Source organism: Drosophila mojavensis, unplaced genomic scaffold, assembly GCF_018153725.1.
Source record: "Drosophila mojavensis isolate 15081-1352.22 unplaced genomic scaffold, ASM1815372v1 contig_108, whole genome shotgun sequence".
In the NCBI taxonomy this organism is placed as follows: domain Eukaryota; kingdom Metazoa; phylum Arthropoda; class Insecta; order Diptera; family Drosophilidae; genus Drosophila; species Drosophila mojavensis.
The window spans coordinates 497,050-785,407 of record NW_025318636.1 but is presented as its reverse complement, the minus strand read 5'-3'; the positions used below and the strand labels follow the sequence as shown (position 1 = coordinate 785,407).

The window sequence follows — 288,358 nt, the reverse complement described above, 5'->3', positions numbered from 1 at the left end:
AAAAATTATTTTTTGGGGAATCGATAGAGGAGGCTACCAGTAACTTTAGGAGATATAAACTTTTGCTTTTTGGTCTTGGGTGATCAGCCCGAGTATATATACAAAATTTGAGATCTCTGGCATCAATAGTGTACAAAAAATAGCAGAATTTGAAAAATCACGATATCTTCAGGTCCAATTTACCACGCCCCTAATGGGCGTAGACTTATAATTTTATTTTTAGACTTTATAGAATCATAACATTAGCTGACATGCAAAATTTCAGCATTCTAGGTTTACAACTTTAGGAGATATAGTTTTATCCGATTTGCCACGCCCCCATTGGGCGGAGATATATCCGCCATAGCTTGTGATCTTGGGTGGTCGACGCGGACCTACATACCAAATTTCAGCTTTCTAGCTCTTTAACTAACATGATTTCTGGTATATCGGAAAATGCAATTTCCGATTTGCCACGCCCCTAGTGGGCGGATCGGGAAAATTTTAACACTTTATAAATCGGAGATATACACGAGTGTGTGTTCCAAAATTCAAGTCTCTAGCTTCAATAGCGCCGAAATAGATTGCGTTCATACGGACAGACGGACGGATAGCAAGACGGACATTGCACAAAACCAATATACTGATTCACTTTCGTGAATGAGTATAATGATTCACTTTCGTGAATGAGTATAAAAAAAGCTGAAATTTTGTGAAAAACAAAATCGGACAAAAAAGCTGATGGTTTTTACTTTAATTTTAATTAATTGGCAAGCTAATTGTCTCTGGATATAGTAGTTTGTAAATTTTGTATGATTTGAATCGTAGGGTGACTATCAAATGGGCCATTATGACTTAATTAGAAATTTTTGACAATAGTAGTGTTTTACGATCATTTTTTCGGTTGAAAATGTGTATAAAATAATATTAATTATATATAATTATTTACGGATATGGACACATTTCTAAACATGATTAGCAATAATAATATATAAATGTACTATGTTCATACATAGCACATCTGTGTAAAGTGGTTATAACAGTCCGTAAGACCGACCAAATGCAAATGCTGGGCTTTAAAATTGCTACAAGCAGCAAGAGTTAGAGATGTGAAAAAACAACGATGCATCGACAATCGATGTTTTTGGCGATGTTTTCCGATGTTTTCCGATGTTTTTATTGATACCGATGTTAAGCGATGCATCGATGTTTGACAGAACATCGGGCGTTAAATTTCACAACATTGCAGAACATATGGATACACTGCCACATAGAAAAATTCGCGAATTTGTTTTATTTTTTTACCCTGTGTTTGCAATGCCAAAGTAAGTAAATTGTTGAAAATATATATAAATATAGTTATTTGCAATTACAAATGTATTTATTCTAGAATAACAACAAAGACAAGCTTTTGCTGGAGGCACTTTACAAAAATTGATGGAAATAGCGCAAAATGCAACATTTGCAACAAAGTTTTGAAGACTGCGGGTAACACGACCAACATGAAGGACCACCTGCAGTCCATTCATAAAATAGAACAAAATGTTGAAGAAATGTTGTTTAAGAATTGAATTAACGAAAAATAACGGAATTGGTAGAAAACATCGATACATCGATGTTTATAGCCGATGTTTTACACAACATCGATTTATCATTTTGCAAACATCGATGAACATCGACATCGAATTTTCGACCCAAATTTACATCACTAGGCTAGAGTAACGCACGCAGGTCACAAATGCTCATACATGTAGCATTACTACAAGTGTGTGTGCATGCCCGTCGCGAGATCATATTCTTTATGCGCCTCAACGCATTCATACCCTTCCCATAAATATATATCGAAACACTAACATTTTTTTTGCATGAATGTCGCAAACGATTTTAAGATTTCGGTATACTCTTCACTCAAAAGAAAAGAGCTGGGACCGTCGCGAAGAAATTTCAATTTTTGTGCGCTGCTGAGCTTCATGATTTGAGAGCCCACAGAGAGAGAGTTAGAGAGAGAGAGGGAGAGTAAGACAAAAAACGCAAAGCGCATACATGACCATTTCGTTTGCGTGCTTAGAGCGCACTGATTTCGTCGTGCTATCTTTCATTACCCGAGCCATCCAATACCAAGCCGAGCGAATACAAAGTTGGCCGGGACTTGCTAGACAGATATTTCGGCGTGGAAAAACGTTGCTCTACATGTCTAGTCTATGTGTTGTTTGGTCAGTGCTAGAAGTCATGGCAGCATTTCTTCAACCGTGGCAAGCCGTATCTGTAAAGTTTTACACTATATAGATTTCACCTGACGCTTAAAATTGAGTAGGCATATCAATATTCATTTTATTGCGTAGTTATATTTTAAGAGTATTGACCTGACTAAAACTTCTTACCATTTGCGCGCGCGACCATGGCATGGAAAGCAATGCAAAAGTGACCAAGTTCCTACAATTTTTATTTCCTCCCGAATACGTATAAGCACACCTCTCACTCTAAGCTATGTAGAGTCTTAAGAATTTCCCCACTGAAGTGGTTGAATATTCTTATATTGGTGTTCAATACTTTCAATGTTCTTTGAATAGAATAACTCTAGTATTGGAACGATACTATTTTTGTTTACTCGCAAAATATATACATATGCAAGAAACAGCATTTTACACCATTTGCCGGCAGCCTATTAATTAAAACATATTTAGTTAATACAAAAATTTGTGTACTACAGCTATCAAATGAGTTGCACACATTCTTTTTAATTGCTTTATAAGCTTTGTTAGGGAATTTTTACTTTTTATTTACATAGAATCACTAACTAGAGAACACATAGACTAGACATCTAGAACAAATTTTTTCAACACCGAAAAAATGCGCTGAAGAGACCAAACAACTTCGTATTTGCTCGGCTCGGTCTTTTGAGGCTCAAGCAGTGAAAATAAGGCACGACAAAATTAGTGCGTTGCGACCGCTGTCACGAAATGCACACGTTCCCAAAAGAAGTAAGGCTATGCGCTCTTTTTCCCTTACTCACTCTCTCCCTCTCCTTATGCTCTCTCTCTCTATGGTCTCTCAAATAGCAGCAGCGCACAGAAATTGAAAATTGTTCGCGACGATCCCAGCTCTTTCCTTTTGAGTGAAGGGTATACCGAAATCATAAAAGCGTTTGCCACGCTCATGCAAACAAACTGCAAACGTTTCGATGAATTTTTGAGGGAAGAGTATGAAAGTGTTTATGCGCATAAAATACATGATTTTGCGACGAGCATGCACACACACACTTGCAGTCCCATAGTAAACATACATATGAGCATTTGTATGACAGTGTGCGTTACACTTGCTGCCTGTGCAAATTGTAAAGCCCAAGATTTGCCGTTTGTCAGTGTTGTGAAGTGAGCACACACTTTTGAATACAAGTTAACATTAACATAGCATAAGCATATTTCCTTCTCACTTGCCGACGCTTGTTACATGGTGCCGACGAAAAGCATTGAATTCAGCGCCCTGACCACAGCGGACAGAAACAGTAATCTGACACATTACATTAGTGTGGGTGTGTCAGCATCACTTTCGAGCAAATCGGCACGCCGATTCGCTGTCCCACACTTTTAGTTTTTAGTTCTGCTTTGTTTCTCGAGAAAACGTCACGAAGAAATAGATTACTCCGGCACCAGCCGTAAATAAAAAGTCTTTCACTCTCTCAGCATAAGCGAGAGATAACGGGGAAAATAACGTATTTAAAAGTCTTTTATTCTCTCTGCCTAAGCGAGAGATAACGGAGAAAATAACTTATTTTACATATGTGTATGTATCAGAGCTTGCAAATGAGAGTTGATCGTTTTTTCGTTTATTCTCTTCCTCGCATCATAACCAACAAAATTGTGCAGACACGTCTCGCTCTCAGCGTCACTCTCTGTTTTCTTTAGCATCTGTTTCGCTCAGACGCAATGCAATGACTCATTCGTGTGACGCTCCCACATGAGTGTCGCGTAAAACTAACACGATTTTCCCTCACACAAAGACTCTCAGCAAAAAACACTTTGACTAAAAAACTCAGCAGAAAATGTTTTTGCCTTCCTGTGCATGTAAATACACGCATACATACATACAAAAAGAACGCAGCAATCGCGTTTTCATCCATCGATAATTTACTACTTGGAAGCGCGAAGAGACACATGTAAGTATTTTCTAATGTCTTATTTTGTGATTAGCTTTTTTAACAATATTTTAATGAAATAATTTCGCAACGACGAGCTGCCCTTAAGGCCAAAAATGTAAATATTCTGTTGTTTATCAACAAAAACCAATGGTTGCTGGAGAACTTGTGAAATCTTGTGAAATTTTGTTTTTTTTTTTTTTAATGAAATAATTTAATTTTTATAGTCTTATAATTTTATATCAGAGGCATCTCAAAATGAAATCATGTACCTTATATATATATATATATATATTTTTTTTTTTTTAATTTTTAAGACGAAACTGCTCTAAATATAACAAGAATAAAAACAGCTTGAAGCATATAAAAAAGAATTTAATTATTTGCATTGATTGACATATTTATCCATATGTAATAAAATATATATTTTATTAGATATACAACCATCACATAAAGATCCGATTACTTTTGTATTGTATTTTTATACAAAATTGCACGAATCATTTACATACAATGTGCTGGATGTATGATTGAAATTATTGAGAATTTCTGCATTTCTAAGAATTTCAAATTTTCGATGGAACTATCGATAGTATCGATGGTTCATTCCATCGATGGAGAAATCTATCGAGGGGAGCATCTATCGATGGTTTTGCAGCCCTAGTATGTATGTATGCGATGGGATGATAATTGTCTCGCCACTTAGTGACTAGTGCTGCAAAAATATCGGATCGGAATCGTTATAATCGATATTTTCGAATTTTGGCAAAAGATCGATATGGTTTTCTTAGTATCGATTCTTAGTATAAAAATGGTTATTCTTGGCGTTGGTTTTAACTGTGTAAGAAGCGCATTTATTTAATTTTGCTAAATTGTATCACTAACCAGAGAACACATAGACCGGACAAGTAGTGTAAAGCGTTTTGCACACTTTTTTTCGGGAGTTATCTCCCAGACACTTCGTATTTGCTCGGCTCCTCACTTTTTGGTTCATACTACGAAAATATACGAAAGCACAATCATTTCGCTTCATGCATCCCAGCATTTGCATTTGGTCGATCTTGTGAAGTGCTCACATACATATGTATGTATGTATATACATTTGATTGTGTGTACGCATGGGAGGCGCTGCTCACAATTATGGGATATAACTTGTAGAAGCACTTGTATGCCTGTGTGCCTTTACATGTGCGTGTGTGTATGTGTGTATGTTTTATCCATTAAGAAGTCATAATTAATATAAATATTATAATAGATTATAAGCAAGAAAATTAACATTTAAAAGAAGTGTTCGATATATCGTTTATATCGATCTTTTTCTCTGAAAATATCGTGAATATAGATATTACGGAATATCGATTCTTTTGCAGCACTCTGAGTGACTGTCAAATGAGCCTATGTGTTGAAAGTTATCAACGAAAATTATCATACATTTATGCTCAATATGGCACGATCAAGAAAAATTACTATCGATTTCTCGATAAAAATGACCAAAAACTACAATACAATCAAAAAACAAAAATAGTTTTGTACTACAATTTTTTAAGCCAAAACACGCCAAATTAAGTTTGAAATAAGCTAGAACTCAAGCTATAAGCTTTTTACTCATTTTTCAACCTTTTTGATTTCAAAATTTTTCGAGCGTACAAACACTGGATTTTATACTTATGCTATAAGAGAATTATTATACCCATCATGAATTGAAAATCGGGGAGTACTCTTTTATGAAATGGTTTGTACTGGCAAATGGAGACGTAGCAGACTCCAAAGAGTATATGTATGTATGTGCATATGTATGTATATTCTTTATCAGAATATCGACATAAGTCAGCCCGTTCGTCCGTCCGTCAGTTTAAGCTCGGCAAAAAGCTAAGCCAAAAAAGCCAAAAATTAAATTTCGATAAATATCCAATCTTCTCTGAATTTTAAACCTAAATTAAATATTGGTGTTCCGTGTAATTAACTACAAAACTACATAATTATGCATCGTAAAATCAGACTGCAGCCCAAGAACTACTTCATTACTGCGAAATCTATGCTGTAAGCAGATCACGAACTTTAGGATGTGAATAAATACATATGTATGTGTACATATGTATGTTGTTTACAACGTGTGCTTGTATAAAAGAATTGTAGATAATCAGGTCGTCGAACGGCCTAGGGTATTTCGTTGTCGACCAAGCTTTACTACAGTTCTTTTTTATGTTAAATTCGAAATTAAACATGTAACATTTCTCAGTTTATGTACGTAAGTTTAAAAACAGTTTACTGCCAACAATGTCAACATCTTAACAGTGATCTTTGATAAGAAAAAATAAATTGTATTTATTTTGTAAACATGAAAAGAACAATGCAAAATTTAATTTTTTCAGCTGCATTGCCGATCCTTGCAGCATATAAATCTACTTTTGACAATATAGACTCGCAATCCGAAAGACAAAATACAAACGCACCAAACTTCGTGCGACTTGTAATTATGCGATTGATATATGGCATTGCTTATACAATGGGCTTAGAAGATCGACTGGAAGACACATTTAATGGAGCATTTATACCACCCAGTGCCGACAATGTGTTTGAAATAGGAGGAGGAGACGACGATGGAGACGGTGAAGGACTGCTTAGTAACATTTTTGAGGGCAATGACTACTTATAATGGTAATCGAAAATACACATAGTATGTAGGTCCAACTTTCCCCAAATCGTCAATACGTGCACTTAATACGAAAAGTAATTTGAGATAAATTGTTTACTATTTAAACTGGTTTAATTTAAAAATTATATTTATTTTTATGTAGCTACATCAAATAAAAAAATAATAATAATTTTATTTTAATGTATTGTAAACTGTGTTTTCAAGTAAATTCGATCTTCATATTTTGTAACTGGTGAAAAACAACTGTACATGTGCTTAGAGATGTTTAAGAACTTGACGCTGAGCACTTTTGATCCAAAATAAAGTTTTATCGTCGGTAAAAAAGTGGAGAATTTATTTAGAAATTGTCTTTTTTCGGGCGCTATCCGACATAATATGTTAACCGAGTTGAGCAGTACCACTAACCAGAGAACACATAGACCGGGCAAGTAGTGTACAGCGTTTTGCACACTTTCTTTCGGGAGTTATCTCCCAGACACTTCGTATTTGCTCGGCTCCTCACTTTTTGGGTTCGGGCTACGAAAATATACGAAAGCACAATCATTTCGCTTCATGCGCTCGACCGAGATGGTCAAATATTGAACAAAAGATCCCTCTGCGCTGAATGTTTCCCTTGCTCTCTCTCTCTCACGATGCTCTCTGCTCTCTCAAATATGTATATGTATGTATGCATGTGAGCACAAGCAGCAGCTAACAAAAATTGGAATTGAAATTGAAACAGCACAGCACAGCACAGCACAGACAGCTTCCACAGTTCTTGCTTTGCTTTGTTTTGGTAACTTTTGTAACCGTAATTGCCGAAGTCACTTGCGGCATACTTTGTAGCAATGAAACAGATCGTAGGCGTAGTCTTGTATTAATGTGCATCCGAGCAACAGCAAAAATGTCGCGTAATAAACAATGTGAAGTTTGGAAGTATTTTGATGCCAATGAGGAAGGGGACTTTGCTACATGTAAAACATGCAAAAGCAAACTTAAAACCAATCGAATTTCAAATTTAAAAGCTCATGTTGTCAATGTACATCATTTGAAAACGACTCCTCCTTCCGAACTGTCGGAAAACTCTTCTATTTGTTCGTCGTCTAAAATTATACGAAAAAAAAAAAAAATTAAAATTGAAATGAACAAAAGGCAACTAATAAGGTCATACATTGGGCTCGTTACGGAGGACTCCATACCGTTCAATGTGTTAAATTCTGATAATATGCGAAATATTTTAAACCCAATTTGTGACGGCTTCAAGGCAACCGACGGAAAATCAATTCATTTCGTTCATGACGCACAAAGCAAAGCAAAAACTGTGGAAGCTGAATGTGCTGTGCTGTGCTGTGCTGTTCAGCAGTCGACAGTTTTTCTGCGACTGCGACTGTCGCCAGTGAACGCAGTTCGAAGCGCTGCGCAGCTGATCAATAATTGTTTTTTGCTTTTGCTGCGACTGCGACTGTCGAAAATGCTCGCAGCAACAGTTCTAGCATTCTCAAAACTGCCGAAGCTGTCGATTCCCGAAACGCTGCGCTGCTGATCAAAAAATGTTTTTGCTTTTGCTGCGACTGCGACTGTCGAAAATGCTCGCAGCAACAGTTCAAGCAAGAATAGAACTGCGAAAACGGTTCGCAGTTTTTTAAACACTGCCTACGACAACTTAGAATTGTGTGAACAATTTTGGGTTTGACCGGAAGAGGCGCGCTTACATTTAAGTAGCTAATTTTTCAATGATCGCGGGTTTGCCTATCAGAATGATTTTTGCTAGAAATGTAGTACCTGATCAATCCCAGTGGCCAAATTGGAATGCGATTTTCGATCCCTTGTACCTGCACATATACAGGTGAAATTTACCTTTTTAATAAGAAGCATACATACATATGTATGTACATACATACATATACTGGCTAAATGCACACATTTTAAGGGTGCATCTGTTAGATGTCATAAAAATCATGCAATTAAAAAATACCTATAAAAGTAATAGGAAGTGCACTTGTTACTTTAGTTAGTCAGCTACTTAAATATAAGCTCGCCTCTTCAATTAAAACCCAAAATCATTTACACAATTCTAAGTTGTCGTAGGCACACGTCAATGCTCATGTCGCATGCATACATACAAACACATACACACACGCATATACATTTAAAGGCACTCTACACCTAAATCACCGAACTCAGCAGCGCACAAAAATTGAAATTTGTTGGCGACGATCCCAGCTCTTTCCTTTTGAGTGAAGGGTATACCTAAATCATAAAAGCGTTTGTCAGGCTCACGCAAACAAAATGTAGCGTTTCGATGGATATTCGTGAGAAGGGTATGAAAGCGTTGATGCGCATAAACAATATGATTTCGCGACGGGCAAGCACACACACACTTTCAGTCTCTTCAAACATGTGTGAGCATTTGTGGCCTGTGTGCGTAACTATTGCTGCCTGAGCAAATTGTAATGCCCAAAATTTACCGTTAATTGGCCTTTGAGGGAGTACATACATTTGCATCGCGAATTCATATTCATTATGCGTATCAACGCTTTCATACAAAGAGCGCATAGCTGTGCTTCATATAAGAATGGGACCATTTCGTTTGAGCGCTTGCAGCGCACTGATTTTGTCGTGCAATATTTTCACTGCTCGAACCTCCAGCGACCGAGCCGAGCAAATACGAAGTATAGTGGTCGACCAAATTAACATTTTCTGCTGTAGAAAAATTTGTTCTACATGTCTAGCAGTGTTGCCGAATCAGCTATTTTGTAGCTAGATCTGGCTACTTTTTAAGGCCGATTGCTACAAAAATTTTCAAACAGCTATTAGCTACAAATCTGGCTATTTTCAAATATTAAATTTAGCTAAAATGCAAGCGAACTTATAACAAAATTCGCTTCGATACTTTTTAAATGTAAATGATTTAAATGTACTGAGCTTTGTGTAGCATTAATACTACAACTGAAGAATAGGTAAGCTTTCTAATATGCTATGCAAAATTCATTTCTTATCAGTTTTTATACCCTGACCCATTGACGCCATCATTTTGTAAAAAACGCATTTCAAGTACTAGAGACTTGTGCTTTGGAATGTACACACATTTTAGCCATATGATCACGTTTTGAAAGTTTCATTAAGATTGTATGTCCACAAAACATATGGATTACGCCGATATGGCAAATGTTGCTATGAGTATAGCGTTCCACCCAACTACCTTAAAAAGGCAAATTATAAAAGCGACAATGGTGAAAATGACGAGCTGGTGGTCATAGATGAGATATTATCAGAATTAAATTAATAAAGTTGACTTTTTATGAAAAAACAGCACTGTTTTCTTTTTTGCTACTTTTTCAGCTATTTTAGAAGAAAGTTGGCTACTTCTAGCTACTTTCAGCCTTCGGTTTTGCTACTTTTTCTGAAAAAGTTTCGGCATTTACACTGACCAGAGAACACATACCCTAGACATGTAGAACAAACTTTTTCAACACCGAAAAAATGCGCTGAGCGGACCGGACAACTTCGTATTTGGTCGGCTCGGTCTTCTGAGGCTCAAGCAGTGAAAATAAGGCAAGACAAAATCAGTGTGCTGCCGCAGGGTGACCGAATATGGTATTTTAAATACTTTTTGGTATTATCTGCTCCGATTTTGCTCAAAAGTATTTTAATGGTATATTTAGTAGCATTTTTCTTCGATTTTATGGTATTATATGGTATTTTCGGTTTGGTCACTCTTTAAGTCTTAATGAATCGAATGCTTAATGCTTAAGACTTGCTTAATTTTAAAACAAATAAATAGAAGACATGAGCAATAAGCAAAAATATAGAGCTGAGTGGGAGACTATGCCGGAACATGAAAAATGCCTGGAAAGGAGCGCTAATAATATGGATGCGCACTGCAAAGCGTGCCAGACTAACATTTTGAGTAGGCTGGCGTCACTTAAGCAGCATGCGGCTACACAAAAACAAAGATTTAATCATTTTGCCCGTTTCTAATCCGTCGTGTGAACGCATATTGTCTCAAATTAATTTAATCAAAACGAAAAATCGAAACCGCTTTAAAAATGTAAATATATCACATATATTACATGTACAATAATCATTGCGCGAAAATGGGTGCAATAATTTTAAGCCCAGTGAACAAGTGTTATGTAAAGATTTCAACAAATTGAATTTAAGCTGCTCTGACGAAGAAGGCTAGTAAATATAATTAAATGATCTTAAGAGAAACTAGCAAGACTGAACAAAGAAGTTCCTTTACTATTTTATTTTAAGAAAATGTTACAAAATGAATTTTAAGCATTTAATTAATTTTAAGACTTTAAATATATATTGGAATATGGAATTGAATACGAATGCATATTGTTCTAGTTTTTTGTTGGACTGAAATATTATTAATTTTTTAAAATGAAATAAACAACAAACATTTTTTGCAATGGGAAAACCCTTATTTTTTCTATATATAATAAGTCAGTTATTATTTTATTATAATTTGAATTTCCAGACGATTTATTTGTTATGGTATTTATAGTGGTATTTTGTAAAATATGAAATAGTATTTTATAGTATATTTTTGAGACCAAATTGGTATTTTTCGTTTGGTCCGGCGCGGTCACCCTGATTGTTTCAGAAGCACACCTCTATTAGTTATATAAGTATAAACATGGGGTACTTGCCAGCAACAGCCTGTAATGTTTTAAGGTAAATATTAGTGATAGTGTTTATTAAAATGGCCAACTAAAATTTTATTTTCATTATGGTTGAAGGTTTTCAAAATGTAGCCGCCTAATGTCAATGTACCCTTCGCATTTTGCTGAGCCTAGTTTGAAAAAAGAAACAAACAGAAGCAGCGCATCACATATCCCTATAAAAGCAGCTACGAATGATTTATCTGATTCCATATTTTATGATGAACTCAAAAATAAGCTTATAAAGTATATTACTAAAAAAGGCAATAGAAGCTTGGCAAGAGAGTTATTAACCGAAACATTCGAAACTATCAAGCGAACCCAGATTGAAAGATTGATTCTTGCTGGTACGGAGAAAGAGAATATAATACTTGATTCGGAACAACTTTTAAAAAATGCCATTGAAAATGCACGACCCTTACTCCAGTTGTCAGCAATTAAAAGAGGCGGTGTCAAATACCAAGTCCCTGTACCCGTGACAGAAAAGAAATCATATTTTCTTGCGATGAAATGGCTATTGGATGCAGCTCGTGAAAAAGATCGTAAAGTTCATTTACCGGAAAAACTAGCTTGGGAAATTTTAGATGCTGCGTGTGGTCAAGGAAGAGTTATAAAAAAAAAGGACGATTTACATAGGCAATGCGAAAGTAATCGTGCTTATGCTCATTATAGATGGAGTTAATTTCCGTTTTTAATTATGAATGACATCCATCCTATAATCTTGAATATTACATTTTGATTGATTAATTAATAAAATATTAATTATTAAAAAATTAGAAATTACTTTTATAATACAGAAATAATGTACCTATATAATCATATGTTTATATTTGTTGTCCTAACAAGAATGAAAGCTCTATTCGACATCCCCTGATCCCTTCAAGGAACTGGATTTCAATAATATTTTTTTTTACGTGCCAATATCTTCGTAGCCCGAACCTAAAAGCATTAAGTAGAGGCCTGCATGGGTATACTCGCTTGCGGTCGTCTTCCAAATATACTGATATTTGCAAGTGTTTGAGCATCGTAAGCATTGCTGTAAAACGAAACGAATGGTACTCAAAGTCGCCAAGTATTTACTTTACTTTATACGCTTTGAACAGAGTAAAACAAAAACCAGACAAACGAAACGAAAAGCGAGTAGCGTAAAAAAAAAAGTATACGGTACTTTTATCGTGCGTTGAGCGCCGTTGCTGAGCAAAAATCAGGCTAGAATTGGCTAATTGGCCATGATTAATGAAACTATGGTTTAAAATTTCAATTAAAAAAAAAAAAAAAAAAAAATCAAGTAAGAAAGCTCTAGTCTAGACTGCCCGACTACGAGATCCCCTGAACCCTTCGAGCAACTGATATTTCAATAATTATTCGCATATGCACACATACACGCACACACACAGAAATACGTACCCACGCATAAACACGCATTGGCTGCAGTGTTGGCTTACTATAGAAACTTAATTGCTTAATAACTTTTTTATGGATGGAATATCTTGATTGTACTTTTAGATTATGAATATAACCACCAACCAGAGAACACATATACTAGACATCTAGAACAAATTTTTTCAACGACAAAAAAATGCGCTGAGGAGACTAGACAATGCCACGAAATGCACACGCTCCCAAATGAAGCACGGGTTTGCGTTTTCCCTTACTCACTCTCTCCCTCTCCTTATGCTCTTTCTCTATGGTCTCTCAAATAGCAGCAGCGCACAATTGAAAATTTTACGCAATGATCCCAGCGCTTTTCTTTTGAGTAAGGGTACCAAAATCTTAGAAGCGTTTGCTACGTTATATGCAAAATTTTAGCATTTTCATTGATATTTCTAGGAAGGGTTTGAAAGCGATGTGACGCACAAAAAGTATAATTTGGCGACGGGCATTTGAAAATGTGTGAACAGCTTCGGTAGAATCACATTTGCAGGGGTGTATTGAATGATCTTTTATCATCACTTCACTGTTCTTCTATTGTTAAGAATTTTGCCAGAATGTATATAAAGTTAAACTACCTATTGATTCATTATTTTTAATTTCCTTTTATTTAAAATGTTGGTTTTACCAACAATCTTCTCAGTTTGATATTTACAATCTTTCTAATTAGAATTAAAACAAACTGATTAATAATAAATTTTCGATGCTGGCAGCAAGGATGGGTGGGGGAAAACCATTCCTTATCTAAAGATGATTTTGCTGTAGCGTGCATGCGGTACAGAACAATTTTCTCTTTAATGCGAGCGATGTATGGTTTCTTTTCGAAAATTGTCCTAAATGTTTCGAAACGCAGCTTTATCAAATTGTAAAAATTGTCAGAAGGGGCCTTCAATTTAAGATATCTATTTATATAATGAATATTTTAATTGAGTATCAGTTTTTTGCATAGCTCGCGAATAACTGTTAACACTTTTTTGTTGTCTGCAAATAAATGTCTTTCACTGACACAATCAAAAAAACTCAGACAGAAACTTTTTTTGTCGTTTTTTATTTTCTTTTCTTTTATTTTCTTTTCTTTTCTTTTCTTTTCTTTTCTTTTCTTTTCTTTTCTTTTCTTTTCTTTTCTTTTCTTTTCTTTTCTTTTCGCACTGGCTTCGGCTTACTGTCCATTCTCACGATCAAAATCGCCTAATGTCATATGCGCATTAGAAAAAATCGCCTAGTGTCATATGCGCATTTTGTTCATTTATAACCACTCTTATGCTTTATTATCAGTTTTTCGACGCAGTTGCAGTGGCATCCATACTCAATGATATTGCTATTTCACTCACTTTGACCATTTTTTTTCTTGCTTACTCTTGGGGTGTGCATATACACCCGCTCAGCTCTTACCACTACTCGTTGCTCATCCTTCTTCTTCTTTCGCTAGATTTCGGCGACGCACGCTATGCTGCCCCGCGCGTGCCCGTGCTTGTGCATGTGCGTATACGACTTGCGCTTCTGCGCAACATTTTTCGCGCGCACTGTACTTTCGGCGCCGTAACTGTCTTTCCGGTTTTTTTTTTCCACTTTGCCATCAATGTTCTCGATTTTTCGTCACGTTTACATGCACACTGCCTATACTCAAAATAACTACCAATAACTTCACAATTCTCCTCTATTTGGGTATGCCGGCGGGTTTTCACGCCGGCCGTATACCACACTCTCTCCAGCCCCGCAGTCCCTGCTCGGGCGCCACTTGTAAGGTTACTTTATTTTAGCCGGGGTCAGAGTCTCAGTCTGCCCAGGGCCATAACTTACAAGACATTTATAAGTTACTACGGGACGTACAGTGTTGTAGGAATGAGAGAGGGGAAGGGTACCATTTGAGGTTAGGTGAGCACGTGGCCTGAACTCGCCGACCACGCCCACGCGTTTGCACGCGGGAAGGCGGCAGCGATCGAGTGGCGCGATCAAGCGCACTCTAGATCGCTGGGGTCGGGGTTGCGAAGGCGTGCTGTGGGGTGTTAGTGGGGCCACTACGATTGGTAGATCGCGGATCGAGGAGCGCCCAGCGTTGCCGCCGGCGTTCACTCAAGACCACGCGATTTTACTGCCAGAGTTTTGACCTTCCGGCGATCGGGTCGTGACCTCGTTCAAGCTACCAGTTAGTGTTATCGTGGTTAGTTATGATTAGTAAACTAGTAAATTGATTAGTAAACTAACTACGAATAAATACGCAACCATCTCTACGTGCATTTCCTTACTTTATTAACCTTGTCGCCTTATAACCTTTATATTTGCTAATCAGTTTTATTTTTCCTTTTGAGCGCGTCTGCTCCCATCGAGAGCTCCAGACTGACTAAAATCTGCACGCAGCTTTCAATCCTCTTCTGCCGCTGTGCAGATTTTACCACGCGACCAGCAATGCAACTCACCACCGCGAGCTTTCGAGCTGCACGGTTGCATTGCTGATCGCGTGCCCGCCCACTCATTTGAATTTCGCTTACTTTCTAAAGCTAATCGCTGCGGCACTTACATCTAATTATTAACTACTTAGTGCTACCTTACAAACTAACGCTTATTCTACTTACTGCCTAATAATAATCAACTAATATCAACTTACGTCCTAAAACTGAAATGTAAACAATGATTTCAAAATATAACCTTAATAACTACAAAAATCAAAATCCATAACAACAAAATTCCATTTCGTTTCCCTTAATCGCTACAAAATCAAACTATGCCTCAAATCCTATTCAAATCCTATTCACCATAACAAAAATCTATTTCATTTCAATATCTTTACTTATTACCTACAAACATGTAAGGTGGGCAAAAAAAAAGGCCACCTTACAATCCACAAAAAAAGTTATTAAACAATTAAGTTCTCATAGTAAGCGCACACTGCAGCCCATGCGTGTTTATGCGTGGGTGCTTGTGTGTGTATGTGTTTGTGTGTGCGTGTTTCTTGTGTAAGCAGAAATACGCAAAAAATGATTGATCTCGTAGTCGAGCAGTCTCGACTAGAGCTTTCTTACTTGTTAGGTTTGGGCTACTAAAATATACGAAAACACAATCATTCCGCTTCATGCGCTCGACCGAGATAGTCGACTGTTGAACAAAAGGTGCCATTATGCTCAAAGTTTCCCTTTCTCTCTCTCTCTCTCTTTCGATGCTCTCTGCTCTCTCAAATGTGTATATGTATGTATGCATGTGAGCACAAGCAGCAGCTCACGAAAATTGAAATTTCTTCGCGTTAGACTGCCGTTTTTTCCCTTGTGCGCGCTTGTATTTAAGTACCTTTTATTTTCTATTAACAATTTATAAAAACAATTATTTCAAATAGGAATCTGTTTAATATTATTTCATTAATTTAATAAATATAAAAATAGAAAACATTAAATTTAATATTTATGTGTATATATCATAGCTCGCAAATAACTGCAAATAAGTGTCTTTCACTGACACAATCAAAACAAGTAAGAAGGCTCTAGAGGTTCAGGAGATACCCTGAACCCTCTAAGCTGATATTCTAATCAATCTGAATTTTTATGCACACATACATACACATGCATACACACACACGCATAAGCCTGCGCTCTGCTAACTGCGCAGTAAGCAGCGACTGCTCTTGGGCTGCGCTGCAGTGTGGGCAATATTATGAGAATTTATTTGTTGAAAAATTTCTTTTGTAGACATACGATCTTATTTTATTTATTTATTTATTTTCTTAAAGCTCTTGACAAAAACGAGAGTCAATTTAAATTAAAAAACAAAGCCTAAACAAAGTACAGGATATAATTTCAATAGTACACCGACCCGATGGGGGTATTTTATTTGCCAGTCTGGTCAGCTATGCCCACGTCTCACAGCCAAATATGGTCAGTGTAGTAAGTGTAGTAAGAAAATTAAAAAAAAACAACTATTAAATGTAGATTTATTAACTATATCTTACATAATAATTAAAATAATTCTTAAAAAAAAAAAAAAAAATAAATAAAAAAAAAAAAAAAAAAAACAAAAAACAAATAAAAATTAATACAAAAAAAAAAAAAAAAAACAAGTAAGAAAACTCTAGTCGAGAGTGCTCGACTAGATACTACCCTGAACCCAACTAATAAAAATGCCCATTTAGTATGGCCAAAATTTCAATTTCGATGTATTTAAAAATATAAATAAAATACCAAACTCATTTAATAAAATATAAAAATATTTTGAAACTAAAAATTAGAAATTAAAAAAGTTAACATCAGTTGCATCGCGACTTCTCGATCGATCGTCATGCAGCTAACACACTACGCCACCTCACTTCTGATAGGTGCGCTGCCAAAACTCAAATAGATTCACTGCTGCAGCGCCACCTACCAAAACTAAACGAAACTAACTGCTGATGTGATTCTAAGAATCTGCTAGAATAACCAAACTATTAAAAACGCACATTAAGTATGGTTAAAATTTCAATTTCGGTGTTTTTAAAAATATAAATTAAATAGAAAACTCATTTATGAAAATATAAAAATATTTTGAAACAATTAAAAAAAAATAACATCAGCTGCACCGATCGGGATTCGAACCGCGATTTCTCGATCGAGCGTTATGCAGCTAACACACTACGCCACTTCACTTTTGGAATCGGCGCTGGCAAAACTCAAATAGATTCACTGCTGCAGCGCCATCTACCAAAACTAAACGAAACTAACAGCTGATGTGATTCAACGAATGTTTCTAGAAGAAGTTTGAATGCATGTGTGCACACGCATACGATGCTGCTGTAGCTGCTGCACGTGCGTTTGTTAATTGGCCAAATATTTGATGATTTACTTATTTATTTATTTCTTAAAGCTATTGACAAAAACGAGAGTCAATTTTAATTTAAAAAAGCCTATACAAAGTACACGATATAATTTCAATAGTAACACCAACCCGATGGGGGTATTTTATTTGCCAGTCCGGCCGGCTATGCCCACGTCTCACAGCCAAACATGGTCAGTGATACTATTGAAGCTATGAAAAGAAAGTGTTAGTAAGAAAGCTTAAAAAATAAAATATTAAAATGTAGGTTATAAACAATATCTAGCATAATTAAAATAATTCTTAAAATAATAATAAAAATAAAATAATAATAATAATAATAATAATAATAAAAAAAAAATAAAATAAATAAATAAATAAAATGAAAGGAGTTAAAAAAACAATAAAAAAAAGAAAAAAAGAATAAAATAAGAAGAGATAAAGTATAGAAAAAGAAAAAGGACGGCAATAAAAGAAGTTGCAAGAAAAGTTAATAAAAAGAATAAGAAATAATAATAATAAAAAGAAAAGAGTAAGGGAAGAGCCAAAAATAGAGTATAAGAATAGAATTGAGAAATCACTAACACAACATTAGCAGCAAAAACGTATGCCAATGCTTATGCCTGGGCATTGTGAGTGATTTCCCTAAGATAAGCTAGAAGTGAACTCTTTATTTTAGAAAGAGAGAGCTCTAAGCAAAAAACGTGATAATATTTATTAAAATTAACACAAAGAACATGAAACGCACTGTGCAAAGAATAATCCCTAGTGCACACAGGTAAATGAAGCGGACGATAGTGTCTAGTTGCTCGGGACGGAACCAAAAAATTTAGACGACCCAACAAAGAGGACGAATCAATATCACAACTAATCAATTTATGCAGAAAAACAATTCCTAAAATTGTTCTGCGATTGGTTAGCGATGGAAGATCAATTAGCTGGAGCCTACTATGATAAGACGGTAATCGTAAATTACTGTCCCATCTAAGGTCTCTTAAGGCAAAGAGAAGAAACTGTTTTTGGACCGATTCGATACGATCCTGATACAGTTTATGTTGCGGAGACCATACGACAGAGCAATACTCTAGGATAGGACGCACAAGCGAAGTAAATAAGCGCTTGGTAATAAAAGGATCTTTAAATTCCTTAGACCAACGTTTAATAAAGCCAAGCACACTTTTGGCTTCATTAATGATGGTAGAAATATGAAGATTAAAGTTAAGTTTACAGTCAAAGAACACACCAAGATCTTTGACTGTAAAGATGCGTTCTAAGGAAATATTGCTAATTTTATAATCAACAATTAGAGGAACGGTACGACTGAAGGTCATTGTCATACACTTTGAGCAATTTAGGTCAAGCTGGTTTGCCGCACACCAAAGTTGAAATGCATTTAGGTCATCTTGAAGGTGAAGATGTCCATTTGCACTGGAGTATGGAAGGCAAAGTTTTACATCATCAGCATACATAAATATAGTGGAATACGAGATACAACTAGGAAGGTCATTTATAAAAAGGGAAAAGAGCAATGGGCCCAAATGGCTACCCTGAGGTACACCAGACGAAACAAAGATAAGTTTAGACATAGCTGTTCTCAGCAAGACTCTTTGGGTTCTACCCGTTAAATAGGATGAAATCCAAGAGACAAGACTGGGTGAAAATCCTAAACGTTCAAGCTTAAGAATTAGTATGTGATGATGAACTGAGTCAAATGCTTTACTGAAGTCCGTATAAATAACATCGGTTTGCATTTTTTTGGAAAAGCTGTCATTAACAAGCGAAGTGAACTCAAGTAAATTAGAGGACGTGGATCGATTTTGAACAAAACCATGTTGAGATGGTTGAATAATCGATTTGCAAAAGTGCTGCAAGGCCGATGTTATGATTTTCTCAAATAACTTCGGAATAGCAGATAATTTCGCGATGCCTCTATAATTGGAAATATCAGATCTTCCACCTTTTTTATATAAGGGAATGATGAAAGATTCTTTCCAAATTGAAGGGAACACAGAAGTATCCAAGGACAAGTTAAACAATTTTAGTAATTGTGACTGAAGAGAAACACTGCACTCTTTAATCACACAACTAGGAATATTATCAGCACCAGGAGAGAAAGATGATTTCAATGTCCTAATGGCTGCAGCCAGAGAGGATGCAGTAACTTTGGGAGTATTTATAGATCCATATTCAGGAAGAGAATATGGATATGACTTGCTGTAGAGATCAGCAGAAGAATAAGTGGATTGAAAAAAATCAGCAAATAGATCAGAGGAATCCTGATCATTGCATGTTTTTTCACCTCCAAGGACAAATGAGGACGGCAAACCAGAGGATTTACGCTTCAAGTTTACAAATGAGAAAAATTGTTCGGGATCTCGAGTAAACTGACGTTTGCAACGTGTAAGATAATTCTCATAACAGCTAGAATTTAAAATATTGAAGTTTGACTTGGCATTGGAATATTTGGACCAGTCAATACTTGAACCAGACTTTTTGTAATTTTTAAAACATTTAGTTTTAATGTTTCTCAAGTTCGAAAGAGTTTTGGTGAACCAAGGTGGCTTATTTGAAACTGGCGAAATACGGCGGAGAGGGACACAAACATCCAGAATAGAGTTTAAGGTAGAATAAAAAAACGATGCTGCTAAATTAATATCAACCGACTCATATAAAATAGACCAGTCTGTTGAATTAATTAGTTCGTTAAGCAAAACGAAATTGCATTTACGATAACAGCGACTAAGTTTAGAAGGCATTGGAGTAGTAGAGGGAGGATTATCGATAGTTAATAAAACCTCTAAAGTGGGGTGATATATATCCTCAGGTAAGGAGAAAGGAGTTGATCTCGCGACATTAATGAGCGAATCATGATTAACAAACACAAGATCAAGAGTACGATTAAGATGGTTTGAAATAGAGTTCATCTGAAACATAGACAGGTTAAACAATTCATCAAAAAGATAGTGATCAATTGTCGGAATAAAGTAATTTGCATTATAAGTTGAAGACCAAGAAGTGTTCGGAATATTAAAATCACCCAACACAAGAAGACAATCTCTATCATTTACATGTTCATTAACTTGTTTAATACAATTTATGTGGTGAGCATAAACTTGTACATCAGAAGAGGGAGGGATATAAGAACATGTGATGTACAATGAGCACGATGGGAGAGTTAATTTAACCGCTATAATCTCCACATCATGAAGGGTCGAAAAGGTAAACAATTCAGAGTGGATAATGGACTTAACCGCAATTAACACCCCACCACCTCTACGCGACGAACGGTCGAGTCTATAAATAGTGAAATTACTTGAAAGAATTTCACTATTATGAATATTACTACTTAGCCATGTTTCAGTGAAAGCGATAATATCATATTGTACACTGAAACTATGCAAGAAAAGACTTTTAAGTTTTGAGTTTAAGCCACGTACATTTTGATAAATCAGGGACAGCTGAGAAGAGGTTTGTAAGTAATTTAGTTTTGATGAAGATTGCACCGAAGGTAAATTTACTGAAATAGGCATCGATCTGTTACGATTTTTGGGTTTAAATTCATGAAAAACTACATGAGGTGGCAAGAAATTAGGGTCACAAAGGGTTTTAAAGTATTCTACAGGCACATTGATTTTGAACGAAGCAATTTCACGCGGTGTCGCAAAACTAGACTTCGATATAAAAACATTAGCCGGAATCTTATTTGAGATAAAAGCCGATACTGCCTCAATGGTAGTGTCAGATGAAAGCCTAGATAAGAAAACTTGCTTTCTAGGAGAGACAACAGATAAGGTAATGCTAGGAGAGGCTGACTTATTGTCACTCTTTGTTTGAGCAACAATAGAAGTAGCATCCAAATTTGGGACAGGGGTTTGAGATTCAATAGAAGCCTCAATAGGAGAAACAGATATGGGACAAGGTGAAGGAGGATCTAGAGAATTGGGAGCCGATGACAAAACAGAAGCGCAAGGTGAGGGAGGAGCAAGCGAATTAGGTGACGGTACTATTACAGAAGGAGTTACCGACAACAAAGGGGTCTCCAATTGAGAGAGAGGAGTTTCAAAGCCGTACTGATTTAAGATTTCCTCAGCAGCAGCCATGTCACTGGTCAACTGCATAGAAATGTTCTTCAGTTTTAAAAATTGAGCCCTCACAGCTCTATACATTTTAGACTGTTGGAGTGTCATGGTAGAAAGTGTTTTGGTTCATCAAAACTTATGGGCCGTGGTTTCAAATGAGTTTGTGAAGCCAGAAGATGAAACGAGTGAAGCGTTCAAGACATGGAAACGAGAGAACGACAAAGCAAAAGCAGTGCTAATTTTGTCGATAAGTGCGTCGCAAGTAAACTACGTGAAGAGATGCATTTACGCAAAAGATGTATGGAACGAACTGAAAAAGTTACATCAATCATCTGGACCTGCTCTGCTACCAAATGTTGTCGAGTATTTGTGCGCGAGTGGATAAGAAGAACCGCAACGTTTGGTTGTTCAAGTGAGACTGATTTTATTATGCTTCTTAATAGCTAAGTACATGATAGCGTTGCCACTAATATGAGAATTGCCATATCAACACTCTTCCTCAATTCTTATATTTTCATTAGGCCGATCAACGCTATACATTTCATATGTTTTACTCTTGATAAATTCTTAGTTAATACATCGGCAATCATTTCATTTGATGGACAATAAGATAAATCGATCAACTTATTTTCATAACAATTTCGTATATGGTGATATTTAGTATCAATATGTTTGCTTCGTGCATGATATATAGGATTCTTCACAAGATTTAACGCGCTTACATTATCTTCATAAATTCTTATACAGTTTCTCTTAAAATACGGATTCATTTCGCTTATTAGCTTTCTTAAATAAATCGCCTCCTTTGCAGCATCAGAGAGCGCCATATACTCTGCCTCAGTACTGCTCAGCGCCACCGACTTCTGTTTCTTCGAGGTCCATGAAAATGCCGAACCTCCCCACATGAAGGCATATCCTGTGAAAGACTTCCTATCAGTTCATAGCCAGCAATCTCCTCTCCTGTCTTCTCGTAGACTAACGCTAGATCTGCTGTGGTGTGCAGATACCTGAAAACTTGCTTTGCTGCTGCAAGATGTTCGCTATGTGGATTCGAATTCCGTTGTGCCAGCTTGCACACCGAATGTAATATGTCCGGCCGTGTGCATAGCGCAATATACATTAGCGAACCAATCACAGACTGATACTCTGTGATATCAACGCGCTTACACGACTCTCTCTCACAGTTTACTTGGAAGTTAGCTTCCAATGGTGTTGATGTGGTGCGGCAATTAGACATGCCCATCTCATTGAGCAGACCCACTATATGCTTCCTTTGGCTCACGCGAATCGCACCAGTCCTTCCTTCTCGTTGGATTTCAAAGCCTAAAAAGTTCGTCACTTGACCCTTGTCTACTACCTGAAATTCAGAAGATATAGCCTTTTTAGTAGCTAGCATCTCACCCATGCTTGAACACGCCAGTAACATATCATCTACGTATACTGCAATCAGGTTTATCGTCCGGTCATCTGAGCACTTGGTATACAGACATGGCTCGCTCTCGCATGCCCTGTATCCCATTTTGGTTAGAACGCCATCCAACTTAGTGTTCCAAACCCGACCAGCTTGCTTCAGGCCGTACAGCGACCTTTTAAGCTTCAGCACACATCCAGAATGGTCGTCGTAGAGTTCTGGCTGTTGCATGTAGATATCTTCTTCCAGAATGCCGTTTAGGTATGCCGTCGAAACATCAAGTTGATGTACATAAAGCTCGTATTCTGCAGCCATAGCCAGGATCATACGTATTGTACTGTAGCGCACTACTGGAGAATACGTCTCTTTGAAGTCTATGCCATACCTTAGGCCGCATCCTTTTGCAACCAAGCGCGCTTTGTAGCGCTCAACTTCTCCAGATGAATTCGTCTTTAAAGTAAACACCCATTTGCAGCCTATGGGCTTCTGACCATGTGGTAACTGAACCAGGTCCCATGTGTCATTACACATCAATGCGTTATACTCTTCCTGCATTGCCGCTCTCCATTCATCTGCTTGTGGACTCGATTGTGCTTGCTGCACGGTTAAAGGAACTTTAATGTTATTGCTTAACATTACATTTGCCATGTTGTATTGCTTAGTTGGCCGTCCCTTCAAGCCCGTTCTGACTATTTTAGGCCTACCTGGCCCTCTTCTTGGCTGTTCAGCTTCGTCAGCATCATCGTCAGGTTGCTCCTCTGTACTGGAATGATCTTCTTGTATACCTTCCTGATCAGCATTATCATCTTCAACCATTATCGTAGCGCTAGCTTTCTCGGTTGACTCACGTACGCTATCCTCGATGAAATAAACGTCTCTGCTAATCTTCACGTCACCTGTGTTCTTGTCGAACAGAGAATATGCCTTTGACGACTCGGAGTATCCGACCATAGTATACTCTTTTCCTTTCTCCTGGAACTTCTTCTTTGGACCCTTTTCCAGTGCAATTGCTGTACATCCAAACACTCTCAAGTGCTTGACAACTGGCTTCAGCCCTGTAAACGCCTCGAAAGGTGTTATGCCATCCAGAGCTTTCGTTGGTGATCGGTTTCTTAGATATGCAGCGCACGCGACTGCCTCCGCCCAGAAACTCTCGTTTAATGCTGCACTATTAAGCATTACTCTTGCCATCTCAACCAGTGTCCGATTGCAGCGCTCAGCACCACCATTTTGCTGCGGGGTATACGGTTCACTCAGCTGCCGTTTAATACCAGCCAATTTAACATATTCGTCAAAATCTTTGTTGACATATTCTGTACCATTATCACTTCTAATGATTTTCACTTTCAGACCTTTCTGACGCTCTAACATCGTTACATGTTCTTTAAATATCTTGGTCACCTCAGACTTTTGTTTCATAAAGTAAACATGGATGTAACGGCTCTTATCGTCAATCATTGTGAGAAAGTATCTGGCGCCGCCATTCGATACTTGCCTTATAGGTCCACACACGTCACTATGTATCAACTCACATATTTGTTTTGATCTATTCTCTGAATCTTCAAATGGTCTAGCGTGACATTTACTTTTCAAGCAATTTATACAATCAAAATGTTCTATGTCAGAGCTTACTGCCAATCCACGCACCATATCTTTGCTTTGCAGTTCACGAAGGCTCTGCACATTTAAATGGCCGTATCGTGCATGCCATTTCTTGATATCATCAGCACCCTTTGATAAACACAACTTTTTATTATTTTTTGTTTCACACAGAAACAGTCCGCTGATTCTTTTGGCAATTAATATGACTATATTTTCGCTGTCAAAAACTTTGCAAAAACCTGAATTAAATTCAACAGAGCATCCATTGGCAACTGCCTTTCCAACTGATATGAAATTACACTGTAGCCCTGGTACAAATAACACGTCTTTAAGAGTAATTTTAATTCTTTTCTTTTTTTAATTTTTGACTGAACGGAATTTAATGAAACTTTCAGCATATGAATATTTGAGAAATTTAAAAAAATGAAAAATTATTCACAATTAGCTGTAGTGGCATCTGACTTGAACTTGAATGTTTTTATTCGCTAAAAACATATCGGGATGATTTATCGCATTTTAAAAGCAAACTCGACGCCCGCGCTGTATATACGGCCATTTAAAAAAAAAAAAATTGAAGTCTCTAGCTCTTATATCTTCGGAAATCGACGCGTTCAAACATGCGGACAGACGGACAGGGCCAAATCGACTCAGCTCGTCGCCCTGATCAAGAATATATATACTTTGTGGGGTCTGCCACGCCTCCTTCTGCCTGTTACATACATTTCAACAAAACCATTATACCCTGATTTCCCATTGAAAATGGGTTCAGGGTATAAAAATAAAACAAGTAAGAAAGCTCTAGTCGAGACTACTCGACTACGAGATCCCTTGAACCCTTGGAGTAATAGCTATTTCAATAATTTTTCGCGTCTTTCAGCTTACACAAGAAACACACACACACACACACACACATTTACATACATATACACACACAAGCATAAACACGCATGGGCGCAGTGTGCGCTTACTATGAGAACTTAATTGTTTAATAACTTTTCTTGTCGACATACGATCTTCATGAAACTTTTATATTATAATTATAACATGGATATGCATGTATTTGTCAAAGCATAAGTCTCTAGTATTTGAAATACGCTTTTTACAAAAGTGAGGGTGAGGGGGTGAATATAGGGGTGGGGGGTAAATTTTAACAAAAACCGAAATTGTATAAATTGCATATAAGCATACATTAAAAATGTGGAGACTCTAGCAATAAAGGTGTAAAAGATATAATTTAATAGCTGGTTTTCGATAAGGTTTTTTATCGATAAAAAAAGATCGGGATGAGTTATCGATTTTTAATGATAAACTCGATATCCGCGCTGTAATTACGGACATTTAAAAAAATATGTGAAGTCTCTAGCTCTTATATATTTGGAAATCGACGCGTTCAAACATACAGACAGACGGACAGACGGACAGACGGACGGACGGACAGACGGACAGACAGACAGGGCCAAATCGACTCAGCTCGTCGCCCTGATCAAGAATATATATACTTTGTGGGGTCTGCCACGCCTCCTTCTGCCTGTTACATACATTTCAACAAAACCATTATACCCTGATATCCCATTGAAAATGGGTTCAGGGTATAAAAAGAAAAAGGAAGGTATTTAAAGAAGTTGCAAGAAAAGTTAATACAAAGAATAAGAAATAATAAAAAGAAAAGAGTAAGGGAAGAGCCAAAATAGAATATAGGATAGAATTGAGAAATCAATACACAACATTGGCAACGAAAATGTATACCAATGATTATGTCTGGGCATTGTGAGTGATTTCCCTAAGATAAGCTAGAAGTGAACTCTTTATTTTAGAAAGAGAGAGCTCTAAGGAAAAAACGTGATAATATTTATTAAAATTAACACAAAGAACATGAAACGCACTGTGCAAAGAATAACCCCTAGTACACACAGGTAAATGAAGCGGACGATAATGTCTAGTTGCTCGGGACGGAACCGAAAAATTTAGACGACCCAACAAAGAGGACGAATCAATATCACAACTAATCAATTTATGCAGAAAAACAATTCCTAAAATTGTTCTGCAATTGGTTAGCGATGGAAGATCAACAAGCTGGAGCCTACTATGATAAGACGGTAATCGTAAATTACTGTCCCATCTAAGGTCTCTTAAGGCAAAGAGAAGAAACTGTTTTTGGACCGATTCGATACGATCCTGATACAGTTTATGCTGCGGAGACCATACAACAGAGCAATACTCTAAGATATCTATTTATATAATGAATATTTTTATTGAGTATCAAATACTCAGAAGAGCACTTCATTTCATCCGATGACTTTAAAAGATTTGAACAAATTTCGCAATCGGTTTTTTGCATAGCTCGCAAATAACTGTTAACACTTTTTTGTTGTCTGCAAATAAGTGTCTTTCACTGACACAATCAAAAAAACTCAGACAGAAACTGTTTTTGTCGCGTCTGGCTTAGCTCACTCGCGCTCTGAGCGAGACAGTTATTTCTGTTTTCGTTTCCCTCAAGTCAAACACTGATCGTTGGCTTGAGTTAAATGAAGCAAACTGTCAGTTGCATTTGTATGGGTAATCACGCGCAATTGTTGCGTCCTTTTTGTATGTATGTATGCATGTATTTACATGCACACGAAGGCAAAGATAATTTCTGTTGAGTTTTTTAGTTAAACTGTCTTTTGCTGAGAGTCTTTGTGTGAGGGAAGATCGTGTTAGTCTTTACGCGACACTCATGTGAGAGCGTCACACGAATGAGTCATTGCATTGCGTCTGAGCGAAACAGATTCTAAAGAAAATAAAGAGTGTCGCTCAGAGCGAGATCGTGACTGCACAAGCTTTTCGATTATGATACGAAGCAGAGCATATACGAAAAAAACGATCAACTCTCATTTGCGAGCGAGAAGATACCCAGCAAAATATCGTAATGCATTTCATTTGCATTACATTTTCAATATTTGCAATGTTTGCATCTAATGACAATTCAACCTCAATATTTGGATCTAAAGGTTCTTGATCTACAGATGAATTCGTGGCACACTGCTCATGAAATACTGATAGGTTAGATCCGCTATCCTTTATTAAATTTGCTAACATGAGATCTTCATCTGGAATACAATTTCCAGATATAGAAGCAGATGTCGAAATTTTCATTGAAAGCATTTTAAAAACTGTTGGGTTAGTATTAGTTGCTCCTCGACTTCTAATTAAATAAAATAAATTTTCTAAAGGGTCTTGGTTTAGTTTGGATGTGGAAACAAAGAAAGTATCACTGCTGTCATTCCAAATATTTTCCGCTAAAGCAATTATAGATGAGATTGTAATAATCATCCCATCAATACAATATATTTTTTGTGGATACTTCAGGTCATGGAAATAATCTCTCATTTCCTGAAGATACTCATGGACATTATTGTTTTTCCTAAGTGCGCTTCTATACGGATTACTATAAAATAGTACATGATTGTTTAAACAATCGAAAAGGTTATTAATTTTGTCAATAAAGATAGCTATTGCAAGAGCACTATCTTTACAATCAGTAAACCCGCCTGAATCTACAATTGTGCGTGTCGCAGCAGCTACACTGTGGCTAATAACTTGGGTGGCAAATTTTACTTTCATTTTCTCAAAACAATTTGGACTGACATGTTTTGGAGACAATTTCGGACATAAGCGCGTAAAATTTGTAGTTTCAATTTCATATAATTTTCTTATTATACTCCATGAAACTTTGCCCTGAGGTGTGGAAATATTATGCTTAAAGAGAATATTTCTAAGCGATTTAACAAGATTAGGTACATCGAATATCGCAATTATTTCTTTATCGTTAACAGAAAAACTAGGATTGTTGATGCCTATGCCCCATCTATTAAAAACGGCCCTATTATTGGATCCCTGATCGCAAACAATGGCTTTGACATTAAGCCCCAATGCTTGCGATAGTCCAATATTCTCTTCCACTTTATTTTTAAGGTCAGTATGTTTTATGCCACGAGCTGAAACCGTATAGCTTAAAACATACTTCCAGTTCTCAAAGAGACCCCTAACAAGAAAAACACAGACTTGCTGTCCTAAAAACGTAGTCCTTTTTATCATCTCGTCAAGAGATGAATTATACTGAAGACCTCTTTTTACGTTGAGCCCATCGCAAACTAATACGGCATATTTTCTCTTGGCATAATTTTTTCAACAATTCCCTGTAGATTTTCTAATAATTCTGGATTAAATCCAGGAACTAAACTTTTTTTAATCGCACATCGATTTAATGATTTCTTACATGGGAGTCTTTATTTAAGATTATACCTAAGATAATCTTATGTCCTAGCTGAATAAAAATTAATATTTTGGGAAATTGCCCTTTCAGCACTATTATAAACATGATTATTTTTTAAAAGCATTTTACAAAGCATTTTTGACTGTTCAGAAACATAAGGTAAATTGTTTATTGTCGTGAAGACATGCTTTTTGAAATGTATGTAACAGACAAAAGGAGGCGTGGCACATCCCATAAAGTACAGTGGAATCCGGTTATAGCGACACTCAAGGGACCGTCGATTTTACGTCGCTATACCAGGAGGACGCTTTAACCAGAATGTGTAAAATATATATTTTTTTTTCATATTTTTTACGGTTGCCATGTTCGTAATAGCTTTTACTATAAAACAATTTTAATTTTTAATCAAAACAACCATTTTTTATAAACTTATTTCAATAACATGGTTTAGAAACATTTTTGTGACGTCGGCATTGTACTTTGTCTCTCTCCCTCTCTGTCTAAGCAATGTCAATACATACATACATACATTTCTAACAGAGTCTTTTTTAGACTCATTCACGAAGTGAAAGAGTATATTGGTTTTGTGCAAAGTCCGTCTTTCTGTCCGTCCGTCCGTCTGTCCGTCTGTCCGTATGAACGCAATCTATTTCGGCGCTATTGAAGCTAGAGACTTGAAATTTGGAACACATACTCATGTATATCTCCGATTTATAAAGTGTTAAAATTTTCCGCCCACTAGGGGCGTGGCAAATCGGAAAATGCATTTTCCGATATACCAGAAGTCATGTTTGTTGAAGAGCTAGAAATCTGAAATTTGGTATGTAGGTCCGCGTCGACCACCCAAGATCACGAGCTATGGCGGATATATCGCCGCCCATTTAGCGCGTGGCAAATCGGACAAAACTGTATCTCCTAAATTTATAAACTTAGAATGCTGAAATTTTGCACGTAAGCTGATGTTTTAATTCTATAAAGACATATTACAAAATTATTATAAAATTATATATCTACGCCTACTAGGGGCGTGGCAAATCGGACCTGAAGGTATAGTGATTTTTGAATTCGGCTATATTTTGGACACCTTTAATGCTAGAGACCTTGATATATATACTCGGTATATATACTCACCCGAGACCAAAAAGCTTTGTCGGATATATGTCCGTCCACAGGGGGCGTGGCAAACAACAAAAGTTGATATCTCCTAAAGTATAATACCTAGAAGCTTCAAATTTAGATAGTTAAGTTACCAGCCTCATGGGGCGTGGCGTGGCATGTCGAAAAATACCTTGTAATTTTCACATTTTTTGAGGGTAAGTATTCAAACTTTGTAGTTAGGGTACAGTTATCACATTCTAAGAACTGACCAAAAATTAGGTGTCTACGCACAGTAGGGGCGTGGCAAATCGGGAAAAACTGCATTCTATACAGTATTAGAGATAAACTTGGCTGCTAAATTGCTTATGGGATGTGAATGAGTATTCCGCAGTCGGTAATGCCCAACTGAAACGTTCTTGTTTTAAAATGTATTTAACAGGTAGAAGTAGGCGTTGCAGACCCCACAAGGTATATATTTCCTTGATCAGGGTGACGAGCTGAGTCGATTTAGCCCCGTCCGTCTGTTTGTCCGTCCGTCTGTCCGTATGTATGAACGCGTCGATGGGCAATGTTGTATCGGCACGAACTATTCGTCGACGGCTATTAAGCTCGAATCTACCTGGGAGAGTTGCTCGCAGGGTTCCTCTATTGCGTAAATCAAATATTCGGATGAGGCTTAATTTGGCTCAAACTCACAAGGCCTGGTGTGGTTTAGAGGGAGAGTGTAAATGGAGGAACATTCTCTGGAGTGATGAAACAAAAAAAAATTTATTTGAGAACGACTCAAATATAAATGTTCGAATACCTAAAAGGCAAAGAATTGGATCCTAGATATACAAAAAAGACGGTTAAGCACGGAGGAGGCGGCATAATGGTTTGGGACTGCTTTTCATGGCATGGTTTTGAATTGGACCATCGACCATTTTCATAATGGACAGATTCCTGTAAAAGGAACTATTGAGTAGTGTTATGCTACCATATACCCACGACAACATACCTCTAAAATAGAAATTCCAACAGGATAACGATCCTAAATAGGACTCCCCAGTAGTTAAAGATTGGTTTCATGAAAATATAATTGAAGTTTATGAGTGGCCAAGGTAGTCTCCAGATCTCAATCCAATTGAGAACCTTTGGGGACACCTGAATAGGCGAATTTCCAAGACTACCTGCTTCAATTACACCCAATTATTGGAAAATATTCAGGAGGAATGGAACACCATTCCTGTGGAAAGGTGTATAAAGTTAATATCCTCTATGCCGCAAAGAATCAGTCCGTCTGTCCGTCTGTCTGACCGTCCGTCCGTATGTATAAACGCGTCGATCTCAGAAGATATAAGAGCTAGGGACTTGAAATTTTTTTTCCTGGGTCCGTGTATGTCACGCGCATATCAAGTTTTTCTCTATATATCGATAACTACTCTCGATATTTTATTATCGATCAAAATCCTTATCGAAAGCTAATTATTTAATTATATCTCCTACACCTTTAAAGCTAGAGTTTCGAAATGTATTGTATTTTAAATGTAGACTTATATGTATTTTATATAATTTCGGTTTTTGTTGTAATTTACCCCCCACCATTATATCCATCCCCTCACCATCACCTTTGTAAAAGGCGTATTTCAAGTACTAGAGACTTGTGCTTTGGCATGTACATACATTACAACATTATTATTATGTTCTGAAAGTTTCATTGAGATTGTACGTCTAGAAATTAAATTATTCAACAAATAAATTCTTATAATATTGCCCACACTGCAGCGCAGCCCAAGCGCAGTCGCTGCTTACTGCGCAGTTAGCAGATCGCGTTATAATACGTTCGTTTGTATGTATGTTTGCCGAAAAGAAGTGCAGAGTGATTAGAATATCAAATTAGAAGGTTCAGGGTATCTCCTAGTCGAGCAGTCTCGACTAGAGTTTTCTTACTTGTTCATTCTTTTTTTTTAATTTGCTGGGTACACCTATTAATCTGGCCAGCAAAAATGTGAGTTTTTTGTGAAGTATGCCAAAATTATGCTAAAAATTATTATTTTTTAAGCTTGTTATACCCTGAACCCATTTTCAATGGTAAATCAGGGTATAATGGTTTTGTTATACCCTGAACCCATTTTCAATGGGAAATCAGGGTATAATGGTTTTGTTGAAATGTATATAACAGGCAGAAGGAGGCGTGGCAGACCCCACAAAGTATATATATTCTTGATCAGGGCGACGAGCTGAGTCGATTTGGCCCTGTCCGTCTGTCTGTCTGTCCGTCTGTCCGTATGTTTGAACGCGTCGATTTCCGAAGATATAAGAGCTAGAGACTTGAATTTTTTTTTTAATGACCGTATATACAGCGCGGATGCCGAGTTTGCTTTTAAAATTCGATAAATCATCCCGTTATGTTTTTATCGAATAAAAACATTCAAGTTCAAGTCAGATGCCACTATAGCTAATTGTGAATGATTTTTCATTTTTTTAAATTTCTCAAATATTCAATATAATATTTAGATCATATGCTGAAAGTTTCATTAAATTCTGTTCAGTCAAAAATTAATTACAAATCATCAAATATTTGGCCAATTAACAAACGCACGTGCAGCAGCTACAACAGCATCGTATACGTGTGCACACATACATTCAAACTTCTTCTGGAACATTCTTTGAATCACATCAGCTGTTAGTTTGGTTTAATTTTGCTAGATGGCGCTGAAGCAGTGAATCTATTTGAGTTTTGCCAGCGCCGATTCCAAAAGTGAAGTGGCGTAGTGTGTTAGCTGCATAACGCTCGATTGAGAAGTCCCGGTTCGAATCCCGATCGGTGCAACTAATGTTAATTTTTTTAATTGTTTCAAAATATTTTTATATTTTCATAAATGAGTTTTCTATTTAATTTATATTTTTAAATACACCGAAATTGAAATTTTAACCATACTAAATGTGCGTTTTTAAAAGTTTGGTTATTCTAGCAGATTCTTAGAATCACATCGGCAGTTAGTTCGGTTTAGTTTGAGGTGGCGTAGTGTGTTAGCTGCATGACGCTCGATTGAGAAGTCGCGGTTCGAATCCTGATCGGTGCATCTGATCAAATATTTGATCAAAATATTTTAATATTTTTATAAATGAGTTTTCTATTTAATTCATATTTTTAAATACATCGAAATTGAAATTTTAGCCATACTAAATGAGCATTTTTATTAGTTGGGTTCAGGGTAGTATCTAGTCGAGCACTCTCGACTAGAGTTTTCTTACTTGTCTCCAAATTTTTTATGTATGCTTATATGCAATTTATGCAACAAGTTATTAAACAATTAAGTTTAAGTTTAAGTTTGCAAGCGCACACTGCAATCCATGCGTGTTTATGCGTGGGTGTTTGTGTGTGTATGTGTTTGTGTGTGCGTATGTGTGTGTGTGTGTGTGCGTGCGTGTTTCTTGTGTAAGCTGAAAGACGCGAAAAACTATTGAAATAGCTATTGCTCCAAGGGTTCAGGGGTCTCGTAGTCGAGCACTCTCGAAATTTGGAGACTAGCAATGAAGGTGTAGGAGATATAATTTTATAACTGGTTTTCGATAAGGGGATGAGTTTTTAATGATAAACTTGATATCCGCGCTGTAATTACGGACATTTAAAAAAAATTTGAAGTCTCTAGCTCTTATATCTTCTGAAATCGACGCGTTCATACATACGGACAGACGGACAGACGGACAGACGGACGGATAGACAGACGGACAGGGCCAAATCGACTCAGCTCGTCGCCCTGATCAAGAATATATATACTTTGTGGGGTCTGCCACGCCTCCTTCTGCCTGTTACATACATTTCAACAAAACCATTATACCCTGATTTCCCATTGAAAATGGGTTCAGGGTATAAAAACAAGACAGTGAGACAGCAAGCACTATCAAGTACCGAGTGTCTCGTTTAGCGTTTCAAATGTATTCGTGCAGGCCTCTAATTGCGACCCAAACAACTTCGTATTTGCTCGGCTCCTCATTTTTAAGGGCTACGAAAATTTGCGAAAGCAAATCCCGACTCTAGAGAATTTCCCATATATTGTTATAGTATTTTAGTTTAGTGTAGTAGTGAAAGAAATGATTGCAATATAAATGATTCAAAAAACTCCTTTATTGTTTTTTTGTTTTATAAACATTAAAATATATTTCATATTCCCTTTATTTATTTCATTAAGCGTTATTATACATTATTATACGTGTTCATCTTAATATTTCATCTTTATTATGCAAGACATTACATTCTTATAAATAAAAAAGTTTTTCCGATAAGTTGCTTGCAATATCCCGTTGAACACTTTGACCAATCAAGTATGCCAGCTTATGGGCGTACTAAATAAATAAAATAATAAACAGAACAAAATTATTTGGATTATAAATAATAGATTATAAAATAGGTTTGAATGCGATATTAAGACTTAATAGATTTAAAAAAAAAAAAAATTTACTCAGGGCCGATTGAGAGGAGGGATTCAAATATTTTAAGCAGACTTATATTAAAGACAATTTTTTAATGTATAGATGTATGGAATCTATTGTAAATGGATGTATTATCGAAGATCACGTCAGGTATGGCAGCAAAGTTACTATGAATGGTATGTACATATATAATTATTGCAAACGAAACCACATATCAAAGCAAATCAATAATCGAGAATTTGAAGACCATGAATTCATTAAAAACTTATATAGAGTATGTCAACCTAAGTAAAAATAACAAAAAGGTAAAATAACATTAACAGTAAAGAATATTGTTTTTCTTAAGAATGAATTCCATGCGAATTAAACTTGGTAGAGTTTCCTACATCTTTAATTTAATTTAATTTCTAATTTCTGTGTTATATACTTGCAATTGGGTGACACTAATAACGTAAAACTTACCATACAACACGCAGGAACCCGAACTGTTCCAGGCCAGTTATAATACAAGTAACATAGTTTATAACTTAATTTTTGTATAATATCAGGTCCATAATTAGCATCGTCACGTAGTACAATGAAATGCGTTGGGCTCACTGTACCTTGGCGAACTGATTGTGAAACCAAAAAGAAATCGTACATGTCTGATCTAGTGATGTATTTATCAACTACTGTCCCCGGCAACGGATTTTCATAAGTGTTTTCGTTATTCTGCAAGTTTAAATTTATTATTTCAGCTGGCATTATTAGAATGTTGCTAGTGCCTAAGTTAGAGTTTTTAATAGAAGATATATATCCTTATTTAACAATAAGTCTATGAAAATAATATATTTATTTTTATTTGTGCAAAACAGTTTTGAAGGTGACCAGCACACAATTTACAAAATACGCGACGAGCATCATAAATCTTCCCAAATTGTTTTAATTTGAAGGACCTTTGACTGGGAAATTTATAATTATATTAATTAATAAATTGAATCCATAACCATTAGAAAAGTTGACATTCTAATCGTTCTGCACTTCATTTACGTATGAAGATTATATGGTATTTACGTATGAAGTTTATATGTCAATTTATTGTTCTTAACCCAATATAGTTAGCTAAAGTTAATGCTCTTCCGCAATATTAATTAATAAAATTCTGTTGCATCCACAAACGATCAACTGTAATAACTTCCAACCAACTGGGAAAATATGAACACGATTCGCATTCACAACAAAAGATGATAGGTGGCATATATATTGTGGCATATATTTATAAACTAATTGCAACCATTGGAGATTCTCACTTTAAATACGTTTAAAAAGTTAATTAATTTGAGAATAGTTGTCGATTCATGTAGTTCATACATTCAAGTATTCATGTTTATAGCGACTTGCAAAATTTTTAAATTTTGTAGCTCTTATAACTTTTGAAATCGGACAGATGGACAGGCGGACATGACTCGAATATGTGAGTTGAAGTTAGGTTTATATTTCAACGGAAAATTGTTTCGGGATATTTCCAGTTTAATATACATATTTCTAAACATAAATTTGGACTTTTATACCCTGAACTTATTGGAAATGGGAAATGGGATATCAGGGTATAATGGTTTTCTGAAAATCATCGCAGACCCCTTAAAGTATATATGTATTAGACGTCTGCATGAATGGCAAAAAAAGCACATTCAACTGTACAAAGTCATCATTGAATTGAGTGAAAACTTGTACAAAACGAAATGAGAATGAGTGAGCGACTGAAGTCGTGTTTCTCTCGGCTGCACAAAAATATAGCCGAAAAGAAACGAAGTGAGTGAGTGAGCAGCAGAAGCTTTTAAATGTTGTATATTGAATACATTCGAATATTGTCAGCTGTTTTCTGCTGTGTGTGTTATCTGTTAAAAGAAAGAGGGAAAAATAAAGAAATATGTGTGCAATGCGTTTTTTGTTGTGGAATTTTTAACTTATATATTTATTACAAATAATTAATTAATAATATTCGAATTTAAAAACATAATTTTATTAATGCTATCAGGGTTGGAAGCTATTGAACATCGCTTTTCTGTAATTAAATTTCTTGCAATTGAAAACGTTCTCTCAGAAGCTGCGCTGCTGGCTGGAATACAAAATATTTGGCAGCTTGTTTTATACATTTTGTTAGTAAAACTAAAACACAAGCTTTAAACAAAACAAAACACAAAAACTGGTATTTGCCGAAAAATACATACATTTTTTCCTGCAGCTTCCGCTTCCATTTCACACGTCTGCTCACAATTTCTCAAAGCACAAAATGAATACACAAAATATTCTTCGAACTACTTGAGTAGTTCGAATGTTTTCGAAGTTTTCATTTCACTTTGCTCTTCTTTCGTTATACTCAGTCATTCGGCATGAGACACAACATGTTCGTCTCGCGAAACAGTAGTATACACATTCGTCTCATTCTGTCCTTTTCACTCACTCATATTCTACTCAATTCGAATGTACTCAATGTGGCTTTGTTATGAATGTAATCATGCAGACGTCTAATATGTATATGTATATATATATACATATATACTTTAATATATATATATATATATATATACATACTTGTGTATACCATACGCTGTACAAGTTTATCATATTTTTTCGATAACTCATCCAATTTTTTTTGATCGAGAATAAATTGATTTTGTCTTTTCAGCCCAAGCGCAGTCGCCGCTTACTGCGCAGTTAGCAGTGTGCGTACTTATACGTATGTGGGATGCATTTGTATGTATGTGTGCATAAAAGAAGTGCAGAATGATTAGAATATCAGCTTGGTGGATTCAGGCTCCCAACGAGCAGTCTCGATTAGAGCCCTCTTACCTGTTTAAATTTCATTGACATTTATTTTTTTTACTTACCAAAAAATATCTAGTATTATTTCGTTTTTGAATTACTAAAAAAGTGATTTTCATATTTTTACCGCAAACTCTTTCGAACTGCGGAATTTCGTACATGACACACGAATTTAATTGACCATCTCCAACTCCATCTCTGAAAATAATTTAAAATTATTGATGGTTATTAAATTTTCTGAGAGGCTGTCACATTAACCAGAGAGCGAGCAAACGGTAAGCATATGTGTTAGCTGAAAGTATACATCTTTAAAATATGCGTATTTCGTAAAGACGAAGGACAGGCAGTTCCCCATACGTATATAACAAAAATCATTCGGAGACTATCTGGTTTTTGATAAGATTTTTAATCTATAAAACTAAAGCGAAAATATATTTTGTTTTTTTTGCATATAAGAGGAATTTAGTTGCAATGTATTGAGTTTCTACATACATACACTTGCTCGCAGAACTCTGCGTACACTTGCAAACAAACCCATATTTTTAAGTTTACATGTATATTGTATTTAATATAGAAGACTTCAGGCAATACTACTTTTTGTATAACAATTTTCATTTATTTATTAACATAGTTATGTTTTGATTTTATTATTAAAACTAAACCTAATATTAAAAAAAAATTATATATTATATTATAGGACTTGCCTTCTAACCTATATTTTAATATAAGCTTACGAACTTCTACCGATATTTCTTTTCCTTTTTCCCTTTTTGCTCCATGATGAAACGCCAAATTTGTTTTCAAAGTGATAGCAAATTACGCAAATCAGCGAAGAGGAATTAAAGAAACATGTAAAAACTAACGGTGATCGTGAATTCCAGCGCTGTACGCAGACTTTTGAGGTGTCATTTTTTGGTTATGTTTTTTTGTTTATAATTTTTTTTAATATTAGGTTTAGTTTTAATAATAAAATCAAAACATAACAAGTAAGAAAACTCTAGTCGAGAGTGCTCGACAAGATACTACCCTGAACCCAACTAATAAAAATGCCCATTTAGTATGGCTAAAATTTCAATTTCGATGTATTTAAAAATATAAATGAAAAATACAAAACTCACTTAATAAAATATAAAAATATTTTGAGCCAATTAAAAAAATTAACATAAGTTGCACCGCTCGGGATTCGAACCCGCGACTTCTCGATCAAGCGTCAAAACTCAAATAGATTCACTGCTGCAGCGCCATCTAGCAAAACTAAACCAAACTAACTGCCGATGTGATTCTAAGAATCTGATGGAATAACCAAACTTTTAAAAACGCACATTTAGTATGGTTAAAATTTCAATTTCGGTGTATTTAAAAATATAAATTAAATAGAAAACTCATTTATGAAAATATAAAAATATTTTGAAACAATTAAAAAAATTAACATTAGTTGCTCGATCGGGATTCCAACCGGGACTTCTCGATCGAGCGTTATGCAGCTAACACACTACGCCACTTCACTTTTGGAATCGGCGCTGGCAAAACTCAAATAGATTCACTGCTTCAGCGCCATCTAGCAAAATTAAACCAAACTAACAGCTGATGTGATTCAAAGAATGTTCCAGAAGAAGTTTGAATGTATGTGTATGTATACGATGCTGTAGTAGCTGAAAGTTTCATTAAATTCCATTCAGTCAAAAATTAATTAAAAATCATCAATTATTTGGCAAATCAACAAACGCACGTGCAGTTTGTTGATTTGCCAAATAATTGATGATTTTTAATTAATTTTTGACTGAATGGAATTTAATGAAACTTTCAGCATATGATCTACATATTATATCGAATATTTGAGAAATTTAAAAAAATGAAAGATCATTCACAATTAGCTGTAGTGGCATCTGACTTGAACTTGAATGTTTTTATTCGCTAAAAACATAACGGGATGATTTATCGAATTTTAAAAGCAAACTTGACATCCGCGCTGTATATACGGTCATTAAAAAAAATTCAAGTCTCTAACTCTTATATCTTCGGAAATCGACGCGTTCAAACATACGGACATACGGACGGACGGACAGACGGACAGGGCCACATCAACTCAGCTCGTCGCCCTGATCAAGTATATATATATTTCGTGGGGTCTGCCGCGCCTCCTTCTGCCTGTTACATACATTTCAACAAAACCATTATACCCTGATTTCCCATTGAAAATGGGTTCAGGGTATAATTATGTTAATAAATAAATGAAAATTGTTATACAAATAGAAGTATTGCCTTAAGTCTTCTATATTAAATACAATATACATGTAAACTTAAAAATATGGTTTTGTTTGCAAGTGTACGCAGAGTTCTGCGAGCATGTGTACATAAAAAACAGTATTTTCGTAGACACATTATTTATGGCTAGAACGTACCGGTAAAATTTCAAATCTCTAGTATCAATAGTTCTTAAAATATAGCAGATTTTGAAAAATCACTATACCTTCAGATAGCTTTATAGCTTTAAAACTGTAGGAGATAAGAAATATCCGCCATAGCTTTTTGATCTTGGGTGGTCAACCCCAGAATATGAACCGAATTTCATGTCTCTAGCTGCAATAACGCCGAAAAAATTGCGTTCATGCTGACAGACAGGGCTAAATTGACTCAGTTCGTCGCCCTGATCAAGAATATATGTATATAGTTTATGGGGTCTGCGACGCCTCATTCCGTCTCTTACACACATTTCAACAAAGCTATTATATGCTGATTTCCCATTAAAAATAAAATATTTCATTCATACCTGTAAATAATTACTTTGTCTGGAAGCTGACCATTTCGGGTCTTATAGCTCTCTAGAGCAGCTTCAAAAGATGATGTAAGTCCATTAACAAGTTCTTCCTTTTTAGATTGAATTACAGCTTTGCTATACCAATGTGTATAGGATGAGTTTAAAGAAGCTACAAGTGCTATAATAATAAATTAGGTAATATGGGCATAATAATTCAGTTATAGCATAATTATAAAAACATACCAGCCACAGAGTTGCCCTTTTGATTCGGATCATGATAAGAGTCTATTCCACAGATCATTACATTCTTGAAGGGTATTTTTACGGTCCACAATGATCCTCCAATTTTACAATTTATTTGTAAAATAATTTTTTGAACAATTGATCGATTTTTTGTTTCGTTGAATAGTGTTCTTGAGTTTATAACCTTGATTAAATTATTGAAATACTTTATTATGATATATACATATATAATTTATGTTGGTAGCTTTACTTGATAAATCACATCTCATCCAATATGAAAATGTGAGTGCAGCCTAACTGTTCGAAGAACAAGCAAGAGTTCGGCTTGTAGACACACAAAACTCATAAATTTAAGAGGTTATTTGTATGTAAGATATGATAAACCTATAAGGTGTGCGAAATAAACTACTCGGACAAACACTTAACACATATTTTCCATAAAAAAACATTCTTTGTTATCTTTCGGTTGTAGTGTGCTTGAACGTTGAGCAAAAGAATTACGCAAGGTTTTCCCGATATGTTCATTATTAGAAGCCTAAATTGAGTTTTGAACCTAAGAAAGTTGCTGGGACAAATTACTTTGCTTACATTTGTGGTTAGATAACCACATGCCATTTGAACTTTTAATAAGGAATTGTGTTTAAACTATTTAAACAAATAAAAACATGTAAGAAGGCTCCAGTCGAGACTGCTCGACTGGGAGCTACCCTGAGCCTTCTAAGCTGATATTCTACTCATCCTGCACTTCTTTTATGCACACATGCATACACATGCATCCACACGCACGCATAATCACGTGCTCTGCTAACTGCGCAGCTAGCAGCGACTCCGCTTGGTCTGCGCTGCAGTGTGGGCAATATTATGAGATTTATTTGTTGAATAATTTCTTTTGTAGACATACGATCTTAATGAAACTTTCAAAGCGTTATCATATGGTAAAAATGTGTGTACATTCCAAAGCAAAGTCTCTAGTACTTGAAATACGTTTTTTACAACTTGGGGGCGAAGGGCGCGTGGTATCCAAAATCGGTAAATTACATTCCATTAACTTTATATACAACGCAAATTTGAAGTCTCCAGGTCTAAAAGTGTTAAAATTAAGCTGAAAAAACAATGTCGATTTTTCGATTATTTTCGATAAAAAGTTAACGGATGAGTTATCGAAAAAATATGATAAACTTGTACTGCCTATGGTATACACGAGTATGCATACCAAATTTCAGCTCTCTAGCTCTTATATCTTCTGAGATTCTTTTGCTCATACGGACCGACGGACAGGGCTATATCGACTCAGCTCGTCGTCCTGATCAATAATATATATACTTTATGGGGTCTGCGATGATTCCTTCTGCCTGTTACATACTTTTCACAAAACCATTATCCCCTGATTTCCCATTTTCAATGAGTTCAGGGTATAACAAGTATGAAAGCTCTAGTCGAGACTGCTCGACTACGAGATCCCCTGAACCCTTCGAGCAACTGATATTTTCTTGTGGACGGACTATCTTCAAGAAACTTTCAGATTATGAATACAACATAGATATGCATGTATTTGCCAAAGCACACGTCCCTAGTATTTGAAATACGCCTTTTACAAATGTGAGGGTGAGGGGGTGAATTAGAGATGGCGGGTAAATTTTGACAAAAATCGAAATTGTATAAAATGCATATAAGTACATAAAAAATTTGGAGTCGTCTAGCTTTAAAGATGTAGCAGATATAAATTTATTACTGGTTTTCGATAATGTTTTTAATCGATAACAAAATAACGGGGCAAGTTATCGATAAAACCAAAACCATTATACCCTGATTTCCCATTGAAAATGGGTTCAGGGTATAAAAATGCCATTATTGAAGAATGGCAAAAATTTGACATCCAAATGCTCTAAAACCCCATTAATTGAATGCCAAGCGACTTATGAAAGTGTTGAAGATCAAAGGGAGCACTATTTTAAGTAATGTATAGTTTAATCAGAATTCTATTGATTTTTCTTGATTTGTTAATGTTTTAAGATACGAAGTATGGATTTGCCCCAGTGACTTATTTCGTTTTAAAATTGCATTATACTTTTGTGAAATTTTTTTTTTATACCCTGAACCCATTGAAAATGGGAAATCAGGGTATAATGGTTTTGTGAAAAGTATGTAACAGGCAGAAGGAATCATCGCAGACCCCATAAAGTATATATATTCTTGATCAGGACGACGAGCTGAGTCGATATAGCCCTGTCCGTCTGTCCGTCCGTCCGTCCGTATGAGCAAAAGGATCTCAGAAGATATAAGAGCTAGAGAGCTGAAATTTGGCATGCATACTCGTGTATACCATAGGCAGTACGAGTTTGCTTTATTTTTTCGATAACTCGTCCGATAACTTTTTTATCGCGAATAATCGAAAAATCGGCATTGATTTTTCAGCCTAATTTGAACATTTTTAAACCTGGAGTCTTTAAATTTGCGTTGTATATAAAGTTATCCGATACAAAAATTTTGTAATTTACAGATTTTGGATACCACGCCCCCTTCTCCCCCAATTTGTAAAAAACGCATTTCAAATACTAGAGACTTGTGCTTTGGAATGTGCACACATATTTACCATATGATTTCGCTCTGAAAGTTTCATTAAGATCGAAGGTCTACAAAAGAAATTATTCAACAAATAAATTTTCATAATATTGCCCACACTGCAGCGCAGCCCAAGCGCAGCCGCTGCTTACTGCGCAGTTTACAGAGCGCGTGCTTATAAGTGCATGTGTATGTATGTGTGCATAAAAGAAGTGCAGAATGATTAGAATATCAGCTTGGAGGGTTCAGGGTATCTCCTAGTCGAGCAGTCTCGACTGGAGCCTTCTTACTTGTTTTTGATTGGTTCAATTTTTATAGTGAAAAATTTAGTGTCCCAGTTATTTTGCATACCTTACAGTGATTCAAAGGTTATTTTAAGCAGCACTCAAAGAAATTTTGCAGCTGCAACATTTAAGCTAATATGCAAGTTGTATGTTGTTTTAACTGATAAGGAATAAGCTCATTTATTCTTCAAATATTTATTTTAGCCACTTACTTTGCTACTGAGATCCATTAAGGAAAATTTAAATTCTATATAATACACATGAATCTATGTATATTTAATATTTGAATACATTAATTCTAAAGATGTAGGGTACAAAATTTGTAAACTGATTTTCGGAAAGGCAATTGGTTAATGGAAACAAACTCGATCTGTGCGGGCAATATACGGCGTCTCTGTCTCTGTGTTATATCTGAGATCGACGCGTTCACACATACGGACAGGGCTAAATCGACTCAGATCGTCGCCTTAATCAGGAATAGATTTATATACGTTGTGGGGTCTGTCGCCTTCTTCTGCTACATAAATTTTCACAAAAACATTATACCCTGATTTCCAATTATTAATGATGATATAATTGTGGAATTACGAAGCTAGCTTTATTCTTCGAGTTAATGTCAAAGCGTCAAACATGTTTATAACCCATTGAAAAAGGGATAAACATACTGTAGAGGATATATGTATATATGTACATCCTCTACAGTATATACAGTGAGAAACATTAGTATTAGGTTTTTATTTTTTCTTTTTCAACTTTAAAGGCCCATAAAATATAAAATCTTCGTTGAAATTAAAAAAGTAAAAATGATAAATTGTAGATTGAAAACTTACCTTTCCGGTGATGTATATATCAATATAGTGGATTTAGTGTAACTAACAAAAATTGTACATACACCGAAAACACACAAAATTTGGCGTTAGTTCAATATTCGGGGTTTAATTTAACAACCAATTTTTTTTCCGATTGATTTTTGATTTTTTGATTTTTGTTAGTTACACTAAATCCATTATATTGATACATACGTCATCGGAAAAGTACATTTTCAATCTACAATTTAGCATTTTCACTTTTTTAATTTCATGTTTTCTGGGCGTTTGAAGTTGAAAAATAAAAAAAACCTGTATACATGAGATATAGTGTGTAATGTATATATATCGAAAATTAACTTTAAAAGTATATCTCCTAAATCTTCAGAGCTGGAGTCTCCAAATTTATTATATTATAGATTCATGTCTATTTTATAGAATTTATTTTTTGTTAATTTACCATACCTTACCTTTTGTATTTATTTTCAAACAAAATTAACCATATTCATATGTATTACCTGTGAAGCGACTGGTATCTCAGAACAGCATATTTTTTTAATAACACTATATCTGTCATCTCTGCTAGTGGGACATATACACACGACTATTTGAGTTTTAGCACAAATGTTTCGACGTAAAGCATCGACATATGTGTCTATTCGATCATGTTCTAAAATAATGACATTCGGCTTACATATGTTCATTCCGAAGACATCACTGCAATTTTTCATATTATGTAAAAATGATTTAGCAGCTTTTAAATCATTTTTGTGATAAATCAAGACCCAACTGTTTAAATTTATAACTTCCAGCAATTCGTTTCTTACGGCATCTTTGGAAAATTCTGCATTATGTCCGGCTGAAATACAATGCTTTGCGAAATAAATTTGTACCGAATCTATTTTCCGACCGACTATATTATGGTAGTTTTTATGTAGTGACAATCCCCAATTTTCAAGGATTTCTCGAGCCTCATCGTTTTCTGTGACATTTTTAAAGTATTTATCCAGCGCTAGCATACGATTATTCGGTGTTACATTGGTGACAGTTGCAATCTCACGCATTAGTTTTTTGTCGGCCCGAATTTCATCGTGGAGTCCGGTAAGATAACAAAGTTCCGGAATTAAGCAAAATCGTACGTTTCCTTTATTCGAGGTGTCATTTTTTCTTGACTGCTTTAAGCTAATGAGTAATGGTTGTTTGCCATCTTTAATTGTTATATTATGGTTATTTTTGTAGTAGTCAATGTAACTGCAAAATCCAGTTCTTGTTTCAAATTCTGAATACGGATTTTGAGAAAAGCATATATCGTCAATTCTGTACGTCCGATTATTATAGCGAGTTATTATTACACTTCCAATCAAGTACTTTTTTGCTTTGTCTTGATAGTTGGCTTTGCAGTGTTGATAGATCTCTATTAGCATATCCAATACCGTTTTTTGACAAAGCAAACGATGGGATACATCACAGCAAAGCATTAAACCACCGTCGTATTCATCGACAGCAGTTACGTAACCTGGCCAAACTTCGAGCTTGGCTGTTGGAATCACTTTCGGACGGGAGGGATCGAATTGCTTTCTATCGAATTTAACATAATTTAGGGTTTTCATGATTCGATCAAATAATATATTGTATAATTGTATACAATTTTTAAGGGACTCTCTTTTCTTGAATAAAATTCTAATTTCGATGTCTTCGTTGGAAGGGCCTTTTGAAATAAAAGTTGTCAATTCCCTTTCTAACATAATCGGCAAGTATAGGGTTGTTCCATCAAAGGTTTTAATGCCTCCGAATTGTTTACTGTGTTCATTCAAGTACTTCATTCTTAGATAAATTGAATCAACAGAAGGATTGAATCGTACTTCATACAGATAGACTCCCTTCTTCGGATCAGACTTTAGACCTATATAATTACATGACAGATTAACCAGAGAACCTGCGGAAGAAAAAAAAATAATTAGTCATCTTCAGAAAAGTTCCAAAACACAACAAGTAAAGGTGCTTTAGTCGAGACTGCTCGAATAGGAAATACAATGAACCCTCCAAGCTGATATTCTGATGTGCACATCTTTTAAGCACACATACATTCACATGAATCCACAGGTACGTATAAGCCCGCACTGTGCTAACTGCGCAGCAAGCAGCGACTGCGCATGGGCAATATTATGAGAATTTATTTGTTGAATAATATCTTTTTTAGTTAATTATGGTTAATTATGTGTGTACACACAAGCACAAGTCTATGTCTATATGTCAAACTTGTACTGCGAATGGTATACACGAGTCTACATGCCAAATTTCAGCTTCTAGCTCTTATAACCTCTGAGATCTAGATGATCATACGGACGGACGGACGGACAGGCGGACATAGCTATTACGACTCAGCTCATCGCCCTGATCAAGAATATATATACTTTACGGGGCCTGCGATGACCCCTTCTGCCTGTTACATACTTGTCACACTACAACTATTATACCCTGATTTTCCATTTTCAATAGGTTCAGGGTATAAAAACGAAATTGAGGAGCCCTAAAAGGGAATAAGTGAGTGATAGACAAAAACTTCTTGAACGCTTCTAAGAATTGATATTTTAATAATTATTCGCGTATTTCTGCGGACAGGGCTAAATCAACTCAGCTCGTTGACCTGATCAAGAATATATATACTTTATGGGGTCTGCCACGCCTCCTTCTGCCTGTTACATACATTTCAACAAAACCATAATACCCTGATTTCCCATTTTAATGGGTTCAGGGTATAAAGATGCCAAACCGTAAAGGCATTAATTCACTAGAATTTTTGAAAAATTCTCTACTTCGTATATGCTCAGCTCGGTAGCTTGAGACCCGAGCAGTGAAAATATGTCACGACAAAATCAGTGCGCTGCCAACGCTCAAGCATTCTTAAGCATCATGTTACTTTCACTTACTGTTTGTGTCCCTATTCTTTCCCTATTGTGCGCAAAAGCAGTTGTGCAGAAAAATTTAAATCGGTCGGCGACGATTTCTTTTACTTGCTGTTTACGACTTCATAATTATTTGTGGGAAGGATATGAAAGCGTATAAATATAAGCACTATTTGGCTGCGGGCTTGAACTTGGAGCTTAACACATAATACATGCTGCGCGCACACTACCATCTTAAGCGTTAGACCATAGATTTAGGAGAGCAGTTGCACATACAATACAATAGACGCTGCAAAACAAAGGACTATTCAATTGCTATTGCAATTTCTGGAACACAATATATAAAGAATGTATAAGAAAACATCGTAACCGATGCCCATTTACCAAGCGTTCAATTTAATTACTTGAGAGTCATTTCATATCTGTCAATTTAGTAAATATCTTTCACATATTGTGTTCACACATGAACATATGAATATACGAAGATCGTATACATGCCTCCGACGCACTCTACGACTAGCAGGTAGTGCGCTGGGAAAAGATAAGGGTCACATGTACGGACTGTATAAATAGGCAACCCCAGAGTCAGATATGTAAGAGACAAACACTGAGCCTTACAACCTCAGCGATAGGATAAGAATAGCTAATAGACCCACGCGGAGCCTTACAAACTCAGCGATAAGATAAGAATATGTAATAGACCAATGCTGAGCCTTACACACTCAGCAATAGACGCACTAGATTTAATGGTTGAAATTATGCATGAGTCTGGGTATATAAACCCAGGCTCAGAAGAATAAAGATCAATACAAAACTAAACACCATCATAGTCAAGTGTATTCGTTCATATTGGCATTGCAATTTCATGATTCTTTTCATTTCACTGCTGTCTAAAATTTGGGTTCTCTATTTAAACTATTTGGCGACTATAGCTTTATAACAGATTATCGATAGCAAAATAACGGAAAAGTTATCGTTTTCTGAACAAAAAATCTATATACGATATTTCAAGTCTGTAGCTCTAATATCTTATGAGATCGTCGCATTCATACGGACAGACGGACGAATCAGCTTGGTGCCCTGATCAAGAATATATATACTTTATGGGGTCTGTCACGCCTCCTTCTGCCTGTTCACAAAACCATTATACCCTGATTTCCCATTTTCAATGGGTCTAATGTATAAAAAGGAGCATATCAAGATTTGCGCTTAAAAGCCTTGTTCGCCTTTCATTTAAAATTTTTCCAGAAGAGGAGAATACTCGTTCGCTTGTTGCACAGCTTACCGGAATACATAAAATATTTTTGCCACAATTTAAGGTCCGTTGCCTCCTGCCAAAAATCTAAGATTGACAAGTTTGAATTATACCGTGTGGCATAATATTTATCAATATCTAAGTCAATTGCATTTTTGCCAGGTTCGTCAAGTTTTTGTTTGAATCATTTTGCATAACATAAATTTCAACCATCATGCTTTTGACGGTCTCCAAAATATGCTTTTTCGGGTAAAACGGGTTGAGCGGCGTAACCCGCACCCAACCCGGTACTAGATTTTTCAGCCATACCCACGGGTAACCGCCGGTGCCCACGTGTATATATCATTTTTCAGCCCCTAACATCAATATTGCCCAAAATATAGAAGAATTTTAAATATCACTATATCTTCAGTTCCAATTTGCCACGGCCCTAGTGGGCGTAAATATATTCGCCATAGCTTTTGATCTAGGGTGGTCGATACGGATAGAATATACTCGTTCCCTTTCGTGAATGAGTATATAGAGCACATATAAGGGACGTTAGAGACAAATACTTTTGTGAGTGACTGTATATTAATTCATGTGCGACAGTAGTGCACAGCGGGTTTATTATATTACATTAGTAATATATTATATATTTATTATTAATATCGTTATTAATTTTATATGATTTTAATTTAGTAGAAAAGAAGAATACATAATAGTTAAAAACATTGTACTTTTTTAATTAAGTAAAACAGGAGAATACATAATCTTTAAATGCATTGTACTGACCTTCGCTGCCGTATATCGTGTTGGGATAAAATAAACCATTTTTTAGAATAATTTGGTTATTTGTGTCGTCGCTAGTAGCATTAATATTTCTATTTAAATTACATATTTTGTTTTGATCTTGACAAGCAATTCCTTTTTCCAACGATGAGGAAAGGCCCGACTTTATTGTTTCCTTTTTAATAGAATGCAATAAATTGGCACGCCCCCTTCCAATTGAAATGCTAAAACTGTTAGAAGTCGATGCAAGATCACTTGTAGTGTTCCGGGCCGTTTTTTTATAGGTTCCCCTCAAATTAGACTGGTCCGCATCTAATCCACTGTCATTGGTATGCTCTTGAGTAAATAGAGCACTTTTTTTAGTCTCCGTCTTTTTATTAAATAAAGACAGCAAGTTTCCACGTCCAGACATTTTCTACAACAAAATTATATTGTATTATTAATGATTGACAACACAATTTAGTTCCCAAACTTTAACTTGGTTCGAAGTGAAACAAGAAAGCTCCAGTCGAGACTGCTCGACTAGAAGATACCCTGAGCCCTCTAATCTGATATTCTGCACTTCTTTTATGCACACATGCATACACACGCATCCATACGCACGTATAATCACACGCTGACTGCGCAGTTATCAACGACAGCGCTTGGGCTGCGCTGCAATGTGGGCAATATTATGAGAATTTATTAGTTGCATAATTTCTCTTGTAGTTGGACTATCCTACTGAAACTTTCAGAGCGTGATCATATGGTTAGAATGTGTTTACAAAGCAGTCTCTAGTCTCTAGTCCCATTGAAAATGGGAAATCAGGGTATAATGGTTTTGTTGATATGTATGTAACAGCCAGATATATATATATATATATATATATATATTTACATAATATCAGTTGCTCGAAGGGTTCAGGGTATCTCGTAGTAATATCGACGGACAGACGGACAGAGCTAAATCGATTCAGCTCGTCGCCCTGTTTAAAAATATATGTATATAGTTTTTGGGCTCTGCCACGCCTCCTTCTGCCTGTTACATACTTTTAACAAAACCATTATACCCTGATTTCCCATTGAAAATGGGTTCAGGGTATAAAAATGAGCACCTCAACATTATATTTCGAATATTATTCTCTTTGGGAAAAAGGGTTTGAACGTGGGTCCCTCTGTAGTATATGAAAAAATGCTCAATGCTTGTTGCACGTCTTGTTTTGTTTTTTCAATTTTGATATATTTAACGAAATTTAATTAAGCTTTCAGTATATTATTTACATTGTATTCTATCGAATACTTAACATTTTATAAATTTGGTCCATTGACTCTATACGAGGTACGAGATATGGTTTTATACTTGTTTTTTTTTTTATCAAACCCAAAACCCGGAAGTAGTTATAGAAGTTCAGAAACAAACTTAATCCGTGCATGTTATAAAAAAATTCTATTTTATTTACAATAACCAAATTAAAAACATGTAAGAACGTTGCAGTCGCTATCAACCAAAGTATATAGTGCAATTTTCAAATCTAGTGCGCAACAAAAACAGGGTATGATCCCATTAAAATTGGAAAATAATCGATAGTTATTGCCTTTTATATCTAGTACATCATTGCAGCTAAGACCTTCAAATTACATATAAAATATATACAACTTTGATTTGTATTATATTTTGAATACCGGCTCCAAGCTAGCAGCAGATCAGCGCGATTTTCCTATACATGTGCACACACTCATCGTGTATTCTATGCGTACAGACAGAAGCGCGCCTTTTCTCACATTCTTAGAATTTCGATTGATTTCTGGATTTTCTAGCCGTTACTGCAGCTTTTTCAGATGACGCTCTGTTATTAAGTTATTCTATTTTAATTCTATCTCTTCGATGTTTTTTTTTTTTCATACATATTTAGTTTTTTCTTTTATAAAATAGAAGGTGCGAGCTTGAATGAATGGCACTTAATACTTTTCTTTTTCTTAGTCGAATAATTTTATAAGTTTAAATTTGTTTCTTCTTAAATAGCCCTCAAATACATATACACAAATCCATACATATGTATGTATACATTTCGTTGCCAATGTTGTGTAGTGATTTCTCAACCCTATCCTTTATTCTATTTTGGCTCTTCCTTTACTCTTTTCATTTATTATTTCTTATTCTTTATCAATTTCAACTATTCTTGCAACAACTTTTAATACAGTCGACTCTCGTTATTTCGAAATTCAAGGGACTCTTAAAATATTTCGAATTGTCAAGTGTTTAACCATATGAGTACGAATTACCGCGTCTTATCAATGATTTTTAGTTCGAATTACTGAGTGATAACTTTGAATTAATGAGAGACTCGAAATAACGCAGGTTTGAAATAACAAGAGTCGACTGTACTTTCCTTTTTTTTTCTATACTAAATCTTTGTTTTTGATTTTTTTTTTCTCTCTTTTTTTATTATTTTTTTATCTTAAGAATTATTTTAATTATTATATTATCTATACTTAATATTTCTATATTTAATTTTATTTCAAGTTTTCTTTCTAACACTTTCTTTTCATAGTCTCAGTAGTATCACTGACCATATTTGGCTGTAAAACGTGGGCATAGCTGGCCGGACTGGCAAATAAAATACCCCCATCGGGTTGGTGATACTATTGTAATTATTTTCTGTACTTTGTTTAGGCCTTTTAATTTTATGCTGACTCCCGATTTTGTCAATAAGTTTAAGAAATAAATATATGTAAATATGTACATATATAAGTTCGCACGAATAGCATCAAGCATTCTAGCCTTAAACACGCTCAAACGCTCATTTGTATGTGTGTACACATAAATGCGTACTCTAGCATATTCTAAGAATCTCAGTTGCGATTTATTTGTCTTGTTTTGGAATTTTCAGCTGCTACACTGGCTTTTCTTTGCTATGTGGCGTCATAACAATAATGTGATTTCGTTTTAACTACTGTTGTTCGAAACGAGGCGGTGGTGCTGTAGGCAGAAGCACCAGCGATCTTTATTTAACTTATTTTGACATGAACATGCTATTCGGCTCGGGTGCGAGTTCAAATCCCGCGGAAAACGTTTTTGTAAATTGCAAAAATTTTAGCTTCTTTTATATTTTTTAAATCTCATAAAAATGTTTTTTCTGTATTATGAATATTTATTAAGCCTATTTATATGTACAAATACATAAATAGATGGCTGACGCATATATATATATATATATATATATATATATATATATATATATATATTTATATATATATATATATATATATATATATATATCATTGTAAATATATATATGTATATATGGACTTTATGGGTTTCCAATTTACAATCGGTTCAGGGTATATAAAACTGACGTGCAAATTTTGTATAAAATGTGCTTTCAAGTAAGCTCTTGATCATACGTACACATACATATACTTATTTGAACATTATTTTAAATTAATTTGAATTCAATTTAATATTAATTATTGGGCATCCAGTATAAAGTTTATATTATAAACTTACAAAGTTAATGTTACTTACTATCAAAGGCTCGCGACTTTTATTCAAAAATAAATTTCAACGGCGAAATTTTGACCTCTATTCGCGCGAAATGTCAACTTAGAAATGCGAGCCAAACCAACGCTTAGTGATGATAGCAAAATTATATTCGATATAAAAGCAAAATGATCGATGATGAGAAATTCAGAATGAGTACGGAGGCTACTATTATCGACTGCAATTACATAATCACTGAATAAGTAAATTTTTCTATTTTCATTTTTGGAAATTCTCGAATATATAAATTATATACATATATTTAAATTAATATAGTTAAAGTAACTTAACTTTTTTTCTTTGGTCAGTGTGTATATACATACATACATACATACATATGTATGCGAGCACTTCACAATATCGACCAAATGCAAATGCTGGGCTTAAAAATTGCTGCAGGCAGCCAGAGTTTCGCACAAAGTCATACAAATGCTTATAGTACATGCAGCATACTGTTAGGGTGTGTTTTCAAGCTCGACACGAAAACATTTTCATCATGCGCACCAACGCTTTCATACCCTTCCCACAACTAACGAAAACGCAAATATTTTGTCTGAGATTGGCAAACGGTTTGAAGAGTTCGGAATACTCTTTCCACAGAAGGGAAGAAACGGCAGTCCAACGCGAAGAAATTTCAAATTTCGTGAGCTGCTGCTTGTGTTCACATGCATACATACATATACATATTTGGGAGAGGGAGAGAGCAAGAACAAAAATTGAGCATAGAGAAACCTTTTGTTCGACATTTGACCATCTCGGTCGAGCGCATGAAGCGAAATGATGTATTTTCTTAGCCCGAACCTAAAAGTAGAAGAGCCGAGCAAATACGAAGTGGTCTGGGAGATAACTCCAGAAAAAGTGTGCAAAACTCTTTACGCTACTTGTCCGGCCTATGTGTTCTCTGGTTAGTGATAAAATTCATGAATACCCAGAAATATAGCCATTTCAGTTTTTATACCCTGAGCCCATTGAAAATGGGAAATCAGGGTATAAAAGTATATATATTCTTGAGCAGGGCGATGAGCTGAGTCGATTTATCCCCGTCCGTCTGTCCATATGTATGTAAGCGTCGATCTAAGAAGATATAAGCTAGAGGCTTGATTTTTTTGTTAATTTCCGTAAAATAAGTCCATCCACAAGAAAAGTTATTTAGCAATTAAGTTCCAATAGTAGGAACACACTGCAGCCAATGCGTCTTTATCCGTGCGTGCGTATTTGTGGGTGTGCATGTTTCTGTGCATGTGTTTCAATATTTCTTCATAATTATATTTTCATTCAAAAATTGGCACGATTATCGAACTTAATAAAATCAATTTTCTCCGCGGCAGTGTTCGAATTGTTTGTGCCAATAATATTCAAGTACTTTGGAGGCACTTTAAATAATGCTGGTTTGATTTTTTAAAATGCCAAATTTCCAGCCAGCAGCTGCAATATTTTCCTGCAATTGGCAGTTGAAAAAGGCCAGATCTGGGCAGAAAAGGCTAAGCTGGCAGCCCTGAGCCCGAACTTAAAAGTGAAGAGCCGAGCAAATACGAAATTGATAGGCCCTACGAGACAGATTTTTCGGTGTTGAAAAACTTTGTACTACATGTCTAGTCTATGTGTTCTCTGGTCAATGATTATGCGCACCAACGCTATCCTACCATTCCCACAAATAATAACGAAAACATAAATATTTTTTACGAGCGTGTCAAACGGTTTGAAAGGTTCGGTATACTCTTCACTCAGAAGAGAAGATATGTGTTCTTGCTGCGAAAAAACTTCAATTTTTGTGAGCTGCAGAATTTCGACCGAGGAAAAAATTTGATGTTCACTTGAATGGTTACTGTCAATACTCAAAAGACCCCGTTAACTTAATTTAATTATTCAACAAACAAAATGATATGGCCACACCTTTCGGGTCATTCGAGAGGGTGGAATCCTTAAATGTCCTGCGCATATTCTATTCACACTAATGTGAATGTGAAGTAAAAACAATGTTACATACAAGGACATTCTCCAGTAAAAAATAAATATCTAACTTGCTCTAAAAGATTCATAAATAGTTCATTAATTATAAAAATCCTCTTAGTGTTAGCAACATGAAATCATATTGTTATCAATCCCTTATTTCTCTGTGTATTGCTTTAATAACACTCAAGGATTATTATGTTTGGACCATAAACGCAACATATGAGAGCAATGGGTATGTCAAATAAACAAATATTTTAAAAACTTTGGTGCATTGGGTCTTTTTGAACATCTTCAAAGAAATACTAAAAAAAAAAATTAAAATCAATTAAAATAGGGTCTCCATCTGGGCCAGAGGCCATTCCGGGACGGTCAATAACTAATTTTGAATCGCATTTTGTCAAAATAATGAATTTTTCGAAATCGAAGCAGCAGAAAACCGGGACAATTTCGTGTCAGGTCCGGAGATTACGCCCAAAAGCGGGACATGTTGCAGAATTCCAGACCGGATGGCATCCCTATTCAAAAAGAACGTGTATTCAGGGGTTTGAAAAAAAAGCTTTGGAAACAAAATAATCTTATTTATTTAATGTTTTCATAAAAAATTCTCTTTTACAAAGTATAATCATTTTATTAGTCTTATTCTATGTCCGACATACATACATATGTACGTTGTGCATCCTCGTTTTTCACTACATATTATGTATGTACATACAAATGTGTAAGTATACTTACATATTCATACATACATACAGTGGCTCACAGCTTATTTCGTGCAGTGGTGTAGTACAATTTTAAAGCCGTATTCCCGCTAAACCAGTAAAGATATCCAAAAAATTTAAATGGGGTCTTATTTATCAGTTATTCATTATGTATTAACGCACTTTGGTATTTTTCTGTTCTAACAAATAACAAGAAAACTAAAATAACTGCCTTTTTCCATATCACAGCTTATTTCGTGCACTTCACTTTCAATGACTTTATTGCCCAAAAATTCTTAAATTACGATTTTTTGTACCTCCTTTTTGTTTAATCACCTCTTTTAAGCGTGATTCCATCGAGTTTACCAATTTTCGGGTGACTTCGCTGGAGATTTTTGGCCATTCCTCCAAGAGTGCCGTTTTGAGGTCATTTTTATTGGATATTGACCACAAATTTTCTATAACGTTTCGGTATAATTACTGGGCTAGTGGATTCACCACATTCGGACAGTTCCAGATCAACCAGGACTGGAGATTACCCGGTTTATGTTTTGGGTCATTAGCCTGATAAAATAGGGATTTCCCTTCTAGACCAAGTTTTTCGGCAGTTTGGAGCGAATTACCATATTACCATCTATAAAGACTAAGTTTCCAATTCCCGAAGACGCCATGCTCTGTATTTAATGGACGCAAAACATATTGCATCCAATCTGACGGAAAAACATTAAATGTCGACTCATCTGCATATATATACCCAGCAAAATATCGTAATGCATTTTCATTAAAAACATTTTTGATATTTGCAATGGTTGCATCTAATGACAATTCAACCTCAAACTCTGCTCATGAAATACTGATAGGTTAGATCCGCTATCCTTTATTATATTAGCTAACATAAGATCTTCACCTGGATTCGAAGTTGAGTGTCAACTAAAATAGCACTTCCCATTTCTTATATACATAGATTTTATTACTTGATTTTTATAACATATTATGGATGCCTCTTTTTGAAAGGGTCAATTTGAGCTGTTTACGTATGCAATTTTTGTAAAAAGGGTCAATTTTACCAGTATATGTACATACACTAACCAGAGAACACATAGACTAGACATTTAGAACAAATTTTTTCAACGACAAAAAAAATTGCGCTGAAGAGACTAGACAACTTCGTATTTGCTCGGCTCGGTCTTTTGAGGCTCAAGCAGTGAAAACAACATCAGTGTGCTGCGAGCGCTGCCACGAAATGCACACGTTCCCAAATGAAGCACTGGTATGCGGTCTTGATACCCTGAACCCATTGAAAATGGGAAATCTGGGTATAATGGTTTTGTGAAAAAGTATGTAACGGGCAGAAGGAGGCGTGGCAGACCCCACAAAGTATATATATTCTTGATCAGGGCGACGAGCTGAGTCGATAGAGCCCTGTCCGTCTGTCCGTTCGTCCCTCCGTCCGTCCGTGTGAGTGCGTCGATCTCAGAAGGTATAAAAACTAGAGAGCTGAAATCTGGCATGCATACTCGTATGTACCATACGCAGTACGAGTTTGCTTTATTTTTTCGATAAATCGTCCGATAACTTTTTTATCGAGAATAATCGAAAAATTTATTTTGTTTTTGTAGCCTAGTTTGAACACTTTTAGACCTGGAGTCTTCAAATTTGCGTTGTATATAAGTTAATGGATACAAAAAATTTTGTAATTTACAGATTTTAGATACCACGCCCTTTTCTCCCCCAATTTGTGAAAAACGCATTTCAAGTACTAGAGACTTGTGCTTTGGAATGTACACACATATTCACCATATGATTACGCTCTGAAAGTTTCATTAAGGTCGTATGTCTATAAGAAATACAAGAAATTATTCAACAAATAAATTCTCATAATATTGCCCACACTGCAGCAAAGCCCAAGCGCAATCGCTGCTTACTGCGCAGTGAGCAGAGCGCAGGCTTATGCATGCGTGTGGATGCATGTGTATGTATGTGTGCATAAAAGAAGTGCAGAATGATTAGAATATCAGCTTAGAGGGTTCAGAGTATCTCCTAGTGGAAGCGTCTCGACTAGAGTTTTCTTACTTGTTTTCCCTTACTCACTCTATCCCTCTCTTTAAGCTCTCTCTCTATGGTCTCTCAAATAGCAGCAGCGCACAAAAATTGAAAATAGTTCGCAATGATCCCAGCTCTTTCCTTATGAGTAAAGGGTATACCGATAATTGTAAAGCGTTCCCCACGTTCATACAAAATATTAGCGTTTTCATGATTATTTCTAAGAAGGGTATGAATTTCATATGATTTCGCGACGGACAAGCACACACACACTTCACTTCTCTTCAAACATGTGTGAGCATTTGTGGCCTGTGTGCGTAACTATTGCTGTCTGAGCAAATTGTAATGCCCAAAATTTACCGTTAATTGGCCTTTGAGGGAGTACATACATTTACATCGCGAATTCATATTCTTTATGCGTATCAACGCTTTCATACCCTTCCCACGAATAATCATACAAACGCTTACATTTTGTTTGCATGAGCGTGACAAACACTTTTATGATTTAGGTAAACCCTTCACTTCAAAGGGAAAGAGCTGGGATCTTCGCGAACAAAATTCAATTTTTGTGCGCTGCTGAGATCGGCGATTTGAGAGACCAAAGAGAGAGATAGAGTTAGAGTTCCGTATACTCTTCACACAGAAGGGAAGGCATGGGTTCTTGCTGCGACGAAATTTCAATTTTCGTGAGCTGCTGCTTGTGCTCACATGCATACATACATATACACATTCGAGAGAGCAGAGAGCATCGAGAGAGAGAGAGAGAGAGCAAGGGAAACATTGAGCATAGAGGGATCTTTTGCTCAAAATTTGACCATCTCGGTCGAGCGCATGTAGCGAAATGATTGTGCGTTCGTATTTTTTCGTAGCTCGAACCTAAAAGTAAGGAGCCGAGCGAGTCCAAAGCTGTCTGGGGTGTTAAAGCCTCAAAAAAAGCGTGCAAAAAGCTTTCCACTAGTTGTCTAGTCTATGTGTTCTCTGGTTAGTGGTAGTATCTAGTCCAGAACTCTCGACTAGAGTTTTCTTACTTGTTTGCTTGTTGCTGTAAAAAATATTTATGGATAAGGTCCTTTGTCATGGAGGCAGATTATAGATATTAAATAAATCCGCACAATTCGCCTGTGGAAACCTGACATATGTTGAACACTTGTACTTTCTGAACATTTTTTTTGCATCGCATCCTAATTAATGTACTGCCAAAATATGTAAAGAGTGTTGTTAAATATTATTTATTTAAGGTTTCAACAGTTACCTGGAATATGTCAACTATATAATGGGACGATTTGCAAAGAATTTTTAAAAAATTCGTATGTGTTTATATCTCCAAACGTAACCATTTATGATTTAGAAGAACGATTGAGAGCCGCCTATGGGGTTATTAAAGAGTCAAAGTGAGTATATCTAGCATTTGGTTTTTAGTTATGATTATATTCAAATTTTTAGAGATATGAATTCAAACTGCCGAAAATATGCTCTGCCGAGTTTGTGTTTGAGTTCACTTCCAATATGTAGAACACCTGAACGAACCAATTTATTATATTTTGCCAATGTTGCGATGATCAAGAATAAATACGGTGGAAATTATACACGAAGGAAAAGATTTGTTTCAAAAGATAGTAAAAATAGGCATTCGTTTCTTAAAAAAAAATCGGTTTACTACAGCGACGTATTCACGAAAGATGTGTCAAGCAAATATCCTCCAACTAGAGAATCTGAAAATTTAAAACGGATTTGTCGAGAAGAATGTGAACTTTTAGAAAATGAGCTGTGCCAAAAAGAATATGCTATTGCTAAACGACATCCAGTAATTGGTATCGTAGGAGTAGAGGAGTGCCAGAAAATACCCCAAGACAAAGATTGCTCTACATTAGGGATAACTATTGAAGTAGATGATGCTGAAAACTGCTTTTGGGAAGACGGTTCAAGTTACAGAGGAATTAAAAACGTTAGTGTATCTGGGAAGCCGTGTTTAAGATGGTCTTGGCTTATGAAAGAAATCTCAGACTTTCCAGAACTTATAGGACAAAACTATTGCAGGTATGTATTACCAATATTTTAAAAATAAATAATCAATTAAACGTCAAAATGTCAACTAAAGCTACAATATACTATTTATGATTATTGTATATTTATTAAAACTATGTAATTTCATATGACTCTAAATATTTCATATTCCATATTTATGAAAATGAGATGAGTATTGTGTATGTTTTAAATTTACATTTTTTAGAAACCCAGGAAGCATGGAAAAGACACCGTGGTGTTTTGTGGATGACAAATCATTAGATCGAAGCATTGAACCTTGTGATATTCCAAAATGTGTTGATAAAATCTGGCTAAGTATTATTGTAACATTAGGTTTGATAATAGCAACAGTAGTCCTCATTTCAATTTTACTTCTGAAGAAAAAAAAATGTGAAATGAAAAATATACAAAATGTACGTATCCTGATAGAAACACGTGTATTTTATGATATTAAATTTTTGTTTTCGAGTTTCAGATTAACACACCTAATGCTGGCAACAATATTTATGGAAACTCTCAATTAAATACAAACCAAGATTCAGGAAGACCTTCAAATAGTCTCATCGATCAAATAGGCATACCATCCAAAAATATAGAAAAAAATTCACTTTTGCGAATTCCACATTTTACTTTACAAGATATTGAGTTTTGTGAGGAATTGGGAGAAGGAGCATTTGGTAAAATTAAATTAATGTATATATGCATTAATACATGAATGAATTTAATAATTCGTTTTATTATTTTATTCATTAACATTCTAACAAACAATTTTATTGTGTATACAGTATATACAACTAAAAAATAGATTATATGAATGTAGTGACTAGCAAATTTAAAACTTTTAAAAGCCGCCGTTATACAGTTATTTGATCCACATCTCATTGAATCATAGCTCGCAAATAACTGTTAACACTTTTTCGTTGTCTGCAAATAAGTGTCTTTCACTGACAATCAAATAAACTCAAACAGAAACTGTTTTTGTCGCGTCTGGCTTAGCTCGCTCGTGCTCTTAGCGAGACAGTTATTTCTGTTTTCGTTTCACTCAAGTCAAACACTGATCGTTTGCTTGAGTTAAATGAAGCAAACTGTCAGTTGCGTTTGTATGGGTAATCACGCGCGATTGTTGCGTTCTTTTTGTATGTATGTATGCATGTATTTACATGCACACGAAGGCAAAGATAATTTCTGTTGAGTTTTTTAGTCAAACTGTCTTTTGCTGAGAGTCTTTGTGTGAGCGAAAATCATATTAGTCTTTACGCGACACTCATTTAAGAGCGTCACACGAATGCGTCTTTGCAATGCGTCTGACCGAAACAGATTCTAAAGAAAATAGTGTCGCTCAGAGCGAGATCGTGACTGCACAAGCTTTTCGGTTATGATACGAAGCAGAGCATATACGAAAAAACGATCAACTCTCATTTGCGAGCTCTGCATTGAATCGAAAATTAATCAAATTTTTAATGTGTTTAGAGCGTATTGCCTTTTGGCCTATATCGCGCCGATGGAGTGTCAAATAATAATTAGGACGACAGCGGTTGTCATTTGAAATCTTTTCCATTTTAAACAAGTAGGAAAGCCCTAGCCGAGACTGTCCGACTACGAGATCCCCTTAACCCTTCAAGCAACCGATATTTTAATAATTATTCGACATGCACACACACGCACGCATAAGCACGCACTGGCTGCAGTGGTGGCTTGGTATGGGAAATTATTTGTTTAATAACTTTTCTTGTGGATGGATTATCTTTATGAAACTACCAGATTATGGTTATAAGATGGATATGCATGCATTTGCCAAACCACAAGTCTCTAGTTTTTGAAATACGCCTTTTACAAAGGTAAGGGTGAGGGCTGAATATAGGGGTGGGGGTAAATTTTTACAAAAATCGAGATTCTCTAAAGTACATATGAATCTACATTAAAAATTTTGCGACTCTAGCTTTAAATATGTAGCATATATAAATTTATTACTAGTTTTCGATAATGTTTTTAATCGATAACAAAATACCGGGTCAAGTTATTAATTTTTAAAGTAAAACTCGATATCCGCGTGGTATACACGCACCTAGGAAACAAATTTCAATTTGAAAGATGTTATAATGGTTTTGTGAAAAGTATGTAACGGGCAGAAGGAATAATCGCAGACACCATAAAGCAGGGACCGCAAATAAGAGTTACGCATTTAAAAAAATTGAGGGTCAAAAGAACTCCCAAGAAGAGAGAGGAAAACACTCATAAGGATTTCTTTTATGGCGAATTGAAAAAAAGGATAAACTTTTATTTGTAATTTTTTATTAACAAATTATATTTAATTATTAAAATTGAGTTTTATGATAAAAATCAAAAATAATTATTACAGAACGATTTTTATATAAAAATATAATAAAAATCAAAAATAAGAGCTATGATTTGATTTCTATATAAAAATCGTTCTGTAATAATTATTTTTGATTTTTATCATAAAATTAAATATAATTTTTTTTTAATTTATCAAAAAATAATAATTTTTTAATTTTTTGCTATAAAAAATATAATCGTTGCGGTCCCTGCCATAAAGTATATATATATTCTTGATCAGGGCGGCGAGCTAAGTCGATATAGTCCTGTCCGCCTGTCCGTCCGTCCGTCCATATGACTGCGTCGATCTCAGAAGATATAAGAGCTAGAGAGCTGAAATTGCATGCATACTCGTGTATACCATACCACTAACCAGAGAACACATAGGCCGGACACGTAGTGTAAAGCGTTTTGCACACTTTTTTTCGAGTATAATATCCTGACCACTTCGTATTTGCTCGGCTCTTCTACTTTTAGGTTCGGGCTATGAAAATATACGAAAGTACAATCATTTCGCTTCATGCGCTCGACCGAGATGGTCAAATGTTGAATAAAAGGTGCCTCTATGCTCAATGTTTTTCTTGACGTGTCCGGTCTATGTGTTCTCTGGTTAGTGGTGTGGTCTACACGAGTATACATGCAAATTTTCAAGTATCTAGCTTTTATAACTTCTGAGATCGACGCATTCAAACAGATGTATGTAACAGGCAGAAGGAAGCGTACATATGAACGCGTCGGTCTCATAAGATATAAGAGTTAGAGACTTGAACCTGTCCGTATATATCTCGCGCATATTTATTTTTTCTCAAAAAATCTATAACTTTTCCCGTTATTTTGTTACCGATTTAAAATGATCTAAAATCAGTTATAAATTTATATCTGCTACATCTTTAAAGATACAGTCGCCAAATTTAAATGTAGATTCATATGGACCTCATAGAATTTCGGTTTTTGTTAGAATTCACCCGCCATCCTTATATCTATTCCCTCACCTTTAAATCTGTAAAGGCGTATTTCAATTATTAGAGACTTGAGCTGTGGAAACTGCACTCATAATAATGTTATAATCGCGATCTGAAAATTCTTAAGCAATTAAGTTCCCGTAGTAAGACCACACTGCTGGTAATGCATATTTATGCGTGCGTGCCTGTGTACATGCGCTGTTTCTTGTGTGCGCAGAAAACGAGCGAATAATTTTTGAAATATCAGTTGCTCGAAGGGGTCAGGGGATCTCGTAGTCGAGCAGTCTCGACTATAGAGCTCTCTTACTTGTTTTTAACAATCAACGAGATCAGTTCATTGCAATAGTCAATAACTTTTATTAGTAGCATAATAACTGATTAATGTTGGTGTAAAACTGTTACATACTGCTTGGAAATATTTTTCATATTATAAATGATCGTTTGTAATTTATTTTGATAATTTTCTATTTTTTAGGCAAAGTGTATAAAGGGCAATTAACACAACCTAACAAGAAAACTGTCAATGTTGCCATCAAAGCGTTAAAAGAAAATGCGTCACTTAAAACGCAGCAAGACTTTAAACGTGAAATTGAATTAATCTCGGATCTCAAGCACCAAAATATTGTTTGCATATTAGGGGTTATTTTAAATAAAGAGCCTTACTGCATGCTCTTTGAATATATGGCAAATGGCGACTTACATGAGTTTCTAATATCGAATTCACCAATTGAAAATAAATCCTTATTACAATTGGAATTTTTAAAAATAGCAATGCAAATAAGTGAAGGAATGGAGTATCTATCAGGTCATCACTATGTACATCGAGACTTGGCAGCTAGAAACTGTTTGGTCAATGATGGGTTGATTGTGAAAATATCTGATTTTGGATTGTCGCGAGATATTTACAGCTCTGATTATTATAGGTATTAAAAATGTTCACATTATTTAAACGAGGTCTTAGCGATTTACTTAAAACTTTTTTGTTTTTAGAGTGCAATCCAAATCATTACTTCCAGTTCGATGGATGCCCTCTGAGTCTATTTTATACGGGAAATTCACAACTGAAAGTGATATATGGTCATTTGGCGTAGTTCTCTGGGAAATATATAGTTATGGAATGCAGGTATGCGTATTAAGAGCTTCTTACTCGTATAACTAAATAACTTTAAAATATTTATCATTACAGCCCTATTGTGGTTACAGTAATCCAGAGGTGATAAATTTAATAAGATCCCGCCAGTTACTATCTTGCCCAGATAATTGCCCAACTGCAGTTTATTCTCTGATGATTGAATGTTGGCATGAACAAGCTGTAAAACGTCCCACATTTTCAGATATTTCACATCGATTAAAAACGTGGTACGATGGCCATGTCAAAATCAGTAATCAAAAATCAGAAATAAATTAATATATGTAAACTGCAAATAGGTACTATTTTAATTATTTTTAATCTACTGAATTATTATATGTATATGAAATGTCTAGCTAGCGACTTCCGATAGGAATCCTTGTCCCTAGTAGTTCTAATTGACACACAGCCACGCGATCGTTAATTTGGCAGCCTTGCAATAAAATATATTCTAGACCCTACAGGAGCTGAAGCTACAGGAGGCTGAATCAAGCAAGCAAGCAATATAAAGTTAAGAAATAATGAAAACGCCCCTATAAAAAGACGAAGGTCTCTAGTACTTTATACTCAGAGTCTGGGAAAGACCTTGGAGAAAGACAGCACAATCTGTGGCAAAAAGTCACCAGAAAAGGAAAAAAAAACTACTTTGACACCCGCAGAGAAGCCGAAAGTAGCAGCGAAAACGGCGAAAGAGGAGAGTGCTCCAATCGAGACTGCTCGACTAGGAGATTCACTGAACTGTGTAATAAGCTGATATTCTTATTTTCTCACGCATCTTTTAAGCATACGTACAAGATTACATCACGTACATACGCATGTATCGATATGCATAAGCATGCGTTGTTCTAACTACGCAGTTCGCAGCCACCGTGCTAGGGTTACAGTGTGGGCAAAATAAGATAACTTAATTGTATACACGTCAAATTTCAAGTATCTAGATCATATAACTTCTAAAATCTCGCCGTGTTTACGGACAGACTGGCGGATGATAACTTAAAATAAACATAACTTAAAACGCACAGCAAACTCTGCAGGCGTACTAGTGGAATCGCTTTATTGGAAAAAAAAGTAGGCATTGCACAACAAAACTAACAAGAGTACGACGCATCTAAGAACCCGGAAAAATAACTGTCGGTTGTTGTCACAAGAAACACCTCTGCAATAAATAGAGATCTTTGGGGACTAGGCTATAAAATAGTCATTAAGAAGAAACTACAGAGTAGCGCCAAATGTGGATCACATATACAGCCAGAGGTACGCAAAGAGGAAATGCATAATCGTGCTGCTTACCAGAACTTGACGTCAAAAACGCTTTTAATAGTGTTAGGTGGGATCGATATCCTTGCTTTCTTGGAGAATCGTTTTCAAATAACAGAATACGTAATGTATATAATCAGGAGTTGATTAAAAGAACGAGAATTCCTGTACACCACATCGACTGGTACGAGACATTATAGAGTGACTTGAGGAGATCTTTCCTAAGACCAGATCTGAGAAATATCAGCTACGACTAGGCTCCAACGCAGGAAATGCCTGAATTTAAGTTTCTAATTGGATATGCAGACGACATCCCGCCCGTCATTACTGCCTAAAATACCATCGAATCCCAAAATGGACTTACCCAACTCATAATCCGCATGCAGGAAACGGAGTTCTGTTGTGCAATGGGAAGCAGATTCTAACCGAAATAACAATGCGAGTAAGCGGAAACTAATATGAGCTCAGAGGGCACTGAAGTATCTAGACGATAGTCTAGACAATAAACTTTCTTTCTGGGAGTCGCTGTGATCGTGATAGCAGTAAGTATACCAGTTAACTTTCTTGCTCAAGAATGCAAGAAGATATGGAGTTTATGCGAAAAGTGTGTAAGATGGACTACAAACATAATCGAACCCGGTCTAGAGCAATGGATAAATATCAGAGCTTGCAAATGAGAGTTGAGCGTTTTTTCGTTTATTCTCTTCCTCGCATCATAACCAAAAAATATTGTGCAGACACGTCTCTCTCTGAGCGTCACTCTCTGTTTTCTTTAGCATCTGTTTCGCTCAGACGCAATGCGATCACTCATTCGTGTGACGCTCTCAGATGAGTGTCGCGTAAAACTAACACGATGGAAACCTCACACAAAGCCTCTCAGCAAAAAACACTTTGACTAAAAAACTCAGCAGAAAATGTTTTTGCCTTCGTGTGCATGTAAATACACGCATACATACATACAAAAAGAACGCAGCAATCGCGCGTGATTACCCATACAAACGCAACCTACCGTTACTTCATTTAACTCAGAGCGCGAGAGAGCTAAGCCAGACGCGACAAAAACAGTTTCTGTCTGAGTTTTTTGACTGTGTCAGTGAAAGACACTTTTTTGCAGACAACGAAAAAGTGTTAACAGTTATTTGCGAGCTATGATAAATATAAACCACGGTGAAACTTCTTTATAAATGCTCACCGTCATGAATACTTTCGAATGTACCTAATTAATATGGGGAAAACTGCCGCATTCTTTAACTGCAAAAGGTGGTGAAATTAGTAAAGTTAAGTTGGTTTGCATTCGCGTGGCAAACGCTTTTAAGATTTGGGTATCCTCTTCACTCAAAAGGAAAGAGCTAGAGGATCGTCGCGAACAAATTTCAATTTTTGTGCGCTGCTGAGCTTGATGATTTGAGAGACCATAGAGAGAGATAAAGTGTGATAGAATAGGACAAATAACGTAAAGCGCATACAAGGAAACCATTTCGTTTGCGTGCTGGCTGCGCACTGATTTCGTGGTGCTATCTTTCATTACCCAAGGCGAGCGAATACGAAGTTGGTTGGGACCTACGACTGGTAGGCTACGATACATATTTTTCGGCGTGGAATAAATTTGTTCTAGATGTCTAGTCTATGTGTCATTTAGTTTAGTCACTAACCAGAGAACACATAGACCGGAAAAGTAGTGTAAAGCGATTTGCACACTTTTTTTCGGGAGTTATCTCCCAGACACTTCGTATTTGCTCGGCTCTTCACTTTTTGGGTTCGGGCTACGAAAATATACGAAAGCACAATCATTTCGCTTCATGCGCTCGACCGCGATGGTCATATGTTGAATAAAAGGTGCCTCTATGCTCAACTTTTGTTCTTGCTCTCTCTGCTCTCTCAAATATGTATATGTATGTATGCATGTGAGCACAAGCAGCAGCTCACGAAAATTGAAATTTTATTTGCGTTTTCCTTATTAGTTGTGGGAAGGGTATGAAAGCGTTGGTGCGCTTTTTTTACTTTGTGGGGACTGCCACGCCTCCTTATGCCTGTTACATACATTTCAACAAAACCATTTTACCCTGATTTCCCATTTTCAATAGGTTCAGGCTATTATAAATGTAGTACTTATATCTGTACATCTTTAAAGCGAGAGTCTCCAAATTTTAAATATACAGTGCTTATCATAATTATAACCCAGTGCTTATCATAATTATAAAATCAATAATAAAATCAATAAAATTGTCTCGACACAAACTTCTTCAAGTTTGTATTTTGCCAAAATAACTATTTTTTTTTTATCGAAACCAGGAAATTACCTCCCAGAGCAGGCCATGTCCCGGAATTCCAGGACGGATGGTCACCCTACTCACTTATAATCCACTTAAACGAATCGTCTGAAAATTTTTCCCAAATGGCATATATCCTTAAAATCTTCAAAAATGAGTAGTTCAATATTTCAATTATGAATGTTCACTTAAAATTAACGATTTGATAACGACTTCTTAAAAAGAAGTAAAAAACAAAGAAAAACAGCTCCCATTTGCTGTATCAAAATTATAGCCCATATTCATATTTTGTTAAAAAAATCCGAATTCGTTGCGGATTGATGGAAAAACTAATGTTAATACTTAGTCCGGCCTCCATTTGCCTTAGTTAACTCAAAAATTCTCTTTCTCATTGAAACCACTAAATTTGATAAATGGGCCTTTTCGAAACTTTGTCATTCATTTAGAATTTGTGTTTTAAGATATCAAACTGTCTCCAATTGGCGATTCTTGGCATACACACGTCTTACAAGATTACCCCAGAAATTTTATATCGGGTTGAGATCTGAAAAATATGCTGGCCAGTCAAGGAGATCAACATAAAATTCCTCCGAACACTCCATTGTACGTCTGCTCGAATGGATTCTGCTATTATCCTCTTGGAAAACCATTGGTTTCGCACGTAATTCACTTAAATATGGAATGAGACTACTTCACTGTTCATTCGGCTCGTTACAAACTTCAATTCCAAGGTACCAAATGAGCAAAATGTACCCCAAATCATGACGAAGCCACTTCCAAAGTCTGTCCTTGAAAAAAACATAGGATCCTTTCTCAAATCATGCTAATAAGAATCAAACCCATCAGGACCATCCAGGTTAAGCTTCTCATCAGAAAATATGACCTGTTAGGGTAAAAATTTATAAATATACTGTAAGCCAAAAGACGATGATTCAAACGTGCGTATGTCATATCGGTCGCAGTATACCTTTCGGCAAAATCAAGTCGAGCAACCTTGTGGCGACTTAGCAACATGAGTGCTTTGGTCAGTTAAGACCTCTTTATGATTCCTGAGCTCTTAAGTACTCGCCAAACAGTTATCGCTGACATAGATTCGCCCATATGTGAGGCCAACGCAGTGTAAGCAGTTGAGCTGTTGCTTGCTTTGTTAATAATTTTGCGTGTATCGTGAGCAATTAGTAACGGCTTTCGCTCAGTACGTCTTCTTGATCCTTATTCTTCAGGGCTATCCAAAAAAATGTTAATTACAATTGGACTTTTCAAAATTCGTAAAATACTCGAAATAGACTCTCCTGGCTCGAAAAGTGAGAAAACACGGCCCATTTCATAATAAGATAATTGTTTTCCAAGCGGCATCTTTTAAAAACTAGCTAAATTTACTTAATTACAATGTCTGTAAAGCCAAAAGTCTGTTCCGTAAATAATAAAAATAATTAAAAAAGGCAAGTAAAAATGCTAGCACACAGCAAAAGTTAACGGTTCTTTCTTAGTTTTCTATAAATTGAACAAAAATGTCTACAAAGTGCTGTAAAATTTATTTTTGAAAACCCTTAAAAATGTTAAAACTGGCTCAAAGTTTAAGTTGCTGGGTCGGCTATAATTATGATAAGCACTGTATATTTAGATGTATTTTATACAATTTCGATTTTTGTTAAAATTTACCCCCCACCCGTATATCAACCCTCTCACCCACATATTTGTAAAAGGCGTATGTATTTTAAATGCAAGAGGTCTGTGCTTTGGCATGCATATATATGTTATATTCATCATCTGAAAGTTTCATGAAGATAGTCCATCCACAATAAAAGTTATTTAACAATTTAGTTCCGATAGTAAGCCACCACTGCAGCCAATGCGTATTTCTGTGTGCGTGCGTATACCTGCGTGTGTGCGTATGTATGTGCATGTGTTGTTTCTTGTATAAGCAGAAAGACGCGAAGAATTATTTAAATAGCAGTTGCTCAGGGGAGAAGTCTCGATTTGAGCTTTCTTACTTGTTTATAGTAGTTTATAGTTATAGGAGTTTCCACTGTTGCCGTGCTCTTTACTTCTCTCTTTTTACTGGCAGCTGCTTCTTCCTCCAACTTGTGCCATGAGCTCCTGCTATGTTCTAGAACAGCAGTTCGTTCAGATCCGATGCTCCGCTTTTAGTATCCATATTGATACTTTCCTCATTCGCGATGGCGGAGCGCCTGGAAGCAGCGCTTGGATGCATATCAGGGTGCCCGTACTGCTTTAGTGCTTGGAGCATCTGCTACATACAGCGGTTTTTGGAGTTTTTGAATTATTTCCTGCTGCCGGTCTTTTTTGCTTTTTTAGTTTTTGTCAAAGCCCAGCTTTGGGTCAGTGAATCGAGATCTCTTGTGATCTAAAGAGCCCCGACATTAAGCCGCTATCAAAAATGCCAGTGCTTTAGTGGGATGAAGTCTGTTGTAATATTGTCCTAAGAGCCAATTCCACAATGAACTTATGCTGGTGCTGTTGATACGGCCTTCAAGGTGCAAGTAATTCAAATATCTTTCATTCACTTTATTATTTGTAATATAGATAGTAATAATAAAATAAAATAAAGTAATAGTTTCACATTAAATATTGCTGTACATTGTAAACTTTATTCAAAATCTAAATACACAGTTTTTCATGTTATTAAAAGCGGTGTATACATATATATTTACATATAATAATGGTTGATTAAAATTTATCACACCCTAGCCAGATACCATACTTCTTTTTTGTAGAATATAATAATTTGGTTTTTACAAAAATAACTAATAAAAACAAAGATTAACGCTGAATTTCCACATTCGACATTCCTTTGATTTCGCTCTTGATATTTTCAACATTCTTATGAGTAAACAAATTATCTCGTTCCAGATAAAGAAGTTTCCTGCTCACAATTTTCATTGTTTTGAGATTCAAGCCTAGAATTATTAGGTGCACCTAAAGAAATGGAAAATAAGAAATTTATATAAATTGTATATTAAATAGTAAAAAAAATTGAGTATGTGTGTTATATCGTAAGTAAAGATATTAAATATTTTTGAACTCTTATTTTATGATTTTCAGGTGCTTTATTATACGCTGAACGTTGGAAATGGGAAATCAGTGTATAAGGTTTTCTGAAAAGTATGTAACAGACAGAAGGAATCATCGCAGACCCCATAAATATAAATATATTTTTGATCAGAATGACGAGCTGAGTCGATATAGCCCTCTCCGTCTGTCCGTCCGTCCGTATGAGTGCGTCGATCTGAGAAGATATAAGAGCTAGAGAGCTAGATTTCCCAATACTCTGTGGCACTGTGACCGACGAGTAACTCACACACATATATGTGTGTGGTATAGGGACTGGCGGGTAACAAGCGTTTATATTTAAGCACCTGATTGATTGATTGGAGATTTCTATGCCTGGTTAAGCACGGTGTGCAAATTGGAATGCGATTTTCAATCCCTTGCACCTGTATATATATTTACATAAATATGTACCTGTAATATATATGTACATAAATATACAGGTGCATGCAATTAAACAAAAATAATTTTAGGTATTGGGAAGTGCACTTGTCACTATAGTTAGTCAGCGCGCCTAATCAATTAAAAACAGAGCTCACAAATGAGAGTTTTTTCGTATATGCTCTGCTTCGTGTCATAACCGAAAAGCTTGTGCAGACACGATCTCGCTCTGAGCGACACTCTTTATTTTCTTTAGAATCTGTTTCGGTCAGACGCATTGCAATGACTTATTCGTGTGACGCTCTCAAATGAGTGTCGCGTAAAGACTAATACGATTTTCGCTCACACAAAGATTCTCAGCAAAAGACAGTTTGACTAAAAAACTCAACAGAAATTATCTTTGCCTTCGTGTGCATGTAAATACATGTATACATACATAAAGGAACGCAACAATCGCGTGTAATTACCCATACAAACGCAACTGACAGTTTGCTTCATTTAACTCAAGCAAACGATCAGTGTTTGACTTGAGCGAAACGAAAACAGAAATAACTGTCTCGCTCAGAGCGTGAGCAGACCTAAGCCAGACGCCACAAAAACAGTTTCTGTCTGAGTTTTTTTTGATTGTGTCAGTGAAAGACACTTATTTGCAGACAACGAAAAAGCGTTAACAGTTATTTGCGAGCTATGATATAAAACCAAAATCGTTCTCACCGTTCTAAGTTGAGGGAGGCACACGCCAATGTTCATCTCCCATGCATACAAAGACATACACACACGCACATGTAAAGGTACATAGGCATACAAATGCTTCTTCAATTTTCGTGAGCTGCTGCTTGTGCTCACATGCATACATACATATACATATTAGAAAAAAATAAATTGAGCATAGAGGAACCTTTTGTTCAACATTTGACCATCTCGGTAGAGCGCATGAAGCGAAATGATTGTGCTTTCGTATATTTTCGTAGCCCGAACCTAAAAGTGAAGAGCCGAGCAAATACGAAGTGGTCTGGAAGATAACTCCCGAAAACAAGTGTGCAAAACGCTTTATACTACTTGTCCGGTCTATGCGTTCTATGGTTAGTGCTGCAGCGCAGCCCAAGCGCAGTCGCTGCTTACTGCGCAGTTAGCAGAGCCTGTGCTTATGCGTGTGTATAATTTTCAAATTTTACATTGAAAATTATGATATTTTTTGAAATGGATGAAAAAGTATAAATTACATATGTACATCAAGACAATAAACCCCACAGTAAATTAGATATTGACATGTTTTGCGGTATTCAAGATAGAGTTTTAAAGTATATACACATAGTAGTTAATTTGACGGAATTTGTATAGTACATATGGTATTGAGGAGTATAAATCTTTCGTGGCTAATGGGACTTTTACGTTTCATAAGTATATCAAAATATTTACCATTTTATCGAAAAAATTTAAAGTTCATAGATCATATTCAGGGATATATAGCTTTCGAGGTTTATGGATCATTAAGTTTATAGATGGGCGGACGGTCATAATGAGATATATCTAGCGTTGATCAAGAATATGTAAATTTTTAATATTCTGCTAAACGTCATACACATATTCTCATAAAACTATTAAAAAGTCCGTTTTCAATGTGTTCAAGGGAGACAAACATATTTAATTGTTTTTATTAAAAATAATATATGTACTTACCAATATAACTAAGCAAAACTGGTAAAAATATTAAACCATGTGTTGCGCCGATAACTACGATTCCAAAGTACATTCGAAAGTAAAATACTTGAAAGATTTGACTTTTTGCAAAAGCTAAGACTAATATTCCCGCAAACTTTGTGAGAGTTATACCAGAAAATATAGAGCTACCCATTTGTGATAAACTATCGGCAGCCCTTTTTATTTGATTCAATTCTTTTGATAATGAAAAACTGTGTACAAGGTGTGAACAAAACTCTACAGATATTCCTATAGCCATCACAAGATTGACTAAGGATACTGCATTAAGAGATATATTCCAGTAATACATAAGGCCCCCAAGGTTAATAACTATCATTGTTATAGTGATAACTACAACAAGGGCGGAATGTACATCAAAACCCATCAAAATGAATGTTACTATAAATATGGAAAGTATTGAAATTCCTACGCTCTGTAAGGTATCTGACCACATTGTTAAATATTGTTCATAAAATACATAAAATACTGAATAAGGAAAAACTTCGATTTGCATTGCTAAGTCAACTGGTAATCCGTTTGAGACAAGTTGAAACTTTAACATTTGTGTAATATTAGCAGATATTTTTCTAGCTGATTCTAATGCTTCAAAATAGTCCCTGGACGATTTTAATATTGAATGATAAGCCATAAAATATGAACTGTCTATATTGATTTTGTTTTCTTCAAAGCTGTACCGAACAGCCCCATTATAGGCTGCATGTCCTGCTTTAACACATGAATCGTCTGGATTATCTTTTAAAAAAAACGGAAGATATTTTCCAAACTCATGTTCATTGGGCCGCTGAAGGTTATTTTTTTGAATTTCGCAAGTTGAACAGGAAGTATCTGCAATAAATAAAAATAAATTACTATTCATTGCAGTTTACATTTTACAATGTTAATACCAACTGAGACGAATGTTTTAATGGAAAAAATACGATTTAAAGTTATTGCTTACCTTGATGGGGACAGAAACTTCCATTTGTGGGATTATACTTGCAACAGCTTGACGATAAAGCCCAATCAAAGTAATCGTCAATCCAACTAGAAGCTGGGCGAGCAATATATGTTAAATTTGATTTACGACTAGCTAAGTAAATTTGAGTTAAAACACTGTCATCATTGCAATATCGCCCAGAACATACTAAATTTTGGTTCAAGCTGTTCGAATAATCAATATTTCCCTTAAGTACAAAATATACAGGAGGACCAATGTTAAGATGCGCATTTAAGGACTTAAAGTAGTGCAAAACAAAGCTATCCTCAGGCATAGCCAGTTCTTGATTTAGCCCGATGTCAATTTTCGGAACAAATGCTATACTAGTGCAAAGACAACCAAAAAAGAAAACCATTACAACAACTCGAACGAATTTTTTCATTAGAAATGGAACGTAAACACTTCTAAAAAATTTATATAAGAGTCCCTCATTGTTCGGCATTATATCAGACTTTTTACATTTGATAAAACAACATATATCTAAACGGTTTTCATCCTTTCGCTTTATGTCCAAAGTAAACAAGCCAATAAAACAGGTTATTTGTAATATGAAGTCTATTAATAGCGCAACTCCTGCGTATAGCGCAAACGCCTTAACAGCAGGCATATCAGATAAACTACCAAGAAAAAAGCAACAGCTCTCACTTACGGATGTTAATAGCATACTAGGACCTACGCGTCCTAAAACTCGTCCCACCTGCTTTTCCGTTGTTTCATTAGCTCTACGATTATCTCTTTGGTACGTCTGAACTAAGATAAAAATATTATCCACCCCAACTGCCAGTACTAAAAACGGAATAACTTCGACTATAATTAATGTTGCTGGAACTCCAATATATCCAAAAATACCAATCGAAGAAACTACTGATGCTAACACTATAATAACGCCTCCAATACCCAATGTTATTTTACTATCAATAAGGGATCTTTTTAATTCTTGTACATGGCCAAGGGATATTGCTATATAAATGAACATAATAATATATGAAACTAAAACGGTCATTACGTCCGATTGCGACTCTCTATTTAATTCATCCTCAATTGACCGCTCACTTGTAAAAGCTATGTCCATTGATTTACTTTTATTATTTTTTATATAATTTATCATAAACTCAACAAATGTTTTTTCCCAATCTAATGTTTGAACTAGCTTCCCTTTATCATGGTGATTTCTTACCAAAAATGATAAAATTAAAGCGTTAGCTTGCTCATATTTTGTTGACCCTGTAAGTTGTTCACCCTGTTTTAAGAACCCGCCTAATGCAATAGCTGGATCTACTGGTCCTCCATAAGAAGCTAAACATAAATATGGATTACTTATACAGTCATACAATTCATCCAAATATGTTACCTGAAATAAAATGAAAAAAAATTTTGTTTTTTATATATATAGTATGTATTTAATATACTTACATTAAACCCGTTATCCTCATCATTATCATCAAGTCGGCTTACATCATCTTGAAAATAACCCCAGATTGATTGTATAACACAATCAGAAGCTTTTACCATAGTGTTGTCATCTTTCAAGGGAGCATAGCATATATTATGTAAAAAAGTTCCATTCGCCTCGATATTTTGAATCTGTTGCTGTAAGTCTAAGACCCTGGCCAGAAAATCCTTTGCAAATATTGGCCCAAATTTTATTGGCCCGTTCGACGTATTATGCACAATGTATGGTAGGTCTACGGCTTTAATTATTACCTATGCACCAAAATCAATTTTACTTTAACTGTGAAAGTTAAACTTTGCGTTGTAAAGTTTAAAAGAACTTACTTGTTCCATTCTAAAGAAGGGTTCAAATTTAGAATCAAAATATTCTCGCTCTATTCTAGATTTTGAACTTGGCGCAGCCCAAAGTTGTACTGGATCTGTAGTAATTTCCACATACACTATCCCGTATCCAAGCAATGTGACGAGACTGGCGCCTCCAAAAAGAGTCAACCAGGGATAAGTTGCAAAAAATGTACCCAATCTCGTGAATATGTTTTCCAAGAAGTATTCAGTACGAGCACCAAGCTTTTCAAAGTATCGCGGCTGCTGCCTATACATCGAATCGTCGGTTGCACCATCGTTACCGATTTGGAAGTTCTCATCTATTAAAACGAAGATAAAATTTATATTTGTACATTTAACTAAATTAGTAAACACTATACTATACTATAGAATGACTCAATCTTAGGCTAGGTTAACACCCTCCGTGCACATAAGAAAACAAAAACAAGCAAGAAAGCTTTGGTCGAGACTGCTCTTCTACCAGTAAAACCATTGTACATACGGTTAATTACAAGATTAATAACATTTCCCATATTCTTACGCTCAAAGATCTTGGCATTCTCTTGGACTGTAAACTTAATTTCAATCTTCAAACAAATAAGAAGGTTGCAGTCGGGCGATACCGATTGCAGAAGACTCATTCACAGCCCAAACGCTGTCAACCAGAGTATATAGTGCAATTTTCAAGTCTAGTGCGCAACAAAAAACAGGGCATGATCCCATTAAAATTGGAAAATCATCGATAGCTATTGCTATGATCATTGCATCTTTGCATTCAAATTACATACATATAAAATTTATACAATTTTGATTGAAAATGTGAAAATTACAGGGTATTTTTTGAATGCCACACCCCTAAAAAGGCTTGAAAATTATTTTTGGACATCGATAGAGGAGGTTACCAGTAACTCAACTATCCAAATTTGAAGCTTCTAGCTCTTAAACTGCAAGAGATATAAACTTTTGCGGTTTGCCACGCCCCCTATGGGCGGACATATATCTACCCTAGCTCGCTGGACTTGGGTGGTCAACCCGCGTATATATACCAAATCAGGTCATTTGCATCAATAGTGTCCAAATTATAGCCGAATTCGAAAAATCACTATATCTTCAGGCCCGATTTGCCACGTCCCTAAATGGGAATAGACACATAATTTTTCCACCCATCTTTACAGAATTGAAACATCAGCTTACGCTCAAAATTTCAGCATTCTAGGTTTATAACTTTAGGAGATACAGTTTTATCCGATTTGTCACGCCCCCAATGGGCGGAGATATATCCGCCATAGCTCATGATCTTGGTTGGTCGACGCGGACCTACATACATGGTATATCGGTAAATGCATTTACCGATTTGCCATGCCCCTAGTGGGCGGATCAGGAAAATTTTAACACTTTATAAATCGGAGATATACACGAATAAGTATTCCAAATTTCAAGTCTCTAGCTTCAATAGCGCCGAAATAGATTGCGTTCATACGGACAGACGGACGGACAGTAAGACGGACATTGCACAAAACCAATATACTCATTTCACTTTCGTGATTGAGTCAAAAAATAAAACAAAAAATTTTCTTAGCTTTGTTAAACGTTGGTTAAAGGAAATTAAAGATCCCTTTATTAGCAAGCAGTTATTTATTTTGCTTGGGAAAACAGAAAAATGATCAGTATCCTAAGATAGGACTAATCATTGTTCTGTATCTTCCCGAACAACTACAAACGTTTCTTATCGTTTGTTTTCCTTTTCTAACTTTATTTCTTTTTTTGTATACCCTGAACCCATTTTCAATGGGAAATCAAGGTATAATGGTTTTGTTGAAATGTATGTAACAGGCAGAAGGAGGCGTGGCAGTCCCAATAATGTATATATTCTTGATCACGGCGACGAGCTGAGTCGATTTAGCTCTGTCCGTCTGTCTGTCCATCCGTCTGTCCGTATGTATGAACGCGTCGATTTCAGAAGATGCAAGAGCTAGAGACCAATCAAATTTTGTTTAAAAATTTCCGTAATTACAGCGCGGATATCGAGTTTTGCTTTAAAAATCGATAACTCCTCCCGATATTTTTATCGATAAAAACCCTTATCGAAAATCAGTTATTAAATTATATCTCCTACAACTTTAAAGCTAAAGTCTCCAAATTTTCAATGAATATTTATATGCAATTTATACAATTTCGGTCTTTGTTAAAATTGGCCCCCCACCCCACATATTTGAAAAAGGCGTATTTCAAATACTAGAAACTTGTGCCTTGGCAAATGCATGCATATCCATGTTATGATAATCTAAAAGTGTGTGTTTGTGTGTGTGTGTGTGTGCGTGTGCCTTGTGTAAGTAGAAAGACGCGAAAAATTATAGAAAAAGCTATTGCGCGAAGGGTTCAGGGGATCTCGTAGTCGAGCAGTCTCGACTAGAGCTTTCTTACTTTTTTTTTACTTTTTCTCTTTTCTTTACTTTAAGAATTATTTAAATTTATTTATAATATATTATTTTAATATTTATCTTCTTAATAATCTGCATGGTTTCAATAATCACTAACCACTCACCATTTATAAAGTCTTTCGTAAACAAAAATGTTCCCAATAAAAAAACAATGGATCCAACAGTAAATACGACAGTCATAATAACTGTAAAAGCGTCAAATCCTGCAATATTAAATGGTTTGGGTATTGCTTCATCTGGAGACTGAGGGCAAGACAAATCACAATCAGTACATGAACACGCTGGCATTTCGAACTGAAAGAATCATTAAAAAATTCAAATTTTAATCAAGTAATAATTAATAGAATATAATTCAATTTTTATACCCTGAACCCATTGAAAATGGGAAATCAGCAGAGCTTGCAAATGAGAGTTGAGCGTTTTTTCGTTTATTCTCTTCCTCGCATCAAAACCAAAAAAATTGTGCAGACACGTCTCGCTCTCAGCGTCACTCTCTGTTTTCTTTAGCATCTGTTTCGCTGAGACGCAATGCGATCACTCATTCGTGTGACGCTCTCACATGAGTGTCGCGTAAAACTAACACGATTTTCCGTCACACAAAGCCTCTCAGCAAAAAACACTTTGACTAAAAAACTCAGCAGAAAATGTTTTTGCCTTCGTGTGCATGTAAATACACGCATACATACATACAAAACGAACGCAGCAATCGCGCGTGATTACCCATACAAACGCAACTTACCGTTACTTCATTTAACTCAAGCAAACGATCAGTGTTTGACTTGAGGAAACGAAAACAGAAACAACTGTCTACCTCAGAGCGCGAGAGAGCTAAGCCAGACGCGATAAAAACAGTTTCTGTCTGAGTTTTTTTGACTGTGTCAGTGAAAAACACTTTTTTGCAAACAACGAAAAAGTGTTAACAGTTATTTGCGAGCTATGGAAATCAGGGTATAATAGTTTTGTAAAAAGTATGTAGCAGGCAGAAGGAGGCGTGGCAGACCCCACAAAAGTATATATATTCTTCCGTCCGTCTGTCTGTCCGTCAGTCCGTATGTTTGAAATGCGTCGATTTCCGAAGATATAAGAGCAAGAGACTTGAATTTTTTTTAATGGCCATATATACAGCGCGGATGTCGAGTTTGCTTTTATAAATCATCTCGTTAAGTTTTTATCGAATAAAAACATTCAAGTTCAAGTCAGATGCCACTATAGCTAATTGTGAATGATTTTTTCTTTTTAATTTGTCAAATATTCAATATAATATGTAGATCATATGCTGAAAGTTTCATTAAATTTCGTTAAGTCAAAAAATAATAAAATATTTGGCCAATTAACAAACGCACGTGCAGCAGCTACAACAGACTCGTATAAGTGTGCACACATACACTCAAACTTATTCTAGTTAGTTTGGTTTATTTTGCTAGATGGCGCTGCAGCAGTGAATCTATTTCAGCTTCCAAAAATGAGGCGGCGTAGTGACTAGCGGCGTGGCGTTCGATCGAGAAGTCGGGGGTTCGAGACCCGAGCGCGCAGCTGATGTTATTTTTTTTTTAATTGTTTTAAAATATTTATATATTTAATTAAATCGGGTTTCTATTTAATTTATATTATTAAACACACCAAAATTGAAATTTTAACCATACTAAATGTGCGTTTTTATTAGTTTGGTTATTCTAGCAGATTCTTGGAATCACATCAGCAGTTATTTTGGGTCAGTTTTACTAGATGGCGCTGCAGCGGTGAATCTATTTCAGTTTTGCCAACGCAGCTTCCAAAAGAAAGGTGGCGTAGTGCGTAGAGGCGTGACGCCCGATCGAGAAGTCTCGGGTTCGAACCCCAAGCGCGCAACTGATGATAATTTTTTTTAAATTGTTTTAAAAAATGTATATATTTAATTAAATGGGGTTTCTATTTCGTTTCTATATTTAAATACGCAGAAATTGAAATTTTAGCCATACTAAATGTGCATTTTTATTAGTTTGGTTCAGGGTAGTATCTAGTCCAGCTTTCTCGACTAGAGTTTTCTTACTTGTTCATATTCATTTTCGGTAATTCACTTGCGTTACAAAATACGTATTTTAATTGTATAAGTTATTTTTCGAGTCATCTTTAATAATATTTTGATCATAGTTTTTAAAAAATCAATCGGTCACGAAGAATAATACTGGTATTTCTGTGGAATATCTTACAAGCTTATAAAATGTACCTCTATGAGCAATTTACTACCAAATTAACAAAAAATAGAAAACTAATTTATTTAAAGCAAGTAAGAAAGCTCTAGTCAAGAGTGCCCGACTACGAGATCCCCTGAACCCTTCGCGTAACTGATATTTCATGCATATTCGCATATGCACACAAACACGCACACACACAGGCATATGTACGCATGCATAAACACGCATTGGCTGCAGTGTTGGCTTACTATGGGAATTTAATTGTTCAATAACTTTTCTTGTGGATGGACTATCTTCATGAAACTATAAAATTATGAATATATGTGTATTTTGAATTTTTCAAAAATTTATATTGGGTAATGAGCAGATGAAATTTTTATTTGGTACATCTTTAGAGCTAAAGACGCCAAATTTTTAATGTAGATTCATATATACTTTATAGAATTTTTGTTGAAATGTGTACGTATCCTAGCACATTGTAAGAATTAAAAATATTGATGAATTGGGTTTGCATTGTCTTTGAATTGTTTTTAAATTCAGCAGAAGTTTTTTCGATTTTACTACTATGACCTCGAGCAGTTTAGTAGCGGCAGTGGCTAAGTAGATGCACACTATGTTAGAAGTTCTAGTCCCGCCGATATTAACTGTTTTTATATCGGCAAGTTAGCGGTAAGAATAATAGAAATAAAGAGAGAGGAACCTAAAGAAGAGTACAAATCATTTTTCTACATATAGAAGCTCGAGCCTCCATTCACACCTAACTAATACGACGGGGCTTATACCCGTTCATATTCGAAAGTAGAACAGTAGAACTACAACAGCAATTAAAATATATACATATATAATATATAAGTTCCTATATACAGTGCTTATCATAATTATAGCCCACCAAGCAACTTAAACTTTGGGCCAGTTTTAACATTTTATGGTATTTCAAAAATAAATTTTACAGCACTTTGTAGACAGGAGCATTTTCAGTAGAATTTATCGAAATTTTTGTTCAGCTTATGGAAAACTAAGAAAAAAACCGTTAACGTTTGCTCTGTGTAGCATTTTTGTGTATCATAATCATAGCCCACTCTTGCAAATTTAAGTTTATTAAGTGCGGAACATACTTTTGGCTTTACAGACATTGTAATTAAGTAAATTTAGGTAGTTTTTAAAAGATGCCACTAGGAAAACAAATATCTTATTATGAAAAGGGCCGTATTTTCTCACTTTTCGAGTCAGGAGAGTCTATTTCGAGGATTTTACGAATTTTGAAAAAAAGTCAAAGTGTAATTACAATTTTTTTGGATAACCCTGAAGAATAAGGATCAAGAAGACGTACTGGGTGAAAACCGTTACTAATTGCTCACGATATACGCAAAATTGTTAAGAAAGCAAGCAACAGCTCAACCGCTTACACTGCGTTGGCCTCACATATGAGCGAATCTATGTCAGCGATAACTGTTTGGCGAGTACTTAAGAGCTCAGGAATCATAAAGAGGTCTTAACTGACCAAAGCACTCATGTTGCTAAGTCGCCACAAGGTTGCTCGACTTGATTTTGCCGAAAGGCATACTGCGACAGATATGACATACGCATGTTTGAATCATCGTCTTTTGGCTTACAGTATATTTATAAATTTTTACCCTAACAGGTCATATTTTCTGATGGGAAGTTTAACCTGGATGGTCCTGATGGGTTTGATTCTTATTAGCATGATTTGAGAAAGGATCCTTTGTTTTTTTTCAAGGACAGACTTTGGAAGTGGCTCCGTCATGATTTGGAGTACATTTTGCTCATTTGGTACCTTGGAATTGAAGTTTGTAACGAGCCGAATGAACAGTGAAGTAGTGAGTGAATAGTTAAGTAAATTGAAGTAGTTAGTGAATTACGTGCAAAACCAATGGTTTTCCAACTGGATAATGGCAGAATCCATGCGAGCAGACGTACAATGGAGTGTTCGGAGGAATTTTATGTTGATCTCCTTGACTGGCCAGCATATTTTTCAGATCTCAACCCTATATAAAATTTCTGGGGTAATCTTGTAAGACGTGTGTATGCCAAGAATCGCCAATTGGAGACAGTTTGATATCTTAAAACACAAATTCTAAATGAATGACAAAGTTACGAAAAGGCCCATTTATCAAATTTAGTGGTTTCAATGAGGAAGAGAATTTTTGAGTTAACTAAGGCAAATGGAAGCCGGACTAAGTATTAACATTAGTTTTTCCATCAATCCGCAACGAATTCGGATTTTTTTAACAAAATATGACTATGGGCTATAATTTTGATACAGCAAATGGGAGCTGTTTTTCTTTGTTTTTTTTTTGTTTTTTTTCTTATTTTTAAGAAGTCGTTATCAAATCGTTAATTTTAAGTGAACAAGTTTTTTGCCATTTATAATTGAAACATTGAACTACTCATTTTTGAAGATTTTGAGGAAATATGCCATTTGGGAAAAATTTTCAGCCGATTCGTTTAAGTGGATTATAAGTGGGCTATAATTATGATAAGCACCGTACTGCAGCCCAAGCGTAGTCGCTGCATATGTATATATGTGTTCATGTGAGTTTGTATCTGAAAGAAGTGCAGAATGATTGGAATATCAATACTTTATTGGATTCAGGGCATCTCGTTGTCTAGCAGTCTCGACTAGGGCTTTCTCAGTTTTTTATCTTTTGTTTTTCACAAACATCCTACTCAATTGTTGTGCGACTTCGAATACCGCGTGAAATTTTTAATTTGTAGAAAATATTTTTAAGTTTAATTAAAAATCCAGATCTTTCGGGCTTTATTGTGGGTGAAAATCAATTCCTGAAAATGTTTCTGTTAAAGTTAGCTCACACATGCCAAATTCTATGTACACAAAAACAAAACCTAAAACTCGTCGTATAAAACTTACATTTACAGATTCATTACAGGGTGTTGTTTTTGGATTAATTGGAGTAATCCCATTCTTTGTCGAGTTTGTTGAATGCTGAATATATGTTATTTGGAATGGAACATATATATTATTTGCATCTCCCATATAATTGAACCACTTTGTAGGACTACATCGTGATGCTGGATAAGCTCCGCACATTAGATCTAGTGCTAATTGACCGGTTTGTGGAACTGATACCTAAAATAAAAATGATTATTAGTCCTTTTTCCAATTAGTCTTTCTAAATTTTATATATTAACATTATTTTTAATATATACTAATAATATACAAAAACACAAATTGGATTGCGTTCTGTCTTGTATAACTGTATTGTTTATCAATGTCACATCATATCACATCTGGTGTTTCGTCATTAATATATTTATAAAAAAAAAAAAGTAAGAACGTTGCAGTCGGGCGTAACCGACTGCGGAATACTCATTCACATCCCACCAGAAATTTATTAGCTAAGTTTTGCTCTAATACTGTAGAAAATTCAGTTTTTCCCGATTTGCCACGCCCCTACTAGGCGTAGATAACTCATTTTCTGTCAGTTCTTAGAACGAGCTAACGGTAATTTATTAGCTAAGTTTTGCTCTAATACTGTAGAAAATTCAGTTTTTCCCGATTTGCCACGCCCCTACTGGGCGTAGATAACTCATTTTCTGTCAGTTCTTAGAACGAGCTAACGGTACACTAACTGCAAAATTTAAATGCGTACGCTTCAAAAATGTGAAAATTACAGGGTATTTGTCGATATGCCACGCCCCTAAAAGGGCGTGAAAATTATTTTTGGCTCATCGATAGAGGAGGTTACTAGTAACTTAACTATCTCAATTTGGTCTTGGGTGGTCAGTCCGAGTATATATACAACATCTGAGGTCTCTAGAATCAATAGAGTCCAAAATATGCCACGCCTCTAATAAGCGTAGACATATAATTTTTTTTACATTAGGCTTTATAGAATCATTACATTAGCTTAAGTGCAAAATTTCTGTCTTCTAGCTGAAAAACTCTCCGATTTGCCACGCCCCAATGGCTCGTAATAGCTCGTTATTTGACTGGTCGACGCGGATATACATTGAACATTTCAGCTTTCTATCTCTTCAACTAATATGATTTCTGGTATATCGGAAAATGCATTTTCATATTTGCCACGCCACGCCCCCAGTGGGAGGATCGGGAAAATTTACACTTTATAAATCGGAGATACACGAGTATGTGTTCCAAATTTCAAGTCTTTAGCCTCAATAGCGCCGAAATAAGCTGCGTTCATACGGACAGACGGAGGGACAGCAAGACGGACAATGCACAAAACAAATATACTAATTCACTTTAGTGAATGAGTATAATAATACACACATTTGAATACATGCGTTCACATGTGAAGAGAAAAACTATCGGAGTTCATTCAAAAATAGAATTCTCAAATTGAGCTTTATTGCAGCTACATGCAGCATTATTTATATTTTATATTTCCAATAGTCTTCTATAGTAGTAATGCTGCATGCGTGGACTAGATATGTAGTAATTTATTTTATGAATTACAAAATAGTTTACCGGTGTCATTAATCACAATATTCCGAGAAAAAAATCTTGAGTATTGTATGAACCAATAAAAAATGCCCAACGTGTTTCGAATTGACTTCCATCTGGTATTCTTAGTTTAAAATAATAACTTTAAACTATAACCCACCTGGGAACATGACTTATAAGTCCTATTGATATACTCTTCTGTTACGTGTAAATCCAAAGAAGTTACATAAAGATCACCTGAAATTTAGTTAAAATTAATATTTGATATAATATGAAATAAACAGTAGTACCTTCATCATTTGTCTTTGTAGCAGCAGCTCTAGAGAATTTTGATTGATTTGGAGAGCATGTCAATTCGCAAATATGACGGGCCAAATTGGTCATACATGATGGGCAACGTTCTAAAATTGCCGCAGCGAGTTTAATGTTCTCATTCAATATTTTTACCTAGTATAGAATATTAGTGTATTTTCAATAATAAATATTTATTAAAATACCTGATCTACGTCACAGCAAAATTTTTTTTCCTCAGCTTGAAGTAAAAAGCTGCACCTTTCTGTTAACAACTTCAGTCCATCTTCAGGCATCTCTTTTGGAGTGCCATTATAGGAACAATATTGATTATGATTCAAGGCATCCGTGTTACAAACTCCATACCAGACACAATCCTAAAAAATATTTATTCGATCAAATTTGATGTCAGAGTGGCCGCGATAAGCGATGCGATGCTATAAGCGATAATTATCGCAGCGATCTGCAAAGCGATGACATGATAGTGAAATTTATCCGCAACGAGAGAAACATAGCGAGTGCTCAAATTGTAGTCATTGTGAGTGCTCAAATTTTAGTCTCATTCGCAACGTTTTTGGGAAAAAAAAAACAACAACATTGAATATATCCAAATTTAACACGAATGTCCATCAATTATTTAAAGCGTTTTCAGAGTAAAGCCGCTTTCGCAGAAACTTATTTATTATTGTTTATTTTATAACTTACTTGTTTTGATGCACAAAATAACGAAACAAATATCCAAAATATGAAAATTTTCACTACAGCTGTTGTGTGCCGTTGTATAATCATTTTGCAGTTGAATCAAATATTTTAAGTATTATATCTAAAATAAAATAAGGAAATACATAAATTTATTAATCTATGCATTTATGCATAATTGAAATTGTGAAATTTTACTGGTTTATAATTTTTAATTTTAGGTTGTTAGATGGTATTGAGGAATGGACAACAGTCCACTACATCAAATCAAATAGCACTGTTTTATCTAGTATACTGTTATATCTAGTATGCTGTTTTGTGTAGTATACTGTTTTGTGTAGTATACTGTTTTATATAGTATAGGGACATGCATACTTAAGTAGATCGCTCATTATTGCAGCTTATTATCTACGACTGGAAACCTTAAAAAATTAGTTGGCTAGTATGCTGGTACTCTTACTTAAACCTAATTTTATTTAAAGATCAACAAGTTTCCCAACGGTTCAAAGCATAAATTTATACGAATATTATATAACAAGTAAGAAAGATCTAGTCGATTACGAGATCCCCTGAACCCTTCGAGCAATTGATATTTCAATAATTATTCGCACATGCACACACACGCACAGGATAGCTCAATACCTATTGATCGCTTGGACCAGCTTATGGTGGACAGCAAAGAGCTACGGTTGTTCTTCCAATTGGGAGAGCCAAAACTCTGCTCGAGCTGTCCAAAATTTGATTAGGATGGGTTGTATGCCGTATCCGAGCCGTGGACCAGCCTAAACGCTGTTTCAAGTGCCTCGATTATGGACATCTTGCAGCCAACTGCGGCAGCGACTGTGATTTAAAGGGTGCCTGTTTCAGGTGTGGAGAGATGGGTCACAGTGCAAAAGCTTGCAACAAGTTACCAAAATGTAGCCTCTGCGTCCGAAAAGGCAAAAAGCAGACGGACCACTTAGCAGGCATCTTCAAGTGCCCATCCTACCGTGAAGCTGCGCGTTAAATGAAATGTTAAGGTTCAGCTTAGCTTAAATCATTGTGTTGCTAGAGCAGACCATACGGGAAAAATGTATAGACGTAGCCTTTCTCAGCGAGCCCCATCACCTGCCATAGGACATGGTCAACAAACGCTAATGGCAAGGCTGTGTTATGGGTATGTGGCAACTTAACGAATGTACTTTCGAATGTTAAGTCATTTAATGGGTTCGTACGTGGCCGATACGGTATCTTATGGCTCTACAGTTTCTACCTGACTCCCAGGTGCTTGACGAGCTTGCCGAGGGTGCTAGGGGTCGGAAGGCCATTATAGCAGGAGATTTTAACTCATGGGCGTTAGAATGGGGTAGCCACACAACAAATGCCAGAGGCCGTATCCTGCTGGAGATCTTCGCGACACTGGATGTTGCACTGGTCACGAGTTCACCTTCAGTCACGGGCTACGTGAGCCACCTGCCAGGGCGTCAACCTTGTGGAGAGAATCGTATCGGCTGGATACTTTTGATCCCGCGGCCTTTTCAGAGGCCATTCAGTCTCTGGGCACAATTGTTAATGCTGAGGGCAGTTCACGCGACAACAAGAGCCTACGTTTTGGTGGAATGCACAAATAGGTGACATTCGACGCCAATGTATTCAGGCGAGAAGAAGCTATCAACTATTAGCTTACCAGGCAGCTAGAAGACAGTTGAAGAAGGCCATTCGGGCAAGCACAAGAGAATGTTTCTTAGAGTTGTGTGACTCAGCCGAATATGACCCCTGGGGCAGAGCATACAAGATAGTAGTTAAAAAACTATACGCAGGTAAACAGGTGCAGCCTACGGATCGCTTGGAGCTTAAATCGATTATGGAAACGCTCTTTCCAGAAAGATTAAGCTCAATGGGCACTCAAATTGTTTTAGTTACAGAAAGAAATCTTAGTAGCTCTCAGAGGTCTTAGAACTAAGACAGCTTTAGGGCCGGACAGGATCCCAAATCGTGCGCTAAAGCTAGCCCTCGCCTTGCACCCTAGTACGTTTGCCGAATTATACAACGAATGTTTAATTCAGGAGACGTTCCCTGCAACCAGGAAAACCCAGATCTTGGTATTGCTACCCAAGGCTGGCAAACCACCAGAGGAGCCATCTTCGTATAGACCAATCTGTCTCTTAGACACCATGGGAAAGGTGTATGAGAAACTGATTTGCTCTAGACTGGAGACTGCTATTGTTAGCGCCGGAGGCCTGTCACCTAACCAATTTTGTTTCCGGAAGGCCCGGTCAACAACAGATGCACTAGAAAAAGTTGTTGGCCTGGCAACTTCCGCCATCCAAGGCACCAGATGGAGGCACGGGACGAAGCAATACTGGATCATCGCAACCTTGGATGTAAAGAATGCCTTTAAGACAGCTAGTTGGGATATGATACTGGATGCCCAGTCACAATATAATATCCCTAAATATCTAAAAGAGATAATAAAGAGCTACTTCAGAGGAAGAACACTGGTATACAACACGAGTGAGGCTCCCCAAACTCATACAGTGTCAGCTGGAGTCCCACAAGGTTCATTGCTGGGACCTCTCCTATGGAATATTATGTACGATGGCGTACTGCGCTTGGAACTTCCAGCAAGTGCGCACACCATTGGCTTTGCTGATGATGTAGCTGTCGTCACCATAGGCAAGGAGCTTAAAGATACTGAGGATATGTGCAGCGCAAGTATCAATCGCATACGAAACTGGTTGACAGGACCTGGGCTCGGGCTAGTGGCACACAAAACCGGAGTCGTCTTTGTCAGCAGTCGCAAAAGAGTGGAAACTCCCAATATAAAGATCGGCAGCGTCACCATTGCGTCAAGGACGATAAAATATCTTGGTGTCATGATGGACACAAGATTAACTTTCCGCGAGCACTTAGAATATGTGCATAAAAAGGAAGCTGATTCTTGTAGAGCTCCCAATTATGCTTAACACACGGGGACCAAAACAGCAACGACGTGTCTGTCATCCTCTATGCTGCGCCAATATGGTCAAGAGCAATGGCAACGCCGAGCTACAGCCGGGGCGCCACCTACAGACTAAGCGTAATCAAAGTCTGCTGCACGCTCAGAATAGTCTCTGACGACGAGGCGCTCGTCAGAGCCGGCATGGTGCCTTTGGAAGACTTAGTCGCCGAAACCGTCGCACGGAATGAACACGAGCCTATACGACGCAATGATATCAGAGCGAACAACATTGCACAATGGCAAAGAAGGTGGAACAGCTCAACTAAAGGGCGGTGGACACATTGCTTGAGCAATGGGTAAACCGGGACATGGATGTTTTCGGAGCTACTTGGAGCGCTTTGGACAAGATGAAACCGACAAATGCTCTTGGTGCGGACGAGGTCTGATGAAGGACGCCAACCATGTCTTATTCGAATGTGGACGCTTCTTAGAGGAGAGGCACCGTCTGGAAGAAACAGTGGGCCGCTCCATTAGAGCGGACAACATGGTCAACGTAATGCTGGAATTGGAGGCAGCTTGGAAACTTATAACTCCTTCGCGGCCACAATTATAATGGAGTTTCGCAGAATCGAGCGAAGACGTGCTGTCCCTGGCTAAGGGAGTGCAAAGTGCTTGCGAAGCAATGCTTTACGGCCGTCTCTAGTATTTGAAATACGCCTTTTACAAAAGTGAGGGTGAGTGGATGAATTAGGAGTGAAGGGTAAATTTTAACAAAAATCGAAATCGAATAAAATGCATATAAATATATATTTACAATTTGGAGACTCTAGCTTTAAAGATGTAGGAGATATAATTTTATAACAGATTTTCGATAAGGTTTTTATCGATAAAATAGTACGGGATGAGTTATCGATTTTTGGAGATAAACTCTATATACGGATATTTTTAAAAAACATTTGAAGTCTCTAGCTCTTATATCTTCTGAAATCGACGCGTTCATACATACGGACAGACAGACGGACAGGGCCACATCGACTCAGCTCGTCGCCCTGATCAAGAACTGATATTTCAATAATTATTCGCAAATGCACACGCACACGCACACACACAACCATACGCACGCACGCTTAAACACGCATTGGCTGCAGTTTTCTTGTGGATGTACTTTCTTAATGAAACTTTCAGATTATGATTATTACATGAATAGGCATGCATTTGCCAAAGCACAAGTCTCTAGTATTTGAAATACGCCTTTTACTAAAGTGAGGGTGAGGCGTGAATTAGGAGTCAAGGGTAAATTTTGACAAAAATAGAAATTTTATAAAGTGCATATTAACCTACATTACAAATTTGGAGACTCTAGGTTTAAAGATGTAGGAGATATAATTTTTTAACTGATTTTCGATAAGACTTTTAATCGATGACAAAATAAAGGGGCAAGTTATCGATTTTTGAAGCAAAACTCGATATCTTCGTGGTATACTTGGACCTAGGAAAAAAATTTAAAGTTTCTAGCTCTTATATCTTCTGAAATCGACGCGTTCAAACATACTAACAGACGGACAGACAGACGGATAGGGCCAAATCTTTTCAGCTCTGATCAAGAATATATATACTTTGTGGGGTCTGCCACACCTCCTTCTGCCGGTTACATACATTTCAATAAAATCATTATGCCCTGATTTGGGTTCAGGGTATAAAAACCATCATGTTAGCTACGAGATGATTTGGGTGCACTGCCAGTCTATGCGCATATCTGGTAGTATCTTTCAATCTGTTCTGTAATTGTTGGAATTTAAGTTCTTAAGTCGGATTAGGTTTCTCGCGAACCAGAAAGCTACAGCCCATCTTCTTAATGCTTTATTTTGTAAGACAAATGCTGCAGGGTCTTAGCATCCAATCCAGTTTTCTAGTCATATTTTGCATATGTTGAACACCTGACTTATATGTTCCATATATGCCATATATGTTTTCTCTTCCTCCATAGGCCTGATAGTGCTTACGTACATATTTTCTTTTGAGAGCCGCAGCTAGTTCCCCCGCGTAGTGCCAGTATTTGATACTAGTTAGCTTAGCTTAGTTATTACAGCCATTAGGATGGTCAATATATTTGCCCGCTGGCTTTCTATAAATATATCGCATTGCTTTCAATTCGGCATTAATTACTAGCTTCAAACTAGCACACACACACTTTTTTCGAGCATTACGACCCCAAACAACTTCGTAGTTGCTCGGCTCTTCACTTTTAGGTTCGGTTCGCACAATTATTTCACTTCATGCGCTCGACCATCTCGGTCTGTTGAACAAAGATGCCTCTATCCCAGTGGCGACGAGCTAAATGAGGTTGGCCGAGATAATGCATTAAATACGAGACGTAAAGTAATGCATTACCTATGAGATTTTTTTCAGCGCATTTCTAATGACCAATATTAAAACGACTACTCGTACGAATCGTGCTTTGGTCAACTTCGTTTTTGTATGCCCCTTCACCTCTATCAACCAATGATTTTCGTCTTCGTTTGCTTTCTTTCTTTATGCCTATTCCTTTTCTGCGTATAGTGTTAATGTGTGAAAATACAAGTGCATAATGGTATACATATGGGACACGCCACTTTTCAGATTTTATTGTGCTGTGTGGACGTAATTTGAAGGAATGCATTTCGCAGTGCTCTGTCTGGCCTGTATAAATCATCTTAATTTTATTTTTAATGACAAAAAATGAATAATGTTTAATTAACAGATGCCATTAAAAAGAGCTACATCACAACTATCAGAAACTGCATTCGGGTTCAGAAAGGTCGGCTGGCGAAGCACAAAACAATAAAACAACGAATTAATATTTAGTTATGTAAATATAGACTGAGTGAATTTAGATTTTAAGAATGTAAATAATATTTAGCTAATACGACATAATAAATTATAATTATTATCAATTTAAATAAAAGATGCTACAATACGGAATCGTTTCTATATTTTAATTACTAATCAATTATATCTGCAATTACATTGCACAGATGGTTACACATTACTAATCCATAGGCGATTTTGAAATTGTATAATGCGTTTTCTTCAGGCTGCGGAATTTCTGCATTACAATATTTAACAAGTAAGAAAACTCTAGTCGAGAGTGCTCGACTAGATACTACCCTGAACCCAACATATAAAAATGCCCATTTAGTATGGTTGAAATTTCAATTTCGATGTATTTAAAAATATAAATAAAATACCAAACTCATTTAATAAAATATAAAAATATTTTGAAACAATTAAAAAAGTTCACATCAGTTGCACCGATCGGGATTCGAACCGCGACTCCTCGATCAAGCGTCATGCAGCTAACACACTAGGCCACCCCACTCCTGCTAGTGGCGCTGGCAAAACTCAAATAGATTCACTGCTGCAGCGCCATCTACCAAAACTAAACGAAACTAACTGCTGATGTGATTCTAAGAATCTGCTAGAATAACCAAACTATTAAAAACGCACATAAAGTATAGTTAAAATTTCAATTTCGTTGTAATTAAAAATATAAATTAAATAGAAAACTCATTTATGAAAATATGAAAATATTTTGAAACAATTAAAAAAATTCACATCAGTTGCACCGATCGGGATTCGAACCGCGACTCCTCGATCAAGCGTCATGCAGCTAACACACTAGGCCACCCCACTCCTGCTAGTGGCGCTGGCAAAACTCAAATAGATTCACTGCTGCTGCGCCATCTACCAAAACTAAACGAAACTAACAGCTGATGTGATTCAACGAATGTTTCTAGAAGAAGTTTGAATGTATGTGTGCACACGCATACGATGCTGTTGTAGCTGCTGCACGTGCGTTTGTTAATTGGCCAAATATTTGATTATTTTTTATTAATTTTTTACTGAACGGAATTTAATGAAACTTTCAGCATATGATGTACATATTATATTGAATATTTGAGAAATTTAAAAAAAAGAAAAATCATTCACAATTAGCTATAGTGGCATCTGATTTGAACTTGAATGTTTTTACTCGATAAAAACATAACGAGATGATTTATCGAATTTTAAAAGCAAACTCGACGTCCGCGCTGTATATACGGTCATTTTAAAAAAAATTCAAGTCTCTAGCTCTTATATCTTCGGAAATCGACGCGTTCAAACATACGGACAGACGGACAGACAGACAGACGGACAGGGCCAAATCGACTCAGCTCGTCGCCCTGATCAATAATATATATACTTTGTGGGGTCTGCCACGCCTCCTTCTGCCTGTTACATACATTTCAACAAAACCATTATACCCTGATTTCCCATTTTCAATGGGTTCAGGGTATAAAAAGTATACGCTTGGGTAATGGAGAACCGAAAGAAACTTCGTCACTTTATTATCATGCATTATAACATTCAATTATTTCATAAAACCGGTAGAAAACGCGCCCATTTGTTAATAAAGTAATGCACACAGGAGAGAAGTAATCCATGAGTAATGGACAAAATAATGGACATTTCCACTATTGAGTACATATTCATATTTGAGAGAGTAGAGAGTAGAGAGCAGAGAGAGAGAGAGAGAGAGAGAGAGAGCAAGAAACGAAAAGATTGCGCTTTCGTATATTTTCGCCGAACCTAAAAGTGATGAGCCGCGCAAATATGAAGTTATCTAGGCTCGAAAAAAGTGTACAAAAATCTTTACACTACGTTTCCGGTCTATGGTTAGTGATATTATTAGGCTGCAAACATAGTGCGCGCTGAGACGAAGACGAAGACGAAACGCAAGCAATCAGCTTCAAACTGCTGATATTCTACTTATTCTGCACTTCTTTTATGCACACATGCATACACATGCATCCACACGTACATATAAGCACGCGCTCTGCTAACTGCGGTGTCGCTGCAGTGAGGTCAATATTATGAGGATTTTATTGTTGAATAGTTTCTTTTGTAGAAAGACTATCTTTATGAAACTTTCAGAGCGTGATTATAAATAAAAATTTAAATACTATCACCATTTTTATGGCTGTAAACATAATTAAGGAACGTGTCTCTGCTTAATCCTCTTTTCTTTGAACTTTCCGATATACTTCTTGGTTTGTTGCTTAAAAATTTTTCTCCCTCTGTCATGTGCGTGTTCAGATCTTCTAAATCTAACATTGTATAATGGTATAGAAATTACTTTAACAATATCTTTTGCGTTTGATGGAGTCGTTTCAATTGGCTTTCATAATATTCTCCATTTGGAGTTAATTATGCCAAATGCACATTCCACACACCTTCGCGCTCTGGACAAACGATTATTAAAATATTCATTTTCCAATGTTAGATTTCTTCTGGCATATGGTCGAAGTCCAGTTAGGGAATTCCCAAAAAAGCAGCCTCATACTATTGCACTTGATCCGCCATATTTAAGGGATTTTTTGTATATCTAGGATTGAATTCTGAGTTCTGTGGATGTCTCACGTAGGACCGCGATCCTTTTCCACTAAAAATTAGCATCTTACTTTCATCAGACAAAAGTATGTTTCTCCATTCCAGCGCAGACCAATTTTTGTGTTTCCCTTGCAAACGCCTTCCGTTTGGAAATGTGTTTTATATTCAAATATGGTACTTTTCTTTAACGGAAAGTGTTCAAATCGTGATGTCTTAAATATTTCCATACTGTTTGGTCCATTGCTGATATGTTTAGGTCCTTTTTCAGTTGAGTAGCCGACTTAAAAGGATCCTTTTACTCTCGTAAAAGAGTCGAGTGACATGATTGATTGTGGATCATTTTATTTGAACAACCCATCAAATGACCAACTTTCCTGTGAGAATTTCGAGTTAAAATCAACTTTTTAATATGATTGGGTTGTTCGGTGGGGTAATGCTTTTCACGACCCATTTTTTTTTTTTTTTTGGCAAATTTTCACAAATTCTGAAAATTTTTTAATCAAAATAGATATATAAACAACAAATCTCATCAATAATAATAATAATAATCTGCGAAAAATACAGATTTTCACTCGAAAATGGTTAGTGGTGCTATTATTTTTTCGGCATTTTTACGACTTTTTTGAGCATTTTTATATAAAAACGATTAATATTTTTGGGATAATTCTTGCTTGTTGCGATTATTAATTGTTTTCTGCTTATATACAAGCTGTATGTACTTGATAGAATTTCGATTTTTGCTATTATTCACCCCACACTCCTTGCCTATAATTTGTAAAAAGCGTATTTCAAAAACTAGAGACATGAGCTTTGGCACATGCATAGGGTGACTATCTGGGCCGGAGCCCATTCCGGGACCGTCCACAACTACCAATCAAAACAATAGAATCGAAACAATAGAAAACCGGGACAATTTCGTGTCAGGGTGGAACACCAGGACATTACCTCCAAAAGCAGGACATGTCCCGGAATTCCAGGACGGATGGTCACCCTACACATGCACGCATTTTAATGATACAATCACAATATAAAAGTTTCATGAAGAGAGTACATCCACAAAAAAAGAATTATTAAAATATCAGTATCAATTCCACTTCGTGAACAGGTGAAATACAGATTACAGACAGAACATTTGACTTATCAAGAATAGCAATCCCAATAATGACTCTTACTTCGGGTACAATTGAACCTAAAATTGTGTTTACTTATAGGGTAAAATTGTATTAGCTTAGGTACAATAGTACCCTAAGTACACACATACATATGTACATATATATATTTTGTGGGTACAATTGTACAATATATACATATATGTTTGTATATATATCATATACATATTTATATATTTATGTATATATATCATATACATATGTATGTATTTATGTATGTATGAATATAACAAAGTGTGTTACTTTAGCGGAAGAATTGAGCTGCTTAGGATATATTACATATATGTATGTACATACATACATATGTGTGTAACGCATATTAAACTACTAAGCTATCCCAATGTTATCCGTAAACAATGTGAGTCATGCTTATGATTATTCATTTGTAAAACATGCCTATGTAAATATTTTGATCACGGACAATTGCAAGTGTCACTTTGCACTTTGCGTTTCATATATTATTGTGGGTAAGGATCAATTTTATTAACAAATATCAAAGAACTTAAAACAATAGTAATATAAATTGCTTACACAACTGTAATATCAAACAATCATAGGCACTTAATTGTATTGAAGCAATCAACTTTATAACATTCGACCTTTTCAATTTACTCAGTTCACTATATATATAAATACTTCATAAAAATGAATCGGTAACTGTTAAAAAAAAGGAGTACTTTTAAGTATCGAAAACTATTGAGAATGAGATTATTATTCGATAACTAAACTGTTAAAGCATTAATGCTTTTAACTGCATAAAGGGAAATACGGCAAGATTAAAAAATAAATAAATAAATTTCAGAGCTTGCAAATGAGAGTTGAGCGTTTTTTTCGTTTATTCTCTTCCTCGCATCATATCCAAAAAAAAATTGTGCAGACACGTCTCACTCTGAGCGTCACTCTCTGTTTTCTTTAGCATCTGTTTCGCTCAGACGCAATGCGATGACTCATTCGTGTGACGCTCTCACATGAGTGTCGCGTAAAACTAACACGATTTTCCCTCACGCAAAGCCTCTCAGCAAAAAACACTTTGACTAAAAAACTCAGCAGAAAATGTTTTTGCCTTCGTGTGCATGTAAATACATGCATACATATAAAAAGAACGCAGCAATCGCGCGTGATTACCCATACAAACGCAACTTACCGTTACTTCATTTAACTCAAGCAAACGATCAGTGTTTGACTTGAGGAAACGAAAACAGAAACAACTGTCTCCCTCAGAGCGCGAGTGAGCTAAGCCAGACGCGACAAAAACAGTTTCTGTCTGAGTTTTTTTGACTGTGTCAGTGAAAGACACAGTTATTTGCGAGCTATGATAAATTTAATGTATGTGTGTATGTATGCACACATAAATGCGTAACACAAACCAGAGAACACATAGACCGGACAAGTAGTGTAAAGCGTTTTGCACACTTTTTTCGGGAGTTATCTCCCAGACACTTCGTATTTGCTCTGCTCCTCACATTTTGGGTTCGCGCTACGAAAATATACGAAAGCACAATCATTTCGCTTCATGCGCTCGACCGAGATGGTCGACTGTTGAACAAAAGATCCCTCTGCTCTGAATGTTTCCCTTGCTCTCTCTCTCTCTCTCTCACGATGCTCTCTGCTCTCTCAAAGATGTATATGTATGTGAGCACAAGAAGCAGCTCACAACAATTGAAATTTCTTCGCAGCGAGAACCCATGCCTTCCTTCTGTGTGAAGAGTATACCGAACTTTTCAAAGCGTTTGCCATGCGTTTTCATTATTATTTGTGGGAAGGGTATGAAAGCGTTGGTGCGCATAATGAAAATGTTTTCGCGACGAGCATGCACACACCCACTTACAGTATGCTACATGTACTATGAGCATTTGTATGCCTGTGTGCGAGGCTCTTTCTGCCTATAGCAATTTTAAATCCCAGCATTTGCATTTGTCGATCTTGTGAAGTGCTCACATACATATGTATGTATGTATGTATATAAATGTGTACGCATGAGAGGCGCTGCTCACAGTTATGGGATATAACTTGTAGAAGCACTTGTATGCCTGTGTTCCTTTACATGTGCGTGTGTGTATGTCTGGGAGATGAACATTGGCGTGTGCCTCCCTCAACTTAGAATGGTGTGAACGATTTTGGGTTTTAATTGAAGAGGCGCGCTTATGTTTAAGTACCTGATTTCATTCAATGATCGTGGGTTTGCCTATCACAAAGCAAAGCAAAAACTGTGGAAGCTGTCTGCTGTGCTGTTCGGCAGTCGACAGTTTTTGCTCTAGCTGCGACTGCGGCCAGTGAACGCAATTCGAAGCGCTGCGCTGCTGATCAAGAATTGTTTTTTGCTTTTGCTGCGACTGCGACTGTCGCCAGTTCACGCATCAACAGTTCTAGCATTCTCAAAACTGCCGAAGCTGTCGATTCCCGAAGCGCTGCGCTGCTGATCAAGAAATGTTTTTGCTTTTGCTGCGACTGCGACTGTCGAAAATGCTCGCAGTAACAGTTCAAATAATAACGAAAACGCATGGCAAACGGTTCGAAAAGTTCGGTATACTCTTCACACAGAAGGGAAGGCATGGGTTCTCGCTGCGAAGAAATTTCAATTGTTGTGAGCTGCTGCTTGTGCTCACATGCATACATACATATACATATTTGACAGAGCAGAGAGCATCGTGAGAGAGAGAGAGAGAGCAAGGGAAACAATCAGTGCAGAGGGATCTTTTGTTCAACAGTCGACCATCTCGGTCGAGCGCATGAAGCGAAATGATTGTGCTTTCGTATATTTTCGTAGCCCGAACCCAAAAAGTGAGGGATCTTTTGTTCAATATTTGACCATCTCGGTCGAGCGCATGAAGCGAAATGATTGTGCGTTCGTATATTTTAGTAACCCAAACCTAAAAGTGAGGAGCCGAGCGAATACGAAGTTGTCGGGGGTGTTAACGCTCGAAAAAAAAGTGTGCAAAACGCTTTACACTACGTGTCCGGTCTATGTGTTCTCTGGTTAGTGGTAAAATTCAAATACTAGGGACTTGTGCTTTAACAAATACACGCATATCTATGTTATATTTATAATCTGAAAGTTTCATGAAGATAGTCCATCCACAAGAAAAGTTATTGAACAATTAAATTCCCATAGTAAGCCAACACTGCAGCCAATGCGTGTTTATGCGTGCATGCGTATGCCTGTGTGTGTACGTGTATGTGTGCATATGCGAATAATTATTGAAATATAGTTGCTCGAAGGGTTTAGGGGATCTGGTAGTCGAGCAGTCTCGACTAGAGCTTTCTTACTTGTTATACCCTGAACTCATTTTCTTGATCAGGACGACGATCTGAATCGATTTGGCCCTATCCGTCTGTCTGTCTGTCTGGTCGTCCGTCCGTCTGTCCGTATGTTTGAACGCGTCGATTTCAGAAGATATAAGAGCTAGAGATCAATTTTTTTTTAATGTCCGTATTTACAGCGTGGATATCGAGTTTATCACCAAAAATCGACAACTCATCCCGTCCATTTTTTATAACCTGAACCCATTTTCAATGGGAAATCAGGGTATAATGGGTTTAAATGTATGTAACAGACAGAAGGAGGCGTGGCAGACCCCATAAATTATATATATTCTTGATCAGGGTGACGAGCAAAGTTGATTGGGCCCTGTCCGTCCGTATGTATGAACGCGTCGATCTCAGAAGATATAAGAGCTAGAGACTTGAAACTTTTTCGTAGGTTCGTGTATACCACGCGCATATCGAGTTTTGCTTTAAATATCGGTAACTACTCCCGTTATTTTGTTATCGATTCAAAAATGCTACAGGCAGCCAGAGCTTCACACACAGGCATACAAATGCTCATAGTACATGTAGCAAGGGACAGTGTGTGTGTGCATGTTCGTCGCGAAAGAATTTTCATTATGCGCACCAACGCTTTCATACCCTTCCCACAAATAATAACAAAAACGCAACCATTTCGCATGAGCTTGGCAAACGATTTGAAAAGTTTGGTATACTCTTCACTCAGAAGGGAAGAAACGGGAGTCTAACGCGACGAAATTTCAATTTTCGTGAGCTGCTGCTTGTGCTCACATGCATACATACATACATATATACATAGTTGAGAGAGCAGAGAGCAGAGAGAGAGAGAGAGAGAGAGCAAGAAAAAATTGAGCATAGTGGCTTCTTTTGACTAATATTTGACCATCTCGGTCGAGCGCATGAAGCGAAATGATTATGCTTTCGTATATTTCCGTAGCCCGAACCTTAAAGTGAAGAGCCGATCAAATACGAAGTGGTCTGGGAGATAACTTCCGAAAAAAAGTGTGCAAAACGCTTTACACTACTTGTCCGGTCTATGTGTTCTGTGGTTAGTGTCTCTGGTTAGTGGTTATACTAATTTTGGCACATTTCTTAACCAAATATCGTTACACAATTTAGTATACTTAATGCTAAAATTATGTTCAACTCTTCTACAAAATTAATTAATAAAATTCTGTTGCATCCACAAACGATCAACTGGAAAAAATACCAACCAACTGGGAAAATATGAACAAGATTCGTATTAAAAAAGAGGACTGATATCCGGATAGGGGATGTTTGATATTTTTTCCGATTCACACAATTCTCCGATAAATACAATGAAAGTTTCATCTCTAGAAATAAAAAACCAATATACTCATTTCACTTTCGTGAATGAGTCTAAAAAGTAGACGGAAGTATTTAGTTTCTTTTACCGATAGAAAGTGTCATTACAAATAAATAGTAAGTAAAGCTGTTTAAGTATGGAAGGCGCAAATAGGTTTATAAAAGGATTATTGGGCGATATAAGTAGTCGTTCAACCTACTCACAGCTTTTTATTGGAGTAACTTCAGGATGGTACGTATTAAAATTTTAAAAGCTTTATAATATACATGTACATAAACATACATGTATAAATTGAATGAAAAGCGGATACCAAATTAAAAATATACCCTCTTATTGTACATACATACATATGTACATATTTAACAAATGCAATGAGACAAGAGATGACAACATATAAAATGTTAGAAACTATTTGGGTAAAATATTGAAAACAAGCCCACACAGGAATGAACGAAACAAGCCCACATAAGCACTTTATTCACTTACTGTTTTATTTACGTAATGTCTCATAACCCACTGTTAAAAGTCACAGTAGGTTGCGCAAAGAGCAGTCCCGTTACTTTTAAATTTAACTAGAGCTCGCAAATAACTGTTAACCGTTTCGTGCGGTCGCAATATAAGAGGTTTTCACTCAGACTTTGAGCAAAAAGTCCTATAGCAACCGATTGAGTTCGTATAAGAATTTTGCTCAGCCGACGACAGTTTTTTTTTCGTTCTCTATTGCTCGTCTCGTTCACAGACCGTTTGGTGCTGAGCAACGATGCAAAAAGTCTTTTGCGCATGTATGTGTGTATGTGAAATTCTGTGAGTTGTACGCTTAACTTTTCGTTGTGACTCGAGTAAGCGATTGAGAAAAATGGGACGTGTACTCAATAAAAAAGTGCATCAATTTTTAAACATGATGAAATAATTAGAGAGCGCGACACCGAAGAGGAGAATAAAATTAAAGTAATTTCGATAGTTTAGGTATTTAAGAATATTTTTTTAAAAGGATATTTCAAAATTCGAATTATATCTGAAGTTATTGTCATTTTGGTGACGTAGCACCCAGACCGGTTTGGGCCACTATTGCGGATCGAAAAAATGACGTAAATAAAAATACCGTTTGCGTTGACCTTTTCGGTCTTTTAATAAGTGTCTTTGTGCGAACTTCACTCGTACCTCTCATTGTGCGAGCGTCTCACGAACAGCTCAACTGAATCGGTACTCGACAGAAACCGAAAACAAAAAGAAACGAAGTCTGCTGTTCATGGAGAGAGCGAGTGTGCTTGTTTCGAATATTCTCGCATACAGATTGCCAGGAAAAAAACGCAAATAACTGTTTTGCGACCTATGATTTTAACTAATTGATCTCATGTGAAGTCCCATTTTCAGACTGGGCTCTGTTATCCTAGCTGAAGCTTGGCCGACATTTCAGCAGAAATCCACCAAGTGGTCCAAAACAATCAAAATGAAGTATATACATACATATAAGCAAATTTCAATAGTAAATAGCTTAAAAATGGTCATTCACTAATTTTATTACCATACCATACCATAAAAAAAAACTAAGTATATAATGGAATGAACTGAGAGGCCTCTCGAAAGCTGCAATAACATGGCCAAAATGGCCAATATGCCAGCAGGAATGGTTGATGAACATAGTTAACTTATTCGCCATCAGTATTGTTTATTTATGCCATTTTACCTACACATTCAAATATAGTACACGTTGAAGCTGCATCAATAAAAGTGCTGCTCACGTCTGCTGTCATGTCAGAAACATCCGGTAGAATGAAATTAAATTTGTGTATTAATTGTCAAGTCGAAAACTTAGTATTGAAACCTAAGGAAACAAATAATCAGCCTGAATCAACTCTAAAAACATAGGCAGAAGCTGACAATGCCGCGTATCATCTATGACCATCGGATTTGTAATATAAAGAATGAAATTGGTACGTATAATGGTGCGGATTCTTGATCAGGGCGACAAGCTGAGTCGATTTAGCCCTGTCCGTCCGTCCGTCTGTCCGTATGTTTGAACGCGTCGATCTCAGAAGATATAAGAGCTAGAGACTTGAAATTTTTATACCCTAAACCCATTGAAAATGGGAAATCAGGGTATAATGGTTTTGTGAAAAAGTATGTAACGGGCAGAAGGAGGCGTGGCAGACCCCATAAAGTATATATATTCTTGATCAGCGCGACGAGCTGAGTCGATATGTCTGTCCGTCCGTCCGTATGAGTGCGTCGATCTCAGAAGTTATAAGAGCTAGAGAGCTGAAATTTGGCATGCATACTCGTGTATACCTGTACGAGTTTGCTTTATTTTTTCGATAAATCGCCCGATAACTTTTTTATCGAGAATAATCGAAAAATTGATTTTGTTTTTTTAACCTAATTTGAACATGTTTAGACCTGGAGTCTTCAAATTTGCGTTGTATATAAAGTTAATCGATACAAAGATTTTGTAATTTACAGATTTTGGATACCACGCCCCCTTCTCCACTAATTTGTAATTTCAAGTACTAGAGATTTGTGCTTTGGAATGTTCACACATATTAACCATATGATTACGCTCTGAAAGTTTCATTAAAATCGTATGTCTACAAAAGAAATTATTCAACAAATAAATTCTCATAATATTGCCCACACTGCAGCGCAGCCCAAGCGCAGTCGCTGCTTACTGCGCAGTTAGCAGAGCGCAAGCGTATGCGGATGTGTGGATGCGTGTGTATGTATGTGTGCATAAAAGAAGTGCAGAATGATTAGAATATCAGCTTAGAGGGTTCAGGGTATCTCCTAGTCGAGCAGACACGACTGGAGCCTTACTGGTTTTTCCTAGGTCCGTGTATAGCACGCGCATATCGAGTTTTGCTTTAAATATCTATAAATTGCCCCGTTATTTTGTTATCGATTAAAAACATCGAAAACCAGTAATAAATTTATATCTCCTACATCTTTAAAGCTAGTTTTTTATGTATACCTATATGCATTTTATACAATTTCGGTTTTTGTCAAAATTTACCCCCCACCCCTAATTCACCCCCTCACCCTCACATTTGTAAAAGGCGTATTTCAAATACTAAGGACTTGTGCTTTGACAAATACATGCTAATCCATGTTATAATCATAATCCAAGTTAAAAGTTATTGAACAATTCGGTTCCTATAGTAAGCCACCACTGCAGCCAATGCGTGTTTATGCGTGCGTGCGTATCTCTGTGTGTGTGTGCGTGTGTGTGTGTATGATGTGTGTGTGTATTCGTGTGTGTGTGTGTGTGTGTTGTATAAGCAGAAAGACGCGAAAAATGATTGAAATAGCTATTGCTCGAAAGGTTCAGGGGATCTCGTAGTCGGGCAGTCTTGACTAGAGCTTTCTTAATTGTTAGTTTTACAAATTCAAGCCTTAAATAGTAAGGTTAAATCCATTATATGCAAAAGTAAAAATGGTCAACGGATTACATGATCAATAACTGCTTAGAAAACGACTTAGAGTATAAAAATTAGCAAAAACCTTTATTTTTCCGATTCGTGAATCTATATAGAACATGTGCTTAGCCGCCCAGTTCGTTTTATTTAGTCTACTAGTTTTAAAACAAATAACAGTGTCAAAATGGCTTGATTTTCATACAAAATCCAACGGGCGCCCAGCATTTTCTGAAATAATGACGTCACGCTGTCAAATCAGCTGTTCGCTTTGCATACTCAATTGTGCTCACAAATCACTTTTTTCGTTGGGACCAATAAAACATATTACTGTATATCAATTTACATATGTACATACAAATGTATTAATTTTGTGCACTGTCTGTGGGCGTGGCAAATCGGATCTGAATATACAGCGGCTCACAGCTTATTTCATACAGCGGTATAGTACAATTTTAAAGCCGTGTTCCCGCTAAACCAGTAAAGCTATCCAAAAAACTTAAATGGTCTCTTATTTATCAGTCATTCCTTATGTATTAACTCACTCCATTATTTTTGTGCTCTAAAAAATAACATTTAAAACTAAAGAAAACTAAAATAGCTGGCCTTTTCCATGTCACAGCTCTGTTTTTGATGGGCGCACAACATATTGCATCCAATCCAACGCAAACATATTAAATTTCGACTGATCTGCATATATATGGGTCGGATTGGATGCAATATGTTTTGCGCCCATCAAATACAGAGCTCCAAGATCAGCACATAAAACTAACTATGAGCTATGTTGGTGGCAGTGTCATGGTTGGGCCTGCATGGCTTCTTCGGGAGTTGGAAACTTAGTTTTCATAGATGGTAATCATATTATTAAATATATGTATCTACCCATTTTAAAGGAGAATTCGGCCCAAATTGCCGAAAAATTTGGTCAAGAGGGCCCACGATCTTATCAGGCTAATGACCCAAAACATAAACCGGGTAATGTTAAGTCCTGGAAGATCTGGAAATGTCCAATCCACTAGCTCAGTGGTCATACCTAAATGTTACAGAAAATTTGTGGGCGAAATTTGGCGTGGCCATTCGGAAAAGGTCAATATCCAATCAAAATGAGCTCAAAACTCGATGAAATCACGCTTAACAGAGGTGATTAAACAAAACGGAGGTAACAAAAAATCGTAATTTAAGACTTTTTGGGCAATAATAATAAATAAGCTGTGACACGGAAAAGGCCAGTGATTTTAGTTTACTTTAGTTTTAAATGTTATTTGTTAGAACACAAAAATATTGAAGTGAGTTAATACATAATAAATGACTGATAAATAAGACCCTATTTAAATTTGTTGGACAACTTTACTGGTTTAGCGTGAATACTTTAAAATTAAAATTATACTATACCACTGCACGATTTTTAGACTTTATAGCAAAATTTCAAGTATTTGGAAACGTTTTTTTTAATGATAATAAAAATTAACCAAATATTATTTATATTATAATACATATAAAAAACAAGTAAGAACGTTGCAGTCGGGCGATACCGATTGCAGAAGACTCATTCACAGCCCAAATGCTGTAAACCAGAGTATATATTGCAGCTTTCAAGTCTAGTGCGCAACAAAAAACAGGGCATGATCCCATTAAAATTGGAAAACCATCGATAGCTATTGCTATGATCATTGCATCATTGCATTCAAATTACATACATATATATATAATTTATACAATTTTGATTTTTATACCCTGAACCCATTTTCAATGGAAAATCAGGGTATAATGGTTTTGTTGAAATGTATGTAACAGACCCCACAAAGTGTATATATTCTTGATCAGGGCGACGAGCTGAGTTGATTTGGCCCTGTCCGTCCGTCCGTCTGTCCGTATGTTTGAACGCGTCGATTTTCGAAGATATAAGAGCTAGAGACTTGAATTTTTTTTAAATGACCGTATATACAGCGCGGATGTCGAGTTTGCTTTTAAAATTCGATAAATCATCCAGTTATGTTTTTATCGAATAAAAACACTCAATTTCAAGTCAGATGCCACTACAACTAATTGTGAATGATTTTTCATTTTTTTTTTTAATTTCTCAAATATTCAATATAATATGTAGATCATATGCTGAAAGTTTCATTAAATTCCATTCAGTCAAAAATTAATTAAAAATAAAAAAATATTTGGCCATTTGGAACATTCTTTTAATCACATCAGCTGTTAGTTTGGTTTAGTTTTGGTAGATGGCGCTGCAGCAGTGAATCTATTTGAGTTTTGCCAACGCAGCTTCCAAAAGTGAGGTGGCGTAGTGTGTTAGCGGCATAACGCTCCATCGAGAAGTCGCGGTTCAAATCCCGATCGGTGCAACTTATGTTAATTTTCTATCAGCAGATCATTTTTTTCCTATACATGTGCACACACTCATCGTCTATTCTATGCGTACAGACAGAAGCGCGCTTTTTCTCACATTCTTAGAATTTCGATTGATTTCTGGATTTTCTAGCCGTTACTGTAGTTTTTTTCAGATGACGCTCTGTTATTAAGTTATTCTATTTTAGCAACTGGCTGATCAACCAAAGCAGTGGCGCGGGTGCTAACGACGACGCAAATTATGTTAGAGTAGGAGGCTCGAAACCTCTTCGATGTTTTTTTTTTCATACATATTTCGTTTTTTTTTTTTAAATAGATAATTCATTGGGAATGTGCTGTCTTCTTAAATAGCCCTCAAATACATATACGCAATATATACATATGTATATATATATATAAATGTATATATATATAAATATATAATATAAATATATATAAAGATATATAAATATAAATCTGCACGCATAGCATCAAGCATTCCAGCCTTATACACGCGCTCATTTGTATGTGTGTATGTATTAGAGGCCTGCACGCGCAGCATACCCGCTTGTGGTCGTCTTCCAAATATACTGATACTTGCAAGTGTTTGAGCATACCAAGCATTGCTGCAAAACGAAACGAAGTCGCAAAGTATTCTGTTTTACTTTACTTCATACGCTTTAAGCAGAGTAAAACAAACACCTTGACAAACGAAACGAAACAAAACGAAAAGCGAGTAACGTCAAAAAAAATCGTACGGTAATTTTACTGCGCGTTGAGCAATAGCAATAGCAACCTAGATTATAAAAACTGATATGTTTAGAAACTAACATTTTTTTCTTTTTTGCTGAAATGCACAATGTTTTATAGTCTACTCAGTAATATGCTGCAATATTAAGTACTATATGAACTTGAAAAGATTTATGATTGCAAGATTTATGGCTATAGGCTATAACGAATTTTATAGTAAATAGCATAAACTGGCATCACTAGCTGATAGCTAAAACGAAAACAGTACTTGAATTATGATTTATCGTTTCTTTCGTTCGTTGCTTCCTTTCTGTACAAGCATCTGCATACCGAACTGTTCGGTATGTGAGCAATGCTCGTTTTGTTTCGTTCGTCCACGATGCTTGGGATTACACTATTTGAACAAAATGAAACAGTGTGAAACCAAGCACCACCAAGACACGGGTGCCTCGTTTAGAGTTTGAGACTCGTGCAGGCCTCTAGTATGTATGTACACATAAATGCGTACTCTAGCATATTCTAAGAATCTCAGTTGCGAATGATTTGTCTTTGCATTGTTTTTGAATTTCCATTCGCCACACTGGCTTCTCTTTGCTATATGCCGTCATAACAATAATGTGATTTCGTTTTAACTACTTCGAAGCGACGCGGAGGTGCTGTAGGCAGAAGCGCCGGGGATATTTGTTTTAGTTATTTTGACATGAACATGCTATTTGGCTTGGGTGCGAGTTCAAATCCCGCGGAAAACTCGTTTTTGTAAATTGCAAATTTTTTGATTTTATCTGCTTTTATATTTTTTAAATTTCATAAAAGTATTTTTTCCGTATTATGAATGGAAAGGAATGTTTTACCATTCCTTCTGAATATTTTCCCATAATTGGTTCTTATTGGAGCAGCTAGTTTTGGAAAGTTTCCTTTTAAGGTGTCCCCAAAGGTTTACTCAGTCGGTTTGAGATCTGGAGACTGACTTGGCCACTCAATAACGTCAATTCTATTTTCATGCAACCAATCCTTAACTACTGGGGAGTCGTATTTAGGATCGTTATCCTGTTGGAATTTCCATTTTAGAGGTATATTGTCGTGGGCATATGGTAGCAACACTACTCAATAGTTCATTTTACAGGAATCTGTCCATTATAAAATGGTCGATGGTCCAATTCAAAATCATGCCATGAAAAGCAGTCCCAAACCATTATGCTGCCTCCTCCGTGCTTAACCGTCTTTTTTGTATATCTAGGATCCAATTCTTTGCCTTTAGGTCTTCGAACATTAATATTTGAGTCATTCTCAAATAAATTTTTTTTTGTTTCAGCACTCCAGAGAATGTTCCTCCATTTACGCTCTCCCTCTAAGCCAAACCAGGTCTTGTGAGTTTGAGCAAAATGTTTGCTCATCCGAATATTTGATTTACGCAATAGAGAAACCGTGCGAGCAGGTAGATTCGAGCTTAATAGCCGTCGACGAATAGTTCGTGCCGATACAACATTGCCCATTTCGATGGCAATCGCTCTCGAAGACTTAAAAGGGTCCCTTTTAGCCAAGGTGACTATCCGGGAATCCTCTCTTACGGTAGTTTTCCTCCGGGCACCCGGCTTCTTTTTATCTTTTTTTGGTTTTAGAGCATTTGTAACGAAGTTCTCCGATCGTCCCATTAGTGAGGCAATGCATTTATAAGTTTTACTCTCTTCACGAAGCTTGAGAACGAGATACAATACATACAATACTAATGTAGACGCTGCAAAACAAAGGACTATTCAATTGCTATTGCAATTTCTGGAGCACAATATATAAAGAATGTATAAGAAAACACCGTAACCGATGCCCATTTACCAAGCGTTCAATTTAATTACTTGAGAGCAGAGCTTGCAAATGAGAGTTGAGCGTTTTTTCGTTTATTCTCTTCCTCGCATCATAACCAAAAAAAATTGTGCAGACACGTCTCTCTCTGAGCGTCACTCTCTGTTTTCTTTAGCATCTGTTTCGCTCACGCGCAATGCGATCACTCATTCGTGTGACGCTCTCACATGAGTGTCGCGTAAAACTAACACGATGGAAACCTCACACAAAGCCTCTCAGCAAAAAACACTTTGACTAAAAAACTCAGCAAAAAATGTTTTTGCTTTCGTGTGCATGTAAATACACGCATACATACATACAAAAAGAACGCAGCAATCGCGCGTGATTACCCATACAAACGCAACTTACCGTTACTTCATTTAACTCAAGCAAACGATCAGTGTTTGACTTGAGGAAACGAAAACAGAAACAACTGTCTCCCTCTGAGCGCGTCAGAGCTAAGCCAGACGCGACAAAAACAGTTTCTGTCTGAGTTTTTTTGACTGTGTCAGTGAAAGACACTTTTTTGCAGACAACGAAAAAGTGTTAACAGTTATTTGCGAGCTATGCTTGAGAGTCATTTCATATCTGTCAATTTAGTAAGGATAAATATCTTTCACATATTGGCATTGCAATTTCATGATTCTTTTCATTTCATTGCTGTCTAAAATTTGGGGCTCTCTATCTAAATTATTTGGCGACTATAGATTTATAACAGATTATCGATAGCAAAATAACGGAAAAGTTATCGATTTCTGAAGAAAAATTCTATATGCGATATTTCAAGTCTGTAGCTCTAATATCTTATGAGATTGACGCATTCATACGAACAGACGGACGAATCAGCTTGGTGCCCTGATCAAGAATATATATGCTTTACGGGGTCTGTCACGCCTCCTTCTGCCTGTTCACAAAACCATTATACCCTGATTTCCCATTTTCAATGGGTTTAGGGTATAAAAAGGAGCATATCAAGATTTGCGCTTAATAGCCTTGTTTGCCTTTCATTTAAAATTTTTCCAGAAGAGGAGTTGCACAGCTTACATAAAATATTTTTGCCACAATTTAAGGTCCGTTGCCTCCTGCCAAAAATCTAAGATTGACAAGTTTGAATTATAGCGTGTGGCATAATATTTATCAATTTCTAAGTCAATTGCATTTTTGCCAGGTTCGTCAAGTTTTCTTTTTTTTGGTTGATTTTTGTCCAAAAACTCTAGAAATTCAAGATTCAAATTTGTTGGAGAGTTTTCAATTCTCGGGTCCTCAATTGAATCATTTTGCATAACATAAATTTCAACCATCATACTTTTGACGGTCTCCAAAATATACTTTTTCGGGTAAAACGGGTTGAGCGGCGTAACCCGCACCCAACGCGAAACTCGATTTTTCAGCCCATACCCACGGGTAACCGCCGGTGCCCACGGGTACCCGATAAAAACCCGGCCCGTGCCCACCTCTAGTATAAAATTCGATTTCCACTAGAAATATAAACAAATATGATTTTTATACCCTGAACCCATTTTCAATGGGAAATCAGGGTATAATGGTTTTGTTAAAAGTATGTAACAGGCAGAAGGAGGCGTGGCAGACCCCACAAAGTATATATATTCTTGATCAGGGCGACGAGCTAAGTCGATTTGACTCTGTCCGTCTGTCTGTCCGTCCGTCCGTCCGTATGTATGAACGCGTCGATTTCAGAAGATATAAGAGCTAGAGACTTGAATTTTTTTCCTAGGTCCGTGTATATCACGCGCATATCAAGTTTTTCTTTATATATCGATAACTACTCCCGATATTTTATTATCGATCAAAAACCTTATCGAAAGCTAGTTATTTAATTATATCTCCTACACCTTTAGAGCTAGAGCTTGCAAATTTTAAATGTAGACTTATATGTATGTATTTTATATAATTTCGATTTTTGTTGTAATTTACCCCCCACCCCTATATCCACCCCCTCACCCTCACCTTTGTAAAAGGCGTATTTCAAGTACTAGAGACATGTGCTTTGGAATGTACATACATTTTCACCATATAATTACGCTCTGAAACTTTCATTAAGATTGTACGTATACAAATTAAATTATTCAACAAATAAATTCTTATAATGTTACCTACACTACAGCGCAGCCCAAGCGCAGTTAGCAGAGCGCATTCTAATACGTGTGTGTGTATGTATGTGTGTCGAAAAGAAGTGCAGACTGATTAGAATATCAGATTAGAGGGTTCAGGGTATCTCCTAGTCGAGCAGTCTCGACTAGAGTCTTCTTTTTTTTTTTTTTTTTTTTTTTTTTTAAAGAGACGAATACATTTGCGGTATTATGAAAAATAAAAATCTAGCGTGGAACATCTTGAGAAAAAGGAATTGGTTTCATTGCTAAAAAATACTAATAAAGCTGCAATCGAGCGTTACCAACTGCAGAATACTTATTCACGATACATCAGCAATTTGATAGCTAAGTATTGCAGAAAATTCAGTTTTTCCCGAGTTTGCCACGCCCCTACTAGGCATCGACATCTCATTTTGGTCAGTTCTTAGAACGAGCTAACATAACCTAACTGCAAAATTTTGATGCTTACGCTCAAAAAATGTGAAAATTACAGGGCATTTTTTGATATGCCACGCCCTAAAGAGGCGTAACATATTTTTGGGTCGATTGAGGAGGTTACTACAGTGCTTATCATAATTATAGCCCACTTTTAATCCACTTAAACGAATCGGCTGAAAATTTTTCCCAAATGGAATATTTCCTCAAAATCTTCAAAAATGAGTAGTTCAATATTTCAATTATGAATGGCAAAAAACTTTTTCACTTAAAATTCACGATTTAATAACGATTTCTTAAAAAGAAGTAAAAAATAAGGAAAAACAGCACCATTTTCTGTATCAAAATTATAGCCCATATTCATATTTTTGTAAAAAAAAATCCGAATTCGTTGCGGATTAATGGAAAAACTAATGTTAATACTTAGTCCGGCCTCCATTTGTCTTAGTTAACTCAAAAATTCTCTTCCTCATTGAAACCACTAAATTTAATAAAAGGTCCTTTTCGAAACTTTGTTATTTAGTCATTGTCGTTTAGAATTTGCGTTTTAAGATATCCAACTGTCTCCAACTGGCGATTTTTTGCATACACACGTCTTGCAAGATTACCCCAGACATTTTTATCGGGTTGAGATCCCCAAAACATGCTGGCCAGTCAAGGACATCAACATGACATTCCTCCAAACACTATTTTGTACGTCTGCTCACATGGATTCCCCTTGAATATGGAATGAGAATACTATCCAGAGCCTGAATATACTTTTCACTGTTCATTCGGTTCGTTACAAACTTCAATTCCCAGGTACCAAATGAAAAAAAATGGACCCCAAATCATGACGGAGCCACCTCCAAAGTTTGTCCTTGAAAAAAACATAGGATCCTTCCTCAAATCATGCTAATAAGTATCAAACCCATCAGGACCATCCAGGTTAAACTTCTTCCCATCAGAAAATACGACCTGTTAGGGTAAAAATTTATAAATATACTGTAAGCCAAAAGACGATGATTCAAACGCGCGTATGTCAGATCGGCCGCAGTATGTCCATCGGCAAAACCAAGTCGAGCAACCTTGTGGCGACTTAGCAACATGGATGCTTTGGTCAGTTTAGACCTATTTATGATTCCTGAGCTCTTAAGTACTCGCCAAACAGTCATCGCTGACATAGATTCGGCCACATGTGCGGCCAAAGCTATACAAGCGGTTGGGTTGTTGCTGGCTTTCTTAATAATTTTGCGTTTATCGTGCGCAATTAGTAACGGCTTTCACCCAGTACGTCTTCTTGATCCTTATTCTTCGGGGTTATCCAAAAAAATTTTAATTACACCTAGACTTTTTTTCAAAATTCGTAAAATACTCGAAATAGACTCTCCTGGCTCGAAAAGTGAGAAAATACGGCCCTTTTCATAATAAGATAATTGTTTTCCAAGCGGCATCTCTTAAAAACTATCTAAATTTACTTAATTACAATGTCTGTAAAGCCAAAAGTCTGTTCCGCACTTAATAAATTCAAATTTGCGACAGTGGGCTATAATTATGATACACAAAAATGCAAGCAAAAATGCAAAAGTTAACGGTTCTTTCTTAGTTTTCCATAAATTGAACTAAAATTTTGATCAAATCTACTGAACATGCTCCAGTCTATAATGTGCTGTAAAATTTATTTTTAAAAAACCTTAAAAATTTTGTTACAACGGGCTCAAAGTTTAAGTTGCAGGGTGGGCTATAATTATGATAAGCACTGTAGTAACTCAATTATTCAAAGCTGAAGCTTTTAGCTCTTAAACTGTAGAAGATATAAACTTTTTCGGTTTGCCACGCCCCCTGTGGTCGGACATATATCCGCCATAGCTTTTTGGTTTTAGGGGTCAGCCCAAGTGTATATATCATTTTTCAGTCCCTAACATCAATACTGCCCAAAATATAGAAGAATTTTAAATATCACTATATCTTCAGTTCCAATTTGCCACGGCCCTAGTGGGCGTAAATATATTCGCCATAGCTTTTGATCTTGGGTGGTAGATATGGATCCAATATACTCATTTCACTTTCGTGAATGAGTATATAGAGCACATATAAGGGACGTTAGAGACAAATACTTTTGTGAGTGACTGTATATTAATTCATGTGCATACGAACTACTGCCGCACAGCGGATTTATTATATTATATTATTAATATATTATATGTTTATTATTAATATCGTTATTAATTATACCCTGAACCCATTTTCAATGGGAAATCAGGGTATAATGGTTTTGTTGAAATGTATGTAACAGGCAGAAGGAGGCGTGGCAGACCCCACAAAGTATATATATTCTTGATCAGGGCGACGAGCTGAGTTGATTTGGCCCTGTCCGTCTGTCCGTCCATCCGTCTGTCCGTATGTTTGAACGCGTCGATTTTCGAAGATATAAGAGCTAGAGACTTGACTTTGTTTTTAAAATGACCGTATATACAGCGCGGACGTCGAGTTTGCTTTTAAAATTCGATAAATCATCCCGTTATGTTTTTATCAAGTAAAAAAACATTCAAGTTCAAATCAGATGCCACTATAGCTAATTGTGAATGACTTTTCATTTTTTTAAATTTCTCAAATATTCAATATAATATGTAGATCATATACTGAAAGTTTCATTAAAAATATTTGGCCAATCAACAAACTCACGTGCAGCAGCTACATCAGATTAGAGGGTTCAGGGTATCTCCTAGTCGAGCAGTCTCGACTAGAGTCTTCTTACTTGTTTTTTTTTAAATATTTGTTTAATGACAATCATTTTATATTACAAGTTGCAAGTGGACTGGTGTGTGTGTGTGCGTGTGTGTGTTTGAGTGTCTTGTGTAAGTAGAAAGGCCTGAAAAATGAATGAAATACCTATTGCTCGAAGGGTTCAGGGGATCTCGTAGTCGAGCAGTCTCGACTAGAGCTTTCTTACTTGTTACTTATTACATATTATTGCTTATATCTTATAGGGCGACTGGGTACACCACAATGAAGTTTGGAAAGTTTGCTGCATTTGCAATTGGAGGCAGTATTATTTTAATAGAAATTGCGCACCAAGAAGGATTTATTAAAATTGACTGGCCTAAACTGACGAAAAGTGTGGATAAAATAGCTGAAAAGGTCGAATCTTCTATATCAGGCAATGATCCGAACTGGATAGATAAGGTAAACATATGTATCAATAATTTTCCTTTCATATGAGAGTGCATCTGTAATTCATATTTAACCCTTAACACACACACACACACACACACACACACACACACACACACACACACACACACACACACACACACACACACACACACACAGATATATATTTATATATATATATATATATATATATATATATATATATATATATATATATATATATATATATATATATATATATATATATATATATATTTATATATATATATATTATACATATATATATTTATATTATACATATATATATTTATATTATATATTTATATATATATACATATGTATTGCGTATATGTATTTGAGGGCTATTTAAGAAGAAACAAATTTAAACTTATAAAATTATTCGACTAAGAAAAAGAAAAGTATTAAGTGCCATACATTCAAAACCGCACCTTCCCAATAAAATATCTATTTTATAAAAAATGAAATATGTATGAAAAAAAAAACATCGAAGAGGTTTCGAGCCTCCTACTCTAACATAATTTGCGTCGTCCTTAGCACCCGCGCCACTGCTTGGTTGATCAGCCAGTTGCTAAAATAGAATAACTTAATAACAGAGCGTCATCTGAAAAAACTACAGTAACGGCTAGAAAATCCAGAAATCAATCGAAATTCTAAGAATGTGAGAAAAGGCGCACTTCTGTCTGTATGCATAGAATAGACGATGAGTGTGTGCACATATATAGGAAAATCGCGCTGATCTGCTGCTAGCTTGAAGCCGGTATCCAATATATGGATATAAAAATATAATAAAAATCAAAATTGTATAAATTATATATGTATGTAATTTGAATGCAAAGATGCAATGACCATAGCAATAGCTATCGATGATTGTCCTGTTTGATGCCCTGTTTTTTGTTGCGCACTAGACTTGAAAATTGCACTATATACTCTGGTTGACACCGTTTTGGCTGTGAATGAGTCTTCTGCAATCGGTATCGCCCGACTGCACCGTTCTTACTTGTTTACTTAGGCGGATGGGCCTACATATGTGTGGCGTAAGCCTATTACAGAGCATAACGAACGAAAATTGAGGACTTTAGTAAAGCATGCCGGAGGCAACGTTATGGTTTGGGCCTGTATGTCAGCAGCCTGCGTTGGGAAAATTGAAGTCCAATTTAATTCAAAGTGATCGTAAACTAGGCCTAAAGGAGACTTAAGATTTGACCAAGATAATTAACCGAAATTGCCGAATTTTCCAGATTTGGATGATCTGGAAATGTCCGAATGTTATGAAACCACCTACCCAATCACCAGAAATAAATGTAATCGAAAATTTTTGGTCGTTTTTGGAAATAGGCATGCGCTTTTTTTTTCGAGGAATGAGAAAAAGTTACTTCAGAAGTCACCAAAAAGTTTGTGCAATCTATCCCAAAAAGGCTCAAAATAGTAGTTAACCAAATGGGTGGTCACACCAATTTATATTTATAAATTTTTTTTTATTTAAACACTTATTAATGATACCATGAACTCTTTGAAAATGGAAATCAGGGTATTTTACCCTTTTGTGTATGTAACAGGCAGAAGGAATCTTCGCAAACCCCATTAAGGATCAGGGCGACGAGCTGAATCGATGTAGCTCTGTCCGTCCGTCCGTATGAGCACATCGATCTCAGAAGATATAAGAGCTAGTGAGCTAAAACTTTGCATGCATACTCGTGTATATCATACGCAGTTCGAGTTTGATTTGAATACTATTAGGCCTGAAGACTTCAGATTCATTGTTGTGCATATATATTTAATGGATAGGAAAATTTTGTAATTTAGAGATTTTTGATAACACGCCCCCTTTGTTCACAATTAAAAAAATGTATTTATAATAATAGAGACTTTTGCTTCGAAATATACATATGTCAGAGGTTTATGTAATTAACATGATAATTTAACTTTAACTTTAGCATGTTATGCTATTAACATGAATGTGAAATGTTGATGGCGTAGCAATGTACCGTCGCGTCAGTCAGTCTGACACAATGTTGCGATGCTTCTTTGCGATGTTGTAAAACTTCATAGTGGCGTGACTGTGTCGCGAAAAGCAAAAGCGAGTAAGCTGGTGTACAGTAATGGAGCCGAAAGAAAAAAATTTACCAGTTGGGTGATCTTTTTCCATTTTTCTTTGACTCGGGTGCCGAGTGCTCTTTGATCAAGAAAACATTAAGAATACGTTATCCGGAAAGCGAATAAATAACCTTATAATATTGATAGAAATATTATTTCACGTGGTGAAGATGATTTCTTGAAACATGATGTAATGATTGGTCAGGAACTCTTGCAGCTCGGCTTTGGTGTGATAATTTATGCTGACGGGTTTAACATTTATTTATTTATTTATTTATTTATTTCTTAAAGCTATTGACAAAAACGAGAGTCAATTTTAATTTAAAAAACAACTAAGAAAGCTATAGTCGAGACTGCCTGACTACGAGATCCCCTGAACCATTCAAGCAACTGATATTTCAATAATTCTTTGCGTCTTTCTGCTTACACAAGAAATACACACACACTCACAGACAAATATAGGCAGGCACGCATAAACACGCATTGGCTGCAGTGGAGGCTTACTATAGGAATTTAATTGTTTAATAACTTCTTTTGTGGATGGACTATCTTCATTTTTAGATTATGAATATAACATAGATATGCATGTCCTTGCCAAAGCACAAATCTCTAGTATTTGAAATACGGCTTTTACAAAGATGGGTGAGGTGATAGTGAGGGGTTGAATATAAGGGTGGGGGTAAATTTGGTCAAAAATGAAATTCTAAAAAGTACATATAAGTCTATATTTAAAATTTGGCGAATCTAGCTTTAAAGATGTAGGAGATATAAATTTATTACTGTTTTCCGATATTTTTTTTAATCGATAACAAAATAGCAGAACTAGCTATCGATTTTTAAAGCAAAACTCGATACGCGCGTGGTACACATGGACCTAGGAAAAAAAATTCAAGTCTCTAGCTCATCTGAGATCGACGCGTTCAAACATACGGACAGACAGACGGACAGAGCTAAATCGACTCAGTTCGTCGCCCTGAAAAAGAGTATATATACTTTATGGGATCTGCCACGCCTCCTTCTGCCTACATACATTTAACAAAACCAATATACCCTGATTTCCCATTTCAATGGGTTCAGGTTATAATAAAACCAATTAACGAAGTCTACGAAGAAAAAAATATTAAAATTCTAGAAAACCTAATTGGTAGCAATGTTAAACTGAATGAAAGTGATAGGTGAAAATTAAAAGGAATACTTGGTGATCATTTAAATGATTTTATAGATGGAATTCTTGATGGAATTCTAGACGTGCAACTACTTGTGCTTTAGAAATTAGGTTGTTAGAGGGAAAATTCAGCAAATGATTAAAGAAAATGTCATACGAACAAGCAGTTCACCATTTGATAGTCTAATGTTATTGGTTAAGAAAAAAGATGGTAGTGATAGACTGTGTGTACACTACAGTGAACTAAATGCGAATCAAAAGAACAAGCTTTTGAAAGGTTAATAATCATTTTAGAGGCATTGGCAAATGCAGGATTTTCATAAATTCATATTAAAATTTTTTTTTATATAAAGAAATGTGTGTTTTTGCCAACAGGAATTGAGTATCCTCGATTTTACAGGCGTTGTCCGTTTTACCAAAGCCAATTTATAGGCTTGGCCTCATATTTAGACAGTTTTTTCCAAGATTTTCTAAACAAATTAAATCGTTGTATCACCTGACTGCGAAAAATAGCGGAGTTGTGTGGAGAGAGGAGCATGAACAAATACGTCAAAAGATCGTTTCCATGTTGACAAGTGACACAGTACTTATTATTTTTGATCCTCAACTCCCAAAAAAACTTGACACCGATGCGAGCTCGAACAGTTATGGTGCTGTGCTCATGCATGAGCAAGAAGGAAATATACAAGAAAGTATACTTCAGCGTTAGAATCCAAATATCATTCGTATTAGTTGGAAACTCTGGCACTGTACAATTCTGTCAAGCATTTTCGACATTGTTTAGAAATTTTCTGTATATACTGCATTATTCATCGAAATGGCAAAATACGTTGCCTGCCTGTGATTCCGAATGCTTTCAAACGGTCTGTAATTAATCATGTGCATGAAGCAATAATGTTTCAATAAGGTTTCAAAGTATGACGAAATTTAAACCACACGTTAAATCTAGAAACAAATAATTGCATTAAAGTCGTAAAATTCCTGTAGCGGTTTTCGGAGTACCCAATCGTATTATTGCAGATCAACGCAGAAGCTTTGCAAGTAGTGGTTTTAAAGAATTTTGTTTATGTAATAAAATAGATTTTCATTTAATAGCAAAAAGATCTAGTAGAGCTAATGGGCAAGTGGAGCACGTGATGAACACTAGGAAAAGTATGTTGATAGCAGTGGAAACAAGTTCGGGAACATGGCAAGAATATTTTTAAAAAAGTACAGTAGCTATGAATTGTAACTAGAGTAACTAGCTATGGACTAACCATTAGAGTTATTAAATGGTAGGGCAGCAATTCCTTTGGGCAGGCTACCTATCAATGAAGAAACGAAAATCGCTCGTAATGAAGCGAGAATTCAAGCTACAGAGAATATGGTCAGGATTTCTGAATATGATAAAAATAGAGTTTATAAAAAATAAGGAAAATCAAAATTGGTGACTATGTTTTGTTAAAGAGAGAAGAACGGTCCGTCCGTCTGTCTGTCCGTATGTTTGAACGCGTCATTCTCAGAATATAAGATATAAGAGCTAGAGAGCTATAAGAGCTAGAGACTTGAAATTTTTTTTCCTAGGTCCGTGTATACCACGCGCATATCGAGTTTTGCTTTAAATATCGAAAACTTGCCCTGTTATTTTGTTATCGATAATGAACCTTATCGAAAACCAGTTATAAAATTATATCTCCTACATCTTTAAAGCTAGAGTCTCCAAATTTTGTATGTATACTTATATGCATTTTAAACAATCTCGGTTTTTGTCAAAATTTACCCCCCACCCCAAATTCACTCCCTCACTCTCAAATTTGTAAAAGGAGTATTCAAAATACTACGGCAAATACTGTGGCAAATACATGCAAAACTATGTTATATTCATAATCATGAATATAGTCCATCCACAAGAAAAGTTAAAAATATTAATTTCCCATAGTAAGCCATGCGTGCGTGCGTATGGCTGTGTGTGCGCGTGTGTGTGTGCATATGCGAATAATTATTGCAATATCAGTTGCTCGAAGGGTTCAGGGGATAAGCAAATCGAAACAGAAATGTTTGACGACATTGACCATCTACCACCTAGAAGGTGTGGAGGACATAATACACAGGAGCTTTGTTAAAGTGTCAATGGTCATGCTTGACATAATGTTCATGGCGGACAGTTGATCTAGTGAGAGATCATGGTATAAGTAGTACATATCGTGGCGGCAAGAGACTGTTTACGTGTGGTATGATAAAATAAAAAGTAAAATAATCGGGTTTGTGCAGAAGAATTTGAATATGAATGATAACCTGCCAAGCTTACATTTGAAAGCCAAATGGGTGAGTTGTTTCTGAAGAGTACGATGCACTTTGAGAATGTAAATGAGATATCCCGTAACACTGCCATTTGATGATGTAATATGGATGTAATATAAAAATGAAATCAAAATGAGTTTATTTGCATAGACTAACATTTGAAGACATTAAAAAAATGTGTAATGAGATAAAAGAATGATTATTCAAATGATGCGAATATTTCATATTGGATGATGAAAATATGTAAATGATTAAAAATGAGAGATGATTCGAATCAGAGTGTTGAACTTTTTACACGAGGACGTGTAATCGTCAAGAAGGCCGTGTCAGAGGTTTATGGAATTAACATGAGAATTTAACATAACAGTAGCCTGTTATGCTAATAACATGAATCTGAAATATTGATGACATAGCAATGTGTTGGTGCGCTACCGCGTCAGTCAGTCCGAGACATACGTTTGAACATTATGATCGTGCTATGAAAGTTTCATGGAAGATAATACCACTACAAAAGAAATTATTCATAATATTTCCCACACTCCAGCGCAGTCGCTGCTTACTGCGCAGTTAGCAGAGCTCGGGCTTATGCGTGCGTGTGAATGCATGTGTATGAATATGTGCATAAAAGAAGTTCAGAATGATTAGAATATCAGCTTGGAGGGTTCATGGTATCTCCTAGTCGATGAGTCTCGACTAGAGCTTTTTTACTTGTTTATTTCCTAAGTGGTTGAAATATGCAGTGAAACGGTTTTGGTCTCATTTTTGAGTTTTTAAGCATTATTAAATATTAAAAAAATATTAAAAAGAAAATAAATGAATTTTTTTTAAATTAGTTTAAACATCACAAATCTGCATTCATTAGATTCATCATGGATATGATTTGCTGTAGAAATCAACAGAAGAATAAATTGATTGGCAAAATTTGCAAATAGATCAGAGGAATCCTGGTCATTACAAGTTTTTCCACCATTACAAGTTTACTCTTCAAGTTGCACTGTTTCGGATCGAACAAGCTGACGTTCGCAACGTATAAGATAATTGTCATAACAAGAATTTAAAGCATTGAAATTTGACTTGGCTTTCAAATTTTTAGACCAGTAAACAGTCGAACCGGACTTTTTATAATTCAGAGTATAATAGTTATATAATTTATAAATCAGAGTATAATAGTTTTGTGAAAATGTATGTAATAGGCAGAAGAATGCATCATATATTCTTGATCAGGGCGAGTCGATATAGCCCTGTCCGTCTTTGTATAGACGCCGAGATCTCAGAAGATAAATGAGTTAGAGATGAAATTTTGCATGCATACTCGTGTATACCATCCGTAGCTCGAGTTTATATTTTAATATTTTTAATTCAAATTTTTTCGATAATTTATCTGATATAATGGGTATAATGGCTTTGATGAAATGAATGTAAAAGGCAGAAGGAGGCGTGGCAGACCCCCCAATGTATATATATTCTTGATCAGGGCGACGAGCTGAGTCGATTTGGACCTGTCCGTCCGTCTGTCCGTATGTATGAACGTATCGATTTCAGAAGATACATTTTTTAAATGTCCGTATATACAGCGCGGATATCGAGTTTATCACCAAAACTCGATGACTCATCCCGTTATTTTGTTATCGATAAAACACCATATCGAAAATCAGTTATAAAATTATATCTCCTACGTCTTTAAAGATATTCTCCAAATTTTAAATGAATACTTATTTGCATTTTATACAATTTCGGTTTGCTAAAATTTACCCCCCACCCCTATATCCAAATCCTCACCCTCACCTTTGTATCTCAAATACTTGTGCTTTGGTAAATACAAGAATATCCATGTTATCATAATCTGAAAGTTTCATGAATATTATTAAACAATTAAGTTCTCATAGTACGCGAACACTGCAGCCAATGCGTGTTTATGCGTGCGTGCGTATCTCTGTATGTGTGCGTGTGTGTGTGTGTCTGCAAGCAGAAAGTCGCGAAAAATTATTGCTCTTTTGCTCGAAGGGTTCAGGAGATCTCGACTAGCAGTCTCTACTAGAGCTTTCTTACTTGTTTAAGCATACTATTAGATCTGGAGACTTCAGATTTCCTGTGTCTATACGTTTTATACCTCGCCCTCTTTGCCACAAATTTGAAATAAAACGTACTTTAATTACTAGAGATTTGCGCTTTAGAATATACACACATATTTACACAAGAATACACACAAGCGCACTCGGTGCTTACTACGCAGTTATCAGACTGCTTATACAAGCGTGTGACTGTATGTGTGCATTTCCCAAATAAGAACATACATAATTAATGAATAAGATTAATAACAGTTTCCCTGTTCGATTTCCATTCATTTTTAATGCTGGGCGCTTTTCTATTCTTTCAGACGGAACGATTTTTGGATCGAAAGCTTGATAAAGCAGAAAATCATCTTAAAAGAAGAGCAACAAAAGTGCGGAAATGGTACGACAAATATATTGGAGATGAAGACGGACCCAAAATTAATGAGCTTCACATATTTTTAACGGCTTTTATTGGAGGGATAGCCTTTGGTGTAGCTACAGCCTAATAAAATTAGCTATAAAAATTATATATTTATTTATTTATTTAAAAAAAGCAATATGCAATATATAGACGCCAGTAAACTTAAAGATAACTTTAACAAATAGTAATGTGAACACTGAAATGTGAACTGTGAAAAAGCATAGCTCGCAAATCATTTTTAACCGTTTCGGGATGTCTAAATAAGTGTCTCACTCACTTACACTCAGGGAGCAACTGATTCAATCGGTTGCTAACCGAGTTCGCGCTCGGCGAACAACCGTTTAATTTTTTGAGTGAAATGAGTATGGTGATTGATTTGGTCTCACATGTATGTGAAATCGGATGAGTTTGCTATTCTCGGGATTCCGCGACTGTTGTAATTCCACAAGAATATTGCATCAGCCGTTTGGTGTGTTGCAATAGGTCGAATATGATTTGTAGCAAGGAAATGTCCCGTTGTAGCTGGGCGACAGCGTGGTTCGGTGCCAAGCACAAGAATTGGTTGAGAAAAAGAGATCAGTAACGTTTATAACTTGTTTGCTTCCGAATCTCGCTACACAATGAAAATTAATTAAGAGAATGCTGGTTCTTCGACAAATGCTGGTGCTTCAACATATATATATTTATATATTTATATATATATATATATACACTCATGGTCAAATTAATAGGTGTGACCCAAAGATTCTAGCATATTTTAGAATAATTACGGTTTGACAACATCTATCAGCACGAAATTTTTTTTGTTAGGTATGGCCACACTATTTAAAAAGGAAATAGGTAAATCCCCCCAAAAAAATTTACTCGCTAAAAAGTTTTGGCTGTTATACATTCTCTACCTCAAAATCGACCTGGACACATTAATAGGTCTGTTTAACTAAACAAAAAATTATTAAAATATTAAAGTGTTTTTGAGTAAGCAAAGGTAGTATTTTTATTGAATATAATTTGATTGAAGCATCAACATTTTCATTTGCAACATTTAAATAAAATTAGATGGGTCGTGGAGTTCACTGCAGTGCTGAAGAGAGAAATCTCGTTCTCAAGCTTCGTGAAGAGGGTAAAACTTATACATGCATTGCCTTACTAATGGGACGATTAGAGAACTTTGTTACAAATGCTCTAGCACCAAAAAAAGATAAAAGGAAGCCGGGTGCCCGGAGGAAAACTACCGTAAGAGAGGATTCCCAGATAGTCACCTTGGCTAAAAGGGACCCTTTAAGTCTTCGAGAGCGATTGCCATCGAAATGGGCAATGTTGTATCGGCACGAACTATTCGTCGACGGCTATTAAGCTCGAATCTACCTGGGAGAGTTGCTCGCAGGGTTCCTCTATTGCGTAAATCAAATATTCGGATGAGGCTTAATTTTGCTCAAACTCACAAGGCCAGGTGTGGTTTAGAGGGGGAGCGTAAATGGAGAAAAATTCTCTGGAGTGATGAAACCAAAATCAAATTTATTTGAGAATGACTCAAATATAAATATTCGAAGACCTATAGGCAAAGAATTGGATCCTAGATATACAAAAAAAAAAAGACGGTTAAGCACGGAGGAGGCGGCATAATGGCTTGGGACTGCTTTTCATAGCATGCTTTTGAATTGGACCATCGACCATTTTCATAATGGACAGATTCCTGTAAAAGGAACTTTTGAGTAGTGTTATGCTACCACATGCCCACGACAACATACCTCTAAAATAGAAATTCCAACAGGATAACCATCCTAAATAGGACTCCCCAGTAGTTAAGGATTGGTTTCATGAAAATATAATTGAAGTTTATGAGTGGCCAAGTCAGTCTCCAGATCTCAATCCAATTGAGAACCTTTGGGGACACCTGAAAAGGCAAATTTCCAAGACTACCTGCTTCAATTACACCCAATTATTGGAAAATACTCAGGAGGAATGGAGCACCGATCCTGTGCAAAGGTGTAGAAAGTTAATATCCTCTATGCCCCAAAGAATCAGCAAAGTCATTGCGAATAAAGGCGGATATACAGGGTATTAACCATACTTATCTAAATATATTCTAAATATTGTACAATATTTAAGAATTTTTAATTTTTTTTTTTTATTTGTGCTGGGCACACCTATTAATCTGGCCAGCAAAAATTTGAGTTCTTTGTGAAGTATGCCAAAATTATACTAAAAATTATTATTTTTTAAACTTGTTATACCCTGAACCCATTTTCAATGGGAAATCAGGGTATAATGGTTTTGTTGAAATGTATGTAACAGGCAGAAGGAGGCGTGGCAGACCCCACAAAGTATATATATTCTTGATCAGGGCGACGAGCTGAGTTGATTTGGCCCTGTCCGTCTGTCCGTCTGTCCGTCCGTCCGTCTGTCCGTCTGTCCGTATGTATGAACGCGTCGATTTCAGAAGATCTAAGAGCTAGAGACTTCAAATTTTTTTTAAAGTGTTCGTAATTACAGCGCGCATATCAAGTTTATCATTAAAAATCGATAACTCATCCCGATCTTTTTTATCGATAAAAAACCTTATCGAAAACCAGCTATAAAATTATATCTTCTACACCTTTATTGCTAGAGTCTCCAAAATTTTAATGTATGCCTATATGCAATTAATACAATTTCGGTTTTTGTTAAAATTTACCCCCCACCCTTAAATTCACCCCCTCACCCTCACTTTTGTAAAAAGCGTATTTCAAATACTAGAGACTTGTGCTTTGGCAATTACATGCATATTCATGTTATAATCATAATCTGAAAGTTTCATGAAGATCGTACGTCCACAAAAAAAGTTATTAAGCAATTAAGTTCTCATAGTAAGCGCTCACTGCCGCCCATGCGTGTTTATGCTTGTGTGTGTGTATATGTATATAATTGTTTGTGTATGTGTGTGTGTGTGTATGTTTGTATGTATGTGTGTGTATGTATGCCTGTGTGTGCGTGCGTGCGTGCGTGTGTGTGTGTGTGTGCGTGTTTCTTGTGTAAGCTGAAAGACGCGAAAAATTATTGAAATAGCTATTACTCCAAGGGTTCAGGGGATCTCGTAGTCGAGTAGTCTCGACTAGAGCTTTCTTACTTGTTTTTGTTGTTTTTATTCTATGATGTGTCTATTTTTTAATATAAGTTGAATTTTTTAGGTTCATGAAAAAATATAGACGTTATTCCCATTAAAAAAAAAAAAATTTCACACCTATTAATTTGACCATGAGTGTATATATATATATATATTTTTTTTTTAACTATATATAAAACAAAGTCGGGTTTGTTACAAGTCTTATAACTCCAGATCTGCTGGACAGAATATATCTTTAAAAAATATAAAATATATCTGAAAAATTGACGAAAAATCCGTTATCCCTAAAAGTTCTTTAATTTCGGAGCTGTCTTTGCATTGTGATTTAGAATTTTCTTAGTAGGCTTGATAGCAGTGACAGTTTCCGGCCATGCTCTCATTTATAACAATTATTCATGCGAGTGCATATTCAGTATTACTGTTAATAAAAATTCCGCGTCCTAGAAGATCTAATCTTTGGCAATTTGGCAACGGAATGCCGCGAGTCAATTATCTGACGAAGAACGAGAATTCGCCTGAGAAGAGTGCCGTGTTAGTATGGAGCAAAGAAGGGTCTTAATTCGCGCTTTTCGAACACAAGAGCAAAGATAGGCAGCCCGTCAAACAGTCAAATTAGGAACAAGAAATCGTCGAGCTTATCGTACATATTAACAGAGGAATATTCTTCGAACTGCAAGAAGAAATGGTTCAAGTATTGATTTGAATCAAGTAGCGTTTCGATATGATTGTTCCATTGACTACAGCTTGAATCGTTTAGTTTGCATTGATCCAATTGACGTTGTTTGCCAGCATTGTGGCGCATTGAAGTTTGCTGGTGAAACACCCGGTTTGTGCTGCCTTAGTGGTAAAGTGACATTGCCATTAGTGGTCCCGCCACCAGAGCCATTGCGTTCCCTGCTCTATGGCGAAACACTAGAATCACGACATTTTCTAGCGAACACTCAAAAATACAATGCCTGTTTCCAAATGACTTCATGCTCTCATTTTAAACAAGTAAGAAGACTCTAGTCGAGATTGCTCGACTAGGAAATGCCCTGAACCCTCTAATCTGATATCCTAATCAGTCTGGACTTCCTTTCGACACACATACATACACACGCACGTATTAGAACGCGCTCTGCTAACTGCGCAGTAAGCAGCGACTGCGCTTGGGCTGCGCTGCAGTGTGGGCAACATAAGAATTTATTTGTTGAATAATTTAATTTCTAGACGTACAATCTTAATGAAACTTTCAAAACATAATCATAATGCTCAAATGTATGTATATTCCAAAGCACACGTCTCTAGTACCTTAAATACGCCTTTTACAAAGGTGAGGGTGAGGGGGTGGATATAGGGCTGCGGGGTAAATTACAAAAAAAACCGAAATTATATAAAATACATATAAGTCTACATTTAAAATTTGGAAGCTCTAGCTCTAAAGGTGTAGGAGATATAATTAAAAAATTAGCTTTCGATAAGGTTTTTGATCGATAATAAAATATCGGGAGTAGTTATCGATATATAAAGAAAAACTTGATATGCGCGTGATATACACGGACCTAGGAAAACAAATTTCAAGTCTCTAGCTTTTATATCTTCTGAGATCGACGCGTTCATACATACGGACGGACGGACGGACGGACGGACGGACGGACAGACGGACAGGGCCAAATCGACTCAGCTCGTCGCCCTGATCAAGAATATATATACTTTGTGGGGTCTGCCACGCCTCTTTTTGCCTGTTACATACTTTTAACAAAACCATTATACCCTGAAGTCAGGGCCATCTGACTTGCTTTGTTTTGAAACCAATTAATGGACATACTGTATGTACAGTGGACACTCCAGCATCCTGTTCCTTTAGCGAAATGATTTTTAACCGAAACCAAAAATGTTGCACCTAAATTGCATGCAAAATAGCGCCGAAAATGTTTTCAAATTTTTGTTGGTCGTTATGCGAAACATTGTACGTTAATGCGTTCGTCATACGATACGTTCGTTATTCGAGGCGATAGGCAACAGAGGGTCCACTGCATATACTTTGTGAGGTTAGCATTATCCTATTTTAACTGTTAAATTTTCCTGTATTCAATGAAAAGTGTATGTATAATTATGCATAGAGGTACTTCATATTTTTTCGATTATTTCCATGTGCCTTCCTTAGTGCCTTGTATACTAACCTTTAAAAATGTTGGCTTGACTTAATAATTATACAATTTTTATTTGTTATAATAAACATTTTTGCACAATATCATTATATTTTTCAGAAAGTTTTAAAAAAAAGTCCTTCTGTCAGTTGACTTAGATTTATTTCAGATAGCTTAAAATTCTGTATGATAATGAATACTAAATAATATCTGTAATTCAACTCTTTTTCTTTGATTTAGTGGTGGGTATTTTATTTTCGTTTTAAGGCGTTAGGTGATGATTTAATAAAACAGCGAATGTAAATATTTGTGCTGTTCGATATTAATGAATAAAATCTGGGAAAAAAATGGATGGCAAAATAAACACCAAACAGATAAACGGATATAGCGAAAGTTAGAAATAGATCAAATATTGCGGGCTTGACTCGATAGATATTAAGCTTTGGATTGTTGCTATTATAAAACATAAAATCTGGTTCCCGTTCATCCGGTTTGTCAAAAAATATTTTGACGTTTTTCAGATATTTTTCAAATCCGTCTTTAATGTCGTTATTCTGCAAAGTCGCTTTGATTCCGAGGTATGGACGAATATTGTCTTCAATTATAGCCTATAATTGAGATAAAATTTAAATACATAGATCTAAAAGAATGTACCGTTAAACTTACAGCATGACCTTCAAAAACTTCAGAGAAGGGATCTATTTTATACATATAACAAGCAAGTGATTCGGCTATATTCTTCACGGAAATAACCAAATGCTCTATTATATACGATTCGTTATCCTTAAACATCGTAGTTCGCAGCGGACTTACAGGGGATTTCGCTGAGGATAATGTAAATGCAGGAAACCGTTTCATACAGAAACGCTCATACTCCCACGATAATTTGGAGTCGGCTAGATTTATTTTTTTATGAATACCCTCCACTGTTAGGTTTTTGTTGTGATGACCAGCGATTGATTTTAGAAGCTTAAAGTAATTACTTATTGAAGTTTTTTCTTTAGGTGGTTTTGAAACATGCATATATAATACATTAGGTTGATTGGAATCTAAGCTTCGGGTTATCGTATCAAGACATAACACAAACTCAACATTCTGAAAATAAAATTAGAAACAATTGACAAAATGTTATTAATATTACAAAGGTAACGGAATATTATTATAAGTAGAACGCTACACGAATACACACAATGGTAGTAGAAATACCTTATTTTTAGAGAACAAGAGGATTATTTTTAAGAAACTCATTCATTTCTATTTTAAAATTAAATTTTAACAATAAGCGTCACTCATTGGACGGAATTATTCGTGTAGCTCTTATATCTAGTGCTTCACCGCATATCTGAATATATACTCACTATGGGCAAAATGATCGTTTATAGGGTACAAAGGTTTTGTTAAAATATACGTACGAAGCAAAAGGAGATATAGTAGATCCCATACGGTACATGCTCGTATGTATGATCACGTCGATTGACAGATAGAGATAGAAAATATAATTGATTATAGGTTCCTCATTTGAAGAGATGTTTCTAGCATAACTCTGCATACACTTGGAAATGATCATTAATTTTTTAGACTCATTCACGAAATTGAAATGAGTATATTGGTTTTGTGCAATGCCCGTATTGCTGTCCGTCTGTCCGTATGAACGCAATCTATTTCGGCGCTATTAAAGATAGAGACTTTGGAGCATATACTCGTGTATATCTCCGATTTATAAAGTGGTAAAATTTTCCCGATCCGCCCACTAGGGGCGTGACAAATCGGAAAATGCATTTTCCAATATACACGAAATCATGTTAGTTGAAAAGCCAGTAAGCTGAAATTTAATATATAGGTCCGCGTCGAGCACCCAAGACCACGAGCTATGGCGGATATATCTCCATATCTCCATCTTTTGTAAACCTAGAATGCTGAAATTGCACGTAAGCTGATGCTCCCATTTAATAAAGATGGGTGAAATAATTTTATATCTACGCCTACTAGATATAGTGATTTTTCGAATTCCGCTATATTTTAGGCACTATTGATGCTAGAGATCTGAAATTTGGTAGATATATGCGGGTTGACCATCCAAGTCCAACGAGCAATGGTAGATATATGTCCGCCCATAGGGGGCGTAGCAAACCGCAAAAGTTTACATCTCCTACAGTTTAAAGGCCGTGGTACACCAAAAAATACCCTATAATTTTCACATTTTTTGAGCGTTAGAATTCAAATTTTGCATTCAGGTTACCGGTTGAACTGACCAAAAATGAGCAGTCTACGGCCACTAGGGGCGTGGCAATCGGCATTTATAGTGCCCATATTGCGGCATTTATATGCGTCTGCCAGCTATTTATGTATTTGTACACATAAATAGGCTTAATAGGCATTGATAATACGGAAGGAAACATTTTTATAAATTTAATAAAATATAAAAAAGCTAAAATAACAAAAATTTGCAATTTATAATCTCGAGCTTTCCGCGGGATTTGATCTCGCACCCAAGCCGAATAGCATGTTCATGTCAAAATATCTAAAATAAAGATCGACGGCGCTTCTGCCTGCAGCACCACGGCATCGTTTCGAAAAACAGTATTTAAAACGAAATCATATTATTTTTACGACGCCACATAGTAAAAACAATTAAGAAGACTCTAGTCGAGACTGCTCGACTAGGAGATACACTGAACCCTCAAATCTGATATCCTAATCAGTCTGCACTTCTTTTCGACACATATACATACACACGCACGTATTAGAACGCGCTCTGCTAACTGCGCAGTAAGCAGCGACTGCGCTGTAGTGTGGGCAACATTATAAGAATTTATTTGTTGAATAATTTAGTTTCTAGACGTACAATCTTAATGAATCTTTCAGGGCGTAATCATATGGTGAAAATGTATGTACAATTTAAAGCACAAGTCTCTAGTATTTGAAATACGCTTTTTACAAAGGTAAGGGTGAGGGGGTGGATTCAGGGGTGGGGGGTAAATTACAACAAAAATCGAAATTTTATAAAATATTTATAAGTCTACATTTAAAATTTGGAAGCTCTAGCTCTAAAGGTGTAGGAGACATAATTAAATAACTCGCTTTTCGGGAGTAGTTATCGATATAAAAAGAAAAACTTGATATGCGCGTGATATACACGGACCTAGGAAAAAAAGTTTCAAGTCTCTAGCTCTTATATCTTCTGAGATCGACGCGTTCATACATACGGACGGACGGACGGACGGACAGGGCCAAATCGACTCAGCTCGTAGACCTGATCAAGAATATATATACTTTGTGGGGTCTGCCACGCCTCCTTCTGCCTGTTACATACTTTTAACAAAACCATTATACCCTGATTTCCCATTGAAAATGGGTTCAGGGCCATCTGACTTGCTTTGTTTTGAAACCAATTAATGGACATACTGTATGTACAGTGGACACTCCAGCATCCTGTTCCTTTAGCGAAATGATTTTTAACCGAAACCAAAAATATTGCACCTAAATTGCATGCAAAATAGCGCCGAAAATGTTTTCAAATTTTTGTTGGTCGTTATGCGAAACATTGTACGTTAATGCGTTCGTCATACGATACGTTCGTTATTCGAGGCGATAGGCAACAGAGGGTCCACTACATATACTTTGTGAGGTTAGCATTATCCTATTTTAACTGTTAAATTTTCCTGTATTCAATGAAAAGTGTATGCATAATTATGCATAGAGGTACTTCATATTTTTTCGATTATTTCCTTGTGCCTTCCTTAGTGCCTTGTATACTAACCTTTAAAAATGTTGGCTTGACTTAATAATCATACAATTTTTATTTGTTTTAATAACCATTTTTGCACAATATCAATATATTTTTCAGAAAGTTTAAAAAAAAAGTCCTTCTGTCAGTTGACTTAGATTTATTTCAGATAGCTTACAATTCTGTATGATAATGAATACTAAATAATATCTGTAATTCAACTCTTTTTCTTTGATTTAGTATTGGGTATTTTATTTTCGTTTTAAGGCGTTAGGTGATGATTTAATAAAACAGCGAATGTAAATATTTGTGCTGTTCGATATTAATGAATAAAATCTGGGAAAAAAATGGATGGCAAAATAAACACCAAACAGATAAACGGATATAGCGAAAGTTAGAAATAGATCAAATATTGCGGGCTTGACTCGATAGATATTAAGCTTTGGATTGTTGCTATTATAAAACATAAAATCTGGTTCCCGTTCATCCGGTTTGTCAAAAAATATTTTGACGTTTTTCAGATATTTTTCAAATCCGTCTTTAATGTCGTTATTCTGCAAAGTCGCTTTGATTCCGAGGTATGGACGAATATTGTCTTCAATTATAGCCTATAATTGAGATAAAATTTAAATACATAGATCTAAAAGAATGTACCGTTAAACTTACAGCATGACCTTCAAAAACTTCAGAGAAGGGATCTATTTTATACATATAACAAGCAAGTGATTCGGCTATATTCTTCACGGAAATAACCAAATGCTCTATTATATACGATTCGTTATCCTTAAACATCGTAGTTCGCAGCGGACTTACAGGGGATTTCGCTGAGGATAATGTAAATGCAGGAAACCGTTTCATACAGAAACGCTCATGCTCCCACGATAATTTGGAGTCGGCTAGATTTATTTTTTTATGAATACCCTCCACTGTTAGGTTTTTGTTGTGATGACCAGCGATTGATTTTAGAAGCTTAAAGTAATTACTTATTGAAGTTTTTTCTTTAGGTGGTTTTGAAACATGCATATACTAAGATAAAACTGTTACGAGTCGAATAAATGCTGCGACATATACTAACAGCAACGCTAATATGATTTAAAAGACGAAGTCAAGGTTGGATTATGACAACTTGCTTTATTGAATATCAACTTAAGACTAACAATTGTAGGTCTATTGACACGTATTTATGCAGTATTTATTTATGAGTATTCAGTGTTGGGCATTTCACCACACAATTCCAACACATTAACAATGTTGCGTCAACTTCTAATTGTCTATTATGCACTGTGTGAGTGTATGAGTATTCAGTGTTGGGCATTTCACCACACAATTCCAACACATCATCCGAATACTAGACCTAGGTCAACGAAGCTGCGCGCCTTGCAAAGACGAATCAGCTTAATGACGCGACCATACAGCTTCTGAATATTGTAGACGTAATCAGTATGATTATGTCACTTCCCTCTCCTTAAGAGGCGAGCCTGCGAGTCAAGGTGACACAGACGGGTAAAGTTTTGGTAAAGTTGATTGTGTCATCTCGATGATCGTGTTTTCCTGTTTTTGCTCTTCTGTTTCGACTGATGGCGTTGTTTGTTTGTTGGGCTCGTGAATTTGTTTTTTAAATTTTGTTCGAAATAATTTTATGGGGTTACAAGATACATATTTAAAATATAGGATTACAATTATGAATATGGTTATTGTGATTACAATGATTGTATATGTTAAAGTATTATTTTGTGATACAATTTTTACAATGTCATCATGTTTTATAGGTTTTACTTTAATAATTTCTATTGGGGGATACAATGGTGTAAGGTCAACTTCTAGTTGAAAATAGTTATCGCTTACAATTATGTCGTTTATTTGCAGTTTACATTGATTGATATTTATAATTTTGTTACCCTGAATATTAAGACTAACATTATTATTATTATTTTTTTTTTTTTTTTTTTTTTTTTGGCAATTTTGTTTTACAATTGTAGAAGTTATGTTCCAAGTTACAATGGTATTTGGCTTAATTAAAGATTTTATTATCTTTCTCATAATAAGAAGTTGTGCTAATGTAATCGAGTTGATAGCCATTATGATCAGGATATGGGATAATTTTGATTGTATTAATGGATTGAAAGTCAATTGGGATATGGGAAATGATAGTATGATTATGAAGTAGAAACCTGTGGAATTTGAATTTGGTTAATTTTCTTTAATTTTTTAAACTGAGTTTTATAGTAACGTGTAATTCTATTTCTGTTAGTAATTTGGTAATGATCTGGATCTATTTTTTCAACATTTTTATTGGCTTTAAAGGGGTTTTCTAGTTTTCCTTTTTGTAATGGTCCTTTTCGATATCTGGTATCGACTTCGTATTCTTGTCGGTCACTGTTGATTTTATTTATTACTTTTTCTTTATTTTCTTGAGTGTTTAACTTTGGTTGTCCCGCATATAAAAATATGTGTGCAGGAGTTTGTCCAGTTGTGTCATGCTTAGTCTTGTGATTGTAAATGTAAAGTATGGTTTCTATTTTGCTGAGTTTATTTTCTTCGTCATTTAAAGTGTTGATTATTCTAATTTTTTCGTTTATTGTTTTGTGTAGTCGTTCTATGTCTGCTATTCCTGTTTTTGTAGTATTTAATTGTAATTCTACTCCTTCATTTTCAAGCCATTTTTTGAGTGCTAAGCTGGTAAATGCGCCGTCTCGGTCAGCTTTTAATAATTTTGGCTTTCCTAACTGATTGAATATACGCATTAATGCATTCTTGCATTCTATCCAGTCTTTTGCTTTAATATTTTCAAGAGTAGCGAATTTTGAGTAAATGTCTATGCAACTAAGATAATGTTTGCCTTCAGAGGAATAAATGTCTATTACAAATTTATCGCGACAATGTTCGGGTCTGGGAGTAATTTTCATTGGCATGTTTGTGTTTCTGTGTTCGGTTTTTGCTAAATTGCAAATGTTACATTCGTTTACTATGTTTTGTGTCAGTAATTGGCTGTTGGGGAAATAGTAAGTTTCACTGAAGAGTTTATTTGTTTTTTGAATTCCGGGGTGTAAGAGTTTTTCATGGGTTTTCAAAATAAGTTCTTTAAATTCGGCATATGAGTTTATATTTTTAATTGAATGAGGCTTCGTAGAATTTTAGTGTGGCTAGTGTTGATAATTTCTTTATGTGCGTTTTGAATGATTTCGAAATCTGCATCACTGTCTATAAACATTGCACTAGTTTTTGTACAAAAATAGTCAATTAAATATTTTTCGGCTTTGTCTTTAGTCATGTTGTCGTATGTGATGTGAATTATAAGTTTTTTGAAGTAATTCTGTTTTGTAATATTTGGAATGCCTTTGGAAAATATAATTTGTCTTTTAAATGTGTTTATTGGTTTCTCTGTAATGCAAATTAAATTACTGTTATCTTCGTCAGCGCTATGTTGTGTTTCTTCTCCGAAATAAGTCTGTTCTATTTTTACTCGCGATAGAGCGTCAGCTATGTGGTTTTCTTTTCCTTTTATGTATTTTATGTCAAAATCGTATTCTGATAATTTTACTCTCCATCGGGTTAATTTTGAATTTGGCTCTTTCATTTTATACAACCAACATAATGGTTGATGGTCACTATTGATTTCAAAATGTCGACCTAGAAGGTAGTGTCGAAAGGTTTTTGTTGCCCATACAATAGCTAAAAGTTCTTTTTCTATAGCGCTATAATTGGTTTCGTGATCATTGAGGGTTCTGCTAATAAAACTGATAGGATGTCCGTCTTGAGAAAGTACAGCTCCAAGGGCTACGTTACTTGCGTCAGTTGTTAAAATGAATTTATTTTTGAAATCTGGAATTTTTAAAATTGGGTCATTGGAAATAAGTTGTTTTAGCTTTTCAAAAGCTCTAATGTATTCTGGATTTTTAGTGTCTATTTTTGCGTCTTTTCGAAGTACTGTTGTCATTGGTTTGGCTATGTCTGCAAAATTTGGAATAAACTTTCTATAATAACCGGTTAGTCCGAGAAAACCTTTTATTTCTTTAGTTTTTGTGGGAATAGGATATTTTAGAATTGCCTTGATTTTATCAGGATTGGGTTTTATTCCATCCTTAGTTATGACGTGTCCTAGGAAGGAAGTTTCTTGTTTTAGAAACTCACATTTGTCAAGTTGTAATTTGAGATTTGCTTCAGAAAGCTTCTCGAAAACTAATTGCAGTGAATGTAGGTGTTCTTTTAAAGATGTTGAATATACAATTATATCGTCAAGATATACTAAACAGTGTTTATTTATTAACGGTCGCAAAACATTATTCATGCAACGTTGAAAGGTTGCAGGTGCATTCTTTAATCCAAATGGCATACGAAGATATTCATAATGGCCATTTTTTGTGGAAAAGGCTGTTTTTTTGATGGAATCTGTATGCATTTCAAGTTGATGGAAACCTTTTGCAAGGTCGATTGTTGTGAAATAATTGCATTTGCCTAGTTTTCCTAAAATCTCATCCATGTTTGGTATTGGGTGTCTGTCATTTATAGTTACGTCGTTTAATTTTCTATAGTCAATTACGATTCTAAATTTTTGTTTACCTGAAGCGTCTTGTTTTTTCGGTACGATCCATAAAGGACTACAATAAGGGGAATTACTGGGGCGTATTATACCTTGATCTAACATGTCTTGAATTTGGTGTTCAACTTCTTGTTCGTATGCTTGTGGATAACTGTATGGTTTTGTATACAAAGGTGAATTGTGAGTAGTGTTAATAACATGTTTTTCTTGATTACTGAAACTAAGTTGATCGCCTTCTTTGAACTGAATGTGTTGATATTGTTTCAATAAACTTATTAAATTAAATTTTTCTTCTTCATTTAAATGGTCTAGTCGGTAAGGACTTGAGTTGATAGATTCTTGATTTTTAGAATTATCTCTGATTGGGTTGTTGAGGTGTTGATAAGTTTCAAGAATTGGTTGAGCTACGAAATGATTTTGGTTTGTGATCGGAATATCATTGATTAATTTATACTTTTTATTGTATAAATTAACAGTTTGGGATTTATAATCTATAACGGCTTGTGCGTCTGAAAGCAGTTTTCTACCAATTAGTAGATCGTAATCTGGTGAAAATTGATGTAAAAGAAATTCATTATTACTTTTGAACAAGTTGTTTGAAAGAACATTCACCTTTTTTGTGATAGTCAAAGGTCCATTGCTGGTTTGAATAAGACAATCGGTATCGTGAATTGGTAAATTAAAAACATTGTATGTCATCATATTAACAGTAGATCCTGTATCTATTAAACATTTTATATTTTTTCCTTTATAGGTGATAATTATGTATTGTTGGTTTCCGAGGCTGGCAGCTGAAAAATTTTCGGCTTTCTCGATTTCTATTTCATTTGGTTGTTCTGTTTCCTGTTCGGTTGTGGCTGGTTGTGTGTATGTATAGTCTGAGGTTTGTGGATAACTTTGTTCTTGGTAATATTGAGGATAGTATTGGGAATAAGAAGCTAATTGATTATAATATTCTTTCTGCATATAGTCGTGATAATTTATCTCTTCTTGATTTCTAGTTTCTTCATCTATACTCATTTTACTTTGTTCACTTTCTGCTTGTCTAACACGCTTTGTTGGTTGGTTGGCTACGCCAAAACTATTGAAAGGAGTTTGTTGTGGAGTTGTTTGTGTATGTTGTCCAAAACGATTATTGTCAAATTGATTTTGTCTGAAAATTGGTCTAAGTGTAGGGTTAAATGGTCTAACTGGGTTAGGCGTTGGTTGCATCGGTCGAGGTGAATAATGATTAGGTGGAAGATATGGTTGTTGAAAATAAGGTTGATATGGGACATAAGGATGGTTTGGTTGAAGAAATGTGGGAAACTTTTGAATATTTGGATTTGGATAAGTTGGCTTAAAATTTTTATCTTGCTTTACTTTGTTTTGATTTAAATTTTGACAGGGTTCATCAAAAAGATTTTTTTCTTGTAATATGTTAATTAGTGATCTTAAATCTGGAATTTCGCAATTTATGATTCGAATACAAATATTGGTAGGAAGTTTTTGAATTAGGTCGTCAATACTTGTTTTAATTAATCGATCATATAGTATTTTTTCATCTTGATTATTTTCTAATTCTAGCTTACTCATCAATGTCTGCCTACGGTGTTCTGCTTCTTCCAGAAAAGCTCGTACGTTGCCTTTGAACGGAGTGTTCCTGAATTCCTCCAGTAGAATATGGTTCTTGGTCTGCGTCTTGAAGTTTAGGATTAGCTGTTTTCGGAGATCCGTCCATGTAGTTAGGTTGGTCATGCCAAGAGATAACATGACTTCACTGCTGATGCAGCTTTCAACAAGTCCAAAGAGTATTGATCTCTGCCTCGCATCGTTGGTGGTGTACAGGGCCAGTATATAATCGATCCGGTTGATGAACGTGTATAAAGCGTTTTTATTTCCGGTGAACTTTTCAACATTTTTAAGTTGATTAATCACTTGGGTCATGTTGGTATCAGAAAGGGGTGTTGTTGCGTCGCCTTCCATTTTGTTTATTTATTTAATTTATTATAATTATATTTTATTTATTATTTGTTGTCGGTTTATTTTATTTTTATTGATTATTTAGTACGTATGTTGGGGTTTGTATGCACTGATAGCACTTTCGAAGGTTTGCGAGAAAACCAAATGTTTCTGGAATTATATTCTCTTCGAATTCTATAGCGTCTTCTTGAATTATTTTCAAGTTTTTTGCACAATCCGCGGCTTTGGCAATATGCGAATTTCGGTATACACGTCACTGTCGAGGTTTTATTTTAAAACTTGACGCGATATTGACCATCGCGTGGGTTGCCTTCGCGTTTGTTGTTTAGCGGATAGCAGTAAACGGGACACAAGAATTAATAACTTAGTTATTGCATCAGGATCCACAATTTATTACTATCCTACCGGCTGCGCCACTAAGATAAAACTGTTACGAGTCGAATAAATGCTGCGACATATACTAACAGCAACGCTAATATGATTTAAAAGACGAAGTCAAGGTTGGATTATGACAACTTGCTTTATTGAATATCAACTTAAGACTAACAATTGTAGGTCTATTGACACGTATTTATGCAGTATTTATTTATGAGTATTCAGTGTTGGGCATTTCACCACACAATTCCAACACATTAACAATGTTGCGTCAACTTCTAATTGTCTATTATGCACTGTGTGAGTGTATGAGTATTCAGTGTTGGGCATTTCACCACACAATTCCAACACATCATCCGAATACTAGACCTAGGTCAACGAAGCTGCGCGCCTTGCAAAGACGAATCAGCTTAATGACGCGACCATACAGCTTCTGAATATTGTAGACGTAATCAGTATGATTATGTCACTATATATAATACATTAGGTTGATTGGAATCTAAGCTTCGGGTTATCGTATCAAGACATAACACAAACTCAACATTCTGAAAATAAAATAAGAAACAATTGACAAAATGTTATTAATATTAAAAAGGTAACGGAATATTATTATAAGTAGAACGCTACACGAATACACACAATGGTAGTAGAAATAACTTATTTTTAGAGAACAAGAGGATTATTTTTAATAAACTCATTCATTTCATTCATTCATTTTAAAATTAAATTTTAACAATAAGCGTCACTCATTGGACGGAATTATTCGTGTAGCTCTTATATCTAGTGCTTCACCGCATATCTGAATATATACTCACTATGGGCAAAATAATCGTTTATAGGGTACAAAGGTTTTGTTAAAATATACGTACGAAGCAAAAGGAGATATAGTAGATCCCATACGGTATATGCTCGTATGTATGATCACGTCGATTGACAGATAGAGATAGAAAATATAATTGATTATAGGTTCCTCATTTGAAGAGATGTTTCTAGCATAACTCTGCATACACTTGGAAATGATCATTAATTTTTTAGACTCATTCACGAAAGTGAAATGAGTATATTGGTTTTGTGCAATGCCCGTCTTGCTGTCCGTCTGTCCGTATGAACGCAATCTATTTCGGCGCTATTAAAGATAGAGACTTTGGAGCATATACTCGTGTATATCTCCGATTTATAAAGTGGTAAAATTTTCCCGATCCGCCCACTAGGGGCGTGACAAATCGGAAAATGCATTTTCCAATATACACGAAATCATGTTAGTTGAAAAGCCAGTAAGCTGAAATTTAATATGTAGGTCCGCGTCGAGCACCCAAGACCACGAGCTATGGCGGATATATCTCCATATCTCCATCTTTTGTAAACCTAGAATGCTGAAATTGCACGTAAGCTGATGCTCCCATTTAATAAAGATGGGTGAAATAATTTTATATCTACGCCTACTAGATATAGTGATTTTTCGAATTCCGCTATATTTTAGGCACTATTGATGCTAGAGATCTGAAATTTGGTAGATATATGCGGGTTGACCATCCAAGTCCAACGAGCAATGGTAGATATATGTCCGCCCATAGGGGGCGTAGCAAACCGCAAAAGTTTACATCTCCTACAGTTTAAAGGCCGTGGTACACCAAAAAATACCCTATAATTTTCACATTTTTTGAGCGTTAAAATTCAAATTTTGCATTCAGGTTACCGGTTGAACTGACCAAAAATGAGCAGTCTACGGCCACTAGGGGCGTGGCAATCGGCATTTATAGTGCCCATATTGCGGCATTTATATGCGTCTGCCAGCTATTTATGTATTTGTACACATAAATAGGCTTAATAGGCATTGATAATACGGAAGGAAACATTTTTATAAAATTAATAAAATATAAAAAAGCTAAAATAACAAAAATTTGCAATTTATAATCTCGAGCTTTCCGCGGGATTTGATCTCGCACCCAAGCCGAATAGCATGTTCATGTCAAAATATCTAAAATAAAGATCGACGGCGCTTCTGCCTACAGCACCACGGCATCGTTTCGAAAAACAGTATTTAAAACGAAATCATATTATTTTTACGACGCCACATAGTAAAAACAATTAAGAAGACTCTAGTCGAGACTGCTCGACTAGGAGATACACTGAACCCTCTAATCTGATATCCTAATCAGTCTGCACTTCTTTTCGACACATATACATACACACGCACGTATTAGAACGCGCTCTGCTAACTGCGCAGTAAGCAGCGACTGCGCTGTAGTGTGGGCAACATTATAAGAATTTATTTGTTGAATAATTTAGTTTCTAGACGTACAATCTTAATGAATCTTTCAGGGCGTAATCATATGGTGAAAATGTATGTACAATTTAAAGCACAAGTCTCTAGTATTTGAAATACGCTTTTTACAAAGGTAAGGGTGAGGGGGTGGATTCAGGGGTGGGGGGTAAATTACAACAAAAATCGAAATTTTATAAAATATTTATAAGTCTACATTTAAAATTTGGAAGCTCTAGCTCTAAAGGTGTAGGATATATAATTAAATAACTAGTTTTTCGGGAGTAGTTATCGATATAAAAAGAAAAACTTGATATGCGCGTGATATACACGGACCTAGGAAAAAAAGTTTCAAGTCTCTAGCTCTTATATCTTCTAAGATCGACGCGTTCATACATACGGACGGACGGACGGACGGACAGGGCCAAATCGACTCAGCTTGTAGACCTGATCAAGAATATATATACTTTGTGGGGTCTGCCACGCCTCCTTCTGCCTGTTACATACTTTTAACAAAACCATTATACCCTGATTTCCCATTGAAAATGGGTTCAGGGCCATCTGACTTGCTTTGTTTTGAAACCAATTAATGGACATACTGTATGTACAGTGGACACTCCAGCATCCTGTTCCTTTAGCGAAATGATTTTTAACCGAAACCAAAAATATTGCACCTAAATTGCATGCAAAATAGCGCCGAAAATGTTTTCAAATTTTTGTTGGTCGTTATGCGAAACATTGTACGTTAATGCGTTCGTCATACGATACGTTCGTTATTCGAGGCGATAGGCAACAGAGGGTCCACTACATATACTTTGTGAGGTTAGCATTATCCTATTTTAACTGTTAAATTTTCCTGTATTCAATGAAAAGTGTATGCATAATTATGCATAGAGGTACTTCATATTTTTTCGATTATTTCCTTGTGCCTTCCTTAGTGCCTTGTATACTAACCTTTAAAAATGTTGGCTTGACTTAATAATCATACAATTTTTATTTGTTTTAATAACCATTTTTGCACAATATCAATATATTTTTCAGAAAGTTTTAAAAAAAAGTCCTTCTGTCAGTTGACTTAGATTTATTTCAGATAGCTTACAATTCTGTATGATAATGAGTACTAAATAATATCTGTAATTCAACTCTTTTTCTTTGATTTAGTAGTGGGTATTTTATTTTCGTTTTAAGGCGTTAGGTGATGATTTAATAAAACAGCGAATGTAAATATTTGTGCTGTTCGATATTAATGAATAAAATCTGGGAAAAAAATGGATGGCAAAATAAACACCAAACAGATAAACGGATATAGCGAAAGTTAGAAATAGATCAAATATTGCGGGCTTGACTCGATAGATATTAAGCTTTGGATTGTTGCTATTATAAAACATAAAATCTGGTTCCCGTTCATCCGGTTTGTCAAAAAATATTTTGACGTTTTTCAGATATTTTTCAAATCCGTCTTTAATGTCGTTATTCTGCAAAGTCGCTTTGATTCCGAGGTATGGACGAATATTGTCTTCAATTATAGCCTATAATTGAGATAAAATTTAAATACATAGATCTAAAAGAATGTACCGTTAAACTTACAGCATGACCTTCAAAAACTTCAGAGAAGGGATCTATTTTATACATATAACAAGCAAGTGATTCGGCTATATTCTTCACGGAAATAACCAAATGCTCTATTATATACGATTCGTTATCCTTAAACATCGTAGTTCGCAGCGGACTTACAGGGGATTTCGCTGAGGATAATGTAAATGCAGGAAACCGTTTCATACAGAAACGCTCATGCTCCCACGATAATTTGGAGTCGGCTAGATTTATTTTTTTATGAATACCCTCCACTGTTAGGTTTTTGTTGTGATGACCAGCGATTGATTTTAGAAGCTTAAAGTAATTACTTATTGAAGTTTTTTCTTTAGGTGGTTTTGAAACATGCATATATAATACATTAGGTTGATTGGAATCTAAGCTTCGGGTTATCGTATCAAGACATAACACAAACTCAACATTCTGAAAATAAAATAAGAAACAATTGACAAAATGTTATTAATATTAAAAAGGTAACGGAATATTATTATAAGTAGAACGCTACACGAATACACACAATGGTAGTAGAAATAACTTATTTTTAGAGAACAAGAGGATTATTTTTAATAAACTCATTCATTTCATTCATTCATTTTAAAATTAAATTTTAACAATAAGCGTCACTCATTGGACGGAATTATTCGTGTAGCTCTTATATCTAGTGCTTCACCGCATATCTGAATATATACTCACTATGGGCAAAATAATCGTTTATAGGGTACAAAGGTTTTGTTAAAATATACGTACGAAGCAAAAGGAGATATAGTAGATCCCATACGGTATATGCTCGTATGTATGATCACGTCGATTGACAGATAGAGATAGAAAATATAATTGATTATAGGTTCCTCATTTGAAGAGATGTTTCTAGCATAACTCTGCATACACTTGGAAATGATCATTAATTTTTTAGACTCATTCACGAAAGTGAAATGAGTATATTGGTTTTGTGCAATGCCCGTCTTGCTGTCCGACTGTCCGTATGAACGCAATCTATTTCGGCGCTATTAAAGATAGAGACTTTGGAGCATATACTCGTGTATATCTCCGATTTATAAAGTGGTAAAATTTTCCCGATCCGCCCACTAGGGGCGTGACAAATCGGAAAATGCATTTTCCAATATACACGAAATCATGTTAGTTGAAAAGCCAGTAAGCTGAAATTTAATATGTAGGTCCGCGTCGAGCACCCAAGACCACGAGCTATGGCGGATATATCTCCATATCTCCATCTTTTGTAAACCTAGAATGCTGAAATTGCACGTAAGCTGATGCTCCCATTTAATAAAGATGGGTGAAATAATTTTATATCTACGCCTACTAGATATAGTGATTTTTCGAATTCCGCTATATTTTAGGCACTATTGATGCTAGAGATCTGAAATTTGGTAGATATATGCGGGTTGACCATCCAAGTCCAACGAGCAATGGTAGATATATGTCCGCCCATAGGGGGCGTAGCAAACCGCAAAAGTTTACATCTCCTACAGTTTAAAGGCCGTGGTACACCAAAAATACCCTATAATTTTCACATTTTTTGAGCGTTAAAATTCAAATTTTGCATTCAGGTTACCGGTTGAACTGACCAAAAATGAGCAGTCTACGGCCACTAGGGGCGTGGCAATCGGCATTTATAGTGCCCATATTGCGGCATTTATATGCGTCTGCCAGCTATTTATGTATTTGTACACATAAATAGGCTTAATAGGCATTGATAATACGGAAGGAAACATTTTTATAAAATTAATAAAATATAAAAAAGCTAAAATAACAAAAATTTGCAATTTATAATCTCGAGCTTTCCGCGGGATTTGATCTCGCACCCAAGCCGAATAGCATGTTCATGTCAAAATATCTAAAATAAAGATCGACGGCGCTTCTGCCTACAGCACCACGGCATCGTTTCGAAAAACAGTATTTAAAACGAAATCATATTATTTTTACGACGCCACATAGTAAAAACAATTAAGAAGACTCTAGTCGAGACTGCTCGACTAGGAGATACACTGAACCCTCTAATCTGATATCCTAATCAGTCTGCACTTCTTTTCGACACATATACATACACACGCACGTATTAGAACGCGCTCTGCTAACTGCGCAGTAAGCAGCGACTGCGCTGTAGTGTGGGCAACATTATAAGAATTTATTTGTTGAATAATTTAGTTTCTAGACGTACAATCTTAATGAATCTTTCAGGGCGTAATCATATGGTGAAAATGTATGTACAATTTAAAGCACAAGTCTTTAGTATTTGAAATACTAATATAATCTCCATATCTCCATCTCTTGTAAACCTAGAATGCTGAAATTGCACGTAAGCTGATGCTCCTTTTTAATAAAGATGGGTGAAATAATTTTATATCTACGCCTACTAGATATAGTGATTTTTCGAATTCTGCTATATTTTAGGCACTATTGATGCTACAGATCTGAAATTTGGTATATATATGCGGGTTGACCATCCAAGTCCAACGAGCAATGGTAGATATATGTCCGCCCATAGGGGGCGTAGCAAACCGCAAAAGTTTACATCTCCTACAGTTTAAAGGCCGTGGTACACCAAAAATACCCTATAATTTTCACATTTTTTGAGCGTTAGAATTCAAATTTTGCATTCAGGTTACCGGTTGAACTGACCAAAAATGAGCAGTCTACGGCCACTAGGGGCGTGGCAATCGGCATTTATAGTGCCCATATTGCGGCATTTATATGCGTCTGCCAGCTATTTATGTATTTGTACACATAAATAGGCTTAATAGGCATTGATAATACGGAAGGAAACATTTTTATAAAATTAATAAAATATAAAAAAGCTAAAATAACAAAAATTTGCAATTTATAATCTCGAGCTTTCCGCGGGATTTGATCTCGCACCCAAGCCGAATAGCATGTTCATGTCAAAATATCTAAAATAAAGATCGACGGCGCTTCTGCCTACAGCACCACGGCATCGTTTCGAAAAACAGTATTTAAAACGAAATCATATTATTTTTACGACGCCACATAGTAAAAACAATTAAGAAGACTCTAGTCGAGACTGCTCGACTAGGGAGATACACTGAACCCTCTAATCTGATATCCTAATCAGTCTGCACTTCTTTTCGACACATATACATACACACGCACGTATTAGAACGCGCTCTGCTAACTGCGCAGTAAGCAGCGACTGCGCTGTAGTGTGGGCAACATTATAAGAATTTATTTGTTGAATAATTTAGTTTCTAGACGTACAATCTTAATGAATCTTTCAGGGCGTAATCATATGGTGAAAATGTATGTACAATTTAAAGCACAAGTCTCTAGTATTTGAAATACGCTTTTTACAAAGGTAAGGGTGAGGGGGTGGATTCAGGGGTGGGGGGTAAATTACAACAAAAATCGAAATTTTATAAAATATTTATAAGTCTACATTTAAAATTTGGAAGCTCTAGCTCTAAAGGTGTAGGATATATAATTAAATAACTAGTTTTTCGGGAGTAGTTATCGATATAAAAAGAAAAACTTGATATGCGCGTGATATACACGGACCTAGGAAAAAAAGTTTCAAGTCTCTAGCTCTTATATCTTCTGAGATCGACGCGTTCATACATACGGACGGACGGACGGACGGACAGGGCCAAATCGACTCAGCTTGTAGACCTGATCAAGAATATATATACTTTGTGGGGTCTGCCACGCCTCCTTCTGCCTGTTACATACTTTTAACAAAACCATTATACCCTGATTTCCCATTGAAAATGGGTTCAGGGCCATCTGACTTGCTTTGTTTTGAAACCAATTAATGGACATACTGTATGTACAGTGGACACTCCAGCATCCTGTTCCTTTAGCGAAATGATTTTTAACCGAAACCAAAAATATTGCACCTAAATTGCATGCAAAATAGCGCCGAAAATGTTTTCAAATTTTTGTTGGTCGTTATGCGAAACATTGTACGTTAATGCGTTCGTCATACGATACGTTCGTTATTCGAGGCGATAGGCAACAGAGGGTCCACTACATATACTTTGTGAGGTTAGCATTATCCTATTTTAACTGTTAAATTTTCCTGTATTCAATGAAAAGTGTATGCATAATTATGCATAGAGGTACTTCATATTTTTTCGATTATTTCCTTGTGCCTTCCTTAGTGCCTTGTATACTAACCTTTAAAAATGTTGGCTTGACTTAATAATCATACAATTTTTATTTGTTTTAATAACCATTTTTGCACAATATCATTATATTTTTCAGAAAGTTTAAAAAAAAAAGTCCTTCTGTCAGTTGACTTAGATTTATTTCAGATAGATTACAATTCTGTATGTAGTGGGTATTTTATTTTCGTTTTAAGGCGTTAGGTGATGATTTAATAAAACAGCGAATGTAAATATTTGTGCTGTTCGATATTAATGAATAAAATCTGGGAAAAAAATGGATGGCAAAATAAACACCAAACAGATAAACGGATATAGCGAAAGTTAGAAATAGATCAAATATTGCGGGCTTGACTCGATAGATATTAAGCTTTGGATTGTTGCTACTATAAAACATAAAATCTGGTTCCCGTTCATCCGGTTTGTCAAAAAATATTTTGACGTTTTTCAGATATTTTTCAAATCCGTCTTTAATGTCGTTATTCTGCAAAGTCGCTTTGATTCCGAGGTATGGACGAATATTGTCTTCAATTATAGCCTATAATTGAGATAAAATTTAAATACATAGATCTAAAAGAATGTACCGTTAAACTTACAGCATGACCTTCAAAAACTTCAGAGAAGGGATCTATTTTATACATATAACAAGCAAGTGATTCGGCTATATTCTTCACGGAAATAACCAAATGCTCTATTATATACGATTCGTTATCCTTAAACATCGTAGTTCGCAGCGGACTTACAGGGGATTTCGCTGAGGATAATGTAAATGCAGGAAACCGTTTCATACAGAAACGCTCATGCTCCCACGATAATTTGGAGTCGGCTAGATTTATTTTTTTATGAATACCCTCCACTGTTAGGTTTTTGTTGTGATGACCAGCGATTGATTTTAGAAGCTTAAAGTAATTACTTATTGAAGTTTTTTCTTTAGGTGGTTTTGAAACATGCATATATAATACATTAGGTTGATTGGAATCTAAGCTTCGGGTTATCGTATCAAGACATAACACAAACTCAACATTCTGAAAATAAAATAAGAAACAATTGACAAAATGTTATTAATATTAAGAAGGTAACGGAATATTATTATAAGTAGAACGCTACACGAATACACACTATGGTAGTAGAAATAACTTATTTTTAGAGAACAAGAGGATTATTTTTAAGAAACTCATTCATTTCTATTTTTATACCCTGAACCCATTTTCAATGGGAAATCAGGGTATAATGGTTTTGTTGAAATGTATGTAACAGGGAGGAGGCGTGGCAGACCCCACAAAGTATATATATTCTTGATCAGGGTGACGAGCTGAGTTGATTTGGCCCTGTCCGTCTGTCTGTCCGTCTGTCCGTATGTATGAACGCGTCGATTTCAGAAGATATAAGAGCTAGAGACTTCAAATTTTTTTTAAATGTCCGTAATTACAGCGCGCATATCAAGTTTATCATTAAAAATCGATAACTCATCTCGATCTTTTTTTATCGATAAAAAACCTTATCGAAACCCAGTTATAAAATTATATCTTCTACACCTTTATTGCTAGAGTCTCCAAATTTTTAATGTATGCTTATATGCAATTTATACAATTTCGGTTTTTGTTAAAATTTACCCCCCACCTCTAAATTCACCCCCTCACCCTCACTTTTGTAAAAACCGTATTTCAAATACTAGAGACTTGTGCTTTGGCAATTACATGCATATTCATGTTATAATCATAATCTAAAAGTTTCATGAAGATCGTACGTCCATAAAAAAAGTTATTAAACAATTAAGTTCTCATAGTAAGCGCACACTGCAGCCCATGCGTGTTTATGCGTGGTGGCTTGTATGTGTATGTGTGTGTGTGTATGCGTTTGTGTCTTTTTTTTATATTCATTTATTGACAATATATAACAAATTGCAAGTTGCGTGGTGGCTAGGATAGCGCGCGGTGCTTGCGGGACGGCCGTAAAGCATTGCTTCGCAAGCACTATGCGCTACCTTAGCCTGGGACAGCTCGTCTTCTCGATCGCTCGACTCTGCGGAGCTCCATCATCACCGTGGCCGCGAAGGTGCTTGTTAGTTCCCAAGCTTCCTCCGATTCCAGCATGGCGTTGACTAAGTTGTCCGCTCTGATAGAGCGGCCCACTGCCTCTTCCAGACGACGCCTCTCCTCCAGGAACCGTCCACATTCGAAAAGAATGTGGTTGGCGTCTTCCACATGCCCTCGCTCGCACCAGGGGCACTCGTCAGATTCCTCGTGGCCAAAGCGCTTCAAATAGCTCCGAAAGCATCCATGACCCGAGAGGATCTGCGTAAGGTAGAAGTTAACCTCGCCATGTTTGCGGTTAACCCATGGTTCAAGCTCCGGGATGAGCTTGTGCGTCCACCGCCCTTTAGCTGAGCTATTCCACCTTCTTTGCCATCGTGCGATGCTGTTCGCCCTGACAGCGTTGAGTCGCGTAGGCCCGTGCGAGTTCCGCTCCACGGCTTCGGCGACCAAATACTCCAGTGGCACCATACCGGCTATGACGAGCGCCGCGTCATCGGAGATAGTCCTGAAAGCGCAGCTGACTCTGATTGCGCTCAGCCTGTAGATCGCGCAAATGCCTCGGCTGTAGCTCGGCGTTGCCATCGCTCTTGCCCATATTGGCGCAGCATAGAGGATGACAGACCTAATGACGCTCATTAGGAGGAGACGTCGTTGCTGTTTAGGTCCCCGCGTGTTAAGCATGATTCTCGAGAGAGCTCTACAAGAATCAGCTGTCTTTTTATGCACATATTCTAATTGCTCGCGGAAAGTTAATCTTGTGTCTATCATGACACCAAGATATCTTATCGCCCTCTTTGACGCAATGGTGACGCTGCCGATCTTTATATTGGCAGTTTCCACTCTTTTGCGACTGCTGACTAATACAACTTCGGTCTTGTGTGCCGCAAGCTCGAGCCCAGCTCCTGTCAACCAGCTTCGTATGCGATTGATACTTTCGCTGCACATATCCTCTGTATCTTTGAGCTCCTTTCCTATGGCTACGACAGCTACATCATCAACAAAGCCAATGGTGTGCGCGCCTGCTGGTAGTTCCAAGCGCAGTACGCCGTCGTACATGATGTTCCATAGGAGAGGCCCCAGCACTGAGCCTTGGGGTACTCCAGCTGACACTGTATGAGTTTGGGGACCCTCACTCGTGTTGTATACCAGTGTTCTTCCTCTGAAGTAGCTCTTTATTATCTCTCTTAGATATTTAGGGATATTATATTGTGACAGCGCATTCAGTATCATATCCCAACTAGCTGTGTTGAAGGCATTCCTTACATCCAGGGTCGCGATGATACAGTATTCCTTCGTCCCGTGCCTCCATCTGGTGCCTTGAATAGCGGAAGTGGCCAGACCAACAACTTTGTTAAGCGCGTCCGTTGTTGACCGGGCCTTCCGGAATCCAAATTGGTTTGGTGACAGGCCTCCGGCGCTTGCAATCGCAGTCTCCAGCCTAGAGCAGATCAGTTTCTCAAACACCTTTCCCATGGTGTCTAAGAGACAGATCGGTCTGTACGAAGATGGCTCATCTGGTGGTTTGCCAGCCTTGGGTAGCAATACCAGATTCTGGGCTTTCCATTTTGCCGGGAACGTCTCTTGGATCAGGCATTCGTTAAATAATTCGGCGAACGTACTTGGGTGCAAAGCGAGGGCTAGCTTTAGCGCACGATTTGGGATCCCGTCCGGCCCCGGAGCTGTGTTGGTTCTAAGACCTCGGAGAACTACTGATATTTCTTCCTCTGTAACTAAAACAATTTCAGCAATTTCAGTGCTCGTTGAGCCCTGATCAGCAGACTCGGACTCAGGGGCGTGAATGGAGCTTAAACTTTCTGGAAAGAGTGTTTCCACAATCGATTTAAGCTCCAGACGATCCGTAGGCTGCACCTGTCTACCTGCGTATAGTCTTTTAACTACTATCTTATATGCCCTGCCCCAAGGGTCATATTCGGCTGAGTCGCACAACTGTAAAAAACATTCTCTTTTGCTTGCCCGAATGGCCTTCTTTAGCTGTCTTCTAGCTGCCTGGTAAGCTAACTGTTTCTCAAGAAACGTTGGCCTACCGCGAGCCCGTTGGTAGCTTCTTCTCGCCTGGATGCATTTGCGACGAATGTCACCTATTTGCGTATTCCACCAATACGTAGGCTCATGTTGTCGCGTGAACTGCTTGCGGCGTAACATGCTGCTATTGCAGGCACTCTGTATTTGGGCTACCATTTGGCATGCTCTGGCCTCAGCATTACCAATTGTACCCAGAGACTGAATGGCCTCTGAAAAGACCGCGGGATCAAAAGTATCTAGCCGATACGACTCCCTCCACAATGTTGACGCCCTGGCAGGTGGCTCACCTATTGTGAACAGAAGTGCCGTATGATCGCTGCCTGTATAGCTATCGCAATGGCTCCATGTTGCTCCCCGAAAGAGGGATGAAGTGACAAAAGTAATGTCGATAACAGACCCGTATCCCGCCCGACTGAAGGTGTACTCATGGCCAGTGTTGAGCAGTGCAACATCTAGTGTCGCGAAGATCTCCAGTAGGATACGACCTCTGGCATTTGTTGTTGGGCTACCCCATTCTAGCGCCCAGGAGTTAAAATCTCCAGCTATAATGGCCTTCCGACCCCTAGCATCCTCGGCAAGCTCGTCGAGCACCGTCGTGAATTCACTGAGCTGCATGCTGGGGGCCAGATAGCAACTGTAAAGCCACAAGCTACCATATCGGCCACGTACGAACCCATTGAATGACTTAACATTCGAAAGTACGTTCGTTGAGTTGCCGCATACCCACAACGCAGCTTTGCCATTAACGTCTGTTGACCATGTCCTAGGGCAGCTGGTTCTACAGTGGTGAGGCTCACTGAGAAAAGCTACATCTATACATTTTTCCCTAATGGTCTGCTCTAGAAGATCTTGGGCAGCAACACAATGATTTAAGTTAAGCTGCAAAAACCTTAACATTTCATTTTACGAGCAGCTTCACGGTAAGATGGGCACTTGAAGCTGCCTGCTGAATGGTCCGTCTGCTTTTCACCTTTCCGGATGCAGAGGCTACATTTTGGTGGCTTGGTGCATGCTTTGGCACTGTGACCCATTTCTCCACACCTGAAACAGGCGCCCTTTAAGTCACAGTCGCTGCCGCAGTTTGCTGCCATATGACCGTAATCGAGGCACTTGAAACAGCGTTTAGGCTGCTCCACGGCTCGGATACGGCAAACTACCCATCCTATTCTAATTTTGGACAGCTCGAGCAGAGTTTTAGCTTTCCCAATTGGAAGAGCAACCGTAGCTCTTTGCTGTCCACCAAAAGCTGGCCGAAGCGATTTGATAGCCTCAATGGGGAGTGAGCTATCCTTCAACTCCACCCTAATTGCCTCCAAGATCTCCTCTTTGGTCGCTAACTCATCTAGATCGCGAATCTCAACTTGCGCCGATTCGGTAAGTGTTTTAACTACCGCTCGGTCTCCCAAGGCCTTGCCTACAGCTTCGTGCAGAGCCTCAGCGCTATGCTCCGGCTTCCTACTCAGTTGCAGTAAAAGGTCCCCCTTAGCTGTCTTCCTAATGCCTTGAACGTCGCTGCTCAGATGCTTCAAATTTGGGTCGTTTTTAACTACACGAAGCATGTCCGCGTAGCTGCAACCCCCTACGCCTGAAATCGCAATCGCGTCAGTCCTGGGACGTTTTTGCATAGGCTTTCGCCCTTTGACGACTGTCCAGCTGCTCTGGTTTGTCTGTCGGGCGGCCTGGTTTGAAGTTTCAGATTCAGCTGTAGCCCGTAGAGCCATTGGTTCTTTTGGGTTCGCTGCACTTCTATTGGGCCTCGGCTTTTTTGAGGGAGTTTTCCTCTGTTCGGAGGCAACTTCCCTCGACCGCTTGGGAGTATTGCTACCTACTGTAGCACTAATGCTCGCTGCCTTAACGTTTTCGCCTACTTTTTTGAGTGGCGTGGTCTGCACCTCACAGTTTTTAACCGAACGGTTGCAGAACGCTTCGGCCGTCTTGTGAAGGCTGACCAGCCTAGCCAGCTCCTCTCTCATTAAGGCATTTATATGCCGCTGACCCCCAAATAAGGCAGACAGACCCTCTAGTGTAGCTCCTATTTGAGCTAACGCTTCTTTTAGTGACTTGGGTGCCTGGCACTCAGCCACTGGAGCCTGGTTAGAAGTCGACGGCTGCGCCAACACCCTCTGTTGTTGCTGCGGCGATCGCTGCAACGAGGAACGACGCGCAAAAGCTTGCAGCTCGTCCTCCATCATGGCATCCATTTCTGCTCCGACTACAACGGCGTGAAGCCTGTAGTGGGCAATGGCTACTAATATAATCTGAGTTTACAACCCGCAGTAGATTAAACCCAACTTGACTACAGCGAGAGCCCGAAAGTATGCACTACTTTTAATAACTGCTACTTCACTCCAGCAGCTAGGTTGCTGTCTTTGCTAAGGCTTAGCAACTCACCAACGTTAGTGAGCAGCTGATTGCCCGATGCAATTTCCAGCACTACTAACAGCTGTTAGAGTGAATGCACCTGATTTTTCTTATTGCGCAAGTGTGACGCCTAAAGTAACAAAATTTACGCGCCCACAAAAGACAAGGAAAGGAAAGAAGCCCTGACGCCAAAACACTGACGCTATCGCCCCCCCTCTCTTGCACCACCGAATTATACCGCTTGGGAATTCCACGAACCGCCGCGCAGTAAGTCTCTGGTAGTTTTTTGAGGTCGCTGGGTACGCCGCGCCCACAGCAAACACGTTGACTTCAGTTCTTTCCACTTTCACAGGGGAAAACACAGTTCAAGCTATTGTCTACGATGGACCACGATGACATCGACCGCACTCCCTGAAAACGCAACTCGAACTCTATGCGTTTGTGTCTGTATGCGTGTGTGTGTGTATGTGTGTCTGTATGCGTGTGTGTGTATGTATACCTGTGTGTGCGTACGCGCGTGTTTCTTGTGTAAGCTGAAAGTCGCGAAAAAGTATTGAAATATCTATTGCTCCAAGGGTTCAGGGGATCTCGTAGTCGAGCAGTCTCGACTAGAGCTTTCTTACTTGTTTAAAATTAAATTTAAACAATAAGCGTCACTCATTGGACGGAATTATTCGTGTAGCTCTTATATCTAGTGCTTCACCGCATATCTGAATATATACTCACTATGGGCAAAATAATCGTTTATAGGGTACAAAGGTTTTGTTAAAATATACGTACGAAGCAAAAGGAGATATAGTAGATCCCATACGGTATATGCTCGTATGTATGATCACGTCGATTGACAGATAGAGATAGAAAATATAATTGATTATAGGTTCCTCATTTGAAGAGATGTTTCTAGCATAACTCTGCATACACTTGGAAATGATCATTAATTTTTTAGACTCATTCACGAAAGTGAAATGAGTATATTGGTTTTGTGCAATGCCCGTCTTGCTGTCCGTCTGTCCGTATGAACGCAATCTATTTCGGCGCTATTAAAGATAGAGACTTTGGAGCATATACTCGTGTATATCTCCGATTTATAAAGTGGTAAAATTTTCCCGATCCGCCCACTAGGGGCGTGACAAATCGGAAAATGCATTTTCCAATATACACGAAATCATGTTAGTTGAAAAGCCAGTAAGCTGAAATTTAATATGTAGGTCCGCGTCGAGCACCCAAGACCACGAGCTATGGCGGATATATCTCCATATCTCCATCTCTTGTAAACCTAGAATGCTGAAATTGCACGTAAGCTGATGCTCCCATTTAATAAAGATGGGTGAAATAATTTTATATCTACGCCTACTAGATATAGTGATTTTTCGAATTCTGCTATATTTTAGGCACTATTGATGCTACAGATCTGAAATTTGGTATATATATGCGGGTTGACCATCCAAGTCCAACGAGCAATGGTAGATATATGTCCGCCCATAGGGGGCGTAGCAAACCGCAAAAGTTTACATCTCCTACAGTTTAAAGGCCGTGGTACACCAAAAAATACCCTATAATTTTCACATTTTTTGAGCGTTAGAATTCAAATTTTGCATTCAGGTTACCGGTTGAACTGACCAAAAATGAGCAGTCTACGGCCACTAGGGGCGTGGCAATCGGCATTTATAGTGCCCATATTGCGGCATTTATATGCGTCTGCCAGCTATTTATGTATTTGTACACATAAATAGGCTTAATAGGCATTGATAATACGGAAGGAAACATTTTTATAAAATTAATAAAATATAAAAAAGCTAAAATAACAAAAATTTGCAATTTATAATCTCGAGCTTTCCGCGGGATTTGATCTCGCACCCAAGCCGAATAGCATGTTCATGTCAAAATATCTAAAATAAAGATCGACGGCGCTTCTGCCTACAGCACCACGGCATCGTTTCGAAAAACAGTATTTAAAACGAAATCATATTATTTTTACGACGCCACATAGTAAAAACAAGTAAGAAGACTCTAGTCGAGACTGCTCGACTAGGAGATACCCTGAGCCCTCCAATCTGATATTCTAATCACTCTGCACTTCTTTTCGGCACACATACATACAAACGAACGTATTAGAAAGCGATCTGCTAGCTGCGTAGCAAGCAGCAACTGCGCTTGGGCTGCGCTGCAGTGTGGGCAACATTATAAGGATTTATTTATTGAATAATTTGATTTCTAGACGCACAATCTTAATGAAACAGGGTACAATGGGAAATTAGGGTATAATGGTTTTGTTAAAAGTATGTAACAGGCAGAAGGAGGAGTGGCAGACCCCACAAACTATATATATTCTTGATCAGGGCGATGAGCAAAGTCGATTTAGCCCTGTCCGTCTGTCTGTCTGTCCGTCCGTCCGTATATATGAACGCGTCGATCTCAGAGGATATAAGAGCTAGAGACTTGAAATTTTTTTCCTAGGTCCGTGTATATCACGCGCATATCAAGTTTCTCTATATATCGATAACTACCCCCGATATTTTATTATCGAAAAAAAAAACCTTATCGAAAGCTAGTTATTTAATTATATCTCCTACAGCTTTAGAGCTAGAGCTTGCAAATTTTAAATGTAGACGTATATATATTTTATATAAATTCGGTTTTTGTTGTAATTAACCCCCCACACCTATATCCACCCCCTCACCATCACCTTTGTAAAAGGCGTATTTCAAGTACTAGAGACTTGTGCTTTGGAATATAAATACATTCTCACCATATGATTACGCTCTGAAAGTTTCAGTAAGTTTATACATCTACAAAAGAAATTATTCAACAAATAAATTCTCATAATATTGCCCACACTGCAGCGCAGCACAAGTGCAGTCGCTGCTTACTGCGCAGTTAGCAGAGCGCAAGCGTATGCGGGCGTGTGTATGTATGTGTGCATAAAAGAAGTGCAGAATGATTCGAATATCAGCTTAGTGGGTTCAGGGTATCTCCTTGTCGAGCAGTCTCGACTAGAGCCTTCTTACTTGTTATATGTAAACATTTATACATTTATACATATACACATTTATACGCATATACATTTATACACTTATACACTTTTAGATATATACCAGAGCTAGCAAATGAGAGTTGATTGTTTTTTCGTATATGCTCTGCTTCGTATCAAAATCGAAAAGCTTGTGCAGACACGATCTCGCTCTGAACGACACTCTTTATTTTCTTTAGAATCTGTTTCGAGGAGACGCATTGCATGGACTCATTCGTGTGACGCTCTCAAATGAGTGTCGCGTAAAGACTAATACGATTTTCGCTCACACAAAGACTCTCCGCAAAAGACAGTCTGGCTAAAAAATTCAACAGAAATGATCTTTGCCTTCGTGTGCATGTAAATACATGCATACCAGAGAACTGCAACAAGCCACCGGTACTCAAGGTGCACCGGGTAAATGTTGGGTGATTTTGACACCCGGGTGTTTTCAAACACCGTACAAATGAGTACAATCGCTCGCCTCACAAAAATATTTGAGTGTTTGTGCACACTAGCTGCAAAAGTGAGTAGGTATTTCTTTTGCATATGTGTGTGTGACATATGCCGACGCTTGAGCGTCGAAAGAAAGTTGGGTGAAAAGAGATACACAAAAATTGAAGCATACAATGTGTGTGTGTGTTGAGGTTTCTTTTGTGCATGCCTTCGGTTGAGATGTGTTTTTTTTTTTACGTTTGTACTTGTTTACGTATGTACGTGCTGATGGAAATGCGTGCACAATAGGAACAAATAGAAAACAAAAAACAATATTGAAATCAAAAATAACTTTTTTACATTCATTTAATATATTAAATAAACATTATAATGCTGCAGTGCATTCATTTAATTAACAAAATCAAACACGAAGTAAACTAGGAAGCTAAGAAAGGAGCTAGTGCAAAATCAAAACAACCGTTACTTTGACACACACACCATGCTGCCTGTAAAACACTTGGGTGTCATACATGTGTTTTGTCTACTTGTGTTTGTTACTCATTGCTCTTTTCACACTCTCGCTTTTTTTCTACGTTCGCTGTAAGTGTAAGTGGGACCGGCAAGCGTTGACGAAAAATACTTGGGTGACAAGCAAAAAGAAAACGACACATTGTTGTGAGTGACAGCAAGATATTGCCTACATGAGCAGCACTCATACAATTTTTATAAGTGTGTGTTTATGATTTGCTGAACCAGTGTTGATTAGCACCGGCACACAAATTTTATTGAGTGTGAGTAAGGTGGCAAAAATTGGCACACTTGCAGCTCTCTGATGCATACATACATACAAAAAGAACGCAACAATCGCGCGTGATTACCCATACAAACGCAATAGACAGTGTTTGACTTGAGGAAACGAAAACAGAAATATCTGTCTCTCTCAGAGCGCGAGCGAGCTAAGACAGACGCGACAAAAACAGTTTCTGTCTGAGTTTTTATACTCATTCACGAAAGTGAATCAGTATATTGGTTTCGTGCAATGTCCGTCTGTCCGTCCATCCGTCTGTCTGTCTGTCCGTATGAACGCAATCTATTTCGGCGCTATTGAAGCTAGAGACTTGAAATTCGGAACACATACTCGTGTATATCTCCGATTTATAAACTGTTAAAATTTTCCCGATGCGCCCACTAGGGACGTGGCAAATCGGAAAATGCATTTTCCGATATACCAGAAATCATGTTAGTTAAAGAGCTAGATAGCTGAAATTTGGTATGTGTAGGTCCGCGTCGACCACCCAAGATCACAAGCTATGGCGGATATATCTCTGCCCATTGGGGGCGTGGCAAATCGGATAAAACTGTATCTCCTAAAGTTGTAAACCTAGAATGCTGAAATTTTGCATGTCAGCTAATGTTATGATTATAATTATAAGTCTACGCCCATTAGAGGCGTGGCAAATCGGACCTGAAGATATAGTGATTTTTTATGTTCTGCTATATTTTTGACACTATTGATGCCAGAGATCTCAAATTTTGTATATATACTCGGGCTGATCACACAAGACCAAAAAGCTTTGTCGGATATATGTCCGCCCACAGGGGGCGTGGCAAACCGCAAAAGTTTATATCTCCTAAAGTATAATAGCTAGTTGAGCTAGTTGGATAGTTGAGTTACTGGTAGCCTCCTCTACGATTCCCCAAAAAATAATTTTTACGCCTCTTTAGGGGCGTGGTATATCGAAAAATACCCTGTAATTTTTTTGAGAGTAAGCATTCAAACTTTGCAGTACCGTTATCTCGTTCTAAAAACTGACCAACAATGAGGTGTCTACGCCCAGTTGGGGCGTGGCAAATCGTAAAACCCTGTATATTCTACAGTATTAGGACGAAATATTATTATTAGAGTAGGGGAGGTTCGAAACCTCTTCGATGTTTTTTTTTTTTCATACATATTTCGTTTTTTATAAAATAGATATTTTATTGGGAAGGTGCGAGCTTGAATGAATGCCACTTAATACTTTTCTTTTTCTTAGTCGAATAATTTTATAAGTTTAAATTTGTTTCTTCTTAAATAGCCCTCAAATACATATTCGCATATACATACATATTTATATATTTAAATATGGTTATATATGTAAGTCTGCACGCATAGCATCAAGCATTCCAGCCTTATACACGCGCTCATTTGTATGCGTGTATGTATGCACACATAAATGCGTACTCTAGCATATTCTAAGAATTTCTTTGCGATGGATTTGTCTTTGCATTGTTTTTGAATTTCCAGTCGCTACACTGGCTTTTCTTTTCTATATGGCGGCATAACAATAATGTGATTTCGTTTTAATTACTCCTGTTCGAAACGACGCGGTGGTGCTGTAGGCAGAAGCGTCTGCCCTTAGCCGATGCCAACTATGAAATAACTTGGAATTCATTATTGACCGGTACGAGAAGCCTCGCTATTTGGTAAACTTGCGGTTAGGTTATTTACTGGATTGCCCAAGTTGCGGATCACAACCCAGCATCGATGTTAACGAACGAAGCTGGTACTGTAATTCGGGCATTAGACGCTTCTGGACAAACGGATCGGGATTATTGGCTGAAGAACACCATACGTCATGAATGGTATGAAAAGTCAAGATATGGCAAATCCTACGCAGTTGCTCAAGTTCTGGACGCACGTTGTCATCGGCTGGAACTTAGCCTATCTGCAACTCAGACAAGCAGCAAACCTAGACAGGACAGAGGTACCAGGATCGTACTTACGCTACTCGCCACTTCAGAGCGCTGTGCAAAGTGTATCAAGGAACACACATTGTTGGCATGTTCACAGTTCTTGGGCCTGTCTACTCAGCAACCACATGCCTTTGCAAAGTCCAAACACATGTGTCTTAATTGTTTGAGACTTGGTCATGGAGTGAGCACTTGTACATCGAAGTTATCCTGTAAGCATTGCAAGCGCCGACATCACTCACTCTTGCTTTTCCACTAACGTAGTACTAAGGACAAGGGTGAGCCAAAACACCAAAAGAAGGATGAGCCAAATGAGGCATGGCACTGACGAACGCCATGAATACTTCGAAAGGTGGCAAAGGTGCAAATATGGGAAGTACACTGCCAACGGCGCAGGTGTATGTGCATAATTCTGGAGAACCAGACGATGTTTGCCGCATATTATTGGACTGCGGCTCAGAGTTCTCTTATGTTTCGGAACGGTGCATCCAGACATAGGGTCTGGCCCGTTCACACTCTCGCATTTCACTGCACATCAAGTCGCGAGTGTAAGATGCATCATTTGACGTCAAGGCACACGTGCTTGCAAATATTACTTCGTCATTGATGAGAGAAAATATAAACGCAGTAGACCTCTTTATATTTAGCGGCCCCAACCTAGCAGATGCAGCATTCAATACCAACGCATCAATCGACAGTCTGCTTGGCAACGATCACATTTGGACGGTTCTTACTGGAGATAAGTTGTGTAATGTCCAGGGGAACACAATCGCCATCGATTCGATATTTGGATGGGTCATCAAATCACTAGGAGGAGAAGGTAGTCCTACAACTACGTCACTCTTAGCTACCTTGATGTCCATGGTATAAAGGTTTTGGGAACTGGAAGATGTTCCATCGTTACGTCTGCAAATACAGAAGATGATTTGATGGAGCCTCATTTTGTCTAATCACACTCCCATAATGCCGCTAGAAGATACATAGTCGAGCTACCGTTCGAGCAAAATAGACAAGACTTTGCAGACACCTTTCAAAGAGCGATCGAAGTATGTACAATTCATGAGGGAATACATACAACTGGACCACATAAAGGAGGTGGATGCAGAAGAAGGCACCACTTCGAAGAGAATTTTCTATATGCCGCACTATCAGTTGCTAGGTACTAAATTTCTTGTGGTATTTGATGGCTCATTCAAAGACCAAATGGTCAGTCTCTAAACGATGCGCTTCATATTGGTCCATATATACAACGCAATCTGTTCAACGTTCGCATGAGGTTTCGAATACACAAGTTTTCAACGAATATTATGGAGAGAAGATCCTTCAGCACCATTGAAACACTTCAGACTCTGCACAGTTACATATGGGACTGCGTCTGCGCCATTCCTGGCAGTCAAAATGTTAGAGCAACTCGCCAAGGACTATTGGACCACGAGATATTGTTCGAGGATTTCTATGTGGATGATGGATTAACAGAAGCCATGACAGAGGAAGAACTTATTAACATTCAAACTCAGCTGGTTGCACTCATGTCACGTGCACGATTGCAAATGGGAAAATGGATCTTAAATAGCACATGGCTGAGGACTGCGCAAAGTGATAGAGTCACCATGTCAACAGCAACGTCAAAGGTCCTAGGACTACACTGGGATCCTGGAGAAGATAACCTTACATACAACAGTATATTATCGGAGAATGCAAGCTGTGTAGCACACATTATTGATCCTCTTGGCATTTTGGTGCCAGTGGTAGTCCAGTTCAAGAACTTTGGTTGCTCTATTTGGATTGGGACTCTGAACTACCGATGAAATAGGCGTACTCTTGTCAGATGTATCTCGTCGATACAACAGGTCAATATACCCCGCATCATAGACAGTCACATGGATCACATCCAGTTACACCACCAACACCATTCCAAGTTGCACAAGCTAGCTCTATTTTTTGGCCAGGATGGCCTTATTCGAGTTGGAGGACTTAGAGAAACACTCGATTGTACTACCTAACCACATTCGACTAGTTGAGCTCTTACTGAAGCATGAGCATCAGTTCAACCTTCATATTGGAGTTTCGGCACTGTTTGCCATAATTCGTCAGAAGTACTGAATACTTGGCTCCCGAAACATCATCCGTCGAATCACGCATGGATGCCTAAACTGTTTCAAGCAGCGTCATCACACTGCGCAACAGTATATGGCTAACTTACCTGCCACTCGTGTGCGGCAGGCCTTTACATTCGAGCACAATAGAGTCCATTATACTGGACCTGTCTTGCTAGAGGCTAGAGAAAGACTGCATTTGTCTATTTGTTTGTATGGTAACATCATCACTACAACTAGAATTGGCAAGAGACCGAAGGACAGACACTTTCCTGGCAGCCCTTAGACGATTTATTGCCCGCCGTGTGAAGCCTGCAGAAATGTATAGCGACAACGGGCGTAACTTCGGACGTAACTTCGTCGGTGCTAAGCGCGCATTAAACGAGATGTTACAACTACATACTTCACGTGAGCATAATGAAAGGGTAACAAGGAAATTGTCGGAGCAAAGCATCAAGTGGTACTTAATTCCACAATATTCGTCACATTGGGGTGGAAAATGGAAGTCTGCTGTGCGTTCCGTAAAGGTACACTTGCGGCAAGTGATGATGATTACCTTTGAGCACACTGCTTACACAGATAGAGGCAGTCGTAAAGTCGCGTCCATTATGCGCAACTACAGACAAAGAAATTGGATACTTGTCACCAGGCAATGCTTCAAGGATTTTGGAAACTGAAGTAATTTACTAAAAAACTTGTTTTAATACTTAATATTTGATTACCCGTAATGCTAAGTTGTCATCCATTTCAATCCATTTCTTAGATCCTTGGAAATTAAGTAGTAGTCCGGAGTCCGATAGCAAGAATCCTAACCGATATTTTGGCGTAGTACTAACTGTGGTATGTAATTTACTAAATATTTCTATAAGTGCCATAAGAACCGCCGTATCAGCGTTTAATGGATAATCCTGAAAAATAAAATTTATGAAGTATTAGTTGTTTATTACCAATTATAAGATATAAAGGATACAAATGTCATATAAATTTTAAGCCAGGTTTTTAGATACCAACTATCAGTACCTGGATGTATGTATGTACATTGACATAAATATATATACATATACACGGCAGCGGAAACCGCTATTAGAACTTATTTGTTGGAGAACTTTTCTTGTAGATGGACTATCCTGATGAAATTTTCTAAATGCGATATTAAAATGTGGGTTTCAATCAAAGCAGCTTCTACTATTTATTTTTTCTGCAAATTTGGGGCGAAGAGGATATGGCATCTAAAGTCATAAAAATGTTTCAGAAATTTTAACTTACATTAATTATGCCAAATGTCTTCAAATTGGCTGTGATCAAAATAAGAGGTAAGATATTGCTATCGCCACCAGTCTCCAGCTGTTGCATAGCAAAGGGATTTGGCACGAATTCTCCTTGAATAGTTGACACTTTACTGTTTTTATTTGCTACACCATTTTGGCCATCTACAGTGATGTGGTAACCATTGGCGTTCACTGATAATAAAAGTTGGCCAAGGGCAGTTTTGTTTTGGACATTGTTTTGGATTGGTGTTGATGTGATGTCATTTATAATATGCTCCAGGTTTTTGGTAAAAGGAGCAAAATAAACTGGAATGGGTATGGATTGAGAAAGCATTTGCTGTTCTAGCATTAAGATCTGATCCTTAACTTCGTTGCTTAAAGCTTGCACGTTATCTGGAAACATAATGATAAGACCACCGGCTTTTTGACGGATCTTATTAAAATCACTTATGGAAATGTCCATTAACCTAAAAAAAACAAAAAAAAAAAAAAAAAAAGAACAATGTACCAATTAAATCATAGATATATTGATATTGAGATATATACATTGTCTTTATATAATCATAGTTTGTCAAGAAACACTTAAACACACAACGAAAAAAATACATTTTCTGACTTTAGATGCAAATATAAGTCATTTACATTTTTTCCAAACCTATTTCTTAATAAATTCAATTAAGTTTAATTATAAGAAAAATATTACAAAACTAAGAAGAAAGCTCTAGTCGAGTCTGGTCGACTACGAGAGGAATTGATATTTAAATAATTCTTCTTACTGATTACACAAGAAACACACTCACAAAAGTGTGTCACTGAAGTGTGGGAATATTATGGGAACTTAATTGTTAACATTTTTTGAGGATGGACTTAAATCATGAAACTTTCAGATTATGACTATTGATTTTTATATCGAAATTCTATAAAATACATATATATCTATATTTGAAAGGAGAAAACTAAAAGCGCGCGTGATATACACGGACCTAGGAAAAAAATTTCAAGTCTCTAGCTCCTATACTGAGATCGACGCGTTCATACATACGGACGGACGGTCGGACGGGGCTAAATCGACTCAGCTCGTCGCCCTGATCTTCTTTTGTCTGTTCCAAACAAAACCATCCCAGTGGCGGAAACGCCCATTATTTTGTCCATTACTCATGGATTACTTGTCGCCTGTGCTTGAAAAGACCGATTACCAAGTCCATTACTTTCTTAACAAATGATCGCGTTTTCTACCGGGTGCATGAAATGATTGAATTTTTTAATGAAAGAAAGTAATGAAGTGACGAAGTTTCATTCGGTTCTCCATTACCCAAGCGCATACTTTTTTGAATATTGTAATGTACACTAATGTAGCATTTTTTATTTAAATGTCGTATTCGCTAAATATTGTTTACATTCTTAAAATCTAAATTCACTCAGTCTATATTTACATAACTACATATTAATTTATTGTTTTATTTTTTTTTTATCAAATTTTTGCTTTGCCAGCCGACTTTTCTGAACCCGCTAGCAATTCCTAATAGCTCTTTTTTGGCAAACCCTTCTGTTAATTAAACATTATTATTATTTTTTTGTTTTATTAAAGATAAAAGTAAGATGATTTATACATACCAGATAGAGCATATTTATATTTATAACTCACTGCGAAATACTTTCCTTCAAAATTACGTCCGCACGGCTCAAAAAAATCAGAAAAGTGACGCGTAGCGGTGGGTAAAACCAAAACAGAAATCATCACACATACAATGGAGGACAAAAGTATTTTGACAACACATTGTAAAAACTATAACCGCTTATTTCTGCGTGCTGAGAGAGCTAACGGTACCCATTATATTTTTTAGAGAGAGCAAACATACTAGGCTTTAAGTGACCAAAATATTGCATTGATGACATGACATGACAAAAATACATATTTTTATTTTTTAAATTATTTTTGGTGTCCTCTTTAATAATAGCCATTAGTTGATCATAGTTTTCAGTAAATTATGGGCAAACAACGTGGTTAAGTGAAATCTTTAAAAAATCAATCAATCACAAAGAATAATGCAGGTATTTCCGTGGAAATGCTTACAAGCTTATAAAATGCACCTCTATGATCAATTTACTACCGAATTAGCAAAAAATAGAAAACTGATTCACTCAAACAAAAAGGCCAGATCGGGAAAATCATTCCAAAAAACCTGTAGAAGGCCGCATCATAATGACAAATCTTAAAGAAAAAGTGCGGATTTTCCTAAAAGTCATGTCGATCACACTCAAAAATAATCATAAATTATCAATAAGCAGAAAAACTATCACAAGTCGGCGAAAGAAGGTCAATTTTTCTACGTTATAGATCTTCCAATACCCTTAATATCACTATAAAATAAACTAAAAAAGGTAACGATTTGCTAAAAACTTCTTAGCCAAGCCACAATTATTCTGGAGAAAAAGTATTATAAATGGACGATAGTGCCTTTGTGTATCATGGATAAAAAAAGCGATTTATAGCAGGTTGCCAAAAAATATTCGCAAAAAAAGAGTACTATGTACGAACGGGTGTCACATGGTGAAGAATCGGTAATGCTCTACGGGCTCACATGTGTCAATAGCCTCTCCAATTTGATATTAATTAATTAAAAAATTAACAAGGATAATTATTTACGTGTCCTGAATGACCACTCATCGAATTCCGGTTACCAGCTCATTGGAAAATCATGTATACTGCAGCAGGACAATGATCCATGCCACAAGGTCTATATTATAATTTTCGGGGAATATTGAAGTCAATACATTAGATTGGCCACCTCAGGGTCCTGATTTCAATATTATAGAGAATGTGTGGGCATATGCAAAAGTAAAACGTAGCTTAGACATATCAAAAACGCCCAAGGAGAGGGATTGCTGAGGTTTGAGGACTTTAGCAGGATTTTTCAATAGAAACATTACAAAATTTGGTTAAATCGATCCCTAAACGCTTGCAGATGTCTAAGGAGGGTTTAATTCTTATAAATATTTTTCTTACTATCATCATTGTTAAGTTTTTGTGTCACTTTATTTAATAAATATTAATGTCAAAATACTTTTGTTCACCCAAATAATGATAATCCGCCATGGAAATAATTATAGAAAAATAATGAGTCATGTCATCAATGCAATTTTTTCTTTCGTATGAGTAGTCGCTTTTCTTTTGTACAATACAAATGTGCAGACAAAAAATCTCATAGGTAATGCATTGCTTTACGTCTCGTATGTAATGCATTATTTCGACCGACCTCATTCAGCTCGTCGCCACTGTGTACGACGCCTTGAGCTCATTCTAATGTAAACTCACTCAAGAAGTTTTTCGCCTATCACGCACTCATTCACTTTTTTGTTAGTTATCGCATTTTTCACTTTAGTTAATTAACATGGCTAATCAGTTGTGAGTGACAATTTATAGTTTATATCAATATTTTACAGTTAATGAGGTATTTTATTTCAATTATATTTTGAAACATCGAAATTGAAATGTAGAACGTTATTAGATGTGATTTTTTATTAGGTTGGTTCAGGGTAGTATTTAGTCGAGCACTCTCGACTAGAGTTTTATTACTTGTTTTTAATGTTATAGAACAAAATTATATTTTCTTCCAATGTGAAAACACTTTCGTGTCAAACTGTATGTATAAATATATTCAAACATATACATATGTATGTACATTGTACATTGTACATTTTTAATTAGCAATTTGCTATTTAACCATTTAATATGCTCATATGTAAGTGATAACATTTAATAATAAATTAATTGTATGTAGTTACACATTTTGAAGTAATTTTTCTCGAATAAATATCTTATGTGCTTACCTAGCTAGAACACAATGCCGGCCTGTGCTCCAAGTATATAAGGATTTAGCTTCTAATGATATTACGGATGACCGCGATCCTATAAAACGTAAAAATTATTTGGTTAACATACATACATATATCTATATCTGTTACATAAGTATATTAAATATTGTACTTACCAAATTGTTCCCCATTAACATCAAATTTTGTCATTGACATTACTTGAAATTCACTAGCAAGACATGGTGAGCATATTATTAATATGGGTAATGTTATAATTAGAAAATAAGGCAGTCCACCACGAAAGATGTCAGCTAAGTTGTCTGCTTCACTTAACATTTTTAATTTTTTCCCATGTAAGTAAAATTTAATTGAAAAAGTAGACCTCACAGTAAGGCTGGCAATATATCGATGGGACTATCGAGATATCAAATGCAGGGTGACCGCGCCGGACCAAACGAAAAATACCAATTTGGTCTCAAAAATATACTATAAAATACTATTTCATATTTTACAAAATTCCACTATAAATACCATAACAAATAAATCGTCTGGAAATTCAAATTATAATAAAATAATAACTGACTTATTATATATAGAAAAAATAAGGGTTTTCCCATTGCAAAAAAAGTTTGTTGTTTATTTCATTTTAAAAAATTAATAATATTTCAGTCCAACATAAAACTAGAACATATGCATTCGTATTCAATTCCATATTCCAATATATATTTAAAGTCTTAAAATTAATTAAATGCTTAAAATTCATTTTGTAACATTTTCTTAAAATAAAATAATAAAGGAACTTCTTTGTTCAGTTTCTCAGTTTCTCTTAAGATTATTTAATTATATTTACTAGCCTTCTTCGTCAGAGCAGCTTAAATTCAATTTGTTGAAATCTTTACATCACACTTGTTCACTGGGCTTAAAATTATTGCACCCATTTTCGCGCAATGATTATTGTGCATGTAATATATGTGATATATTTACATTTTTAAAGCGGTTTCGATTTTTCGTTTTGATTAAATTAATTTGAGAGAATATGCGTTCACACAACGGATTAGAAACGGGCAAAATTATTAAATCTTTGTTTTTGTGTAGCCGCATGCTGTTTAAGTGACGCCAGCCTACCCAAAATGTTAGTCTGGCACGCTTTGCAGTGCGCATCCATATTATTAGCCATTTTTCATTTTCCGGCATAGTCTCCCACTCAGCTCTATATTTTTGCTTATTGCTCATGTTTTCTATTTATTTGTTTTAAAATTAAGCAAGTCTTAAGCATTAAGCATTCGATTCATTAAGACTTAAAGAGTGACCAAACCGAAAATACCATATAATACCATAAAATCGAAGAAAAATGCTACTAAATACCTATATACCATTTAAATACTTTTGAGCAAAATCGGAGCTGATAAAATACCAAAAAGTATTTAAAATACCATATTCGGTCACCCTGATCAAATGTTTGCTTGTTTGTGGCAATATCGATAGTTTTCCCATATATATCGATATTTATGGTCGTTTTGAAAATTTTTGCAACATTCCTTTTATTAAGAACTCGAGATAGAAATTGGGTTAAGAAATAAGCTTGTTGTTAAAGTGTCGCAATTTTTTTTAAGTAAACATTTATTTTAGTTTACTTTGCGTTGGTGATATTTAATATGGATTAATACGTATTTAACCGAAGAATAAGGGTAATTACATTATTTATTTAAAATAAAAATTTCTGTTTGCATATGTTATAAGGTGGCTCATTAGTCCACCTTACATTACACTCATTTTGTAGTGGAGAGCGAATAAGTTGAAGCCAGTGGATATATTCTGTAGCAAATAAGCACTAACCAGAGAACACATAGACTAAACAACTAGTGGAAAGCTTTTTGCACGCTTTTTTTTGAGGCTTTAACACCCCAGACAACTTTGGACTCGTTCGGCTCCTTACTTTTAGGTTCGAGCTACGAAAAAATACGAACGCACAATCATTTCGCTTCATGCGCTCGACCGAGATGGTCAAATTTTGAGCAAAATATCCCTCTATGCTCAATGTTTCCCTTGCTCTCTCTCTCTCTCTCGATGCTCTCTGCTCTCTCGAATGTGTATATGTATGTATGCATGTGAGCACAAGCAGCAGCTCACGAAAATTGAAATTTCGTCGCAGCAAGAACCCATGCCTTCCCTTCTGTGTGAAGAGTATACCGAACTTTTCAAACCGTTTGCCAAGCTCCTACAAAATATTTGCGTTTTCGTTATTATTTGTGGGAAGGGTATGAAAGCGTTGGTGCGCATAATGAAAATGCTTTCGCGACGAGCGTGCACGCACACACTCTCCCTTGCTACATGTACTATGAGCATTTGTATGCTTGTGTGCGAGGCTCTTGCTGCCTGTAGCAATTTTAAAGCCCAGCATTTGCATTAGGTCATTCTTGTGAACTGCTCACACTTACATACATACAGTACCGAGCAAAAATGAGTGAATGTTTCACAACACAACCAAAAAAAATCCACATAAACTCAATTTTGCACGTTTCATAATTGCCAATACTTTGGCTCTTCTACTTCTCTTCTCAGCCGAAATCATCCAGATTTCCCCATAACTTAGCTCCTTGGGTATTCTTCTTAGTCGTAGATTGAGCATGTAGATTTACCGTTATCTTAGTCCTTTTAATATTCTTATTTGTAAAGCGATTTGAAGCACATTTTCTTTTCGCAACAAATTTAAAAAAGTTGGTGAAATATAATTTTAAAATGTGGAAAATTTCAGTCGACATTGAAAATAGTGGTGTGTGCCTGACCGGGAAGGGATTTCCTTCGCTTATTATTGCCGAAAAGCTTTGAATCAGCCGAAATTTGACTCCGAAAACTCAAGTCAAAGGTTGCAAAAAACTGTTCTCGGGCTCTGATGCTCGCCTAATGATGTCGAAAATTAAGAAAAACAAGCGGCTAGCACCAAAGGGTGTTTCTCTAGCAATTAATAAAAATGTTAGCAAATGGACTGCTAGAAGAGAAATTCGTGGCTTCGGATATGTATCATTCGTTAAAAAACAAACCTGCATTGTCCGAAAAGAATATGAAGGCGCGTTTGAAATTTGCAAGGGATCACAAAAACTGGAGCATTTATGATTGGAAACGAGTTGTTTGGTCAGATGAATTAAAATTTAACCGTTTCCAATCATATGGAAAGCAATATTGCTGGTGCAGACCTGGGGAACGCATTCAACGACACATGTAAAGGAAATCGTCAAACATGGCTGCGGCAGCATTATGGTTTGGGGATGCTTCTCTTGGTAGAACGTTGATCCTCTACATAGAGGAAGGATTATATGAATATTCTTCAAACCCATTTTCCCAAATTCACTGATAAATGTGCGTGTCCCCACAGAGAAAGGGTTTTCAACAAGATGGCGATCCAAAACATACTGTAAAGATTATTTAGGAGTGGATAGGAAAGCAGAATTTTAAGCTAATTTTCGCTCCATACATATAGAGTCTATATATAAATCCTATCCCGACTTCAATCCTATTGAAAATCTGTGTTCAATAGTGAAAAGACGGCTGGGACAGTATGATGCCGCCCCAACGAACATTGACAGCTTATGGGAGCGCGTAGAAGCGGAGTGGAGCCAATTTCCGAAAGAAATGATTCAAAGTTTGGCTGAGAGCATGCCAAAAATAGTCAACAAAATTATTGCTAATAAGGGTTTTGGACTAAATATTAAAAATGTTTAGTTTTTTTTTAGTTTTTAGTAGTTTTTTTTTAAACGTGCAAAATTGAGTTTATGTGGATTTTTTCGGTTTTTTATTTCTAATTTTTTGAATTTTGCTAATTTAGCCTTGCAACTTTTTTGTATTTGTTAAGAATACACTAATAAACAAACACACAAAAAAATTTGTTGATTTGCTGGTATGGTTTAATTTTTATGCGTGATGAACGTCAAAGTTCTGTAACATTCACTCATTTTTGCTCGGTACTGTATGTTTGATTGTGTGTACGCAGGGGCCGCGATGCTCACAAATGATGGGGTTATCATTGTAGAAGCATCTGAGTGCCTTTATATGTATGTGCGTATTTTTGTGTATGTTTATGTGTGTATGCATGCGACATGAGCATTGACGTGTGCCTACGACAACTTAGAATTGTGTGAACGATTTTGGGTTTTAATTGAAGAGGCGCGCTTGCAAAAAGCTTTCCACTAGTTGTCTAGTCTATGTGTTCTCTGGTTAGTGCTAGTGCTTTTAGGTAGTGCTGGGCGCAACATCGATACATCGATGTTTCAAATAAAATGAGAAATATCAATATTTTTGTTAGATGTTTTGTAAAAATGTTACCTCCACTAAATTTACTGGTTTAATAGAACTATTTCTATACATCACGATGAGCTGAATTAAGCAGAAAACGTGTATAATATACATAATACCACTGACCAGAGAACACAGAGACTAGAAATGTAGTACTAAGTTTTTCAGCACCGAAAAATCTGTCTCCTAGGGCCTATCAATTTCGTATTTGCTCGGCTCTATATTTTTATACCCTGAACCCATTTTCAATGGGAAATCAGGGTATAATGGTTTTGTTGAAATGTATGTAACAGGCAGAAGGAGGCGTGGCAGACCCCATAAAGTTTATATATTCTTGATCAGGGCGACGAGCTGAGTCGATTTGGCCCTGTCCGTCCGTATGTATGAACGCGTCGATTTCAGAATATATAAGAGCTAGAGACTTCAAATTTGATTAAAATGTCCGTATTTACAGCGCGGATTTTGAATTTATCATTCGATAACTCATCCCGATCATTTTTTTTATCGATTGTTGGGCTCAGCAATCATCGCTTCATTGTAATTAAGAGCGGCAGTTCATAGAATATGTTATCATGTAAGAGAATTTGTAACGGAGATCACGCTCTCCCTTTTGCGTTGTCTCTTTCACCCACGCACCGGCTCAGCTTAATCCGCCGGCTCGCGTACATTGTAGTTAGTATGCAATTAACTCTTGTTTAGAGCAGATGCAGTGTTAGATTGACTATTACAAACATAGTAGCGGACAGCACGACAGACTAGTCGCTTGCTCGCGTCTATCACATAAACTCTGTAAACTCTAATAATCGCTAATAAACTAATCACTAAGTAAATTCAATCGTTTAATAATTTAAAGCTATTCGAAAAATCTCGATAGCTCAACATTTGGTGACCCCGACGTGATATTTTCGTTTCTTTCTACATATTTGCATATATATATTGACAGCATCACATACATACATACACCCGTGAACATAAGCAGTGTATATAGCGATTAGTTGCGTGCCGTTACTTTGCCAATTCGCCAGACACTCTTTCGTTCGGTCTGCAATACACTGGCGCCCGTAAAAGTAGTACACATGCGAAAACTTCTGCAATTGACAATCTAATAAAGAATCAACTAATTTCTGAACTATGTCTATGGTTAGTGACTGCGTGTTCTATAGCTTCAATCTATAAGTGATTAAGTTTACATAAGCACAGTGTAATTACATGCTTGCCGTTATTCTTCGTTGACATTGCACTCTTTCACCACGGCTGCGATACGAGCGCGTCCATAATAATCGTACCGGTGTGCAACAATTCATACGTGTATATTATTTGAGTACCATAATATAATTCTTTGCCAGTTTATTAAAGTTGCAAGTACTCTGCTCGACAAATACGACTTATTCCAAGTCTGCGCTATAGCATATATACATTTACTTACTCTTGCAATCGCGCTCGCACCAACGACTTTGAACTCTATCGTGTTGCTCTTGCTGTACTCGTCATGGCGAATTTAGATGCTAGTGCAGTTGCTCCCGAAGATCGCGTGCGGTTTTATAAGCTCAAGGTACAGTCGGTGTTTGAACGCGTAAAAAAGCTACAATCCAAGGTCGATTCAGATGCTCTTGCCGATCACAGTGACAGCACTCTAAATGTTCTACTGGAGCATATCGACAAGCTAAGCCACTCCTTTAGCAAGGCCCATGAAAGTCTAGAGGAGCTCGACTTTACTGAGATGTCCAGCAATTTGCGCACTGACTTTGATGATTTAATAATGGTCATGCAGTCAACAATAATGTCCGAAGTGCAAAGTCGTACTGCTCAAGTGCATCATAGTTCCACGTTTAGTCGTCCAAGTGACCCTCCTCGCGCATCCGCTCCCAGATTGCAGGCTGCACCTGCGTTGCCGCCATTAAAGTTACCTACGTTCAGCGGTGGATATGCTAATTGGGCTGATTTCTACTCAATGTTTTCTACAATCATTGAAAGTCGGCCAGAAATCAGCAATATGGAAAGACTTCAGCACCTCCGGTCCTGCCTCGATGGCGCAGCGTTGGATACGGTTCGCTCTTTGGAAATTTCTAATGATAATTATACAATTGCCATAAATTTATTAAAGCAGAGATATGATAACCGACGTTTAATCTTCCAGGCCCACATCGTAAAGATCTTAGGTCTCAAAAGAGTAGAAAACGGATCCATAATCAAGCTGCGTGAGCTATCTGACAGCTTCAATGTCCATATGCGTGCGCTCAGTAGTCTGGGCACAACAGAGCAGATAGCCAGTGCCATGATTGCTCAGATACTGCTACAGAAGCTTGATGAGGCCTCACAAGCTAAATGGGAAGAGAAATTGGACAACTCAGAGACGGCTCTTCAGATACCCAGATATGAAGAAGTCTCCTCATTTCTTGAGCTTCGTTGCCGTACTTTGGAATCGATGAAATTTGCTCTTACAAACTATTCGTCAAGTAAGCCGATGAATTCTTGCAGTAAGGTTGCTACCAGTAGATCAGCATTTCTCGTAACCGGCCACAGTACTCACAGTTGCAATTTTTGTAATGATCTTGAGCACACAATCTACAAATGCCCAAGATTCGCAAACTTGTCTCCTAGTCTTCGCCTGAATGAGGTCCGAAAGGCTGGCTTATGTTTGAATTGTCTCAAGGGAGGTCATCAGTCGCGACAATGTGGCTCGCGCAGTTGTCGGGTCTGTGGAGTCAAGCATCATACGCTTCTTCATCTCGGCCACTCCAGCACATCGCAGGCAGCAATTCCGCCCCATCAACAATCTTCAACATCAAGAGTACAGACCATCCCTCAGCCCTCAGCACCAGCCACTACTCTCTTATCCAAGGATCGGCACAGCGATGTTGTGCTCCTGGCTACCGCAGTGGTTCTGGCAAGGAATCGGTTTGGCGAGCTTGTTCCTTGTCGTGCACTTTTAGATTCAGGCTCTCAACTACATCTCATTACAGCCAGATTTGCGAATCTCCTGCAACTTAAGAGAACAAAATCGGTGGCATCTGTATGCGGCGTAGGCGACTCCAATGTTGCCATGGATGGCAGCAGCATTTGCCTCACTCTTCAAGCTCATGCATCTGAATATACAACTAGCATAACGGCTATGGTAGCTACAAATATAACTGGCAGGCAGCCCAGTTCTAATGTGAATACGAGCAATTGGAGCATACCGCAAAATATAGTGCTGGCAGATCCAGCTTTCCATAGGCCGCAACGAGTAGATCTGCTTATCGGAGCTAGCCTGTTTTATGATTTGCTCTGTGTGGGACAAATCAAGTTGATGCCTGGACTTCCATTGTTACAGAAGACTCGTCTTGGTTGGGTTGTATCAGGTGGCGAGGCTCGCAACCACAACTCCGTGCTAATAGCTTCAAAGACGCCTTTGGATCCGATTACAGACTCCTGTGCTGATATCAAGTTGGACAGTCTCGTTCGTCGCTTTTGGGAAGTTGAGCGCTGCAGCGATTCCATTGTAAAGTTCAGCAAGGAAGACTCAGACTGCGAAGCGCATTTTGCGAGGCATTACAATCGATTGGCTAGTGGCCAATATACAGTACGCCTGCCTGTTAAGCTTAGTTGTGAGCTTCTTGGAGATTCTTATGAGCAAGCGCGACATCGGTTTCTCAATTTGGAGAAGAAATTGAGTCGTTTGCCGCATATAAAGTCTCAATACTCAGCATTTCTGAAAGAGTATCTTGAACTTGGTCACATGTCACGCGTTCCTCTAAATTCATTCCATCTATGCAGATATTTTCTTCCTCATCACTGCGTTCTGAAGGATGATAGCACAACTACCAAGCTTCGCGTCGTCTTTGATGGATCTGCATCTACAACAACTGGGCATTCGTTGAATGACATTCTAATGTCAGGTCCCGTCATTCAGCCAAAATTAGTCGACATATTATTGCGCTTCCGATCTTATCCAGTTGCACTCACCGGCGATATTTGCAAAATGTATCGTTGCGTGAAAGTACCTGAGCCGGACAGCTATCTACAATGCATTTTATGGAGGAATTCGCCAGATGATGAGTTGGAAGTTTTCAGGCTTGATACGGTAACATATGGAACAAAACCAGCGTCATTTTTGTCTGTGCGCGCCATGCATCAGCTTGCCGTAGATGAAAGGAACGCATTCCCAGTCGGGTCCGACGTACTGCTTCGCGATTTCTATGTTGATGATTTGATTAGTGGAGGAAATTCAGTCGAAGAAGCAAGACTTGTTATGCAAGAGACAGCTGGAATCTTGGCATGTGGGAAGTTTAAATTGAGGAAGTGGTGTTCAAGCCATCCCATGGTACTGGACGGCGTAACAGACTGCGACAAGGAATCGCTCATTAGGTTCAACGATGGCAGCGACATTACAAAGACACTTGGCCTTGCATGGGATCCGGCATCTGATCAACTTCTTTTCTCATATCTAGCTCTGAATTCAGCCTCTAAGCCCTCCAGGCGCTCTGTTCTCTCGTCTATTGCTAGGTTTTATGATCCCCTCGGCCTGGTCGGCCCAGTAATAAAGAAAGCTAAAATCTTCTTGCAACAACTCTGGAGGCATAAACTTGATTGGGATGAGAGTCTCCCGTCTGCATGTCACACTGCATGGCTAGACATTTGCAGCAACTTTGGCAATGGTCTTAGTAGTGCATTTCCCAGGCTATCATTAATACCAGGATCGAAGGTTGAGAGCCATGGATTCTGCGATGCCAGCATCGAGGCATACGGAGCTTGCATTTATATTGTATCCAGAGGTCAGCATACCATCAGCAGGTTGCTTTGCTCTAAGTCTCGAGTTGCGCCTCTAAAAACGCTCACGGTTCCCAAGCTGGAACTATGCGGGGCAGAGTTGCTTGCGCGTCTAATGAATGAAGTGGCTCGCTTAGGCATTTTCGCAGGCGAGTTTCATTGTTGGTCTGACTCTACTGTTGCGCTTTCTTGGATCAATGACGAGCCCGGACGATTTAACGTTTTTGTTTCAAATCGCATCGCCACGATACAAGATCTCACATCAGCAATGGAATGGCACTATATACCTACAACACTGAATCCCGCGGATATATTATCTCGGGGTGCATTGCCCTCGGATTTAAATGCATCATTACATTGGTTCAACGGTCCAGGTTTCCTCTGTAAGCCCAGATCTCAGTGGCCAGTCTCAGCACTTCCAGAAAGAACTTCAATTGAGCGTCGAAGAACTGTGCTTCTTGTAAAGGACGCAGTCCATGATGTCTCTATGGACTGCAAGTTTGTGAATTCTTTCGGCCGCTTGCAGCGTACGTTTGCATACGTATCAAAGTTTATTAAAAAAAGTCATGGTCCAGGAATAACCCTAGCAGACATCCGGAACGGCACTCATATACTGTTAAGAATGATTCAACGAACACATCTCTCAGACGACATAAATGCTCTTCGAAATAAAGGAATGGTTCCGTCATCCAGCAGTCTAGCCTCGCTGTCACCGTTCCTTGATGAGATTGGGCTGCTACGTGTCGATGGTCGTCTCAAAAACTCAACTTTAAATTTCGATAGTCGCCATCCAATTATTTTGCCCAAAGTTCATCCAGTAACTAGAGCCATCATAATGCATTTCCATCAGCGAAACTTGCACGCTGGTCCCCGAGCAGTGCTAGCGTTGGTTCGTTCCCAATATTGGCCAATTGGAGGTAGAAAAACTGTAGCCAGTGTAATTCAGAGATGCGTAATTTGCTTTCGTGCAAGGCCTCGACTCGTTGAACACATAATGGCAGATCTACCCAAGGATCGAGTCGACGGCTATCGGGTCTTTGGAGTGACTGGAGTCGACTTTTGCGGACCCTTCTTTTACAAGCCTGAGTCACGAAACAAGGCGCCTGTGAAATGCTACGTTTGTGTGTTTATTTGTTTTGCTACGAAGGCTATTTGGTTGGAGTTAGTCAAGGATTATACTACCGCGGCATTTTTGCATGCACTTCAACGTTTCATATGCACCAGAGGAAGGCCAAGTCAAATCTGGTCGGATAACGCCACAAACTTTCTTGGTGCCCGCAATCAGCTTCAGGAGTTGAAGCGTCTATTTCTGTCAGACACCCACCAGAAAGCTGTGAAGGATTTCTGTTTGGCAGACTCAATCGAATGGCATTTCATCCCTCCACGATCACCTCACTTTGGTGGCTTGTGGGAGGCTGCAGTGAAGACAGCGAAGCATCATTTTTTACCGATGTGTTGGGTCCTCCGTCCTAACTTACGATGAGCTTCGCACACTGGTTTGCAACATCGCTGCTGTCGTTAATTCACGCCCTTTAGTTTCGATTTCAGAGCACCCATCAGACATAGACGTGTTGACTCCTGCGCATTTCCTCAACGGTGGCCCTCCTTCGTCTTTCAGTGAGCCAAACCTAACCGGGCTCAATTTTAATCGTTTGGATGCTTGGCAGCGCGTAAGCTATCTCCAGCAGGTGTTCTGGACTCGTTGGCGGGACGAATATCTCAACTTGTTACAACAGCGAGCGAAATGGAGAACCTCTAAACCTGGCTTGGCTGTTGGCAACATAGTTCTTGTGAAGGATGAGAATCTACCTTCACTTAAGTGGCCACTAGCCAGAATAATCGAACTTATCCCTGGAAGTGATGGCGTTGCACGGGTAGCCCTACTAAAAACTGAAGTTGGCGAGATAAGAAGAGCTACAAATAAGCTGTGCTTGCTGCCCCTTAAGGATTCTGTTGAAGACTAAGTCTTCAACGGGGGGGGATGTTGGGCTCAGCAATCATCGCTTCATTGTAATTAAGAGCGGCAGTTCATAGAATATGTTATCATGTAAGAGAATTTGTAACGGAGATCACGCTCTCCCTTTTGCGTTGTCTCTTTCACCCACGCACCGGCTCAGCTTAATCCGCCGGCTCGCGTACATTGTAGTTAGTATGCAATTAACTCTTGTTTAGAGCAGATGCAGTGTTAGATTGACTATTACAAACATAGTAGCGGACAGCACGACAGACTAGTCGCTTGCTCGCGTCTATCACATAAACTCTGTAAACTCTAATAATCGCTAATAAACTAATCACTAAGTAAATTCAATCGTTTAATAATTTAAAGCTATTCGAAAAATCTCGATAGCTCAACATCGATAAAAAACCTTATCGAAAACCAGTTATAAAATTATATCTCCTACATCTTTGGAGCTACAGTCTCCAAATTTTGAATATATATTTATATGCATTTCGGTTTTTGTTGAAATTTACCCCCCACCCCTAAATCAACCCCCTTACCCTCACCTTTGTAAAAGGCGTATTTCAAATACTAGAGACTTGTGCTTTAGCAAGTGCACGCATATTATTGTTTTAATTACGATCTAAAAGTTTCATGAAGATCGTATAACCTGTAAGGTTACTTTATTTTAGCCGGGGTCAGAGTCTCAGTCTGCCCAGGGCCATAACTCACAAGACATTTATAAGTTACTACGGGACGTACAGTGTTGGAGGAATGGGAGAGGGGAAGGGTACCATTTGAGGTTAGGTGACCACGTGGCCTGAACTCGCCGACCACGCCCACGCGTTTGCACGCGGGAAGGCGGCAGCGATCGAGTGGCGCGATCAAGTGCACTCTAGATCGCTGGGGTCGGGGTCGCGAAGGCGTGCTGTGGGGTGTTAGTGGGGCCACTACGACTGGTAGATCGCGGATCGAGGAACACCCAGCGTTGCCGCCGGCGTTCACTCAAGACCACGCGATTTTACTGCCAGAGTTTTGACCTTCCGGCGAACGGGTCGTGACCTCGTTCAAACTACCAGTTAGTGTTATCGTGGTTATTTATGATTAGTATACTAGTAAACTGATTAGTAAACTAACTACGAATAAATACGCAACCATCTCTACGTGCATTCCCTTACTTTATTAACCTTGTCGCCTTATAACCTTTATATTTGCTAATCAGTTTTATTTTTTCCTTTTGAGCGCGTCTGCTCACATCGAGAGCTCCAGACTGACTAAAATCTGCACGCAGCTTTCAATCCTCTTCTGCCGCTGTGCAGATTTTACCACGCGACCAGCAATGCAACTCACCACCGCGAGCTTTCGAGCTGCACGGTTGCATTGCTGATCGCGTGCCCGCCCACTCATTTGAATTTCGCTTACTTTCTAAAGCTAATCGCTGCGGCACTTACATCTAATTATTAACTACTTAGTGCTACCTTACAAACTAACGCTTATTCTACTTACTGCCTAATAATAATCAACTAATATCAACTTACGTCCTACAACTGAAATGTAAACAATGATTTCAAAATATAACCTTAATAACTACAAAAATCAAAATCCATAACAAAATTCCATCTCGTTTCCCTTAATCGCTACAAAATCAAACTATGCCTCAAATCCTATTCAAATCCTATTCACCATAATAAAAATCTATTTCATTTCAATATCTTTACTGATTACTTACAAACATGTAAGGTGGGAAAAAAAAAGGCCACCTTACACCCCCCCCCCCTTACTTCGACAGGGAAATTATTACGCCCCCCGATGAGTCGACGGTCACCGTATAGGCCTGTTCCCCGTTTCCCCGGTCTCGGTTTCCGGGGTCATGTCAATTTCCTCGTCTCCTTAATGAAATGACTTCAACTGTGCAATGTTGGCCACCCTTCTCTTGCGTTCTCCCTGCTTCGTTAGGCGCACCACGTTGGGGGATATGAAGCGCGGATCGTTCATTTTCTCCATACTCGCTTTCTGATGTTTCTCTTGCCGGTGGGCCGCCTCCGGGCTCACCTTTCTTCTCCAAATCGACCGATCTAAACTCCGGCGGCCGCTCCTCGGGTCCGCCCCTCAAATCCTCGCTCTGCTTTACAGCTCTCGCGGGAGGCCCAGCTCCCCTTTTGTACTCTAGTGTCTCTCTTTTCTTTTCATTCCTCCTTGTCGCCGGAAGACTCTCTCCAAGTCTCTCCTTCGGCGTCCGTTTGTTCGTTCTTTTCCTCTTGTTTCTGCTTTTCTTCGTCCATTTCCTCTCACCTCTTTTCTCGTCGGGCGGCGCGCCTTGGTTCGACGCTCTCTGAACGCCAACTGTCGACACCGTGATTGCCGACCTTGGGTCCTCCTTCGACGTCGCAGCTTCGCGCGACACCACTGGGCCCGACTCCACATCTCCTTTAGCGAGCTGGCCTTGCTCTCTAAAACCGCTGCTGCCTTTCTCTACTCTTTGTTTACTCGGTAGCGACGCTCCTTCTCCCACGTCGTCTACCATCCTCATCTCCAGCTCCGCGTTGCCGCAACGACCGTAGTGCCGATGGCGCATAGAAAGTCCATGCCGAGGATGACATGGTCCAGCATGGTCGGCATTATTAGCAGGTTCGCTACCGCCGTCTTTCCAGCCAGACTCACATCCGTTTTCATCATCTTTGTCACGTCCAGCGCTGATCCATCGGCCAGCCTGATTCGCGACTCCACCTGGCAACGCTCGCCTCGTATCGTCCGTTGGCGCACGCAATCCTCACTGACAAAACTGCGCGTGGCCCCGGTGTCGATCGTGGCGGTCATCCTTTGACCCCTGACCATCACCTTCGCGACGATCTTCCACTCTTTTACTCGGAGCGGGTACCTCTCTTCGTCTTCAGTATCTAATTGGTGCCGCTCCACTCTCTTGAAGGGCGCCCCTGGCCGTTTCCGGCGCCGTCCTGTTCGCAACGCTCCCTCGCAGTCCGGCCTCGCTGCCCGCAATGTCGGCAGAACAACACTGGCGCGTTACGACATTCTCGCGCGAAATGTCCAGGTTGTGCGCATCGATAACAGTCCCGACTCGGCCTGGGTCCAGCGTCCTGAGCCATCATCCGGCTAGTTGCCTCCGTCGAGGGTGTTGTCACCGGCGTCTCCTTCTGCCCCCCGGCGTGTCCTCCAGACCGGGGATCAGGTGCCTTCGCGCGGAAAGGATTATTTTGCCGCACTTCCGCTGGCTTGGGCCAGGTGGTCTCCACCGTTGCCTTCCTCCCTAGTTCTCTTTGTTGATTCCTCACGTTTTCGAACTCTGCACCCATCTGTGTCAGCTGGGTCAGGGATGAAAAATCGTGCCTCCGTACGTATAACCTGTATTCCGGGGATGCGTTCTCGTAGGCCCTATTCAACTCTTGGGCCAGGCTGTACCTAGCCTGACGCATCAATAGACGCAACTCAATCAAGTAGTCCTTGAAGGATTCGCCCTCCCGCTGCCGGCGCGCTCGAATCTGGTCCTCCAAACGCTCGAGGTATTGGGGAGGTAAGAAGAAGTCCAAAAACTCTTTCTTGAATTCCATCCAGGGCACGTCTCTTAGCCCACTGGTTAGGAATCACTTAGCCGCCTTGTCTATCAACACCTCGCTCAGTGCCCTCGGCATCCTGTCCAGCTCGATCCCATAAGTTATGGCTCGCTCTTCCAGGATTTCGATGAAGCCGAGGGGATCCGACCGACCGTCGTATTTCATTCCCCACTTTCTGACTTGCTCGGCGATATTCCAAGGTGGGTGCCTCTCCGGCGGCGACGAGAGCGCTGGAGTCTGACGCTCAATCCTCATTTCGCCACCACTGCCGGATTCCCTCGACCTTTCGTCCCTCCGGCTCCCAGCCACGCTGCTCGCCGTCGGCACGCTAAGCCTCAGCGGCGCCGCCGAAATGGAACCACTCTCCTGGATCTTCCGCAAATCGGGCTCTGATTTCTGGTACGCGCGGCTGCCCATACTCGACGCCGACCCTCCCGAAGAGAAACGTGTCTCCCATTCGGCCAGTCGCCCTTTGATTTCCATCGAATAGTTGCCGCCCTGGATGAATGACGACAATCTCTTTCTCAGATCCTCCACGCGGCCTTCGTCTTCAAGGCCGAGATCGCGCGCTACCGCTATCAACTCCTCTTTACAGCGCTGGTAGACCCAGCCGACGCTTAGTCCCGAAGTATGGGGTGTTCCTCCTTCCATTCTTGATGCCTTGTTGTCTTGATGCTTCCTTGTTCGCTTATACTAATCTCCCCCAGTTGTTTTGCTTACTCAATTCTTATCCACTTATTCTATATTGTGCTTTATTTCGCTCACTTAATCTAGTTTTCTTTTCTTTGTTCTTTTCTTCTTTTTTTTCTCTCTCCTTTTTTTTTCTCTTTGTTTTTTTCCCCTTTTTTTTTCTTCTCTCTTTTTTTTCTGTCTTTTTTCAAATTTTCTTATTCTATACAATTTTGTTTGCTTTTACCGTCTTAATCTATCTTATTTTACTTCTTTATTCTCTTCCCTGTCTTTATACACTTATTCTAGTTTTGCTATACTTTTCTTTATTCGTCTTAATCTATTTTGTTTTATTTCGCTTTTTATTCTTCTTAATCTAGTTTAGATTATTTTACTTTTCTTTGTTTTATTTATTTTTGTTTTCTTCTTTATTGATTCTATTCTTTTTGTTTTTTATTTAATTTATTTAGCCTGTTTTGTTATATTTTGTTTTCTTATACTTTCCGCTCGCTCGTCCAACTCAATTTTACCCATTTATCCTAGTTTGTGCGCTTCAACTTGCTTTGCTTTCACTTTTCTCCTCTTCTCTTTACTCTGGTTACTTTACTTGACTTTACTGTCTCTACTTATTCCGCCTTATTTTATTTCTCTTTATTCTTATTTTTATTACTCCGCTTTTATTCTGCTTCACTCCGCTTCAGTTCTCCTTGCTTTATTTTTTCTTCAGTTTATCTCATATCGCCTCACTTCATCTTCACTTGACTTGACTTCGCTTAATCTTCTTTGCTTTTACTTCACTTCGCTTTATCTTACTTAACCACGCTATGTTCCGCTTCGCTGCGCTCCAGTGCGTTTTATTTTTTTTATTTCTATTTTATTTTATTTTTATTTTATTTTATTTTTTTTTTTTTTTTTTTCTTTTCTTTTCTTTTCTTTTCTTTTCTTTTCTTTTCGTATACGTATACGTATGCGTATACGACTTGCGCTTCTGCGCAACATTTTTCGCGCGCACTGTACTTTCGGCGCCGTAACTGTTTTTCCGGTTTTTTTTATACCCTGAACCCATTTTCAATGGGAAATCAGGGTATAATGGTTTTGTTGAAATGTATGTAACAGGCAGAAGGAGGCGTGGCAGACCCCACAAAGTATATATATTCTTGATCAGGGCGACGAGCTGAGTTGATTTGGCCCTGTCCGTCTGTCTGTCCGTCTGTCCGTCCGTCCGTCTGTCCGTATGTATGAACGCGTCGATTTCAGAAGATATAAGAGCTAGAGACTTCAAATTTTTTTAAATGTTCGTAATTACAACGCGCATATTAAGTTTATCATTAAAAATCGATAACTCATCCCGATCTTTTTTTATCGATAAAAAACCTTATCGAAAACCAGTTATAAAATTATATCTTCTACACCTTTATTGCTAGTCTCCAAATTTTTAATGTATGCCTATATGCAATTTATACAATTTCGGTTTTTGTTAAAATTTACCCCCCACCCTTAAATTCACCCCCTCACCCACACTTTTGTAAAAAGCGTATTTCAAATACTAGAGACTTGTGCTTTGGCAATTACATGCATGTCCATGTCATAATCATAATCTGAAAGTTTTATGAAGATCGTACGTCCACAAAAAAGTTATTAAGCAATTAAGTCCTCATAGTAAGCGCTCACTGCCGCCCATGCGTGTTTATGCTTGTGTGTGTATATGTATGTAATTGTTTGTGTATGTGTGTGTGTGTGTGTGTGTGTGTGTATGTGTGTATGTATGTGTGTGTATGTATGCCTGTGTGTGCGTGCATGCGTGCGTGTGTGTGTGTGTGTGTGCGTGTCTCTTGTGTAAGCTGAAAGACGCGAAAAATTATTGAAATAGCTATTACTCCAAGGGTTCAGGGGATCTCGTAGTCGAGTAGTCTCGACTAGAGCTTTCTTACTTGTTTTTTATTAATTTTTATTTGTTTTTTGTTTGTTTTTTTATTTATTTATTTTTTTTTTTTTTTAAGAATTATTTTAATTATTAGGTAAGATATAGTTAATAAATCTACATTTAATAGTTTTTTTTAAATTTTCTTACTACACTTACTACACTGACCATATTTGGCTGTGAGACGTGGGCATAGCTGACCAGACTGGCAAATAAAATACCCCCATCGGGTCGGTGTACTATTGAAATTATATCCTGTACTTTGTTTAGGCTTTGTTTTTTATACCCTGAACCCATTTTCAATGGGAAATCAGGGTATAATGGTTTTGTTGAAATGTATGTAACAGGCAGAAGGAGGCGTGGCAGACCCCACAAAGTATATATATTCTTGATCAGGGCGACGAGCTGAGTTGATTTGGCCATGTCCGTCTGTCTGTCCGTCTGTCCGTCCGTCCGTCTGTCCGTCTGTCCGTATGTATGAACGCGTCGATTTTAGAAGATATAAGAGCTAGAGACTTCAAATTTTTTTTAAATGTCCGTAATTACAGCGCGCATATCAAGTTTATCATTAAAAATCGATAACTCATCCCGATCTTTTTTTATCGATAAAAAACCTTATCGAAAACCAGTTATAAAATTATATCTTCTACACCTTTATTGCTAGAGTCATAATCTGAAAGTTTTGTGACGATCGTACGTCCAAAAAAAAAGTTATTAAGCAATTATTAATTAAGTTCTCATAGTAAGCGCTCACTGCCGCCCATGCGTGTTTATGCTTGTGTGTGTATATATATGTAATTGTTTGTGTATGTGTGTGTGTGTATGTGTGTGTGTGTGTGTGTTTTATTTATTTATTTTTATTATTTTTTTTTTTTTATATTCATTTATTGACGGCCGTAAAGCATTGCTTCGCAAGCACTATGCGCTACCTTAGCCTGGGACAGCTCGTCTTCTCAGTCACTCGACTCTGCGGAGCTCCATCATCACCGTGGCCGCGAAGGTGCTTGTTAGTTCCCAAGCTTCCTCCGATTCCAGCATGGCGTTGACTAAGTTGTCCGCTCTGATGGAGCGGCCCACTGCCTCTTCCAGACGACGCCTCTCTTCCAGGAACCGTCCACATTCGAAAAGAATGTGGTTGGCGTCTTCCACATTCCCTCGCTCGCACCAAGGGCACTCGTCAGATTCCTCGTGGCCAAAGCGCTTCAAATAGCTCCGAAAGCATCCATGACCCGAGAGGATCTACGTAAGGTAGAAGTTAACCTCGCCATGTTTGCGGTTAACCCATGGTTCAAGCTCCGGGATGAGCTTGTGCGTCCACCGCCCTTTAGCTGAGCTATTCCACCTTCTTTGCCATCGCGCGATGCTGTTCGCCCTGACAGCGTTGAGTCGCGTAGGCCCGTGCGAATTCCGCTCCACGGCTTCGGCGACCAAATACTCCAGTGGCACCATACCGGCTATGACGAGCGCCGCGTCATCGGAGATAGTCCTGAAAGCGCAGCAGACTCTGATTGCGCTCAGTCTGTATATCGCGCAAATGCCTCGGCTGTAGCTCGGCGTTGCCATCGCTCTTGACCATATTGGCGCAGCATAGAGGATGACAGACCTAATGACGCTCATTAGAAGGAGACGTCGTTGCTGATTAGGTCCCCGTGTGTTAAGCATGATTCTCGAGAGAGCTCTACAAGAATCAGCTGCCTTTTTATGCACATATTCTAAGTGCTCGCGGAAAGTTAATCTTGTGTCTATCATGACACCAAGATATCTTATCGCCCTCTTTTGCGACTGCTGACTAGTACAACTTCGGTCTTGTGTGCCGCTAGCTCGAGCCCAGCTCCTGTCAACCAGCTTCGTATGCGATTGATACTTTCGCTGCACATATCCTCTGTATCTTTGAGCTCCTTTCCTATGGCTACGACAGCTACATCATCAGCAAAGCCAATGGTGTGCGCGCCTGCTGGTAGTTCCAAGCGCAGTACGCCGTCGTACATGATGTTCCATAGGAGAGGGCCCCAGCACTGAGCCTTGGGGTACTCCAGCTGACACTGTATGAGTTTGGGGACCCTCACTCGTGTTGTATACCAGTGTTCTTCCTCTGAAGTAGCTCTTTATTATCTCTCTTAGATATTTAGGGATATTATATTGTGACAGCGCATTCAGTATCATATCCCAACTAGCTGTGTTGAAGGCATTCCTTACATCCAGGGTCGCGATAATGCAGTATTCCTTCGTCCCGTGCCTCCATCTGGTGCCTTGAATAGCGGAAGTGGCCAGACCGACAACTTTGTTAAGCGCGTCCGTTGTTGACCGGGCCTTCCGGAATCCAAAGTGGTGACAGGCCTCCGGCGCTTGCAATCGCAGTCTCCAGCCTAGAGCAGATCAGTTTCTCAAACACCTTTCCCATGGTGTCTAAGAGACAGATCGGTCTGCACGAAGATGGCTCATCTGGTGGTTTGCCAGCCTTGGGCTTTCCATTTTGCCGGGAACGTCTCTTGGATCAGGCATTCGTTAAATAATTCGGCGAATGTACTTGGGTGCAAGGCGAGGGGTAGCTTTAGCGCACGATTTGGGATCCCGTCCGGCCCTGGAGCTGTGTTGGTTCTAAGACCTCGGAGAACTACTGATATTTCTTCCTCTGTAACTAAAACAATTTCAGTGCTCGTTGAGCCCTGATCAGCAGACTCGGACTCAGGGGCGTGAATGGAGCTTAAACTTTCTGGAAAGAGTGTTTCCACAATCGATTTAAGCTTCAGACGATCCGTAGGCTGCACCTGTCTACCTGCGTATAGTCTTTTAACTACTATCTTATATGCCCTGCCCCAAGGGTCATATTCGGCTGAGTCGCGCAACTGTAAAAAACATTCTCTTTTGCGTGCCCGAATGGCCTTCTTCAGCTGTCTTCTAGCTGCCTGGTAAGCTAACTGTTTCTCAAAAAACGTAGATCTACCGCGAGCCCGTTGGTAGCTTCATCTCGCCTGGATGCATTTGCGACGAATGTCACCTATTTGTGCATTCCACCAATACGTAGGCTCTTGTTGTCGCGTGAACTGCTTGCGGCGTAACATGCTGCTATTGCAGGCACTCTGTATTTGGGCTACCATTTGGCATGCTCTGGCCTCAGCATTACCAATTGTACCCAGAGACTGAATGGCCTCTGAAAAGACCGCGGGATCAAAAGTATCTAGCCGATACGACTCCCTCCACAATGTTGACGCCCTGGCAGGTGGCTCACCTATTGTGAACAGAAGTGCCGTATGATCGCTGCCTGTATAGCTATCGCAATGGCTCCATGTTGCTCCCCGAAAGAGGGATGAAGTGACAAAAGTAATGTCGATAACAGACCCGTATCCCGCCCGACTGAAGGTGTACTCATGGCCAGTGTTGAGCAGTGCAACATCTAGTGTCGCGAAGATCTCCAGTAGGATACGACCTCTGGCATTTGTTGTGAGGCTACCCCATTCTAACGCCCAGGAGTTAAAATCTCCAGCTATAATGGCCTTCCGACCCCTAGCATCCTCGGCAAGCTCGTCGAGCACCGTCGTGAATTCACTGAGCTGCATGCTGGGGGCCAGATATGAACTGTAAAGCCATAAGCTACCATATCGGCCACGTACGAACCCATTGAATGACTTAACATTCGAAAGTACGTTCGTTGAGTTGCCGCATACCCACAACGCAGCTTTGCCATTAACGTCTGTTGACCATGTCGTAGGGCAGCTGGTTCTACAGTGGTGAGGCTCACTGAGAAAAGCTACATCTATACATTTTTCCCTAATGGTCTGCTCTAGAAGATCTTGGGCAGCAACACAATGATTTAAGTTAAGCTGCAAAAACCTTAACATTTCATTTTACGAGCAGCTTCACGGTAAGATGGGCACTTGAAGCTGCCTGCTGAATGGTCCGTCTGCTTTTCACCTTTCCGGATGCAGAGGCTACATTTTGGTGGCTTGGTGCATGCTTTGGCACTGTGACCCATCTCTCCACACCTGAAACAGGCGCCCTATAAGTCACAGTCGCTGCCGCAGTTTGCTGCCATATGACCGTAATCGAGGCACTTGAAACAGCGTTTAGGCTGCTCCACGGCTCGGATACGGCAAACTACCCATCCTATTCTAATTTTGGACAGCTCGAGCAGAGTTTTAGCTTTCCCAATTGGAAGAGCGACCGTAGCTCTTTGCTGTCCACCAAAAGCTGGCCGAAGCGATTTGATAGCCTCAATGGGGAGTGAGCTATCCTTCAACTCCACCCTAATTGACTCCAAGATCTCCTCTTTGGTCGCTAACTCATCTAGATCGCGAATCTCAACTTGAGCCGATTCGGTAAGTGTTTTAACTACCGCTCGGTCTCCCAAGGCCTTGCCTACAGCTTCGTGCAGAGCCTCAGCGCTATGCTCCGGCTTCCTACTCAGTTGCAATAAAAGGTCCCCCATAGTTGTCTTCCTAATGCCTTGAACGTCGCTGCTCAGATGCTTCAAATTTGGGTCGCTTTTAACTACACAAAGCATGCCCGCATAGCTGCAACCCCCTACGCCTGGTTCTTTTGGGTTCGCTGCACTTCTATTGGGCCTCGGCTTTTTTGAGGGAGTTTTCCTCTGTTCGGAGGCAACTTCCCTCGACCGCTTGGGAGTATTGCTACCTACTGTAGCACTAATGCTCGCTGCCTTAACGTTTTTGCCTACTTTTTTGAGTAGCGTGGTCTGCACCTCACAGTTTTTAACCGAACGGTTGCAGAACGCTTCGGCCGTCTTGTGAAGGCCTAGCCAGCTCCTCTCTCATTAAGGCATTTATATGCCGCTGACCCCCAAATAAGGCAGACAAACCCTCTAGTGTAGCTCCTATTTGAGCTAACGCTTCTTCTAGTGACTTGGGTGCCTGGCACTCAGCCACTGGAGCCTGGTTAGAAGTCGACGGCTGCGCCAACGCCCTCTGTTGTTGCTGCGGCGATCGCTGCAACGAGGAACGACGCGCAAAAGCTTGCAGCTCGTCCTCCATCATGGCATCCATTTCTGCTCCGACTACCACGGCGTGAAGCCTGTAGTGGGCAATGGCTACTAATATAATCTGAGTTTACAACCCGCAGTAACTTAAACTCAACTTGACTACAGCGAGAGCCCGAAAGTATGCACTACTTTTAATAACTGCTACTTCACTCCAGCAGCTAGGTTGCTGTCTTTGCTAAGGCTTAGCAACTCACCAACGTTAGTGAGCAGCTGATTGCCCGATGCAATTTCCAGCACTACTAACAGCTGTTAGAGTGAATGCACCTGATTTTTATTATTGCGCAAGTGTGACGCCTAAAGTAACAAAATTTACGCGCCCACAAAAGACAAGGAAAGGAAGAAGCCCTGACGCCAAAACAATGACGCTATCGCCCCCCCCTCTCTTGCACCACCGAATTATACCGCTTGGGAATTCCACGAACCGCCGCGCAGTAAGTCTCTGGTAATTTTTTTTGAGGTCGCTGGGTACGCCGCGCCCACAGCAAACACGTTGACTTCAGTTCTTTCCACTTTCACAGGGGAAAACACAGTTCAAGCTATTGTCTACGATGGATCACGATGACATCGACCGCACTCCGTGAAAACGCAACTCGAACTCTGTGTGTGTGTGTGTGTGTGTGTGTGTATGTATGTGAATGTATGTATGTGTGTGTAGGTATGCCTGTGTGTGCGTGTGTGTGCGTGTTTCTTGTGTAAGCTGAAAGACGCGAAAAATTATTGAAATAGCTATTACTCCAAGGGTTCAAGGGATCTCGTAGTCGAGTAGTCTCGACTAGAGCTTTCTTACTTGTCTTATTTTGTTTTTGTTTATGACTCCTAGCGTTGAATCAAGGAGTTTCACAGATAACAAACGTTACCGGCGTGTACGTTCACTTGCCGTTGGGCGCCAATTATAATAAGACGGGTTATTATGCAAAGACACTTTATTTACTTATTATCACAATCTTTATTATCATAATCTTTTTGTTAGCTCGTGTGAGCATTCGTTAGGAACAATCGCAAAGGTCAACTCAGCCGAACGTGTAATGACCGAGCCTAGTGACCGAGCCTCGCTCGTAATCACGGTTAACTTCTACGCCATGTAAGACTGCTTTTCTCCGCTCTGGAATAGCCACTCCAATAAGTCAGAGTCAGAACCGTTTGAGAATTATTGCGTGCGCGCATATCAAATTTTCTACATCAAGCAAAACAGTCAAAGAATGCGCTGCCAACAGTTGAGTATGTGTGCGTGTGTTAACTTATACATATGCAAGAAAACGAATCAACATTTTTCATTACTTAGTTGTCTAGTAGCTACCAACAACTTCGTATTCACAAAGCACAATCATTTCGCTTCATGCGCTCGACCGAGATGGTCAAATGTTGAATAAAAGATGTTTCTACTCAACTTTTATTCTTGCTCTCTCTGCTCTCTGCTCTCTCAAATATGTATATGTACATATGTATGCATGTGAGCACAAGCAGCAGCCCAAGAAAATTGAAATTTCTTCGCGTTAGACTGCCGTTTTTTTCCTTCTGTGTGAAGAGTATTCCGAACTCTTCAAGCCGTTTGCCATGCGTTTTCGTTATTATTTGTGGGAAGGGTATGAAAGCGTTGGTACGCATAAAGAAAATGTTTTCGCGATGAGCATACACACACACACTCTCGCTTGCTACATGTACTATGAGCATTTGTATGCCTGTGTGCGAAGCTCTTGCCGCCTGTAGCAATTTTACAGTCCAGCATTTGCATTTGGTAGATCTTGTGAAGTGCTCACATACATATGTATGTATGTATGTATGTATGTATGTATGTATGTATATACATTTGATTGTGTGTACAAGTGCAAGTTTTATAATATATATGTTTTACCAGATGCTTGAAATTGAGTTAAGCATCACAGTATTGATCTGACGAAAAATGTTACCCACTTGGGCATTGGCAAAGAAAACAATACAAAAGTGGCCAAGTTCCTAAATTTCTTATATCCTATCAAACCCTTAGAACACGCTTCTCAACTCAAAACTTTGTAGCGTCTTGAGTAGTTTCCTACTGAATTGGGTGGATGTTCTTATATTGGGGTTGAATACTATCAATATTCTCCAAAAATATATATGCATGAAATGGAATCAACATTTTTCACTATTTGAAAATTTGTCGGCAACCTTAAACACATACATAAATTCTTGTACTACACGCTATCAAAAGAGTTGCATACATTTTTTAATCTTTTCGTTTCATTTACATAGAATCAAAAAGATCGATATTGTTGTTCACAATAAGTTGTTCTGAATTAAATATAAATCATATCCTAGTTTAGTTAGTTCCATATTATTACAGCTTGGTTCGTTCAGTGAAAATTAAATTACTGAACTATTTGGTTTTAATTTAACTACAAGGAAGAAAACTTCATGCTTCATACGAATTATCCATACAAAATACGAAAATTTCTTCAATAAATAAAAAAGCGGAAATAAAGCAAATTATTCTCTAAAATATCCAGAATTCCCGCTGCCCGTTGTTTTGGAAGTTTTCCCGCAATCGGCTTTTCAAAAAAGCCAGATTTGACGGGAAAAAAGCTGATTTGGCAACACTGATCTTTTGTTCAACATTTGACCATCTCGGTCGAGCCCATGAAGCGAAATGATTGTGCTTTCGTATATTTTAGTAGCCTGAACCTAAAAGTGAAGAGCCGAGCGAATACGAAGTTGTTGGTAGCTACTAGACAGATTTTTTGGTGTTGAAAAAGTTTGTTCTACATGTTTAGTCTATGTGTTCTCATTACTGAAAAATTAGTTTTTCCAGCGTCTCAGTTCAAAATGTGTGATTTGTTATGAAACGCGTTCCGCACGTTTTTGATCGTACACTCGAATATTAATCATTTTTAAATTACAAAAAAAAAATGCATTTATATATTTTTATTTATTTTTAAATATGTATAAAATTTTAATTATGATTGATTTGTAGTATTGCTAATATTCAATTGAGAGTTTCGTATTTTACTTTCATATATTTGGTCATTATGGTAATAATCTATAAATGACCCATTAGAGGATTCAAGTGCTGATTCTCGCTGCTCTGAAGCATTCTCTGAGATTATTTTTCGTACTAGTGTGTCATCTGTTCCAAAGTCGTTTTGGAAGTAGGCATGAATCAAGTTGTCTAAGTTAACAATATTTAGGTTTTGGTTCGGGTTTTCGATCATGTCGATTCCATTTTTCTTACAGAAATCTAATACCCATGCAACTACAAAAAAACATGCAGCATTCATGGGAAACGCTCGTACTAATGTTGAATTTAGTCCCCGGAAAAAAAACGGGATCCCTTCTTTTTTATAATTGTTTATTGCACAGTCCACGAACCCATCATATTTAGCTCGTTTTCCCAGGGTATCTGATTGCATATGTGTTTTGACGACATCAATGGGGTAACAGGCTAACCAGGATGCCATGCCAGCACAGCCTCCTGCTACTAGCACATACGGTACACTCGGCTTCTCTTTGAGTTGCATCAAAAATTCATATGAAACAAAGTAACTGGCAAAGCCTAAAAATATCATTGACGCTAATCTCTTATGTTTTATAAAGAATGTTTATGCATTTTACCTGGTATATCTCTTAGTATAGTGGCCCAAAGTCCCTTAAACGTTCCTCGGATACCTTCAGTTTTTTGAACGTATAATAGACAATCAATGGGTCCCTTAAATTTGGGTTGGTTATCAATATACTTCGACAGCTGTAATCGTGTTTTCGCCAACTCCATTGGCGCACATATGAAGCTCTGCGCTATACCGGCCATTACTCCAGCGTTGAAGTGTGTCATCAAGGAATTTGGATTTTCAGATAATTTTTGTACATTGCCATAAACTCCAAATACTATCGCGTTAACCAGACCGATACCCATCATTGGACTGGAAATTCCACGGTATAGACCACGAATATTATCTACTAGTAAAATTGTTTTCATACAATGAAGTGTTCCTTTATATTTTGGATTCTTTGGGTCATCAGTTTGCAAGTGAACTTTTACTGTATCGAATGGGTGTCCAACAAGTACACCTGCGGCACCTAAAATTTGGTATGGCTTTTAATTTAACGAAAACTACCAAGTTTTGCTGAGCTAAATAAAATTAGAAAGTCTTAAATTATGAAAAATGTCGAGAGCACCGAATTTTTTTCCTTATCCTTTTTATCCTTGAACAGGACTGTTGGAAATTAGTTTTTTAATAAACGGAATAAACGGAATATCTATGGTGATTGATTGACGAAGAATTACATGCAAAAGTAATTTCAACAAAAAATTATATTTTATCCTTCTTATTTGAATTTGGAGCAATGGGTAAAAGGTATCCCAAATCGGAATGACAATGAGTAAATTTTGAATTATGAGTTATATTCTATAGCTAATTGACTATATATTGTATATTACAGAAATTTCAATATAAAAAGGGTAAGATAAATTAAATTATTACCTCCGAGTAAGCCAGCAATGAAATCCACAATCATTTTTCTATGTCAGCAGCTAAATGCCTTTTTGCAATACTATACATTTATGAGAGGTAATTAGTATAAATATTAGAAGATTAAAAAATATAAAATTTTGTTCATCTCTTAACTCATGGAAGTTGACAATGTCGTTTATCGTGTTAATAAACTCTTCCTTCCTTTGACATAATATTAATACAGTGACGAACTAAATTATTGGCACAACAGGCTTTTTAAAGTTTATAGCAATTTTTAAAGTGTTTTTAATGATTTTAAAAATAAAACAAGTAAGAAAGAAAGCTCTAATCGAGTGTGCTCGACTACGAGACCCCCTGAACCCTTCGAGCAATAGCTATTTTTCAAAGACCAAAACTGTATAAAATGCACTATACACTATACATTTAAAATTTGGAGACTGCAGCTCTAAAGATGTAGGAGATATAATTTTATAACTGGTTTTCGATAGGGTTTCTTATCGATAAAAAACATCGGGATGAGTTACCGATTTTTAATGATAAACTCGATAACCGCGCTGTAATTACGGACATTAAAAAAAAAATTTGAAGTATCTAGCTCTTATATCTTCGGAAATCGATGCGTTCATACATACGGACAGACGGACGGACGGACAGACAGACGGACAGGGCCAAATCGACTCAGCTCGTCGCCCTGATCAATAATATATATATACGCTTTGTAGGGTCTGCCACGCCTCCTTCTGCCTGTTACATACATTTAACAAAACCATTATACCCTGATATCCCATTGAAAATGGGTTCAGGGTATAACAAGTAAGAACGTTGCAGTCGGGCGTTACCGACTGCGGAATACTCATTCATATCCCATCAACAATTTAGTAGTTAAGTTTCGCTCTAATACTGTAGAAAATACATTTTTTCCGCTTTGCCACGCCCCTACTGGGCGTAGACACCTCATTTTTGGTCAGTTCTTAGAACGTGATAACGGTACCTTAACTGCAAAATTTGAATGCTTACCCTCAAAAAATGTGAACATTACAGATAGATATCAACTTTTGCGGTTTACCACGCTCCTGTGGGCGGACATATATCCGACAAAACTTTTTGGTCTTGGGTGATCAGTCCGAGTATATATACAAAATTTGAGGTCTCTGCCATCAGTAGTGTCAAAAATATATTAGAATTTAAAAAATCACTATATCTTCAGGTCCCTAATGGTCGTAGACTTATAATTTTATCTTTAGACTTTATAAATTCATAACATTAGCTGACGTGTAAAATTTCAGCGCTCTAGCTGTAAAACTCTTGGAGATACAGTTTTATCCGATTTGCCAGGCCCCTAATAGGTTGAGATATATCCTCTATAGCTCGTGATCTAGGGTGGTCGACGCGGACCTACATACCAAATTTCAGCTTTGTAGCTCTTCAACTAACATGATTTCTGGCATATCGGAATATGCATTTTCCGATTTGCCACGCCCCTAGTGGGCGGATCGGGAAAATTTTAACACTTTATAAATCGGAGATATACACGAGTATGTGTTCCAAACTTCAAGTCTCTAGCTTCCATAGCGCCGAAATAGATTGCGTTCATACGGACAGACGGACAGCAAGACGGACATTGCACAAAGCCAATATGCTAATTCACTTTCGTGAATGAGTATAAAAAAAAATCACTATATCTTCAGGTCCCATTTGCCACACCACTAATGGGCGTAGACATAAATTTTTGCCTTTAGACTATAGAATCATAGCATTAGCTAATGTTCAAAATGTCAGCGCTCTAGCTGTAAAACTTTTGAAGATACAGTTTTATCCAAGTTGCCACGCCCCCAATGGGCGTAGATATATCCACCATAGCTCGTGATCTTGGGTGGTCGATGCATCTATATTCCAAATATATTCCGATTTGCCACGCCCCTAGTAAGCGGATCAGGAAAATTTTAACACCCTATAAATCGGAGATATACACGAGAGTGTGTTCCAAATTTCAAATCTCTAGCTTCAATAGCGGCGAAATAGATTGCGTTCAGACAGACAGACGGACGGACGGACAGAAGGACGGACAGCAAGACGAACATTGCACAAAACCAATATACTAATTCACTTTCGTGAATGAGTATAAAAACCGTATCGAAAATCAGTTATAAAATTATATCCTACATCTTTGGAGCTACAGTCTCCAAATTTGAAATGTATATTTATATACATTTAATACAATTTCGGTTTTTGTTAAAATTTACCCCTTACACCTATATCAAGCCCCTCACCTACATATTTGTAAAAGGCGTATGTCCAACACTAGAGACTTGTGCTTTAGCAAATACATGCATATCCATGTTATAATCATAATCTGAAAGTTTCATGAAGATTGTATGTCCACAAAAAACAATTAAAATCTCATAGTAAGCGCACACTGCAGCCCATGCGTGTTTATTTGTGGGTGCTTGTGTGTGTATGTGTGTGTGCGTGCGTGCGTGTGTGTGTGTCTGTCTGTCTGTGTGAGCGTGTTTCTTGTGTAAGCTGAAAGTCGCGAAAAATGATTGAAATTGCTATTGCTCCAAGGGTTCAGGGGATCTCGTAGTCGAGCAGTCTCGAATATAGCTTTCTTACTTGTTTTGTTATTGAATTTTACAAAAATGTACGGTGAAGTTTTTCGCAATATTTTTGTAGTATAAATTCCTAATACCAATAATTTAGTTCGTCCCTGTATATGTATATGTATATATATACATATGTACATGTAAGGAAACAAGTGAGGAACATCTTATCGTGACTGCTAGACTACGAGATCCCCTGAACTCTTAGAGCAACAGATATTGCTATGATTCTTAGCTGCTTTTCTGCTTACACAGATCGTGGAAATAGCATTAAAATTCACCAAAGCACAAGTCTACTATTTGAAACACGCTTTCTATATATCGATTCAACTCCTCGCCCTGATGAAGATCTAACATGCATATGTATGTATATAAATACAATATGTATAATATATGAGTTAGTGTTGTTTTCCGAGTCTTTGGGGAAAGGCAGAAAATTCGCTGTAATTTTCAGAAATTCAGGGCATACAAAATGCTACAGCTATGTTTCCTCAGTGTAGTGTAGTGTTAGTGTAGATATAAACTTTCTACGCGAATTCAGTATTTGAATAAGATAAGACTCAAACATAGTTCAAATGCAATCCATTCGGGTTAAATTCAGTTCAATAAATGAGCGGCAAACTTAAAATTGAGTGACTCGCCTAATGCGGTCTTCATAAGAAGGAATGAGTATTTCGCAGTACGTGCTCAGTTTTTTGTTGTTGTGAATAAAGTAAGCTGAATTTGCATCAGTGCAGCATACCTGTTTATTACAATAAAAAGTCAGTCACTGTGTGCTCTTAAAAATTTTAGTCGACGGCTCACAAACTCACAAAATTACCGTCAAATTTTCGTCGATTTTTAGATTTTCTCTATAAATATTTAGAAACAAATAACATTTTAATACTGGCTTACTTACCAAAAACTTTAATTTAGTTATTATTTTTACCGAATTTACTAAGTATAATGAATAATCACAGAGGCGTTACCTAAGTACTCAGTCATCAAAAAAAAATCTTCAGAATTAAGTTCGTTTGGCTAATGCCATTATTTAATTGGATTTAAAAAAGTTCCATATGTCGTCTATAATTTAATTGAGGAATAAAGGACATTAGGATAAGCAAGAAAATTATTATCAATTATAAACAAGAAAATTATTATCAAACAAGTAAGAAAACTCTAGTCGAGAGTGCTCGATTTCTGGACTTCCTAGCCGTTACTGTAGTTTTGTCTGATGACGCTCTCTTAATAAGCTATTCTATTTTAGCAACTAGCTAGTTAAGCAAAGCAGTGGTGCGGGTGCTAAAGACGACGCAAGTAATGTAAAAGTGGGAGGTTCAAACCTCTTCGGTGTTATTATACCCTGAACCCATTGAAAATGGGAAATCAGGGTATAATGGTTTTGTTAAAAGTATATAACAGGCAGAAGGAGGCGTGGCAGACCCCACAAACTATATATATTATTGATCAGGGCGACGAGCTGAGTCGATTTGGCCCTGTCCGTCTGTCTGTCCGTCCGTCCGTCCGTCCGTCCGTCCGTATGTATGAACGCGTCGATCTCAGAAGATATAAGAGCTAGAGTCTTGAAATTTTTCCTGGGTCCGTGTATATCATGCGCATATCAAGCTTTTCTCTATATATCGATAACTACTTCCGATATTTTATTATCGATTAAAAGCCTTATCGAAAGCTAGTTATCTAATTATATCTCATACACTTTTAGAGCTAGAGCTTCCAAATTTTAAATGTAGACTTATATGCAATTTATACAATTTCGGTTTTTGTTAAAATTTACTCCCCACCTTTATATCCATCCCCTCGCCATCACCTTTGTAAAAGGCGTATGTCAAGTACTAGAGACTTGTGCTTTAGCAATTATATGCATATCCATGTTATAATCATAATCTGAAAGTTTCATGAAGATCGTACGTCCACAAAAAAAAAGTTATTAAGCAATTAAGTTCTCATAGTAAGCGCTCACTGCCGCCCATGCGTGTTTATGCTTGTGTGTGTATATGTATGTAAATGTTTGTGTATGTGTATGTGTGTGTGTGTATGTATATGTATATATGTAAGTCTGCACGCATAGCATCAAGCATTCCAGCCTTATACACGCGCTCATTTGTATGTGTGTATGTATGTACACATAAATGCGTTCTCTAGCATATTCTAAGAATCCCCCTGCGATTTAATTGTCTTTGCATTGTTTTGAATTTCCAGCCGCTACACTGGTTTTTCTTTGCTATATGGCGTCAAAACAATAATGTGATTTCGTTTTAACTACTGTTGTTCGAAACGACGTGGTGGTGCTGTAGGCAGAAGCGCCGGCGATATTCATTTTAGTTATTTTGACAAACATGCTATTTACATTGCGAGATAAAATCCCGCGGAAAACTCTTTTGTAAATTGCAAATTTTTGTTATTTTAGCTGCTTTTGTATTTTTTAAATTTTATGAAAATGTTTCATTTCGTAATATAAACACCTATTAAGCTTATTTATATTGTGAGGAGCAATATAGGTATGCACGTATGAGTGTATATGAACGTACGTATTTGCTGTGCGTTTATATGCATATACGTGCATATACATGTTGCTCCACACAGCAACGCGAATACTGTAGGAGCGACCCTCGCACTGGAAAGGGGGTCAAAGTCTTGTTAGAGGCGGGCTCTTTCGCTCCTAGAGATTCAGCAATGGGTTCGCGTCGCACGCACGACGATCATCGGTGACCGTTAGCCGAGGTGCCGTTCGGGACGGGTGATAGCAGTGGACGTTTTCACTCGCATGGCAACAACGGTACTTCGGCCAATGGGAGGCTGCCACGCAATTTGGCGGGAAAGTGGCGTCACCCAGATCACGCCACTTTACCGTTTTTATGGGCACGAGCAACAGAAAGGCCCCGCTCCAGAGCCGAACAGGCCCCGTTACCACACGAAGCAGGCCCTGTGGCTGGGGTATAAAAGGCCACCAGCAGCTTCATACAAAGGTCGAGAAATATACCGGTGAGAAGATATATAGTGAAAGTGCGTGAAGAAAGTCAAGTGAAAGTCAACGCGAGTGGTAAATCAGGACTCCCATGACATCGTGGGAAAAGCAAGGACATCGTGGGAACAGCAAGGACATCCAGAGGGAATCCTTGCGAATCATCAGCGGCACCGATCAGGACATCGGTGCATGTCAGCGGCTTAAGCGAGGCCTGCACATCTGAGTGAGTTCACGTAGCCGTGCGCAAGAGAAGTGGTTGTGAGTGAACGAAGCTAGTGTTGTGCTGTGAGCGAGTGAGATAGTAGGAGAGGCCTGTATAGCTGAGCGAACCGCCAGAGTTTACAGACCCAGATCCTGGCGTTTCTCGTATCCTTACGGTGAACTAGCGTGTTTAGCACAACACTCTCCCAGCCGGAGTGCGTTAAGCAAGCGTTCAGTAGGTGTGCTTCGCTAAAGCAAACCAGCGAACCAGTGTAAATTTAAGTGACGTGTACATTTCAACCTTATTTAAGAGAATATACATTTACGCTATAAAACCGAATTCACAAGTGACTAATTATTATCGCAGGGGCTTCAACAAATAAATTTTGTTGGCACGAATCCACAGTCAGCTGAAACTAGCCCAGCTTAGACTCGGGATAAACCGAAGGTTCGTTACAACTGGCGCCCAACGTGGGGCCCTGCGATAAGAGTTTAATTAGAAATTGTGATTATGGTGCGAGCGTGGGTATATAATCTGAAAAAGGATGAAGTGCTGCGTTATGGTGAAGAATTCGGAGTGAGCTTGTCAGGCACACTAGACGTTATGCGGAGGCAGTTTGGCGAGTGGGTTGCGAGGAATGAAGGAAGCATTCCTTACTCACTGATGATCGCCGAGCTGGAGAGACTGCATGGACGCCGTGCCTCACTCAGGGATGAGGCAACGACCGCCGTCATGGAGGACGACCTGGAATCAGAGCTTGCGCATGTGGCGCGGCTCTGTGTGCCCTCCACAAGCGCAGCAGCACGACTGCAGGACACGCGACAGGGTGAGATGAGAGCCATATCCACCCCGCAACCTGAAATAAGGCCACGAGGACTCGACAGCACAGCCCAAGAATATCCAAAGGTGGCCAAACAAGTGCGAGAGTGGAGCTTTCGCTTTGATGGTACCACGAAGCGTCTGGAGTTCTTGGAGTAGGTGGAGTGGTCAGCTGACACATATGGCCTGGATCTGGATATGATCCCGAGAGCGATGCCAGAGCTGCTGAAAGGCATGGCCTTAAAATGGTATGTGGCCAACAACCGGCACTGGACGGCGTGGGCGACATTCGTGCGCAGCTTCCAGGAGTTTTTCCTGCCCAGAGGGTATCTGGAGAAGCTGGAGGATGACGTCAAACGCCGGAGGCAAATGGTAGATGAGAGCTTCAAGGTCTACATGGTGGAGATGCAGACTCTCATGCGGCCTCTGCGCTATGGAGCAGACCGCGAAATGAAGCTCATCTACAACAACAGCCCGATCTGCGTGCCTACGCCCGCCCATATCAATTCCATAGTCTAGTGGAATTGATGCACCTGGCAGATGAGTTTGAAGAGCTCGAGAGGGACCGCGAGAGGTTCCGGCAACAGCCACGGCCTGGCCGGTTACGACTGATGGCCATGGACGACGCTGGAGGCGATGTGGAGTATCGCCGCATGGAGGATGAGGCGAAGCCTTCTCCTGCGCCAAGGACAGGCGCAACCGGAGCAAGGACACATCCCGAATCCAGCCAGGGCATGCCGAGTGTGTGGCCAGGAGGGGCACCGTGCTTTTACGTGCCGCAACAAGGCACTAGATTTCTGCTGGCAGTGCGGGCGCATTGGAGTGAGAACGTTTGACTGTTGCCAGTCGGGAAACGAACTGCGGCACCCGCCATCAAGGGGCGAGCGGGAGCAGCAGCCAGGAGCCCCCAGGCGCTAGTGGGCCGTTTTCAAGATGAAGGCAGCCAGATGTCGGAGATCGTGGCTATTGGAGCCACTCAACAAAGAGCTACGATCGACACGGGAGCCACAAGCAGCTTTATCAGCGAAAAGCTGGCTGACAGGCTCAGAGGAGTGGGCGTGGTGCGTGCTACACGGCGGCGCATACGCTTAGCGGACGGCAGTTGCAGTCAGGTGGACTCGCAACTGGAGACGACAATCAGCCTGGGGAATCAGCAGATCCAAATCCTGTTGCTGATTCTGCCGGGAGTGATCGACGATCTAGTGCTGGGCTGGGATTTCTTGGCCACCATGGGCACCACACTGGAGTGCGGTGGTTTGACACTGAGGATCAAGCCAAGAATTTCACAGTCGAGCGGACAGCCGGAGGAGAAGCTATCCGTGGCTGTGGCCAGCGTGGAGGCGAACCCAGAGACGCCAGCGGAGGCGAACATGGAGCAGCCAACGCCTATGCATAAAGACCCAGAGGTGGACGCTTTTTTGAGGCATGAGCTGGAGAAGTTCCAGCATGTGAAAGGCACCACCAGGATTACGGAGCACCGGATCAGGATGCAGGACAACAGGCCCATAAAGCAGCGCTATTTCCCCAAAAATCCGAAAATGCAGGCGGAGATCAACCTGCAGGTGGATGAGCTGCTGGCCAAAGGTTGCATTGAGCCCTCGAAGAGCCCACATAGCGCGCCGATTGTCATGGTTCGCAAGAAGAATGGGAAGTGGCGGCTATGTGTGGATTTTCGACAGCTAAACAGCAGATCCATTAAAGATGCATACCCTTTGCCGCGTGTGTATCATATTTTGGACCAGCTGCGAGAGGCGCGCTACATCAGCAGCCTGGATTTGAAGGATGGGTATTGGCAGATACCTATGGAGAAGGCCAGCAGACCACTGACGGCATTCACGGTGCCAGGAAAGGGGCTCTTTCAGTGGAAAGTGATGCCATTTGGACTCCATTCTGCGCCGGCAACGTTTCAGCGAGCTCTGGACCAAGTGATCGGCCCAGAAATGATGCCCCATGCCTTTGCCTACCTGGACGACATCATCGTCATCGGCCGGACGCGACAGGAGCATATGAACAACCTACGAGAGGTGTTCCGGCGACTGCGGGCAGCCAACTTGAGGATCAACATCGACAAGTGCGATTTCGGAGGATGGCATTTGCACGGATCCAGAGAAAGTGGCCGCTATCGCCGAGCTGAAGCCGCCCACAAATGTAAAAGAGTTACGCCAATATGTGGGCGTGGCTTCATGGTACCGCCGCTTTGTGCCAGATTTTGCAGCCACAGTGCATCCGCTAAATGCACTGCTCAAAAAGGGCACGAAGTGGGAGTGGACGGAGGAGCGGCAAAGAGCGACCGAGACGGTAAAGGCCAAATTTTCGGAGTCACCGGTGCTGGCGTGCCCTGATTTCTCGAAGCCGTTTTGCTTGCAAACGGACGCAAGCAATTATGGGCTCGGGGCAATCCTGACGCAGACTTCGGAGGACGGAGAACGCGTCATTTCGTATGCCAGCCGGACACTGAACAGTGCTGAAAAGAATTATTCAGCTACTGAAAAAGAGTGTCTGGCTATAATCTGGGGCATACGGAAGCTCAGGCCATACCTGGAAGGCTACAAATTTGTAGTGGTCACTGACCATATGGCTCTGAAGTGGCTCAACTCAATTGAGAGCCCAACGGGGAGGATTGCCAGATGGGCACTGGAGCTGCAGCAATACGACTTCGAGATTTGCTACAGGAAAGGTAAGCAGAATGTGGTAGCATATGCGCTCTCACGGCAGCCTCTGGGAGAGGAGGCGTATCGATTGGTCAAGAGCAAGGAGACGCCAGCTGGGACAGGATGTCGCTGGCTCACCAAGCTTCGACAAGACATAAAGAAGGCGCCACATAAGTTTCCAGACTATATGTAAGAATCTGGAAACTTATATCGGCACATCCCTCATCAAGCCGGCCACGAGGATGTGGCTGCATGGAAGTTGTGCGTGCCGGCGGACCGGCGCACACAAGTGCTGGAGGAGAATCACGACGCAGCCACCGCTGGCCGCCTTGGGAGCCGAAAAACAATCGCTCGGGTGGCAGCGCGGTATTACTGGCCAGGTATGTACCGGGATGTGAGAAGATACATACAGCGCTGCGAGGTGTGTCAGCGATATAAGCCCAGTCAGCTGCAAGCTGCTGGGCAAATGCTGACACAGGTACCCGAGGAGCCATGGGCAACAGTTTGTGCCGATTTTGTTGGCCCACTGTCGAGATCAAAGCATGGGAACACTATGCTTTTTTGGTTTTCATAGACCGCTTCTCAAAATGGACGGAGATGGTGCCGCTGCGGAGTGCGAATAGCGCGGCCCTCCAAAAAGCATTTCGAGAGCGGATTCCGCACGCCAAAGGTGCTCATTACTGACAATGGCACCCAATTCACTAGTCGGGCATTCAAGGTGTTTCTAGAAGAGCTTGGGGTGCGTCATCAACTGACAGCACCATACACGCCGCAAGAGAATCCCACTGAGAGGGCCAACAGGACAGTGAAAACTATGATTGCGCAGTTCGCTGGAGATGACCAGAGATGCTGGGACGACGCATTGCCGGAGTTGACGTTGGCGGTCAACAGCAGCGTGTCAGTGTATTGCTTCTTATAAAAAAAAAAAAGAAGAAGAAAAAATAAGACGACAAAATTTTGCTCAAAAGTGCATAATTTCGGCTGCGAAAGGCATCTGTGATTGGAAAACTACAGTTGCCACCGGGAAAATTACGGTATATGGGTGTGCAACAACAATTTGTTTGAACTGCGCGCGCACGACAGCAAGCAGTGTACAGTACTGCACCGAAAAACTTAGCTGTCGGTACATGCGCAATGCATAGATACAACAACAAAGCAGTGCATACAAGCAGCATGCATATACGGTATATGCGCAACAACAATACGCGCAGCCGCGATTATGTATTATCATGTTTAATCGCATGAAAACGGAAAGCGGAAAAACAACAACAAGCCGCACGCATTCCAGGCGAAAGCATTTCTGCACACACACACAAGCGAAGCGAGAGCAAGCGAGCATAGGTAAGGGTCAAGGGCTTACGTCGGCTGCCCAGCGATCGCTAGCGCACGAAGATGTCAAAGCGAGCGACATCTAAAACCGCCAACAACAAAACGTGCAGAGACAACTAAAACAGCCAACCACAAAACACACAGCGACATATAAAACAATCACTACCGACGAGATGCATAAAACGGCCAACAACAATGCAACGCAGCAGAATAACTTGCATTTGGATGTTTGGCCACCGAAGGGCTATGTATGCATGTGTAGGTGAGAGTGGGGAAAACGGTATCAAGGCGATACCGTACCCTGCCTGGAATTCAGCCATAAGGCAGGGAAAGTTAGAGTGGGCTGAACAGAGGACACAGGACCCGTTATATGCTGCCATCTACGCAGCGGCGGCGCGGCAGCAGAGGGTATAAATGGGCATGTTGGCATCGGGCCGGTCTTCTTGTGGATGAGTTACCAGAGTGGATCGACGGCGCTCGAGTGCAGTGTGTCGAGTGAAGTGTTCCAAGTGAAGACGAGGAGCATGCAGGCATATTTTTGGGTTGCCCATTGGGAGATTGGTTCACCATCGATGCCTGCCATGCGACGAATACAACCGGTTGTCTGTGCTGGGGCGTAAGCGCGTTTTGTTGGCCGATCCTCGCGCACTGGCCAGCGACTTTGCTGGAGCTGTGCGCGAATGAGGAGTGAGCCGCAAAATAGCAGCCGGCGTCAAAGTTCGACACCGGTGGCAGTTGCGAACGACATCGATGTGGCCAGCTCCCAACAGCAATCCAATTATGTGTCTGCAGCGCCGCAACGGAGACTTAGCAGCATCCAGGAGGGCAGCTGCTAACATGGACGACGAAGGAGATGGTGAGGCAGGTGGCCGCCGCACGGGTGCCAAAGCCACCGGGGACTGCAGAACCAACAGGTGAGTTGTGCAGGAGCGTCCGTCGTGGGCAGAGGCAGCGGCGGCCCATCACGTATGCGGGGCATACAGTCGGCACGTGGCTGCTTGCTTGGAGAGTGTGGCTACAGACGCCTGCCACGCAGATGGCTCCACCGGCTACGAGTCCCTGGGCGTCGGAAAAGCTTGGCAACCGATCCTCGCGCACTGGCCAGCGACTTTGCTGGAGCTGTGCGCGAAAGAGGAGGGGCCAACAAGCGTACCGACACCACAGACTTGACACCGGTGCCCATTTGCGAACGACGTCTGTGGCCCGATCTCCTAGCAGCAGTACATGAAATGACTGCAGAGCCCCACCGGAGCATCCCCAAGGGTCCTAAGAGGAGCAGCAACCAGCATAAAGACGTCTCCAGCGGCGAGGGACAAAGGCGCCAAATGCATGAAATGGCCATTGCCATGCGCGCGTGCGCCAATGCCACCGGGGGCTGCAAAACCGAGAGGCGAGTTTTGCAGCAGCGCCCGGCGTGGGCATTGGCAGCGGCAGGCCATCAGGAAAAGATGCCCAGCCTGAAAATAATATTTTTATTAAAATGTGATGGAGACATTAAAATATTAACCTCATTCACTTACCGGCAGAATGCAGCGTTGCCAGCGGTAAGGGGGAAAATGCAGCTGATAACATTAACAGAGCGTTAACAGCAGCGATCAGCGCAGAATGGAGCATCGAGGGATGGAGCGACGCAAAACGGAGCAACGCAGCGGAGACGGGCGCCAAATTCAAACACGATGGTCTCGTGTTTTCCCGAAGGAAGAGGGGAGTGTGAGGAGCAATATAGGTATGCACGTATGAGTGTATATGAACGTACGTATTTGCTGTGCGTTTATATGCATATACGTGCATATACATGTTGCTCCACACAGCGACGCGAATACTGTAGGAGCGACCCTCGCACTGGAAAGGGGGTCAAAGTCTTGTTAGAGGCGGGCTCTTTCGCTCCTAGAGATTCAGCAATGGGTTCGCGTCGCACGCACGACGATCATCGGTGACCGTTAGCCGAGGTGCAGTTCGGGACGGGTGATAGCAGTGGACGTTTTCACTCGCATGGCAACAACGGTACTTCGGCCAATGGGAGGCTGCCACGCAATTTGGCGGGAAAGTGGCGTCACCCAGATCACGCCACTTTACCGTTTTTATGGGCACGAGCAACAGAAAGGCCCCGCTCCAGAGCCGAACAGGCCCCGTTACCACACGAAGCAGGGCCTGTGGCTGGGGTATAAAAGGCCACCAGCAGCTTCATACAAAGGTCGAGAAATATACCGGTGAGAAGATATATAGTGAAAGTGCGTGAAGAAAGTCAAGTGAAAGTCAACGCGAGTGGTAAATCAGGACTCCCATGACATCGTGGGAAAAGCAAGGACATCGTGGGAACAGCAAGGACATCCAGAGGGAATCCTTGCGAATCATCAGCGGCACCGATCAGGACATCGGTGCATGTCAGCGGCTTAAGCGAGGCCTGCACATCTGAGTGAGTTCACGTAGCCGTGCGCAAGAGAAGTGGTTGTGAGTGAACGAAGCTAGTGTTGTGCTGTGAGCGAGTGAGATAGTAGGAGAGGCCTGTATAGCTGAGCGAACCGCCAGAGTTTACAGACCCAGATCCTGGCGTTTCTCGTATCCTTACGGTGAACTAGCGTGTTTAGCACAACACTCTCCCAGCCGGAGTGCGTTAAGCAAGCGTTCAGTAGGTGTGCTTCGCTAAAGCAAACCAGCGAACCAGTGTAAATTTAAGTGACGTGTACATTTCAACCTTATTTAAGAGAATATACATTTACGCTATAAAACCGAATTCACAAGTGACTAATTATTATCGCAGGGGCTTCAACAAATAAATTTTGTTGGCACGAATCCACAGTCAGCTGAAACTAGCCCAGCTTAGACTCGGGATAAACCGAAGGTTCGTTACAACTGGCGCCCAACGTGGGGCCCTGCGATAAGAGTTTAATTAGAAATTGTGATTATGATGCGAGCGTGGGTATATAATCTGAAAAAGGATGAAGTGCTGCGTTATGGTGAAGAATTCGGAGTGAGCTTGTCAGGCACACTAGACGTTATGCGGAGGCAGTTTGGCGAGTGGGTTGCGAGGAATGAAGGAAGCATTCCTTACTCACTGATGATCGCCGAGCTGGAGAGACTGCATGGACGCCGTGCCTCACTCAGGGATGAGGCAACGACCGCCGTCATGGAGGACGACCTGGAATCAGAGCTTGCGCATGTGGCGCGGCTCTGTGTGCCCTCCACAAGCGCAGCAGCACGACTGCAGGACACGCGACAGGGTGAGATGAGAGCCATATCCACCCCGCAACCTGAAATAAGGCCACGAGGACTCGACAGCACAGCCCAAGAATATCCAAAGGTGGCCAAACAAGTGCGAGAGTGGAGCTTTCGCTTTGATGGTACCACGAAGCGTCTGGAGTTCTTGGAGTAGGTGGAGTGGTCAGCTGACACATATGGCCTGGATCTGGATATGATCCCGAGAGCGATGCCAGAGCTGCTGAAAGGCATGGCCTTAAAATGGTATGTGGCCAACAACCGGCACTGGACGGCGTGGGCGACATTCGTGCGCAGCTTCCAGGAGTTTTTCCTGCCCAGAGGGTATCTGGAGAAGCTGGAGGATGACGTCAAACGCCGGAGGCAAATGGTAGATGAGAGCTTCAAGGTCTACATGGTGGAGATGCAGACTCTCATGCGGCCTCTGCGCTATGGAGCAGACCGCGAAATGAAGCTCATCTACAACAACAGCCCGATCTGCGTGCCTACGCCCGCCCATATCAATTCCATAGTCTAGTGGAATTGATGCACCTGGCAGATGAGTTTGAAGAGCTCGAGAGGGACCGCGAGAGGTTCCGGCAACAGCCACGGCCTGGCCGGTTACGACTGATGGCCATGGACGACGCTGGAGGCGATGTGGAGTATCGCCGCATGGAGGATGAGGCGAAGCCTTCTCCTGCGCCAAGGACAGGCGCAACCGGAGCAAGGACACACATCCCGAATCCAGCCAGGGCATGCCGAGTGTGTGGCCAGGAGGGGCACCGTGCTTTTACGTGCCGCAACAAGGCACTAGATTTCTGCTGGCAGTGCGGGCGCATTGGAGTGAGAACGTTTGACTGTTGCCAGTCGGGAAACGAACTGCGGCACCCGCCATCAAGGGGCGAGCGGGAGCAGCAGCCAGGAGCCCCCAGGCGCTAGTGGGCCGTTTTCAAGATGAAGGCAGCCAGATGTCGGAGATCGTGGCTATTGGAGCCACTCAACAAAGAGCTACGATCGACACGGGAGCCACAAGCAGCTTTATCAGCGAAAAGCTGGCTGACAGGCTCAGAGGAGTGGGCGTGGTGCGTGCTACACGGCGGCGCATACGCTTAGCGGACGGCAGTTGCAGTCAGGTGGACTCGCAACTGGAGACGACAATCAGCCTGGGGAATCAGCAGATCCAAATCCTGTTGCTGATTCTGCCGGGAGTGATCGACGATCTAGTGCTGGGCTGGGATTTCTTGGCCACCATGGGCACCACACTGGAGTGCGGTGGCTTGACACTGAGGATCAAGCCAAGAATTTCACAGTCGAGCGGACAGCCGGAGGAGAAGCTATCCGTGGCTGTGGCCAGCGTGGAGGCGAACCCAGAGACGCCAGCGGAGGCGAACATGGAGCAGCCAACGCCTATGCATAAAGACCCAGAGGTGGACGCTTTTTTTGAGGCATGAGCTGGAGAAGTTCCAGCATGTGAAAGGCACCACCAGGATTACGGAGCACCGGATCAGGATGCAGGACAACAGGCCCATAAAGCAGCGCTATTTCCCCAAAAATCCGAAAATGCAGGCGGAGATCAACCTGCAGGTGGATGAGCTGCTGGCCAAAGGTTGCATTGAGCCCTCGAAGAGCCCACATAGCGCGCCGATTGTCATGGTTCGCAAGAAGAATGGGAAGTGGCGGCTATGTGTGGATTTTCGACAGCTAAACAGCAGATCCATTAAAGATGCATACCCTTTGCCGCGTGTGTATCATATTTTGGACCAGCTGCGAGAGGCGCGCTACATCAGCAGCCTGGATTTGAAGGATGGGTATTGGCAGATACCTATGGAGAAGGCCAGCAGACCACTGACGGCATTCACGGTGCCAGGAAAGGGGCTCTTTCAGTGGAAAGTGATGCCATTTGGACTCCATTCTGCGCCGGCAACGTTTCAGCGAGCTCTGGACCAAGTGATCGGCCCAGAAATGATGCCCCATGCCTTTGCCTACCTGGACGACATCATCGTCATCGGCCGGACGCGACAGGGAGCATATGAACAACCTACGAGAGGTGTTCCGGCGACTGCGGGCAGCCAACTTGAGGATCAACATCGACAAGTGCGATTTCGGAGGATGGCATTTGCACGGATCCAGAGAAAGTGGCCGCTATCGCCGAGCTGAAGCCGCCCACAAATGTAAAAGAGTTACGCCAATATGTGGGCGTGGCTTCATGGTACCGCCGCTTTGTGCCAGATTTTGCAGCCACAGTGCATCCGCTAAATGCACTGCTCAAAAAGGGCACGAAGTGGGAGTGGACGGAGGAGCGGCAAAGAGCGACCGAGACGGTAAAGGCCAAATTTTCGGAGTCACCGGTGCTGGCGTGCCCTGATTTCTCGAAGCCGTTTTGCTTGCAAACGGACGCAAGCAATTATGGGCTCGGGGCAATCCTGACGCAGACTTCGGAGGACGGAGAACGCGTCATTTCGTATGCCAGCCGGACACTGAACAGTGCTGAAAAGAATTATTCAGCTACTGAAAAAGAGTGTCTGGCTATAATCTGGGGCATACGGAAGCTCAGGCCATACCTGGAAGGCTACAAATTTGTAGTGGTCACTGACCATATGGCTCTGAAGTGGCTCAACTCAATTGAGAGCCCAACGGGGAGGATTGCCAGATGGGCACTGGAGCTGCAGCAATACGACTTCGAGATTTGCTACAGGAAAGGTAAGCAGAATGTGGTAGCATATGCGCTCTCACGGCAGCCTCTGGGAGAGGAGGCGTATCGATTGGTCAAGAGCAAGGAGACGCCAGCTGGGACAGGATGTCGCTGGCTCACCAAGCTTCGACAAGACATAAAGAAGGCGCCACATAAGTTTCCAGACTATATGTAAGAATCTGGAAACTTATATCGGCACATCCCTCATCAAGCCGGCCACGAGGATGTGGCTGCATGGAAGTTGTGCGTGCCGGCGGACCGGCGCACACAAGTGCTGGAGGAGAATCACGACGCAGCCACCGCTGGCCGCCTTGGGAGCCGAAAAACAATCGCTCGGGTGGCAGCGCGGTATTACTGGCCAGGTATGTACCGGGATGTGAGAAGATACATACAGCGCTGCGAGGTGTGTCAGCGATATAAGCCCAGTCAGCTGCAAGCTGCTGGGCAAATGCTGACACAGGTACCCGAGGAGCCATGGGCAACAGTTTGTGCCGATTTTGTTGGCCCACTGTCGAGATCAAAGCATGGGAACACTATGCTTTTTGGTTTTCATAGACCGCTTCTCAAAATGGACGGAGATGGTGCCGCTGCGGAGTGCGAATAGCGCGGCCCTCCAAAAAGCATTTCGAGAGCGGATTCGGCACGCCAAAGGTGCTCATTACTGACAATGGCACCCAATTCACTAGTCGGGCATTCAAGGTGTTTCTAGAAGAGCTTGGGGTGCGTCATCAACTGACAGCACCATACACGCCGCAAGAGAATCCCACTGAGAGGGCCAACAGGACAGTGAAAACTATGATTGCGCAGTTCGCTGGAGATGACCAGAGATGCTGGGACGACGCATTGCCGGAGTTGACGTTGGCGGTCAACAGCAGCGTGTCAGTGTATTGCTTCTTATAAAAAAAAAAAAGAAGAAGAAAAAATAAGACGACAAAATTTTGCTCAAAAGTGCATAATTTCGGCTGCGAAAGGCATCTGTGATTGGAAAACTACAGTTGCCACCGGGAAAATTACGGTATATGGGTGTGCAACAACAATTTGTTTGAACTGCGCGCGCACGACAGCAAGCAGTGTACAGTACTGCACCGAAAAACTTAGCTGTCGGTACATGCGCAATGCATAGATACAACAACAAAGCAGTGCATACAAGCAGCATGCATATACGGTATATGCGCAACAACAATACGCGCAGCCGCGATTATGTATTATCATGTTTAATCGCATGAAAACGGAAAGCGGAAAAACAACAACAAGCCGCACGCATTCCAGGCGAAAGCATTTCTGCACACACACACACAGCGAAGCGAGAGCAAGCGAGCATAGGTAAGGGTCAAGGGCTTACGTCGGCTGCCCAGCGATCGCTAGCGCACGAAGATGTCAAAGCGAGCGACATCTAAAACCGCCAACAACAAAACGTGCAGAGACAACTAAAACAGCCAACCACAAAACACACAGCGACATATAAAACAATCACTACCGACGAGATGCATAAAACGGCCAACAACAATGCAACGCAGCAGAATAACTTGCATTTGGATGTTTGGCCACCGAAGGGCTATGTATGCATGTGTAGGTGAGAGTGGGGAAAACGGTATCAAGGCGATACCGTACCCTGCCTGGAATTCAGCCATAAGGCAGGGAAAGTTAGAGTGGGCTGAACAGAGGGACACAGGACCCGTTATATGCTGCCATCTACGCAGCGGCGGCGGCAGCAGAGGGTATAAATGGGCATGTTGGCATCGGGCCGGTCTTCTTGTGGATGAGTTACCAGAGTGGATCGACGGCGCTCGAGTGCAGTGTGTCGAGTGAAGTGTTCCAAGTGAAGACGAGGAGCATGCAGGCATATTTTTGGGTTGCCCATTGGGAGATTGGTTCACCATCGATGCCTGCCATGCGACGAATACAACCGGTTGTCTGTGCTGGGGCGTAAGCGCGTTTTGTTGGCCGATCCTCGCGCACTGGCCAGCGACTTTGCTGGAGCTGTGCGCGAATGAGGAGTGAGCCGCAAAATAGCAGCCGGCGTCAAAGTTCGACACCGGTGGCAGTTGCGAACGACATCGATGTGGCCAGCTCCCAACAGCAATCCAATTATGTGTCTGCAGCGCCGCAACGGAGACTTAGCAGCATCCAGGAGGGCAGCTGCTAACATGGACGACGAAGGAGATGGTGAGGCAGGTGGCCGCCGCACGGGTGCCAAAGCCACAGGTGAGTTGTGCAGGAGCGTCCGGCGTGGGCAGAGGCAGCGGCGGCCCATCAGGTACGCGGGGCATGCAGTCGGCATGTGGCTGCTTGCTGGGAGAGTGTGGCTACAGACGCCTGCCACGCAGCTGTCTCCACCGGCTATGAGTCTTTGGGCGTCGGAAAAGCTTGGCAACCGATCCTCGCGCACTGGCCAGCGACTTTGCTGGAGCTGTGCGCGAAAGAGGAGGGGCCAAAAAGCGTACCAACACCAAAGATTTGACACCGGTGTCCACCTGCGAACGACGTCTGTGGCCCGATCTCCTAGCAGCAGTACATGAAATGACTGCAGAGCCCCACCGGAGCATCCCCAAGGGTCCTAAGAGGAGCAGCAACCAGCATAAAGACGTCTCCAGCGGCGAGGGACAAAGGCGCCAAATGCATGAAATGGCCATTGCCATGCGCGCGTGCGCCAATGCCACCGGGGGCTGCAAAACCGAGAGGCGAGTTTTGCAGCAGCGCCCGGCGTGGGCATTGGCAGCGGCAGGCCATCAGGAAAAGATGCCCAGCCTGAAAATAATATTTTTATTAAAATGTGATGGAGACATTAAAATATTAACCTCATTCACTTACCGGCAGAATGCAGCGTTGCCAGCGGTAAGGGGAAAATGCAGCTGATAACATTGACAGAGCGTTAACAGCAGCGATCAGCGCAGAATGGAGCATCGAGGGATGGAGCGACGAAAAACGGAGCAACGCAGCGGAGACGGGCGCCAAATTCAAACACGATGGTCTCGTGTTTTCCCGAAGGAAGAAGGGAGTGTGAGGAGCAATATAGGTATGCACGTATGAGTGTATATGAACGTACGTATTTGCTGTGGGTTTATATGCATATACGTGCATATACATGTTGCTCCACACAGCGACGCGAATACTGTAGGAGCGACCCTCGCACTGGAAAGGGGGTCAAAGTCTTGTTAGAGGCGGGCTCTTTCGCTCCTAGAGATTCAGCAATGGGTTCGCGTCGCACGCACGACGATCATCGGTGACCGTTAGCCGAGGTGCAGTTCGGGACGGGTGATAGCAGTGGACGTTTTCACTCGCATGGCAACAACGGTACTTCTGCCAATGGGAGGCTGCCACGCAATTTGGCGGGAAAGTGGCGTCACCCAGATCACGCCACTTTACCGTTTTTATGGGCACGAGCAACAGAAAGGCCCCGCTCCAGAGCCGAACAGGCCCCGTTACCACACGAAGCAGGGCCTGTGGCTGGGGTATAAAAGGCCACCAGCAGCTTCATACAAAGGTCGAGAAATATACCGGTGAGAAGATATATAGTGAAAGTGCGTGAAGAAAGTCAAGTGAAAGTCAACGCGAGTGGTAAATCAGGACTCCCATGACATCGTGGGAAAAGCAAGGACATCGTGGGAACAGCAAGGACATCCAGAGGGAATCCTTGCGAATCATCAGCGGCACCGATCAGGACATCGGTGCATGTCAGCGGCGCTTAAGCGAGGCCTGCACATCTGAGTGAGTTCACGTAGCCGTGCGCAAGAGAAGTGGTTGTGAGTGAACGAAGCTAGTGTTGTGCTGTGAGCGAGTGAGATAGTAGGAGAGGCCTGTATAGCTGAGCGAACCGCCAGAGTTTACAGACCCAGATCCTGGCGTTTCTCGTATCCTTACGGTGAACTAGCGTGTTTAGCACAACACTCTCCCAGCCGGAGTGCGTTAAGCAAGCGTTCAGTAGGTGTGCTTCGCTAAAGCAAACCAGCGAACCAGTGTAAATTTAAGTGACGTGTACATTTCAACCTTATTTAAGAGAATATACATTTACGCTATAAAACCGAATTCACAAGTGACTAATTATTATCGCAGGGGCTTCAACAAATAAATTTGTTGGCACGAATCCACAGTCAGCTGAAACTAGCCCAGCTTAGACTCGGGATAAACCGAAGGTTCGTTACAATATGTACAAATACATAATTAGATGGCTGACGCATATAAATGTCGCAATTTGGGCACTATTAATGCCGATTGCCACTCCCCTAGTGGCCGTAGACTCCTCATTTTTTGCCACTTTTTGAACAAGCAACCGGTAACCTAATTGCAAAATTTGAATTACGTTTACGCTCGAAAAATGTGAAAATTACAGGGTATTTTTCGATATGCTACGCCCCTAAAGAGGGAGATAGAGGAGACTACCAGTAACTAAACTATCCGAATTTGAAGCTTCTAGCTCTTAAACTGTAGGAGATATATACTTTTGCGGTTTGCCACACCCCTATGGGCGGTCATATATCTACCACAGCTCGTTGGACTTGGGTGGTCAACCCGCGTATATATACCAAATTTCAAGTCTCTAGCATCAATAGTGCCTAAAATATAGCGGAACTCGAAAAATCACCGTATCTTCAGGTCCGATTTAGCACGCACCTAGTGGGTGTAGATATATATTTTTTCACCCATCTTTATTGAATCCAAACATCAGCTTCCGTGCAAAATTTCGGTATTCTTGATTTACAACGCTCCCAATGGACAGAGATATATCCGCCATAGCTCGTGATCTTGGGTGGTCGATGCGGACCTACATACCATTTCAGCTTTCTAGCTCTTCAACTAACATGATTTCTGGTACAACGGAAAATGCATTTTCCGATTCGCCACGCCCCTAGTGGGGCGTATAAATCAGAGATATACACGAGTATGTTCCAAATTTTACGTCTCTAGCTTCAATAGCGCCGAAATAGAATGCGTTCATACAGAAAGACGGACGGACGGACAGCAAGACGGACAATGCACAAAACCAATATACTCATTTCACTTTTGTGAATGAGTATAATAACGCACTCGCGTCGGTAGTTTAAGTGCTGTGCGCGGTCATAATTACGTAATGTCCAAATAATCAACAAAGACCCATCTACATTACTCTACATGACTACGTGACTCTGCTCACTCATTAAAATATAAAGTACCTAAAATAGTCGCCGCGCAACGTTCTGTTGATAATACAAATTAATACGCGCCGCTTCAAACTTCAACACAGTTGTGCGGCACCCGCAAAACAATATTAAAGACAAAGAAAAACAAGTAAGAAAGCTCTAGTCGAGACTGCTCGACTACGAGATCCCCCTGAAGTCTTCGAGCAATACTTACAGAAGACACACACACATACACACACACGCATACACACACGCATACACACACACATACACACACACATACACACACACATACACACACAATATACATACACAGAAGTTCGAGTTGCGTTTTCGTGCAGTGCGGTCGATGTTATTGTGATCCATCGTTGACTATATATATGCTTGTTCCGAGTTTTTCCCTGCGAAAGTGGAAATATCTAGAGTAAACGTATATGCGCAACGTACCCAGCGACCTCGAAAGCTACCAAAGACTTACTGCGCGGCGGTTCGTGGAGTACCCCTGTGGTAGAATCCAGTGGTGCAAGAGAGGGGGGCAATAGCGTCATTGTTTTGGCGTCAGGGCTTTTCTCTTTCCTTTTCTTTTTCAAGCGCGAAAAGTTTTGTCACTAGGCGTCACACTGGCGCAATTAATAAAAATCTGGTGCATTCACTCTAACAGTTATTAGTAGTACTGGAAATTGGAGCGGACAATCAGCTGCTCACTAACTTTGGTGAGTTGCTAAGTCTTAGCAAAGACAGCAACCTAACATCTGAAGTGAAGACGCAGTTACTAAAAGTAGTGCATGCTTTCGGCGTTAGCCCAAACAGGAGGTACTCTACAGGGCTTGACTGCCTTATTTGGGGGTCAGCGGCATATTAATGCCCTAATGAGAGAGGAGCTGGCTAGGCTAAGCTCTGCAACCGACCAATTAAAAACTGCGTGCTGCAGACCACGCTGGTTAAGAAAGTAGTGGAGAAAGCGACCACTAGAGCGATTACAGGTAGCAATACGTCCAAGCGGTCGAGGGAAGTTGTCTCCGAACAGAGGAAAACTCCCTCAAAAAAAAACGAGGCCCAATAAAAGTGCAGCGAATCCAAAAGAGCCAATGGCTCTACGGGCTACAGCTGAAAGTCCAATCCAGGCAGGTCGACAGACAAACCCGAACAGCTGGACAGTCGTTAAAGGACGCAAGCCCATGCAAAAACGACCCAGAAGTGACGCAATCGCGATTTCAGGCGTGGGTGGTTGCAGCTATGCGGACATGCTTCGTGTAGTCAAGACCGACCCAAATCTAAAGCATCTGAGCGGCGACGTTCAAGGTATTATGAAGACAACTAAGGGGGACCTTTTGTTGCAACTGAGCAGAAAGCCGGAGGCCCTTCACGAAGCTGTAGGCAAAGCCTTGAGTGACCGAGCGGTATTTAAAACACTTACCGAATCGGCTCAAATTGAGATTCGTGACCTAGATGAGTTAGCGAGCAAAGAGGAGATCTTGGAGTCAATTAGGGCAGAGTTGAAGGATAGCTCACTCGCCATTGAAGCTATCAAGTCGCTTCGACCAGCTTTTGGTGGACAGCAAAGAGCTACGGTCGCTCTTCCAATTGGGAAAGCTAAAACTCTGCTCGAGCTGTCCAAAATTAGAATAGGATGGGTAGTTTGCCGTATCCGAGCCGATATAATTTTTTCACCCATCTTTATTGAATCCAAACATCAGCTTCCGTGCAAAATTTCGGTATTCTTGATTTACAACGCTCCCAATGGACAGAGATATATCCGCCATAGCTCGTGATCTTGGGTGGTCGATGCGGACCTACATACCATTTCAGCTTTCTAGCTCTTCAACTAACATGATTTCTGGTACAACGGAAAATGCATTTTCCGATTCGCCACGCCCCTAGTGGGGCGTATAAATCAGAGATATACACGAGTATGTTCCAAATTTTACGTCTCTAGCTTCAATAGCGCCGAAATAGAATGCGTTCATACAGAAAGACGGACGGACGGACAGCAAGACGGACAATGCACAAAACCAATATACTCATTTCACTTTTGTGAATGAGTATAATAACGCACTCGCGTCGGTAGTTTAAGTGCTGTGCGCGGTCATAATTACGTAATGTCCAAATAATCAACAAAGACCCATCTACATTACTCTACATGACTACGTGACTCTGCTCACTCATTAAAATATAAAGTACCTAAAATAGTCGCCGCGCAACGTTCTGTTGATAATACAAATTAATACGCGCCGCTTCAAACTTCAACACAGTTGTGCGGCACCCGCAAAACAATATTAAAGACAAAGAAAAACAAGTAAGAAAGCTCTAGTCGAGACTGCTCGACTACGAGATCCCCTGAAGTCTTCGAGCAATACTTACAGAAGACACACACACACATACACACACACATACACACACGCATACACACACACATACACACACACATACACACACACATACACACACAATATACATACACAGAAGTTCGAGTTGCGTTTTCGTGCAGTGCGGTCGATGTTATTGTGATCCATCGTTGACTATATATATGCTTGTTCCGAGTTTTTCCCTGCGAAAGTGGAAATATCTAAAGAAAACGTATATGCGCAACGTACCCAGCGACCTCGAAAGATACCAGAGACTTACTGCGCGGCGGTTCGTGGAGTACCCCATGGTAGAATCCAGTGGTTTAAGAGAGGGGGAAATAGCGTCATTGTTTTGGCGTCAGGGCATTTCTCTTTCCTTTTCTTTTTCAAGCGGGAAAAGATTTGTCACTAGGCGTCACACTTGCGCAATTAATAAAAATCAGGAGCATTCACTCTAACAGTTATTAGGAGTGCTGGAAATTGCAGCGAACAATCAGCTGCTCACTAACTTTGGTGAGTTGCTAAGTCTTAGCAAAGACAGCAACCTAACATCTGAAGTGAAGACGCAGTTACTAAAAGTAGTGCATGCTTTCGGCGTTAGCCCAAACAGGAGGTACTCTACAGGGCTTGACTGCCTTATTTGGGGGTCAGCGGCATATTAATGCCCTAATGAGAGAGGAGCTGGCTAGGCTAAGCTCTGCAACCGACCAATTAAAAACTGCGTGCTGCAGACCACGCTGGTTAAGAAAGTAGTGGAGAAAGCGACCACTAGAGCGATTACAGGTAGCAATACGTCCAAGCGGTCGAGGGAAGTTGTCTCCGAACAGAGGAAAACTCCCTCAAAAAAAAACGAGGCCCAATAAAAGTGCAGCGAATCCAAAAGAGCCAATGGCTCTACGGGCTACAGCTGAAAGTCCAATCCAGGCAGGTCGACAGACAAACCCGAACAGCTGGACAGTCGTTAAAGGACGCAAGCCCATGCAAAAACGACCCAGAAGTGACGCAATCGCGATTTCAGGCGTGGGTGGTTGCAGCTATGCGGACATGCTTCGTGTAGTCAAGACCGACCCAAATCTAAAGCATCTGAGCGGCGACGTTCAAGGTATTATGAAGACAACTAAGGGGGACCTTTTGTTGCAACTGAGCAGAAAGCCGGAGGCCCTTCACGAAGCTGTAGGCAAAGCCTTGAGTGACCGAGCGGTATTTAAAACACTTACCGAATCGGCTCAAATTGAGATTCGTGACCTAGATGAGTTAGCGAGCAAAGAGGAGATCTTGGAGTCAATTAGGGCAGAGTTGAAGGATAGCTCACTCGCCATTGAAGCTATCAAGTCGCTTCGACCAGCTTTTGGTGGACAGCAAAGAGCTACGGTCGCTCTTCCAATTGGGAAAGCTAAAACTCTGCTCGAGCTGTCCAAAATTAGAATAGGATGGGTAGTTTGCCGTATCCGAGCCGTGGAGCAGCCTAAACGCTGTTTCAAGTGCCTCGATTACGGTCATATGGCAGCAAACTGCGGCAGCGACTGTGACTTAAAGGGCGCCTGTTTCAGGTGTGGAGAGATGGGTCACAGTGCCAAAGCGTGCACCAAGCCACCAAAATGTAGCCTCTGCATCCGGAAAGGTGAAAAGAAGACGGACCACTCAGCAGGCAGCTTCAAGTGCCCATCCTACGGCGAGGCTGCTCGTAAAATGAAATGTTAAGGTTCCTGCAGCTTAACTTAAATCATTGTGTTGCTGCTCAAGACCTTTTACAGCAGACTATAAGGGAAAAATGTATAGACGTAGCTTTTCTCAGCGAGCCTCACCACTGTAGAACCAGCTGCCCTAGGACATGGGCAACAGATGCTAATGGCAAAGCGGTGTTGTGGGTATGTGGCAACACAACGAATGTTCTTTCGAATTTTAAGTCATTTAATAGGTTCTTACGTGGCCAATACGGTAGCCTATGGCTCTACAGCTACTACCCGGCCCCCAGCATGCATCTCAGTGATTTCACAACGGCCGAGGATGCTAGGGGTCGGAAGGCCATTATAGCAGGAGATTTTAACTCATGGGCGTTAGAATGAGGTAGCCACACAACAAATGTCAGAGGCCGTATCTTACTGGAGATTTTCGCGACGCTAGATGTTGCACTGCTCAACACTGGCCACGAGTTCACCTTCAGTCGGGCGGGATACGGATCTATTATCGACATTACTTTTGTCACTTCATCCCTCGTTCGGGAAGCAACATGGAGCCTATGCGATAGCTATACGGGCAGCGATCATACGGCACTTCTATTCACAATAGGTGAGCCACCTGCCAGGGCGTCAACCTTGTGGAGGGAGTCGTATCGGCTAGATACTTTTGATCCCGCGGTCTTTTCAGAGGCCATTCAGTCTCTGGGCACAATTGGTAATGCTGGCCAGAGCATGTCAAATGGTGGCCCAAATACAGAGTGCCTGCAATAGCAGCATGTTACGCCGCAAGCAGTTCACGCGACAACAAGAGCCTACGTATTGGTGGAATGCACAAATAGGTGACATTCGTCGCAAATGCATCCAGGCGAGATGAAGCTACCAACGGGCTCGCGGTAGATCTACGTTTTTTGAGAAACACTTAGCTTACCAGGCAGCTAGAAGACAGCTGAAGAGGGCCATTCGGGCAAGCAAAAGAGAATGTGCTTAGAGTTGTGCGACTTAGCCGAATATGACCCTTGGGGCAGGGCATATAAGATAGTAGTTAAAAGACTATACGCAGGTAGACAGGTGCAGCCTACGGATCGTCTGGAGCTTAAATCGATTGTGGAAACACTCTTTCCAGAAAGTTTAAGCTCCATTCACGCCCCTGGATCCGAGTCTGCTGATCAGGGCTCAACGAGCACTGAAATTGTTTTAGTCACAGAGGAAGAAATCATAGTAACTCTCCGGGGTCTTAGAACCAACACTGCTCCAGGGCCGGACGGGATCCCAAATCGTGCGCTAAAGCTAGCCCTCGCCTTGCACCCTAGTACGTTCGCTGAATTATTCAACGAATGTCTAATTCAAGAGACGTTCCCGGCAAAATGGAAAGCCCAGAACCTGGTATTGCTACCCAAGGCTGGCAAACCACCAGACGAGCCATCTTCATACAGACCAATCTGCCTCTTAGACACCATAGGAAAGGTGTTTGAGAATTTGATCTGCTCTAGACTGGAGACTGCTATTACTAGCGCCGGAGGCCTATCACCAAATCAATTTGGATTCCGGAAGGCCCGGTCAACAACGGATGCTCTAGAAAAAGTTGTTGGCCATTTGCGCGACCTACAGGCTGAGCGCAATCAGAGTCAGCTGCGCTTTCAGGACTATCTCCGGTGATGCGGCGCTTGTCATAGCCGGCATGGTGCCACTGGAGTACCTGGTCGCCGAAGCCATGGAGCGGAATTTGCACGCGTCTGTGCGACACAACGCTATCAGGGCGAACAGCATTGCACGATAGCAAAGAAAGTGGAATAGCTCAGCTAAAGGGCGGTGGACGCACAAGCTCATTCCGGAGCTCGAACCATGGGTTAACCGCAAACACTTCTACCTTACGCAGATCCTCTCGGGCCATGGATTCTTTCGGAGCTATTTGAAGCGCTTTGACGCGTGCCCCTGGTGCGGGCGAGGGCATGAGGAAGACGCCAACCACATCCTTTTCGTATGTGGACGGTTCCTGGAGGAGAGGCGTCGTCTAGAAGAGGCACTGGGCCGCTCCATCAGAGCGGAAAACATAGTCAACGCCATGCTGGAATCGGACGAAGCTTGGGAACTAACAAGAACCTTCGCGTGAACTAACAAGAACTAACAAGAACCTTCTTGGGAACTAACAAGCACCTTCGCGGCCACAGTGATGATGGAGCTGCGCAGAGTCGAGCGAATGAGAAGACGAGCTGTACCAGGCTAAGGTAGCGCATAGTGCTTGCCAAGCAATGCTTTACGGCCGTCCCGCAATCATCGACGCTATCCGAGACACCACTCAACTTTCAGCTTGTAGTATAATATATATTTTATATTTTAAATAAACGAATATAAAAACAAGTAAGAAAACTCTAGTCGAGAGTGCTCGACTAGATACTACCCTAAACCCAACTAATAAAAAATGCCCATTTACTATGGCTAAAATTTCAATTTCGGTGTATTTAAAAATATAAATTAAATAGAAAACTCATTTATGAAAATATAAAAATATTTTGAAGCAATTAAAAAAATTATCATCAGTTGCACCGATCGGGTTTCGAACCGCGACTTCTCGATCGAGCGTCATGCCGCTAACACACTACGCCACCTCACTTCTAAAAGCTTCACTGGCAAAACTCAAATAGATTCACTGCTGCAGCGCCATCTAGCAAAACTAAATCAAACTAACTGCTGATGTGATTCTAAGAATCTGCTAGAATAACCAAACTTTAAAAAACGCACATTTGGTATGGTTAAAATTTCAATTTCGGTGTATTGAAAAATATAAGTTAAATAGAAAACTCATTTATGAAAATATAAAAATATTTTGAAACAATTAAAAAAATTAACAGCAGTTGCACCGATCGGGATTCGAACCCGTGACCTTTCGATCAAGTGTCACGCAGCTACTCACTACACCTCCCCACTTTCACGAACTGCGATGGAAAAACTGAAATAGATTCACTGCTGATGTGATTCAAAGAATGTTCCAGAAGAAGTTTGAATGTATGTGTGCACACGTATACGATGCTGTTGTAGCTGCTGCACGTGCGTTTGTTAATTGGCCAAATATTTGACGATTTGTAATTACTTTGTGACTGAACCGAATTTAATGAAACTTTCAGCAAATGGTCTACATATTATATTGAATATTTGAGAATTTAAAAAAAATGAAAAATCATTCACAATTAGCTATAGTGGCATCTGACTTGAACTTGAATGTCTTTACTCGATAAAAACATAAAGGGATGATTTATCGAATTTTAAAAGCAAACTCGACGTCCGCGCTGTATATACGGTCATTTAAAAAAAAAATTGAAATTGAATTGTCTCTAGCTCTTATATCTTCGGAAATCGACGCGTTCAAACATACGGACAGACGGACCGACAGACAGACGGACAGGGCCAAATCGACTCAGCTCGTCGCCCTGATCAAGAATATATATACTTTGTGGGGTCTGCCACGCCTCCTTCTCCCTGTTACATACATTTCAACAAAACCATTATACCCTGATTTCCCATTGAAAATGGGTTCAGGGCTTAACAAGTAAGAAGACTCTAGTCGAGACTGCTCGACTAGGAGATACTTTGAACCCTCTAATCTGATATTCTAATCACTCTGCACTTCTTTTCGGCACATATACATACATACATACGTACATATTAGAACGCGCTCTGCTTACTGCGCAGTAAGCAGCGACTGCGCTTGGGTTGCGCTGCGGTGTGGGCAACATTATGAGAATTTATTTGTTGAATAATTTAATTTCTAGACGTACAATCTAAATGCAATCATATGGTGAAAATGTATGTACATGCAAAAGCACAAGTCTCAAGTACTTGAAATACGCCTTTTACAAAGGTGATGGTGAGGGGGTGGATATAGGGGTGGGGGTAAATTACAACAAAAACCGATATTATATAAAATACATATAAGTCTACATTTAAAATTTGGAAGCTCCAGCTCTAAAGGTGTAGGAGATATAATGAAATAACTAGCATTCGATAAGGTTTTTGATCGATAATAAAATATCGGGAGTAGTTATCGATATTTAAAGAAAAACTTGATATGCACGTGATATACACGGACCTAGGAAAAAATTTCAAGTCTATAGCTCTTATATCTTTTGAAATCGACGCGTTCATACATACGGACGGACGGACGGACGGACAGACAGACGGACAGGGCCAAATCGACTAAGCTCGTCGCCCTGATCAAGAATATATATGCTTTGTGGGGTCTGCCACGCCTCCTTCTGCCTGTTACATACATTTAACAAAATCATTATACCCTGATTTCCCATTGAAAATGGGTTCAGGGTATAAAAAAAAAAAAACACTACACACACACAGGCACACACACACACACGCACACAAGCACCCAAGCCTAAACACGCATGGGTTGCAGTGTGCGCTTGTTATGAGAACTTAATTGTTTAATAACTTTTTTTGTGGACATACGATCTTCATGAAACTTTCAAATTATGATTATAACATCGATATGCATGTATTTGCTGGATATAGGAGTGGGGGGTTAATTGTAACAAAAACCGAAATTGTATTAAATACATATACATAAGTACACATTTAATTTTGAGTCTGTAGCGTTAAAGGTGTAGGAGATACAATTATACCCTGAACCCATTTTCAATGGGAAATCAGGGTATAATGGTTTTGTTAAATGTATGTAACAGGCAGAAGGAGGCGTGGCAGACCCCACAAAGCATATATATTCTTGATCAGGGCGACAAGCTGAGTCGATTTGGCCCTGTCCGTCCTATCTATCGGAATCAAAAGCCATTGTATGGATATGAAAAACTACGAAGTGGCTTTTAGTGCACTGAAGGTCAAATCTGAACACTTCTCTTACGCCGATAAGAACGATAAGCTATATAAAGCTTTGCTACTGGACCTAGATAAAATGGATTCCATGTTAGAAAAAAACTAACTTATTAGATACGGTCTCCAAAGCATTGATGTAAAGCTCGTTTAAGGGAAGAAATCTAATGACTCCCATAGAAAATGGGAAATCAGGGTATAATGGTTTTGTTAAAAGTATGTAACAGGCAGAAGGAGGCGTGGCAGACCTCACAAAGTATATATATTCTTGATCAGGGCGACGAGCTGAGTCGATTTAGCTCTGTCCGTCCGTCCGTCTGTCCGTATGTATGAACACGTTGATTTCAGAAGATATAAGAGCGGATATCGAGTTTATCTCTAAAAATCGATAACTTATCCCGTTCTTTTTTATCGATAAACAGGTAAGAATGTTGCAGTCGGGCGTTACCGACTTCGGAATACTCATTCATATCCCATCAACAATTTAGTAGTTAAGTTTCGCTCTAATACTGTAGAAAATACATTTATTTCCGATTTGCCACGTCCCTACTGGGCGTAGACACCTCATTTTTCTTCAGTTCTTAGAACGTGATAACAGTACCCTAACTACAAAGTTTGAATGCTTACCCTCAAAAAATGTGAATATTACAGGGTATTTTGCGATATGCCACGCCCCTAAAGAGGCTTAAAAATTATTTGTGGGGTCATCGATAGAGGAGGTTACTGGTAACTTAACTAATAATAAATTTTAAGCTTCTAGCTATTATACTTTAGGAGATATAAACTTTTGCGGTTTGCCACGCCCCCTGTGGGCGGACATATATCCGACAAAACTTTTTGGTCTTGGGTGATCAGTATATATACAAAATTTGAAGTCTGTGGCATCAATAGTGTCCAAAATATAGCAGAATTTAAAAAATCACTATATCTTCAGGTCCGATTTGCCACGCCCCTAATGAGCGTAGACTTATAATTTTATCTTTAGACTACAGTTTTATCCGATTTGACACGCCCCCAATGAGCGAAGATATATCTTGATCTTGAGTGGTCGACGCGGACCTACATATAAAATTTCAGCTTTCTAGCTCTTCAACTAACATGATTTCTGGCATATCTGAAATGCATTTTCCGATTTGCCACGCGGATCGGGAAAATTTTAACACTTTATAAATCGGAGATATACACGAGTATGTGTTCCAAACTTGAAGTCTCTAGGTTCCATAGCGCTGAAATAGATTGCGTTCATACGGACAGACGGACGGACGGACAGCAAGACGGACATTGCACAAAACTAATTCACTTTCGTGAATGAGTATAAAAACCGTATCGAAAATCAGTTATAAAATTATATCTCCTACATCTTTGGAGCTACAGTCTCAAAATTTGAAATGTATATTTATATACATTTTATACAATTTCGGTTTTTGTTAAAATTTACCCCCTACACCTATATCCAGCCCCTCACCTACATATTTGTAAAAGGCGTATGTCCAACACCAGAGTTGTGCTTTAGCAAATACATGCATATCCATGTTATAATCATAATCTGAAAGTTTCATGAAGATCGTATGTCCACAAAAAACAATTAAAATCTCCCATGCGTGTTTATGCGTGGGTGCTTGTGTGTGTATGTGTTTGTGTATGTGTTTGTGTATGTGTGTGTATGCAAGTGTGTGTATGTATGTATGTGTGTGTGTGCGTGTTTCTTGTGTAAGCTGAAAGACGCGAAAAATTATTGAAATAGCTATTGCTCCAAGGGCTCAGGGGATCTCGTAGTCGAGCAGTCTCGACTATAGCTTTCTTACTTGTTATACCCGGAACTCATTGAGAATGATTTTGTGAAAAGTATGTAACAGGCAGAAGGAATCATCGGGGACCCCATAAAGTATATATAGTCTTGATCAGAGCGACGAGCTGAGTCGTTGTAGCCCTGTCCGTCTGTCCGTCCGTCCGTATGAGCAAAAGGATCTCAGAAGATATAAGAGCTAGAGAGCTGAAATTTAGCATGCATACTCGTGTATACCATAGGCAGTTCAAGTTTATCTTACTTTTTCGATAACTCATCCCATAACTTTTTTTATTGACTTTGTTTTTTCAGCCTAATTTGAACACTTTTAGACCAGGAGACTTCAAATTCGCGTTGTATATAAAGGTATTGGATACAAAGATTTTGTATGTTACGGATTTTGGATATCACGTCCCCTTCGCCCTCAATTTGTACTAGAGACTTGAGCTTTAGAATATACACACATTTTAACCATATGATCGCGCTCTGAAAGTTTTACTACAAGAGAAATTATTCAACAAATAAATTCTCATAATATTGCCCACTCTGCAGCGCAGCTCGAGCGCTGTCACTGCTAACTGCGCAGTCAGCAGAGCGCGTGATATACGTGCGTGTGTATGCATGTGTATGTATGGTGCATAAAAGAAGTGCAAAATGATTAGAGTATCAGCTTGGAGGGTTCAGGGTATCTCCTAGTCGAGCAGTCTCGACTGGAGTCTTTTCACTTGTTATACTCGGAACCCATTGAAAATGGGAAATCATGGAATAATGGTTTTGTTAATATTATGTTGCAGGCAGAAGGAGGCGTGGCAGACCCCACAAAGTATATATTTCTTGATCCAGACGACGAGCTGAGTCGATATAGCCCTGCCCGCCTGTCCGCCTGTTTGTCCGTTTGTTCGTATGAACGCCTAGGTCTCTGAAGTTATAAGAGCTAGATAGCTGAAATTTGGCATGCATAGTCGTGCGTACCATACGCAGTACAAGTTTAATAACTCGTCCGATAACTTTTTTGTCGTGAATAATCGAAAAAAAGAATTTTACATTCCAAAGCACAAGTCTTTCGTACTCAAAATACGTTTTTTACAAATTTTGTGGCGAAGGGGACGTGGTATCCAAAATCTGTAAATTACAAAATCTTCGTATCGATCAACTGTATATACACAGTAAATCTGAAGTCTCCAGGTTTAAGAGCGCTCAAATTAGGCTTATTTCGATCATTATCGGCTAAAAAGTTATCAACTGAGTTATCAAAAAAAAAAGGAGAAACTTGTCCTGAGTATGGTATACATGCCAAATTTCAAGTCTCTAGCTCTTATAACTTCTGAGATCTAGGTCTTCATACGGACGATCGGCCGGACGGACGGACAGACGACCAGGGCTAAATCGACTCAGCTCGTCAGCCTGATCAAGAATATATATTCTTTATGGGGTCTGCGATGATTCCTTCTACCTGTTACGTACTTTTCACAAAACCATTATACCCTGATTTCCCATTATCAATGGGTTCAGGCACTAACCATAAAACACATAGACCGGACAAGTAGTGTAAAGATTTTTGCTTTTTTTTCGAGCACCCCAGACAACTTCGTATTCGCTCGGGTTAGGAAAATATACGAAAGCACAATCATTTCGCTTCATGCGCTCGACCGAAATGGTCAAATGTTGAACAAAAGATCCCTCTATGCTTAATGTTTTCCTTGCTCTCTCTCTCTCTCTCTCTCTCTCTCTCTCTCTCTCTCTGGATGCTCTCTGCTCTCTCGAATATGTATATGTACCCAGTGGCGGTAATGCCCATTATTTTGTCCATTACTCATGGATTACTTGTCGCCTATGTGCAGGTAAATATCGATTACAAGCTCCACTACTTTCTTAATAAATGGCCGCGTTTTCTACCGGGTGCGTGAAATAATTGAATTTTGTAATGCAGAATGTTGAAGTGGCGATGTTTCTTTCGGCTCTTCATTACCCAAGCGTATACTTTTTAAATATTGTAATGCAGAAATTCTGCAGCCTGTAGAAAACGCATCATACAATTTCAAAATTGCTTATGGGTTAGTAATGTGCGTACATAAAACCCGCAACCATCTGTGCAATGTAATTGCAGATATAATTGATTACTAATTGAATTATAGAAACGATTCAGTAATGTGGCATCTTTTATTTAAATTGATAATAATTATAATGTATTATGTCGTATTAGCTAAATATTATTTACATTATTAAAATCTAAATTCACTCAGTCAATATTTACATAACTACATATTAATTTTTTGTTTTATTGTTTTGTGATCAAATTTTTGCTTCGCCAACCGACCTTTCTGAACCCGAAAGCACTTCCTAATAGTTTGCTCTTTTTGGTCCACCCTTCGGTTTTAATAGCATCTGTTAATTAAACACTATTAATTTTTTGTCATTAAAATTAAAATTAAAAGTATTTATACATACCATATAGAGCATATTTATAATTCACTGCGAAATACTTTCCTTCAATGTTACGTCCACACAGTACAATAAAATCTGAAAAGTGGCGTGGCACATATGTATAAAATTATGCACATGTATTTTCACACTTTATCACTATACGCACAAAAGGAATAGGCATAGACTAAGAAACCAAATGATGACGGAAATCGTTTGTTGGTTAGAAGGGAAGGGGCATACAAAAACGAAATTGACAACAGCACGATTTTTTCGTAGGAGTAGTCGTTTTAATTTTGGTCATTATAAATGCGCTGAAAAAAATCTCATAGGTAATGCATTACTTTACGTCTCGCATTTATTGTATTATTTCGACCAACCTCATTTAGCTCGTCGCCACTGGGTATGTATGCATGTGAGCACAAGCAGCAGCTCACGAAATTTGAAATTTCTTCGCGTTAGACTGCCGTTTCTTCCCTTCTGTGTGAAGAGTATACTGAACTCGTCAAACCGTTTGCCAAGTTCGTATAAAATATGTCCGTTTTCGCTATTTGTGGGAAGGGGTATGATAGCGTTGGTGCTCATAACGAGTGTGCATACACACACTTGCAGTCTCTGGAAACATGTGTGAGCATTTCTGGCCTGAGCGTAACACTTGCTGCCTTATGCCCATTTTTTCGGCGTTGAAAAAGTTTGTTCTACATGTCTCGCCTATTTGTTCTTTGGTCAGTGCTTAAAATAAGAAGTAAGAACGTTGCAGTTGGGCGTTACCGGAATACTCATTCACATCCCATCAGCAATTTAGTAGCTAAGTTTCGCGTTAGAAAATGCAGTTTTTCCCGATTTGCCACGCCCTTACTCGCTCAGTACGCTTAAAGGGAAGGGGCATACAAAAACGAAATTGACAACAGCACGATTTTTTCGTAGGAGTAGTCGTTTTAATTTTGGTCATTATAAATGCGCTGAAAAAAATCTCATAGGTAATGCATTACTTTACGTCTCGCATTTATTGTATTATTTCGACCAACCTCATTTAGCTCGTCGCCACTGGGTATGTATGCATGTGAGCACAAGCAGCAGCTCACGAAATTTGAAATTTCTTCGCGTTAGACTGCCGTTTCTTCCCTTCTGTGTGAAGAGTATACTGAACTCGTCAAACCGTTTGCCAAGTTCGTATAAAATATGTCCGTTTTCGCTATTTGTGGGAAGGGGTATGATAGCGTTGGTGCTCATAACGAGTGTGCATACACACACTTGCAGTCTCTGGAAACATGTGTGAGCATTTCTGGCCTGAGCGTAACACTTGCTGCCTTATGCCCATTTTTTCGGCGTTGAAAAAGTTTGTTCTACATGTCTCGCCTATTTGTTCTTTGGTCAGTGCTTAAAATAAGAAGTAAGAACGTTGCAGTTGGGCGTTACCGGAATACTCATTCACATCCCATCAGCAATTTAGTAGCTAAGTTTCGCGTTAGAAAATGCAGTTTTTCCCGATTTGCCACGCCCTTACTCGCTCAGTACGCTTAAACGCCTTATTTTTCATCGGTTCTTAAAACGAGCTAACGGCAGCTTAACTGCAAAATTTGATTGCTTACGCTCATAAAATGTGAAAATTACAGGGTATTTTTCGATATGCCACGCAATTTGGCGGGAAAGTGGCGTCACCCAGATCACGCCACTTTACCGTTTTTATGGGCACGAACGGCAGAAAGGCCCCGCTCCAGAGCCGAACAAGCCCCGTTACCACACGAAGCAGGGCCTGTGGCTGGGGTATAAAAGGCCACCAGCAGCTTCATACGAGGCTGTCGAAACTATACTGAAGAGAAGATATAAAGTGAAAAGTCGAAGTGCGTGAAAAAAGTGCCAATGTCAAGTGAAAGTCAGCGCGAGTTGTAAATCAGGACTCCCAGGGCATCGTGGATACAGCAAGGACATCGTGGAAACAGCAAGGACATCCAGAGGGAATCCTTGCGGATCATCAGCGGCACCGATCAGGACATCGGTGCATATCAGCGGCTTAAGCGAGGGGTGCACATCTGAGTGAGTTCACGTAGCCGTGCGCAAGAGAAGTGTTTGTGAGTGAAAGCTAGTGTTGTGCTGTGAACGAATGGGATAGTAGGAGAGGCCTGTATATCTGAGCGAACCGCCAGAGTTTACAGATCGAGGTCTTGGCGTTTCCCGAATCGAATTAGCACAACACTCTCCCAGCCGGAGTGCGTTGAACCAGCGCTCAGTAGGTGTGCTTCGCTAAAGCCAACCAGCGAACCAGCATAAATCTAAGTGACGTGTAAATTTCAAACTTATTCAAGAAAATATACATTTACGCTATAAAACCTAAATCACAAGTGACTAATTAATATCGCAGGGGCTTCAACAAATAAATTTGTTGGCACGAATCCACAGTCAGCTGAAACTAGCCCAGTTTAGACTCGGGATAAACCGAAGGTTCGTTATTTGTGAATATGGTGCGAAAAAGGATGAAGTGCTGCGTTATGGTGACAAGTTCGGGGTGAGCTTGTGAGGCACACTGGACGCGATGCGGAGGCAGTTCGGCGAGTGGGTTGAGAGGAGTGATGGAAGCATTCCTTATTCACTGTGAATCGCCGAGCTGGGGCGACTGCATGGACGCCGTGCCTCACTCAGGGATGAGGCAACGACCGCCGTCATGGAGGACGACCTGGAATCAGAGCTTGCGCATGTGGCGCGGCTGTGTGTGCCCTCCACGAGCGCAGCGGCACGACTGCAGGACACGCGACAGGGTGAGATGAGAGCCACATCCACCCCGCAACCTAAAATAAGGCCACGAGGACTCGGCAGCACAGCCCAAGAATATCCAAAGGTGGCCAAACAAGTGCAAGAGTGGAGCTTCCGCTTTGATGGCACCACAAAGCCTTTGGAGATCTTGGAGCAGGTGGAGTGGTCGGCGGACACCTATGGCCTGGATCTGGACATGATCCCGCGGCCGATGCCAGAGCTGCTGAAGGGCATGGCATTAAAATGGTACGTGCCCAACAACCGGCACTGGACGGCGTGGGCGACATTCGTGCGCAGCTTCCAGGAGTTTTTCCTGCCCAGAGGGTATCTGGAGAAGCTGGAGGATGACGTCAAACGCCGGAGGCAAATGGTAGATGAGAGCTTCAAGGTCTACATGGTGGAGATGCAGACTCTCATGCGGCCTCTGCGCTATGGAGCAGACCGCGAAATGAAGCTCATCTACAACAACAGCCCGATCTGCGTGCCTACGCCCGCCCATATCAATTCCATAGTCTAGTGGAATTGATGCACCTGGCAGATGAGTTTGAAGAGCTCGAGAGGGACCGCGAGAGGTTGCGGCAACAGCCACGGCCTGGCCGGTTACGACTGATGGCCATGGACGACGCTGGAGGCGATGTGGAGTATCGCCGCATGGAGGATGAGGCGAAGCCTTCTCCTGCGCCAAGGACAGGCGCAACCGGAGCAAGGACACACATCCCGAATCCAGCCAGGGCATGCCGAGTGTGTGGCCAGGAGGGGCACCGTGCTTTTACGTGCCGCAACAAGGCACTAGATTTCTGCTGGCAGTGCGGGCGCATTGGAGTGAGAACGTTTGCCTGTTGCCAGTCGGGAAACGAACAGCGGCACCCGCCATCAAGGGACGAGCGGGAGCAGCGGCCATGAGCCCCCAGGCGCTAGTAGGCCGTCTTCAGGATGAAGGCAGCCAGATGACAGCGATCGTGGGCATTGGAGCCACTCAACAAAGAGCTACGATCGACACGGGAGCCACAAGCTGCTTTATCAGCGAAAAGCTGGCTGACAGTCTCAGAGGAGTGGGCCGTGCCACACGGCGGCGCATACGCTTAGCAGACGGTAATTGCAGTCAGGTGGACTCGCAACTGGAGACGACGATCAGCCTGGGGAATCAGCAAATCCAGATCCCGTTGCTTATTCTGCCAGGAGTGATCGACGATTTGGTGCTGGGCTGGAATGCGGCGGCTTGATACTGAGGATCAAGCCGAGAATTCCACAGTCGAGCGGACAGTCAGAGGAGAAGCTGTCCGTGGCTGGGGCCAGTGTGGAGGCGGACCCAGAGACGCCAGCGGAGGCGAACATGGAGCAGCCAACGCCTATGCACAAAGACCTAGGGTGGACGCTTTTCTGAGGCATGAGCTGGAGAAATTCCAGCATGTGAAAGGCTCCACCAGGATCACGGAGCACCGGATCAGGATGGAGGACAACAGGCCCATAAAGCAGCGCTATTTCCCCAAAAATCCAAAAATGCAGGCGGAGATCAGCCTGCAGGTGGATGAGCTGCTGGCCAAAGGCTGCATCGAGCCCTCGAAGAGCCCACATAGCGAGTCGATTGTCATGGTTCACAAGAAGAATGGGAAGTGGCGGCTATGTGTGGATTTTCGACAGCTGAACAGCAGATCCATTAAAGATGCATACCCTTTGCCGCGTGTGCGTCACATTTTGAGTCAGCTGCGAGAAGCGCGCTACATCAGCAGCCTGGATTTGAAGGATGGGTATTGGCAGATACCTATGGAGAAGGCCAGCAGACCACTGACGGCATTCACGGTGCCAGGAAAGGGGCTTTATCTGCCTGGACGACATCATCGTCATCGGCCGAACGCGACAGGAGCATAAGAACAACCTCTTGTAGAGGTGTTCCGGCGACTGCGGGCTATCAACTTGAAAATCAACATCGACAAGTGCGATTTTTTCAAGAAGGAGCTAGAGTATCTGGGTCGCAAAGTCACGGAGGATGGCATTTGCACGGATCCAGAGAAAGTGGCCGCTATCGCCGAGCTGAAGCCACCCACAAACTTAAAAGAGTTACGCCATTACGTGGGCGTGGCTTCATGGTACCGCCGCTTCGTGCCAGATTTTGCAGCCACAGTGCATCCGCTAAATGCACTGCTCAAAAAGGGCAAGAAGTGGGAGTGGACGGAGGAGCGGCAAAGAGCGTTCGAGACGGTAAAGGCCAAATTGACGAAGTCACCGGTGCTGGCGTGCCCTGATTTCGCGAAGCCGTTTTGCCTGCAAACCGACGCAAGCAATTATGGGCTCGGGGCAATCCTGACGCAGACTTCGGAGGACGGAGAACGCGTCATTTCGTATGCCAGCCGGACACTGAACAGTGCTGAAAAGAATTATTCAGCTACTGTAAAAGAGTGTCTGGCTATAATCTGGGGCATACGAAAGCTCAGGCCATACCTGGAAGGCTACAAATTTGTAGTGGTCACTGACCATATGGCTCTGAAGTGGCTCAATTCGATCGAAAGCCCAACAGGAAGGATTGCCAGATGGGCACTGGAGCTGCAGCAGTACGACTTCGAGATTCGCTACAGGAAGGGCAAGCAGAATGTGGTAGCAGGTGCGCTCTCACGGCAACCTCTGGGAGAGGAGGCGTGCCGTTTGGTCAAGAGCAAGGAGATGCCAGCAGGATGTCGCTGGCTCACTAAGCTTCGACAGGACATAAAGAAGGCGCCACATAAGTTTCCAGACTATATGGAAGAGTCTGGAAACTTATATCGGCACATCCATTTTGTTGGCCCACTGCCGAGATCAAAGCATGGGAACTCTATGCTTTTGGTTTTCATAGATCGCTTTTCGAAATGGACGGAGATGGTGCCGCTGAGGAGTGCGAATAGCGCGGCTCCCCAAAAGGCATTTCGAGAGCGGATCTTGGCGCGGTTCGGCACGCCAAAGGTGCTCATTACGGATAATGGTACCCAATTCACCAGTCGGGCATTCAAGGTGTTTCTAGAGGGGCTTGGGGTGCGCCACCAGCTGACAGCACCATACACACCTCAAGAGAATCCCACTGAGAGGGCTAACAGGACAAAGAAAACGATGATTGCGCAGTTTGCTGGAGGTGACCAGAGATGCTGGGATGACACTTTGCCGGAGTTGACGTTGGCGGTCAACAGCAGCGTGTCAGCATCTACAGTGTATTCGGCAGCCTTTATCACGCAAGGGCGAGAGCCAAAGCTGTCCAAATCGCTGTTTGATGCGCAAACTATCGGCACCGGCCAGGAAGCACAGAGCCCAGCCGAGAGAGCCAACAAGATGCGCGAGGTTTTCGAGATAGTGTGTCGGAACCTGGAGAGAGCTGGACAGGATCAGGCGCGGCATTACAACCTACGGAGGCGGCAGTGGAAGCCGGCCGTAGGTGACAAGGTGTGGGCAAAGGAACGCCACTTATCTAATGCCGCAGAGGGATTCGCAGCAAAACTGGCACCACGTTATGGAGGTCCATATATAGTGGCCAGTTTTGTGTCCCCAGTCATCTGCCGGATCAGGTCGGAGGCAGAAAAGCGGACCTGGACGGCGCATGTGGCGGATCTCAAGCCGTGGAGAGGAGACACGGGTGAGCAATAGAGCTGTTTTGTTTTTTTTTTTTTCCAAAAAAACAAAAGGGAGTGAAAACACAGCGAAGTCTATTGCTTCTCATTAAAAAAAAAAAGAAGAAAAAAAGACGGCAAAAAATTTGCTCAAAAATGCATAATTTCGGCTGCGAAACGCATCTGTGACTGGAAAACTACAGTTGCCACCAGGAAAATTACGGTATGTGGGTGCGCAACAACAATTTGTTTGAACTGAGCGCGCACGACAGCAAGCAGTGTACAGTACTGCACCGAAAAACTTAGCTGCCAGTGCATGCGCAATGCACAATGCACAGATACAACAACAACGCAGTGCATGCGCAAGCAGCACTCATATACGGTACATGCGCAACAACAATACGCGCAGCCGCGATTATGTATTATCATGTTTAATCGCACGAAAACGAAAAGCGGAAAAACAACAACAAACCGCACCCAGGCGAAAAAATTTCTGCACACACACACACAGCGAAGCGAGAGCAAGCGAGCGTAGGCAAGGGTCAAGGGCTTACGTCGGCTGCCCAGCGATCGCTAGCGCACGAAGATGTCAAAGCGAGCGACATCTAAAAACGCCAACAACAAAACGTGCAGAGACAACTAAAACAGCTAACAACAAAACACACAGCGACATATAAAACAATCACTACCGACGAGATGCATAAAACGGCCAACAACAATGCAACGCAGCAGAATAACTTGCATTTGGATGTTCGACCACCGAAGGGCTATGTATGCATGTGTAGGTGAGAGTGGGGAAAACGGTATCAAGGCGATACCGTAGCCTGCCTGGAATTCAGCCATAAGGCAGGGAAAGCTAGAGTGGGCTGAACAGAGGACACAGGACCCGTTATATGCTGCCGTCTACGCAGCCGGCGGCGCGGCAGCAGAGGGTATAAATGGGCATGTTGGCATCGGGCCGGTCTTCTTGTGGATGAGTTACCAGAGTGGATCGACGGTGCTCGAGTGCAGTGTGTCGAGTGAAGTGTTCCAAGTGAGGACGAAGAGCATGCAGCCGAGTTTGGGTTGCCCGTTGGAGTTTGGTTCACCATCGATGCCTGCCACGCGACGAGTCCATCCGGTTGCCCGTACTGAGGCGTAGACGCGTTTTGCTGGCCGAATCCTCGCGCACTGGCCAGCGACTTTGCTGTGAGCTGTGCGCGAATGAGGAGTGTGCTGCAAAATGCCAGTCGGCGTCAAAGTTAGGCACCGGCGGCAGTTGCGAACGACATCGGTGTGCCCAGTTCCCGACAGCAATCCAAAAATTTGTCAGTGTTGGCGCGACGGAGACACAGCGGCAACAGAAGATCAGCTACACGCCATCATCAGCAACGGAGACCTAGCAGCAACCAGGAGGGTTACTGCTAACATATGCAGAACGCCCTTATCAGCAGCAGAGAGGACGACGAGGGATATGGTGAGGCAGGTGGCCGCCGCACGGGTGCCAAAGCCACCGGAGAACCAACAGGTGAGTTGTGCAGAAGCGTCCGGCGTGGGCAGAGGCAGCGGCGGCCCATCATGTATTCAGTCGGCATGTGGCTGCTGCTGGGAAAGTGTGGTTACAGACGCCTGCCACGCGACTGGCTCCACCGGCTACGAGTCCCTGGGCGTCGGAAAAGCTTGGCAACCGATCCTCGCGCACTGGCCAGCGACTTTGCTGGAGCTATGCGCGAAAGAGGAGGGGCCAATAAGCGTACCGACACCAAAGACTTGACACCGGTGTCCATTTGCGAACGACGTCTGTGGCCCGATCTCCTAGCAGCAGTACATGAAACAGAAATGACTGCAGAGCCCCACCGGAGCATCCCCAAGGGTCCAAAGAGCAGCAGAAACCAGCAGAGAGACGTCTCCAGCGGCGATGGACAGCAGGCGCCAAATGCATGAAATGCCCATTGCCGTGCGCGCGTGCGCCAATGCCACCGGGGGCTGCAAAACCGAGAGGTGAGTTTTGCAGCAGCGCCCGGCGTGGGCATGGAGGCATGGAGGAAAATATGCCCAGCCTGAAAAGCAATATTTTTATTAAAATGTTATTTATTAACCCCATTCACTTACCGGCAGAATACAGCCTTGCCAGCGGTAAGGGAAAAAGGCAGCTGATAACATTAACAGAGCGTTAACAGCAGCGATCCGCGCAGAATGGAGCATCGAGGGATGGAGCGACGCAAAACGGAGCAGCGCAGCGGAGACGGGCGCCAAATTCGAACACGATGGTCTCGTGTTTTCCCGAAGGAAGAGGGGAGTGTGAGGAGCAATATAGGTATACACGTATTAATGTATATGAACGTACGTATTTGCTGTGCGTTTATATGCATATACGTGCATATACATGTTGCTCCACACAGCGACGAGAATACTGTAGGAGCGACCCTCGCACTGGAAAGGGGGTCAAAGTTCACACGAAGCAGGGCCTGTGGCTGGGGTATGAAAGGCCACCAGCAGCTCCATACGAGGCTGTCGAAACTATACTGAAGAGAAGATATAAAGTGAAAAGTCGAAGTGCGTGAAGAAAGTGCCAAAGTCAAGTGAAAGTCAGCGCGAGTGGTAAATCAGGACTCCCAGGACATCGTGGGAACAGCAAGGACATCCAGAAAGAATCCTTGCGGATCATCAGCAGCACCGATCAGGACATCGGTGCATATCAGCGGCTTAAGCGAGGGGTGCACATCTGAGTAAGTTCACGTAGCCATGCGCAAGAGAAGTATTTTTGAGTAAAACGACGCTAGTGTTGTGCTGTGAACGAGTGGGATAGTAGGAGAGGCATGTATATCTGAGCGAACCTCCAGAGTTTACAGATCGAGGTCTTGGCGTTTCCCGAATCGAATTAGCACAACACTCTCCCAGCCGGAGTGCGTTGAACCAGCGCTCAGTAGGTGTGCTTCGCTAAAGCCAACCAGCGAACCAGCATAAATTTAAGTGACGTGTAAATTTCAAACTTATTCAAGAAAATATACATTTATGCTATAAAACCTAAATCACAAGTGACTAATTAATATCGCAGGGGCTTCAACAAATAAATTTGTTGGCACGAATCCACAGTCAGCTGAAACTAGCCCAGCTTAGACTCGGGATAAACCGAAGTTTCGTTACAATATCCGTTGAATTTTTTGGTCTGGGTGGTCAGCTCGAGTATATATACCAAATTTGAGGTCTCTAGTATCAATAGTGTCCAAAATAATCTATTTCACTTCAGGTCCGATTTTCCACGCCCCTAATGGGCGTAGACTATTCGACTTTATAGAATCATAACATTAGCTTACGTGCAACCGTTCAGCGTTCTTGCTTTAAAGCTCTTGGAGATACGGTTTTATCCAGTTTGCCGCGCACCTAATGCACGGAGATATATCCGCCATAACCTGTCATCTTGGGTGGTCGACGCGGACCCACATACCAAATTTCAACCAACATGATTTTTGGTATATCGGAAAATGCATTTTCCGATTTACTATGTCCCTCGTGAGCAGATCGAATCGAGCAGAATTTTAGCACTTTATAACACGAGTATGTGTTCCAAATTTCATGTCTCCAGCTTCAATAGCGCCGAAATAAACATCGTTCATACATACAAAGACGGACAGCAAAACGGACATTGCACAAAACCAATATACTAATTCACTTCATGAATGAGTATAATAATTCACTTCGTGTATGAGTATAATCAGGACAAGTGGTAACACATCAAATATGGCGTTGCATATGAAAAACAAGCACTATGATGCTTACACTGTGCAGTACACTGTGCGGAAAAGAGAGAGCTTAACATGTACTGCAGTTTGCGTAAACTTCTACGGAAAGCAATCCAATAATTTTTTGGATTTCTCATAATGCTGCTAAGCCTGCAGTAATGAAGATCGCATGACGATGCCTATCCACCCCTGGTAGCTCAGTGCCTTCGGAGCGACTTGCTTCGGCAATAAAATGTGTTGTTAGTGACTGACGAAGTCGTATAGCGGATACTCATATAACAGAATTCGTTTTATTTTTTTTAAATCTTTGAGTACCGAATACTGGTAAGTGGTAAGTGGTCTTTATCATTTTAATAAAAAAAAACTTATTCTTATAATATATATTTTTTAATACCCATTTACCATTGAAAATGGTAAATCAGGGTAAAATGGTTTTGTTGAAATGTATATAACAGGCAGAAGGAGGCGTGACAGACCCCACAAAGCACATATATTCTTGATCAGGGCGCCGAAATGAGTTGATTTGATCCTGTCCGGCTGTCTGTCTGTCTGTCCGTATGTTTGAACGCGTCGATCTCAGAAGATATAAAAGTTAGAGACTTTTTCCTAGGTCCGTGTATAGCACGCGCAAATCGGGTTTGCTTTAAATATCGATAACTTGCCCCGTTATATTGTTATCGATTAAAAACATTATCGAAAACCAGTAATAAATTTATATCTCCTACATCTTTAAAGCTAGAGTCTCCAAATTTTATATGTATACTTATATGCATTTTATACAATTTCGGTTTTTGTCAAAATTTACCCCCCGCCCCTAATTCACCCCCTCACCCTCACATTTGTAAAAGGCGTATTTCAAATACTAGGGACTTGTTTCATGTTTCATGAAGATAGTCCATCCACAAGAAAAGTTATTAAACAATTAACTTCCCATAGTAAGCCAACACTGCAGCCAATGCGTGTTTATGCGTGCGTACGTATGTCTGTGTGTGTGCGTGTATGTGTGCGTGTATGTGTGCATAGGCGAATAATTATTGAAATATCAGTTGCTCGAAGGGTTCAGGGGATCTCGTAGTTGAGCAGTCTCGACTAGAGCTTTCTTACTTGTTTTAAAATGACCTTATATACTGCGCGGATGTCGAGTTTGCTGTCAAAATTCGATAAATCATCCCATTATTTTTGTATCGAATAAAAACATTCAAGTTCAAGTCGAAAGCCAGTATAGCTAATTGTGAATGATTTTTCTTTTTAGACTCATTCACGAAAGTGAAATGAGTATATTGGTTTTGTGCAATGTCCGTCTTGCTGTCCGTCCGTCTGTCCGTCTGTCCGTCTGTCCGTATGAACGCAATCTATTTCGGCGCTATTGAAGCTAGAGACTTGAAATTTGGAACACATACTCGTGTATATCTCCGATTTATAAAGTGTTAAAATTTTCCCGATCCGCCTACTAGGGGCGTGGCAAATCGGAAAATGCATTTTCCGATATACCAGAAATCATGTTTGTTGAAGAGCTAGAAAGCTGAAATTTGGTATGTAGGTCCGCGCCGACCACCCAAGATCACAAGCTATGGCGGATATATCTCCGCCCATTAGGGGCGTGGCAAATCGGACAAAACTGTATCTCCTAAAGTTATAAACTTAGAATGCTGAAATTTTGCACGTCAGCTAATGTTTTAATTCTATGAAGATGGGTGAAAAAATTTAATATCTACGCCCACTAGGGGCGTGGCAAATCGGACCTGAAGATATAGTGATTTTTCGAATTCTGCTATATTTTAGGCACTATTGATGCTAGAGATCTGAAATTTGGTATATATACGCGGGTTGATCACCCAAGTCCAACGAGCTATGGTAGATATATGTCCGCCTATAGGGGGCGTGGCAAACCGCAAAAGTTTATATCTCCTACAGTTTAAGAGCTAGAAGCTTCAAATTTGGATAGTTAAGTTACTGGTGGCCTTCTCTATCGATGCCCCAAAAATAATTTTTAAGCCTCTTTAGGGGCGTGGCATATCGAAAAATACCCTGTAATTTTCACATTTTTTGAGCGTAAGAATTCAAATTTTGCATTTAGGTAACCGGTTGCTCGTTCTAAGAACTGGCTAAAATTGAGGAGTCGACGGCCACTAGGGGCGTGGCAATCGGCATTTACAGTGCCCGAATTGCGACATTTATATGCGTCAGTCATCTATTTATGTATATGTACACATAAGTAGGCTTATAGGCATTGATAGCACGGAAGGAAACATTTTTATAAAATTAATAAAATATAAAAAAGCTAAAATAACAAAAATTTGCAATTTACAAAAAATTGTTTTCAGCGGGATTTGAACTCGCACCCAACCCAAACAGCATGTTTGTCAAAATAGCTAAAATAAAGATCGCCGGCGCTTCAGCCTACAGCACCACCGCGTCGTTTCGATCAATAGTAGTTAAAATGAAATCACATTATTGTTATGACGCCACATAGCAAAGAAAAGCCAGAGTGGTGGCTGGAAATTCAAAAACAATGCAAAGACAAATCAATCGCAACGGGATTCTTAGAATATGCTAGAGCACGCATTTATGTGTACATACATACACACATACAAATGAGCGCGTGTATAAGGCTGGAATGCTTGATGCTATGCGCGCAGGCAAACATATATAATTATATATACATATGTATGTATTTGCGTATATGTATTTGAGGGCTATTTAAGAAGAACAAATTTAAACTTATAAAATTATTCGACTAAGAAAATGAAAAGTATTAAGTGCCATTCAGTCAAGCTCGCACCTTCCCAATAAAATATCTATTTTATAAAAAACGAAATATGTATGAAAAAAAAAAAATAATAATAATAACACAGTAGAGGTTCGAACCTCCCCTACTCTAACATTACTTGTGTCGCCCTTAGCACCCGCGCCACTGCTTTGATCGAGAAATCAGTTGCTAAAATAGAATAGCTTAATAAGAGAGCGTCATCAGACAAAACTACAGTAACGGCTAGAAAGTCCAGAAATCAATCGAAATTCTAAGAATGTGAGAAAAGGCGCGCTTCTGTCTGTACGCATAGAATAGACGATGAGTGTGTGCACAAGCATAGGAAAATCGCGCTGATCTGCTGTTAGCTTGAAGTGAAGCCGGTATCCAATGTATGGATATAAATACATATATAATAAAAATCAAAATTGTATAAATTATATATGTATGTAATTTGAATGCAATAGCTATCGATGATTTTCCAATTTTAATGGCAAAATGCCGTGTTTTTTGCTGCGCACTAGACTTGAAAATTGCACTATATACTCTGGTTGACAGCGTTTGGGCTGTGAATGAGTCTTCTGCAATCGGTATCGCCCGACTGCAACGTTCTTACTTGTTTTGTTTTTAATTTTTCATATATTCAATATAATACATATGTAGATCATTAAATTCCATTCAGTCAAAATTTAATTAAAAATCATCAAATATTTGGCCAATTAACAAACGCACGTGCAGCAGCTACAACAGTTTCGTATACGTATGCACACATACATTCAAACTTCTTCTAGAACATACTTAGAATCTGCTAGATGGCGCTGCAGCAATGAGCCTATTTCAGTTTTGCCAACGCAACTTACAAAAGTGAGGTGGCGTAGTGAGTAGCGGCGTGACGTTCGATCGAGAAGTCGCGGGCTCAAATCCAGCGCGCGTAACTGAAGTTAATGTTTTTTTAATTGTTTCAAAATATTTATATATTTAATTAAATGGGGTTTCTATTTCATTTATATCTGAGCGAACCTCCAGAGTTTACAGATCGAGGTCTTGGCGTTTCCCGAATCAAATTAGCACAACACTCTCCCAGCCGGAGTGCGTTGAACCAGCGCTCAGTAGGTGTGCTTCGCTAAAGCCAACCAGCGAACCAGCATAAATTTAAGTGACGTGTAAATTTCAAACTTATTCAAGAAAATATACATTTATGCTATAAAACCTAAATCACAAGTGACTAATTAATATCGCAGGGGCTTCAACAAATAAATTTGTTGGCACGAATCCACAGTCAGCTGAAACTAGCCCAGCTTAGACTCGGGATAAACCGAAGTTTCGTTACAATATCCGTTGAATTTTTTGGTCTGGGTGGTCAGCTCGAGTATATATACCAAATTTGAGGTCTCTAGTATCAATAGTGTCCAAAATAATCTATTTCACTTCAGGTCCGATTTTCCACGCCCCTAATGGGCGTAGACTATTCGACTTTATAGAATCATAACATTAGCTTACGTGCAACCGTTCAGCGTTCTTGCTTTAAAGCTCTTGGAGATACGGTTTTATCCGGTTTGCCGCGCACCTAATGCACGGAGATATATCCGCCATAACCTGTCATCTTGGGTGGTCGACGCGGACCCACATACCAAATTTCAACCAACATGATTTTTGGTATATCGGAAAATGCATTTTCCGATTTACTATGTCCCTCGTGAGCAGATCGAATCGAGCAGAATTTTAGCACTTTATAACACGAGTATGTGTTCCAAATTTCATGTCTCCAGCTTCAATAGCGCCGAAATAAACATCGTTCATACATACAAAGACGGACAGCAAAACGGACATTGCACAAAACCAATATACTAATTCACTTCATGAATGAGTATAATAATTCACTTCGTGTATGAGTATAATCAGGACAAGTGGTAACACATCAAATATGGCGTTGCATATGAAAAACAAGCACTATGATGCTTACACTGTGCAGTACACTGTGCGGAAAGAGAGAGCTTAACATGTACTGCAGTTTGCGTAAACTTCTACGGAAAGCAATCCAATAATTTTTTGGATTTCTCATAATGCTGCTAAGCCTGCAGTAATGAAGATCGCATGACGATGCCTATCCACCCCTGGTAGCTCAGTGCCTTCGGAGCGACTTGCTTCGGCAATAAAATGTGTTGTTAGTGACTGACGAAGTCGTATAGCGGATACTCATATAACAGAATTCGTTTTATTTTTTTAAATCTTTGAGTACCGAATACTGGTAAGTGGTAAGTGGTCTTTATCATTTTAATAAAAAAAAAAACTTATTCTTATAATATATATTTTTTAATACCCATTTACCATTGAAAATGGTAAATCAGGGTAAAATGGTTTTGTTGAAATGTATATAACAGGCAGAAGGAGGCGTGACAGACCCCACAAAGCACATATATTCTTGATCAGGGCGCCGAAATGAGTTGATTTGATCCTGTCCGGCTGTCTGTCTGTCTGTCCGTATGTTTGAACGCGTCGATCTCAGAAGATATAAAAGTTAGAGACTTTTTCCTAGGTCCGTGTATAGCACGCGCAAATCGGGTTTGCTTTAAATATCGATAACTTGCCCCGTTATATTGTTATCGATTAAAAACATTATCGAAAACCAGTAATAAATTTATATCTCCTACATCTTTAAAGCTAGAGTCTCCAAATTTTATATGTATACTTATATGCATTTTATACAATTTCGGTTTTTGTCAAAATTTACCCCCCCCCTAATTCACCCCCTCACCCTCACATTTGTAAAAGGCGTATTTCAAATACTAGGGACTTGTTTCATGTTTCATGAAGATAGTCCATCCACAAGAAAAGTTATTAAACAATTAACTTCCCATAGTAAGCCAACACTGCAGCCAATGCGTGTTTATGCGTGCGTACGTATGTCTGTGTGTGTGCGTGTATGTGTGCGTGTATGTGTGCATAGGCGAATAATTATTGAAATATCAGTTGCTCGAAGGGTTCAGGGGATCTCGTAGTTGAGCAGTCTCGACTAGAGCTTTCTTACTTGTTTTAAAATGACCTTATATACTGCGCGGATGTCGAGTTTGCTGTCAAAATTCGATAAATCATCCCATTATTTTTGTATCGAATAAAAACATTCAAGTTCAAGTCAAAAGCCAGTATAGCTAATTGTGAATGATTTTTCTTTTTTTGTTTTTAATTTTTCATATATTCAATATAATACATATGTAGATCATTAAATTCCATTCAGTCAAAATTTAACAAGTAAGAAAGCTCTAGTCGAGACTGCTCGACTAGGAGATACCCTGAACCCTCTAAGCTGATATTCTAATCAGTCTGCACTTCTTTTCGAAACATACACACGCACGTATTAGAACGCGCCTGCTAACTGCGCAGTAAGCAGCGACTGCGCTTGGGCTGCGCTGCAGTGTGGGCAATATTATAAGAATTTATTTGTTGAATAATTTAATTTCTAGACGTACAATCTTAATAAAACTTTCAGAGCGTAATCATATGGTAAAAATGTGTGCACATTCTAAAGCACTAGTCTCTAGTATTTGAAATACGCTTTTTACAAAAGTGAGGGTGAGGGGTGAATTTAGGGGTGGGGGGTAAATTTTAACAAAAACCGAAATTGTATAAATTGCATATAGGCATACATTAAAAATTTGGAGACTCTAGCAATAAAGGTGTAGAAGATATAATTTTATAACTGGTTTTCGATAAGGTTTTTTATCGATAAAAAAAGATCGGGATGAGTTTTCGATTTTTAATGATAAACTTGATATGCGCGCTGTAATTACGAACATTTTAAAAAAATTTTGAAGTCTCTAGCTCTTATATCTTCTGAAATCGACGCGTTCATACATACGGACATACGGACAGACGGACAGACGGACAGACGGACGGACGGACAGACGGACAGACGGACAGACGGACAGACAGACGGACAGGGCCAAATCAACTCAGCTCGTCGCCCTGATCAAGAATATATATACTTTGTGGGGTCTGCCACGCCTCCTTCTGCCTGTTACATACATTTCAACAAAACCATTATACCCTGATTTCCCATTGAAAATGGGTTCAGGGTATAATTAAAAATCATCAAATATTTGGCCAATTAACAAACGCACGTGCAGCAGCTACAACAGTTTCGTATACGTATGCACACATACATTCAAACTTCTTCTAGAACATTCTTAGAATCTGCTAGATGGCGCTGCAGCAATGAGCCTATTTCAGTTTTGCCAACGCAACTTACAAAAGTGAGGTGGCGTAGTGAGTAGCGGCGTGACGTTCGATCGAGAAGTCGCGGGCTCAAATCCAGCGCGCGTAACTGAAGTTAATGTTTTTTTAATTGTTTCAAAATATTTATATATTTAATTAAATGGGGTTTCTATTTCATTTATATCTTTAAATACACCGAAATTGATATTTTAGCCATACTAAATGTGCTTTTTTATTAGTTTGGTTATTTTAGCAGATCCTTAGAATCACATCAGCAGTTAGTTTGGTTTAACTTTGCTAGAAGGCGCTGCAGCAGTGAACTTTTTTCAGTTTTGTCAACGGACCTTCGAAAAGTGAGGTGGCGTAGTGAGTAGCGGCGTGACGCTCGATCGAAAAGTCTCGGGCTCGAACCCCGAGCGCGCAACAGATGTTAGTTTTTATACTCATTCACGAAAGTGAATTAATATGTTGGTTTTGTGCAATGTCCGTCTTGCTGTTCGTCCGTGTCCGTATGAACGAACGTAGTTTATTCCGTCGCTATTGAAGCTAGAGACTTGAAATTTGAAACACATACTCGTGTGTATCTCCGACTTATAAAGTGGTCAAATTTTCCCGATCCGCCCACTAGGAGCGTTTTCCGATATACCAGAAATCATATTAGTTGAAGAGCTAGAAAGCTAAAATTTGGAATGTAGATCCGCGTCGACCACCCAAAATCACGAGCTATTGCGGATATATTTACGCCCATTGGGGGCGCAAAAAAACGAATAAAACCGTATCTCTAAGAGTTTTACATCTAGAACGCTGAAATTTTGCACGTAATGATTATATAAAGTCTCATGACAAAATTATGTTTCAAAATATGTATATATTTAATTAAATGGGTTTTCTTTTTTATTTATATCTTTAAATACACCGAAACTGAAGCTTTAGTCATACTAAATGTGCATTTTTGTTAGTTTGGTTCAAGGTAGTATCTAGTCGAGCACTTTTGACTAGAATTTTCTTACTTGTTTTCCTAGGTCTGTGTATACCAGGCGCATATCGAGCTTTTCTTCAAAAATCGAAATATCATCTACGATTAAAAACATTGTCAAAAATCAGTAATAAATTTTTATCTGCTGCACCTTTTGAGCTAGAGTCGGCAAATTTAAAATGTAGATTAATATATGTATACTTTATGGAACTGCAATTTTTATTAAAAGTCACCCCCATCCCTATATCCATACCTTAATCCATGAGTTTGTAAGAGGCGTATTTCAAATACTAGAGACTTGTGGTTTGCAAATGTACGCATTTCAATGTTATAACCAAGATTTATAAGTAAACGCACACTGCAGCCAATGCGTTTTTATGCGTTCGTGCATGTATGTATTTATGTATGTGCATGTAATGTTTGTTGTGTAAGCGGAAAGATGCGAAGAATTATTTATATATCACTTACTGGAAGGGTTCAGGGAATCTCGTAGTCGAGCAGTCTCGACTAAACTTTTCTTGTTGTTTTGTTGTTTTTTATATTTATTTTTTATTTGTTGTTGTTTATACACGCAAGTATTACAAAAATTTTATATTATTAATATGCGAAGAAATTAAATCTTTAACTTGTTTTCTTTGTAAATCTTGAAAGTCAATTATATACATATACATTAATTATTTTAAAAAACATGCCAAAAACATTCCCAACCGTATTGAATATATTTTTGAAATTGACCAGCTACTGAGCTGCTATCAGTAGTATGACTCGATCTGTGTGTGTGTGACCGAGATTAGGCATCAAAATTAGCTTAGTTTTCGATTAAGAAATCTTCGTGCCCTGAGGTCAGTTTCTCGTTCGGCTCTGTTAACCCGTTGTTACCTACAAGTAATTTCTAGATTATGGACATGAAAAAGTTTAAAACTAAAATTAAATATAAATATTAATGTGTTTAGAATGTATATCAAAATCTTCTAGTTTTACCCATTATTAAAATTATTAATTCATATAATTATTGTTCGAAAAAAAAAAAAACAAGTAAGAAAGCTCTAGTCGAGACTACGAGATCCCCTGAACCCTTGGAGTAATAGCTATTTCAATAATTTTTCGCGTCTTTCAGCTTACACAAGAAACACGCACACACACACACACACACACACGCACGCACGCACACACAGGCATACATACACACACATACATACACATATACACACACACACACACACATACACAAACAATTACATACATATACACACACAAGCATAAACACGCATGGGCGGCAGTGAGCGCTTACTATGAGAACTTAATTGTTTAATAACTTTTTGTGGACGTACGATCTTCATGAAACTTTCAGATTATGATTATAACATGGATATGCATGTAATTGCCAAAGCAAGTCTCTAGTATTTGAAATACGCTTTTTACAAAAGTGAGGGTGAGGGGGTGAATTTAAGGGTGGGGGGTAAATTTTAACAAAAACCGAAATTGTATAAATTGCATATAAGCATATATTAAAAATTTGGAGACTCTAGCAATAAAGGTGTAGAAGATATAATTTTATAACTGGTTTTCGATAAGGTTTTTTATCGATAAAAAAAGATCGGGATGTGTTATCGATTTTTAATGATAAACTTGATATGCGCGCTGTAATTACGAACATTGTAAAAAAAATTTGAAGTCTCTAGCTCTTATATCTTCTGAAATCGACGCGTTCATACATACGGACAGACGGACGGACAGACGGACAGGGCCAAATCAACTCAGCTCGTTGCCCTGATCAAGAATATATATACTTTGTGGGGTCTGCCACGCCTCCTTCTGCCTGTTACATACATTTCAACAAAACCATTATACCCTGATTTCCCATTGAAAATGGGTTCAGGGTATAACAAGTAAGAAAACTCTAGTCGAGAGTGCTCGACTAGATACTACCCAAACTAATAACAAGTAAGAAAGCTCTAGTCGAGACTGCTCGTAGTCATTTTATATATAATTAAATAAGTTTTCTATTTCATTTATATTTTTAAATACTTCGAAATTAAAATTTTAACCATACTAAATGTGCATTTTTATACCCTAAACATTATCGAAAACCAGTAATAAATTTATATCTCCTACATCTTTAAAGCTAGTCTTCAAATTTGTTATGTATACTTATCTGCATTTTATACAATTTCGGTTTTTGTCAAAATTCACCCCCCACCCCTAATTCACCCCCTCACCCTATCATTTGTAAAAGGCGTATTTCAATTATTAGAGACTTGTGCTTTGGCAAATACATACATATCCATGATATAATCACAATCTGAAAGTTTCATGTAGAAACTACATCCACAAGAAAAGTTATTGAACAATTAAGTTCCCTTAGTAAGCCACCACTGCAGCCAATGCGTGTTTATGCGTGCGTGCGTATCTCTGTGTGTGTGCGTATGATGTGTGTGTATATGCCTGTGTGTATAAGCGTGTGTGTGTGTGTGTGTGCGTGTGTGTGTGTGTGAGCGCGTGTGTGTGTGTCTTGTGTAAGCAGAAAGACGCGAAAAATGATTGAAACAGCAAATGCTCGAAGGGTTCAGGGGATCTCGTAGTCGGGCACTCTCGACTAGAGCTTTCTTACTTGTTTTTTAATATATTCATTACCAAGTCCGCACCAGTCTTGATGCAATGCCTCTCTCAGCAGGTTTTTGCTGATGTGGTGTTTTCGGATTTCTGTTTCAAGCATGTTCCACACATTTTCTATTGGGTTTATGTCGGGACTCTGTGGTGGCGTCTCCAATAAATGAGGCGTATTGTAGGCGAGAAATAGACGGATATTCATTGCCTTATGCTTAGGGTCGTTATCTTATTGGAAGTAATCAGATTATTACTTCCAACAACATATCAAGTTTTTCAACGATGCTTTTCAAATATCACCTTACGCCAAAAGTCAAATGGCTTGCCTGCGTACGCCTTTGCAAACTCCAAACGCTTCTTTCTATTTACTAAACTTACGTATGGATTTTTGCGAGGAGTGTAAGACTTAAAGTCATATGATTTTATGGCCCTACGAATGGTTTGCGGGTGTACATCCTTTTGAGAAATATTGCTTATCTCTGTTGCAATTTTTACAGCACTGGAAAATGGATCCTTGTCCACCAAATGCTTTATTTGGCGCTTGTCGCGATCAGTAAGCGCAGATGGTTGGCCTGATCTAGTATTATTATTAATACGACCCTCGTATTTAAAACTGCCAATTACTGTTTGAATAGTTGACTTGGCTCAGGACATTAGATTAGCTATCTCTGCATACGACTTTTGCCCGTTTGTGTAGAGGTGCAATATCAGTCCACGTTCTAAAGTTAACTCTTTACGGGGCGTTTTAAAAATAACTAGTTTTGTCCAAAACAAATAATGTACGCTGACAAGCACAAAATTCGAAGATATTGCACACATGTTTCAAAAGCTCCCGTTATGTTTCAGAAGAACTTTCACGCCAGACAGTGCGACGTAAGCAATAGTACGGTGACTTTTGTAAGCGCAAATACGTGAATATTTTTATTTTTTTAATTATAATATTAGAATAAAATAAAATATTGCTATTATCTAAATTGTATTGTGTAGTTAAAGCATTATTTTATCAGCCTTCATTAAAACTATTATGTTTTATTAAAATTTGAGGAAGTTACTGCGTGTTCGTGATGATATATCAGGGGTACGGTGACTTTAGTTGCAAAGTGTATGTATGTATATAATACGTTGGAACTCCCTTGGAGCAACGACACAATTTGATTCATCTAAAATAAGAGAATCAACAATTAAATGTTTATGCTCCTATGCATTCCATTAATCTTCAGTAATTAATTATTATAATTATTTTCATAACCTTAAGATTAATTTAATTATTTTTAATGTAGTTTAATATTGATTAATTTATTATTAAGTTTATTATTAAGTTTATTATACTCGTATTTGTATCACCAATCTCTCTTTTCCATCTTCTTATATCTCTCCGATAGTTATTTGTGATCATCAATATGTGGCCCACATATGCTCACAACCATATGATTACACAAACATATGATTTGGGAAATGTACACAAAGCTTACATCTCCACCCCCGAGTTTCCTATGAAATATGAATTAAGCCTAGAACTTATGGATTAATCAGCCATGGGAATGAGCTTTGTGACATGGTAAAGAGATATAGATTTTTTTCCACGACCAGTGTTTATTTTACAAATCGAATCAGAGAATTCTTCTTCTATTTCAAAGGGACCAATTCTTATTTCATTCATTTTTCTCCTGTTTAGCTTATTGCCGTTGGTTATATAGACCATATCGCCTTTTTGAAAATCATGTTTTTTTCTATTTTTATCAAATAGTGCTTTATTATATTCATGTGTTTGATCTGAGCAGTGCTAGATTCCGATCTTGTTCCAAATTTCTTGAATAGTTGTTCATATTTTTTAGTTCTGGAGGTAGTAAGTCAGTGACCTCTCCGTTCATCAGATAGATAGAAGAAAATCCTGTTACTGTATGCGATGTTCTATTATATTTTTTTACGCATTCTTCTGCGATTTTTGACCACGCCTTTTTTGTTGCACCATTATCATTGAGCATACATCTTATCTTATTTACCAAGGTCTGGTTTAATCTTTCGTTCAGACCGCTAGAAAAAGGGGCATCTACTGCGGTTAGAATTAATTCTATATTTTTCTCTTTAAGGTATCTTTTGAATTCGTTTGAATTTCTGGCCGGATGCTGATCTGCAAGCAAGATTTCAATCGAATTCTCCTTCGGTATTTTTATACCCTGACCCATTTTCAATGGGAAATCAGGGTATAATGGTTTTGTTGAAATGTATGTAACAGGCAGAAGGAAGCGTGGCAGACCCCACAAAGTATATATATTCTTGATCAGGGTGACGAGCTGAGTTGATTTGGCCCTGTCCGTCCGTCTGTCTGTCCGTCTGTCTGTCCGTCTGTCCGTCCGTCTGTCCGTATGTATGAACGCGTCGATTTCAGAAGATATAAGAGCTAGAGACTTCAAATTTTTTTTACAATGTTCGTAATTACAGCGCGCATATCAAGTTTATCATTAAAAATCGATAACTCATCCCTATCTTTTTTTATCGATAAAAAACCTTATCGAAAACCAGTTATAAAATTATATCTTCTACACCTTTATTGCTAGAGTCTCCAAATTTTTAATATATGCTTATATGCAATTTATACAATTTCGGTTTTTGTTAAAATTTACCCCCCACCCTTAAATTCACCCCCTCACCCTCACTTTTGTAAAAAGCGTATTTCAAATACTAGAGACTTGTGCTTTGGCAATTACATGCATATCCATGTCATAATCATAATCTGAAAGTTTCATGAAGATCGTACGTCCACAAAAAGTTATTAAGCAATTAAGTTCTCATAGTAAGCGCTCACTGCCGCCCATGCGTGTTTATGCTTGTGTGTGTATATGTATGTAATTGTTTGTGTATGTGTGTGTGTGTATGTGTGTATGTATGTGTGTGTATGTATGCCTGTGTGTGCGTGCGTGTGTGTGTGTGTGTGTGTGCGTGTTTCTTTTGTAAGCTGAAAGACGCGAAAAATTGTTGAAATAGCTATTACTCCAAGGGTTCAGGGTATCTCGTAGTCGAGTAGTCTCGACTAGAGCTTTCTTACTTGTTTCAATTAGTTTTACGAAGTCGCAAGCGAGTTGGTTTTTCGAACATGATATATATGCGAATCTAGTAAAATGATCTACTAATAAATGCAAATATCTTTTTGTCGATCGTTGTCCACCAAAACCTCCAATTGTATATAAGGACATTATTTGTAACGGTCTCTCTGCAGGACCTAAATATGACAAACATCCAAACTTCTTGTTTAGTCTTGTTTTATTTTTATACAAGTTTCACATATTTTGCAGATCATTTTTATATTGTCTGATAAATGTGGTGCTGTATAAAACGGTTTCATTTTCGCTTTTATTTGACCTACCCCAATGTGGCAGAACTCATTATGTATTTTCTTTATAAGTATTTTACTATATTCTTCACTCAAAACTATTTTTTTCTTATTCTTTCCATTCTGCTTGTAATATATATAATTTTCGATAATAATATGTTTCTTGTCTTTTAAATCTGCGTTTTGTTTTTGGTCATTTTTTATATCATTTATACTTATTATATTTACTGTTTGTAATTTATCATCATTATTTTCATACAATTCGTAAACAGGATTTCTGCTAAGGCAGTCAGCTTCGGTATTATCCTTTCCGGGATTATATATTATTTTGAAATTGTATTGAGAAAGGTAGTGTGTCATATCACCCAATTCATCGTCTGTTCTGTTTTTTTATGTTTAAGTGCTCTAGTGGTTTGTGGTATGTGTAAACAATGAATTCGATTCCAATCAGCCAATGTTGCCAGAAATTTAAGCATTCTTTAATGGCCAAGCATTCTAAAAAAAATTGCTTTCTTCTTTTTTTGTGAATCATTCAATTTTTTTGGAAAATAAGCTATTGGTTTTTGCGTACCATCGTTTTGTTGTTGTTTTAAGATCGCTCCAATACCTTTTATGCTTGCGTCTGTGTATATAAAAGTTTGAGCTTTTGGATTGTAGATGGCCAGAATTGGTTTCGAGCACAAGTATTGTTTTACTTTACTAAAGGCTATTTCACAATCAGTTGACCAAACAAACCTTACATCTTTTCTGAGCAAGTTGTGTAGGGGATCGAGCAAAATTGAGACGTTAGGAATGTATTTCCCATAAAAATTCACTTTACCTAAGAACTGTCGTATGTTTTTCTTATTTTGTGGTAAAGGAAAGTCTATTATAGATTTTAAATTATCTTTCAGAGGAGTCACAAAATTCTCTGCGATAAAATGACCCAAATATCTGACTGAACTTGCCGCAAAATTGCATTTTGTTAATTTTAACCGCAATCCTTCCTTTACTATAGCATCTAACAATTGTCTCAAGTGAATTAAATGTTCATCGAACGTCTTTGAGAATATCATAATATCATCTATGTAGTTTACAACAAAATTTGATAAGTTGTACTTTCTAATTATATTCACCAGAATTCTTTGAAATGTTGCAGGAGATGTTTTTAATCCAAAAGGGAGGTATGTCCATTGATAATGACCTTCTTGTGTCACAAATCCAGACCTTGAATTCTCAATGGTATAGACCAGAAGGCTGAGTTTATGTCCAGCGTTGTGAAAAATTTACAATCAACTGTCTTAACCATTAAATCTTCAATTAAAGGGAATGGTTGTGATTGAGGTACTATTAGTTTATTTAAATCCCTAAAATCAATACATAGTCTACTCTTCTTCCCTTCATCCTTTTTATAAGCCAATGTAACTGGTGCTGCAAATTCCTCAATTAGGTTATGTTTCAATAATTGAGCCACTTGCTTTTCGATTTCAACCTTATCTTCAAACGAACATCTGTATGGTCTTTTGTAACAGTATTTTTCTACCTGTAGGTCTATAAAGGCTTCGTAGTTCCTTACTTTGCCGACATCATACTTATCTTTGGCAAAAATATGTTTATATTTTAACAAGGAATTTATTTTACTTCTTTGGTCACTATTTAAATGATTAATATTAATATTGAAATCATTTACATTAATGCCTTCATTGAAATTTACTTAAATTTTAGCAAATGCATTTTCAATCTTAATTTCATTTTTATTTTGACTCTTATTATTATTATTATTAGTTATTTTGATATATTTCAACTTATTTTTATTATTTACATCTGATTTTAATTCTTTATGTAAATGGATGTTTAAATCTGAGTCGTGTGTCAATCCAAATCTTTTTATAGTGTCTAATCCGAGGATCATATCATAATTGAAATCAATATTGTTGTATACAAACGCATTGATTCTATCTTCCGTACCGAGTATTCTTGCATTTAATGCTATCAAGCCATCAGTTTTACCCCTGCCACTAAATGTTTTTATTGTACTTTTATGGTTATCTTTTGACAAATGTTTAATCTTCACTAAATTAGAATTTATAAGTGTGACATTTGAGCCCGGGTCATAAATACCTCTGCATTCCATTTTTTCATTTATTACTACTTTAACTTCAATTAGTGCGGGAATATTTAGTTTTTTGGATATTCAGTAGTGTCAATTTCCAATACTGAGTTTATTATTTTATTTGATTCAGTGCTTTTGTTTTCCCTGACGTTGAACCAACACATATCTACAGGGTGATATCTATTCTTATTCCCTCTGCCTTCACAAATCTTACAAGGTTGTTTAAACTTGGGTTTCATTTCTGTCTTAAATGTTTTAGATCTATTTTCATTTGCTTTGACATATTTTGTTTCGAGAATGTCCTCAAATTTTCTCAGTTCACTAAATAAAGCAACTGGAACTGTGACATCTTGTCTGTCAATTTTGTTTCTTATAAATTTTGGAAGTCCGTGGACAATTAGGTTTACTAAAGTTATATTATTCATATTTTTATCGGTTTCAAGTAATGAACGTTCTTTTTTAATAAATAATCCAGAAGTGAGCCAGAGATATATTTGTAATTCAGCGCATAGGTGACAGAAGACCAAATCTATCTGCAAAAGTTTGTAAAAAATTTTCTTTCCATGTTGCCCACTCAGAGCTTATTGTATGTTTAATTAACATAGAGTTAGACCACTCCTCCGCTGCCTCATTTAAGAATAGTCTTAAAGCTTCAATTTTTTCTACATCTTTGCTAATACCTAACCTATTACACTCACTTTCATATGTCTATAACCATTGGTTTGAATTCATTTTTATACCCTGAACCCATTGAAAATGGGAAATCAGGGTATAATGGTTTTGTGAAAAGTATGTAACAGGCAGAAGGAATCATCGCAGACCCCATAAAGTATATATATTCTTGATCAGGACGACGAGCTGAGTCGATATAGCCCTGTCCGTCTGTCCGTCCGTCCGTATGAGCAAAAGGATCTCAGAAGTTATAAGAGCTAGAGAGCTGAAATTTGGCATGCATACTCGTGTATATCATAGGCAGTACGAGTTTGCTTTATTTTTTCGATAACTCATCCGATAACTTTTTTATCGAGAATAATCGAAAAATCGACATTGTTTTTTCAGCCTAATTTGAACACTTTTCAACCAGGAGACTTTAAATTTGCGTTGTATATAGAGTTAATAGACACAAAGATTTTGTAATTTACAGATTTTGGATACCACGCCCCCTTCGCCCCCAATTTGTAAAAAACGCATTTCAAGTACTAGAGACTTGTGCTTTGGAATATACACACATTTTAACTATATGAACACATTCTGAAAGTTTCATAAAGATACTCTTACTACAAGAGAAATTATTCAACTAATAAATTCTCATAATATTGCCCACATTGCAGCGCAGCCCAAGCGCAGCCGCTGCTTACTGCGCAGTTAGCAGAGCGCGTGCTTATAAGTGCATGTGTATGTATGTGTGCATAGAAGAAGTGCAGAATGATTAGAATATCAGCTTCGAGGGTTCAGGGTATCTCCCAGTCGAGCAGTCTCGACTGGAGCCTTCTTACTTGTTTTACCTTCAAATCTATCAAGCACAAATTTGCGACATACTATATTCAAATTTGAGCTTTTACAATCTTTCATAGATTCACTTTCTCTTTCACATAATTTTTCAAGAAGCTTTAATAAAGTTGTATCTAGTTGATCTGCAGAGAAATTTGCTTTGCTTTGTTCCATGCCAGAAATGTCTTGTAGCAGATAGTTTTTGATTACCATATTACCACTTCCATCTCTGTATAGCTGTAAAACCTCGTCACTTAGTTTCATCCACACATTCCTGAACTGTCCCCGTTTTTGCAATGATTTTGCAACGTTCCGGAAATCTGGTAGCTTCATAAGTTCAGGGTGAGCTTTGCATAATTGGTAATTTTGCGGAATGCTGTATTTCTTCCCATCTTCGTCTGTTATACATTTTATTAGAATAATGTTTGATTTTTTATCTTCGTCAGCAGCCAATTCAATCCAAATTGTAGCTTTGCCATAGTGTGTTTTTTTGTTTGTATTATTCTTCCATAAACGTACTAATTGTTGATTTATAATATGTTGGAACTCCCTTGGAGCAACGACACAATTTGATTCATCTAAAATAAGCGGTTTTTTTTATTACTAACCTAAATTAAGTGAATCAACAATCACTCACGTGCACCTTTCCGCTGGACTATTGCTTCCTCTCGTCGGGGATCCTCTCATTTCTCTCTCGCTTGCTGCCCCTCCTCGCTCCCACAAATACGCCGCCGGCCTTTGATTTTGTATTTATTAATCTTTATTGTGCTGCGTTCTTCGCTTACGTTTTCAATTCAAGTCTTTTCTCACTTCACTTTGTAACAATCCTCTTAAATTTTCAACTTAAACTAACGTTCATATCCGCTCCTCTCGGCGGCCACTTATTACTTTTCCCTTATACTAGACTTTAAACGCTAACTTTCACTCAAACTAAACTTTAGAACACTTCCGCTCTTCTCGGCGGTCATTACTTAACTAACTGCTCTTTCGCCTCTGACCCACGCTCAAAGCGCTCGGCGTCGGCAGCGCAACCCTCCACTGCGAGCTCTCCACGCAGGGTCGCCCCGCCGATCGCCGATAATTCCTTCGCGCTTTGGGCGGCCCTTTAAATCCGTCATTTAAACTACAAATAAACGTTTTAAATTCAACTTATGCCTAAACAATCTTAATTCTACTTAATTCTATAAGTTATTACCATTGCTAATATCTATGACTTAATGCTAATGCTTATTCTAACTTAACTAACTAACTTCTATTCTAACTTAACGCTACCAACACCTATTCCTAATATATACTAGGGTATAAAAATAATAGAGGAATCCAAGCAGACCTATCTGTTCTCTACAGGATTCAATTCGCAATTCTGTTAATATTGGGAACGGCACAGAGTCGGATTGTTGACTATTCGCATTCCATCTACATCCCGATCATAGACGGAAACGTATTGGTATGGGAACATAGAGGTTATAATGAAAATAATATACGAAAATTGTTAGACGCAAATATAGAGCACATTAAAAGTTTATTGTCCGTTGTTGAGGTACATTGTAGAATGACCAGAAGCCTAGAATTCCTAGGCTCCCCATTAGACAGGATTGATGAAGCCCATTTCGATTTCGTCATGTTCCAGTTCTCAGCATATATCAATGACATGATTTACGTGAACGAGCGTAAGATTTTGAGAAAGACACCAGGCATTTCGGGGTCACCGTTACCTAACATCATCGGGCATGACCCATTACTGAGCGTACCCCAACTCCACAGGACCAACCACAATCTTCATGTCAAAAAAAAGCTTTGTAGCTTTAGCAATATTCTTCAGCTTAGGCCATAGTTTATAATTCAGGTATGTATTACATAATAAAGTCATACAGCGCTTCAGCAAAGATCGCTAGGTAACGTCGTGGAAGGGGAGGATTGACGGATCAGCACACACCCGAAGACAACATAATTTAACTTAAATAATCTAACACCTTCTCTTCTACCCAAGACTGGACGTCTCTGCTTCCCAATACACCTCCCTGAAACTTCCGCCAACTTTTCCACACTCTATGCTACGCTACGACGTCGACGTCGCTACCGCGACGTCAAATAAAGAAACCGCCGCCTGACCAAGGGCAAGCAGATCGCTCTTGCATCTGAACCAAATAAGACGATACTTTTAAATACACAATAATAAATAAATAAAACACACAGACATAGGCATGCACGCATTTGCTGCAGTGGTGGTTTGCTATGGGGACTTAATTGTTTAATAACTTTTCTTGCGGGTGGACTATCTTCATAAAACTTTCAGATTATGAATATGACATAGATATGATGTATATGCCAAAGCAAATAATATAGAGTGGGGTAATTTTTGCCAAAAATGAAATTATATAAAGTAAATGTTAATCTACATTTAAGATTTGCCGACTCTAGCTTTAAAGATGTAGCCGATATAAATTTATTACAGGTTTTCGATAATGCTTTTAATCGATAACAAGATAACGGGAACATTTAATTTATAAAGCAAAACGATATGCGCATGATATACAGGGACAAAAATTTAAAGTCTCTAGATTTTATATCCTCTGAGATTTTCTTTATCAATAGTATATATATAAAAAAAATAAAAAATAAAAAATAAAAAATAAAAAAAACTAAACACAAGTAAGAAAACTCTAGTCGAGAGTGCTCGACTAGATACTACCCTGAACCCAACTAATAAAAATGCCCATTTACTATGGCTAAAATTTCAATTTCGATGTATTTAAAAATATAAATGAAATACAAAACTCACTTAATAAAATATAAAAAAAGTTCAAACAACAACAAAAATTGACTTAAGTTGCACCTCTCGGGGCTCGAGCCCGCGACTTCTCGATCGAGCGCCACGCACCTACTCACTACGCCACCTCACTTTCGAAAGCTGCGCTGGCAAACTCAAATAGATTTGTGGCGGTTCAAACCACAGCCTATGTTATAGCACTGACCAAAGAACACATAGATGAGACATGTAGAACAAACTTTTTCACCACCGAAAAAATGTGCATTAGGGACTACTCACCTTCGTAGTTGCTCGGCTCCGTCTCTTAAGGCTCGAGCAGTGAAAATACAACACTATAAAGTCAGTTCGTTGCGAGCGCTCAAACGAAATGGTCCCATTCTTATATGAAGCAAGGCTATGCGCTATTTGTCCTACTCTCTCTCTCACTCTATCTCTCTCTTTGGTCTCTCAAATCACCGAACTCAGCAGCGCACAAAAATTGAATTTTGTTCGCGATGATCCCAGCTCTTTCCCTTTGAAGTGAAGGGTATACCTAATCATAAAAGCGTTTGTCACGCTCATGCAAACAAAATGTAAGCGTTTGTATGGTTATTCGTGAGAAGGGTATGAAAGCGTTGATACTCATGGAAATGCTTTCGCGACGAGTGTGCACACATACACACACACTTGCAGTCTCTGGAAACATGAGCATTAGTGGCCTGTGTGCGTAACTCTTGCTGCTTGTAGTAATTTTAAAGCCCAGCATTTGCATTTGGTCGATTTTTTGCTCACAAACATACATACATACATGTATATACATATGTACATTTGATTGTGTGTATGCATGAGATGCGATGCTCACAATTATGGGATATCACTTGTAGAAGCATTTGTATGCCTCTGTCCTTTACAGGTGCGTATGTGTACATATGTCTTTGTGTGTATGCATGGGATATGAGCATTGGCGTGGACCTACCTCAATCTAAAATTGAGTGAACGATTTAGAGTTCGAAAAACGAATTGCAGAATCGCATTTATGTACATACATAGAAATATTTAATTAGCTAACTAAAGTGACAAGTGCACTTTCTAATACTTTTGATATTTGTTTTTTTACTTGCATGATTTTTATGTCATCTTGACCTCTATATGTATGAACATATGCTTATTTTAAAAATTGCATATGAACATATGTATGTATATGCTTTGGAATATTTCGGGTTGCAGACTATAAATATATACTTCAAATGGGACATGAAATACACATGTCATATTAAGTCATAAAGGCCCATTTGACAGTCACTTTTCAATGCAAACCATACATAATTTACAAACTATTAAATCGAGAGACAATTATCTTTCCATTCCATACATAGATACCCATATGCAAATGTATATACATATACATATGTATATACATGTATGTATGTATGTTTGTGAGCAAAAAATCGACCAAATGCAAATGCTGGGCTTTAAAATTACTACAAGCAGCAAGAGTTACGCACACAGGCCACTAATGCTCATGTTTCCAGAGACTGCAAGTGTGTGTGTATGTGTGCACACTCGTCGCGAAAGCATTTCCATGAGTATCAACGCTTTCATACCCTTCTCACGAATAACCATACAAACGCTTACATTTTGTTTGCATGAGCGTGACAAACGCTTTTATGATTAGGTATACCCTTTACTTCAAAGGGAAAGAGCTGGGATCATCGCGAACAAAATTCAATTTTTGTGCGCTGCTGAGTTCGGTGATTTGAGAGACCAAAGAGAAAGATAGAGTGAGAGAGAGAGTAGGACAAATAGCGCATAGCCTTGCTTCATATAAGAATGGGACCATTTCGTTTGAGCGCTCGCAACGAACTGACTTTGTAGTGTTGTATTTTCACTGCTCGAGCCTTAAGAGACGGAGCCGAGCAACTACGAAGGTGAGTAGTCCCTAATGCACATTTTTTCGGTGGTGAAAAAGTTTGTTCTACATGTCTCATCTATGTGTTCTTTGGTCAGTGGTTATAGTTAGTTTAACGATAGTCTTATTCGATAGTAGTATCGAGAGTTTTCCCTTCTCTTTAAAAAGATGTACATAAAAAATTACCCACGCCAACGCGCCAATAAAATACATATATACTTATTTTGAATACATTTAAATACAAATTGTGTTTTAAATGTGGCATAGCCACAGATTCACTACTGCAGCGCCATCTATCAAAACTAAACGAAACTAACAGCTGATGTGATTCAAAGAATGTTCTAGAAGAAGTTTGAATGTATGTGTGCACACGCATACGATGCTGTTGTAGCTGCTGCACGTGCGTTTGTTAATTGGCCAAATATTTGATGATTTGTAATTACTTTGTGACTGAACGGAATTTAATGAAACTTTCAGCATATGATCTACATATTATATTGAATATTTGAGAAATTCAAACAAAATGAAAAATCATTCACAATTAGCTATAGTGGCATCTGACTTGAACTTGAATGTTTTTACTCGATAAAAACATAACGGGATGATTTATCGAATTTTAAAAGCAAACTCGACGTTCGCGCTGTATATACGGTATATATATTTTTTTTTAAATTGAAGTCTCTAGCGCTTATATCTTCGGAAATCGACGCGTTCAAACATACGGACAGACAGACAGACGGACAGGGCCAAATCGACTCAGCTCGTCGCCCTGATCAAGAATATATATACTTTGTGGGGTCTGCCACGCCTCCTTGTCCCTGTTACAGACATTTCAACAAAACCATTATACCCTGATTTCCCATTGAAAATGGGTTCAGGGTATAATAAAACAAGAAAACTCTAGCCGAGACTGCTCGAGACTGCGTCTTTCTGCTTACACAAGACACACGCACACACATACACACACACACACACATGCACACACAGAAGCAGCCACGCATAAACACGCATGGGTTGCAGTGTGCGCTTACTATGAGAACTTAATTGTTTAATACCTTCTTGAAACTTACAGATTATGATTATAACATGGATATGCATGCATTGCCAAAGCACAATTCTCTAGTATTTGAAATACGTCTTCTAAAAATATGTGGGTGAGGGGGTGGGTATAAGTGTGGGGGGTAAATTTTAACAAAAACCGAAATTGTATGAAATGCATGTAAGTATACATTAAAACTATGGAGACTCTAGCGTTAAAGGTTTAGGAAATATTATTGTACAACTGGTTTTCGATAAAGTTTTTATCGACAAACAATACAGGGATGAGCTATCGATTTTTTGTGATAAACTTGATATCCGCGCTGTATATACGGACATTTTAAAACAAGTAAGAAAACAATTTAAAAAATTAGCATAAGTTGCACCGCTCGGGATTCGAGCCCGCGACTTCTCGATCGAGCGTCACGCAGCTACTTACTACGCCACCGCACTTTCGGTCGCTTTGGCAAAACTGAAATACATTCACTGATGCACTGATGCCATCTAGCAATACTAAAACAAACTAACTGCTGATGTGATTCTAAGAATCTGCTAGAATAACCAAACTATTAACAACGCACATTTAGTATGGTTAAAGTTCAATGTCGGTGTATTTAAAAATGTAAATTAAATAGAAAAGTCATTTATCAAAAAAATAAAAATATTTTGAAACAATTACAAAAATTAACATCAGTTGCACCTACCAGGAGTCGAACTGCGACTTCTCGATCGAGTGTCATAGCGCTACTCATTACGCCACCTCACTTTTGGAGGCTGCGCTGGCAAAACTCAAATAGATTCACTGCTGCAGCGTCATCTACCACTAAACTAAACTAAACCAAACTAACAGCTGAGGTGAATGTTCTAGAAGTTTGAATGTATGTGTGCACACGTAAACAATGCTGTTGTAGCTGCTGCACGTGCGTTTGTTAATTGGCCAAATATTCGATGATTTTTAATTAATTTTTGACTTAATGAATGAAATGAATTTAATGAAACTTTCAGCATATGATCTACATATTATATTGAATATTTGAGAAATTAAAAAAAATGAAAAATGCATCTGACTTTAACTTGAATGTTTTTATTCGATAAAAGCATAACGAGATGATTTATCGAATATTAAAAGCAAACTCGACATCCGCGCTGTATATACGGTCATTTAAAAACAAAAATTTAAGTCTCTAGCTCTTATATCTTCGGAAATCGACGCGTTCAAACTTACGGACAGGTGGACAGACGGACAGGGCCAAATCAACTCAGCTCGTCGCCCTGATCAAGAATATATATACTTTGTGGGGTCTGCCACGCCTCCTTCTGCCTGTTACATTCATTTCAACAAAGCCATTATACCCTGATTTCCCATTGAAAATGGGTTCAGGGAATAACAAGTCAGGAAGCTCAAGTCGAGACTGGCCGACTACGAGATCCCCTGAACCCTTCGAGCAACTGATATTTCAAACAAGTAAGAAAGCTCTAGTCGAGACTGCCCGACTACGAGATCCCCTGAACTGAGCAACTGATATTTCAATAATTATTCGCACATGCACACATACACGCAAACACACAGACATACGTACGCACGCATAAACACGCATTGGCTACAGTATTGTCTTAATATGGGAAGTTAAATGTTTAATAACTTTTCTTCTTGATCGACTATCTTCATGAGACTTTCAGATATGCATGTATTTGCAAAGCACAGGTCCCTAGTATTTGAAATATGCCTTTTACAAATGTGATGGTGAGGGGGTGAATTATGGATGGCGGTAAACTTTTACAAAAACCGAAATTGTATAAAATTTATATAAGTATACGTATAAAATTTGTAACCTCTACCTTTAAAAATTTAGGAGATATAAATTTATTACTGGTTTTCGATAATGTTTTTAATCGATAACAAAATATCGGGCCAAGTTATCGATATTTAAAGCAAAACTCGATATGCGCGTGCTATACATGGACCTAGGAAAAACAATTTCCAGTCTCTAACTCTTATATCTTCTGAGATCGACGCGTTTAAGCATACGGACAGACGGACCATTATACCCTGATTTCCCATTTTCAATGGGTTCAGGGTATACAAATGTATAGACCTAGCCTTTCTCTAGGACACGGTCACCAGACGCTAATGTCAAAGCAGTGTTGTCGGTATGTGGCAACTCAATGAATGTACTTTCGAATGTTTAGTCAATGGGCTCGTACGTGGCCGATACGGTAGCTTAACGCTCTATAATAGCAGGATATTTGAATTCATGGGCGTTACAATGGGGTAGCCACACAACAAATGTCAGAGGCCGTATCCTACTGGAGATCTTCGCGACACTTGATGTTGCACTGCTATACGGCCAGCGATTATTCGGTACTTCTGTTCACAATAGTTGAGTCACAGCCAACCTTATGAAGGAAATCATATCGGCTGAATACTTTTGATCCCAGAGGCCATAGCTCGCAAATAACTGTTAACACTTTTTCGTTGTCTGCAAAAAAGTGTCTTTTACTGACACAGTCAAAAAAACTCAGACAGAAACTGTTTTTGCCGCGTCTGGCTTAGCTCGCTCGCGCTCTGAGGGAGACAGTTATTTCTGTTTTCGTTTCTTCAAGTCAAACACTGATCGTTTGCTTGAGTTAAATGAAGCAAACGGTAAGTTGCGTTTGTATGGGTAATCACGCGCGATTGCTGCGTTCTTTTTGTATGTATGTAAGCGTGTATTTACACGCACACGAAGGCAAAAATAATTTCTGCTGAGTTTTTTAGTCAAAGTGTTTTTTGCTGAGAGTCTTTGTGTGAGGGAAAATCGTGTTAGTTTTACGCGACACTCATGTGAGAGCGTCACACGAATGAGTCATTGCATTGCGTCTGAGCGAAACAGATGCTAAAGAAAACAGAGAGTGACGCTCAGAGCGAGACGTGTCTGCACAATTTTTTTGGTTATGATGCGAGGAAGAGAATAAACGAAAAAACGATAAACTCTCATTTGCAAGCTCTGCCAGAGGCCATTTAGTCGCTGGGCACAGTTGGTGATGCAGAGGCCAGAGCATGCCAAATGGTAGCTCAAATACAGAGCGCTGGAATAGCACCATGTTACGCCGCAAGCAGTTCACGCGACTACAAGAGGAATGCACAAATAGGTGAAATTCTCAGTAGTCTTAGATCTAACTCAGATCCAAGGCCGGATGGGATCCCAAATCGTGCGCTAAAGCTAGCCCTCGCCTTGCACCCAAGTACATTTGCCGAACTATACAATACATGATTAATTGAGGAAACGTTCCCCGCGGCATGGAAAATCTAGAACCTGGTATTGCGAGCCAAGGCTGGCAAACTACCTGATGAGCCATCTTCATACAAACCGATCTGTCTCTTAGACACCATGGGAAAGGTGTTTGAGAAATTGATCTGCTCTAGACTGGAGACTGCTATTGCTAGCACCGGAGGCATGTCACCTAATAAATATGGTTTCTGGAAGGCCCGATTAACAACAGATGCCCTAAATAAAGTTGTTGATCTGGCTACTTCCGCCATCCAGGGCACCAGATGTAAGCACGGGACGAAGACAATACTGCATCATTGAGACTAGACGTAAAGAGTGTCTTCAACACAGCCAGTTGGGATATGATACTGGATGCGAACATCTAAAAGAGATAGTAAAAAGCTACACAAAGTGGAAGAGTATTAGTATACAACACGAGTGAGGGTCCCCAAACTTATACAGTGTCAGCTGAAGTCCCCAAGGTTCAGTGCTGGGGCCTCTCCTATGGAATATTATGTACGACGACGTACTGCGCTGCAAACTACCAACAGGTGCGCACACCATTAGCATTTCTGATGTGTCGTGTCCATAGGCAAAGAGCTTAAAGATACAGAGGATATGTGCAGCGAAAGTATCAATCGCTACCGAAACTGGTTGACAGGAGCTGGACTCGAGATAGCGGCGCACAACACTGAAGTCTTCCTAGTTAGAAGTCGCAAAAAAGTGGTAACGGCCAATATAAAGATAGGCAGCGTCACTATAGCGTCAAAAAGGACGATAAAGTATCTTGGCGTCATGTTAGAATATGTGCATAAAAAGGCTGCAGATTCTTGTAGAGCTCTCTCAAGGATTATGGGACCAAAACAGCAATAACGGCTCCTTTTAACGAGCGTCATTATGTCCGTCATCCTCTATGCTGCGTCAATATTGAGAGCAATGGCAACGCCGAGCTACAGCCGAGGCATTTGCGCCACCTACAGACTGAGCACAATCAGAGTCAGCTGCGCTTTCAGGACTGTCTCCGATGATGCGGCGCTCGTCTTTATTTATATTTTATCTTTCGCAGATCATCTCGGGATATGGATGCTTTCGGAGCTACTTGAAGCGCTTTAGCCACGAGGAATCTGACGAATACTCTTGGTGGGGACGCGGGCAGGTGGAAGACGCCAAACACGTCTTATTCGACTGTGGACTGTGGTTCCTAGAGGAGAGGCATTGGGCTGCCCCATTAGATCGGACAACATTGTCAACGCCATGCTGGAATCGGAGGTAGCTTGGGAACTAATAAGCACCTTCGCGGCCACAGTCATGATGGAGCTCCGCAGAGTCGAACAAAGAAGAAGACGAGCTGTCAACCTTCGCTAAATTGACTCAGCTCGTTACCCTGATCAAGAATATATATACTTTGTGGGGTCTGCCATGCCTCCGACTGCTTGTTACATACATTTCAACAAAACCATTATACAAATGCTCATAGTACATGTAGCAAGGGACAGTGTGTGTGTGCATGCTCGTCGCGAAAGAATTTTCATGCCCACCAACGCTTTCATACCCTTCCCACAAATAATAACGAAAACGCAAACATTTCGCATGAACATGGCAAACGATTTGAAAAGTTAGGTATACTCTTCACACAGAAGGGAAGAAACGGGAGTCTAACGTGACGAAATTTCAATTTTCGTGAGCTGCTGCTTGTGCTCACATGCATACATACAAGTTAACAGCAAAATTGTTGCACAATTTTCCGTCGCGGTCAACAACCAGCACACTTGCCCAAAAACGCCTAATCAGCAGTCTGCTATTCTGCAGCCTGCAATTCTTAGGAATCCAGCCGTCGCCGGATGCGAGCAACGTTGCAGCCGTCACCAGCAGCGCTGCCGCTGCCTACTCAAATTCTAGCTAGCTAGGGTAGCATTGTCTTAAGAATTATTCAGTCCGATTTTTGAAATAAACAGATTCACACGTAAAATAAATATTTGCTTATTTTATTTTGACTGGCGCCCGAGCAGGGACCGATCGCGATTACGATAGTGCAAAAAGTTATCTAAGTACGCGAATCGGCCACGATTTACCACGACAGAGCAAAACGTTTCTAAGTGAGTATTATCATTAATTGACACGATAAGACAAAACGATTCTTAAGTATTCAATTTGCAATCGGTACTCAAAAAAAAAAAAAAAAAAAAAACATTTGAATCGCAGCAAAGTTGCGCAACGCGGGCTCAAACTCTGTACGATCCGTTTGCAGAGTACGTTCTGAAGCAAAGTGTGGATAGCCGAACCGCGAGTAGGAGAAATTTCCAAAAGGGAGGAATTCGGCATCACCAGGAATGGAGTTCGCGACAACCATAGTCCTGTAAGAAAAGAAAATAGTGTTTAAGATAATAGAAATCGAATTAAAAATAAAAAAACTTAAAGATAGAAAAACACAACGAATTGAATAAAAAACTATTATAAATATATGTCAAGGAAATTAATAAAAAAAAAAAAAAAAAAAAAATAAATAAAATAAAATATCAACTCAGTGTAGCGAGCTTGCAGCTGCGCAGTGTAATTTGAAACGACAAGATAAGGAAAATAAAGTAAACAGTAAAACACAAGCGCGCTGCAAGAACTCAAACAGGCATCGCCCACTAGTTTTTACTCTTAATTAAAAATTTCACTTTAAAAATCCCAAAATACTTGAGAAAAACAAATTAAAAATAAAACTTATCATTTTGAAACTAAAATTTTTACAATCCATATAAAATATAAAATTTATTTATTTTTTTATAACCCTTACAATACAAATATTTTTTACATATTCAAACATTTTTTAAATATTACCTTTCACAAACACATCCGCTTATACTAACAAAATACTAACTAATTATGGCCAATCCAAATAACCTAATACGACCAGCAGTACTTAACTTAAAAGGACGAACTACCAACTTCAGCGCCAATTAACACCAATAACGACGAACATAACCAAAGACAGCAGCAGGGAGCAACAAGTAGACAGGCCATGCACCAAAATAATAGAAATAGGGAAACAAATTCTATCGAAAACCATATCGACCGAATTATTAATGACAGATTGACGACAATATTAAACAACATGAGCGTAAATATCAATACTAGCGATTTTGCTGAGGCAGCCGCCTATAGTATAGACCCCGACTCTAGAGGCAACATTACTGACTTAGATCGCGTCCCGGACATAGTAAAAGGTATGAGGGAATTCTCAGGGGATCCAGTTGAGTTTAGCTCCTGGAAAAAGGGGGTAGACAGGATACTAGAGGCCTACACTAGTATCAAAGAATCACCAAAATACTTTGGTATTCTACAAACGATCCGTAGTAAGATAACGCACCACGCAGACCAAGTATTGGTCTAACTGACTTGCCGCAAGCCTTGCATTTGTGCCTAAAGTTATTAAACCAAACCTATAGGACAACTTATGCAAACAACAGCCAGCAAAACATGAAATTCAGAAACATAGACCAGAATCCAATTCCGGCACCTCGTAGGTCCATACCAACTCCATCAAGCAAGCCAACTTATAGACTTCCGATATATCTCCCATATCAGAATCCACCTCCAATTCCTCCACGGAGACCAGTACCACAACCTAGACCTAGACCAGTTATAACCAGGTACAGCCCAGTCAATTTCAAAGACCACCAAACCAATTTGGCTATCAACCACAATACTGGTCACAACCAAACCAACCCAATCAATACCGACAGACCCAACCAATAGCCCCACCTCGTCCGACTGCTGCCAAGCCAGCAGAACCAATGGACGTTGATCGTAGTATGCAAACGAAGATGGTCAACTATATGAACAGACCCCAGTTTGAGAGCGGCAAAAGGCCACCATTCCCCGTAGACCAAGATGGGAAAAGACAAAGACTCTTTAACACTGAGGGAGTAGAATGCCAGGAACAAAACGAACAAAGTTATGCTGAGGCATACGCCACCATGACGGACTATGAAAAATACGAGCAAGAAATGACTGAAGCTAATAAACAGGAGGGATACGACATGAGCTTGACAGAATATATGGAGCAAGCAAACGCAAACAACGAACCAAAAACCACACAATACCCCGATACAGATTTGAATTTTTTAGAATGAGCGACTCCTCGCTACCCTATTTTGAATGTAGAGTGGGGGGTCACGAAACTTTCAAAATTCTTATCGAAACTGGCTCAAACAGAAATTACATACAACGAAGACACGTAACAAATCCAAAACCAAACGAAACACCTTTTAAAGCAATAACTGTAGGAGGTAGCATCGAAATAACACACCATAAACTTGCAAATTTATTTAACCACCCAGAATGTAACGTAAAATTTTGTCTACTACCAACTTTAAAATCATTTGATGCCATTCTTGGCAACGATAGCCTTAAAGATCTAGAAGCAGTAATCGACGTAGCCAACAATGTAATGACAATTAAAGGAGAAAAAAAGATACCGATAAAAGAAAAAAAATATGAAGCAGTCAACATAATCATCCCCAGGATGGAACATTTAGACGACAGACAAAAAGTAGACCTTGACCAATTGGTCCAGAAATACCCTAATCTCTTTGCGGACCCAAACGAAAAATTAACATACGCTACGAATGTTGAAGCAGAAATAAGATCCTCTACTGATTCGCCAATATATTCCAAATTCTATCAATATCCAATGTCCTTAAAAGATGAAGTGAATAGACAAATCCACGAGCTGCTAGATAATGGCATTATTCGACCTTCACGATCACCTTATAGCTCACCAGTATGGATAGTTCCTAAGAAACCAGGTGCATCCGGTGAAAAGAAATTTCGAATGGTCATAGACTATCGAAAACTCAATAAAGCCACTATAGCAGACAAATACCCCATTCCTGAGATTAACGAGGTATTAGCCCAGCTCGGCAACAATAAACTCTTTTCTGTCTTCGACCTTAAGAGCGGATTTCATCAAATCCCGCTAAAAACTTCAGATATTCCAAAAACAGCCTTCTCCGTGAATAACGCAAAATATGAGTTTACACGACTCCCATTCGGATTAAAAAACGCACCATCCATTTTTTCTCAGAGAACACATCGGGAAAATCTGCTACATTTATATCGATGACATCATAATTTTTAGTAAAGACAGGGAATCACATACAAAAAACCTTCAAACAATTTTCCAAACTCTGCAAGATGCCAAATGCGAGTTCTACAAAAACAAGGTTGAATTTTTAGGATTCGTTATTTCTGACAAAGGCATTGAAACAAACCCAAACAAAGTACTAGCAATAGCCAATTACCCACAGCCCAGAACTTTAAAGGATTTAAAAGCATTTTTGGGACGAGCAGGCTACTATAGAAGGTTCATAAGGGATTTCGCTATGTTAGCTAAACCACTTAGCTCCCTTTTAAGAGGGGAAGATGGACGAGTGTCCAAAAATAATTCAAAGAAAAAAATAATAAATATGAACCAAGACGCAATAGAAGCTTTCAACAAAATCAGGAATTCATTAGTGTCCGATGAAGTTATTCTTCAATTCCCTGATTTCAACAAAGAATTTCAACTAACAACAGATGCTTCCGCTTTCGCCATAGGCGCAGTACTATCACAAGGTGACAGACCAATTTCCTTTCTCTCTAGAACGCTCTCCAAAGCAGAAGAAAATTACGCCACTAACCAGAAAGAAATGTTAGCCATAATTTGGGCATTAAAAGCCCTCAGAAACTACCTCTACGGTAGATCAAAAGTTAAATTCTACACTGATCACCAACCCCTCACTTATTCGCTTAGCAGCTGGAATGGAAATTCCAGAGTAAAAAGATGGAAAGCATACCTCGAGGAATATAATTACGAATTACTTTACAAACCGGGTAAAAGCAACGTAGTCGCTGATGCATTATCAAGGCCTATAACCAAATTTTCAGCACAGAAGCCCCTATCAATGCATTCAAAAATCAAATCTTCATCAAGAAAGATGACTCAAAAAACTACAGTTTCAACATCCCATTTCCAACATTCCATAGGCATACGATTCAACAACCAGACTATAACGAAAAAGATATACTGAACATCTTAAAAAAGTATTTAAATCCATCAGTTTTGAACGGAATCATAACATCAGAAGATATAATTGGAATAATACAGAAAATATATCCTTTACACTTCAGAAACTATAAAATCAGATTCACCTCAACATATGTAAAAGACATTTTAACAGACAGCGAACAAGAGAAAGAAATATTAAAGGAACACAATAGGGCCCATCGTGGTATAGCAGAAAATAAGGCACAACTTTCAGAAAAATGCTACTTCCCCAAGATGAAAGCAAAAATTACAAATCTCATCAAACAATGCAGGACATGCAAAGAACAAAAGTACGATAGGCACCCTACGAACCCAGAGCTAAAAGAAACCCCTATCCCAAAATATCCAGGAGAAATTATTCATGTAGACATTTATTCAACAGAAAAAGTATTGGTGCTAACACCACTCGATAAATTCTCAAAATTGGCACAGGCCAAAATTATCAAATCAAAAGCTATACAGGATATTAAAGAGCCATTACATGACTTAGTATTCTATTATGGAGTACCAAAGTGTATCGTAATGGATAACGAAAAGTCGCTAAACTCAGAAACCATAACCTTTATGCTCAAAGATCAATTGAATATCGAAATTTATAAGGCTCCACCTTACAAAAGCTCAGTTAACGGCCAAGTGGAAAGATTCCATTCTACCTTATCCGAAATAATGAGATGCCTAAAGAATAACCAAAAACAGAACAGTTTCAAGGAACTATTAGATAGAGCAGTCTACGAATACAATTCATCAACAAGAGACCTTTGGATGTATTTTTTGGTAGGAATATCATAACAGACCCGGAACACTACGAAAAATCAAGACAGAACAATATTGAAAACAAGTAAGAACGTTGCAGTCGGGCGTTACCGACTGCGGAATACTCATTCACATCCCATCAACAATTTAGTAGTTAAGTTTCGCTCTAATACTGTAGATTATACACGTTTTTCCGATTTGCCACGCCCCAACTGGGCGTAGACACCTCATTTTTTGGTCAGTTTTCAGAAAGAGATAACGGTACTCTAACTGCAAAGTTTGAATGCTTAACCTCAAAAAATGTGAAAATTACAGGGTATTTTTCGATATGCCACGCCCCTAAAGAGGCGCAAAAATTATTTTTGGGGAATCGATAGAGGAGGCTACCAGTAACTCAACTATCCAAATTTAAAGCTTCTAGCTATTATACTTTAGGAGATATAAACTTTTGTGGTTTGCCACGCCCCCTGTGGGCGGACATATATCCGACAAAACTTTTTGGTCTTGGGTGATCAGTCCGAGTATATATACAAAATTTGAGGTCTCTGCCATCAGTAGTGTCCAAAATATAGGAGAATTTAAAAAATCACTATATCTTCAGGTCCGATTTGCCACGCCCCCAATGGGCATAGACTTATAATTTTATCTTTAGACTTTATAGAGTCATACCATTAGCTGACGTGCAAAATTTCAGCATTCTAGGTTTACAACTTTAGGAGATACAGTTTTATCCGATTTGCCACGCCCCCAATGGGCGTAGATATATCCGCCATAGCTCGTGATCTTGGGTGGTCAACGCGGACCTACATACCAAATTTCAGCTTTCTAGCTCTTTAACTAACATGATTTCTGGTATATCGGAAAATGCATTTTCCGATTTGCCACGCCCCTAGTGGGCGGATCGGGAAAATTTCAACACTTTATAAATCGGAGATATACACGAGTATGTGTTCCAAATTTCAAGTCTCTAGCTTCAATAGCGCCGAAATAGATTGCGTTCATACGGACAGACGGACAGACGGACAGACGGACGGACGGACAGACGGACAGACGGACAGACGGACGGACAGCAAGACGGACATTGCACAAAACCAATATACTGATTCACTTTCGTGAATGAGTATAAAAATCAGAGCAAAACAGGCAACAGACTTAGAACACCATAATAAAGCACGTAACAAAATACAAGACTACAATAGCGGACATGAAATTTTTGTAAAACAAAACACATGCCTAGGATCTAAACTAACTGCTAGGTGTAAGAAAGAATTGGTGAAGGAAGACAGGGGTACTACCGTATTAGTATTATAAGTAAGAAGACTCTAGTCGAGACTGCTCGACTAGGAGATACCCTGAACCCTCTAATCTGATATTCTAATCAGTCTGCACTTATTTTCGGCACACATACATACACACGCACGTAGTAGAACGCGCTCTGCTAACTGCGCAGTAAGCAGCGACTGCGCTTGGGCTGCGCTGCAGTGTGGGCAACATTATAAGAATTTATTTGTTGAATAATTTAATTTCTAGACGTACAATCTTAATGAAACTTTCAGAGCGTAATCATATGGTAAAAATGTGTGCATATTCTAAAGCATACGTCTCTAGTACTTGAAATACGCCCGATAATAAAATATCGAAAGTAGTTATCGATATATAAAGAAAAACTTGATATGCGCGTGATATACACGGACCTAGGAAAAAAAATTTCAAGTCTCTAACTATTATATCTTCTGAGATCGACGCGTTCATACATACGGACGGACGGACAGACAGACGGACAGGGTCAAATCGACTCAGCTCGTCGCCCTGATCAAGAATATATATACTTTGTGGGGTCTGCCACGCCTCCTTCTGCCTGTTACATACTTTTAACAAAACCATTATACCCTGATTTCCCATTTTCAATGGGTTCAGGGTATAAAAATCAATAATTTCCTTTCCTCAGGTTACTGGCTACCATGATAAGGATGAGCACATGTTTTATGGAAATCCTTAACTTCACTAATGCCCAGACCATTACCATCAACAAGGGGGTGGGAAAACTTCAAATTTCTACTACAACCATTGCTCACATAATAGATTTGAACCAAATAGAAAAAGCAATTGAAACTTTAGCACAGTACACTGAAAATAAACTAAAAAACAATAATCTATATCCCACTCTGCATCATGAAATAACCCAAACATTTACCATTTTCTACGCAATAACATCCTCATTAAATCATAGAAAGGCTAGATCTATAAATTGGATAGGGTCAGCTTGGAAGTACGTGGCAGGAAACCCTGACCACGACGATTTAATAATGTTGACACAAAACCTTGATAAGTTAGTATCAAATAATAATCAACAAGTAATCATAAATAGGCAGTTAGAACAAAGAATCAACAAGTTAACTAAAATCTCAAACGATTTAACAAATTCCATCAAGAAGGGAAGCCTTTTTAACGACGACATAGCAATTAGCTTCCAAAATCAAATAAGACTGATAAAAGAAGAAATTATTAATATCAGACACGCCATTCAGTGGGCAAGGTTAAACATCATTAATTCTGTAATCCTGAGTCAAGAAGAGTTAATTTTAATAAACAACATGTTTCACGATCAAAATTTGACCCAACTCTCAGTCGAGGAAATGCTCGAATTCTCAAATGTATCCATCCTACATAACGGTACAACACTTGTTTACTTTGTAAAAATACCTTTGTTAGAAAAACAAGATTTTCAGCATATAATAATTAAACCCGTTGTAAGAAACAATAGAATTATTCATTTAAACAGTAATGACTTCTTTATTGGAGAAAATCTAATCTATGAGATACCAGAGAAATGTAAAACATTTAATAATATAATATGTCATAAAAATAAAATTGTTAATTTAAGTAATACTGATTGTCTACCAAAACTAGTGAACGCAGAACATCTGGAAAAAATAGAGGAAATCGACGACGGGCTAATCTTACTTAACGACTTCGGCGGTAATGTGACCTGGAATGGAACCACGGAATTTATCAGAGGGACTTACCTCATCCGATTCTATAATGAATCTGTTAAGATCGGCGCTCAGCAGTTCGACAACGTCGAATCAACCATCCTTAGGCCCGAAGTGCCTATAATACAGATGACTCCAGAAGAGGTCGAGCGGGTGAAGGTGCTTTCGTTGCAGTCTCTGGAAGCGCTGCACATCAACAACATTGGGCAACTAAGGAACTTAAACATCAGAGCCTATATCAACACAATCGCGTTGATTTCTCTGTTCCTGATTGCAATCTTCATCATCACCATCCTCTGCAAGCTGAGAAAAGAAAGGAAGAACATTACTTTACAAGTCAGCCAAATTCCACTGCAGGTTACCTCAGAAGGAAAAGGAGCATCATCCATCTCCGCTCCAACGCAGACATCCGCAAGAAGACCACCGCAATTCCCAATCAACGACGTCCCTTACTTTAAAAAAAAAATGATAACAAAGAAAGGCCTACTTGGGGACAAGTCGGATCTAGAGAGGGAAGAGTTAACAACAAAATTGTTGCACAATTTTCCGTCGCGGTCAACAACCAGCACACTTGCCCAAAAACGCCTAATCAGCAGTCTGCTATTCTGCAGCCTGCAATTCTTAGGAATCCAGCCGTCGCCGGATGCGAGCAACGTTGCAGCCGTCACCAGCAGCGCTGCCGCTGCCTACTCAAATTCTAGCTAGCTAGGGTAGCATTGTCTTAAGAATTATACAGTCCGATTTTTGAAATAAACAGATTCACACGTAAAATAAATATTCGCTTATTTTATTTTAACTTACATATACATATTCGAGGGAGCAGAGAACAGAGAGAGAGAGAGAGCAAGAAAAAATTGAGCATAGGGCTTCTTTTGTTCAATATTTGACCATATCGGTCGAGCGCATGAAGCGAAATGATTGTGCTTTCGTATATTTTCGTAGCAAAAACCTAAAAGTGAAGAGCCGAGCAAATACGAAGTGGTCTGGGAGATAACTCCCGAAAAAAAGTGTGCAAAACGCTTTACACTACTTATCCGGTCTATGTGTTCTGTGGTTAGTGTCATGATATTGACCTCATGGAGTACTGGAAGGTAAATTTGCAATGAAATTTATAAAAACAAGTAAGAAAGCTCTAGTCGAGACTGCTCGACTACGAGATCCCCTGAACCCTTCGAGCAATAGCTATTTCAATCATTTTTCGCGTCTATCTGCTTACACAAGAAACACGCACACCCACACACACACACACGCATACACACACACACAATTCACATACACACACATACGCATACATACACACATACGTTCCCGGCAAAATGGAAAGCCCAGAATCTAGTATTGCTATCCAAGGCTGGCAAACCACCAGATGAGCCATCTTCGTACAGACCGATCTGTCTCTTAGACACCATGGGAAAGGTGTTTGAGAAACTGATCTGCTCTAGGCTGGAGACTGCGATTGCAAGCGCCGGAGGCCTGTCACCAAACCAATTTGGATTCCGGAAGGCCCGGTCAACAACGGACGCGCTTAACAAAGTTGTCGGTCTGGCCACTTCCGCTATTCAAGGCACCAGATGGAGGCACGGGACGAAGGAATACTGCATCATCGCGACCCTGGATGTAAGGAATACCTTCAACACAGCTAGTTGGGATATGATACTGAATGCGCTGTCACAATATAATATCCCTAAATATCTATGAGAGATAATAAAGAGCTACTTCAGAGGAAGAACACTGGTATACAACACGAGTGAGGGTCCCCAAACTCATACAGTGTCAGCTGGAGTACCCCAAGGCTCAGTGCTGGGGCCTCTCCCTATGGAACATCATGTACGACGGCGTACTGCGCTTGGAACTACCAGCAGGCGCGCACACCATTGGCTTTGCTGATGATGTAGCTGTCGTAGCCATAGGAAAGGAGCTCAAAGATACAGAGGATATGTGCAGCGAAAGTATCAATCGCATACGAAGCTGGTTGACAGGAGCTGGGCTCGAGCTAGCGGCACACAAGACCGAAGTTGTACTAGTCAGCAGTCGCAAAAGAGTGGAAACTGCCAATATAAAGATCGGCAGCGTCACCATTGCGTCAAAGAGGGCGATAAGATATCTTGGTGTCATGATAGACACAAGATTAACTTTCCGCGAGCACTTAGAATATGTGCATAAAAAGGCAGCTGATTCTTGTAGAGCTCTCTCGAGAATCATGCTTAACACGCGGGGACCTAAACAGCAACGACGTCTCCTCCTAATGAACGTCATTAGGTCTGTCATCCTCTATGCTGCGCCAATATGGGCAAGAGCGATGGCAACGCCGAGCTACAGCCGAGGCATTTGCGCGATCTACAGGCTGAGCGCAATCAGAGTCAGCTGCGCTTTCAGGACTATCTCCGATGACGCGGCGCACGTCATAGCCGGTATGGTGCCACTGGAGTATTTGGTCGCCGAAGCCGTGGAGCGGAATTCGCACGGGCCTACGCGACTCAACGCTGTCAGGGCGAACAGCATCGCACGATGGCAAAGAAGGTGGAATAGCTCAGCTAAAGGGCGGTGGACGCACAAGCTCATCCCGGAGCTTGAACCATGGGTTAACCGCAAACATGGCGAGGTTAACTTCTACCTTACGCAGATCCTCTCGGGTCATGGATGCTTTCGGAGCTATTTGAAGCGCTTTGGCCACGAGGAATCTGACGAGTGCCCTTGGTGCGAGCGAGGGCATGTGGAAGACGCCAACCACATTCTTTTCGAATGTGGACGGTTCCTGGAAGAGAGGCGTCGTCTGGAAGAGGCAGTGGGCCGCTCCATCAGAGCGGACAACTTAGTCAACGCCATGCTGGAATCGGAAGAAGCTTGGGAACTAACAAGCACCTTCGCGGCCACGGTGATGATGGAGCTCCGCAGAGTCGAGCGACTGAGAAGACGAGCTGTCCCAGGCTAAGGTAGCGCATAGTGCTTGCGAAGCAATGCTTTACGGCCGTCCCGCAAGCACCGCGCGCTATCCTAGCCACCACGCAACTTGCAATTTGTTAAATTTTGTCAATAAATGAATATAAAAAAATAAAAAAAAAAACATACACACATACACACACACACAAGCAGCCACGAATAAACACACATGAGCAGCAGTGTGCGCTTACTTAATTGTTTAATAACTTTTCTTGTGGATATACGATCTTTATAGATTAAGATTATAACATGACTATGCATGCATTTGCCAAAGCACAAGTCTCTAGTATTTGAAATACGCCTTTTACAAATGTGAGTGTGATGGCGTGAATATAGGGGTGAAGGGTAAATTTTAACAAAAACCGAAATTGTATAAAATACATATAAGTCTACATTTACAATTTGGAACCTCTAGCTCTAAAGGTGTAGGAGATATAATTAACCCTTTATATGGCCGTGTTGCATATCTGCAACATACCCTTTAAAATGTATTTTTTCGCAATGCAAATCGAAAAAATCGAATGTGGCTTTTGGTTGTACATCTGAAACATACGCATTTTATATATAATTTGCTTTGGGCACTCTTCTAGATGTTTTGTAAAACATATGTTCACTTTCCCGCCAATTTTGTGAGAAGCAAATGTTGTGTTGGCTAATAAGATTGTGTTGCAAAATTTTATTAAAAATATAGATATTTCTTTACGAAAAACTTAAGAAAAACGAGTAAGAATACTCTGGTCGAGAGTGCTCGACTAGATACTACCCTGAACCCAACATATAAAAATGCCCATTTAGTATGGCTGAAATTTCAATTTCGATGTATTTAAAAATATAAATAAAATACCAAACTCATTTAATAAAATATAAAAATATTTTGAAACAATTAAAAAAGTTAACATCAGTTGCACCGACCGGTATTCGAACCGCGACTTCTCGATCGAGCGTCATGCAGCTAACACACTAGGCCATTTCACTCCTGCTAGTGGCGCTGGCAAAACTCAAATAGACTCACTGCTGCATCGCCATCTACGAAAACTAAACGAAACTAACTGCTGATGTGATTCTAAGAATCTGCTAGAATAACCAAACTATTAAAAACGCACATAAAGTATAGTTAAAATTTCAATTTCGGTGTATTTAAAAATATAAATTAAATAGAAAACTCATTTATGAAAATATAAAAATATTTTGAAACAATTAAAAAAAATTAACATCAGTTGCATCGATCGGGATTCGAACCGCGACTTCTCGATCGGGCGTCATGCAGCTAACTCACTAGGCCAACCCACTCCTGCTAGTGGCGCTGGCAAAACTCAAATAGATTCACTGCTGCTGCGCCATCTATCAAAACTAAACGAAACTAACAGCTGATCTGATTCAACGAATGTTTCTAGAAGTTTGAATGTATGTGTGCACACGCATACGATGCTGTTGTAGTTGCTGCACGTGCGTTTGTTAAATGGCCAAATATTTGATTATTTTTTTTATTAATTTTTGACTGAACGGAATTTAATGAAACTTTCAGCATATGGTCTACATATTATATTGAATATTTGAGAAATTAAAAAAAAAAAGAAAAATCATTCACAATTAGCACTAACCAGAGAACACATAGACTAGACAACTAGTGGAAAGCTTTTTGCACGCTTTTTTTGAGGCTTTAGAACCCCTGACAGCTTTGGACTCGCTCGGCTCCTTACTTTTAGGCTCGAGCTACGAAAAAATACGAACGCACAATCATTTCGCTTCATGCGCTCGACCGAGATGGTCAACTTTTGAACAAAAGATCACTCTATGCTCAATGTTCCCTTGCTCTCTCTCTCTCTCTCGATGCTCTCTGCTCTCTCGAATGTGTATATGTATGTATGCATGTGAGCACAAGCAGCAGCTCACGAAAATTGAAATTTCTTCGCAGCAAGAACCCATGCCTTCCCTTCTGTGTGAAGAGTATACCGAGCTTTTCAAAGCGTTTGCCATGCGTTTTCGTTATTATTTGTGGGAAGGGTATGAAAGCGTTGGTGCGCATAATGAAAATGTTTTCGCGACGAGCATGCACACACACACTGTCCCTTGCTACATGTACTATGTACTGAATGTGAGCACAAGTAGGCTAACGAAAATTGAAATTTCTTCGCAGCGAGAACCCATGCCTTCCCTTCTGTGTGAAGAGTATACCGAACTTTTCAAACCGTTTGCCATGCGTTTTCGTTATTATTTGTGGGAAGGGTATGAAAGCGTTGGTGCGCATAATGAAAATGTTTTCGCGACGAGCATGCACACACACACATACAGTATGCTACATGTACTATGAGCATTTGTATGCCTGTGTGCAAAGCCCTTGCTGGCTATAGCAATTTGAAATCCTAGCATTTGCATTTGGTCGATCTTGTGAAGTGCTCACACTTACATAAATATGTTTGATTGTGTGTACGCAGGGGCCGCGATGCTCACAAATGATGGGGTTATCATTGTAGAAGCAGTTCAGTGCCTTTATATGTATGTGCGTGTGTGTATGTTTATAAGTATATGCATGCGACATGAGCATTGACGTGTGCCTACGACAACTTAGAATTGTGTGAACAGATGAAGTAGATGATTAACTAAAGTAACAAGTGCACTTCCTATTACTTTTATAGGTATTTTTTAATTGCATGATTTTTATGACATCTAACGGATGCACTCTTTAAAATGGGTCCATTTAGCCAGTATATGTATGTATGTACATACATATGCTTCTTATTAAAAAGGTAAATTTCACCTGTATATGTGCAGGTACAAGGGATCGAAAATCGTATTCCAATTTGGCCACTGGGATTGATCAGGTACTACATTTCTAGCAAAATTCATTCTGATAGGCAAACCCACGATCATTGAAATAAAATCATCTACTTAAATATAAGCGCGCCTCTTCCGGTCAACCCCAAAATCGTTCACACAATTCTAAGTTGTCGTAGGCACACGTCAATGCTCATGTCGCATGCATATACTTATAAACATACACACACGCACATACATATAAAGGCACTGAACTGCTTCTACAATGATAACCCCATCATTTGTGAGCATCGCGGCCCCTGCGTACACACAATCAAACATATTTATGTAAGTGTGAGCACTTCACAAGATCGACCAAATGCAAATGCTAGGATTTCAAATTGCTATAGCCAGCAAGGGCTTTGCACACAGGCATACAAATGCTCATAGTACATGTAGCATACTGTAAGTGTGTGTGTGCATGCTCGTCGCGAAAACATTTTCATTATGCGCACCAACGCTTTCATACTCTTCCCACAAATAATAACGCAAACGCATGGCAAACGGCTTGAAGAGTTCGGAATACACTTCACTCAGAAGGGAAGACATGGGTTCTTGCTGCGAAGAAATTTCAATTCTTGTGAGCGCTACTTGTGCTCACATGCAGTACATACAGAGTACATGTAGCAAGGGACAGTGTGTGTGTGCATGCTCGTCGCGAAAAAATTTAATTATGCGCACCAACGCTTTCATACCCTTCCCACAAATAATACCGAAAACGCATGGCAAATGCTTTGAAAAGCTCGGTATACTCTTCACACAGAAGGGAAGGCATGGGTTCTTGCTGCGAAGAAATTTCAATTTTCGTGAGCTGCTGCTTGTGCTCACATGCATACATACATATACACATTCGAGAGAGCAGAGAGCATCGAGAGAGAGAGAGAGAGCAAGGGAACATTGAGCATAGAGGGATCTTTTGTTCAAAAGTTGACCATCTCGGTCGAGCGCATGAAGCGAAATGATTGTGCGTTCGTATTTTTTCGTAGCTCGAGCCTAAAAGTAAGGAGCCGAGCGCGTCCAAAGCTGTCAGGGGTTCTAAAGCCTCAAAAAAAGCGTGCAAAAAGCTTTCCACTAGTTGTCTAGTCTATGTGTTCTCTGGTTAGTGTACATATGTATGTGAGCACTTCACAAGATCGACCATATGCAAATGCTGGGATTTAAAATTGCTACAGGCAGAAAGAGCTTCGCACACAGGCATACAAATGTTCATAGTACATGCAGCATACTGTAAGTGTGTGTGTGCATGCTCGTCGTGAAAACATTTTCATTATGCGCACCAACGCTTTCATACCCTTCCCACAAATAATAACGAAAACGCATGGCAAACGGTTTGAAAAGTTCGGTATACTCTTCACACAGAAGGGAAGGCATGGGTTCTCGCTGCGAAGAAATTTCAATTTTCGTTAGCCTACTTGTGCTCACATGCAGTACATAGTACATGTAGCAAGGGACAGTGTGTGTGTGCATGCTCGTCGCGAAAACATTTTCATTATGCGCACCAACGCTTTCATACCCTTCCCACAAATAATAACGAAAACGCATGGCAAACGGTTTGAAAAGTTCGGTATACTCTTCACACATAAGGGTAGGCATGGGCTCTCGCTGCGAAGAAATTTCAATTTGTGAGCGCTGCTTGTGCTCACATGCATACATACATATACATATTTGAGAGAGCAGAGAGCATCGTGAGAGAGAGAGAGCAAGGGAAACATTCAGCGCAGAGGGATCTTTTGTTCAACAGTCGACCATCTCGGTCGAGCGCATGAAGCGAAATGATTGTGCTTTCGTATATTTTCGTAGCCCGAACCCAAAAAGTGAAGAGCCGAGCAAATACGAAGTGTCTGGGAGATAACTCCCGAAAAAAAGTGTGCAAAACGCTTTACACTACTTGTCCGGTCTATGTGTTCTCTGGTTAGTGGTTATAGTTAGTTTAACGATAGTCTTTATCGATAGTAGTATCAAGAGTTTTCCCTTCTCTTTAAAAAGATGTACATAAAAAATTACCCACGCCAACGCGCCAATAAAATATATACTTATTTTGAATACATTTAAATACAAATTGTGTTTTAACCCTTTATATGGCACCACGTCCGATTTTGATGAAAATAAAAATACACTTTTTTTTCGTTTTTCAAAATTTTGATTCAGTACGATTTTATAAAGGAAAAAGGATCTATTGCAGATATGCAACAGATGTGCTTAAGGGGGAAAAAAATTACTGATAGTTCTCTGGGTATTTAGAAGAACGTAATATTTAATTTGGATATTCTTAAACTATTTAACATATTAATATATTTATTTAATGACTATACGACTATTTATCTTAATAATATATTTATTAAACTTTAATTTAAGTGGAAATTTTTAAAACAATTGTTTCTCTTGTTGAAACATAAGGCCACTTCACATTTCCCACACATTACTTGCGAGAATCCCGTACACTTCGGGTACTTGCACCTTATTCGTTTTTCACCCCACAAAGGCCAATGTCCAAATTCATCCTGCCGTACCATTTGGCACGCGTTGCGTAGGACCTCTTTGTTTTTTTTTGCTGCAATTCGTTCTCGAGCATAGAACATCTTTTTTCCATTATTGATTTGGTATCAATTTTTGTTAGCACCTCTGCAATATTTATCCGAAACTCGGTAGATCCTAAGAATTTAGTGCTTGATGCATTCGCCTTATGAACGCGTTTGTACAAAAGCCAAGCATTACTCACTGTCAAGTCGAGTAGATGGTAAAAAATGCGAACCTGTCAGCGTCTACTTCTTAACTTATAGCAGAAGCCTGAATGACCGCTAAGAACATACGAGCCCAAACCACTATTAATTCGAACAGCATGTTTTTTTTGCAGTGCGCAATGTTTAACACACTATATTGTCAATACTACTAAAGATAACACATACCAATTCATTTCGTCTTAAAGATAATTTTATTCTCTTCATGATGAAAAAAAAAAATAATGCTCTCTTTCCAACAACAACAAAAATATAAGTAATTTACTAAAACGGTATACTTAAGAGATAAGAAAAAATTGACCACTATTAATTCGAACGCTGCGTAATGTGATTTACTATCATATTCAAAACAATAATTTAATTAATATTAGAATTGTGTAACGTCGCCCTTGGCCTGAATTACACATTTGACTCGTTTTGGCATTGATTTTAACAAAGTTTTGCAATGCTCTTGAGAAATTGAGTCCCACATCTCTTGCAACTTGATTTTCAAGTCTGCAATATTCCGTTGTGGCTCATTTTGAAGCTGGTTTTTCATTAGCCACCAAATATTTTCAATTGGGCTTAGATCTGGACTATTTGCTGGCCAATCTAAAACCTCCATTTGATTATATTGCAGCCAATTTTTGGTTCCCTTAGCTGTGTGCGATGATGCTCCGTCCTGCTGAAAAGTGAATTCACCGCAATCTGATAGTTTTGGTATTGATGGCAACAAACTATCTTGTAAAATATTAATATATTTTTCAGCATTGAGTGTCCCTTCAATGAAATGAAGTCTTCCTAATCCCTTGGCAGACATACATCCCCATACCATAGTGCTCGCAGGAAACTTTGTTGTTCTTTTAAGGCAGTCTTTATGATATGTTTCTGACTTTTTACGGATGACGCGTTTTCTCGTATCGCCGACACTAACATCAAACTTAGCTTCATCGCTAAATATGATGGTATCCCATTGCCTTTGAGTCCAAGACATCCTTTCCCGCAAACGCTTCTTTTTGTGACGAAGCGTAAGCAAGGGTTTTTCCTTGGCCTACGAGTAAGATTACGAGTAAGTTATTGGGTACGATGCACAGCTAATAACAAAACATACTTTATAAAAACCATATCCAATACTTTTTAATTGCAGTCGAGTCCACTCTCGGTGGACAGTTTTGCCAATTGTCTGCGACCACTCAGAAGCCAAATTTCTTAAAGATTGGCGACGATCAGCCTTAACAATTTTGGCCAGTTGTCTTTTGTCGCGAGGTGTTATTGCTGATGTTCGGCCTCTATTCGCAATGTTATTTTCAATATTCCCATTTTTTTTTTGAAAATTTGTATCACCCCATGCACAGACGACTTAGGCAAATTTAATTGCTTGCTTATCTCCGTAAGTGTCTTTCCAGATTTAAAATAATCCATAATCAATACTCTGATTTCTTTACAAATTGGTTTACCACGCACCATCGTTGCTAAACTTTCATTGATCTGCAGCAATTCTAAAATTTTTTTGCATGCTGTATTGTGACATTATTTGCAGATCATAACTAGATAGTGATTCCGTTACATTAGTTGCTTTTGTTTTGCTCTTCTTGAGATTAAGGTAAGCTTACGCAGCGTTCGAATTAATAGTGGTCAATTTTTTCTTATCTCTTAAGTATACCGTTTTAGTAAATTACTTATATTTTTGTTGTTGTTGGAAAGAGAGCATTATTTTTTTTTTTCATCATGAAGAGAATAAAATTATCTTTAAGACGAAATGAATTGGTATGTGTTATCTTTAGTAGTATTGACAATATAGTGTGTTAAACATTGCGCACTGCAAAAAAAACATGCTGTTCGAATTAATAGTGATTTGGGCTCGTAAATTCTATATCCCCATTTATGAGGCTTGTTGTGGTTGTATCTTTTCATATGATTTCTAGCTTTGGTTGAACAAATCTGTTCGTCGACACACAAAAACTGCTCCACTTTAACTTTTTTTAAATTGTTGTTTAGTTCCTGGATAATTGGCCTGATTTTGAAAAGCCGATCGTGATTGGCATGAGTCAAAGGCAAAATATTATCATTATTGTTAAAATGCACATGACGTCTTATAGTTTCGAATTTTTTTTGCGATATAATGTTTTGAACGGCTGCTATGCCCATATTATTAGACCAGTATTGGGTTATTCGTGGAAGACGTGAAATGGACATATACAATACAATTCCAGCAAATTGTCGAATTTCCATCAAAGTGAAATTTAAACTTTCATTGGGGTCTTTTTGGTGAATGTACAAATTGGTTTCATTTGAAATATGCTCAAAAAGGTGGTTTGGAAACAGATATGAAAAGAATTGTATGGGCTCCGAAAGCTCCATTACTTCAGGAGGCAAGGCAGTACTCGCGAGCAGCCGCAGCAGAGATCTTTTTGGTTGTTCTTGGGCGAACCAGTGCTATTTGAAGCAATGGTTACATCAACGTCAGAACGCTCATCTTGCTCATTAATGTCCTCATCCATACCATCCAATTCTTCATTGTCTGGCTCGAAATCACTTTCTTCATTGGCAGAAAAATCGAATTCGTCCTCGCTCTCCAAACTATTAAAAAATCTTGCGATTTCCGAAGGTGTCAATCCCCTTGCGGACATTATTCCTAAGTAAGGAATACTGTCTACAAAAATATAAATATGTGTAGGTCGGCCTCAAAGAAGAACATAAAACACATAAGACAATCCAAAATAAATTCATAGCAACACATAATGACACAAAACAACAAAAGAAGTATATAGTGACATATAAAACATAAGCACAATAAATGGTATGTTTCATAAATGCAACAAAATTGAGAGTGCAAAAAAGAAGTCCTAATAGTACTTTGTTGCATATCTGCAACATACCGATATTCAAGAGTTACTCACAATACACAACAACAAACCCAAAAACTTGATTACAAACGCATTATTAATATAGTTACCTTATTTAAAAAGTAGTTGTTCGCAAATTAAAAATTTTTGTTATTAGAAAAATTTGCAAATATAAAATTGATTTGGACACCATATACACAATTCACTAAATTGGCGGGAAATTTTATTATTTGTATGGCAAGACATGTGGACAAGTCTGACCAGCTACAAAAATCGAAAAAACACATATTTCTGACTTACAAAAAAATTTGCCATACCACTTTCTTGATACCCATTGCGAAATACCTCAATTTAAACGGTATGTTGCAGATATGCAACAAGGCCGTATAAAGGGCCTTCGTACATTACATACCTATTACTGCTGTGAAAATTATGAATGAATCTATTTTTAAGTTGCTTCAAATATTGGTTTTTGTTTTCGTTTTATATAAATAGTTATAAATAATAGCTGTAAATGAAGTCAGAAACATTTTTTAGTACCATTCTATATATGCAGACTTTAAGAAAAAATGGAGTAAATTGTAATTATTTTAAATTTTCGATAGTACTATCGATAAAATCGATGGTTTTCACTATCGGATGTGAAAAAATCGATGGCCTCACTATCGATAGTTTTGCATCCCTAGCTGGTGATTTAGTGATCAATGCAAATATTAATAAAAGATAATCTGACATACGACAAGATAATCCAACGCTCATTTCTCTATCAATGCCGTCACTTCTTTACTTCTTACTTCTTCGCATATAAATATATATAAATATATAAATATATCACGAAAATTGCATAGACAAATAAAATGTCGTTTTCCGAAGCTCAGATATCCTAACTGTTTCAATTTATTATTGAATTGAAAATATAATACACATGTACAAAATACACTCATTTCATTTATTTTAATATATAATATATTGAAAATAATATGTAAATTAGTATGATTTTACTGAATAAGGTTTAAGGCATTTTGTCTCTAAGTCGTTCGTCCTATAAGGGGGTTTTCACTATTAACATCACCAAGTTTTTTCATAGCTATACTTTGATTTACACATGTTGATTGTGTTATAAATGTCGCACCTCGGTTTCCACGACGATCGTTAGTTGACCACAAACCTAAAAAAAAAAATGAGGTAATATTTTGAAATATACATCCAATAAAGGTTAAGTTTTATCACTAACCAGAGAACACATAGACCGGACAAGTATTGTAAAGCGTTTTGCACACTTTTTTTCGGGAGTTATCTCCCAGACACTTCGTATTTGCTCGGCTCCTCACTTTTTGGGTTCGGGCTACGAAAATATACGAAAGCACAATCATTTCGCTTCATGCCCTCGACCGAAATGGTCGACTGTTGAACAAAAGATCCCTCTGCGCTGAATGTTTCCCTTGCTCTCTCTCTCTCTCTCTCTCACGATGCTCTCTGCTCTCTCAAATATGTATATGTATGTATGCATGTGAGCACAAGCAGCAGCTCACAAAAATTGAAATTTCTTCGTTGCGAGAACCCATGCCTTCCCTTCTGTGTGAAGAGTATACCGAACTTTTCAAACCGTTTGCCATGCGTTTTCGTTATCGTTATCAATCAAATGTATATACATACATATGTATGTGACCACTTCACAAGATCGACCAAATGCAAATGCTGGGCTTCAAAATTGTTACAGGCAGCCAGAGCTTCACACACAGTCATACAAATGCTCATAGTACATGTAGCAAGGTAGAGTGTGTGTGTGTGCATGCTCATCGCGAAAATTTTTTCAATATGTGCACCAACGCTTTCATTCCCACAAATAATAACGAAAACGCAAACATTTCGCATGAGCATGACAAACGATTTGAAAAGTTAGGTAATCTCTTCACACATAAGGGAAGAAACGGGAGTCTAACGCAACGAAATTTCAATTTTCGTGAGCTGCTGCTTGTGCTCACATGCATAAATACATATACATACTTGAGAGAGTAGAGAGAATCGAGAGTGAGAGAGAGCAAGAAAAAATTGAGCATAGAGACATCTTTTGTTTAACATTTGACCGTCTCGGTCGAGCACATGAAGCGAAATGATTGTGCTTTCGTATATTTTCGTAGCCCGAACCTAAAAGTAGAAGAGCTGAGCAAATACGAAGTGGTCTGGGAGATTATGCTCGAAAAAAGTGTGCAAAACGCTTTACACTACGTGTCCGGTCTATGTGTTCTCTGGTTAGTGGTAATACCTTTTCTTCTAGATTCATGAATCTATCGGATCGTTATTATAACATCGAAATGTGTGCCAATTTGCCAAAGAAAATGTGTCTAGTACTAGAAATAAGCCTCTTACATTGGGTGCATATAGAGGTGGGGGTAAATTAAAAAAAAAATATCGAAATTCCATACAGCATATATAAATCTACATTTAAAGTTTGGCGACTCTAGCTCTAAAAATTTATCAGATATTAATGTATTATTGATTTTCGATAGGTTTTAAATAGATAGAAAATATCGGCGCCGGATATCCATTTTGGAAAAATACTCGAAATGCAATGAAGAACTTGATATGCAAGGTATACAAGGACCTAGGAAAAAAATTTCATGGCTCAGAACATTTTCTGAGATCGACGCGTTTAAGCATACGGACGGACGGACAGACTGGCAGGGCTAAATCGACTCGGCTCGTCGTCCTGATCAAGAATATGTACACTTTATGGGGTCTGCCACCCCCCGTTCTGCCTGTTTCATACATTTAACAAAACCATTATACCCTGATTTCCCATTTTCAATGGGTTCATGGTATAATTAGATACTTACATATATACAGACACATGGTCAGTACTCAGTTCATCGCCCTAATGAAGAATATATGTATACTTTACGGGGTCAGCTTTCTATCTGTTACATACATTTTCACAAAAACATTATAGCCTGATATCCCATTTTCAATGGATTCTGGATATAACACGTAAGAAATCTCCAGAAAATGTTATTTTAATAATTCTTCACTTCTTTTCTGCTTACAAGAAACAGCACAGTCACACACACACATGGACTCTAGTATCTGAAATATGCTTGCTGCAAATTTTGTGCAAAGGACGTTGGTGGCGAGCTTTTATAAAATATACACGAATCTATGTTAAAAGTTTAAAGACGATTAGGGGGATCTAATTTTATAACAGATTTTCGGCAAGATTTTTAGTCGATAACAAGAAAAAATAAAATTCGGATAGCTATACTGTAATATTACAAAAACGGCTAATAAATCACAATTCAGTCGCAATTTTTAAAATTTGGTGGCATGAAAGCGTTATAGGAAAAGCGATCCGCTCCGTTGCAAACTTGTTCCTTGCCACGTGCGCTATATGAAATAAACGTTCATGCAAAATTTTTTGAGTCTAGCTTTAAATATGTACTTATATCCCGTACACATTATCATTTATCCATTTTTAGTGGTTTCAGGCTATACGTTGAATGTATATGTTATGTACTATAAGTGCTAGAGACTTGAAATTTAAAATTAGTTTTGGTGGATCTAGGAATGTAGGGTCTGCGCATGAGTATTCTGCAGTCGGTAACGCCCGACGTTTACTTGTTTAGATTTAAAAAAAAATATAGTATTATTTGATTAGATATATATTCAAATTTGTCTTACCTATTTTTAGCGTGATTTCTCTCCACACACGTCTTTTAAAAACGAAGATTATAAAAACAAAGACACCCAGCAAAACATTGAAAGAATCACTAATTGACCAAAAAAAGTTTTTTTTGTGATCATAAAACAAAATGCTAGCGATTTCCAAAAGCCACGTTATTCCCATTACAAAGCAGAGCTTTGTGTTCATAATAAATCTTGTTTTATCCATAAAAAACCGACTTCTCAACGTATGCTTCTCAGTATTTGAGCTCTGCATTCTGAATATTTCTCTTTTGACTTTGTTACAATAATTCAGCGTTAATAGAAAGAACACAAGATTTATGACAAATAGTACGCCAAGAGGTCCAGAAAAAAATACTAAGCTTGCGTATCCAATTGTATCATCTGAAATCAATTATACGTACAAATTAATAGATTTTTTTTAAAAGAAAATATTTAAACCTACAGGTAAACCAACATCTCCCGTGTCCAAACATGGGTCGGATATTCTCTGTCAGTAAATTAGATTTGCTTAATGAGGCTGTAATTGATGTCAAAACTGTTGGCATTCCCCAACCATATAGACAATACCACAAAAATCGGCTTCGCTGCCCCCTCCTTTGTAAATTGGTTGACTCGGTAGATCTGTAATAAAAAGAGTAAAAGCTTTATACTGAGGCGTCTAAAGCAGCATGATACTTAAAATTGAACATAGCTCTAGTTACTGACTATGCAATACTCATTCACTGTCCAAACTGTTGTAAATCCGTTTTGACACGATATGACACACCACCGATTGGTATAAATACACAGTGCAACTAAAGTTACCGTACCCCTGATAGATCATCATGAAAAACGCTGTAACTTCCTCAAATTTTAATAAAACATAATAGTTTTAATGAAGGGTGATAAAATAATGTTTTAACTACACAATACAATTTAAATAATAGCAATATTTTATTTTATGACATTGGTAAACGCAAATACGTAAATATTTTTAGTTTTTTTATACCCTGAACTTATTAAAGCGTTCATACATACGGACGGACGGACAGGGCCAAA

General features: G+C 38.9%; 9 protein-coding genes, 4 long non-coding RNA genes and 1 pseudogene across 25 annotated transcripts in view; 7 read left to right on the top strand and 7 right to left on the bottom strand.

Moving 5' to 3' along the window:
• The first annotated feature begins 1,070 nt into the window (after nucleotides 1-1,070).
• Nucleotides 1,071-1,428, top strand: LOC122757151. The gene is made up of 2 exons (XR_006357066.1): nucleotides 1,071-1,304; nucleotides 1,370-1,428. It is a non-coding gene; the product is annotated as an uncharacterized LOC122757151 (long non-coding RNA).
• A 9,895-nt stretch (nucleotides 1,429-11,323) lies between these two features.
• LOC122757170 (28S ribosomal protein S7, mitochondrial) lies at nucleotides 11,324-12,198 on the top strand. The gene is made up of 2 exons (XM_044008603.1): nucleotides 11,324-11,435; nucleotides 11,501-12,198. Exons 1-2 carry the CDS (start codon nucleotides 11,398-11,400, stop codon nucleotides 12,102-12,104), a joined length of 642 nt encoding a protein of 213 aa, XP_043864538.1. The 5' UTR covers nucleotides 11,324-11,397; the 3' UTR covers nucleotides 12,105-12,198.
• Nucleotides 12,199-34,212: 22,014 nt separating this feature from the next.
• On the bottom strand, nucleotides 34,213-52,492 carry LOC26528010 (protein argonaute-3). Its single transcript, XM_044007515.1, has 8 exons — nucleotides 52,383-52,492; nucleotides 48,881-49,292; nucleotides 44,464-45,881; nucleotides 40,294-40,477; nucleotides 40,063-40,228; nucleotides 37,358-37,490; nucleotides 34,950-35,198; nucleotides 34,213-34,400 (listed from the first exon to the last, which is right to left on the bottom strand). The coding sequence occupies exons 2-8, from the start codon at nucleotides 49,287-49,289 to the stop codon at nucleotides 34,314-34,316; spliced, it is 2,646 nt and encodes an 881-aa protein (XP_043863450.1). The 5' UTR covers nucleotides 49,290-49,292; nucleotides 52,383-52,492; the 3' UTR covers nucleotides 34,213-34,313.
• Nucleotides 52,493-54,239: 1,747 nt separating this feature from the next.
• On the top strand, nucleotides 54,240-63,840 carry LOC6578198 (tyrosine-protein kinase transmembrane receptor Ror). Of its 4 annotated transcripts, XM_044007944.1 has the most exons (9): nucleotides 54,245-54,398; nucleotides 54,469-54,582; nucleotides 58,330-58,482; nucleotides 58,535-59,128; nucleotides 59,322-59,529; nucleotides 59,592-59,793; nucleotides 62,891-63,338; nucleotides 63,406-63,538; nucleotides 63,602-63,840. In XM_044007944.1, the coding sequence occupies exons 2-9, from the start codon at nucleotides 54,479-54,481 to the stop codon at nucleotides 63,821-63,823; spliced, it is 2,064 nt and encodes a 687-aa protein (XP_043863879.1). In that variant the 5' UTR covers nucleotides 54,245-54,398; nucleotides 54,469-54,478; the 3' UTR covers nucleotides 63,824-63,840. The 4 variants fall into 4 exon arrangements, with proteins under 4 accessions (XP_015021573.1, XP_043863879.1, XP_002004115.2 ...); XM_002004079.4 differs by having other exon boundaries at nucleotides 54,245-54,582; XM_032728854.1 differs by lacking the exons at nucleotides 54,245-54,398; nucleotides 54,469-54,582 and adding an exon at nucleotides 55,034-55,068.
• A 5,821-nt stretch (nucleotides 63,841-69,661) lies between these two features.
• Nucleotides 69,662-95,190, bottom strand: LOC6578197 (NPC intracellular cholesterol transporter 1). Of its 2 annotated transcripts, XM_002004078.4 has the most exons (12): nucleotides 95,080-95,188; nucleotides 85,057-85,174; nucleotides 84,558-84,728; nucleotides 84,351-84,507; nucleotides 84,221-84,297; nucleotides 82,504-82,722; nucleotides 77,544-77,733; nucleotides 74,999-75,318; nucleotides 74,636-74,926; nucleotides 73,184-74,573; nucleotides 72,205-73,071; nucleotides 69,662-70,011 (listed from the first exon to the last, which is right to left on the bottom strand). In XM_002004078.4, exons 2-12 carry the CDS (start codon nucleotides 85,138-85,140, stop codon nucleotides 69,932-69,934), a joined length of 3,846 nt encoding a protein of 1,281 aa, XP_002004114.2. In that variant the 5' UTR covers nucleotides 85,141-85,174; nucleotides 95,080-95,188; the 3' UTR covers nucleotides 69,662-69,931. The 2 variants fall into 2 exon arrangements, with proteins under 2 accessions (XP_002004114.2, XP_032584298.1); XM_032728407.2 differs by lacking the exons at nucleotides 69,662-70,011; nucleotides 72,205-73,071; nucleotides 73,184-74,573; ... (1 more) ...; nucleotides 74,999-75,318; nucleotides 77,544-77,733 and adding an exon at nucleotides 82,031-82,415 and having other exon boundaries at nucleotides 95,080-95,190.
• A 4,024-nt stretch (nucleotides 95,191-99,214) lies between these two features.
• Nucleotides 99,215-121,327, top strand: LOC6578196 (FUN14 domain-containing protein 1). Its single transcript, XM_002004077.3, has 3 exons — nucleotides 99,215-99,391; nucleotides 113,003-113,198; nucleotides 121,124-121,327. Exons 1-3 carry the CDS (start codon nucleotides 99,297-99,299, stop codon nucleotides 121,304-121,306), a joined length of 474 nt encoding a protein of 157 aa, XP_002004113.1. The 5' UTR covers nucleotides 99,215-99,296; the 3' UTR covers nucleotides 121,307-121,327.
• Nucleotides 121,328-126,687: 5,360 nt separating this feature from the next.
• Nucleotides 126,688-128,225, bottom strand: LOC6578195. The gene is made up of 2 exons (XR_001449489.3): nucleotides 127,120-128,225; nucleotides 126,688-127,061 (listed from the first exon to the last, which is right to left on the bottom strand). It is a non-coding gene; the product is annotated as an uncharacterized LOC6578195 (long non-coding RNA).
• On the top strand, nucleotides 127,437-137,604 carry LOC122757565. The gene is made up of 2 exons (XR_006357643.1): nucleotides 127,437-127,490; nucleotides 137,545-137,604. It is a non-coding gene; the product is annotated as an uncharacterized LOC122757565 (long non-coding RNA).
• LOC122757561 lies at nucleotides 130,326-131,200 on the bottom strand. The gene is made up of 2 exons (XR_006357637.1): nucleotides 130,847-131,200; nucleotides 130,326-130,788 (listed from the first exon to the last, which is right to left on the bottom strand). It is a non-coding gene; the product is annotated as an uncharacterized LOC122757561 (long non-coding RNA).
• Nucleotides 137,605-140,349: 2,745 nt separating the features above from the next.
• LOC6578193 (nicalin) lies at nucleotides 140,350-165,270 on the bottom strand. 4 transcript variants are annotated; one of them, XM_044009972.1, is made up of 7 exons: nucleotides 165,021-165,269; nucleotides 164,860-164,938; nucleotides 161,027-161,495; nucleotides 160,483-160,668; nucleotides 145,646-146,074; nucleotides 145,219-145,587; nucleotides 140,350-140,480 (listed from the first exon to the last, which is right to left on the bottom strand). In XM_044009972.1, exons 1-6 carry the CDS (start codon nucleotides 165,178-165,180, stop codon nucleotides 145,231-145,233), a joined length of 1,680 nt encoding a protein of 559 aa, XP_043865907.1. In that variant the 5' UTR covers nucleotides 165,181-165,269; the 3' UTR covers nucleotides 140,350-140,480; nucleotides 145,219-145,230. The 4 variants fall into 4 exon arrangements, with proteins under 4 accessions (XP_043865907.1, XP_043865929.1, XP_002004110.1 ...); XM_044009994.1 differs by lacking the exon at nucleotides 145,219-145,587 and having other exon boundaries at nucleotides 140,350-140,849; nucleotides 165,021-165,270; XM_002004074.4 differs by lacking the exon at nucleotides 140,350-140,480 and having other exon boundaries at nucleotides 145,176-145,587.
• Nucleotides 165,271-170,623: 5,353 nt separating this feature from the next.
• LOC122757281 lies at nucleotides 170,624-176,623 on the top strand. The gene is made up of 4 exons (XM_044009015.1): nucleotides 170,624-171,181; nucleotides 171,272-172,833; nucleotides 172,891-173,007; nucleotides 176,515-176,623. Exons 1-4 carry the CDS (start codon nucleotides 170,624-170,626, stop codon nucleotides 176,621-176,623), a joined length of 2,346 nt encoding a protein of 781 aa, XP_043864950.1.
• A 13,237-nt stretch (nucleotides 176,624-189,860) lies between these two features.
• On the bottom strand, nucleotides 189,861-244,683 carry LOC6578192 (mitochondrial basic amino acids transporter). 6 transcript variants are annotated; one of them, XM_032729187.2, is made up of 4 exons: nucleotides 194,918-195,017; nucleotides 191,429-191,498; nucleotides 190,563-191,024; nucleotides 189,861-190,503 (listed from the first exon to the last, which is right to left on the bottom strand). In XM_032729187.2, exons 2-4 carry the CDS (start codon nucleotides 191,460-191,462, stop codon nucleotides 189,908-189,910), a joined length of 1,092 nt encoding a protein of 363 aa, XP_032585078.1. In that variant the 5' UTR covers nucleotides 191,463-191,498; nucleotides 194,918-195,017; the 3' UTR covers nucleotides 189,861-189,907. The 6 variants fall into 6 exon arrangements, with proteins under 6 accessions (XP_032585078.1, XP_032585077.1, XP_043863451.1 ...); XM_032729186.2 differs by lacking the exon at nucleotides 194,918-195,017 and adding an exon at nucleotides 194,762-194,910; XM_044007516.1 differs by lacking the exon at nucleotides 194,918-195,017 and adding an exon at nucleotides 194,840-194,858.
• On the top strand, nucleotides 229,343-232,433 carry LOC122757271 (annotated as a pseudogene).
• A 39,884-nt stretch (nucleotides 244,684-284,567) lies between the features above and the next one.
• Nucleotides 284,568-288,358, bottom strand: part of LOC26528692 (G-protein coupled receptor Mth) — a 20,923-nt gene continuing 17,132 nt past the window's right edge. Inside the window, exons 2-5 of the mRNA XM_032728606.2 lie at nucleotides 287,888-287,941; nucleotides 287,763-287,807; nucleotides 287,315-287,701; nucleotides 284,568-284,807 (exon numbers count right to left, since the gene is read on the bottom strand). Of these exons, the coding sequence (XP_032584497.1) occupies nucleotides 284,668-284,807; nucleotides 287,315-287,701; nucleotides 287,763-287,793 (558 nt within the window). The 5' untranslated portion in view covers nucleotides 287,794-287,807; nucleotides 287,888-287,941 and the 3' untranslated portion in view covers nucleotides 284,568-284,667. The remainder of the gene's footprint in view (nucleotides 284,808-287,314; nucleotides 287,702-287,762; nucleotides 287,808-287,887; nucleotides 287,942-288,358) is intronic.

Coding starts and splice junctions, on each gene's coding strand:
- LOC122757170 (XM_044008603.1), top strand. CDS start 11,398: ATGGGGTACTTGCCAGCAACAGCCTGTAATGTTTTAAG. Junction 11,436..11,500: donor ACAGCCTGTAATGTTTTAAG/GTAAATATTAGT, acceptor TTATGGTTGAAG/GTTTTCAAAATGTAGCCGCC.
- LOC26528010 (XM_044007515.1), bottom strand. CDS start 49,289: ATGTCTGGACGTGGAAACTTGCTGTCTTTATTTAATAAAAAGACGGAG. Junction 45,882..48,880: donor CACGATATACGGCAGCGAAG/GTCAGTACAATG, acceptor TTTCTTCCGCAG/GTTCTCTGGTTAATCTGTCA. Junction 37,491..40,062: donor GACAAAGTAATTATTTACAG/GTATGAATGAAA, acceptor AATTATTTTCAG/AGATGGAGTTGGAGATGGTC.
- LOC6578198 (XM_044007944.1), top strand. CDS start 54,479: ATGAAATCATATTGTTATCAATCCCTTATTTCTCTGTGTATTGCTTTA. Junction 59,530..59,591: donor AAATGAAAAATATACAAAAT/GTACGTATCCTG, acceptor TTCGAGTTTCAG/ATTAACACACCTAATGCTGG. Junction 59,794..62,890: donor ATTGGGAGAAGGAGCATTTG/GTAAAATTAAAT, acceptor TCTATTTTTTAG/GCAAAGTGTATAAAGGGCAA.
- LOC6578197 (XM_002004078.4), bottom strand. CDS start 85,140: ATGATTATACAACGGCACACAACAGCTGTAGTGAAAATTTTCATATTT. Junction 74,927..74,998: donor CCTTCTTTAGAATGGAACAA/GTAAGTTCTTTT, acceptor TTTGGTGCATAG/GTAATAATTAAAGCCGTAGA. Junction 73,072..73,183: donor AAGTTTCTGTCCCCATCAAG/GTAAGCAATAAC, acceptor TATTTATTGCAG/ATACTTCCTGTTCAACTTGC.
- LOC6578196 (XM_002004077.3), top strand. CDS start 99,297: ATGGAAGGCGCAAATAGGTTTATAAAAGGATTATTGGGCGATATAAGT. Junction 99,392..113,002: donor ATTGGAGTAACTTCAGGATG/GTACGTATTAAA, acceptor TATATCTTATAG/GGCGACTGGGTACACCACAA. Junction 113,199..121,123: donor ATCCGAACTGGATAGATAAG/GTAAACATATGT, acceptor CTATTCTTTCAG/ACGGAACGATTTTTGGATCG.
- LOC6578193 (XM_044009994.1), bottom strand. CDS start 165,180: ATGTTAAGTGAAGCAGACAACTTAGCTGACATCTTTCGTGGTGGACTG. Junction 164,939..165,020: donor TGTTAATGGGGAACAATTTG/GTAAGTACAATA, acceptor TACGTTTTATAG/GATCGCGGTCATCCGTAATA. Junction 160,669..161,026: donor AGACATTTGGCATAATTAAT/GTAAGTTAAAAT, acceptor TTTATTTTTCAG/GATTATCCATTAAACGCTGA.
- LOC122757281 (XM_044009015.1), top strand. CDS start 170,624: ATGGCGAATTTAGATGCTAGTGCAGTTGCTCCCGAAGATCGCGTGCGG. Junction 171,182..171,271: donor ATGGCGCAGCGTTGGATACG/GTTCGCTCTTTG, acceptor TTAATCTTCCAG/GCCCACATCGTAAAGATCTT. Junction 172,834..172,890: donor TACTCAGCATTTCTGAAAGA/GTATCTTGAACT, acceptor CCATCTATGCAG/ATATTTTCTTCCTCATCACT.
- LOC6578192 (XM_032729187.2), bottom strand. CDS start 191,462: ATGATTGTGGATTTCATTGCTGGCTTACTCGGAG. Junction 191,025..191,428: donor CATTGCTGGCTTACTCGGAG/GTAATAATTTAA, acceptor ACCAAATTTTAG/GTGCCGCAGGTGTACTTGTT. Junction 190,504..190,562: donor TATACTAAGAGATATACCAG/GTAAAATGCATA, acceptor TGATATTTTTAG/GCTTTGCCAGTTACTTTGTT.